This window comes from Nyctereutes procyonoides, unplaced genomic scaffold, assembly GCF_905146905.1.
Source record: "Nyctereutes procyonoides isolate TBG_1078 unplaced genomic scaffold, NYPRO_anot_genome, whole genome shotgun sequence".
NCBI classification, from domain to species: Eukaryota; Metazoa; Chordata; class Mammalia; order Carnivora; family Canidae; genus Nyctereutes; species Nyctereutes procyonoides.
Genome location: NW_026575128.1, coordinates 13,243,255 through 13,528,974, shown reverse-complemented (window position 1 = coordinate 13,528,974; position 285,720 = coordinate 13,243,255). Strand labels below are relative to the sequence as shown.

The 285,720-nt window shown below is 47.6% G+C and overlaps 7 protein-coding genes and 1 pseudogene across 9 annotated transcripts; 5 read left to right on the top strand and 3 right to left on the bottom strand.

The window, feature by feature from the left end:
• Positions 1-13,102: 13,102 nt before the first annotated feature.
• PDZK1IP1 (PDZK1 interacting protein 1) lies at positions 13,103-19,459 on the bottom strand. 2 transcript variants are annotated; one of them, XM_055342119.1, is made up of 5 exons: positions 19,317-19,459; positions 18,930-19,103; positions 16,018-16,126; positions 14,085-14,180; positions 13,103-13,512 (listed from the first exon to the last, which is right to left on the bottom strand). In XM_055342119.1, exons 2-5 carry the CDS (start codon positions 18,994-18,996, stop codon positions 13,440-13,442), a joined length of 345 nt encoding a protein of 114 aa, XP_055198094.1. In that variant the 5' UTR covers positions 18,997-19,103; positions 19,317-19,459; the 3' UTR covers positions 13,103-13,439. The 2 variants fall into 2 exon arrangements, with proteins under 2 accessions (XP_055198094.1, XP_055198095.1); XM_055342120.1 differs by lacking the exon at positions 19,317-19,459 and having other exon boundaries at positions 18,930-19,225.
• An 18,153-nt stretch (positions 19,460-37,612) lies between these two features.
• TAL1 (TAL bHLH transcription factor 1, erythroid differentiation factor) lies at positions 37,613-51,685 on the bottom strand. 2 transcript variants are annotated; one of them, XM_055342140.1, is made up of 5 exons: positions 51,602-51,685; positions 49,888-50,045; positions 46,168-46,602; positions 44,937-45,031; positions 37,613-41,099 (listed from the first exon to the last, which is right to left on the bottom strand). In XM_055342140.1, exons 3-5 carry the CDS (start codon positions 46,599-46,601, stop codon positions 40,645-40,647), a joined length of 984 nt encoding a protein of 327 aa, XP_055198115.1. In that variant the 5' UTR covers position 46,602; positions 49,888-50,045; positions 51,602-51,685; the 3' UTR covers positions 37,613-40,644. The 2 variants fall into 2 exon arrangements, with proteins under 2 accessions (XP_055198115.1, XP_055198116.1); XM_055342141.1 differs by lacking the exon at positions 51,602-51,685 and having other exon boundaries at positions 49,888-50,176.
• Positions 51,686-51,937: 252 nt separating this feature from the next.
• On the top strand, positions 51,938-53,530 carry LOC129520500 (sterile alpha motif domain-containing protein 1-like). Its single transcript, XM_055341507.1, has 2 exons — positions 51,938-52,378; positions 53,418-53,530. The coding sequence occupies exons 1-2, from the start codon at positions 52,035-52,037 to the stop codon at positions 53,452-53,454; spliced, it is 381 nt and encodes a 126-aa protein (XP_055197482.1). The 5' UTR covers positions 51,938-52,034; the 3' UTR covers positions 53,455-53,530.
• Positions 53,531-67,604: 14,074 nt separating this feature from the next.
• Positions 67,605-132,760, bottom strand: STIL (STIL centriolar assembly protein). Its single transcript, XM_055341457.1, has 17 exons — positions 132,467-132,760; positions 130,054-130,140; positions 126,423-126,530; positions 123,502-123,614; positions 123,018-123,205; positions 121,419-121,666; positions 117,988-118,071; positions 116,776-116,862; positions 113,839-113,989; positions 111,642-111,751; positions 106,372-106,486; positions 103,811-104,743; positions 101,278-101,443; positions 97,254-97,485; positions 80,943-81,156; positions 78,439-78,689; positions 67,605-69,054 (listed from the first exon to the last, which is right to left on the bottom strand). Exons 2-17 carry the CDS (start codon positions 130,095-130,097, stop codon positions 68,268-68,270), a joined length of 3,831 nt encoding a protein of 1,276 aa, XP_055197432.1. The 5' UTR covers positions 130,098-130,140; positions 132,467-132,760; the 3' UTR covers positions 67,605-68,267.
• Positions 86,595-87,515, top strand: LOC129520447 (39S ribosomal protein L45, mitochondrial-like; annotated as a pseudogene).
• An 11,578-nt stretch (positions 132,761-144,338) lies between the features above and the next one.
• CMPK1 (cytidine/uridine monophosphate kinase 1) lies at positions 144,339-177,400 on the top strand. Its single transcript, XM_055342122.1, has 6 exons — positions 144,339-144,573; positions 169,132-169,278; positions 173,257-173,409; positions 174,791-174,867; positions 175,108-175,204; positions 176,319-177,400. Exons 1-6 carry the CDS (start codon positions 144,403-144,405, stop codon positions 176,358-176,360), a joined length of 687 nt encoding a protein of 228 aa, XP_055198097.1. The 5' UTR covers positions 144,339-144,402; the 3' UTR covers positions 176,361-177,400.
• Positions 177,401-205,867: 28,467 nt separating this feature from the next.
• On the top strand, positions 205,868-208,747 carry FOXE3 (forkhead box E3). Its single transcript, XM_055341482.1, has 2 exons — positions 205,868-205,986; positions 207,625-208,747. Exons 1-2 carry the CDS (start codon positions 205,868-205,870, stop codon positions 208,745-208,747), a joined length of 1,242 nt encoding a protein of 413 aa, XP_055197457.1.
• A 19,308-nt stretch (positions 208,748-228,055) lies between these two features.
• Positions 228,056-230,786, top strand: FOXD2 (forkhead box D2). Its single transcript, XM_055341920.1, has one exon. It carries the CDS (start codon positions 228,399-228,401, stop codon positions 229,968-229,970), a length of 1,572 nt encoding a protein of 523 aa, XP_055197895.1. The 5' UTR covers positions 228,056-228,398; the 3' UTR covers positions 229,971-230,786.
• The last annotated feature ends 54,934 nt before the right edge of the window (positions 230,787-285,720 follow it).

Here is a 285,720-nt window from a genome sequence, read left to right as displayed (position 1 = left end):
TCTGGCTAAGCTAAGGGTGCTCTTAGGATATTCTTGATCTCCATCTTACTTGTGAGTATTTTGAAATTCATTCTAGGGTAGTACTTTATAAGTTGGAGTAGCTGAATAGTCCCTCGGATGTGAAAATGTCTGTAGTTTTCTTCCCAATAACTCATAATCCAGTCCTATAATGAGAAAAATATCAAATTCCATTAATAAGACATCTTTAAAAATACCTGACCAGGACTCCGCAAAACCATCAAAGTCATCAAAAACAAAGAAAGTCTGTGAAATTCCTACAGCACAGCTAAGAGGAGCCAAAGGAAATGTGACAACTAAATACAACATAGTATCCTTAATGGGATCAGAACAAGGAACATAAAAGGGACATTAGCAAAAAACTAAGAAAATCTTAATAAACTATTATTACATTAGTTAATAATAATGTGTAGGGGATCCCTGGGTGGCTCAGTGGTTTAGCACCTGCCTTCAACCCAGGGCATGATGCTCGAGTCCCCGGATTGATTCCCACATCAGGCTCCCTGCATGGAGCCTGCTTCTCCCTCTGCCTGTGTCTCTGCCTCTCCCTCTCTCTCTCTGTGTGTGTCTCTCATGAATAAATAAATAAAATCTTTTAATAATAATAATAATAGTAATAATGATGATGTGTCAATAGTGGTTCATTGATTGTAACAAATGTACCACGTTAATGTAAAATGTCAATAATAGGAGAAACTCAGTGCGGGGTATGGGAACCCTCTATTATCTTGTCAATTTCTCTATAAATATAAAACCATTCTAAATATAATGTCAATTGAAAATCCTGGGGGGTCTACAAAAAAGCTACCAAAACTAATAAGTTGGGAAGGTTCAAAGATAGAAGGTTGTGCACTAAAAAACTAACTCATCAGACTTGAGATGTTCACACCCTACACATGTGAGAAAATAGACTGGCTTGATGACTCTGAGGAGATAAATCTAAGCTCTTAAAATATTTTGCCTGATGAGTGTCCTTATATATCTGGGGCCTTCGACCTCAGCAGGGAACTTATGCTAACAATGTGATTTATGGTGGAGAACTTGGGCCAAGCTGTATCATTTTCACCTCCCAAAAGGCTGGAGAGTTTAAGTAACTAAGATCAGTCACATTCTCCATTCTGAAATTACTGACTCCCAATAGAAATAAATCCTGGACATCAAGGGTAAGGCAATCTCCCCTGATTGGCCATTCTTTTTATGTGTTGTCACACGCCATTGCTGTGAGAATCAAGCGCTGTTCATTGACTCCACTGGTAGAAGACAGAATGTATCTCACTTCTGGTCTCTATGTGCCTGTTTCCTTTGCCGCTTTTAATGTACATCCTTTCATTGTAATAAGCTATAATTGTGAGTAGAACAGCTTTTCTGAATTCTCTGAGTTCTTCCAGTGAATCATCAAACCTGATGGTGGTCTTGGAAACCCCCAACACAAAGGCCAATAGGTCTGCATACAAAAATCAGTTGTATTTTCAGATAGAAGCAATGAAGAGCTGTAAAATGAAACTAGAAACACAAGTGCATTTACAGTAGCAGCTCTAAATATAAAACATGTAGGAATAAATTTTACAAAAATATGTTCAAGCCTATAGACCTAAACTACAAAACTTCACTAAATAATTCTAGAATTTCCATTTCATTCCTTTTTTTTTTCATTTCACTCTTTTTTTTATAGATTAAATTATTTGGTGAAATTCTCCATTTTTCCCTCTATATTCTAAACACATTAGTCATAGTCATTTCAATGTCTCTGTCTAGCTACCAATATCTGGGCCACTCAAGGGACTATTTCTATTGTCTGAGGTTTTTTCGTTTGCTGTTTTGATCAATTAGACTGCTTCTTGGCATTTTGGCTGAGTTTTTATCAAATGCTGAACATTTTGTATAAAGAATTATAGGATCTCTGGTAGGTTCACTGAAGAGGGAATTATCTTCTGGAAGTCAAATAGCATACTGGCAGAGCCTCATGGTGCAATTGATGGGAAGTGGGCAATTTGGACACAGCATTTCCTTCCAGTGCTTGCAGGTTGCTTTGCTTTGTAGTACTTGTAATTATAGTGTACATTTATTTTGTACCATTTCTCTCTATTCAGAGCCCAAAGAAGCTCTAAAAGGCACCATAAATTTTGAGCATCAGGGACATGTAGAAAAAGGGGCCAATAGATACTGATGAGCATTTTGTATGATGTCATCTTCATCTCTCCAGGACATATGCGAGAGGCTCAATACCCCAAACCCAGATCTGAATTTCTTTGAACACATTTCTTTAAAAAAAGGGGGGGGGGATCCCTGGGTGGTGCAGCGGTTTAGCGCCTGCCTTTGGCCCAGGGCACGATCCTGGAGACCCAGGATCGAATCCCACGTCGGGCTCCCGGTGCATGGAGCCTGCTTCTCCCTCCGCCTGAGTCTCTGCCTCTCTCTCATCTCTCTCTGTGTGACTATCATAAATTTAAAAATAAATAAATAAATAAATAAATAAATAAATAAATAAATCTTGAGAAAAAAAGATTTTATTTATTCATGAGAGACAGAGAGAGAGAGGCAGAGACACAGGCAGAGGGAGAAGCAGGCTTCTGCGGGGAGCCTGATGTGGGACTCGATCCCAGAACACCGGGTTCATGACCTGAGCCAAAGGCAGACGCTCAACCACTGAGCCACCCAGGCACCCCTGAACACATTTCCTAATGACCCTGGACACCACTATGAAGTGTGCCTTCAGTCACCAAGGCAATGCCTAGGTGAACAGATCAGTGACTAAAGGACAGGAGGTAAACTCAGTCACCATCAGCTGTTCATCCATTAGCATGCTGCTCCACCTCCTCTCTTCTGATAGCTCCAAATTCTGCCTGGAAGCAGTGCTTAACGAAAGCAACTCATCCACCTTGACCAGCACACTTTCCTGCATCACCATACCTGGTTTACAAATTCAGCCACCAAAACCTCCATTTTAATAAACTTTGTCTGGTGGCCAATCAGCACACACATTTGTCTTGGGCTTCACATTGCGTGAGACTTGCATCAAACAACCAGTTGTCTAAGACACAAATGCCAATGATGGATGCTTCAGGGTGGTGCTTGGACATTTCTCAAGAAATAAATGGTAGCTAAACTTGAGGCAGGGCAGGGCCAGTTCTAGAATCCCAGACTCCTGAACTTCAGTCAGGGTTCTTTCCATTAGGGCCACTCCCACAGGGATCCCATCAATGGTCACTCTACTCAGACCCCCAGGCTGGGGAGACTGCTCTCTCTGCACAGGAAAAGGCGGGTTGCTGGTCCAGCACTGATCTTCCCAGGGACTGTGTAAGCTCTGCCATCTGGTGGCTAATCAAGACGTTAAAAACAATAGGGAGTAATATTCCATTGTATACATAAACCACATTTTCTTTATCCACTCATATTACTCAGCCATTAGAAACGACAAATACCCACCATTTGCTTCAACGTGGATGGAACTGGAGGGTATCATGCTGAGTGAAGTAAGTCAATCGGAGAAGGACAAACATTATATGTTCTCATTCATTTGGGGAATATAAATAATAGTGAAAGGGAATATAAGGGAAGGGAGAAGAAATGTGTGGGAAATATCAGAAAGGGAGACAGAACATAAAGACTCCTAACTCTGGGAAACGAACTAGGGGTGGTGGAAGGGGAGGAGAGCGGGGGGTGGGGGTGAATGGGTGGCGGGCACTGAGAGGGGCACTTGATGGGATGAGCACTGGGTGTTATTCTGTATGTTGGTAAATTGAACACCAATAAAAATTAATTTATTAAAAAAAATAAATAAATAAAAGCAATAGGGAGAAAGGATAATGAACAGGAACAGGCATTTGCAAAAAGAAAGCACTGCATTTTGTGCATGAGTTTTTAGAAAGTGTTCAGGCTCAAAGCAAGCTGGAACCTTCTCCCTCCCCTTACTGATTACACTGTGGTGGAACTGATTAAGTGGACATGGATTCAACCCTTAGAGAAACCAATAGAGAGTACTTACCTTACAAGAGCCTTAGAAATACTCATATTCTTGGGGCATCAGATTGGCTCAGTCAGTGGAGGGGGCGACTCTAGATCTCAGATGGTGAGTTCGAGCTCTCCATTGGGTGTAGAGATTACTTAAAAATAAAATGTTTTTTAAAAAGAAATGCTCATATTGTTTGATAGAGTCATTCCACTCCTGGGGGTTTGCCCTACGGAAGGGATATTGCTTCAGGGCTTTGATAGAAGAGGCACAATGACTAGGGTCATCCAGATAGAGGCACTGTTAGGGTACAGAGATCCACGGGGAGTGGCCAGGAGCCAGACCTCCAGCTCCTCCCCAGACTGAGCTGGAACATCAAGAACAGGCGGATGGAGAAAAAGAGCCCTGGGAATGCAGTCACCTGGAGGCACAGTGGGGCTTCAGGGCTGGGGAGACTGGGTTGTTCTTTCCAGGCAAATAGGAATTCACTGGATTCAGCGGATCCGTCAACCAAGCCTAGGTCCACCCAGCCCAACTGGCTTGCAGACTAATCCTGGACCCTACTTGGTAAAGAAGGACCTTTGTGAAGAGGTAAAAACCATTTTTAATACCCTCAGCTGGGCCAGGTGAAAAGAGTGAGCACAGGTGGGCAACAGCTGGTGGACAATGAATGCACGGTGAGTGATAGGCAGGTGACCCTTACAGTAGAGTCTGATGCTGGACTCTCACCACAGATATGAAGTAGATCCTCTCTTTAATGTCCATTTAAGGAAAAGAAACTGAGTCCTAGAGAGGTGAAGTGATTCTATGAGGTCCTGCAATGGACTTAATTGGCTGAGCTGAGGGATCCCTGGGTGGCGCAGCGGTTTGGCGCCTGCCTTTGGCCCAGGGCGCGATCCTGGAGACCCGGGATCGAATCCCACGTCGGGCTCCCGGTGCATGGAGCCTGCTTCTCCCTCTGCCTGTGTCTCTGCCTCTCTCTCTCTCTCACTGTGTGCCTATCATAAATAAATAAAAATTTAAAAAAAATTGGCTGAGCTGAGACCAGCTGACATATTCATTCAACAAACAGCAAGCACTTAGTCCATGCAGGGACTGTGCCCGATGTCTTGGGGATGTCCTGCCCCCCGGGAGATCACAGACATAGAACGTGGGGAGGGTAAAAGGCATCAGAGAGTCATCCTGAAGAACGTGAGGCTGGCAGAAGGGACACTGTGAGGCCTGAATGAACACCACAGGCGCAAAGATGTGAAGCAGTGTGGGAGGAGAGGGAACGGGAGGCTGGAGAGCCTGAAGCAGTGAAGAGTGTGCAGCCGAGAGCAGGTGACCAGAAGGTGGGAAGGTGGAAGGATGCCAGGTCACAGAGGGCCTTCAGTGTGGCCGCCTACTGCTGCTCAAGATAAGGCAGGCACAGCAGAAAGGAAAATTACGCTCACCACTGTGTGCTTTCTGTGCATGCGTTTACTCATTTACTCTTCACTGCAACCCAATAAGATGGGCATCATTTTATCCCTAATTTTCAGATTCGGGTGCTGACATACCTTTGTTACGAACTTGCCCATCATCGCACTAATTAATATAAAGTTGGCGGGGAAGGATTTGCCCAGGGAAGTCTGGCTTCTAGCCCATGCCCCCAGTCACTAAGCTGCACCTGCCTGGAGCAGTGGGGTTCACCTTGAAGGTGTAAAGGGCTGGATCCCATTTGGCTGTGTCTGGGAAAACTCTCTCTAGTGGCAGTGTGGAAGCTGGTTTGAGCATGCAGCAAGAGCGAAAACGGGAAGACAGGAAAAGTGGCTGCAGACCACTTTTTTTTAATCCATCCAGGCGAGCTGGAGGCCAGAAGCAGGGGAGCAGAAATAGGGCCGAGGGAGAGGAATTCAGTGTCAATCCCATCTCTGACCTGAGTAGATGAGTGGTGGTATCACTAACAAGGACAGGGGATGCAGATTGGCAAAATAGCAGGATTCCATTTGGACCTCAGGTCCCCGAGGAATGGTGCAAGAGGCAAGCAGGTACCAGATGGCATTCTAGAACTGGGATTCTAGAACTGGCCCTTCCCTGCCTCAAGTTTAGCTACCATTTATTTCTTGAGAAATGTTGTCCAAGCACCACCCTGAAGCATCCATCATTGGCATTTGTGTCTCAGACAACTGGTTGTTTTATTTGGGACCAATTTGGAAGTTGATACTTCATGGCAGTAATGGGAATGAACTGAGTGGATGAGGTGCCCATGCCATTCCTTCGAACATGTACTGGGGACCCCCAGCATTGTGGGCCCGTGCTGGCCACTCCGACACTACAATCAACAAGACAGGTGCAACTCCGCTTCATGGAATTCCAAGTTCACAGTCTCATTCAGAGAGCAATGCCATGACCACCGTGAGCCCCCAGGCCTGTGAGAACCTGGCCAGCTGAGGGCACATGGTCAGGAGCAGTGCCACAGAGAAACTGGCCATTATCCTATTATGCTGAGAGCAGAAGGACCAGATAAACCATCACACCTTGCGATGAGAAGAGGGAACTCTAGTGCCCTGGGTGCGGGCCGTCTCAGAGATGTTAGGAGTGGAATCGAGGCTACGAAGTTGAGGAGCAGGTGCGAAGGATGGAAGTAGAGGGGACAAATGTTGACACCTCCCCCAGATCCCTGAAGGGATCCCTCTCTGCTTTCCTAGATGCATCTTTCCAAATTCAAGCTTTGCATAAGCTTTACAATAGCAAACACTGTTTTCTTCAGCTCCCCATTTCACACACACACACACACACACACACACACACCCCACACACACAGAGAACTCTATGCTGGGGTAGAATTAGCAATGGATTTAAAGTCCAAAGACTGGAGCACAATGCTATTAATTAGCCTAATGCCACTAACTAGCCCAATGCCACTAAAGTCACCTCCCTTTCTGAGTCTGCATTTTCTCCCCCAAGAAAATGGGCTGAGTTATATCCAGCTGGTAGGATCAGAACAAGGCTGCAATCAGAAAGCACCTTCCCAACCATATAGTAGCCCTCGGCTTTCATGTCGGAACCAGCACCACCACCACCACCCCCATCACGTGTTTGGCTTTGAGGGAAGGCCCTTCCCAGTCTCTGTCCCAAATGGTTTAGCTCTTCGGGCCTAGAAGATGCTTCCATCAGCTTCTCCCCAACCTTCTCTCTCCCTCTCCCCTCTGCTTGTTGGCGCTCCCTCTCCTCCCTGACCCTTTCCCCATCTTTTTTTTTTTAATTTATGATAGTCACACAGAGAGAGAGAGAGGCAGAGACACAGGCAGAGGGAGAAGCAGGCTCCATGCACCGGGAGCCCGACGTGGGATTCGATCCCGGGTCTCCAGGATCGCGCCCTGGGCCAAAGGCAGGCACCAAACCGCTGCGCCACCCAGGGATTCCCCCCTTTCCCCATCTTATTAGCACCTGTACTCACCTCCATCCACCTCCATCCCACATGTGGGCTTGTAGCTAGAACTGGTCAAGAGCCTGGTTATTCATTTGCAAAGTCCACATGCAGAATTGTACCAGCCTCAGCGATGCAGAACGAACCCATGTAACCAGCTCCATTATGCTGGTGCCTCCAGAGGTCCAGAAGAGCAGCTGGGTCCAGCATGTTCTGTACTTACCAGCCGTGCAGAGCCTCTCGCTGCCTCTCACCCCAACTTGGTACATGACCTGAGGCTTCCACAGTACGATATTAGTAACCTGGGCTAAATGATTGTAAGGATTTGGCTAGCTCTGACACACTGTGGCCTCACACGCAGTTCAGCTCATCCTGTAATAATGATAGAAACAAAACACAATAGCTAACACTTATTGGGCCAGACACTATTCTATGTGTTTTATGAGCATTGTTTCCTTTCATCTTTACATCATCTCTCATTAGATAGACACCATTTATTGCCCTCGGTTTATAGACGAGTGAGCTGGAGCTTGGTGAGTTGAGTTCACTTATCCAAGGCCACTTGGTATTACTTGTCTGAGAATGGCTCTATCCAGGCTGCCTGACCCAGGCCTGGGCTCTTAACCCCCCAGTGGGTGAAATTTCTGGCCCAGCTACTAACCACCACTCACCTGAGCTTCAGAGCTAAAATGTGCACCCACCTTGCCCTCCAGTCTACCCCCTGTAGATGCCCCAGAAGCTTCTCATTTCCACACGCCCATAAATGCATCCTTACCCCACCACACACACACACACACACACACACACACACACGCACACACACATTCGTGCTTGTCCCCTGGTACCTGCCATTCTCAGTGCCATTCACAAGGCTATATGGTGCCTTGGTGAGAAGCAGGAAAAGGCGCTCCCTCCCTTCAGGCAGACACAGGCCTGAACTAGCTTGCAGGCCTGATTTTTTTTTTAAGATTTTGTTTATTTATTCATGAGAGACAGAGAGAGAGACAGAGACAGAGACACAGGCAGAGGGAGAAGCAGGCTCCCTGTAGGGAGCCCTATGTGGGACTAGATCCCAGGACTCCAAGATCACACCCTGGGCCGAAGGCAGGTGCTAAAGCACTGAACCACCCAGGGATCCCTAGCAGGGCCTGATTTAGTGGAGACATGGCCTGCATAGCCCAGCTCAATGTCCCAGATTCCACCATCTTCCAACTTGCTCAGACAATACTGGAACTCGTCCTTGATTTCTCTCTCTTTTTCTCTCTTTCCTCCTCCTCCTGTCTCTTTCTCTCATCAAGCTCCCTCTATTTTGCTTCTCCAGGGAGTCAACAAGGAACATATCCTAGAAACTTTGTCATCCCTTATCCTCTGGAATAGCACACCAGGGTGGAAACCACTGGGATCCCAGATCATTTCTGAAAGAAAGCGAAGTGTGTCATCAGGAGCAGGATGATGAAGGCCCCAAGAGCCTGCCCCCCACCACCACCACCGGTAGGGCTTGCAACCTAAGGTAGTCACAGGCTTGGCCTCTGGGGCCACAGGGAGGGGGCCCTGGAGGCCAGCTGCCCTTGAAGCCTACGGTAAGGTAAGGTGCTGGCACAGCCTGGGGGAGGGGGAGGGGTGTCCCTGGAGCTGGACCGAGGGAAAGCCTCTGGAACAGCACCTAAGAAGGAAAGAGCTTCTTTTTATTTTTTTTTATTTTTATTTTTTCACTTTACAAGTCTATTTTACTTATTTTTTTAATAAATTAATTTTTTATTGGTGTTTAATTTACCAACATACAGAATAACACCCAGTGCTCATCCCGTCAAGTGCCCCCCTCAGTGCCCGTCACCCATTCACCCCCACCCCCCTCTCTCCTCCCCTTCCACCACCCCTAGTTCGTTTCCCAGAGTTAGGAGTCTTTATGTTCTGTCTCCCTTCCTGATATTTCCCACACATTTCTTCTCCCTTCCCTCATATTCCCTTTCACTATTATTTATATTCCCCAAATGAATGAGAACATACACTGTTTGTCTTTCTCCGATTGACTTCAGCTCGAGTTCAAAAGCTCTACTCGTCTGCCCTTTCTATTGAGCGTGGCCACCAGATGGCAGCCGAGGCTCCAGGCCGGCTGATGAGGCTGGGTGGAGCACAGATGTTGGGGGCTCATCACTGACCCCGCGGCCTTGGATCAGGGTCAGGGAGCAGGAAAGTGTGAGCACATGTGCATGCACAAGCACGCGTGTCTTTCTGCACCTCTGTGTGCTGAAGGGTACGGACAGACATACGCCTGGGCAAACCACAGGGGCTGAGCCCTTTCCTTTGGGTTTCCTCCTCACACCTATGGCTTCCCTTCCCAAGTCTAGCCCCGTCCTGGGTGCCGGTGATGCAGAGGGACGTGACCTCGTTCCTGCCTTTGGGGAGCTCCCAGGCCTGGCAATTAAATAGCCGCAGGGTGGTGCGGACAGAGGTGGCTGGGATAGCCCAGAGAAAGGCCCAGGGGTGGGCGCAGAGCTTCCCCGGCACCTGGAGGGCTTCCTGGTGGTGTCAGGTGCAAGAGCAGCCCACAATCTGTGTCCTCCCAGCAGCCGCACAGGGAAGACAAGCCGGTGGAGCAGCGGACGGGCTGGGCAGTCCACCAGCGGTGAGGCACAGATGTGGAATTCGAACCAGAGCCTGCATGATTCTCAAGCTCAAGCTCTTGGCCACTGTGTGCACTTCCAAGGGGACCTGGGAATGTGGAGAAGAGCCAAGCTGGGGGAGGCCAGGCCCCTGGCCAGACCTGGGGGAGGGGCAGATGCCTCCCGCCCTGGTCCCAGAGAAGCTTCTGATAGCTCCAACTATCTGAGTCCCCTGTGAACTTGGCCCAAGGGGACAAGGCAAAGTGTATGGGACTGGGATCACCCCCGGAGGGCCACTCTGCACTCCCACCCTCACCTGTACCCTAAGCTGGGGGAGGAATCTCTGCCCAGCAGTAGTCTTGATCATCTGATGGCTCCTTGGAGCAGTATTTCTGCTCATGTTACTCCGAGCATGAAGAAAGTCATCTTGAAAATTATTCCAACCATCTGGCACTCTGCCCTCTAACAGGTGACACTGGAGATAGAATTCCCCAGCCTTTTGTTCTTTTTTTTTTTTTTGAAACCAACTCCAGACTGGAAGTTCCTCTTCGAGTCTAACTGAAGTTAATAGTGCTGCAATCTACCTCCAACTCTGCAGTTCCTGGGTGGAGCCTTTAGTGGCTGAGTTTGGATGTAACCTAAACTGTGACCCTGTGACATCCACATGTTTTAGGTATGGAAGGGAAAAGGAAGGTGCAAGTCCTGTTTCAGGAAGCAGGAAGAGCAAGGTCCGCTGGCAGTCAGAGGATCTCTGAGCCCTGCAGCCAGAGCCGGGCCACCTGAGCGCTCTGCCCAGAGAGCAGGTGGAGGGATCGGGGGAGATGATGCCACAGGAAGAAGAAGTGAGATGCCAATGAGGGAGGGCGAGGGACTGTCCCCAGCCAAGGGACTGGCACGGGGCCCCTTGGGCAGGCTGGGCGCACAGGGGGACCCACTGGAAACAGAGAGGATGCAAGGGGAGAGGGGACGGTGGGCGCTAGGTCAGGTGGAAGGGGGAGAAGGAGGCTAGAGGTGGACGGTGGAGGAGGGGAAGCTCCATCAAGGCTGGGAGAGCAAAGGAGGAGCCGGACTGGGTGGGAGAAAAGGGCGGGGAGGGAGCAGGAAGTCCCGCGGGTGCAGGGACCGCGTGAGGGGCCCCCCAGCCTCCCTCCAGCGGCCGGTCCCTCCCCCCGCCTGTCAGTCAAGGAGAAGAGAATCCCCTCCCCCCGGGGCTGGCCTCCCACCCGCCTCAGCCCAGTGGCCCCCTTCCCCAGGCCCCCGGTCGCCGCCCCTTGGGGCTGGCTGTGCAGCCCCGATAGATGGTGGGGGGCCCAGCTGGTGTGTTATCAGCCTCCTCCAGGAGCGAGCCTGAGCCACTCGGCGGCTGCCAGCCTGAGATTAGGCCCCGGAGGGTCATTAAGCACCGCCCTGGCCCGGGCCCAGCCTCCTTTCCCTCCCTCCGCTGGCCAGGCTGGCAGGTGGGAAGAGGCGATAAGGGCCGGGGGCTCTGGGGCCCGCAGCTCTGTGCCCCCTGCCCCCTGCCAGGGCAGGAACACGGGGTGGGGGCGGGTCAGTGCCAGCCCAGCACCTGCAGGGACCCCAGAGTTCCCACCATGCCGGTTGGTCCAAGCCGGGAGGGGCTGAGGAGACTCCCAGAGAGGCCAAGGCAGGGAGCGGGTGGTGCCCCAGGAACCAGGAGGACTGCAGCGGCGCCCCTGGGCCCTGGGACGCCTCACAGGTGAGACAGGCCAGGCTGCACTTGCTGCCCGGAGGCCAAGGGATGGTGGCTCTGCCTTCTACCCTGGAGGGCGGGTAGGGTCAGACGCGACCCCCCCCCCCAGCCCCTCAGGGACAACTCAGGGCAGCACTGGGAGGGAATGGAGGTTCATGCAGGGAGAATCAGATCCAAGCAGCCAGAAGGTTCAGACCAGGAGGCTAGAAAGGAAGAAGAGGGTGTTTGTGCCTTAGCAGAGGCCCTCTAGTAACTTCCATCCCTCCTCCAGTAAGGTAGAGGTTGGACTGGCTGGCCCCCTGGCTCTGCCCTTTGGTCTGGTCAAGGAGGACTTCCTAGAGGAAGAGGACCCTTGGCAGAGCCAAGGAAAAGGAATATGCAGTTTGAACTGGCAGTGGTGGGTGAGAAGGGATCTGCCCACGTGAACACAGCCAGAGTTCACTGAGCTGAAGGTCAGAGAGGGGAGGCAACTTGTCCTGAGTCACTGCTCAGGGTCCTTCCCTCTACCTGCAGGCTGCAGACTAGACCTCCGTGTGGTAAGAAAGGATAATTCGGATCTCAGATGGGTCTTGCCTGGAGTATTTGTCTGAAGGCTTCGAAAAGCAGAGCAATGGCTGTGGTGGGGAGCAAGGGGGCTTGGACTGGTTGGAACAGGGTGGACTGCCTCCTACCCTCTGGCCCACTCCTCTGGATCTGGGAGTGCTCCTGGGTGGGTCTGTCTCAGGTTGTCACCCCAGACTCTGTTCCCTTAGAATGGCAGTCACAGGGAGGCGGGGCCTCCAGGGGCAGCCAGCCGGCTGGGAGTACCTTCTCCCCGCCCCCATCCTGCTTCATTCCCCAGGGGACCCAGTGCCCTGACTCCACGTCCACCCAGGACTGGGAGCCAGTGGCGAGGATGATTCTACCCCAGGTTTGTGGTGAAACTGGGCAAACCCTCCCCAGAGGGGAAGGTTAGTTCAGAGAGGACTGTGACTCTCCCAAAGTCCCATAATAAGTCTGCAGGGGACAGGGACTCAGCTGGGCTGCCAAAGTCCTAGCCCAAGCTCTGTCTTGGAGCTTCTTATGCTCAAAGGCCAACCCATGCAGGCTGGAGCCGCCTGGACGGGGGATGAGCGAACAACCTGCAAAGCCAGGCAGCGTAGAGACTTGGTAGGGGTGTCGGTGCTGCGCAAAGACAGGCCCAGAAGCATAGCTGTTAAGGGTAGGTCGGGGGGTGGGGAGGCACCGGCAGGAGGGTCTCTGCCTAGAACAAGGGGCAGAATGGGTGAGCTCCCTGGCCCCGTGGTCCTCCCAGAGAGGGTTTCCTGCGTAATCCTCCAAAGCCACCATGACAGTGGCTTTGGAAGGTGATTGTTATGATTCAGAAAGCAAGGTTGGGCCTGGCTATAAGCCTGAGGGGCTGTTTCCGAGCCCTGGGAACATCAGGCTTGGAAATACAAAACATCTTTATTTCACAGAAATAAGAGCCATTTCACGGTTACAGGGAGTGGATGTGAGGCAGGGAGGAGGTGACGAGCTGACTGTCCTCTTCTGAAGGGTCTTCTGAATTGAATTGGGTGGGAGACCCTAGGGCCACAGCTGAACCCCAGCCTGGACACAGCCCTGACTGTGGCTGGTGACAATTCAAGGGAAGGTGGGAGGTGTGGGGTTGGGAGAGTCAGCCTCTTATTGTAGATTCCTGCGTAGAGGAGAGGCTTGTGTGGTGAGCCGGGCATCGGTCACAGGCATCTGGGGTCAGGGTGGAGGGCCACAGGCAAGTGGGGGTCACATGGGGGTGCTGCGGACATTGCCCTCCTCTTCAGGGATATTCTCATAGGCATTCTCGTGTTCACTGGACCTGAGAGAGGAAGACAGGGGTCATCACCCTTCCCAGGCCATCCCCTTCTCCCTGCCCTGTCTTGTACCTGTGTGGGCAGTTTCTTCCAGAATAAATATACTTGAGTGCCAGAGGGACTTCCCCTGCCCACATCTGGTCTCAGGTGCACCTGAGACTGGAGGCCTCTCGGCACCCTTCACTGAGCCCCATCTCTCTCCTACGCTGAACTCCACGGGGCCCCCACTGAACCACCCCCTCATGGAGCCCATCTCCTCACTGAGCTGCCTCCCCTCCTCACCCCTCTCCCTGCATTGAGTCCTCCCAACTCCCTTCAGAGTCCCCTCCCCCACTGCACCCCTCCCTGTGAGTCCCAGTCCGCTGGCCGCACCCCTGCCCCCATCCCCATGCTGGGCCCCCAGGAGCCCTGCATCCTCACAAAGCCCTCACAGGCCTCCCTGAGCTCCTCTCTTCGCTGAGCCCCAACCCCCATGAGTCCTCCTCCTTCCCTGGCCCCCCCAGCCTTCTCCCCCCACCCCTCAGAACACCTGGTCCTTCTGGAGCACAGCGCGGTCAGCCCTGTACCGGCGCCTCACCTGAAGCTGGCCGCCGTCAAGGAGTACCTTCCATCTGTTCCTCCCAGGATCCCATCTGCCTTGTTTGCAACGGTCATGACCATGTTCACAGGCTCCCTGTGGGCGAGGCTCATCAGTGGGGCTCCCTGGGTCCCGACCCTCTTTGTCCTCCCCCTTGTCCAGTCGGGCCCTGTCCTAGGCACCTCTTGTCACAAGCCCAAGGGCAGAGGCTGGCCCCCCACAGAAGCCCCTCTCTCCAGCGGGGCGCTGTCAGTGGCCTGACTCTGGCCCTGCCCCACGGGCCTTCACAGCCATCTCCCCCCTCCAGGGTGGGGGCCTCAGGTCCCAGCTCGAGAGGTGCAATGGATTTACCCCGGCCTCACACCGACCACCACCCAGCCTCCCATGCGGTCCCCCTTGTGGCCTCGGCTCATGACCCAGCGGGACTTAGCGTCCCCCCAAACTTCCTCAGGGGCCTCCTCCGGGACTGGGTGCACAGGGTCCGCATCCACTGAAGGCAGAGCTTGGGTCCGTTGGAAAAGGAAGCATTTCCAACAAAAAGCTCCTGGCCTCTTATTCGAGTTTAGACCGCGGGAGTGTGACCTCTGCCCCCACCTACTGGAAACTGCTCTTACAGGGACTCTCTACAGGGCGCCACCTGTCCTCCCCTGGCCACCCCTCCCGCCCGGGGCGCCACAGACTTGCTGTGTCCCACGGTGCACTCAGCAGCTGCCTCCGGATCTTGGGCTCCGCACCTCGGTGCTTGGGGCTGTCAGAAGCCCGGGCTCATCCCGTCCTTCCTCCCTCCTGCCCGCCGCCATCCCCATCCACTGCCCCCTCCACAGGTGCCACATGTCCCCTCTCTGTCCCCTCACTGCCTCCAGAGTCCAGACTCTCCAGCCTCGTGTTTAGCCCTTCTCACGTGCAGGCGGGCCCCTACCCACGCGTGCACCCAGGGCAGCCAGAGCGGTTGTGCTCAAGCCACCTCTCCTCCCAAGACCAGCATACAAGCTAGCGCTGGGGTCCTGTTGCAGGAAAGGTAAAGCCCAAAGTTCGGGGTATCGGTGTGTACAAGGGCCGCTAGGCCCAGGTCCTGCCCACCTGGCCAGCCCCCCCGGGGACCTCTCTGGCCCTCGCTCCACCTGTGGCAGCTGGTGTTCCCTCACTGGGCTGCACCCAGGTCCCGGCCCGATTCGTGAGAGCTAGCGGCAGGTGCTGCCTTGCTCCAGGGGTGGTGAGCACAGGGTGGGCTGGATTTTAGCCCACCCCTCCCTAATTCTGTGCCTGCCTTTGCCCAGGAACCCCTGGTACCCTCAGTGTCCTCTTCCCACAACTGCAATGCCTTCCCCTGCATGCTCTATCCTGAACCTGGCTCCTCTGCACTCCTCAGCCCTCAGAATAAATGTGCCATCAGAAGCCCTCTTGGACCACCGTCCCTGGGCCCCCAGACCAGGGCAGGCGCAGCACTACAGTGCACTCCCTCCTACCATGGAGCTGAAACTTGCACTGTGATTGCTCCTGGCCTTCCGGTCTGGGAGCCTGGAGCGTGGGGCTGTGTGTGTCCCACTGACCCTCTGAACCCCAGCGTGTGGCACCTGACCCTGAAGAAAGATGCAGCCTTCTTCCCAGAGGTTTGCAAAGCCCCCATCACAGGCTGGGCCAGCGTCCTGACTACGGAGAGACACGGAGCCCTCAGGGAGAGAAGACCCCGGAGCTCACGGTGAATGAGAACCAGAGCTGTGGGGGCCGACGAGCCCGGCTGGCAGCCACTGAGCCTGAGCTCCCGGCCGGGAGACCTTCAGCTCAGTGTCACTCCACACAGGGACAGGCCTGGACTCTGGGCTTCCACGGCCCTTCTCAGCACTCCTAGAGCAGTAGCAGTGGTCCTGGGGTCTGGCCTGCCTGTACCAGCGCAGACCCTGCCCCCAGCCACCCCTTCCCGGGCAGCACTCACGGCTCTTCCTGGCACCAGAAGCGGTTGACAGCAAAGGCGATTGCCACGAGGACCAGGAACACAGCCACAGCAATTAGGCCTTGCATCCAGGGCTGCAGGTTGCCCAGGCCTGGAGAGAGGGGAGCGGGGATGCTGCAGGCAGCTCAGTTGCTGTGGGGGCTGCAAGTGTAGAACTGGGGAAGGAGGGGATGCCCCAAGGGCTAGAGCCTGTGTCTGAGGCCATCAGCTGGCTGCCAGGACCAGAGGAGACATTCTGGGGCAGCAGCGGTGGCGGCGAGGGGGACCCGCTTGGCCCCCACTGAGCTGAGAAAGGGATGACACTTGGGAAAAGAAATTCAAAAAAGGAATGAGGAGCCAAGGAGAGACAGCCCAGAGCCCCCACCCGCCCCACCACGTGGGTCACCTGCAAGGCCCCCTACGGAGTGTCTGGGCCCCAGGGACCAAAGGGCAGCCCTCTAGACAGCTGGCCTGGGCCCTGCCAGCCCACGGTGTCTCCCGTTCACCCTAGCTCCCAGAAGGCCGGAGCAGCCCCAGCTGATAGGACTGGGCTGGCATCTGGAAGATCCTGTTCTGTAATGAGGTTTCCCTGGTATGGGTAGGGCATGGGAGTGTAGGACAGGCAAGGCTGCTTAGCTAGGGGTGCCCAGAGAGAGGGGTGGGACCAAACACCCTTGGAAGAGCAAGGCAGAGGGGCCAGGGCTCCTCCAGGCCGTGGGGCCAGGAAGAGAGCTTCAAACCTGAGCCCCTTTGGTCTCCTCCAGCTGGGGGCCTACCAGACTAGGCCAGACACCAGGTTGAGGCCCCATTCATCACCTCCTCTACCTCCTGACCCTTGACCTTTGACAGCACCTCTCACCCTCCAGGTTTCCCCAAATCTCTGCCCTCAGCCACTGGCAGGCCAGACAGGCTCTCCCCTCCCCCGGCATCCCTGTGCTCCAGGAGCCTGAGAGAACTGGACCCTGCAGAGGACAGACACGCAGTAGCAGACAGGTCTCAGGAGGGGACTGAGGCCAACAGGAGGCTCCTAGAGGGTCTTGCCTCCAGGCCAGAACACATGCAGCCCTAGTGCCACCCTGTATTTAGGAGGGCCCAGGCTGGGCATCAAAGCCCTCATTCTGTCTCATTCTGTCTCAGTCTCACTCAAAAGTCCTTCCTTGAGTCTACCCTAAGGCTCTCCCGCTACATAGAAGGCCCAGTCTGTTCTCTGAGTAAACTCTGAGTCTGGCAGATATAGGGAAGACGGGAGGGATCTGGGAATTCTCTGGCCTGGGGCCAGGTCACTGTGGTTACCCTGAGTTCCATACTGGTCAAAAAGCAGTGCTTTGGACTCATTGTTTCCCCCAAGAAACAATGGATCAGACCCATGTTTCCTCAGGTATGTGGTTACTCCAGAATGGGGAGTAGGGCTAAGCCCTGGGAGGCCCCCGTCTGCTTCCTCCAGACCCTGCAGCCAGCTCCCTCCAGATACCAGGGAGCCCCAGTCCCTGCTGCTCCTTCCCTGTGGCTCTGAAGTGAGCAGAGGGCCTCAGGTGGGAACGAGGTGACGTGAGCCCTGTCCTAGAAGGATCGCAAGTCCCTCCGTTGCCACCTCAAATTTCCGTGTCGATGAAGTTCTTTCTGGCTCATCTCTTAAATTGGGCAGAAGATCCTGCAGGCCATGCAACCGCTGCTGGGAACCCAGACCACCCCCTCAAGCAATCGGGACTGCCCTGAGCCAGCCAGACCCCACCGGTGATTGACCCCAACACGGAGATCCCCCCGACCTTCACTGCCCACCTGCACGGACCCACCTATTTTTGCCCTACATTTTTTGCACCTAAACCTGGAAGTACGTTTGGCACGCTGGAGACAGTCTTGGCCTCACCAAAATAAATCCCTTTCTTGTTTCACCACTGCTGTTTCTCTGCCTTTGGATTTCGTCAGTGGCAAGTGGCCAAACCCGGGATGTTTGGGACCCCCGGAACCAGGCGCGCTTGCACCCCGGCTGCATCCCTTATTGCTCTGCTGTGTGATCCACGCAGGTTACTCAACCCCTCTGATCTCCAGTTTCCAAGAGGGCTTCTAAGCCTGGGAGGCAGAGGTGAAGCAGACATGCGTGCAAGCTGAGGGTCTCTGCAAAGGAGGGGGACTCCGGGAGCATCTCCGCCAGGCCCCTTGGCGCCCCATCTGGACCCACGTGCAGGGCCCCACACTTTGGCTGCAGATGCAGCATCACTGCTCAGGGCAGACAGCAGAGCTCAGGGTGTGGTGCTTCACGAGCACGAAGCCTTCCCACACCCTAGCCTGGCAGCTGTCCCGGGAGGCAGGCAGGGCAGCTTTATTGTCCTCACTTTACTCACTTTATGGATGAGGAAACTGAGTCTCAGAGGGGGGCAGTGATTTTCTCCAGGCCGCACATGGCAGGACAGCAGCAGAGCTGGACAGAGAGCTCAGGCTCGGGAGGGGGCCATACCGGGGCGCTGTCCCCCACCCAAGCCCAGGGAGCTGAGACAGTGGGGACTTAGGCCAGAGCCCTGACAGTGCTCCCCGGGGCCCAGCCTGCCCTGGGAGGGGAGCTCGGGTCCCGCTCCCCCATTCCTTATACCCGGGACCCCGTGTCCTCAGGACCCCGCCGTCTCTCGGGCAATTCCTGCTTCTAGAGGCTGGGCCTCAACTCCTGTAGGTCTCCAGTCCAAGACCCCACACTTCCCCCACTGCCTGCGTTCCTCACTGGGAGAAAGTGAGTCACAGACAGAAGCTTTGCTCAGGAGTCTCTGCCTTCGGAGGTTCCTTCAGAAAGCCCAGGCTCTGCTTCTTCCCCTCCCCATTGCAGGTGCCCGGGTGATGAGGGAGGCCAGACAACCACCCCATCCACGCTGGGTTCCAGGGACCCAGCCCAGCCCTCCTCACCACAGCCACCCGTCCTGTATTACCTTGTTGACAGCTGGCAGGTGGCACTGCCGTGAACAGACCCAGAATGAGCAGGGTGAGAGCCGACATGGCAGCAGGAAGCTTATGGGCCTTCTCTGGCAGCTGGTATCTGGGCTCCTGGAGCAGCTGTGTGGTCTGTCCGGAGGGCCAGAGATCCCCTTGGGCTCAGTCTGGCCCTGGAGGAGAGAAGCTAGTAAGGAAAAAGGCACAGGAGGAAGGAAGGGAAGTGGAGAGAAACTGCCCTCCCTCCCATGGTAATGAGCTTCCAGGCCTGGCCTCCCAGGTCGGTGCCCGGCCCACTCGAGCTGGCACTCGAGGTCATCTTTCAGAGGCTGGCTAAGAAAGCAGGTCTGAGGAGGAGGGAGATGTGAGGAGAGTTGGTGCCTCACCGCCAAGCCCCAGGCCTCTCCAGTTTGGGTCAGCTCCCCCTTCTTCTCACAGCGGGCTGGGCTGGGGCTGGGGCTGGTTGTGGGGAGAGGAGTGACAGTGCCGCTCCTGCAGGCGGGGCGTCTTGGAAGGCTGACAGTGGGATTAAGAAATCTGTTTGTCTGAGCAGGAGCTTGGAGAAAACCCCAGAGGCTAGGAAAGGTCACAGCTGACCGCCCACGGCCAGGCCTACTCCCTGTTCTTCTCCTCACCTGTCCCTACTCAGCCAGGCCAGACCATGGGGCTCCAGTCCTGGGACACAGCCCTGGCTTCTGTCCCTCCATCCCTGGCCTGGCTCAGTAGCTCTATCATCCACCCTCTCTCATGGGGCTCCGGACTGAGGGCCTGAGGGCCCCAGTCCCCAGCCTTCCCCACCCAGCCCAGCTGCCCTGGTCCTGTTCAGCTTTCCTCTCAGCCCCAGAGGGGTTCCTGGAAGCTGGGTGGAACCTCCCTGGGACAAGACCCAGGTTTGGTCAGAGGCCTCTATATATCCCTCTGACCCACCTCCACCCATCACAGGGAGACAAGTGGGTGAACACAGCCCTGCTGTGCCGGCAGAAGAAAGATCCCCAGATGGAAGGATCCCATCTGGGGCCCCAAGCCCCAGGATCACATGGAGTCCATCTGGCCCTCCAGCTCAGGAGTGAAGAATGACCCAAGTACTTGTTGAGGCCCGGGGCCGAGGGTCACACTGGGTGTCCCCCCCCTCACCCCTCCCCAGGAGTACAGGAAGCCAGAGATGCCGAGAGTCTGACTCCACAGACACCTAGAAAGAAGGACCCAACATACTGGGTGAAGTCTCAGAAATGGAGGGTCCCCAGAAGCCAGGGCGTAAACTGGAAGCTCCTCCACAGCCTCCTGGCCCAGAAGCCACCAAACTGCTGCTCACAGGACCTTGTGGGCCACCCCTTCTGTCACAGGATGGTTCTGTCAGTGGCAGCAGTCAGGTGTCCTGCCTCAGCCCTACTTCCTGGGCATGCACGATCTCGGGCAGGGCACCCCGCTATCATCCAAAGATGGGGTGCCTCCGGTGATCTAGGGGAGCTTGGCTTGGACTTGAGTGACACATACACATATGTCCTGTTCTCCCTCCCTAGCCCCAACCTGGTGTCCTCAGAATCTTCTGGCACAGTTTGGCTACAGTAGGCACCATTTGTGTTAATAAACAGCCAGGGAATCACTAATTGGAATGCAAGGAATGGGGTTGGATTTAATAAATGTCAGGATGCCTCCTTGGAGAGTTTTGAGCAGGGCAGCCACGTGGCAGGTCCGGATTTGAGAAAACACCTCTGGCCTCAGAATGGAGAGAGGGGAGGGGAGGAGCTGCAGAAAAGAAGGTCGGCAGAGGGGGGGTCCCCCACAGCAGCCCCACACCCAGTGGCTTGGCAGCACTGGGCTGTGGCAATGCACCTGAGCCCCAGTTAGGAGGTGGGGTGCACAGGACGTGGCTTCTGGACGCAGTGATTGGCCGGGAGTGGCTGCGGGGACAGGGAGGTGCTGAGGGTGATGCCCAGTGCCTCGGAAGGGACGGAAGCAGGTCTCAGAAGAGGTGGGGGGATGAAGAGCTACAGGCTCAGCCGTGTCGCGCTTGCGGACCCTCCAGAAGGAAACAGTGGAAAGGCGGCAGGATTCTGGGCCTGGAGTAAAGAACTAGAGAGACGTGTGGTACAGCACTGGTAACTGAGGCCCAGGACTGTGTGGTCTCCCCAGGCTGTGTGTGGTGTGTGCGTGCTGTGTGCGTGCTGTGTGCGTAGTGTGCATGGCGTGAATGTGTGTGTGATGTGTATATGTATGTGTGTGCATGAGTGTAGTGTGTGATGCACAATGTGTGGTACATGTGTGGGTGGTACGTGTGGTGTATGTGTGGGGTGGGGGGGTGGGGGGGTGGCAAGAGGAGAGCAAGAGGAAGGATAGAATCCAGGGACCAGCACACAGTCCCAATCATAAGGGTCTTTAAAAAGGAAGAAGAACAACTTAGAGCAGGAGAAGGAACCTCAGAGGAGCAAGATGTCCCAGAAACCCAGGAAGGAGACACCCAGGTAAGAGCTGGGCAGGGCGGTCTCTGTTGTAACACGCCCCCAGGGAATGCCCCCCAGAAGTAGCCCCCCCATCAGTCCCCAGGTACCACATCCTGCCTCCCTCTCAAGAACCCAGGGAAGGACACTGACTCCTGCCGGCATGTTTTGGGGTGGGTGCTGGGGCAGGGGGATGAGCAGGAAGGACATCAGGTGACCGACAGGAGGAAAACACACCTCCCAGGTCAAAGTCCTAAGCTTTAGAGCAAAACAAGTTGTTCCGGAAAAAGGGAGTGTGGGTGGACACTTGGCTTTGAGGCTGCTCTCTGCTCTCCGGGCGTCCTCATCCTGCTGAGGGGTGTCACCTCCCCAGCTGCAGGGACATGGCCCTGGGTCCCCCTGGTAATGAGTTAGGCTCCCTGCTGGTCTCGTGCGGGGCCCAAGATCCAAACTCAGGCCTCAGGAGCTCTGCAGGGCTGGACCCCGTGGCCTCATCTCTGAGCCGCTGCTCCATCAACACTCAGCTCCTCCCTCCTGGTGCCACTCTCCACCCTGAATCACCAAGGCCCCCGGGGACAGGTCCCCACTGTGTGGTCACCTTCCGAAAAGCTCAAGTGGGCCTAGACCTCCCCAGGGGCCTTCCCCCAGAGCCACCCGGCCTGCCATTGCAGCAGTTGCCAGCAGGTGGCAGAGTGCAGCCCCAGCCCCAGCCAGGTGGGGAAGGCGGGAGGGGGCCAGCTTGGCCCTGAAGGTTCTGCAACTTCCCCTCCCTCCCGCCCCCCACTTCCGCCCCCTTCCAGGGGTGGTTTGGAGGAAGAGGAGGTGGACACTGACATGTCAACAGGCCGCCACGCTGGGCCCGGTGCCCAGGCATGCTCAGGGCTGTGCTGCGGAGAAGTCACAGCCAGCCAAATTGTTATGGCAGGCATCCTGGAGGAGGCGGCTGGAGGAGAAAAGTTAGCTGAACTGGTGGACCAAGCAGGAAGACTGGGTGGCCCAGTCGGTTGAGTGTCTGCCTTCAGCTTAGGTCATGATCCCAGGGTCCTGGGATCGAGCTCCGCATTGGGCTCCTTGCTTGGCAAGGAGTCTGCTTCTCCTCCCTCTCCCTCTGCCTGCTACTCCCCCTGCTTGTTCTCTCTCTCTCTCTCTCTCTCTCTCTCTTTCTTTCTGTCAAATAAACAAATAAAATCTTTTTTTAAAAAAGAAAGAAAGACTGTTCCAAGAAGACATCCAGACAGAGAGAGGACAAGCAGGCAGACACATCGGAGAAGGGTGTTTAGGGCACAGAAATGAACAAGGGGTGGTGGAAGGGGAGGTGGGCGGGGTGACGGGGGACTGGGTGACGGGCACCAAGGGGAGCACTTGACGGGATGAGCACTGGGTGTTATGTTATATGTTGGCAAATTGAACTCCAATAAAAAAAATATACAAAAAAAAAAAAAGCTTCTTTCTCATTTTCATAGTATTTCATCTCATTAATGTCTTTGGTGCAAGCCTGAGAGCTCCAGGATACCTTGTTTTATTTAGTCAAGCAGCTCCGGCTTAAACCCTTTATGGGCTTCCCAGCAACTCTTAGATAACATGCAAACTTAGCGTGGGCTTGCAGATCCTACCAGCTGCCCTAAGCCCCTGTCCCGCCTCCTCTGGCCCCAGTGGCTCTTCTCTCTTCCTAAGAGCAGCCAAGCCCTTTCCCACATCAGGGCCACTATGCTTCCCCTCCTATTGGCCTGGCGGGCTCTCTCCCATCATCCAAGTCATATCCTAAATGTCACTTTTCTCCAGGGAGCTTTCCTGGACTCCCCTTCTCTCCCATGTGAAGTCACTCTTCCGGGCCCCCCGCTCATGATCACAGGTGCCCCTACATACTGACCTGTGTGTTTACTCATTTAAGGCCTGTCTACCCAGAGAGAAGGCATCGTGTCCATGTCACCCCCGGGACACTAGTACTGAGTGCAGAACCTGAGCACACACCTCAAAATACTTTATGAACATAAATCTCAGTATCTCCAGTTCCTACCTCGGGCCTAGCAGAAGCTGCAGCTCCAGGAATGGTGAGTGAATAAAGCAAGTATTTTAGCTCCAGTCGGGTCCCTGTCTTTCTCTACCTTCGAGCCGTGAGGGCAGAGCTGGGGTCTGGTTCACTTCTGTCACCATTGCCCAGACAAGTTGGAGCTATCCAGCCTGGAATGAGAGTGTGCTCCTCGACCCTAGAGGTGTGCAAACAGGCCAAGAGCCAGATCACCCAACAGGAGCATCTACAAAAGGGCATCTGGCCTTCCAGTTCTGGAAGCTTATGATTCCATGACTCTGCCAACACATGATGGTGGATATTTACTGGACATTTACATTTTAATCTGGTTCTGAGGATGTGGGCTGGTGGGGACTGTGGTAAGCACCTCTTTTCTCAGACTCAGTACTGCATTTACCCGGCTCCCCTTCACTTAGCACTCCCTGCACAAGGGCCCCCGGGCAGAACTCAGGGGCTCAGGAACTTGCTCCGTTAACCTCTAACTAAAATTGGCCATTTTCTTTCATTAAAGAATGAAGGCAAAGGGGGGGGGCACCTGGCTGGCTCAGTTGGTAGGACTCTTGATCACAAGATTGTAAGTTTGAGTCCCATGTTGGGTGTAAGGATTACTCAAAAATGAAAAAATCTTAAAAAAAAAAAATGAAGGGCAGCCCAGGTGGCTCAGTGGTTTAGCACTTGCCTTCAGCCCGGGGTATGATACTGGAGACCTGGGATCGAGTCCCACATTGGGCTCCCAGCATGGAGCTTGTATCTCTGCCTCTCTCTCTCTCTCTCTCTCTCTCTGTGCCTCTCATGAATAAACAAATAAAATCTTTAAAAAAAAAATGAAGACAGCAAACCACAGTCCCTCTGTGTTATTTCCATAGCACCATATACCATTGGTGCAGACATCTGGGTACATCCCTATGCTCATCACTCTGAAAGGATAGCACTCATCGGGACTGTACTTCCACTAGATCTTATTATTTAATACATTAGAAAAATATACACAATTGTAAACACATAATTTTAAGATTACTATAATTACATTTCAATATAATTGGTTTCCTTCTATTTTACACATTTAAAACCACTGCTCTGGGCAGCACCGGTGGCGCAGCGGTTTAGTGCCACCTGCAGCTCAGGGTGTGATCCTGGAGACCCGGGATCGAGTCCCATGTCGGGCTCCCGGTGTGGGGCCTGCTTCTCCCTCTGCCTGTGTCTCTGCCTCTGTGTGTGTGTGTGTCTCTCTCGTGAATAAATAAATAAAATCTTTAAAAAAAAAAAAACACTGCTCTGAGAACGGTGTCCAAGGGCTGCACCAGACCACCCCTGGGTTCCATGGCACAAAGCAGCTTAAGAAGCCCTGACTCACCAGGAGCCTAGGACGGGTCTGCTCAAAGCAATGCCACGCGATCTCAGGGTCAGATCTGGAGAAGGATTGGCACTCTGGACAGGGGCTTCCTGGGGCGCAGAGCCCGTGGGCCACCATCAGATTGCATGGGTGCTCACCCCTGGACAGGGCCCCATGCCTGGGAGCTGGATGGGCCAAAAAGCACCAGCCCTGAGGCAGCCAAACCAAGGAATGTACTGGCTGTGGCTCCTGAGTCCTAGGAGACCCCACTGGGCCGGTGAGATTTATGACCAGGACCCCCCAGTTGGGGAAGATCAATCACCTCCTCCTGTTGCCTACTCACTCAGCCAAGAAACCAAAGGGCTGGCCCTGTGCCGAGAGCCCCGCCTGCCGGCAGAGGTCCCAAGGCCCAATCCTTGCCCCACCCGGTGGTTCAGCACAGACCTGCTCCCCTGCCTACAGCACTGCTGCTCTAGGGCAGCAGCAATGGGACCAGGCTCCCCTGGCCTACACGCTCATCCTGGATGGTGTGATCCTATTCCTCATTTTCCAGCTCAGGAAGCTGTGACTCACACAGGGACAGTCACTCCTTTTTATTATTATTATTATTATTGAAGTTTGATTTACCAACATATAGTATAACACCCAGTGCTCATCCCATCAAGTGCCCTCCTCAGTGCCCATGGGGTAACTGGGTGACAGGCACTGGGGACAGTCATTCCTAATTGAAGTTCACACTGTAAATTAAGAGAGGAAGGCTACACCCTAGGCATCCTTGCGCAGCCCTGGGCTCGGTCCCTTGGTCGAGCAATGATGCGTTGGTCATTTTCCCACATAGCACCTGGCTTGCTTTCATTCAACATATTTAGTGTCTACCAGGGGCCTGGAAATACCATAGTGAACATGATAGGGCTCGCATCACACAATTACCTAATTAATTATCTAATTACGTTTGACCCTTGAACAACATGGGTCCACTTGTACCTGGACTTTTTTCAGAAAATGCAGTACATCACTGTAAATGTATCTTATTCATGATTCATTATTTTCTTTTCTCTAGCTTATGTTATTATGTGACTACAGTATATGATGCATGTACAAAAGAAGTGTATCAACTGTTCTTGTTATCAGTAAGGCTTCTGGTCAACATTAGGCTATCAGTAGTTAAGTTTTGAGGGAGTCAAAAGTTATATATGGATTTTTGGCTGTGCCGGGGGTGGGGGCTCAGTGTCCCTAGCCCCTGTGTTGTTCAAGGGCCAGCTGTAACCTAGTTGTACCGAGTATGTTAAAGGAGATAGAAGAGTGCCAAGAGCTTATAAATGGGGATGCCCTCCACTGTCGGAAACCAAGAAAAGATAGTATTAAATCTAAATGTCACCCATTCACTTATTCTTCATTCAACAAATATTTATTGAACGCCTCCTATAGACCAGGCACTCTTTGAGATGCCAGGGATCCAGCAATGAACAAAACAAAGTCAAGAACTGACTCCTCATGGAGCTTACTTGCATTCTGGAAAGGAATGTAATCCAGGAAACAAATAAATAGATAAAAGAGGTCATACGGCCACATGGGAAAGAGAACCCAGGATCGGGAGGGTGGGGTGCTGGCAGCGAGGGGTGTGCTATTTCACAGAGACTCATCAGGGAAGACGCCTCTCGGAGGCGACATCTGAGCAGAGAACTGAGGTGAGGAAGGAGGATGTTCCGCTGTCACAGAGCCGAGAATCTTAGGCACAGAGAGCAAACAGCAGGTGCAAACGTCCTGAAGCAGGAGCATGAGGGAATTGTCAGCATGGCTAATAAAGAAGCAACTGCAGGAGAGGAGATTTGAAAGGCTGCCTGAGAGCACCTCATCTGGAGCCTTGTAAGGACTCCAGACTTTAGGGACTTCAGTTCTGAATCAGGCTGAGCCAAGAAGCAAGGAGAGGGCTCTGAGCACAGAAGACATGATGCGGCCTCTGTGTTGAGGAAAGACCACGGGAAGCAGGAAGAGCGGGAGTGAGGAGACCCGGTCAGGAGGGCAGGGCTACAGGCGGCTTGGCTCCAGGTAGCAGCCGTGGAATCAGGGATGCATGATTTGAATCCAGATATGTTCTAAGGGGAAAGCCAACATGATTTGGAATATGGGGGAAAAAGAGAAGTCAAGGGCGGTTTCAAAGCTTGGAGTCTGCTCAGCTACAATAGAGTCGGGGAAGGCTTGGCAGGGGCCAAATTGGTTTTGTCTGGAGAGGAGTATGTGAGTCAGGAGCTGGAGGTGTCAGGTCTAGGCTGGGAGCTGTCGGGGAGTGCTGGGGGGCTCCCCGGGACACAGGGACAGAGGATCTGAAGTGCCAGGGGGGGAAAGCAGATGTGAAAGCCTGCAGAAGGAGGAGCTGTTGGGGGAGCAGCCGGGCAGGAGAGCGGAGGGTGGTCAGGAAAGGGGTTTTGTTGGCTTTGTGGAACCTGTTAAGAGGTTTGTTCTTTCCCTTACATGCCGTTATGGTGTTTTGGGCAAGGACATGGCACGGGCAGGCTTGCACTTCGGCGAGGTGTCTCCAACCACAGCTGGAAGGGTGGTTAGACAGGCAGTGAGGGTGAGCCGGACGCATGGGGGAGGCAAGGGATCCAGGAGGCAGGAGGGATGACGGTTAGAAGGGCCGTGGAGAGAAGTGGGAGGATGGGAGGACAGCTGAAGGAGCACAACTGGCTCGGTGCTAGAAGAGAGTGAAGAGGGAGAAGGCATGTAACAAACTCTCAGTGGGTGTTCTGTGTGTGCCCAGCCCTGCCCTAGGGGAACCCAAGGGTTAGGGATGAGACCAAGGGAGAGCACTGAGCCAAATGCTGGGTCCTAGTGCAGGCGGGCTGGGTTCCCGGCACCCAGGGGACCTCTCAGGATGTAGTTGGTGTGCAGGAGACATCCGAGCTGGAAGCAGTGGCTTAGTTTATGGGTGATGATGGCTGAGGCCTCGGAGGGACTGATGGGACTGGGTGAACAGTAAGGCTAGCAGCCAGCCCTAAGAAATGCCTATGCAGATGCACAGCGAGTGGATCTCCATCCCAAAAGGAAAATAAAGAAGGAACACATATCCCCTTCATATCACGTATAATCAAAGTACCAGCATCAGGCATACCCCATATTTCAGGGCCTTTGGAGTCATGTAACTGATTTTATTTCATCCTGACTACAACTGTTTTCTTCTTTTGATACTAATTTTGCCATTAGTCCATTAAATATTTGGAGAGACTGAGATTTTCAGCCTGAAAAGGAGCATTCTCAGGAGTCTCTATCTCCAAATATCTGCAGGGCTGCCCTAGACCAGAGAAAAATTGTGCTCTGTGCCCTCTAAGCATGGAGCTGAGGATGTGGTCACAGAGGGGATCCCTGGCTGGCTCAGCGGTTTAGCGCCTGCCTTTGGCCCAGGGTGTGATCCTGGAGTCCTGGGATCGAGTCCTACGTCGGGCTCCCCGCATGGAGCCTGCTTCTCCCTCTGCCTCTGTCTCTGCCTCTCTCTCTCTCTCTCTCTCTCTCTCTCTGTGTGTGTCTCTTATGAATAAAATCTTTAAAAAAAGAGTCACAGAGAGCCTGCATTTGGTTCACTGTGAGAAAGCTTTTCTTAAAGAATATCTAGGGATCCCTGGGTGGTTCAGCAGTTTGGCGCCTGTCTTTGGCCCAGGGCACCATCCTGGCGTCAGACTCCCAGCACAGAGCCTGCTTCTCCCTCGGCCTGTGTCTCTGCCTCTCTCTTTCTCTCTCTCTATGTCTATCATGAATAAATAAATAAGTAAATCTTTTTTAAAAAGAAAAGAATATCTAGTGATAGCAAAGAAGAGCCTGAATGGTGGTGAGGTCCCCATCACTAGAGGTGTGCAAGTTGGAGCTGTGAGCTTGCAGAGGGCAGAGCACAGGAAGGGGCGGGGAGGGATGAATGGACTCAGTGCTGAAGTCTCTGGGGACCAAGAGGAATGAGCTGAGGGTCAAGACCCTCACCCACCACTAGTTGAGTGAGCTGAGCAAGAGTCCCTCCCTGAGCCTCTGGTTCCCAGCAGTGCTGCACAGGATTGGTTGGAGGGTAATAAATGCATCCGAACACCTGGTAGCAGTAGGTACTTGAGGAATGCTAGGAGCACCCAGATCTAAACACGGCATCCAGTGTTTGAGCTGTACTGCGCTGTCCCAAACCAGTCCTTTTTCAGAACAGAAACCTCTGTAGGCCAGTGAGAGGCATGACGGGCACATTCCATTGGCTCCACGTTCACCACCTCTAACTCAGTGTGAAGAAGCCACACCCAAACCATCTGAACATTTCACATTTGGAGCTTTTGTCTGAAAGCCAGACTTTGACCTTCAAAATGAAAATGACTTTAAAAGTCTGGAGTTGCATGCAAAAGTTAAAACAAAAGCAATCATAATTTCATGGTTGGGAAAAAATAGATTTTATTTGAAAGAGAGAGATAGAGCACAAGCAGGGGGAGTGGTAGGCAGAGGGAGAGGGAGAAGCAGACTCCCTGCTGAGCAGGGACCCCGATGTGGGGCTCAATCCCAAGACCCCAGGATCATAATCTGAGCCAAAGGCAGACACTTAACAGACTGAGCCACCCAGGCGCCCCCAAAATATATTTTTTTTAGGATTTTATGTTTAAGTAATCTCTACACTTGACATGGGGCTTGAACTCACAATCCCAAGTTCAATAGTCGCATGCTCTTCTGACTGAGCCAGTCAAGCACCCCCCCAAAATGGATTTTTTTTAAAGGGAGGAAATACAACAAAATGTTCATTGGTGACCTGGGCTGAGTTTGTGATTTTTGTTTTGTTTTATTTTATTTGCTTCTCTTTCTGCTCTTTCCAGAGTTTCTATAACAACAACAACAAAAAAAAAAAGTCTGTTGGAAGAGAAAAAAAAAAAAACTTGTAGTTTGAAAACAAACAAAATAAATCTGCATTAAAAGACAAAATTAGGGATCCCTGGGTGGCGCAGCGGTTTGGCGCCTGCCTTTGGCCCAGGGCGTGATCCTGGAGACCCGGGATCGGGTCCCACGTCGGGCTCCCGGTGCATGGAGCCTGCTTCTCCCTCTGCCTGTGTCTCTGCCTCTCTCTCTCTCTCTCTCTGTGACTATCATAAATAAATAAAAATTAATAAAAAAATTAAAAAAAAAAAAAGACAAAATTAAGTCACTTTTCCAAATTTTGACTAATGCTCTCTATAGCCGAAAGTTAACCCAGAGTCTCTCTCTGCCAAAGAATCTTCTCTGGCGGGGCAGGGGCACGAGGCCTTTTCGGCAGAACCCAGTCCGCCTATTTTCTGGCTAAAGGGAGGCTGCCCCCAGCAACTCTCCTAGAGAGGCCCCCCTGGTGCCAGGACACAGAGGAAGCATCTGGGACTTTCCCTCCATCTCAGGCCAGGAAGACCCATAACATCAACCCTACCACTTCCTGGAGGAATGCTTACTACGTACACCTGGGTGCCAGGGACTCAGCTTATCTAATCCTTACCATTTTTTTAATAATAAATTTATCTTTTATTGGTGTTCAATTTGCCAACATATAGAATAACACCTAGTGCTCATCCCATCAAGTGCCCCCCCCCAGTGCCCACCACCCAGTCACCCCCACCCCCCCCCTCCTCCCCCTCCACCACCCCTAGTTCGTTTCCCAGAGTTAGGAGTCTTCCATGTTCTGTCTCCCTTTCTGATATTTCCTACCCATTTCTTCTCCCTTCCCCTCTATTCCCTTTCACTATTATTCATATTCCCCAAATGAATGAGAACATATAATGTTTGTCCTTCTCCAACTGACTTTTTCACTCAGCATAATAATCCTTACCATTGAGGTGAGTGCTAGATCCCCATTTTACCGTCAAGAAGACAGAGGTTCAGAGAAATTAAACTCAGAAAGTAAGTAGATCCAGAATTTGAATCCCCATTTACTTGATGCTCTCAAGTATTACATTATGCTTCCTCTTCACGTTAAAAATAAATCAGTTATGGGTGCCTGGGTGGCTCAGTTACGTGGCTGCCTTCAGCTCCGATCATGATCTTGGGGTGAAGGTGAACACACCGGGGTACACCTGTCCTGGGCATGCGGGGGCCGGGAGGGGGCATCTCAGCCATATAGAGCTGAGGTGGGAAGGAGAGATGATGCTTGCGGGACATTCAAGGAGCTCAACAGGCCCTCGAGGGGGGATGGAGGGCAGGGTTTTTGGCTCCAGCCCAGAATTGGCATGAATTTTTAGGACACTCTCTGGACCACGCCTGTTACCTGCCCTTCCCTCCCCAAATCTGCCCACAGCCCCAGAGCACTCGAAGCCATCAAAGTGAGTGACAGCAAGCTAAGCACGGCCACTTGGGTCTGAGGAGGCCCCCAGTCTCTCTCTGAGGACCCTCCAGCAAGGACAAGTGCAGGACAAAAGCGGAGTCTCCCCCTCCCCACCCGCCACTGCCCTCATTAGCATCATACAGAGAGCCTGCCAGCGGCTCCCGGCAACTGCACAGGCCAGCCAGGCCTTGGCTGGGCCCCAACCAAGCAGGCCCCTGTGGGCCACCCTGCCCCCCCAGAATAACCACGCCAGGCAACCACCCCCTGTCCTGCCCACCCGACCGCACTGCCCCGCAGACCCTGCAGAGGCAGCCAGAAAGCCAAATGGAGGCGGGGAAGCAGACAAGCCCTGCGTGAAGACTCCTGGGGTCTTAGAGGCCTCGACCTGTGCCTGTTATTAGACTTGGGGTCAAATCCTAGCATCATAGACCAGGGCAGTCACAACCTGTTGGTCCCTGGTTCAGACAGCTGTTCTAGAATGTGCCACTGCCAGACAACAGAGTGGCCGCTTCCCAGGACTTTAAGTCTCGAGGCTGCAGGCAGGTAGCAGGCAGCAGAGCTCTGGGGTCCCAGGCGGTCCAGAGCGAGATTGCCTGGGGGCTTGGGGCTGGGAGTGCCTGTGTCTGTCTGGATCCCACCTATTCAGGGGTAATGGAGAGGGGCGTGAGAGTGATGGGGAAGCCTGATAGCACATTGAACATGCAGCTCCCGGGAGACTGCTGGCAAGAGGGGCGGAGCAGGAGGGAAGGAACCAGGGCCAGCCTGTGTGGGAACGGCCAGGGGGCAGAAGGCCTGGCCTCCTGAGATCCTGCAGAGCCTGGGACCCAGGAGCACTACAGGTCCCAGGCTGCTGTCGGTGAGCTGGGAAGGGCTGAGGACCCTGGGCTCCCAGGTCTCAGCTGGCTGAGCTGTCACCAGGCATGGGGTGGGAAAGAGTTTTCCACCCTGGTCCCATAGGTCCATAGGGTCTCAGAAAGGCAGGCAGAGGTCTTTTGAGGGGCCTAGTTATGATGAGGGAGTGGGGGTTGCTGGGGGGGGGGGGCGGGGAACGGACATTATCTTCAAACCACCATCTGCATCAGTGAGACTGAGTCAGGAGAGATCCTGTCTCCCCCATATCAGGGAACTCACAGAATAACATATGACCAAACCTCCCCTCCCACAATGTATGAGGGAGCCCCCCGATTTCTCCTTAGAATAGTCCCATCCTAAAGGCCCAGGACTAGGGGGTCAATACCCTCTAGTATTGACCTGTAGGGGGTGCCCGTCTGCAGGTGCAGGGATCCCAGCAGTATTCAGGGGGTCGCCTGCAGTGGGGTGAGTGAACTGGCTCCCCCAACAGCCAGAGTCAGAGTCCCAGCTGGGCCCTGTCTCAGCCACTTGACCCTGGCAAGTCATTTAACCGCATCTATAAGGTGGGAGGGACTGTGCTCCTGCATCGGGCTGTGGGGAGGAGTGAGCGAGACAGCAGAGTCCGAAGCCCAGCCCTTTGGTATAAGCTGTGGACACTGACCACCTCCCTCTGGCTCTCGCCTCCACTTGTACTCTCTCTCTCAAATGAATAAAAATAAACAAACTGTGGACACTGAGCACAGGTGAGGCCAACCTTCAGTGATCACTTCCTCTTCCCGAGCTTCTCAGGTCTGGGGCTCTCTCTCTATGAAAATCTGCTTTTCCCTGAGAGTTTTGGCATTTTAACAGGTCTTAATTTAAGTTAATTCAAATTAAATAAACTTACAAATGCAGTCACTGTTGCACTGGGCACATTTCAAGGGCTTGCCAGCTACACGTGCTCAGCGGCTCCGCCTCAGTCAGGGCAGATGTCTAACGTGTCCACCGTCACAGGAAGCTCTCCTGGACAGCGCTGGAACTAACGGCATGAGGCCGCTCTGGGCTTGGAGTTAGGAAATCTAGATCCTAGTTCCAGCTTAGCTCTAGTTCATGCTGTTTATTTTATTTAAAAAAAAAAAAAAAAAAAGATTTGGGCAGCCTGGATGGCTCAGCGGTTTAGCACCACCTTCAGCCCAGGGCATGATCCTGGAGACTCAGGATGGAGTCCCACATTGGGCTCCCTGCATGGAGCCTGCTTCTCCCTCGGCCTGTGTCTCTGCCTCTCCCTCCGTGTCTCTCATGAATAAATAAATAAAATCTTTTTTTTAAATTTTTATTTATTTATTTATTTATTTTTAAAGATTTTATTTATTTATTCATGAGAGACACGGAGGGAGAGGCAGAGACACAGGCCGAGGGAGAAGCAGGCTCCATGCAGGGAGCCAGATCCCAGGACCCCGGGATCACGACCTGAGCTGATGGCAGATGCTCAACCCGAGGCCCCCTGGAGGCCTTAGTTCATGCTGTTTAAACAAGTCCCTGTTGCCTCTCAGAGCCCCAGGTCCTCCATCTGGGCCTATCCACCCTCCGTGGGAGGCAGAGCACAGTCCGTGCTGGATGGGGACCATCTGATGGATTCTATGACCCCAGGGCCTTGGATCAGGCCTGGGTGGAAACAGGTGAGTGGGCGATGCACCGCTGATGTAGAGGCTGAGGGACCCACCTGCCCCCTCCAAGCTCCAGCAGCTCCAGAAAATACTCTGGGGTCCAACGTTTGTCAGGCAAGCCTCCCTGCGTCTCAGCGTCTCAGCCCCTCATCTGCAGGTCAGCAGAGCCTGAGCCGGGGCGGCCTTACTGGGGGGCGTGGGGGGGGAGTGCGGCATGTGTATCTCCCCAGGCTTACTCAGGCCTGGGGAGCCCGAAGACCCCCAGACCAGGCACTCATCCCGCCGGACCAGGCAGGGCCCTGGGCGGAGGCAGCCTGGAGGAGGGCGGTCCGAGGGGAGGGAGGCGCAGCGGAGTCAGAAGTGCGCTATCAGCACCGTCCTCCCCACTTCCTCTCTTGAACGGATCACATCCTGTTATTGTGCGGACAGAGAAGGCCAGGAGCTGGGGAGGGAGGCAGGGTTCAGACCAGTGAGCGGGAGGGAAAGGAGGAGCCCGAGGGAATGTCAGGGGCGTCAGGTAGCTCGAGGCTGGGCGGGAGGAGCGCTCCTCAGAGGGAGGATCAGCATCCCCGGAGCACCTCCTATCTGCCCCTGAGCCAAGATGCCAAGATCCCCAGGATCCGGCCAGGCTGTGCCTCCCTGCTCCCTGCAAAGGCACCGACTCACAGGAAGTGGTACCTTCTTCCAGAAGCCTTCCACAGCCTCCTCCTCAGGCTCTTTTCAATTCAGTTTACTCTGGGTCTCCAGGGCCAGAGTGGGGTCTCCCAGGGCCCCGGGGCCTCTCTCTCCCAACACTTCCCTTTGGGTGGTGGTGCTCTGCATCTGCTCCCCTTTACCCAGCTGCACCCGGCCCTGGCCCTGGCCCCCAGCTGTCGCTGGCTCCCCAGCAGTGGCCAGCATGCCCCAGGACCCCAGGAGTCCCTGCTGCCGTGCCGATTACTGTGCCCACTGCCCCCACCCACCCTCTCTCCCTTCTGCCATTCCCAGGCTAGCCCTACCCCAACCCCATTTCCAGCAATAACAGTGGCTCTTTCTATAAAACACAACCACCTTACGTTAGATTATTTTGAAATCCCGTGACAGCTCTGGAAGGTGGGAGTTAGCATTTTCACTTCAGAGATTACAAAACCGAATGAAGCTCAGAAAGGGTAAGTGATTTACCCAAAGTCACACAGCAGTACAATCAGTGATAGTCTTGGAACTTAAGCCCAGGTAAGTCTGACCCCCAAGGCCAGGCTCTTCCTGCGGCCCAGCTGCCTTTGTTGCTCTTTCCCACCCACATCCGGGCCTCTCCCTCCCTGAACTGACACCACATCAAGTGTCCTTCCTGCCTGTCCTCAAGCCGAGCCTGTTGCTCCAGGCAAGCCCTCCAGCGTCCGCACTGATCGCTCTGGTCCCAGGGAAAAGGCTGGACGAGCCGAGCTGTCATCTTCCCCAGCAGTGCAGCGCAGACCTGTCTGCTCAAGGACACCAGCTACGTATTAGCTATTTCTTCTTCCCCTCTTGAAGGGCGGTGAGCACTGGCTCTGGACTCGGACCTGAATTCAAATTCTGCGTAACCTCGGTGAAACCCCCCATGGCCTCTCTAGGCCTCATTTCCTTCTCCAGACAACAGAGAGAACGCCCTCGGTGACCCTGACTTACTCCGTCCCTACTCTGACTCCTGAGGGCCGGGCGTCCACTGCAGGACGCAGTGCCCTGCACCATGCGCGTCCTCAGGTCGCTGGTCAGAGGTGCTTGCCCGGCTCACAGGGCTGTTGTGCAAGCAGAGAAGGGGGAGAGGACAGCACAGGAGGCAAGGCTGCCATGACGGCATGGACAGACAGCCTCCTGATCCTCATCAGCGCCACCTCACCCCACCCGGGCCAGTATGATAACGGGGCTGCAGGGGCCCAGCCCAAGAAAGCTCACACCCTACCTCCCCACCAACAGAAGCAGCCAAAGGGGCAGAGCTATCCGTCCTTAATGAGGCCAGGACTGTGGTTTTAGGCTGTGGGGGGTCGGGGGAGGTGGGGATGACCCAGCCCCCTGCTACCCTCCCTATGTCCCCCCTCCACCCTCTCCATGCGCCCCCTTTTCCCTGCTGGCCTCAACGCTGAGCTTGAGAGTTCCGTGCATTATATTGAGAGGGTCCCGTGCTAGATCTGCCTTGGGGGCTGGAGGCCAAGAGACATCAGGCCTGGTCTGGCCCTGGAGGGGCTTGTGTTTGAGCGGGGAAATGGACGAGTGGACAAACATTAGCCAGCACTGAGGGAAGGGGGCCCCACGGCGTCAGGGCAGTCTTCCGGATGCTGGGGACAAGTAGCCAGATCGAAGGAAGACAGACACAGATGACAGATGGATAGATACAAAAAGTGCAAAACTGGATGGTTACACACACACACAGGCAGTGGGACAGAAAGGAGGGTATAACAGGAGCAGAGGGCAAAAAGGGCAGAAGGGCAAGAACACAGCCCCTCCCCCGAGGTGGGCACAGCACGTCCTGGGAGGCAGGAAGCCTCGTCCTGCCCACCTGCCCCTGTCATCATTATCATGGGGTGGGTGGCCCTGGGAAGGCGCCTTTCCTCTTTCGGCCTCAGTCTGCCCACCTGGAGATGGGGACATTAGCCCACACGACCCCCAAGGGCCTGGCCCCCTTGGGCTGCCTCACAGCCTCTGCCTAGTGGCCACAGGGTCAGGTCGTCCCGACCTCTCCACAGGTGGACTGCCTTGCCTGCTCCTGGGAAACGTCCTTCTGGAAACGGGTGCCCCTCCCTTCCCATTCTTCTCCTCCCCTGATGCCGATGTGGTCTGAGCCATCAGTGACCGCTGCGTTGGGCTTGGCTAACCACTTCCTCAACCCGGAAACCCCTCTTACTGTAGCCTCTGAAATGTTACTGTCCTGTGCACAATCTCTCTCCCTCCCCAACCTCTCCACCCTCTCCACCCTCTCCACCCTCCCGGGGGACTAGGTCTCAGCATCCTATCTGCCCAAGGGCTTCCTTGTCCTGAGCCGGGGAGAAGCACACTCGGGAGGCTTCCAAAAGCCCGGGAGCATCCCTATAGGCCAGAGCAGGATTCCCAAGCTCTGCCAAGCCCTGGGCAGCCTAGCTATGGCTGGAAGCTTCCTAGGACAGAGGCAGCCAAAATCAAAGCCTGGCGAGATGAGCAAGGCTGACCCCAGAGGAACCAGGGTTATCCATGGGCCCCCTTGAGTTCCCTTCTGGGCACATCTTTTTTCCCTAATACTAATCACCCTCTAATGTGCTGTATCCTTACTATACCAATGCCATAATCAACATATCTTCTATGCTCATGTGTGTCCGTGTGTTTACGGTCTCCCTGCTAGTATTCAAGCAACACAAGAACAGGGATGTTGGTTTTCTCCACTGTTGGATCTCTAGTACCTAGAATAATACCTGGCCCATTGTAGGGACTCAAAAAATGTTGTTGAATGGATGAAAGGACTGGCACTCCATTGGAAATGCTGACCTACTGAGGTCCCTGGAGTTCCAACAGTGCATATGCAGAGCACCAACCACCCCACAACCCCCCGCCCGCTGCCGCCATCCCAGAACCCAGAGCCCTTGGCTGTACTGGCATTCCCATTCCTAAGCCTCCATTCACTGACCACTACCCCCAAAGCCTCAGCCTGTCCCAGAGCCCTGTGTGAGACCTGCACTGCCCCCCCCACCCCTGAAGAGCAACACACGTAAGAGTGCAGCCTCCCTTTGAGTCACTGGGGCACCTGGGATCCTCCTCTGCTGGCAGTAACTTGATCTGTCCTGAACCTATGATAAAAGCAACCACCCCGGCCCGCCGTGGGAGCTGAACCCGACACAGAGGGGACCGTCTGTGGGATGGCCCTGAGCCCAAAGTGTGGGTGCAAAATGCTCAGAAGAGTCCCCTTCTGTGAGGCCAGGCAGAGGGAAAAGAATGGAACCCTGAGGGGGGGGGGGCTCAAGGTATGGGCCAGGATCCCACCCTGAGAGGACAGCTGAGTCCTGGAAACCCCTCCATTTCAGGAGAGAGAGACTCTTGCCAGGCCCTTCCTTTCACAATCCCAACTCCCAGGCGTGGCCATGCAAGATGCAAGGACAGAGTCCAGGCCCCTCTGTAAAACTTTTATTTAGAAATCTTCCCAATATATCCTTATATATATACACACACATCATCACCACAAGGGTTGTGTCGCTAAAGAGTCACGCCCACAGTGTTGGCCTCCGGGCTGTACAAAGGTCGAGGTACCTGGAGCGCTTACTCCTCTTCTGCAGAAAAATGCAGAGACCAATGCAACGCATCACGTACAGTACAACAATGAAGGAAAGTGCTGGGCCCGCCCATAGGAACAATGCGCTATGTACACGGGCATGGGCGAGCCTTCGGCGGGGGGCCACGTACCATCGAAATCACAAGTACGACCAGACCACCCCCAAAGGCCGAGATAGTTGTCGGCTGACTACAGATGCTGGGCCCTTTGTTCTGTTCTCAGAAAAGGATAAAGGTTGTACCATCTTGTCGTTTGCCACCACCGATAAAAGCATATGAATTTTCCCGAAAAGATGGGAATCCCTCCAGTCCTCACAATCATCTCTGTTCTCCTCGCTTTTTTCCCCCTTTACATCCTTTCCTCTAGCACAGATATTATTCTCGGAATGTTGTCATTTCTTCGTAGGTGATGAGGCGGAGGAAGAAGAAGGGTGTGCTGGAAGGGGTGGGGAGGTGGGTGCAAATGAAAGTTCAAATTTTGGATCTTCTGTAGGTCTTACAAAGACATGAGGCTTTGCCCATCCCGACCCGGGCCCATTTGGGGAAGCTGTAATGTCTTACACATTTTGCCCATATCTTTTTCCATTCTCATTCCTGTGCCTTCCCTTGGAAGGAGACACAAATGAGGTCAATCTGGAGAAATGAGGACAATCAGGAAAACTCAAGCAAAAGAGGTTTGGAACCTAAATTACCCAAGTGCTGCACAGTCAGGCAGACTGGCCCACTGCCCAGGCCCTGGACTCAGGATGGGAAGCCCCACTGCAGGAATGATCCTGAGGGCAAGAGTTCTTTCTGATCTCAAAATGCTTCTGCTTTCATGATTCCACTTGGTCTATACCACTGCCCTAGGAGACAGGCCAAGCCAGGGTATTTCTGAAAAACTGACATTGAGAAGGTAACTTATCCATGTGATTCTGCATGTCTGAGAGAAGAGGAAGCCAGAAGCTTGAGTTCCCGGTAGAATGTGTGATCCATCTCCCAGCACCTCTCCATCCATCCATACTGTGGCCACTTTTCACTCCCAAGTCAAATTAATCCACCAGGAAGCAAACGCAGCCTTAGGACCCGGGACAGGTGCTCCATCTTTAGACAAATGGGCTTCCTCACAGGAGCTTCCAAAGTATTGCAAAGAAACCAGTCCTAATTTCATCAAGATATGATGTTGGGGGTCTGAAATGGACTGGGGGTCTGAGTGCTCCAAAGATTACCATGTTGCTCCCCTACTCATAAACTGGACCCCACAACTTAAGAGGGCGGGGAGGGAGCCGGCCTCATGCCCTGTCTGCATAGAGACTGTTTTCCCTCTAGCCTCAAAGACGAAGCCTCGTGAGAGATGGCTGTGGTGACTTGAGGGTACAATGACGGGTATACAGGACTTGTGTGGAGTCTGTCTCATGGGCTTGGAACACACGTCACAGGCAGGCCTGGCCTTAAGGAAACCATGTCCCACCATCTGGATTGACACAAGAGATCAACAAGGGGCAGTGGTCCACTCTACAAAAAAATTCTTCACTTTACAAAAGGACTTGCGGTAGTATTTCTTTAAAAGATGAAGGATAAGGGTTTGATTTACAAAAATTTCATGTACAACTTTTGGAGGGGGGCACTCCTATTGCAGTAAGCCAGCCTCCCATACACACCCTAGATGGCTGAAAGCTGTATAATTGAGGGGTGTCGAAGATTCTGCTAAGTGAGTGTGCATTTGTCTAGGTCTCAGCCAGGGCCTGGTCTCTGACGGGTTTTCCCATGCCCTAGAAGTGGGGCTGGAGTCTGGGTCATATCAAGACCTAAAGATCCCACCAGTAACCGAAGTCAAGCAAAAACCCCAAATGCCAGGATTTCGTAGGACAGGGTTTGCTCAAGGCTGGGATCAGACCAGACCCTCACCAAACAGACCCCGTGGAGCAGGAGAGGAGGACGTGCAGACGGGGCTGCACATCCACTCCCGGCGCCAGCACACGCCCAGCAGCACACTGGCATTTGCTCACCGCGTGAACAGTGATGGGGAGCTGAGAATACAGGCAGGAAGGTCTGAGACACCGCAGGATTTGAACCCACAGCCCCAAACAGCTCTTGCTCAATTTCACTCTCATCATTTTCCCTCTCTCTGTCTTCACATGATGATGCCTGACAGGGCAGGCTCCCGGCTACACTCAGTCCCCACAAGGATTGGGAAGGCAAGTCTCAGTGGGGAGAAAGCAGAGCTTTGATCCCCGGGGTGAGTAGTAAGGGCTACTGGGTTTCTGACCCTCTGGCCCAGCTAGTCGAGAGCAGGCTGTCCACTGGCCATCTTCTTCCACCAAGCCCTGTAGAAGGCACCTCGAGGCTTGTGACTCTGCAGCAGCTGGCAAGCTAGGTGACCCAACATGGGCCTGGGCGAAGATGGGGCTCACCCAGAACTGGGCGGCTACTGGGTACCTACATATTTGGACAGAGTGGCCACACTAGCCACACCAGCCAGCTTGGGAGGGGCTGAAGGCAAGGCAGAGGCTGCTGGATGCCCCTAGTGAGAGCTGACAACCCCAGGTCTCAGCAAAGACAGGGCCCCCAAGCTCCAGGCTGAAAGCCCCGCCAGTCGAGCTCCTTACTTACTTGAGAAGTCTTAGGGTTTGGGGGGAAGGGGAAGACCGTGCCGTCTTCATAAAAAGTACCTACCACTTTGCTCCATTTTTCTGTTTTCCCACTAAGGCAGGAAACAGGAAAGCCACCCCAGGGCCAGTTAGGGTTTCGCAAAGTTCAGACATCAAGGAAAGCTCATCAAGTCCACCGCTGGGCTTCAGAGCTGCCCCATCCTCACCCGACCTGCCCCGAAGCCCACAGTCCCAGCGGCCTGAGGGTGCCCTCCTGGCTGGTCCTGAGTGGCCCCGGCCCCATCACCGAGGACCTGCTCCATCAGCGGCTGGCAGCATGGCAGGGTGCAGGCTGCGCGCCGTGTGCTTGGGCACCGGCTCTTCTGTGTAGCTGTCCGGGCTGGCCGCCCCGTCCAGCGAGCTGCCACAGCTGGAGTTGGGGGACAGCACGTCCTGCAGGAGGTCGTCAGGCGGCGCACCGCCCCCTCCCCCACCACCCCCTCCGCCAGCCCCCACCACGGGGTCCTTGCCAGGCTTGGCCCGCTGGGTACCCTCCTCCTCCTGGTCATTGAGCAGCTTGGCCAGGAAGTTGATGTACTTCATGGCCAAGCGGAGGATCTCATTCTTGCTGAGCTTCTTGTCCGGGGGATGCGTGGGGATCAGCTTGCGAAGCTCGGCAAAGGCCCCGTTCACGTTCTGCTGCCGCCACCTTTCTCGGCTGTTGGTGAAAATGCGCCGCACTACTTTGGTGTGGGGACCTGGTGGTAGGAGGACGGGAGTTCAGAAAAATGAGATGGAGGTCCCCCAAGGCACCTTCTCCCATGGGGAAGAAGAGAAACCACCCATAGGGAGGCTTGGGAAACCTAGAAGGCCTTCTTGCCTTTTACTTAGACAACTCCTACTCAGCCTTTGAACCCCCGTTCCTCTGAGGATTCCCCTCGACCCTACCGGACCAACCTCACCAACTACCAGGCCCTCCAACCCCTGGATCTCCAATCACCTTTTTTCAAAAAAAAGATTTATCTATTTAAGAGAGAGACAGAGTGTGTGCGGGGACGGGGGAGGAGAGCATGCGCAGAGGGCGAAGGAGAGAGTGTCTTTCTTTCAGACTCCGTGCTGAGCGTGGAGCCCAACGCTGGGCTCCGTCTCACCACCGTGAGATCACGACCGGAGCTGAAACCAACAGTCGGACGCTTAACCGACTGAGCCACCCAGGGGCCCCTCCATCACTTTTGATCATTACTGTATGTGTCTAATGCTCGTCTCCCTCGTGGGGCTGTGAGACATTTGAAGACGGGGACCATAGGTCATTCGTTCATTCATTCACTTGTGCCAAAAGCCATACAGCACTAGTGAGAAAGACAAACTCTGGAGCCAGACTTTCTGGATTGAATTCCTGAGTATAACTCACTAGATAGTGACTTCCGGCACATTACTTAAACTCTCTGTGCTTCAGCTTCGTCATGTAAATTGGAGATAATACTAGTAACTAAAATACAAGACTGTCACATGGATCTAATGACTAACCCAGGTAAAGTCCTTAAGCCAATACCTGCCTGAGATTAAACATCCAATACACGTCAGCTATTATCATGCATCCATCAGTTATTTACTAATCACCAGGCACTGTGCCAGGCACTAAAGACAGGGCCCCTGCCCTCACAGAGCATACATTTTAATGGTGATGACGGGTGAACAAGTAGCAAACAAATGAAAATGAACAGGAGGCTGAATGTAATAACAGATGGGGGAGAAGCCACCACATTTAGCTCAGGTGGCTGGGGATGGCACACTGGAGAAGGTGATAGCTATAAGGTAAAACCTTAAGGCTGGTGAACAGCCAGCCAGGAAGGGAAGAGGGAACAGTATGTGCAAAGGCCCTGAGCTGGAAAATGGCTGAAGCCAACCTACTAATTAGCATGGGTGTGATCAGAGTAGGCTGGCTCCAGACTCCACAGGTCTCTGCAGTAAGAGTGGGGACTGTATTCTAAGGGTGATGGAAAACACAGAAGAGGCTGATCATGCTGGCAGGTGGGGGGAACGGAATACAGAGCAGCGGCGAGAGAGAAAAGGACCTACCCTGTGGCTCTCTCCCCAGGAGAGAAGAGGAGACAGGGGCCATGCAGAGGCACAGCCGGAGGCTCTAAGCAGGTGTCTGAGGGCTGCCTCGGGCTCTCCATGTCTACGTGCAATCTCCAGACTTGGCCAATATTTAGACTGTATTCATATGCTAAGACTTGTGGGGCAGCGGCAGACATCAGCATGCACAAACTGAGCACCTATGGTGTTCAAAGCCCCGCACAATGTCCAAGCCTGACCTGGGATTCCCAAAGCCATAGAAAACAGAAGAGGGCCCTGCTAGTGCTCCCAAGTTCCTGGGCTGAGGTGGCTGCTCCCCTCCCCACACCTCAGTGGGGGCTGGGCTCCCAAAAGCCACCAGGAAGCTCTGTGTCCTGAAGGAACTCCCAGTCCTGGGATATTTGTTTTCCCTCTTCGATAACCCCAACCCCGATAACCAGACCTCAGAAAGGAGAAACTAGGGCAGGGGAGAAGAGGTGAGGAGGGCTCGGGGCTGCACCTCGGACCGCCCCCCCCCCCCCCCGCTAAGGAGACTGAGGCCAGGATGGCTCATCTGTGCCAGCGCTTCTTGCTTGATCCTCTTTCTCTCTCTTACTTGCACCTGCACACAGATACACGCATGCACACACACATACACACACACCTGAGATTCCTGAGAGGATCACTCACCCCTGGCCCCCCGTGCCTCTGAAAGCTGGCTCTCCAAGCCCCTATAGGGCCCAGCCCAGCTGACTCTTTGCCGAAGACCAGACCCAGGCTGGGAAAAACACAGCACACCCGCTGGCGGTCCTATCCTGGGCTGCTGCAGAGGAAATAACTCGATGTTCTCTGGCCTCCACACCAGACAGAGGGGCGTCCCTCAGCTGTGACATAAGGAGAACTGTCCCTGCCCAGGAGGACGCTGAGGGAGCTCCTGGGTGGGGAGGGGGCCTTACAACTGCTGTCCCAGTTACAGTTAGCAGAACCTATCCCCAGCCAAGCCCTAAAAACACTTTATCCCATTGGACTCTTAGCAACCTGTGAGGTTCCCCCCTTTACAAATGAGGAAAATAAGAACCAGAAAAGTTCAGCAGCAGGAATCCACACCAAGTTCCACTTCTTCGGACTCTTTGGTGAAATCTCTGGTTTCAAACCTCCATGGACATACGTACTCTGCATACCACACAACACATACCCTCCTCTTTACCTCCGTTTTTGTCTGTTCCTCTCTGGCACCTTCCCAGAGAACCATCCGCCTCTCTGCACCTTCCTCTTCCCTAGTCTGTCCATCCCTCTGCGGCCCTGCCTCTCTGCACCTACTCAGTGTCCAGACAGTACAGGTGACATTTATGAGTAATGGCTTCCCTATACTTCTGCACTCCCCCACCCAAACCCTCACCCCCCTGGCCCCTTCTCCTGCTTCCTCTCCTCTGTGCCTGATTCTCATTGCTTCTGCCTTCTGTGCAAAAGGCCTCTGCCCTGGAGAACTTTGGAGCAGGATCAGCCCCAAAGTTCCAGCAGTACTGACACCTCATCACCCTTCCCTCTTGGACCGACAGCTCATGCCCCAGGCTGCTTAGGGCTTATGAGATCTGTTCCTTGTCCAGACTCCAAGCCCCCTCCCCTCCAGAACACTACAGAGGACTCCTCTCCAGAAGCTCCAGCTCAGTACACGTCCCTCCTACTGACCCCTTGATTAAATCCCAATCTGGCCTCAAGGCCTCAGGTGGCCTTCCTACAGGAGCCCCAGGCCCCACACTGGCAGCTCCAGGGTTGGGCTCCTGGTCCCCGGCTCTGAAGAGCCTGCTCTCCTGCCCCCTGGTGTTGGGTCCCATCTCCTACATCAGGTCAACCCTGGGAAAAGGGACAGGATACTCCTAATTTCCCATCCATCCAACTCCTTCCCCAAGTTTAGCGCCCAAGACTACTCAGGTAGTTCACAGGAGTATTGGCGAGGGCCTTCTGGGGAACGCAGGGGAGGATGGCAGGGTAGGATCTATGATGTCAGGAAGGGAATGCCAGGTCTCAGCCCTGGGTATGGAACAGGGGCCAAGAGGGTCCCACAAAAAAGGGACCTGGGACACGGACCTTGACAGTGCAATTCCAGGCAGGGAGCAGACTCCAAAAAAGGCCTTGGGAGGAGGTACAAGAAATCCCTGAGGCTCGGTGCTCAGAGGCAGGGAGCACCATGTGTGCTGCCCTCCCCTGGGATTCTTGCCCAGTGTAGGAATGGGGACTAGAGCGCAGACGGACGCCAGCTGACCCTAGAGGTTTGCGCTAAATGCCACCCTGTGTCCTCACTGCCATGTTCCCTCTTCCCAGGACGGTGAGGATGGCCCCCAGCCCCACCCATGACTTGGCCTGGTCCTGGGGCAGTTGCAGGGCAAGGACTCCAGCAGACTCGGATTCCCCAGTAGCCCCACCCCCAACTATGTGAGCCGCCTAGGGAGTTGTCCCTGAAGATACGGGTCGGCCCCTGCTGGGGCTCTTGGACCAGCAGGAGGGGTGAGCACAAAGGAAGAGGCAGGGAGACTCACCGTCTGTAATCTCCATCTCATAAGGGGAGGGCCTCCTCTTCACTCGATTGCTGGTGGCAAACATAGGGAAGGCATCTGGCTCCCCAAAGAACCCACTGTGGAAGGGAGTAAGCAGAGCACAAGCTCACACGCAGGTGGAGGGCGGCGGGCTCCTCAGCGATCCCACGTGCTCTGGGTGCCCGCCCCACCCCGGGGGGAACACAAGGGCCACCCTGCTCCCTTCACACCTGAGTCCGGGATAGAAGGAGCATCCCACACAGACAGCCACACACAGTCACAGAATGCTCCCACTCTCTCCCCTTGGGTACGCAAGTGAAGGGAGAAGGGGCCCCATGCCCACACACCGCTCCCCACCCTTCACAATCAGAAGTGAACACACAGAGCAAACCCAAAAATGAATACACATGCTCCCCAGGCAGACGTACTCCCCTTCCCAGACACAAGCACACAATCCACAGGCACCTCCCCTCCCGCACAGGTACTCACACAGGCAGCTGTGGCCTTCACACCTAACGATGTGCAGCCCTAGCACTTCACAGGACACATTGCCCCCCCCCCAGATCACCCCACCTGCACCCCGCCCCATGGGGCCCGTGGACAGACAACAGAGAGTAAACCTGGCCTCACCACTGCTCACATGCCCCTCACTGCCCTACCTGGGCTCTCCATAGCTTCTTCCTCCTCGGGGTCTCCCACTAGCTGCCCCCATTGTCAACCCTTGCCTCACCTTCCGGTCTCCACCCCAAATCTACCCCTATCTCCCCACCATCTCAGTGGCCCCAGCAGGGAAATGGACACCTAAACTGGGAGGGGAGTGCAGGCCCCAGCCCGGAGACCACGGCCCGGGCCGAGGGCAGAGGGGCCCCAGAGGGGAGGAGGGATCCCCGCCCCACCCGGGCCAGCAGTTCGGGGAGGGAGCCGTCTGCAACCACCCTCAGATCCCTTCCTCTCACCTGTCCGCTGAGGGCTGCAGCTTCCAGAAGGATTTCAGAGCAGCGAGCGCATTCAGACACATTCTCACCTGGGCTCCCACTCAGGCGACTCCCTTGGGTGCACACCCCACCCCAGCGCACACACACCCCAACACGCAGCCCGGCCCGCGCTCCCCAGGGCGGACCCTCGGGGTTACGCACACTGGCTCGCGCGCCCGCCCCACGGAGCCCCCGCGCACACGCACACCCGCCCCGGGGCTCGCAACGCCCCCCCCCCCCGGTCGTCCCCCGGGCCTGACCTGCCGAGCGAGGCCAGCGGCTGGCCGAGGCTGTAGAGCAGCGCGCGGCCGGGGGCGGCGGGGGCCGCGAGCGCGGGCGGGCTCAGCTGCACCATGCGGCCGTCGCCGGGCAGCTCCGCGGGGGCCGAGGCGGGCGCGGGCCCCGGGGGCCGGCACAGCTCGGTGGTGGGCACCCGATGGCGCGCTTCGGCCGCCGCCGCCTCGCGGCCCTTTCCGTCCCGCGCGGCGCCGCCCCCGCCGGCAGGGCCGCCCCCCGGGCCTCCGCGCGCGCCCAGCTCGATGACCGGGGGCTCCGCGGGGGCCGCGCGGCTCGTCTCCTTGGCGACGCCGTTGAGCAGGACCAGGTGCGGGGGGGCCATGCGGGCCTCGGCCGCGTCCCGTCCCTCCGGCGGGGGGTCACTGCGGGCCGCCTCGCCCGGCGGCCGCTCCGTCATCCTGCGGGCAGACAGACAGACAAGCGGACGCCCGCTCCGACAGCCGCCCGCCCAGAGCGGTGCGCCGGGGGCCCAGCGGGATTCGCGCCCCGAGACGTGGAAGAGGCGCGCTTGGCGCCACGTGGACAGGCGGCCCGGCTGGGACAGCGCAGGGGTGCCTGCGAGACCCAGGGCCTGGGGGCACGGAGAGCGATGGCAGAGACATTGGAAGAAGAGGAATAGAGCCAGCGAGAGAAAACAGAAGGGGAAAAAGGAGGAAGGAAATGTAGAAAGAGGCGAGAAAGAAATATCATCTCGTCCCCCTGCTCCCGCTGCAGGGGAAGAGGAGGGAACAAACCCCCTGACCCTGTTCTTCCCGCCCCCCTTTAGGTTTTGGCGGGGAAACTGTGGCCCAGAGGTGGGGTGTTTTCCAACCTCTCTGGCTTCTCAACAAGTAGGGAACTCGGGGAAGGGAGGCTAGGAGGCCTGGGGTCCCCTGTGCCCCAGAGGGCGGGGACTGCCGCTCTCCCTTCCCACACACACAGTCACCCCCCGCAGGGGCTGCCTGTCGGCACTGAGCAAATCCACGTGTATTCTGTGCAGCTGCTGGGAACCCCAGGGGCCATTTACACCCACCTAGACCAGAGATGAGACACCAGGAAGGGAGGATGATCCTAGCACTAAGTCCTCCCCAACCGCACATTGCACCCCCTTATGCTCAGCTGGACTTAGAAGTGAGATGGCGTCTGGAAGGGAGGCTTGGCTGAGTGGGTATGGAGCCCAGGCATTTGGAGGCCTCCTGAGGCCACCGGGGTCGAGGCTCCCACCCACCAGCGGGAAGAGGTATCATGAAGGCCCTTGAACTCTTCCATCCCCCTCTCCTGCCTGCATGGTCTTCTGAGAAATGGGAGCAATACTTCATTGATGCACCTAAAAGCACTGTGCAAATGCTCAAGTAAACATTATTATTGGCAAGAAGACTGAGCCAGCGAGGGGACTGCCTTGCCCAAGGTCACATGAACCTATCTGCCACGGAGCCACAGAGCGGGACCAGAACTGTGATCTCACTGTCTGCACTATTCTCCTGGTATACACTCTCCCATGGATATCCCTGGGGCTGGGGATACTCCTTCTCTCCACAACCATACACCAGGGTGACCCGTAGAGGCTCTAATCCCCACTAACGCTCATTGGGGGTGAGGTTGGGGGGGGGGCTTCCGTCATCCTGCTAAGATGTCAGTGGAGCCAGAGGCCCCAAAAGAACCAAAAAACCATGAGACTGGTCTGGAGCCTGGAGTTTGAGGGTGCTTGTGAGTTATTTTAATAAAACACACACACACACACACACACACACACACACACACACACGAAGCCTATTGAGTTGGCTATCAACTCGACAGGCTTCACCAGATGCTCAAAATAAGGCTTCTCCTCTCAGAATTAGATGATTGGGATATTTTGTAGCAGAAAATACACAAAAATCCAATTCAGCCCCAAGCAGAGTCCATCTAATTGCTCACGGGCAGCCATTCCGCCACTGCACAGTCCTGGACCCGGGCTGGCCTGGGAAATGTCCTCCCACCCCAGAAGAGAGATCTGACCCTCTGAAGCCTCTTTGGGGGCTCAGCAAAATTGCCACCAGACACACAAGGTGATGGAGAATGGCCATTTGGATTGCCCCGGGTCTGCCAGCAACGTGGGCTCACCAGGAAACGACCGAATTCCCCAAGACCTGGTGTACGTGAGCCGCCGAGGCAGTGGGTCTACAAGGCTTCATTGGAAGGGAGTTTACGATTATGGCGGAAACAATAGATCTGTATCCACGGAATGGGACTGCCAAGCCACCGGCCACTAGAAACGCAGCCGAGGTATACCAGGCCAATCCTCCCAGCTCCCCTGCAGCAGCGAACTGCACCAGTAACACACCATCCTGTGGCAAAATATACAAGCCCCTATGTGCTGGTTCCCTACCTTACTGTCCCCACACACGGTTGTGTGCCCAGTGACACGTGCTGCAGCCCCAGCTTCTAACCAAGAACAAACAAACGGTGCACACTGCGATCACCAGACTGAGTTCAAGCTCTCCTTATGACACATTTATACCCTCTGATTAATTCCAAGGCTTCATGGAGGCGTAGATCCCCGAGGGGCAAGAGGAGCACATATTCCAGATGTGTTGACCCTGGCCCCAAATGCCCTCCCCAGCCGCCTATAAATATCTATATCTCTGAGGCTCCCTGTGAGAAACCTTTGATTGGTCCCCAGGGTCTGTGGCCAACCTCTCCCCGCCCATCCCCGGACCTTAGGAAAACCCGGCAGGCTGTTCAGCAACCAGGATCACCCAGGCGAGGGGGCCGTGCTCCAGAAAAAGCCAACAGAGGACTCGTAAGCACCTTTGGTTGTAAGGGACTAAACCCCATCACCTGGCTTGGGCTAAGATTACTGGAAAGAAAGCCCGAGTGATTTTTGTTTGTTCATTTGTTTTTATTTGGGGAAGATGAAAGAGGGGGGAGAAGCTCTTGAACAGAATCACACTAGACTATTTGACCATTACAACTCCTCTTTGTGCGGCCCAGAATCAGCTCGCAGCCCCCAACACCGGATCCTCATCCCTGTTGCCAGATGGCCGCAACACTTCCGTTTGTGTCTGAGCAAGACAAGGATCCCAGGAGCTCCTAGGGGGCAGGCACAGGGTCCGGGGCAGCTCCCCATTCCCGGCAGGGAAAATCTCTCATAGGCAAAGAGCCTCCGCGGGTACCTAGGGTAAGAGCTAGCTAGCTCCCTATCCTTCATAATGCACCCACACCCGAACGCCCCCTGGGGGAGCCCCAAGCATGCACGAGAACCAAAATCACCCATGAAGAGAGCCACCCTCCCTGCCACTACGGGAGCGGAGGCTGTTGCAGCACAGCCCCACCCTAGGCCTGAGGCCCCGGCCAGGGCCCACCGGAGTTGGGACTGTGCTAGCCAGGATGGCCGGGCCTTCTTCCTGCCAGTGGCCCGGGCACACACAGCCTGCACCACCCGGATATAGCTGCCCCAAAGTTAGGAGGCTTGTGAAACACCCATGGAACCAGGACTGATGGGAGCAGCCTGGGGGACTAGGTCCAGCTACGTACGTGTTTTAACCCCAGATCGAAAAGGTAAAGGGCCCTGCTAGAAGCCACAGAGGCATGGATCCCAGATTCCCAGCTCTGGGTTCGTCCTCCCCTCACCCAATCCTCTGTCCTACGCCTCCTCCACCCCAGACCGGAACCCAAGGTCTTCCAGGACACTGTTTCCACCGATACTATTCCCCAAAACTCACCTGGGGCATATTTAGAGAGACCGGCCCCTCTGAATAGGATCACCACTCCGCCGGAGAGGGGCGGGAGACCAGGTCCAAGTTGTGGACGGGGGTCTCTGCTTTCCCCCTCTCTCTCGCTGACAGACCAGCAGCTAGGCCACGGTGTGGTCCTGGGCAGTCTGCCGCGCCCAAAGCCAGTTTCCAGGAAAGATGGGGGTGGAGAGAAAGAGGGAGGGCGAGAGGGAGGGAGAGAGAGAAATGGGGGTCAATGGCTGGGAATTACCTCCTGTCCTCACCAACCAGCCCAGGGAACTGCGGATGGCTTTCTGCCCCCACCCTGCAGGTGTTAGAGGCCTCCCCCCAAACCCCCTTAAAAAAGAACCCTACACCTGACCAATCAGAAATAACTATTTACTCCAACAACAACAACGAGCTCAGCACAGACTGCCCGAACAATTTCGGGCCCTCTGACGGGACGTCTGGTTCAGCGCTGCGGGCTGGGTTTGTTTTCTAAGCACTGACGTGTCTATGCGGTTGGCTTGGGAACCCGGGTTCGGGGACAGCCATGGCCACAAGGCCTAGCGTGAGCGGGTGGGGAAATGTGTGTTGGAAAAGGGGAATGTGGTTTCCAGACCCCGATCTGTGGGGAAGAACCTCCGAGGCCCCGTTCTCTCCTTGCCCACCTTTAGCCCAAAGCGAAACCAGAACCCAATTCCAAAGGGTACTTTCCCACAGGAATGGAGTCAACAGCAGGGATCGAAGAGAATGAGGGGGGATACGTGATCTATGTAGGTCCCCTCTTTGCTTCCTACTAATAAAAGAAAGCAAGCAAGCCCCTGCCTTCCTTTCCGCCATCCCCACACGATGATTTTCAATTTTTCAGTGTTCATTAGGGGAGAATCCTAATAATTCCTTGCAGCAATAAACAAGGCAAAGGGAGGGAGGGTAAAAATCCAATACTGCTTCCCAGTGTGTAGCGTAGTGAGATTTAGGTTGCTTCCTCCCCCCAAAAAAGGGGTTTTGTTTAATTTGTTTTGCCTAAATTGTCCAGTTTAGGATTTCACATCGAAATCCTAGGTTAATTCCAAAGGACTCCCTTTGGAAGCCCCGGCTTTGGTGGAAATATAGGAATAATTCTTCCCTGCGGTTTCAGTCCAATGCGGGAGATTTTCTTTCTCCTCGTCTAATCCAGATGGGGGGAGGGGTAGGAAGAAGGGCGAATCCACCCGTTCCCGCGTCTCAGGTCCCGGTTCATTTTTGCATTATGACAGGGTCTCCGTGCCCGTCCCTCTCTCCATTTTCTCTCCCTACCCCAAACCCAGCAACTTAAAAAAAAAAAAAAATAGAGCCTGGGTGGGGGGGGGCGCGCGCTGCTTTGTTATCGTTTCAACGAAGCTCAAAGGAACAAGCCGCTTCGCTTCTGAACGATAACTTTAATTAAATAGGATGATGGTGGTGCTGCTGGTGATGATGGCGATGGTGACATCAGTAGCCACAATAACTGGCAAAACAAAATCTCTTTTTCCCCCGCAGCGAGGGCAGCGCGGACCCCATCGCTGCACAAAGCCCGGCCCGGCCGCCGATGCGACGGACGCCCGTCCCCCCGCAATGTCGCTCTCCCGGGGAGGGGACGGGAAAGTGTTCTCTGGACACGGCCGCAGGGTCCCCACCCGAGGCGCGACTTCCTCCCCCGGCCTCTCCCCGCAGACCCCGCGCAGGTACCCGCGAAACTGACCAGAAACGGATGAAGCCCGGGAGCGGCCGAGGGCCGAGGCGCGGCCCGGCGAGCGCTGCTCCGCTCCCAGCCGGGAAGAGCCCGCCTCCCGCCGGCCGAGCCTCAGGCGCCGGGGCCCCGAGCGGCCTGCGGACAGGGCGGCCGCCGGGCGGGCTCCGACTGCCCATCCGAGCCAGCACCGGCTTCCGAATACATCATAATTTGGAATAAAATGTGAAATCCCTCTCCCCGCCCCTCGCCGCCTCCTCACCTCGCGGCCCCAGCTCCCGCTCGCCCCCCCTCCACCCCCCGGCGATGTGCAAATGCGCTTCCAGAGGACGCAGGCCGCGGGCGCTCGGCCCCGCGCGGGCAGGACCACCCGCGGCGCAGCCCCGCGCGCGGGGAGCGGGGAGCGGGGAGCGGGGCGCGGGGCGCTCACGGCCGGGCCCGCACGATGCCCTGCGCGACACGGCGGCGGCGGCCGCCCCCGGACTCGCGTCCTCCGCGGTCGGCATCCCGCGCGCCCGGCACGACAGCCAGGCCACCCAGACGCAGGCGCGAAGGCCGCACAACCCCACGCGCGGAGCCAGACCCCCGTCGAGGAGGCCAACAGGCCCAGGCGTGCGCGGCGCAGAGGGCGCGGACACCGTCCCACGCGGGCACACCCCGGCCTGGAGGGCCGCCTCGGGAGGGGTCGGGGCCGCCGGCTCGCACACGCACTCACAATCCCACCGCATGCACACAACCACCGGGAAGAAATGAAAACCAACCACCGCCTCGCGCATTTCTGTGTATTGCGTAAGGAAAAAGGGGAAGGAAGGAAGAGAGTCTCCGAGGCGGGAGGGGCGGCGGCGAGCGGAGGGCGTCCGCGCAAAGTGCCCCCCATCGAGGGGCCGGAGGGCGAAGGGGGGAAGGCCTCCCGGAGGGGGGCGCGCACCGCGGCTGCGGAGGCTGCGGAGCCCGCGGGCCTCCTTCCCCCGGCAAAGGGCCGGAATGCTCACGTTTCGCCGCCACGGGGGCCGCGCGTGGCGTCGCTGCGGCCGGGTCCTGGGCGCCGAGCCCCCGCCCTACCCCGCCCCCGCCCCCGCCCCGGGTCCGCGGGCGCCGCGCGCTAATCCCGCTCCCGTTCCCGGCCTCGTTAGCATGGGCCGAGGCGCGCCGGGGCCGCGTGCGCCGCCGAGATAAGGCGCAGCCGCGGGGCCGCTCGCCCCCGATAAGCGCCTCGGCCATTATGGGCCAAATGATTCATTTTAATTTGGCAATTTCACCGGAGGGAGCGGGGGGCTGGCTGCGCGGCGCCGGGAGCGGCTCCGGGGCGCGCAGCGGAGAGAGGGGGCGCGCGGGCTGGGGCGCGGCGAGGCCGGCCCCGTGGGACCCCGAGCCCCCCGGGAACCCGGGCACCCCGCGACCTCAGTCCCTCGTCCTCCCAGACACCTTCCTGCGGCGACGCTCATCCCAGAACTCCGTCCCTACCCCTCCCGGCATTCATTCTTTCTCCGGCGTCCTAGCCGCCCGCGCTCCGACGGGCAGAGCCTCGCCGCAGAGCTCCCCGGCAGCGCCCCTGCACCCCCGCCCTTCAGCCCGGCTCTCCTCCGCTCTGAAACGGGGCGCGCTGGCCTCCAGGGTCACGGGCGGAGCTCGCGTCCGGGCCTCGTGGAGGGACAACTGGTGTCAACGGAGCGGTTTAAGTGTCCCTTCTGCGGAGTTCCAGGCCGAGCCCGGAGCCGGGGAACGTCCCAACCCCCATTGTGTCCGAAACATTTTAATCCCGCTACAGAAACACCATTGGAAGCACTGTGCAAATACCGATTCCTTTCGTTCTCCTAACCAATCCTAGGAGGCTGGTGCTACTCCTACCCTCCACGGAGCGATGAGGAAACTGTGGCACAGAGACGCGGTGAAACTCTGCCTATGTGACGATCGAGTGAGCAGGGAGCCTGGGTCAGAAGCAAATTTTAGGGGACGCCTGGGTGGCTCAGTAGTTGAGCATCCGCCTTCAGCTCTGGGCATGATCCCCCAGGATCCAGAATTGAGTCCCCATCAGGCTCCCTGCAGGGAGCCTGCTTCTCCCTCTGCCTATGCCTCTGCCTCTTTGTGTGTGTGTGTCTCATAAATAAATAAAATCTTTAAAAATATAAAAAAATAAATAGATAAATAAATAAAGCAAGCAAATTTGGCATCAGAATCCTCTCTGGAGCCCAGTTGAAGAAGAAGGGCCACTAGAGCCCAGGGGAGGACAGATCTGGCCTCAACTCATTGCAGGGACCACGATCTTACTATGGGGTAGAAATCTGGGTTCAGTGAGGAGTGTGAGCAACTGGGGCTCAGCCTATGGAGGTGACCTGGTTTCATTCTCTTACTGTGGAGTGGAAACAGCACAGGCTCAAATCTTGCAAGTCACCTGGCCCTGAATCTCCATTTCCTTGTCTGTAAAATGGGGAGATAATACCTACCTTACATATTTGTTGTCAGGATTAAATAAAATGATCTTTGAACGCCGGTGGTGAGGGGCCAGCGTAGCATAGTCTGGTGAGTGAGGGACTCTTGATGTCAGCTCACGTTGTGATGTCAGGGTTGTGAGATCTGAGCCCCCATGTCAGGCTCTGTGCTCAGTGTGGAGTCTGTTTGAGAGTCCCTCTCCCTCTGCCCCTCTCGCTCCTGCTCTCTCTCTCTAAAATAAATATTTTTTTTAAGGCTGTAGTGAGAACAATAATCTCTGGAACCTCAGTCAGCCCAGAAGGACAACATCATATGCACGCACATGGGAATTCTGGTTATTGTTATAGAGGAGGAAATTAAGGCACAGAGAGATGTGACTTGGCCAAAGCTCACAGGGACCCCAGGAAAAACTGAGACCCAAACTAAAGTATCCAGTTCCCAGTCCACAAGTCTACCCACCATAGCAGGTGCTTGGTCCTTCCAGCAGCTCTGGTTTGGAGCCCAAGAACTAAGAAAAAGCCCCTATCTGTCCCAGTCAAGGACTGAGCCCAGAGTGGGTCACAGTCTAGGTACTGGCCCCTCCTTGCCATCAGGATGACTGTGTGTGAAGATACAGTTAATTCAGTGCGGGCTGTTTCTTCTGTTCCCTTCTGCTCTCTGGTAGAAGCCAGGGTGCCCTGTGGATACGGATAATCTACAGAATTTCGTGGGAGAAGGGCCATCCATGTTCTGCGGGGGGGAAAAAAAAAAGTTTAATTCTTGGACTTGCCACAAGGTGTCCCTTGGCCCAGCCACACCCGCCTTGAGCAGGGACCCCGAGGAGGGGCTTCTGGGGTCTGTTCAGCCCCATGGCTCCAGCCCTGCCTCACTCTCTATTATCAGATGGAACCCTCCCTTGTGCCCCAGCAGCCACAGCTCCTTCTCTGCCTTACTGGCCTCCTCTTCTCACATCATTTCTCCAGCCTTAACCTTTTGGCCACTTCCTCCCTGAAGCCTCCCTGCAATGGGGTTGGCTTTCCTCTCTCCCTCCTCTGGTCCCCATGGCCTTCGCCTGGCAGCATCAGTTCACCGAAGGCGGGGAGTCAGGGAGTCCTGTAATTCTGAGTTCCAAGCCTGGTGCCGCCACCCTCGGGCAAGTCAGCTCAGCCTGCTGGGCTCCTGCCAATAGGTGCCGGCCATTCCCACCAGGGAGCAAGGGAAGGGTGCCTGGGCTGAGATCGAAGAGTGGGGTCTGAGGGCAGGTAGAAGAGTGAGCGATGAAGCAGAAGGGCTTAGATGTCATGCAAGGGACAGAAGGGAGTCCAGGGTGGTTGGAGCAAGCCTGTGGTCAATTGAAAGGATTTGGGGGAGAGGGAATCGTTTGTTTATTTGGTTTGAGGGTGGGCATAGGTCCCATATAGGGTCAGATTTGCATTTCTGGGAAGCTCTTTGGCTGCAAGGTGGAGAAGGGGTGCTCCGGGGTGGGAAGAAGACTGGTTCTGACACCACACACCGGTCCAGTCCGAGGGTGGACTCAGGCAGATGAAACCCTCACGTATTTGGGCTACAAAACTGGGTTTGGAAGAATATGGTTAGGGGAATGCGGGAGAATGAGAAATCCAGGGACCCTCCGGGTTGGGGTCTCTCCTCCGCCGGGATGGATGGTGCCGTCGTTCCTGGAGACCGGGTCCTGGGGGCCAAGGGGCCTGGGGAGGGATCTGCATTTGGTTTTGAATTCCCTGAGTCGAGGTGCCTGAGGCACCTGCAGGCTGTGGGGTGCTCTTAGGGCGCACAGTGCCCCCAGCAGGCTGAAGGGACGCCCGTGGGGCCCGAGGCACAGGGCGCCCCGGGCGCGGCGCAGGTTGGGGAGGGGGCGCTCAGCATCCCCCGGGGCGCAAGGCTCCGGACTGTGACTGCCTGGCCGCCGTCCGGGACCTGTCCCCACCCCCAGCCTGGAGCGGGGCTCGTGACGTCTCCGCCCTCCCCCCTGCGCTGTTTCCGACGGTCGGTGGAAAAACGGAAACTGCGCACGGAGCGGGGCGCCGCCCGAAATAGCATCTGGTGCCGGGGGCAGCGCGGCCGGGCGTCCGGAGCGGGTGACGTGGCCGCCGCCCCGCCAGGAAATGCCGCCCCTCCTCCGCGGCGGCCGGGGCCTGGGCCGCAGGAAGCCCCGAGCGCGGGGCCGCGGGGGGCAGCCGGGGAGAGCAGCCCCGCGGTCCCGGGCGCGCGCCGACCTGCCCCCGCCTGCATCCCGGCGCCTCCTCCGCGGGGCCACGCGGGGCTCGATCCCGGGGCCTGGGACGGAGCAGGCGCTCGGCCGCTGAGCCCCGGCGTCCCAGCCGCGCTTCCTTTCAGTACGTTTCTGTGGGGGCCCAGTGGGCCAGGTAGGGTCCGAAGCTCCTCATAGCTACTAATTCAGTGAATTCTTGCAACAACCCGTAAGGGAGGGGCCACCATTCCCCCGTTTTGTAGGTACAGGTAGCCAACTGAGGCTCGGGAGGCTGGAACTTTGCGGAGAACGCCCGGCTGTAAGTGCCGGAGGCAGGACGGGCCCAGGCCCTCCGGCTTGCGGCGATGCTGCGTCCAGGGCAGCCTGAGTTCCCTCCCTGCTGCCCCACTTGTCCGTTGTATGTCTCCAGGAAAATGGCTCAATCTCTGTGTTTCACTTTCCTCGTGGGTAGAAGGGAGGCAGTCATTGTCTATGCATCACAGTGTCCTCGTCACAGGATTCTTTTTAGTGGTTAAAACTCCAACTTGGGGCCCCTGGGTGCCTCAGTGGTTGGGCGTCTGCCTTCAGCTCAGGGCCTGATCCCGGGGTCCTGGGATCCAGTCCCACATCGAGCTCCCCGCCCCCCATAGGGAGCCTGCTTCTCCCTCTGCCTGTGTCTCTGCCTCTCTCTGTATTTATTTACTCATAAATTACTCTTTATGAGTAAATAAATAAAATCTTTTTTAAAAATTAAATTTAAAAAAACCCTCCAACTTGAAGAGGTGTCATGGTTTCCCCTCCACTTCCCTATGACCATTGTCTCCAGTTTGGTCTCTATCCCTGGCTCAGAAAGAACCCTCACCTTGCCAAGGAGCAGGCCAGAGACAGAATTCCAAGCTGAAATGTGGGGAGTCATCTCTGTGCTGCCAATCCCCAGCACCAGAGTCACAGCTCTCAGGGACAGGAAGGGGGTCACTCTAATTCCACGCTTGGAGTAACCATCAGCATCACCTGGGAACTTGTTACAAAAGCAAATTCCCAGGCCCTACCGCAGGCCTGATACATCAGAAACCCTGGGAGCGAGACCCAGAAGTCTGCCTCTCAACACGACATCCAGGTGATTCTGATGCTTCCTGAACTCTAAGAACCAGGCTCTGGTTTATAGCTGTCATCGGCAGGAAAGGCCACCATAAAATAATTGAATGTGTTAAGAAAGCACTGCGCTGGGATCCCTGGGTGGCTCAGCAGTTCAGCACTGCCTTGGCCCAGGGCGTGACCCTGAGGTCCCGGGATCGAGTCCCCGTCAGGCTCCCTGCATGGAGCCTGCTTCTCCCTCTGCCTGTGTCTCTGCCCCCCCCTCTGTCTATCATAAATAAATAAATAAATAAATAAATAAATAAATAAATAAATAAATAAATTTTTTAAAAAAAGAAAGCACTGCGCTTCCTACTTTGAAGCTATGTCCCTTTCCCTGACCCACACTTCTTACCAGAACAATCAGAAGACAAGCTGCTCCCCAAACGATGGAATGTCCAGCGCCTTCACTCTGACCTCACAAGCAGACTTGCCCAGACAGCTGTGCCGCCAGTGGTTTTGCTCCTAGAGTTATCAGGAAAGGACAGAACACGTGTGCTGCCCCCAGCCCTCTGGCTAGCAAATAGTTGCTGGTGGTCACTGAGGCCCTGGCCCTTGGGTCAGGTAAATACTTGGGGACGAGACCCTCTATGTCCTGAGCACCTGCTGGGCTTACCTGCACCATCCCTGCTTCTGCCTCTCCTTTGCCATGTCCTCTACGATAACCCCACCAGGCTGCTAGTGTGACCCCAACTTTGAGGATAAGGAAACAGGTTCAGCTTACCCAAGGTCGCTCAGCTGGTCAGCGCCCACATGTCCTTTTCATTCCTGCTAGCTGTGATGACGTAGTTGCTACCTTGAGAGAACTACTTCAAACTCATGCACACTGGAGAGCACTGTGATATGTCCCAGTTTAAAGCCCTTGTGACTGTAAAAACTAAAAACAAATAGCCAAAAATCTCATGCAAAGATGCCCAAATTTACATTAGGGAAATGTCAACTAACACTGCAATGAGATACCCATGACAACCAACTAAAATGGTTAAAACTTAAAAGATAGTAGGGCTACCCAGGTAGCTCAGTAGGTTAAGTGTCTGACTCTTGATTTCACCTCAGGTCATGATCTCAGGGTTGTGAGATCGAGCCCCATGGCGGGCTCCACACTCTGTGTGAAGTCTACTTGAGATCTTCTCTCTAGGGCAACCTGGATGGCTCAGTGGTTGAGCGTCTGCCTTGGGCTCAGGTCATGATCCCAGGGTCCTGGGATCAGGGCCTGAATCAGGCTCCTCTCAGGGAGCCTGCTTCTCCCCCTGCCTATGTCTCTGCCTCTCTCTCTCTGTGTCTCTCATGAATAAATAAAATCTTAAAAAAAAAGAGAGAGAGAGATTCTCTCTCTCTCTGCCTCTGCTCCTCCCCACTGCTCTCTCATGTGTGTGCTTTTTCTCTCAAATAAGTAAAATCAAAAAAAAAAAAAAGACCAACAATAGCAAGTAATGATGAGAGTGTGGAGCAAGTGGAATTCTCATACGTTGAAGGAAAAGGCAAACATGGCTCAACCACCTTGAAGAACTTTTTGGCAGTTCCTTATAAGTATACAGTTTATAGCCATATACTTACTTGGGAGAATCAAAAAACATATATCCGCAGGAACTCTAGGACACAATATTCATAGAAGCTTTATTCATAACAGCTGAAAACCAGAAGCAATCCAAATGCCCATCCACAAGTGACTGGAGAAACCAATCGAGGTACATTCATGCAATAGAATACTATTCAGCAATAAAAAGGAACCCAAGTACCCATACATGCAAGAATATGAAATAATCTGAAAAACATTCTGCTCAACAACAACAACAACAACAAAAACCAAACAAACAAAAAAAACCACCATTCTGCTCAGTGAAGGAGGATGGGCACAAGAGTATACTTGTGTGTGATTCCATTTACAGAGAACCCTAGGAAAGCCCGAGCTAATCTATAGGACAGTGTTCAGATCAGGGGTGGTGGCAGAGGAGAGATGACAACAGAGAGGCATGAGGGAACCCTCTGGGGAATGAAAATACTCTTATTTCTTGATTCGTGGTGCTGCTGATACAAACATATATGTGTCGAAAGTCAAAAATCTGTAAGCTTCAAATGGCTGCATTTTATTGTGTATAAACCATGCCCCAGTAAAGTTGATCACAAACATTTTTGGGGGCCTGGCTTCGGTCTTACGCTGTCCAGGATGCCATCCTTGCTCGATTCTGCACTGATTCCCACCCCCCCACTCTCCCGTCCTCAGTTACTTGCCCCAGGGCCCTCCCTGACAGCCCCCCCCCCCCCGCCCCCAAGTAGGGCCAGGCGCAGGAGCAGCAGGAGACATCTGAGGACAGGAGAGGAACTGGATTGATGGTGTTTGCAAAAGTGACAGACACATCTGCCAGGAAGTAGGGTCACTTCCTCTGACCCTGTTTCCCCGTCCCTAATAGGGATGGGGCAAGGAGACCACAGGATCTCTCTCCTGTTTATCTCTTATCATCTCTTTCACCCTGCCGTCTCTATCTCAAGCTCTCGCTCTCTGGGTCTGCTCTTCTTTCTGTCTCTGTCTTTAATCTGGCTCTCATCTTGGCCTCCTTCCTCTTTCGGGCTCTCCGCTCAGGCTCCCGGTGAGAACTCTACACCCCACAGGTACCCGTAGAAACTGTCTCCTCCTGGCAAGTCAGGCCTGATGGAGTCAGAGCCGGTGTGCCAGCTCGATGGGGCGATGGGGCGGCAGCAGGGGGAAGAGGGAGAGGGGGTGGAGGGAAGCGGGCATCTTTTAGAGACACCATTAGGGACGCACAGAAGCTTACCAGGCTCTGTCACACAAGTGAGTCGCGGGGGAAAGCTATGGCAGGAGGCCGTCTCTTCTGCATGGCCCTGCGTGGCCCGGAGTCTGTGTGTCCAGCCCCGAGCCCACTCACAGGACAGCCTGATGGCCGGATGAGAACACGGGGCTCAAGCTCCTCCTCAACTACTTAGTAGTTGGTGGCCCTGAGCAAGTGATGATGCTTTTCCCCATCTCTGTTTCCTCATCTCTAAAGTGGGGGTAAATGTAGCACGTGGCTCTCAGGGGTGCTGGAAACACTGTGAGACATACATAAAATGCTTAGCACAGGGCAGCCCCGGTGGCGCAGCGGTTTAGTGCTGCCTGCAGCCTGGGGCATGATCCTGGAGAACCTGGATCGAGTCCCACGTCGGGCTCTCTGCGTGGAGCCTACTTCTCCCTCTGCCTGTATCTCTGCCTCTTATTCTCTCTCTGTGTCTCTATGAATAAATAAATAAAATCTTTAAAAAAATGCTTAGCACAGAGCCGAGCACAGTTTAATAAATAGAAGCTATAATTTTTACTCTGAGGCTCTGCTCCATACCGACAATACCCTGTGTTGAGGCCTAAGATGCTGAGAGAGACACAGAAGCCAAAGGTCACAGTGCAGCTTGGTACATACAGGCTCTGCTAGAGAGGAGTCTGCAAAATGCTGTGTGTGTGTGTGTGTGTGTGTGTGTGTGTGTGTGTGTGTGTGTTGGCTATTCTCCTTGGAAAGGGTCAGACTAGACTTTACAAAACTGGTGTCATCTCTCTTGGACTGTGAGTACCCGGGGCGGATGTGGGGAAGTGCAATAGCAAGTGCAAAGGCCCAGAGGTGGGAAGGGACAGGTACCTATGGGGACAGTGAGAAGCTCACTGTGACTGTCATTCAAGTTTCATGAAGGGGCTTTTTGGTCGATGAGGCAAGAATGGTGGGCCAGGTCTCTCCACAATGCATGCCCACCCAGCTTCACTCATTCCTTCATTCCACATCTGCTGAGTGTCTCGTCTGTGCCAGACAACACCGTCAGTGCCGGGATGACAGACACATGTAGGACATGATCCCCTTGGATAGCATGCTCGGCGCTAGGTTAAGACATGGGGCCTCCTCCTCGTTCTATTACTAGAAGCTGTGGTGGGAGAGCAGTCATCCACCCTCTCTGGAACTCAGTTTCCTCATCCATACAGTGGGCATGGCCCCTGCTTATTTGTTCATTTTAAACAAACACTTTTGAACAGTGATTCTGGGCCCTGTAGGGGCTGCAGGGGATGTGAGAGGACTCAGAGCCCATCTGGGCCACCTGCCAGGAGTGGAGGCTTGTGCCTATGAGGCTCAGGAGAATGGAAAGGAGCCAAATGGAATCATATACATGATTTGAGGCCTTTGGCAGCACAAGTCTGGGTACTTTGCTTCTCCCAGTTGAGTCCCACCATGGTCTTGCTCCCCAGGACTGTGCACTGGGGCCCAGCTGCACAGGGATGCAAGAGGGTGGGGGGCAGGTGACCACAAGTAGATCTCCTCTAGGCAGATGGAGGGAGCCGAGGACTGTCCCAAGGCTGTCCTGGGACTTCCAGGAGAGAATTTCCTGCCTCCAGCTTTTCCTCCCGGGTCCCTTCAGCATCCCTCCAACACGGTGCCAACCACATAGGCCAGGGGGATTGTGTACCCCAAGGAGCCCCTCGGAGACAGGGACCAGGTCTGACGTGTCATTGCCCCAGCATATCACAGAGACAGAGTAGCAGCACCACAGTCGTATGTTGAAGGAAGAAGAGTAACAGGACTGGAGAAAGAAATCGAGGGAGAGGGACACCTCCCCGCAGGAACCTGGGCCATGAGCGCAGAGGAAGCCCAACTGGCCAGCCCCTGGCCCCAGAAACCAGCCGCTGAGAAGGTGCAAGTTCACCCTGCATGGCCCTCACTGGGAGAGAGAAATGGTTCTGCAGGTGCGCAAGCTGTGAGTCGTAGCCCCTTCCTGGGGCAGCCCAGGAAACGCAGGCCTTCCTGGGGTTGGGGCTCCGGGCCCCTGGTCTGCACAGGCAGTCTGCGCCGGGAGGGGAGGAGAGCACAGGTAGGGGGCTTCGAGAGCACAGTGCCTCTCTGGGGTGATTCTGGGGGGTTGGGGCAGGCCACGCTCAGGAGTGACAGCCACGGCCCACATACCTGCTGCCCTTCCTTTTTTTTTTTTTTAAAGATTTATTTATTTAGAGCGAAAGAGAGGCAGAGACACAGGCAGAGGGAGAAGCAGGCTCCATGCAGGGAGCCCGACGTGGGACTCGATCCTGGGTCTTCAGGATCAGGCCCTGGGCTGAACGCAGCGCCAAACCGCTGTGCCACTGGGGCTGCCCCACCTGCTGCCCTTCCAACCAGCGTCTACAACCTTGTGTCATCATGGTAGGAACATGGGCTCTAGGGAACTCAAAAGCATGCCTACTTCAGGCTTGTGCTGCTATGGGGGGGTGGGGAGGAGAAAAAGAGGAAGGAAAGGATAACATGGGCTCTGAAGCTAGACGGGCCTGAGTTCAAATTCTGACTTCACCCGTGTCACCTTGGGCACACCCCTCTACCACTGAGTCTCCACGTCCTCTCAGGGACAATCCTGACATCATGCTCAAGAGCAATGGCCCTGGAGCTGGACTGCCCGGATTCGAATCCTTGTCCTTCCTATTGGCTGTGTGACCTTGGGGAAAGTGACTTAACCTGTTCCTAATTTCTAGCATCACCGGAGGGGATAATAAAAGTATCTGCCTCTTTACATTTGTTGTGAGGAGTAAGTTGACAAATGTAAAGGGCTTAGAACAGAGCAGGTATGTTCACTAGACTCGTTACTTCACTGAGAATTATGCATGTTTGCAGGTGAAACTGCACGTTCCTGTGAGGGCCCAGTGAGGTTCTGAGCAGGGCTCAGATAGGTACGGATGAGTTGGACACTGCACACGTGTGCCCGGGCACGCCCAAGTGCATTTTCACAGCAGCAGTGAGCAGTGCCTTTTCTTCCTTTGTCATGCTCTCCAGCGTCTAGCACAAGGCCCCTGATGTGGCAGGGACGTTCGGTAGACCTTGCCCTGTGACTCTTCATTGGACGGGGGATCAAACGTGGTCCCTGACCTTGAGGAGTGCCCAGCCTCGGGTACGGATCACCAACACGCACGTTGGTTGTAATCAATCTGTAAAAGGACAAAAGAGGACCAGAAAGAGGGTTATGTAAAGTCAAAGGAGAAAAATGTCGCTTCCACAGCAGGATTCTGGGAAGGTTTCCAGCAGTTTGGGGAGGGGATGTGGGGCAGGGCAGGCTCTACGCTGTGTTGTGAAGGATCCACGCAGGGCTTTGAGCCCATGAGGGTTTGGAGGTGAAGGAAACCATGTGAGCAGAGCCAAGGCTGGGATGTGTGTGCATGCACGTGTGCAGACATTGTTTTTTTTTTTTTTCCTTTATGGTAGAAAGCAGAATAGGAAGGGCCTAGGTTATTGCTTGATACCTAACTTACTGACCCAGAAACCATGGCATATGATAAGTACGGTGTAGAGTCCTGAATTGTGATCCCAGCCCTGTGCTTTCTAAGCTGTGTGACCTTGGGCAAGTCCCTTCTCTGGCCCTGATGTCCTCACTTGTACACTGAGGCCCAAGTGATTTCAGAGGGCCCTGCAGCTCTGACACCCTTGAATACCTGACGTCATCCTTTCTATTGTGTTTTTAATTAGTCCCTCTCATCCTCCAGGCCCCAGACGGCCCATGAAGAGGCAGGACACAGAGCTCTCCCAAATCCATCCTTTTCCTGGAGTTCAGCTTCTGACCAGGAAGTGGAAAACAGGATTTCCTCTGAGGATGCTCTCTGTGACCCAGACAGTTCCGGTGTGGGGAATGGAGAGGAGGAGATAGGGAACATCACCCATACTTCCAGACCCTAAAGCCCCTTTTTGTGGATCTGAGGTTTCCTTTCACGCTGGACTTTGAACTCCTTAAAAACAGGGGCTGTGTAATTCAGAGCTGGAGAAAGACCTGTTGGTGCCCTGAGAACAGATGTCGCTCAACATTTTGGTGGGGAAAACTGAATTCTCTTTCTCTTTTTAAATTGTGAGGTATGTTAAGCATTATAAAAAGTAGGGAAATTTCCTTTTCCTCACCTGTGGCTGTGGAAACCCTTTGAAATCCCCCAAGACCCAATTCCATTGCTGTCTTTTTTTTTTTAAAGATTTTATTTATTTATTCATGAGAGGCACACACACACACACACAGAGGCAGAGACACAGGCAGAGACACAGCAAAGGATTCCCCACGCAGGGAGCCCGACATGGGACTCTATCCAGGGGCTCCAGGATCACACCCTGAGCTGAAGGCGGCGCTAAACCGCTGAGCCACCCGGGCTGCCCTCATTGCTGTCTCTTGCAGAAGCCTCTCCCTCCTCTGGACTTGCAAACCACTCCTCACACCCTGTATTTCTGCCTCATTGTTTCATAATCACAGAATGCCAGCTAGACACGCTAACCTTTCACCTCAAAAATTGGGAAACAAAAGCCTAGTGAGAAGAGGTGACTTGCCCAAAGTCACAGAATTTGGGGCAGAGCAACAAGAGGAACCCAATCATTGCTGATCCGGGAGGTGTTCTTTCTATTTGCATATTTTCTCCCTTTCTTCGGTTTTCTGACCCCAACTCCCTCCCCCAGTGCTGTGCCTCTTCCCTCTTCATAACTCTTTGCTTCCCAACAAACTGTTCCGTCATAAGTATTTTTCCCTTTCTCTTCCTTAGTCTTCCTGCAAGATTCTGGAAAAATCTAGAACATTCTCAGAATAACCCTCCTCTCGGCTCCTCTTAGTATACTCTCACGTTATAGAGTTTTATTACGAGTGCTGGCCTCACTGTATTGCTGTGTGCAGGGCTCTCCTTGGATAGACTGGATCCTACAAGGGCAAGTTCGTCCTGTCAGTCCCCTTGTGCTCAGCATCTATCTGAGTGCCCAGCAGAGTCAATACTGAATACCTGCTGAATGATTAGGAGTGAACCAGGTGCTGGTGGGGAGAGGAAGTGTGGAGGAAAAAGCTGCTGCTGGGCCAGATGCAATGGAAAAACACAAGGCTGAGGTCTGGAATTCCTCAGGCTTCAGAAAAGGTGTATTTCTCAGAGGCTTAGTAAGAGCTTGGGCTCTGGAATTATGCTTGAGCTCGCATCTCTGCTCACAACTTACTTGGGTAAATTATTTCCCTCAGGCTGTTCCCTCCTCTATGAGAATGACAACCACCAGTTTGGGTCAGACAGGACGCTTAAGTGAACCGATGCATGGGCAGCAGTCCGCATGGCACCCTGTGAACACAGGGGGAGTCCTAAAAAGATGGAGGCTCTCAGGATTATGCTTGTGTGGCTCCTCACAGTCTGGATCATTCCTTTGGACTTTTCATGTCTCACACTATGGTACGACTGTTTCCAGGGTGTATCTGCTTTCCTTAGTCTTTACAGCTGGCAAAAGGCATGGTTTATGTCTAACATGTCTGCATCTACTTCTGCGCAGCTTAGCGCAGTAAGGGTAGGCCACAAGACAAGTGAGCAGAGAGATGAGGCAGCAAAGGGTTCAGAGGTTGAGGGGGGATGTCTGGTGGAAGTGGAGGTGCCTATTGGCCAGGACCTAGATGAATGGATTTGTTTCCCAGAAGCTGGGTAATGGAAGCTCCTTCGTTTCCTTATGCCATTGAGGTAGCATCCACGTATCTGTGAACGGAATGCTGTGGGACTGGACAAAAGAAAAAAATTCAGACAGGTATCACTTGAGAGGCAATCATACCCAAAGTCTTTTAATCCAATTTTCCGAGTACTCACGCTTTGCCCAAAGATGCTTGAAAGCTACCATGACAACGAATTTACCAAATAACTTCCCACAGTAGAACATTTTTTATCTTTATTTTTTTTTTGAGAGAGCTTGAGAGCGAGAGAATGCAGGCAGTGGGGAGGGAGAGAGAACCTCGAGCAGGCTCCATCCTCAGTGCGGAGCCCCACACCTTAAGATCACGACCTAAACTGAAATCAGAAGTCGGATGCTCAACCCACTGGGCCTCCCAGGCGCCCTCACAGTAAAACATTCCTAGAAAACTTTCTGGAGGCTTCAGTGATGGTCCCTTTTCTTTGGATATGCATTTAGTAGAAAGAGGTTTTGTTGACTTAATCTGCAGCCTAAGTTCAGTCTCCAGCGCTGCTTAAGCATCTTATCATAGGCCTTAAATTAGATGTAGTAATAGAAGGGATGGAGTTAAGATTTTGCCTAAAAAGCCTCCAGGTCAATTCTTCTTGTTCAGACAGAGCTTCTTGTGTGAAAATGACAGGGTTCCCAGTGACAACGGTACGGTTCGGGAGGCTGTCAGTGGATTCCCTAGTATTCTCTCTGGCTTTTCAATCACGGGCATCTTAGTGTGAGGCACTGTGGGCAAACGTTAACCAGAGCACACTTGAAGTGGCAGCGATGATTCTGTTTCTTAAAAGCTGACTCTATAATAAGTGGGCTTTTATGCTATTTATGATAATTAAAGTGTCAAATGATGCCTATAGAAACAAAGGGAGACACAAACTCATCATTGCTGTTTCCATGTCTTACTCTTCACCGGAAAGAGCAACACTGCAGGAAAACAGGCACCATGTGGCCCTGGCTCCAGTGGGGAGCAGCAGAGAACCACCAGAGCACTGTACTTGGGCTTGCAAACTCTGAGCCGTTCTATCAGAAGGCCCTGGATGAGTTGGAAAGTATTTAGAGAGCTACAGTTCCTCTTCTTTCCAGCTTACATATCTGACTTGGATATAAGGCAATGACAGCCTCTATTAACTTCAGCAGAAGAGCTTTATCTATCAACTGAACGAGAACTTTTTCCATTTATATTTAGAAATAAAAATGTTAAACTTAATTTTTAGGAAGGTGGGAGGAAAAAAAAAAAGCACACTGACAACCTGGATGGATCTCAAGGATCTCGTGCTTAGTGAAAACCAGTTTCAAAAAGTTATACACTGTGATGCCATTCATATTAACATCCTCAAAATGACAACATTCTAGTGATGGAGAACAGACCACCGGTTGTCGGGAATCAGGGCTAGGGTGGGTGTATTTTAAAGGGTAGCACTAGGGAGTCTCTTTGTGGTGATGGAACAGTTCTGTATGTTGATTCTGGTGGTGGTTATACAAATCTATAATAAGTGACAAAATTTCATAGTTATATACCAAAATGTAAATAAATGAGTGCATGTAAAAACTTGTGAAACCTGAAAGGTCTGTGGCTTAGTTACTAATACTGTGCCCAATGTCAATTTCTTGGTTTTGATCATTTGCTACTGTTATGTAAGATACTGTAACTGGGGGTCCCTGGGTAAAAGGGTATACCTGAACTCTGTTATTATTTTTGTAACTTTTTGGGAGTCAAAAAAGTCTTTTTTTTAAAACAAGAGGAGAAGGATATGGTACAGAGGAAAAAGGTAAATTTAGATATTTTTATTAAGTTCTATTAAAAAATATTAAGACATTTGAAACATTCAAAGTTTGTAAGACACACTCATACTCAATAATTTTATTTTGTGATAGCTAGTGCTAGAACTTGAAAATGTTACATTAAATCAACCCACTGGACTGCAAAAGTTTTACTTCCACAGAATTTAACAAATATGCATCTTAACTGAGAACATAAACACTCATTGTATAACAGATCTTAAAGTTATTTTTAAAAGTAAAACTTTCCCCTTAAATAAGGGTTGATTTAGCTAATTTAGTCAGGGTCATGATAAGTTTATTCTACGTTATTTCAGGATACTGGATAGATGCAGAGATGCAACGTGCTAGAAAAACTGAGTTATTTTTCACAATTTACAGTATAAAAGAGCGGTTCAGATTCAGAGTTGGATAGCACCTGTTTACCTAAATCTGTTGAAATAGCCTATCTCAGGATTCTTTTTAAAAAGGTTATAGGGATGCTGAACAGCTCTATTTGAGCAGAGAACTTCACCCTCCTACTAGCCCACCATTTCACAGACCATCAGGTCACTTGTTCAGCTCTTTGCCATCAGCTGCTACCAACAAACACATTGGCCCCTAGAATGCTTAGGCATCTCAAAACCACCAAAAGGCTCTGGCTTCCCTAAGTCTCTTCGAGAGTCACCCCATCCTCATAGCAGGAGGGTGGTGAATGGAAGGTTTAAAATAATTTTGGCAACTGTCTGAGCTGTTTTACATCTAAGAATGTGCCTACTGAATTCATACTGCTCATTTGCTTTAAAGTTTCAGGTTTCAAACTTTCGGGAAGAATTGGAGTGTCCCTTTCATTTTCTTTCTCAGGATGTTGTGTAAATTCTGCTTTTCCAGTTCGGAGGTTCACTACAGGACTTGGTTTAAGGTTTTTTAATAAGAAAGCTGGGTTTTCATTCAATTGCTGCATTCCTTTTGACTGAACAACTTCATTTGTAATATTTCTCAATACTGGTGTATCTGTGTAGGTGCTCCCAGATTCACAGTTATAACGATTAATTATTTCACAGGCATTCCTAGAAGGTTCTTTCTGACAGTGAAGTTGTTCAGGTATGGATGTAAGTTTTTGATTCAATAAATGTTCACTCTTGCTATCTGTATTGTTTGGGGGCTCCTCTTCATCTTCACTGTTGTCACTGCTTTGTATGAGTCCATATCTCTTCATGTATTTTTTGGTTGCAAATGACATGTTGTTTGGTGAAATTAAACTAAGCCCCACGGTGCTTTTGTCTGTATTAATATGTAGAAAGCTAAAAGATGAGTCACAGTTATTTTGGTTTGATCGAGTGAGAGATAGTTGTGACAGCTGATTTTCATTTAAATATTTCAGAGCTATAGCATTTGCCTCCATACTCAAATCCACACCGCTGGGGCTTAAGCCACTCATGCCAACATTAGCAAATGACATGTAGTTTAATCCAGAAATCACGGCTTCGGGGCTGATGCATGCCAACACACTGAAAGACACAACGGAGTAGGCCATCATTTATCTTACTTTGAGTACTAAAACAGTGTTATTCTAAATGTGTTCCATTCTATGAAAGTAACAAAAGGTCTTCAGCTTTAAGCTTCATGATGTTTTTTCAGCTGAGTGCTCAAACATCTAAGTCTAAATAATCCAGATACATTCGAGAGATAAATACAATAAACTAGAAGGTAATCCATGATTCAAAGACTGAAAGTGGAACACAAACTAGTTTTCCTAGATTTATACATCAGTCATGGTTTTAAGAACAAATATAACACCTCAAAATGTAAAAGCCATTCAGTTTTGGTAAAATAAAACAAAAATAAAATCAAACAAAAAACATTTACAAACTTTGGTGAGTAGCTCAGAATATTTAAAGTTGAAGAGACTCCATTTGTAAGGACTGAATAACATCAACCAGTCTCTGGATATGGACTAGTATATCTCTGTATACAACAATTTTCTTTCATTAGATATAATCTTCAACTCACTTTTGATTGGTGTTATCTCATTAATAGTAACTAACTGACTTGTCTTATATTAGTATCATAAATACAATAACAGCTGCTCATTTTTATTGATGCCTTATTATATGCCAGGCACTCTGTGCTAAACATTCACTATCTCATTTAATCCTCACAAAAACCTTTCTCAGAGAGGTCTCCCCTTTCAAATATTCCGACCTCATTCTCTACTCTCCAACACTTTACACTTGTATCATTTATTGGCAGTCCATATATTTAACCCACATTTCTTATTTATCATCTAACTCCCTCGTGAAAACCCATGAGGGCAGGGATTTTTTTTTTTTTTTTAAGGGCAGGGATTTTTAACTGCTCCTTTCCCCACATCAATATCCTTGGTGGCTGGAACAAGGCCCGGTATAGAGTAGGCATTCATTAAATATTTACTGAACAAATCAAACAAATAAGTACTATTATCTTCATCTTACATTTGAAAAAACTAAGGAACAGAGATTTTAACTGATTTTCCTAACCTGAAGAGGCAGGAGTTTAAAAACTGAGACCAGGTCTGCCTAACTCTCGAGCTCTACAACCACTGTTTCACTATATTATATTCAGCAACTTCTATTTTACTATCAGTTTTTCTGTCCCCTAAAAATTAGTCTTTTGTATACCATTTGTTGTGGTAAACATAATATTCTGGTCAAAAAATATGCTATGATTTTCCATATGACCCAATGAAGCCGTTTTATTATTTATTTTTTTATGAAGCTGTTTTATATATGCCAGCCACTGCTTACATCCCTGCCACCCAAATAATGACCAGGTATTTTCATTCTGAGAAGCACCTGAAATTGTGAAGAAACTATTTCCAACCATTAATATTCTTGATATGAGAATGATGTCATCCTCAAACAATGGAACAGTGTGCTCAATGATTCTGGTCTTAAAAACCACCTTGTAGGGACTCCTGGGTGGCTCAGTGGTTTAGTGCCTGCCTTTGGCCCAGGGCATGGTCCTGGAGTCCCGAGATCGAATCCCACATTGGGCTTCCTGCATGGAGGCTGCTTCTCCCCCTGCCTGTGTCTCTGCCTCTCTCTGTCTCTCATGAATACATAAATAAAATCTTAAAAGAAAAAAAAAAAACACCTTATAATTTTCCCTTAAACTTCTTGGTACTTATGGCTTTGGAGACTGTCTTAATATGATGGAAAGATACCAATTTATCTAGACATTATTCTTTTATGAAATATTCATAGAGACATTATCTTCTGAATATAAAATATTTTTCTACTGTCTCTGCCTATTTCTTCAAAATTATAAGCAATTTACATATTAAATCAGAAGACCCATACACATTAAAATACATATAGGTATAATATCTCTAGAGGTAATATTAATGTAAATAATTTGAATAGACAAAAACTTTTTTTTTAAGATTTATTTTATTATTTATGATAGAGAGAGAGAGAAAGAGAGAGAGAGAGAGAGAGAGAGAGAGAGGCGGAGACCTAGGCAGAGGGAGAAGCAGGCTCCATGCCGGGAGCCCGATGTGGGACTCGATCCCGGGTCTCCAGGATCGCGCCCTGGGCCAAAGGCAGGTGCCAAACCGCTGAGCCACCCAGGGATCCTAGATAAAAACTTCTAATTCAAAATGTTAAATATTTAGAAAAAGGTCTAATTTGAATTAGGTTTTCTTTTATAGATTAGCTAAAGATTCTATACAAATCCATAAACCAGTCAATACGAGCTTAGAAGGTTCTTCAAGTTTCATTGTGTAACATAGCTTGCAAATTTTAATTTGGGGTTAGGGGAACCAACATTACTTTGAAAACAAAACAAATCAATAATACTCAGAACCAATGCAGATAAACACCGGGGAATTAAAAATGAGACGCAAAAGGAGGCCATTCCACTAATCAAATCCTAACAGCCTTGAGCACAAATATACTATATAGTAGAACCTCATTATATAGGCAGTCACAAAAGGATGATGACAATTCATTTATGTTTGTATATGAGAGTCACAGGCCAACAATTAAGGAAAGCTCAAAAATTATTCCAATTTACTTAAAGATGAAAACCAACCTTGACTTTATTGTCCTGTTTGAATCCCAATTAGTTACCTCCTACTTATCCTACATAGGGTTTTCAGCTAATAAGTAGAAAAGAAGGAAACAAAGAGACTGCTTAAGATGTTTTGAATTTGAAAGGAATTGGAAATATGCCTATAGAGACTGTTGTCAGACACCAAAACCACAATCTCCATCTTCCCTACAATTTCTAGGATTGTGTATGACCTTCTTCCATTGTTCTGCTGCCTTTGGATCCTTCTAACCTCTGTGGTGTTCTAAAACAGGAAAGCAGAAAGGAAATCTTCGGGGCATCTGGGTGGCTCAGTTGGTTAAGCATCTGCCTTCACCTCAGATCATGATTTCAGGGTCCTGGGATTGAGCCTTAGCGGAAAGTCTGCTTCTTCCTCTCCCTCCCTGTGCTTGTGTATGCTCTCAAATAAATAAAATATTTAAAAAGAAAAAAAAAAAAAAAAGAAGAAGAAATCTTCCTTGCCTTGTCTCAGCTACTCATCTGGTAGGAGGACCTGCTGCTCCTGAAGTTCAGAACTGGAACATGAAGTAAGTTTTCACATAGATACAATGACAAAGAATAAGTGGTTTAGAGAACTAGGGGAACAGTGTGGATTGTAAGAATTATACAGTACTTTCCTGGAATACTAAGCTAATTTATAACACTATTTGTATAGGATAATGTACCTTAAATTCTAAACTGCCTGATATGTACTTTAAACATACCAATTATATTATACTCGTGTGTTAAAAGATAACAATACAAGGCCATAAATACTGACAAATACTACAGAGGTGCTAAAAATAAATTATTCACTGTAAGTTTCAGGGATGACCCAAATAGGTGAGATTTAACTAATTCAATTCAGCAAATGACTCAAGGAAGGCCCACCAAGTAGAAGCAAAGTGGAGTCAAAGATACATAAAACTCATGATCTTGCTGGAAAGGCTATCACAAGAACATGCTATAATCTATTAGGAACAAGATATTCTGTATAAAAACATCAATATTCTGGTGAGAGGTCCAGGAAACCTTGACAAAGGAGGTACCATCTGAGTTCACCTCTGAAGAATAGATAAGAGGATGTGGCAGGCAGAAAGGTGAAAAAGAGTATCCTAGGTAAAAGTAACAACAAAGAACCTTGCAATACCAATGCTGAGTAAACTGGAAGCTGTTAGAGAATGAGAGATTATACTAAAGAAAAGTAAGTTTAAGACAAACTGTGAAACAATGTGAATTAATTAGGTAGGCTTTAGATGGTCTTATGTTTTGGAGTGTTCTCTTAGCTTAAGATTAATAACAGACAAAATTTGACTTCTGTGTTAGAAAGTTAGGGTGTAGTTTCATTTTTAAGCCTTTAAAAAAATTGATTTTAGAGGGAGAGGGGCAGAAGGAGAGGGAGAAAGTCTCAAGCAGACTCCACACTGAGCATGGTGACTGACAGAGGGCTTCATCTCATGACCCTAAAAGATCATGACCTGAGCCAAAACCAAGAGTTGGACGCTTAACCAACTGTGCTACTCAGGTGCCCCAGCATCATTTTTAATCATAATTATATGTAGAACCCATTACCAATCGAAAAAATATAAATTAAGAATAGTTTAAGATGTTTTTGGTCTAAATTAGCACACATCTTGTAAAAGGAAGATTTTAGGGGTACCTGGGTGGCTCAGTTGGGCATCCAATTCTTGGTTTTGGCTCAGGATCATGAGACTGAGCCCTTATCAGGCTCCACACTAAGCACAGAGTCTGCCTATCTCTCTCCCTCCTCCTCTACCCCTCGCCTCAAAAAAAAATCTTACGGCAATTTTAATATGGGGTAATTATAATACAATATGAAAATATTGCTAATGTTAGCTACCTCTCCCATGTGCTTCTACAGCAAACTGTATCCGCTTTTTCAAAGGAGGCAACAGAATATACTATAGTTGACTATCTGTGTTTCTCCACTACACTATGAGCTCTGTGAAGGCAAAGACTTCTTCAGCAGGTTATCCTGTATGCCATGATGTCTCTCAGAGTTGGTTCAAATTAGAAGCTCAATACGTATTTATTGAAGTAAAATGAGTGAAAAGTACTGATGAAATAGATATATAGCTGGTAAGACCGCAAAACTTGACTCTTTCCAAAAGCAATGTAGCAACAGCTTTAAGATTTTCCTACTCTTTTGACTTAGTCTTCCCATTTCTGAGACTCTATGGAAATAATACTAAAACTAAAAAACTGCAATCTTGGTAAAAGATGTTCATGTCACTCAATAGAGGACGTGCCTGGCTGGCTCAGTTGGTTAAGTGTCTGCCTTTGGCTCAGGTCATGATCCCAGGCTCCTGGGACTGAGCCCCCATATTGGGCTCCCTGCTCAGTGGAGAGTCTGCTTCTCCCTCTGCTCATGCGCTCTCGCTCTCTCAAATAAAATAAAAAATACACATATTAAAAAAAAGTAATTTTAGAAGAATAAAAGGAAAAACAAAAATAGTTTTAATAATAAATGAGTTTGATTGGTATGAATATGGTTTTTTCCTACATTTTACAAAGTTTGTATTACTTTCACAATGAAAACAAATAGCAAACTCTTATTTCCAAAGCTCTATAATATTTTATATAATTTATACCATATAATAAAACTTAAAAATTATTTTTCATATGAAGATATAGCTATGGTACGATGAGGTTTTTGCCAGCCTACCCCTCTACGGAAATTAATTAATTAATTAATTAATTAATTTAACAGATTGCTTTGAATCAAAAACAATTTTTTTCATATTGGCTTTCACTTCCTTGAGAAGATTATCTTATATGAAGTTAAAATCCTATCCATAAATGTGTATCTATGAGTTTTTTAACTCGTGTAACCAAATTTTTATAATGGGTATATAGACTACAATATTAAAATGCTTAAATCTTTAAAAAAAAAAAAAAAAAGGAGGGGGTGCTTGAGTGGCTCAGTTGGTTAAGTATTTGCTGTTGGCTCAGGTCATGATTCCAGGGTCCTGGGATTGAGCCCCCATATTGGGCTCCCCGCTGAGCAGGGAGCTTCTCCCTTTCCCCCGACTTGTGCTGTCTCTCTTGCTATCTCTTTCTATCAAGTAAATAAATAAAATCTTTAAAAATAAATAAAATGCTTAAAGAAACATTTTTAAAATTGTATATATAGTAAAACTGCACTGTTTCTTAAAAAGCTAATTTTGGGGGGATAAGTTCAGATGACATTTTTTCATTTTCTAAAACACCAAACTTGAGCATGTATATTTTTCATAGTGTAAATTTATAATGTAAATTATTTAAATAAAGAACAGAATAATCTTGATTAAAACAAGGACTACCCCACACTGATAAATCAAAAACTTTACTTCCCATTTCATTCTAAAGAATCTAAAAAAAAACAAGTTCATTATACACTGGTAATTTATTAATTCCTATGTGTCACTGTAAACACATTAAAATTGGGTAACCACTCTGAAGAAATAATTACAGAAACTACCCCCTGCCCCCGCAAAGGCACTACACCAAAACAGTGTTCCACAGATAGCAGGGTGATTTGTATATTCAACAGACATTATGTAGCCTTTATCTCACAGCATTGAGTTAAAACCTTCAAAAATGCTAGCCTAATTCTCTTACACTGTTGATAGGAACTATTTTGGTGGGCAATGGCAGCAACTACTAAAACTTTAAATGCGCATATCCTTTGATCCTGACTACTTCTAAGAATTTATCCTACAAAGATACTTGTACATGTTCCTGTAGAATGATGTTTACCTAGCATTGTCTGAGATAGAAATAAGATATTCAGCCTAGAAGTCCATTAGGAGAGGACACGTTCCCTATCTTATAGTACATGGGTACAACAGAATATTATGCAGCTGTTTAAATGCATGAGGAAGAACTGTATACACCTATAAAGAAAAATATCTAAGACATAATGTTAAGTAAACAAAATGAAACAAGAACAAATTACATCTGAACATGCATGGAACATTTCTACAGAATACAAAACAAGAGAAGTAACCTTAAAAAAAAAGGAAAGAAAAAAAAAAGAAAGAAGAAACCTTATGGGGGTCAGATTGAGGAATTGGGAAGTGGAAGCTTTTACATTTTATCTGATATTGTTGTGTGTTATTTAATACTTTCTTAAATCATAAGACAGTATTACCTTTGCAACTAGAAAACAACAAAAATAACAGAAAACATGCTAACCTTAATAATATAATTTTCAGATTTTATCCTTTTTAAAAACAAGCATATGCTAAAGTCATCTTTGATGAAGACAATTCTGAATAGAAGAACGTGGCCAATTTTAACTGGCAAGCAATAAGTAAGTGTTGTATGACTATACAGTACAAAATATATTCCCCTAAGGAATGTTTTTGCCATTTAGATGACACAACTGCATAACCAAACATCCAATAGCTGATGTAGACCCTATCACCTCCAAGAAGACCTACCAGACCCCACAAATGAGTAAGAGCATTCTTTCTCCAAAACTCCCAGAGTATTTTGTTGGATTGTTACCCAAGAGGTAGTATCTCTTATGTATATAAAACCCACTGAGTACAGATGATCTCTTAGTCATCACACACATAGTAGGCCCTGAATAAATGATGAATCAACTGAATTGAGTGGTAAGCTTATAGTTTTCCTCATGAGCTTGCTGTAATACATCTAAAATTTTTTTCATTTTTTTTTTAAGATTTTATTTATTTATTCATGAGAGACACACACAGAGAGAGAGGCAGAGACACAGGCAGAGAGAGAAGCAGGCTCCATGAAGGGAGCCTGATGCGGGAATCGATCCCCCAGTCTCCAGGATCACGCCCCGGGCCAAAGGCAGGTGATAAACTGCTGAGCCACCCTGCTGATCCCTTTTTCACCTTTTAAAACAACTGTTATACAACTATATGGTCAACTAATCTTTGACAAAGCAGGAAAGATTGTCCAGTGGGAAAAAGTCTCTTTAACAAAGAGTGTTAGAAAAACTGGATAGCAACACGTGTAAGAATGAAACTGGACCACTTTCTTACACAAAAAATAAATTCAAGAAGGATGAAAGATCTTTATGTGAGACAGGAAATCATCAAAATCCTAGAGGAGAACACAGGCAGGAACCTCTGTGACCTCAGTCATAGCAACTTCTTACTAGATGTGTCACCATAGGCAAGGAAAACAAAAGCAAAAATGAACACTAGGACTTCATCAAGATAAAAAGCTTCTGCACAGCAAAGGAAACAATCAACAAAACTAAAAGGCAGCCTACAGAATGGGAGAAAGATATTTGTAGATGACTTAACTGATAAAGGGTTAGCATCCAAAATCTGCAAACTTACCAAATTCAACACCCAAAAACCAAATAACCCACTTAAAAAATGGGCAAAAGACATGAATAGACACTTTTCTAAAGAAAGACATCCAGATGGCCAACAGACACAAGAAAAGATGCTAAACATTACTCATCATCAGGAACTACAAATCAAGACCACGATGAGATACCACCTCACACCTGTCAGAATGCCTAACGTTAACAACACAAGAAACAACAGGTGTACTGTTGGTGGGAATGGAAACTGGTGCAGCCACTCTAGAGAACAGTATGGAGGTTCTTCAAAATGTTAAAAACAGAACTACTCTGGGAGCAAGCAATTACACTAGGTATTTACCCAAAGGATGCAAAAATACAGATTTGAAAGGGTACATGCATTCCAATGTTTATGGCAGCATTATCAACAACAGCCATGCTATGGAGAGAGCCCAAATGTCCATCAACTGATGAATGGGTAAAGAAGATGTGGTGTGTGTACACACACACGTGCACACGCGCACACACACACACACACACACACACTGGAATATTACTCAGCCATCAAAAAGAAAGAAATAAAAAAAAGAATGAAATCTTGCCATTTGCAACAATGTGGATGGAGCTGGAATGTACTATACTAAGTGAAATGAATCAGAGAAAGACAAATATCACATGATTTCACTCATATGTGGAATTTAAGAAAGAAAACAAATATGGGAGGGGGAAAAAGAGGGAAACAAATCATAAGAAAATCTAAAAGAAAGGAGAAGAAGCAGGGTTGATGGAGGGAAGTGGGTAGGGGACTGGGCTAGAAGGGTAATGGGTATTAAGGATGGCATTTTTTTTGTTGTTTTGTTTTGTAAGATTTTATTTATTTATTCATGAGAGATAGATAGATAGATAGATAGATAGATAGAGAGAGAGAGAGAGAGAGAGAGAGAGGCAGAGACATAGACAGAGGAGAAGCAGCTCCCTATGGGGAGCCTGATGTGGGGACTCAATCCCAGGACCCCAGGAATCATGATCTGAGCCAAAGGCAGATGCTCAACCACTGAGCCACCCATGGAACCCCTCAGGACAGCATTTGTTTTTGTTTTTGTTTTTTTAATAAATTATTTTTTATTGGTGTTCAATTTACCAACATACAGAATAACACCCAGTGCTCATCCCGTCAAGTGTCCCCCTCAGTGCCCGTCACCCATTCACCCCCACCCCCCGCCCACCTCCCCTTCCACCACCCCTAGTTCGTTTCCCAGAGTTAGGAGTCTTTATGTTCTGTCTCCCTTCCTGATATTTCCCACACATTTCTTCTCCCTTCCCTTATATTCCCTTTCACTATTATTCATATTCCCCAAATGAATGAGAACATACAATGTTTAGGACAGCATTTGTTACAATGAGCACTGGGTATTGTAAGTGATAACCACTTACTCTGGAATTCTCCAAAAACCAATATTGCACTGTATGTTAATTAACTAGAATTTAAATAAAAATTTGGAAGTAAGTAAACAAAACAAATTTTAGTTACCTGGCGTGATCCACTTTATGTGCATTTTTATTCACTTTAGTGGGAGAATCTATTTTAACTCCAAGGCTTCTTAGCTGTTTAAGGGTTGCATTAAGAACACAATCTTTGTCTACCAGGTCTGAATCACGTTTTTTTTTCTTTGTATGGTAAACATTTTGTGTTCTGGTGCATTCATGGCTGATAATAACTGCTTTGGTAGATGGCTGCTCAGTTTCTTTGGAGGAGTTATTCAGTAGGTGGTTCACTTGACTCTGACAAAAAGAAAAAAGACACATTTGAAAAACCATTGTTAACAATCTTAAGAAACAAAATGTAAATAGCTTAAGTAAAGCCAGGGAAAAGCAAAATAATATCTAGCCAAATACCACAAAGACTCAAGTATATTTGGAAGGTTTTTTTTATAGGGTTTTTATAAAGGAGACCCATCTTAACCAATGATTTTATCAGACCCTAAAGGAAATTTAGAATGTTTGCTGAGAATTTGTTCATTTTAAAACCAACAGATTTAAAATTATGAGTAATATTTCAAGTGTTTTCCAGGGCTTATGTAACTATTTATAAATTAGATCTTTATGTTATTTTCAGAATTTGACTCCTCTCTTTTCTCCCTCTGAATGAGAATGACCTGTGATACTATCTCTGCCTTCTTGACATTAGAACGTATTTCATCCCGAGTGCACAGCTGCCAGTACCAGTATAGGACCCAGCAGGCAAATAACAACTATGTATTCACTGATGAACATCAAGGCCCTATGAAGTATAGAGAAATCAAATATTCCCAAGTCTACAGTTTGGATGGAAGTGACAGCCAGGGTCATTCAACCTTCAAGTCTCAGTCTACATTCTAATTATTATTATTATTATTATTTATTTATTTATTTATTATTGAGGGAGAGAGAGAGAGAGAGAAAGAGGCAGAGACACAGGCAGAGGGAGAAGCAGGCTCCATGCAGGAGCCTGTTGTGGGACTCGATCTCGGGTCTCCAGGATCAGGCCCTGGGCTGAAGGCAGCGCCAAACCGCTGAGCCACCTGGGCTGCCCTCTACATTCTAATTTTTCCAAGATAACCAGATGACTATTTCTTCCAACTGGAATTATTCCTTTTTATTACATGCTGCCTTTGTTTCTTAGACTATCCTATAATTGTTTGTTACTAGTATCTATGTGCTATTTCCCCTAGGTTCTCAAGAGCAGAGACTATCATCTTTAGATTATTCACTTTACTTAGTTCATTTTTTTTTTAAAGATTTATTTATTTGAGAGAGAGAGCACAAAGTGGAGGAGGGGCAGAGGGGAGGCAGAGAGAGAATCCTCAAGCAGACTCCTGGCTGAGTGCAGAACCCGCTTCAGGGCTTGATCTCATGACCTCTGAGATCACAACCTGAGCTGAAAACAAGAGTCAGATGCTTAACAGACTAAGCCACCCACGCACCCCTTTTTACTCAGTTCACTTTCTTAGACTAAGCTAAGTATTCAATAAAAATCTGCTTAACCTGAATGCAACAAATATTGCCATAAATATTCTCCTACATTCCAATTTTCAAACTTCCTGCAAACCGTTCCTTGATTTTTCTGGTACTAACTTTACTTTGGTTTGTGTTAAGTTTTTTGTTTTTTTGTGGTTTTTTTGTTTGTTTGTTTTTGTTTTTGAGAGAGAGAAAAAAACACACAAGTGGGGAGAGGGCAGAGAGAGAGGGAGAGAATCTTTTTTTTTTTAAATTTTTTTATTTATTTATGATAGTCACACACACACAGAGAGAGAGAGAGAGAGAGGCAGAGACACAGGTAGAGGGAGAAGCAGGCTCCATGCACCGGGAGCCTGACGTGGGATTCGATCCTGGGTCTCCAGGATCGCGCCCTGGGCCAAAGGCAGGCGCCAAACTGCTGCGCCACCCAGGGATCCCTGGAGAGAGAATCTTAAGCAGGCTCCATGCTCAGCATGAAGCCTGACTCAGGGCTGGATCTTACAACCCTGAGGTCATGACCTGAGCTGAAATCAAGAGTCAGATGTTTAACCGACTGAGCCATCCAGGCACCCCTAACTTTACTTTGGTTTTTTTTTTTTTTTTTTAATTTTTATTTATTTATGATAGTCACACAGAGAAAGAGAGAGGCAGAGACACAGGCAGAGGGAGAAGCAGGCTCCATGCACCGGGAGCCCGACATGGGATTCGATCCCGGGTCTCCAGGATCGCGCCCTGGGCCAAAGGCAGGTGCTAAACTGCTGCGCCACCCAGGGACCCCCCTAACTTTACTTTGAATTTGGCTTAATATTAACACTACTATTTTTAAAATAAGGGTTTTTCCCCCTCGTGGCTAAGAATTTGGTAACTGGCATGCTTATAGGTTATCATCATTATGAAAAGCTAAAAGAAACAAATTATACATCATATATTTGGGGGAAAAAAAGGTCCCAATCAGTTTAAGGATAGGAGAGGCTTAAATAGTCTCCCCTAAACTAAATAATCATCTAAGAAAAGATGAAATGGGTTACATTTTCTTACCAATAAATCCTGGTATATCTTCTGATTGTCTGGTGGTTGATGAGGCAAGGGATGCATTACTTGCTCAATTTTTGGTTCCCCTGATGTTACAGAGTTGTCACTGGCACCCTCTGTTGGTCCACTCTGTAAACACATGCTTACATCCTCTGCCAGCATGGAATTCGGAAAGAACACAGGTGCATCAGGTTCTTTTTTCACAGCTGGAGAAGAGCTGCTTGAAAGGATATAATGTGTCAGTATCAAGATACTTTCAACATATATTTGAGATGTAGTAACTTTGAAATAAAGAGTAACACTCAAACAGCATTCTGGTTTGTATTTTCAGTTCTCATCTTGATAAACTGCACATAAACCAGATAATAACACCTTTTAAAGTCATGTTATTTATATTTAGACCACTTCTTTTGATAGCTGGCAAACAACCTATTGATTTCTCCTGAACTTGATGCAAGTATCTAAAAATTTTAAATATACTATTTCTTTACTGAAGTTTTAAGATATAGTTAAGATCCCTGCAAATGAGAGTTCATAAGCTGACATTTATAATCACGTTACATATTTGGTAGTATCTCTTTCCTTCTTTATGCTTTTATGTATTCTTCAAATTTTATACAATGAGCCATTTATTACTTTCAAACTTAGCACGTAAATACATAGTTTTAAATTTACTATGGAAAGCGATATTTAAAAACATCTGGGGGAATCCCTGGGTGGCACAGCGGTTTGGCGCCTGCCTTTGGCCCAGGGCGCGATCCTGGAGACCCGGGATCGAATCCCACGTCGGGCTCCCGTTGCATGGAGCCTGCTTCTCCCTCTGCCTGTGTCTCTGCCTCTCTCTCTCTGTGTGTGACTATCATAAAAAAAATAAAAATAAAAATAAAAACATCTGGTACATGAATAATCTGTCATTATTATAGAGAAAGTAATATTAAACATTTAGTTTATTTATTCATGAGAGACACAGAGAGAGACAGGCAGAGACACAGGCAGGGGAAGAAGCAGGATCCTTGCAGGGGATCCCAGGATCAAGACCTGAGCAGAAGGCAGATGCTCAACCACTGAGCCACCTAGGTACCCCTGGAGGCTGCTTTTTAAAACCTAACATTATATATCATGAGTTCATTTCACTAAATATTCTTAAAAAACAAGTCTTAGGGATGCCTGGGTGACTTGGCATTTGGGCATTTGCCTTCAGCTCAGGTCATGATCCCAGGATCCGGGATCGAGTACCACATCGGGCTCCCTGCAGGGAGCCTGCTTCTCCCTCTGCCTGTGTCTCTGCCTCTTTCTCCCTCAGTCTGTCTCTCATGAATAAATAAATAAATCTTAAAAAAACAAAAACAAAAACAAGTTTTAATTGTTACATAGCATTTCATTTCATAGGTATAATTTTTCTATCCACACATCTTTAAAACTCAGCTAATTTCCAATTTTCCCCATATTGCTTAATTTTTGTCTTTTTTTAGAGGGGCCGAGGGACAGAAAGAGAATCTTAAGTAGGCTTCCATGCTCAGTGCGGAGACTGACACGGGGCTCGATCTCACAACTCTGACATCAAAACCTGAGCCAAAATTAAGAGTCGAACACTTAACCAACTTGAGCCACCCAGGTGCCCCTGATATTGCTTAATTTTAACTTGATATGAAGTGCCAAGTACTCATTTGGTATATGATAAGCTCAGTAAATTATTAACTGAAATGAGTATTTGTAAAATACCAGTTAAGATATAATTCTAGGAAAAAAATCAAATTTGACCACATAAAATAAAAAATTTTTACATGGCAAAAAACATCAAAGTCAAAAGACAACTAACAAACCGGAAGAGAATATTCACAACATATACTACAAAGAGCTAACATCTCTAACATATAAGAACACCTGAAAATTGGAGGGTGAAGGACCTAAGACTCTAGTGGAAAAATAGTGCGAGGGCAGCCTGGGTGGCTCAGCGATTTAGCACCACCTTCAGCCCGGAGCGTGATCCTGGAGACCGGGGACCGAGTCCCACGTCAGGCTCCCTGCATGGAGCCTGTTTTTCCCTCTGCCTGTGTCTCTGCCTCTCTCTCTCTCTCTCTCTGTCTCTCATGAATAAATAGACAAAAATTTTCTTAAAAAAAGAAAAAAGTGCGAGACATAAACAATGCACAAAGATATTAAAATAACTCTCAACGTGAGAAATGATCCAACTCATTCATAATTTTTAAAATGAAATGAAAACACCACCAATATACCATTTATCACCTATAAGACTGGCAAAAAAACTTTTTAAATATGGCAATATAGGGCAGCCCAGGTGGCTCAGCGGTTTGGCGCTGCCTTCAGCCCAGGGCCTGATCCTGGAGACCCGAGATCGAGTCCCACATCGGGCTCCTGCATGGAGCCTGTTTCTCCCTCTGCCTGTGTCTCTGCCTCTCTCTCTCTCTCTCTCTCTGTCTCTGTCTCTTTCTCCCTCTCTCTCTCCTCCATGTCTCTCATTAATAAATAAATAAAATCTTAAAAAAATATGGAAATATATTTTGTTGGCACAGCTGTGGGAAAACAGGTAATCTCATCCATTGCTGCTGAGAATGCAAACTGGTACAACCTTCTATAGGGAAACTTGCTAATATTTAACAAAATTATGTATGCACCTAACCTTGGATACAAAAATCCCATTTCTAAAACTCTTCAAAAAAAAATATGCCACCAGGTAATCACTCTAGCAATGCTTGTAATTGAAAAATACTGGAAACAGTCTAAATACTCATAAGCAGGAAAAGTATTAAACTATGGCATAGCCACATTGTGGATTATTATACAGCCATATAAAGATCTCTAGGACTCATCTGGAGTAATTTCTGGTACACAGTTAAGGGAAAAGAGAAAAGTTCAAAAAAATACCTACGGCATGCTACCTTTCTATGCTTCATATAAGAAAAAAGCATCATAAGATAATACAGATACATATGCTTACTTGTGCAAAAGAAATACAAGAAAGGTAACCCAGTAACTAGAGAGATTGATTATCTAAAGGAGATGGTTGGGAAAGGGAGAGGAAAAAGGGGAATTTGGGAATAAGGTGGCAAGAATGAGAAGCAAGCAATACTTCTTTGAGTATATACCTTTTTATCTAACTTGGTCTGTTAAAACCACAGTAATGTTTCAGATACTTAAAGAACAAATAAAATCAGCCAGAATATTGAGGGACCCTCAAGTGGAATACAAGCAGTAACAAATCAACCTAACAGTATTACAAACAAATAACATAACCACATAAGGAAATGTGAAAGAAAATAACCTACCTGAAATAACTATGGAGAAAGGTATTTTCATTGGATATTGTAAGGCTAAAGATAAAAAGAATTATAAACAATATACATACTCTAATTAGATCCAGAATTCTTAGCAATTCTGAAATTATTGTATTTGTACACTAGAATTGTACAAATAAGTAACTATAGTGTACATGAAAGTCTGGTTTCTTACTCTTGGGAAAAGAGGTATAAATAAGAAAAAGGAAAAAAAAAGAAAGAAAAAGAGCTGTGTTGGGTTGGAATAAGAGGATGGTATGAAGTCAAGGATTTTCAAATATAGATATACATGTAAAAATAAGTAAGAATGTGTGTGTATATCCAACTAGGAGGGCCTAGAAGCACAGATACAAAGTAGTAATGACATACCTATTGCTCAGATCTTAGCTTCTCTCTGATACCATTGCTCCTGGTTTCTGTAGGTTGGGGCAGGGAAAATACAAGATGAGCCTGGAACATCTTGTGGTGCCAAAAAATAAGAACATGCTTGAAAAAGAATGAGGGTTTTTCCAAAGGAAGCAGAAGCCAATCTAAAAGAGCTCCCAACGACCAAAACTGGAACAATTTAAGCAAATAACAGTTTGAATTATAACTCATAGAATAAAAGAAATGTCCAGGAGTCTACACCAACATAAATAAATGAATACATAAACAGAGGAGAAGGTAAACAGCTTTTCCTTACAGAAGAAATCTAATTTACAAATGTAGAAGGAATGAGGAAAATAAAAAATCATCAGGAGGCAAATACTATGGTAATCATTGCTACAGGCATATCTATAGGATGGATGCAAAAATCAGAGGGAGAAAGCTCAAGAAGAGAATATTTATAGTCTCAAGTATCTTTCTGAAAGCATTTATTAACTACAAGGGGAAATTTTTTAACTTTATTTATTTTTTTTAATTTTTATTTTTATTTATGATAGTCACACAGAGAGAGAGAGAGAGAGAGGCAGAGACACAGGCAGAGGGAGAAACAGGCTCCATGCACCGGGAGCCCGGCGTGGGATTTGATCCCGGGTCTCCAGGATCGCGCCCCGGGCCAAAGGCAGGCGCTAAACCGCTGCGCCACCCAAGGATCCCTAACTTTATAGTAATAAAAACTAGCAGGTGTCATCTGAGAGCTGTGAGTTCAAAGTTAATAATGTGATATCACGTAACCCACTGATAGAATGCACTGAGAGGGGAGGACTATACTACCTCTTTGTGGTATCTTAACAAAAATGCAAAACTTCAATTTAATTATCAGAGAAAGTATCAGACAAACCTAAATTAGGAGATAGTCTACAAAATAACTGACTCACCAAAAGTGTTAAAGTCATGAAAGACAAGAAAAGACTGAGGATCTGTCACAGATTGGACTAATAAGATATAACTAATGAACCAATGTAGAATCCTATACTGGTTCCTGGAACAGAAAAGGACATTGTTGGAAAAACTGGTACAATTAGAATTTGCAGTTTAATATAATATTGTACCACTGTTAATTTCCTGGTTTTGATCATTTTACTATGGTTATATATGGTGTTAACATTAGCGAAATCTGGGTAAACTCTATATTTTTCTAACTTTTCTGTAAATCTAAAATTTCAAAATAAAAATGCTTAATAAAGCAAGATATAATTTCATATTGAGTTTCTTTTTCTCAAATAAAATTTGATAACGAAGTCTGAAATCCTGAAGGAAAACAACAAAAATATAATGCACAAATATTTTAACAAAGATTATTACTTGGTATCTCAGACACAAAGACACACTGTTCTTAAAATCCGGAAGAAGCTCTCCAAGTCACCATCTCTTCCTTAAGATGAAATTGCATTTAAACCAGTAAAGACCCAGTGAATTTATCTGACTCAAAAGAACTTCAGTGAAATTATGTTGTATAATTTCATTTAGTATCCAAATTTGGTATACTTAATTAAATGCCAAGAACTGGGGGATTCCTAGGTGGCTCAGTGGTTTGGCGCCTGCCTTTGGCCCAGGGTGTGATCCTGGAGTCCTAGTCCCGGGATCGAGTCCCACATCAGGCTCCCAGCATGGAGCCTGCTTCTCCCCCTGCCTGTGTCTCTGCCTCTCTCTCCCCCCTCTCTATCATGAATAAATAAAATCTTTTAAAAAAAATAAAAAAAAATAAAGTCTTAAAAAAATAAATAAATACCAAGAATTGAATCTTAAAAAAATATTTTTTTTGAGTGTAGTTGACACACAATGTTTTATCAATTTCAGGTATAACCAAGAAATAAATATTATACACAGAGAAAAGTACCTGTTTAAAAAACTTAAGTGGAAGAAATAATTGCAAATTATGCGTCTGATGAGGGGTTAATATCTAAAATACATGAAGAACTCCAACTTAAGGAACAAAATGGCAGCCCCCACACCGCGGGGTTTGTATTGTTTATCCAAAGCCTTATCCACTTTATCCAAAGTGGTCTCGGCAGCCTGTCCTGGTGACTCAGTCCACAGTTGTAGTTCCAGTGAGAACTAAAAAACGTTTCACACCTCCTACTTATGAACCCAAATACAAATCAGAAAAGGAGTTTATGGAATATGCCCGGAAAGCAGGACTGGTCATTCCTCCAGAACGTTTGGAGCGTCCACTACATCTGGCCTGTACAGCTGGTATCTTTGATGCCTATGTTCCTCCAGAGGGTGATGCTCGCTTGTCATCTCTTGCAAAGGAAGGACTAGCACAGAGAAGTGAACAACTGAAGAAGAAGGTGGCATCGCAATTGTCAATCCGGAAGATAAGAGAACATGATCCTAATTTTAAAATAAAGGACTTCCCCGAAAAACCTAAGGATATTTTTATTGAAGCTCACCTTTGTCTAAACAACTCAGACCATGACCGGCTTCATACCTTGGTAACTGAAAACTGTTTTCCGGACATGGTCTGGGACATCAAGTATAAGACGGTCCGCTGGAGCTTTGTAGAATCTTTAGAGCCACCCCAGGTGGTTCAGGTTCGCTGTTCGAATCTGCTGAACCGGGCAACATATACGGCCAGGTCACTGTCCGCATGCACACCCGACAGACTCTAGCCATCTATGACTGGTTTGCCCGGCTAATGTATGGACAGGAAGATGTGCCCAGGGATGTCCTGGAGTACGTTGTGTTTGAAAAGCACCTAGTAAATCCCTATGGGAGCTGGAGAATGCATGGCAAGATCACCCCTCCATAGGCACCCCATAAGCAGCCCATCCTTAAGACAGTGATGATCCCTGGGCCCCAGCTGAAACCCTGGGAAGACTATGAAGAGCCACAAGGAGAGGCCCATAAACTTTAGCTATCCTGGTGGCATAAATGACTCCTCGGATGTGAAGCATGGTGATGAGGTGGCTGGATGCTGTGGAGTCTGGAAGCTGTGAAGTCAGTCATCTCTCCATCATGCTGTAGAAGCATCTATGTTTGACCTTTCCTCTCCTGCTTGGGTGTTTCCAGCTGTCTCCTCCACAACCACGGCTGATGGCTGGGTCCAGGTGGGTGGCTGGCTAATACATACAGCCATAAGCCCACTTCTTCCTATTTAAATTGTATATCTAGCTTTTGAGTCTCAACAAAAGTATGTTTCAGATACCTATTTTTCCTGTAGCAGAGACCGTCAGGAGCAAACTGGCAGAATTTTCTTTTTAATTATAGGCAGGGATCAGAGTTTGAAATAAAACACTGTCAGGGTATTGGACACACTGTGGTGGGTTATGTACTTCTCCCCAGCTTAGGCTAGAAGTAGACCAGCCTTCAGAAAGCAGAATTGGAAGATGGGCTGAACTGTGAATTATGTGGCTTCCAATAAATCCAGACTTGGGAAAAAAAAAAAAAAAAGAACTCCAACTTAATAACAAAAAATTGAATAACCTAATTAAAATGGGCAAAGGACATTCTCTCCAAAGATGATATAAAATGTCAAGCAGGTATATGAACATCATCAGTAATCATAAAAGAAAAATGCAAATCAAAAATGAACTATCACCTCATACCCGTTAAAATTGCTACTGTAAGAAATCCCAGAAAATAAGTGTTGGCAAACAAAAGTCCTTGCATTGTTGGTGGGACTGTAAAATGATTGCACCTACTATGGAAAAACAGTATGGAGTAAAATATAAAAAATATTTTATAAACTTTATTTTATAAAGTAAAAACAGTATGGAGGTTCCTCAAAAAATTAAAAGCACAACTACCTTGTGATCCAGCAATCCCACTTCTGGGTATATCCAAGAGGATCGAAAGCAGGGGCTCACAAAGATACTTCCACACCCATATTCACAGCAGCATTATTCACAATAGCCAACAGGCAGAAGTAACCTGAATGTCCATTGATGGATGGATAAACAAAATGTGGTATATACATATTCACACGGAATATTATTCAGTTTTAGAAAGGAAATCCTGTCACATGCTACAACATGGATGAATACCTTGAGACCATTATACTAAGTGAAATAAAGCACTCATAAAAAGACAGATACTGTATGATTCCGCTTACACGAAGTATCTAGTCAAATTCAGAGAAACAGAGTAGAATAATGATTACCAGGGGCTGGGGGAGGAGGGCGGGGGAAGAAAAAGGGGAGTTATTCTTTAATGGGTATAGAGTTTCAGATTTACATGATGAAAAAAGTCTAAAGATCTGTTTTTCAACAATGTAAATGTACGTAACACTACCAAACTATACCTAAGTATCAGTAAGATGGTAAATTTTAGGTTATGTATTTTTTATCAAAACAATGAAATAAACAAAAACCTTAAATGATTTATTAAAACAAACACAATTCCTTATTCTGCCAACCAAAGCGCTCCAAAATTTGGTAGCCAATTTGGCTTTTCAGCCAATTTCTTATAATACCCCATTTTACTTTATATTCTAAACAAACTGGATTACTAATAATACTCTGAATTCAGTCCACATATTTTCAGTACACAATGCAGTAGTTCTCAATCTTGGTAGCACAACAATATCACTTGTAAAGTTAAAAAAAAAACAAAACCGTTTGGATCTCAACCTTCAGAGATGCTGAAATGGTGAAGGGCCTGAATAATATCTCAAATGCCACGGACTTGAGGATTAACTGCTCTATTGCATCTAAATTGGCACACTTGTCAAACTACCCACCCTCGAGGGGTCATTATATTTTATTTTATTTAAAGATTTCACTTATTTATTGGAGAAGCAAGGGGAGAGAGAGAGAAATCAGGGGGGTGGGGCAGAAGGAGAGGGAGAAAGAGAAGCAGACTCCCCTCTGGGCAAGGAGCCCAACACAGGGCTCACACAGGGCTTGATCCCAGGACCCTGAAATCATGACCTGACCCAAGGGCAGATGCTCAACCAAATGAGCCACTTAGACGCCCCTCGAGGGGTCATTTTAAAAGTCTGCTTCCTCTAAAACTCTAACTGTATATGTTCTCTTGCTTCTTTTAACCCCCATTAGCACTTCCTTTTATCTCTTATGTCACATATACTCTCATTTATAACACAGTTATCTGTGTGTTCATCATGTTTTGTGTAAAATTTTTAATCTTTCTCGGCTTTGATTTCCTCATCTATGAAAAGGGAAAAAAGGGACTCCTGGGTGGCTCAGTGGTTGAGCGTCTGCCTTCGGCTCAGGTCATGATCCTGGGGTCCTGGGATCGAGTCCCTCACTGGGCTCCCTCTGGGGAGCCTGCTTCTCCTTCTGCCTATGTCTCTGCCTCTCTGTGTCTCTCATGAATAAATACATAAAATCTTAAAAAAAAAAAAAAAGAAAGAAAGAAAAGGGAAAAATGATATCCATTTCCCTGGCTTAAAAAAAATGTGACAGGATCAAGGGAGATACAAAGCGCCTAGCATAGTATCAGAAACTAGTGAATCATAATTGTTAGTTTTCTTCATCTCTTGTTGCTTTCCCCTTGTTCCCCAAACATCAAATTGAACTTTTATCTTCAGCCATGTTAACTACTACCAATGAAAACACCAAACTCTCAAACAGAAGAAGAAATCTAGTCTTTATAGAGATTTTGATGGCTTTTTGGAAAATTACTTGTACTGAGCAGGTTTTATCATCCAAACATTTGCAAAGCACTTTGTTTTTAAGGAGAATCTGTGTCAGTTACTGAGTTTGCCTTACTCCAACTTTAGCTAGATGATAACAATAATTAGATACAAAGGCACTGTTCTGGGATCCCTGGGTGGCGCAGCGGTTTGGCGCCTGCCTTTGGCCCAGGGCGCGATCCTGGAGACCCCGGATCGAATCCCACATCGGGCTCCCGGTGCATGGAGCCTGCTTCTCCCTCTGCCTCTCTCTCTCTCTCTGTGACTATCATAAATAAAATTAAAAAATAAATGTTTTACAAAGGCACTGTTCTAAATGCTTTACATATATTAAATTATTTAACCCTTACAAGAATCCTGAGATAGGTGATTTTATTATCTCCATTTATAGATGAGAAAACCAAGTCATCCATAAATTACGAAACCTGGCCACAGTACTGTGAGTCAAATCCAGGCAGTCTGACACCAGAGCTTATCATCTTAATCATAATCACTCATCTATACTTCATTTTCAAGAATTTTAAAATATCTGTTTTGGCATTTAACCTAGTAAGAAAAAAACAAGGAAAAATAAAAGAACCAAAACATTAAAGATTTTAACCTCAAAAGATTTAAGATTAAAACAAAATTTTACTTTATCTTTTTTTTTTAAAGATCTTAATTCTTAAATAATCTCTATACCAATGTGGGGGTTGAATTTACAACCCCAAGATTAAGAGTCACATGCTTTACTGACTGAGTCAGCCAGGGACCCCAAAACAACATTTTAAAAGACAATTCTAATATGACAAGTATTAGTAGGTATGTCCAAAGTATGACTTCTAAAGAAAATAAAATTATTTCAAATGAAAGTTTCTGTAAATAACACATACCACTGTTCTTCACTGGGAAAAAGCTTCCAGTTACCAATTATGCTTCAAGGCAAATAAATTTATCCCTCACAGAATGCTTTGATATCAGAAAGAGAAAGATCCAGGAAGACATCCAAGGGGGACAGGGAACCCAGGTGGTTAGATGCCATGTATGAACACTTAGCAGTGGGAAGCACAGCATGAATCAGACCACATATTTGGGAAGAATCCTATAGAAGCACCAAAACCACCACAGACACAATGAAATCAGTATTTAATCCAAATCAATATATTATGCTGAAAATCAGATTTACATCTAGTTATGTGCTGGAATCAATAGAGCTGATAAGCTGCCCTGCGAAAGCAATGAACTACATTCTACCAATTAACTCAGATAGGTTTCTCAAGTTAAAAACCACAACGGAGTGAAGATATTTAAGTTCTGACTTAGAACCTATTTCTAGGGGAAAACCCCTATAATTAAAAAAAAAAAAGTCTACAGTTTACGGAAGTCAATGAGAATAAATAAGGATAGCAATAGCTAGTTCCTCCTTGATCTCAGCTGTTTTTAAGTATTTAAAATTTATTTAGGTAATCTCTACACCCAATGTGGGGCTCAAATGCACAACTCTGAGATCAAGAGTAACATGCTCTTTTGACTGAACCAACTAGGCACCCTTGTTCTCACTTTGTATTATTACAAACAAAATATGGACTTATTGTGGGGCTCACCTTAAATTGTTCTTCCTATCACTGAACTCATACAAAATATGTAACATGGGGAACAATACACTAGGTCAGGATACAGGATATTATTATGGATACAGGAAATTATTATGATCCTTGTCCTACAGAAATTCAATCTAATGGGGGAGACATATTTATAAACCTTTTTAAATACACTCTGGTACATACAATGAGAATTTAAGTTATATGAAATATACTATACTGAGCAAAGGAGATAAATGTTTCTAGTTTTCTGGAGGAACATGTTATTGTTTTACTCATTATGGTAATCAGAATAATTTAAAATGACAAATATTAGAGGATAAAAAGGAATAGAAAAGCATCCATGCTCATGGACTAGAAGAACAAACATTGTTAAAATGTGTATGGAACCACAACAGACCCCAAATAGCCAAAGCAATTCTCAAAAAGAAAAACAAAACTGGAAGGATCATGATTCCAGATTTCTTTCTTTCTTTTTTAAGGTTTTATTTATTTATTCATGAGAGACACAGAGAGAGGCAGAGACATAGACAGAGGGAGAAACAGGCTCTCTGCAGGAAGCCCGATGCAGGACTCCAGAATCACACCCTAAGCCAAAGGCACACACTCAACCACTGAGCCACCTAGCTGTCCCATGATTCCAGATTTCAAGCTATATTACAAAGTTGTAGTCATCAAAACAGTATGGTACTGGCACAAAAACAGACACATAGATGGAATAGAATAGAGAACCCAGAAATGGACCCTCAACTATATGGTCAACAAAAAATTTTTTAAGGATTTTCTTTATTTGAGAGAGAGAGAGAGAGAGAGAGAGAGAGCGCGCACAAGCAGGGGGAGCAGCAGAGGGAGAGGGAGAAGCAGACTCCCCACTGAGCTGGGAGACCGACATGGGGCTTGACCCTGGGATCATGCCCTGGGCCGAAGGCAGATGCTTAACCGACTGAGCCACCCAAGTGTACCTATGGTCAACTAATCTTCAGGAAAGCAGGAAACACTATCTGATGGAAAAGACCATCTCTTCAACAAATGGTGTTGGGAAAACTGGATAGCAACATGCAGAAGAATGAAACCGGACCACTTTTTCACACTGTACACAAAAAATAAATTCAAGGGATCCCTGGGTGGCGCAGCGGTTTGGCGCCTGCCTTTGGCCCAGGGCGCGATCCTGGAGACCCGGGATCGAATCCCACGTCGGGCTCCCGGTGCATGGAGCCTGCTTCTCCCTCTGCCTGTGTCTCTGCCTCTCTCTCTCTCTCTCTGTGACTATCATAAAAAAATAAATAAATAAATAAATAAATAAATAAATAAATAAATAAATAAATAAATTCAAGAAAGATGAAAGACCTTTTTTATTTTTAAAGATTTCATTTATTTATTCATAAGAGGCATAGAGAGAGAGAGGCAGAGACATAGGCAGAGGGAGAAGCAGGCTTGCTGTGGGGAGCCTAATGTGGGATTTGATCCCAGGACTCCTGGATCACGACCTGAGCCAAAGGCAGATGCTCAATCACTGAGCCATCCAGAAGCCCCAGGGATGAAAGACCTTAATGTGAGACAGAAAATCACAATCATGCCCCAGGGCATGATCCCAGGGTCAAGAACACAGGCAAGAACCTCTGTGACCTCAGTCATAGCAACTTCTTACTAGACATGTCACCATAGGCAAGGGAAACAAAAGCAAAAATGGACTACTAGGACTTCATCAAGATAAAAAGCTTCTGCACAGCAAAGGAAACAATCAACAAAACTAAAAGGCAGCCTACAGAATGGGAGAAGATATTTGCAGATGACTTAACTGATAAAGGGTTAGCATCCAAAATCTGCAAAGAACTTACCAAATTCAGGGATCCCTGGGTGGCACAGCAGTTTGGCACCTGCCTTTGGCCCAGGGCGCGATCCTGGAGACCGGGGATCGAGTCCCACGTCAGGCTCCTGGTGCATGGAGCCTGCTTCTCCCTCTGCCTGTGTCTCTGCCTCTCTCTCTCTCTCTCTGTGACTATCATAAATAAATTAATTAAAAAAAAAAAAGAACTTACCAAATTCAACACCCAAAAACCAAATAACCCACTTAAAAAATGGGCAAAAGACATGAATAGACACTTTTCTAAGGAAAGACATGCAGATGGCCAACAGACACAAGAAAAGATGCTAAACATTACTCATCATCAGGGAACTACAAATCAAGACCACGATGAGATACCACCTCACACCTGTCAGAATGCCTAACGTTAACAACACAAGAAACAACAGGTGTACTGTTGGTGGGAATGGAAACTGGTGCAGCCACTCTAGAGAACAGTATGGAGGTTCTTCAAAATGTTAAAAACAGAACTACTCTGGGAGCAAGCAATTACACTAGGTATTTACCCAAAGGATGCAAAAATACAGATTTGAAAGGGTACATGCATTCCAATGTTTATGGCAGCATTATCAACAACAGCCATGCTATGGAGAGAGCCCAAATGTCCATCAACTGATGAATGGATAAAGAAGATGTGGTGTGTGTACACACACACGTGCACACGCGCACACACACACACACACTGGAATATTACTCAGCCATCAAAAAGAAAGAAATAAAAAAAAGAATGAAATCTTGCCATTTGCAACAATGTGGATGGAGCTGGAATGTAGTATACTAAGTGAAATGAATCAGAGAAAGACAAATATCACATGATTTCACTCATATGTGGAATTTAAGAAAGAAAACAGATGAGCATATGGGAAAGGGGAAAAAAAAAAAGGAGAGAGGGGAACAAACCATAAGAGACTCTTAACAACAGAGAACAAAGTGAAGGTTGATGGAAGGATGTGGGTGGGGGAGATGGACTAGAAAGGTGATGGGTATTAAGGAGAGCACTTGTTGTGATGAGCACTGGGTGTCATATGTAAGTGAGGAATCACTGAATTCTACTCCAGAAACCAATACTGCACTGTATGTTAACTACCTAAAATTTAAATTAAAAATAAAATGTACCTAGAATGTATCAAGCAAAAAAAAAAAAAAAAAGCCAAATATTATCACAAGGTTTATAATTTAAAAAAATAATCAGGGGTGGGACGTCTGGGTGGCTCAGCAGTTGAGTGTCTGTCTGCCTTCAGCTCAGAGTGTGATCCATGGTCCATGGATTGAGTCCCGCATTGAGCTCCCTGGGAGGGGCCTGCTTCTCCCTCTGCCTGTCTCTGTCTCTCTCTCTCTGTCTCTCTCATGAATAAATAAATAAAATCCTAAAAAAAAAAAAAAAAAATTGGGGGTACCTGGTAGTTGGTTGGGCATCTGCCGTTGGCTCGAGTTGTGACCCTAGGATTGACCCCCGCATAGGGAGAATCTGCTCAGTGGAGATCTGCTTTTCCCTCGCCATCTGCCTCTCCCTCTGCTCATGCTTTCTCTCACATTGTCTCTCTCTCTCAAATAAATAATCTTAAGAAAAAAATCAGTTGTCTGCCCCATGCCACCCCACCACCAAATTCGCCTTTTAACTGTTACATACGGTGTTTTATACCTATATCATTCCTCTACTTCCAAATTTATTGTTTATTCTATACCTGATTCCTCCTAATACTTCCACAAGTCCAAGCTCTCTCACTTGGCCTTTACTATACTAACCAGTTTCCCTATTTCCACTCTAAACTCCATCAGTTCATTTGCCACAGAACAGCTATTTAAAAACTGAAAAATCATTTATCATTCTGTTGCCTAAAATCCCTCCTGGGTTTAATAAGCATAGAATAAATTCAAAGCTCCTTTCCACATCCTCCAAAGCCCCCACTTAATTTGAACTGTCAAGCTTGTGCACACCTCAGGGTCTACACCCGCCATTTCTTCCGCCTGGAACACTTTTCAGGTGTTCTCAGAGCTGGCTCCTCCTTGTTATTCTAATCACTGCTCAAATTGTTAACTCCTCAGGGAAGGCTACCTTTACCACCACCTACTTAATATAGTCCTCACTCCCATGCTACCATCCTAGGTACACTCCACTTGACCACTCTGGTTTATTTTCTTCAGAGCTGTTGTTGTCATTATGTGAAATTAAATTACTTGTTAATAATATGTTTACCTCTCCAAGTCATGGAAATTCTAAGAAGTTAGCAGTTTTTTCTAACCTGCTCAATCTCTAGGGCCTAGTTCTGTGACAGCACTTATCAGAAGCTCAAAGATAGTTAAAATTGTTTCCTAATATCCTGAAGATCTAAATTACTTTGAGATCCTTGTTTAATAAAACAAAACAAAACAAAACAACAAACAATCTTCATGGGCACCTGGGTGGCTTAGTCGGTTGAGCGTCTGCCTTTGGCTCAGGTCATGATTCCAGAGTCCTGGGACTGAGTCCTGCATTAGGCTCCCTGCTCAGTGAGGAGCCTGCTCCCCCGCCCTCACCCCTCCTCCTGCTCATGCACAAGCTTTCTCTCTCACACACAAAAAAATAAGTAAGTATCTAAAAAAAAAAAAAAAAAAAAAAAAAAAAACTTAAAAAAATTCCTGAAAATTTTAAACACAGAAGAGGATAGATAGTATAAAGTATAACCACCATTATACACAGACTTAAAAATTACCTATTCACAGGGCACCTGGGTGGCTCAGCTGGTTGAGTGGCTGACTCTTGACTTTAGCTCAGGTCATGATTTCACAGTCCTGGGATCGAGCCCCGTGTCAGGTTCCATGCTTAGCATGGAGTCTGCTTGAGGTTCTCTCTCTCCTTCTCTCTCTGCTCCAAGCCCCCACCCTCCACAAACATATTCTCTCTCTAAATAAATAAATCTTAAAAAAAAAAAAAGAATAAATCTTAAAAAAAAAAAACCCTACTTACAATGAACCTTATTCTAATTATACCTCTAGCCATTTACTCTCCCCCGAGGTTTTTTCTTTTTCTTTTTTCCCTCACCAGGTTATTATTATATCTTAAATTAATTAATTAATTAATTTATTTATTTATTTATGACACACACAGAGACCTGGGCCAGAGGCACGTGCTAAACCGCTGAGCCACCCAGGGATCCCCCTCACCAAGTTATTTTCAAGTGAATCTCAGATAACACTTCATATGTAAATATTCAGGCTATATTTTTCAAAAATAAATTATTATATATAATTGCAATATGCAGAATCTTTAAAAATTTATAAACTTCAGGGCGCCATCTCCATCTGAGACCTAATTATAAGAATCTCTACAGTGAGGCCTAAGTATATATATTTCTGAAATTTTCTTCAGATGTTCTGATTCAGCTACACTGTAAACACTTCTGATGACTGACATCTGGGAATAGTTATAGAGGGGCCAGAATTGTCAATTTCGTAAGAACCCTATCAGGAAAGACACTACTGAAAATACAATTTATAAAACAAATAGTTTGAGTTAAAACACCAAAAAGATTAGAATTTAAAAAGAAAAGGGATGAATGTTCAAAGACACCTTACTTGGATACAGAAAGTGATTGATTAAATTCCTCTTCCACAGCAATGTTGCTTTCTTCAAAGCTGGGAATATCAACTGCTTTTAATGAAGACGTGCTACATGGAGGACTTGTGACCTCATTATTAACATCAACAGAAAAATTCATGTCCTCACTGGAAATCTTGGTATCATCTTGCCTTAGCTGAGATTCAGGCTCTTGATTATCACCTGCTCCATTCCAAAACAAGCTGGCACCTGGAGGTTAAATGATTAACCAGATACTGAAACAAATATTCTACTATAAAAATAATCTTCTGCAATCCTCTAAGACTAACTGTACTATTTTAACACAATGACCTAGAAATGTTTTCAGATTATATCTTCTCAGAAATGCCATAAAGAGTAAGGTGAAAAGATGGAAAATTGGTGTACAAAGGTGGGGGGGGGTAGCTTAGTTGTGCTTGGGTAGCTTAGTTGGTTAAGCGTCTGACTCTTGATTTCAGCCCAGATTAGATGGCTCTCAGGGCTGTGAGTTCAAGCATGTTGGGGTCCACACTGTGTGTGGAGCCTACTTAAAAAGGTAAAAACAGGGATCCCTGGGTGGCTCAGTGGTTTAGTGTCTGCCTTCGGCCCAGGGCGTGATCCTGGAGTCCCAGGATCGAGTCCTGCATCGGGCTCCTGGCCTGGAGCCTGCTTCTCCCTCCTCCTGTGTCCCTGCCTCTCTCTCTCTCTCTCTCTCTCTCTCTCTCTGTCTATCATGAATAAATCAATAAATAAATCTTTAAAAAAAACTGACAAAAAATAATAATAAAAAAAATAAAAAGGTAAAAACAAAAAACCACCTGGGATACAAAGGGAAAGGAGATATTCTGGGCCCTGTCTCTTCAAGAAGTGTGGCTCTCAAATGACATGTTACACATAAGAAGGTTCTGAATACGATTTGGGGTGTATGTGTATGTGCAGATAACTGCTGTTCTGAAAAACAAGGGAAAATATATAAAATACCAGTCGCTAGGCTCTCTGATTTCTATCCTTAAATACAATTATTTATGAGAATATTTAGAGACATACCAGACTTATGTAATATCAGGCAAGCATTTAAAAATCAGATGTTTGGGGACCCTGAGTGGCTCAGTTGGTTAAGTGTCCAACTCTTGGTTTTGGCTCAGGTCATGATGTTGGGGTCATGAGATCGAGCCCCACTACAGGCACTGTACTCAGTGAGAAGTCTGCTTAAGACTCTCTCCTTAATGCCCCACCCCCAATCAATCGCATTCACACGCATTCTTTTTCAATTAAATATTTTTTAAATTAAAAAAAAAATTTTTAAAGATTTCATTCATTTATTCATGAGACACGGGGGCGGGGGGGGGGGGGGCACGCAGAGAGATAGGTAGAGGGAGAAGCAGGCTCTATGCAGGGAGCCTGACATGGGACTCGATCCCGGGTCTCCAGGATCAGGCCCTGGGCTGAAGATGGCGCTAAACCATTGAGCCACCCAGGCTCCCCAAATTTAAAAAAAATTTTTTAAAAGATTTTATTATTTGAGAGAGAGTGTGTGTGTGAGAGAGAGAGAGAGAGCAGGAGGAGGGGGTAGAGGGAGAAGCAGGCTTCCCATTGAGCATGGAATTTGATGCGGGACTCAATCCCAGGACCCTGGGATCATGACCTGAGCTAAGGCAGACATTTAACCAGCTGAGCCACCCAGGTGCCCTCAAATAAATAAATAAATCTTAAAAGAAAAAACAATTATGAAAAATTTATGTAAGTATTGCTATTTTTCTGGAATATTTACTAATATATACCTTCAGAAAATTAATCATCATTGTAGAATAAACATACTTTTAAAAGCCATTTAGTTCTAATAATTATTAATAATGCTTTTTTCTGCATATAAGTAATAACTACCCCAGGTCATCCAAGCTGAATACCTGAAGTTTCAAGACAGTTTCACAATATCAGCTTAACCATGTAAATGACTTCAATTATCTTTTATTCAGCACACATTATGATTTAGGAATCATGTTAGTGAATGAGATACAATAGTGGAATAAGGCAGTGTTCCGGATCCCAAAAGTTTACAGTCTAGTACAGATAGAGATACAGATACAGATGAGAAGCAGCTATGATACAGTAAAAGTACAGAGTTTTCTAGTAGGATACTACACTTTTTGGTATGGTTGGTACCTATGTTTGATTAGCTCACAATACCCACCAACTCCTTGTTCACCATCCCTCTACAACACACACACACACACACACACACACACACACACTTTCTTTGGTAACTGTCACCCATCCCTGCAATTAACAAAGGTGAGACTCCGGCAGTTATGTCCCTATTACATGCTTCTCAATCTCCTTACCATTGAACCAGGGATAGAACTCTAATCCAAGCTAGGTCATTCAGGTTCTCTGCAATTTGAAATAAGGCTGAAGGACAGTAACCTGGTTTGTGTACATGGCTAAAACTGTATAACACATATACTTTGGAGCTTTAGGTGAGCTAGAAAAAACTGGGTAAAACAGCCATGTAGACTAGGCTGGATAGTCTTAATGGTATTCCAGTTTCTAGTTCTAGTCTTTTCCTGAAGTCCAGCCCATTCTTGGCCTTGGTTTTCATGAAACATCCTCATATCCTTCCAGTAAATTCTTCTTCCTTGCTTAAATTATTTCAAAGTGGTTTATATTACTTGCAGCCAAAGAATCTTGCCTAATACTCAGTAATGTCTGGCTTATAAATGTACCTGAGTTTCTTCCTCCACTCTCCCTCCTTGCTCCCCTCTACATGGACAGTTAACAAACGGGTTCAGAGATAGAATATAGAAATCTGTCTTCCTTCCTTTTCTCCCTCTCAAATCTTCATCTGTTACTTTTGCAAGTCTTAGGTCACCAAACCATCTTCATTCCTCAAATGTTTGAGTATCACCATCTTCACTTCCCAAAGCAGCTCAAATTCAACAGATACTTAGAGTGAACTCCATCCTCTCTCTTTTGCTTCTCTAACATGCCTTCCCTAGGTCATCTAAGCTGAAAATCCTGGACTAACTTTTATTTTCATTTTTAATACACTTTTAATATTAGAATAATTCTAGATTCATAGAGAAGATAAAGTTCCCGTATACTCCTCACCAGTTTGCCCTGATGTTAACACCTTACTTTATCATGGCACATTTTTCAAAATCAAGAAACCAATATTGGTGCATTAAAATTAACTAAATCTCCAGACTTTATTTAGATTTCACTGATTTTTCCACTAATGTTCTTTTTTCTGTTTCAGGATCCAAACCAGGGTATTATATCACATTTAGTAACTGTAGAATCCTACCTCTTCCTATCACCACATCCAATTAGTTATCAAAACCTATCACCCTACACAACTCTTTCTCTTCATTTCTACCATCATCATCCTATGTACTAGGCATCTTGCTAGGTCTTGGTGACATTCTTGAAGACATTTTTAAAGATCTCATGGTCTGGTGGTGAACAAACATGTAAACAAATATAGGTCATTTACATTATTAATTGATTTTTCAAAAAGGCCTTCAATGTTGTTTATCAAATAAAAGAGACATTCCTTTGTGAAGGATATAATAAGCGCTCTCCATAGGCAGGACCACACTGGACGATTCAGAGCCCTGCTTTCTCACTGCACCCCTGCTATTTTCTCTACCCACCCTGTTCTACCTTCTCTCTACTTCATCGACTAAAACCCTACATACCCTTCAATGCCCAGAATCAGTAATAATGCACGGATGAAACAAACCTTCCCTGATCCCTCAAGACACAGATGACTTTTCTTATAAGAATTGGGTTCAGTCCAGGAAAGTAGTAAAAACATGTATTATGTCGGGTGGACTCACATTTGTTTTCAGATATAGTTCTTGTTCACAAAAAGTAAAATTACATGAAGACTTAAGTGATACTCTCTTCACCTTGGCTTTGGTTCTGTTTGTACCACACACCAATTTAATGTATAAATTTTAAAGTGATATGAAAAGCAGTTTTAAAAAAAAAATTCCTTACAAATAAAAAAAAAGACATTACCTGTGCTCACAGCAATGCTTACACTTTTTCTCATGTGCAAGCCAGGGGAAGACTGTGCTTCCATGGAAACCAGATCCATTTGTCTTGCAGCTTGCACTGTGTGTTCAACAGAGGTTGTCTTAGGGGAACAGGGCTGCAGAGACTGTGCTTCCAATAAACGCTGAATCTGTATTAATTAAAAACATATTTTAAACTGGTAGTGAAGTAATCAACCAAATTGTTAGTGGAGTTTAAAAATGAATTACTAAGTGCCCCAGTTATAAATAACTGACTTTTAACTCTATCTTCTCATAATTCAGTTAGATCATACCATAAAATTATTCAATGCAGAAATCACTATCCTTCATTATTAAGAAGCACTTAAGTAGGTGAAGTGTAACTTTTATCTTTTTTTTTTAAAGTAAACTCTATGCCAAACGTGGGGATCGAATGTAGAACTCTTGAGATCAAGAGTTGCATGTTCTACTGACTGAGCCAGCCAGTTACTTACCCATGGCCATGGTACTAACTTACCCATGGCCAAGTGTAAATTTAAAAGTGAAAACATAAAGGTATTTAAACTGGCATTCATAAATGGACACTTGTGTAAAAAAAAAAAAGTCTGAATCTTAACACTTCAAATCAGTATTTCATTCCTATTCCACTTATAAGTCAAAAGTAAGATAAGAATTATATTCTAACTCCTTACCAAATTGTGAACATTTTTTATATAAGGTTCTTCTTATAAAGGTTAATCAGAATAGCCCATGTTTGGCCATGCTAAAACTGGAATTATTAACAATAGTAGCAAACACTTACTGAGTGCTTCCTGTTTATAAGACACTATAGTAAGAGCCTTTGTTTGCTTATCACAATCCACCCCATGAAGAATGTACTACTATTAAACACACTTTACAAATAAGAAAACTTGAGAAATTATAAATGAAGTTATTTGGCCAAGTCATGTAACTAACAAGTAACAAAGCTGAGGTTCAAACACCAAACAGTTCCCTGTTCCTTTTAAAACTAAAATATAACTTACATACCATAAAATTCATCCCTTTAAAGTATACAAGTCAGTGGATTTTAGCAAAGCCACCAAAAAGTTTGTAACCATCACCACCATCTAATTCTAGGACATTTTCAACAATCCCCCGAAAAAACCTTACCCATTAGTGGGGACTCACTATTGCCCACACCTATCCCCTGGCAACCACAAATCTACTTTCTGTCTCCACAGATTTGCCTATTCCAGACATTTTACATAAATGAAACCACACAGTATGTGGCCTTGTATCTTGCTTCACTTAAGCATAACGTTTTCTTTTTTTTTTTTTTTAAGCATAACGTTTTCAAAGTTCATCCGTGTTGTTGTATCTATCAGTACTTTATAGTTGAATAATATCCCATTGTGTGGATGTTGTATTGTGTTTACCCATTCATCAGTTGATGGACACTGGACTGTTTTCATTTTTGGCTATTATAGATAATGTTGGTATGAACATTTGTGTATAGGTTTTTTTTTTTTTAAGATTTTATTTATTTATGCATGATAGACATATACAGGCAGAAGGAGAAGCAGGCAGAGGGAGAAGCAGGCTCCATGCAGGGAGCCTGATGTGGGACTCGATCCCCGGTCTCCAGGATCCCACCCTGGGCTGAAGGTGGCACTAAACCACTGAGCCACCGGGGGCTGCCTTGTGTATAGGTTTTTATGTGAGCATATTTTTTTCTTTTTCTTGTGTATACACTTAGGACTGGAAGAGCCTCCCTTTTTAAACACTATGATTTTCTATTTCCCTATAAATTATACTATTATGTTCAATTTGTCTCATTAATTTCAGCAAACTAATTTTATTAATATACAAAAATATAAATTATCAATAAATTATTAAGATCAGTAGAAATATAACCTGCATTAATAATACAAAATAGCATATATAGAGTGGTTTATGTGGATTTTGGTGTCATGAGGACATAAGTCTAAATCCTACTCTGCTACCTTTGGTTGTATACCAAGGTTTAGTATACTACACAGACTTTTCATTTGAGGCTGACAAATCAAAGACAAAGGTAGTTATGTTGTAGATTAGGATATGTACAAGGCAGAGAATAGAAGGTTTGCTTTCCAGTCCCAGCTCTACTCCTAACTAGCAATGTGTCATTGGGTAAATTATTTTCTCTGTCTAATCGTCTTTTTACTTATCTGTGAAACAACAGGAACTAGAGTTCAGTTTCCAAGGTTCCTTCCAGTTTTGATATTCTACAATTTTACTCCATAAAATGTAATTACTGAAGAATTGCCAGTTATTTTTAAGAAACCATATTAAAACCAAGAATTTAAAAGAACTAAAAAAGTGGGGATCAATCCCTGGGTGGCTCAGTGTTTTAGCGCCTGCCTTTGGCCCAGGGCGCGATCCTGGAGCCCCGGGATTGAGTCCCACGTCGGGCTCCCGACATGGAGCCTGCTTCTCCCTCCTCCTGTGTCTCTGCCTCTATCTCTCTATCATAAATAAATAAATCTTAAAAAAAAGAACTAAAAAAGCTTGCAAACCTGTGCCTGAAGCAGTCTCAGCTGTCTATCTTGTTCTGTGAGGAACCTATAAGCATCTGGAGACAGTCCCATCATTCCATTATCTGACCCAGTCTTGGGTGTGTGCATGCATACTGCACAAGGTGATGGGTTACAGGAGTCCACATGCGAAGGTAGTCTTGCCACAGGTGATGGTTCTACAATGCTGTGGGGAGAACAAGTACTCGTGTTTCCCTGAGGTCTCAAGGCTATAGGACTACTTGAAGAACAGAATGCATTAGGGTACAGTGCTGGACATCCACCTGGGTGAAATAATGAATGCTTGTGAAGGGCTTCAGACTGGAGGTCTTGAACAGACCCTACTGTATTCATTCCTTGCCAAGAATTTATTGGACTATACTGCACATAGCCATGATGCTGACAACAACCACAAACATTTGTAGGACAGTAAGACGGTGGTGATGGAGTAGGTATCTGTTCCATTGGTCTTCCTGAATTATGGGATGAAAAAACAAAATTGTGTGGTTGAGACCATGAGGCAAGAGAAGACTGCTTGGAATTCAATGCGGAGGGTCTTACAGGATATTCTTCTTTGTGTACATCTGTATCAAGAGACGGCCTATTAATGGAAGATGGCTTAACACTGTTCCTGATGTGGGAGTTCCCGTTCTTACAGGTAGATGGCTGCCTTACTCTGCCATGTTTCAAAGGAACAGTGCTCTGGGTTAATTGATTTGGTTGCCCTCTCAAGGAAAGCTCTCCAGCTTTGGCTTCTAGGCTGCATTTGTCATCATAAAGCTGGGGTTGCAATGGCTCCAAGTGTTCAGAGTGGTTAATCAACAAAGGATTTTCACTATTCATCATTTCCAATGGCTTAGGCAGAGGATTAGATTCTATGAAATTGCCATCCAACACAAGCGAAAGTTCAGGAACTGATGGTTGGATCTTAGGAACCTATAAATGGGAAAGAAATGAAAGAGGAAAAGTATTTTTTAGGATGTTGTACTTTCTTCAAACTAATATTTTCCAAATTATATCCAATTACTTATTAAAAAGTGTTTATTCTTTAGACAGTTGACATATTCTCTGGGCACCTTCTACGTGCTAGCACTAGGAATACAGTTGTGAGTAAAATAAACAAGGTCCTTGCCCTTACAAACTTACTTAACAATGGAACTCATTTTATCGGAACACTGATTAATGTTGCTTATATAACATAGCACAATATGGGAAACTGTTTTAAAATAGACTTTTTAAAAATAAATAAATAAATAAATAAATAAATAAAATAGGTCACCAAACTATCTTCATTCCTCAAATGTTTGAGTATCACCATCTTCACTTCCCAAAGCAGCTCAAATTCAACAGAAACTTAGAGTGAACTCCATCCACTCTCTCTGTTGCTTCTCTAACATGCCTTCCCTAGGTCATCTAAGCTGAAAATCCTGGACTTTTATTTTCATTTTTAATACACTTTTAATATTAGAATAATTCTAGATTCATAGAGAAGATAAAGTTCCCGTATACTCCTCACCTTTTTTAAACCTCTCTCTGCAAAAAACTTATCACTGGCAGAATGCTCCAATAGATCTTGTAACAAATAATGTTGCTGCATTTTAAGTAACAAAAGACCTGATAAGTATTTTAATAATTCTTATACTAAGTGAAAGTATTCACTGTTATTCTTTTTACTGATAGTGACTAGGAGTTGGAAGAGAACAGAAAAAAGTAAACTAAATATTCACTATGGTGAATTTGGTTACAATTTGTTATTCATTTTTAAAAATCTTTCCCATTCCTTTTTCTTCTAATAAGTAATTGGTCCAATTAAGGCACAACAGTTCCACAATAAACTACTGGTTGCCTGCAGTCAAAAAATTATGACAGAGATTACTGCAATCTCCAAAATCAAGTTTGTTTTCTCAGATTTGGTGATAAGAATCAATGTGAAGTTCTAGTGATAGTATAGAATGTTGAGTCTATATGGGTTAATAGCACCATGTTCTGAAACCAAATCTTCTGAACTACTATTTTTACTGAATTCCAAACCTCCTGAATCCCAGCTTTATACTTACTAGTTGTTTAATACTGGGTAGGCAACTTAACCAATCTGTGCCTCAGTTTTCTCTGGAAATATAATTACATGTACTTACTAGAATATGTACACACACACATATATATATTATTACATATATAACATAAAAATTACATGTACCTGTGAGAAATAACTATATCTGTGTATACAGATAATAGCCACACAGATGTATAGCTAGACAGATATTCGAATAAAACTTAAATAAGCTTCAGGTAATATTATTGAATAACATGAAAAGATTTTAAGTTTTTTTTTTTTTTAAGATTTAATTTATTTATTTATTCATGAGAGACACAGAGAGAGGCAGAGACATAGGCAGAGGGAGAAGAAGCAGGCTCTATGCAGGAAGCCCGATGTGGGACTACCCTTTAGGTCCCAGGGATCACAACCTGAGTCAAATGCAGACGCTCAACCACTGAGCCACCCAGGTGTCCCAGATTTTAGGTTTATAAACACATAGGTGGGTTCTTCACAAGATCAATAATACCTTCTGACTCACAGGATGAGGACTAGGAATTGGTCTTGGAGAAAAATCTTCATCTTCAACACCAGAGTCATGATCATTTATTGGCATTTTTCCTGGAGATAACTTTTGGGAAGACCTAAAGAATAGAGGGGAGTAAAGAAAAGTCTTCAGTAATCTGTTTTTTTTTTTTTTTAAGATTTTATTTATTTATTCATGAGAATACACAGAAAGGAGAGAGAGACACAGGCAGAGACACAGGCAGAGGGAGAAGCAGGCTCCATGCAGGGAGCCCGACATGGGACTCGATCCCGGGTGGTCTCCAGGATCACGCCCCAGGCTGAAGGCGGCGCCAAACCGCTGAGCCACCCGGGCTGCTCTATTTGTTTATTTGTTCTTTCTTTTTGAAACTGAATAAAGTCCTTTTTTTTTTAAAAGATTTTATTTATTTTATTCATAGAGACACACACACACACAGAGAGAAAGAGAGAGAGAGAGAGGCAGAGACACAGGCAGAGGGAGAAGCAGGCTCCATGCAGGGAGCCTGACGTGGGACTCAATCCCAGGTCTCCAGGATCACACCCCAGGCTGCAGGCGGCGCTAAACTGCTGTGCCATGGGGGCTACCCTGAATAAAGTCCTTTAATAATCCCCAGTAGCATCTGGATCATTTAATTTAGTATCTGACAACCATAGATTATTTTGTTTTTCAGGCTAGTGTTAGTGGCCTAGAAAAGCTGGTCCAGTCAGATTCATGCATAATAAACTACCTCCCTTTGCCTGATCATGGGAAGTTTAACTCAGTTTTCCTTAAAGTTGCGAAATACCAATAGTTACCAAGCTATTTTCTAATTAACCACTTTGAGGAATGTAGTTATAAATACCGCATAGTGCTCGCCAAAAAAAATTTATAAACTGGTGGTAAAGCTGTACACTCATTGCATTAAACACTGTGTTAAAAAGGGAACTCAATAAGAAACTGTTACATTTTCCTGTACACTTACATCTCTGATGGGACATTAACTGAGGTCCCACCTCCTACCGAGTCAGTTGTAGTCATTGCATCACAGGGGCTTACCCCAACGGAACACAACAAACCTTGAGTGCTGGTACTGAGTTTCAAAAGGCAAATTTAGAGTTTAAGACTAAAATCTGGAAGACTATACACATCAGGTTTTTTTGCATGCTAGATAAAGTTTCAACAGGATGAGTTCAGGAAAGAGAAAAGCCAGAAGGAAATTAAGAGTTAAGACAATGATGGACTCCCTCAGAAAGGGTCCTATATCCTGGCAGGGAGCACAACAGAAATTCCCAGGTAGATGTGAAGGTTGGACAGCAGGGGAGAACTTTGCCCTAAACCCTGGTGGGCTGAGAAGCAAACACTCAGGTCCTTCAGTGCTGAGGTGCTTCAATGAAACAATCAGAACGTCTGCATGGTGCGTTTAAGCAGCAGGGTCTACAAAGTTCTCCCCTAGCACCCAAGAGTAACATGGAGAATATTATGATACCTACTGTGCCTCAGTACAGCATGGACATGACAGAGATCCAAGGACCTGACTAGAGTAAGGAAATCATAGTGGAGGCCTGCACAAACCTACTGCCAAAGACCAGATGTAAATGAAAATACCAGAGCAGATGGCAACTTAGCTGCATGATAATGTCATCCCACATCATTACTCTTGGCACAGCATTAATTCCTCCAAATTACATATAACTTCATAGAAAAGTGGATAAAGAGACCTTGAATTGACTGAAATTTGGTTTCTATAACCAATTGGACAGTCAAATTAGAAATTAAATTCAATTACTTTTAAAAAGAAAAAAAAGTTACATTTTTTGAACCTGAGTTTGTGGTAAAGAATTAGTATATTTTTAAAAAGATTTTATTTATTTATTTGAGAGAGAGAGGAAGAGAGCACAAGTAGGGGGGAGGAGCAGAGGAAGAGGGAGAAGCAGACTCCCTGCTGCACAGGGAACCGACTCGGAGCTCGATCCCTAGGACCCTGGGATCATGACTTGAAGGCAGATGCTTAACTGACTGACACACCCAGGTGCCCCAAGAATTAATATTTGCTACATACCTACTTATGATAACACACATATCAACACCCACATAAAATTTCTGACACTGAGCAATAAAATTCATTTCTGAGCTTTTGTAGTACCAAAAGCAAAAAGAAAAAACTTTATGTTGTATAATTATAAGATCAGTTCTTTAGGTAAGACAAACATTTTACTAAAATCTAAAAGCGACTGTTACTAAAGTTTTGATCAGAGTTGAAAATTGGCAGTTTTCAAAAATAACGCTAAAGAAATTATGTTTCTCCTTAATCTGGCTTTTTAAATATTCAATGAAATCTTGAATAAAGACTTAAAAAGACACCAAAGGTATTCCTGAAAAAGCTGTAAGAATATAGTTTTCCAGTAACCTAATGTATTTCAAGGATAACTTAAAACGCCCAAAGATGGAGACAGTATAACTCAGGTATTTTTCTAATCCTCTCAGAACCTGTGGCTATGTTTATTGTAAAAGGGAGTTTGCAGATGTGATTAAGTTAAAGATCTTGAGATGTGGAGATTATCCTAGGTTATCCAGGCAGGCTCAATGTAATCACAAGGGCCCTTATAAAATGGCGGCAAAAGGGTCAGAGTCAGAGAAGGAGATATGAAGATAGAAGCAGAAGTCAGAAGCTAGCTTTGAAGAGAGAGTGAGGGGCCACAAGAAAAGGAATGCACATGACCTCTAAAAGCTAGAAAAGGGAATAAAATGGATTCTCTACTAAAGCTTCCAGAAGGAATGCAGCCCTATTATCACTTTGATTTTAGCCTCAAAGACCATTTCAGACTTCTGACCTCCAAAACTGAAAGGCAATAAATTTGTATTATTTTTAAGTCAACAAGTTTGTGGTAATTTGTTAGAGCAGCAACAAGAAACTACTTCTGATTCAGTCATAATTCCCACTTTACAGATGGAAGAATAATGTTCAGAACTAGGATTTGAAGGTTGTGAGCTGTATAAATAGTTGGTATAGTTGGCATTTGTTTTATTTTAAAATTGTACCATAAGTTCCATCTATACAATCAAGTGTTATGGACAGATGAATGAATGCTATGAAAAAAGTCAAGCCATTTTCTCAATAATGGCAATAATCTACAATGAACCTATACCTTCTGTTTCCCATGAAAGATATTAAACAAGCAGTATTAAAGGGGTCCAAAGACAGGTTAAGGTTATAGTCAAAAAGTTGCGAAAAGGACAAATTAACTACTAGGGTAAGTCAAAATAACAATAGTTTTATTGTTGTTTTATTGTCAGGACACCTGACTAGCTCACTAGAGGATATGACTCTTGATCTCAGGGTTCTGAGTTTGATCCTCAAATTTGGGGGCAGAGTTTATTATGAAAACAATACTTTCAGACCTATAGCATCAAAGAACAAACCAGGATTCCAAAATAACTTTCAAATGAGGATACCAAATATTTGGCAAATTACTAACTTAAATTAATGGACCTCTCCAATCAGATGGAGAACAATCAACACCTCATCACTGGAATATAAATTCCATGAGGGAAGAAATCTGTCTGCCACTGTTTTTATTTTATTTTTTTAAAGATTTTTATTTATTCATGAGAGACACAGAAAGAGAGGCAGAGACACAGGCAGAGGGAAAAGCAGGTTCCCCACGGGGAGCCTGATGTGGGACTCAATCCCAGGACCCCAGGATCACGACCTGAGCCAAAGGCAGACACTCTCAACCACTGAGCCACCCGGGTGCCCTGCAAGTGTTTTTTGAATACCACCATATTCCCAGCTTTTAGCACACCACCTGCCATATAGAAGAATGAGAAAGCATGAAGGGTTAATTTTATGTGTCAACTTGGCTAGGCCATGATAACCAGATGTTTGGTCAATCATTATTCTAGATATTTCTGTGAAGGTTTTTTTTTTTTTTTTTTTTGAGGGCGTCAGGGAAAGAGGAGGGACAGAGGGAGGGAAAAAGAATCTTAGGCAGGCTCTATAAACAGTGTGGAGCCCTACGCAGTGCTCAATCTCACAACCCTGAGACCATGACCTGAGCCAAAATCAAGAGTTGGGACACTTAACTGACTGAACCACTCAGGTGTCTCTCTGTGAAGGTATTTTTAGATGAGATTAACATTAAAATCAGCAGACTACCGAGTAAAGCAAATTATCCTTCACAATGTGGATGGGCCTTATCTAGTCACTGAAGGCCTTAATAGAACATACAAAGCAAGAAGAGGAAATTCAGCTAGCAGACCACTTTTGGACTCTAACTGAAACTTTTCTCAGCCTCCACAATTGCACAAGTCAATTTCATAAAACAAATCTTTCCCTCTCTCTCTCCATCCTGCTGTTTTTGTTTCTCTGGAGAACCCTAATACAAAGGAACATGTTTTGTTTTTTTTTTTTTTTTTTACCAGAAAAGGTATATCAGACCCAAAACGCCACAGCCATTATTTAATTAATATTCCCCAAGCGTATTTCATTTTTTAGGTAGAGAAATTACATCTTACAGTAGTTTCTCTGATAGACCCAGGTTTAAAACTATACGGAAGAGAAGAACAAACAGAAGGCAAACTAACAAAAACAGGATGCTTCTTCCTAAGCAAGATGATTTCTTGACACTTTTCCCCCCATGTAATAAAGCAACTCAAATGACAACCATATTAAAGTTGTCACTTCATTAAAATTATCATCCAACATCTGAGTATGAAGTAATGCATTTAAAGCAAGGACATTTTATCATATCTAAGATACACAATCAGTTTCATCAGATTGGGGAGTTACTTTAATTACTCATCAACAACTAGTGGATATAATTTTAAAAGTACACATCATAACAAAAATTTATTTATTTATTTATTTATTTATTTATTTATTTATAAATAAAGATTTTATTTATTTATTCATGAGAGACACACACACAGAGAGGCAGAGAGACAGGCAGAGGGAGAAGCAGGCTCCATGCAGGGAGCCCAACATGGGACTTAATGTCACGTCTCCAGGATCATGCCCTGGACTGAAGGCGGTGCTGAACTGCTGAGCCACCCGGCTGCTCTCTTTTATCCTTTTTTTTTTTTTATCTTTTTAAAAAAATATTTTACTTATTTATTTGAAAGAGAGAGAGAGCACAGAGAGGGAGAGGGAGAAGCAGACTCCCTGCTGAACAGAGAGCCTGATATGGGGTCTGATCCCAGAACCCTAGGATCATGACCTGAGCCAAAGGCAGACACTTAACCAATTGAACCACCCAGGCACCCCCATCTTTTACCTTTTAGTTGAAATATTCTTAGAAATCTTGTTGAAAAACTCTGTTTCTGCATTTTGACTTTCAGCAGTCAGTTCAAAATGGATTGAATTCTTGTCAGAAGGTTCAACATTCTGAAATAAAGTAGGTTGTACTTTGAGAGCTGACTTAAGCAAAAACACCAGTGAATTCTATTTAGCTGAAAAGTAGCTAGCTCTGAAACACTAGAAGGAGAAGACTTATTTCTATTACAGTACCCTTTTTAAAAAAATTATTTTTAAAATTGAGATACAACTGCCATTATCACATTACATTAGTTTCAGGTGTGCAACATAATGATTCAATATTTGTATATAATGCAAAATGCTTATCACAATAAGTCTAGTTAACATCTATCACCATACAGTTACAATTCTTTCGCCTTCTGTTGAGAACTACTACTGCCTTAGCAACTCTCAAAGACAAGTTATTAATCATACCATGCTACACATTACATCCTCATGTCTTATAACTGTTCGGATCTTTTGACTACCTTCACCCATTCTGGCCATCCTCAACCTTCTACCAATCTGTTTTCTGTATCTATGAGTTCAGATTTCACCCATATGTAAGATCATATGGTATTCGGCCTTCTTTGACTTCTTTTACTTAGCACTTCAAGGTCCAACCATGTTGTCACAAATGACAGGATTTCTTCTTTTTTATGACTGAATAACATTCCACTGTATGTATGTATGTATGTGTATATATATATAAAATATGATATATATCATATGTGTGTGTGTGTGTAATCTATCTATCTATCTATCTATCTATCTATCTATCTATCTCACACTTTCTTTATCCAGTCACCCATCAGTGGATATAGGTTGCCTCTGTGTCTTGGCTAACAGTGCTGCAGTCAACATGCGGGTGCAAAGGTCTTTTCAAGTCTGTTTTTGTTTCCTTTGGATAAAAATCCAGAAGTGGAACTGCTTAAAAATATGTTAGTTCTACTTTTTTGAAACCTTTTTTAACTGTCCATTCCCCTGCCATACAAATGAAAGTGAAAACTTAATTATCTCTATTATGTAACTCACTTGATAACCAGGGATTCAGTGAAGAAATGAATTGTGAACTGAGAATGTGATCTAAAGAATAATATATGTTTCTAAAATGGAAATATATTAGACTTCAATTAAGAGAATTATATTTATAATTAATTAAATACAAAAACTTGATTCAAAAACTGATATTGCCTATAAACGTAATTCAAGAAGACACAAAATAGGAGCTGAGTGAAAACAAATGATTATTTAGAAGTATTCAATATTTTTGTATAAAATACACAATTTTTTTTTAAGGTTTTATTTAAGTAAGCTCTACATCCAACATGTGGCTTGAGCTCATGACTCCAAGATCAAGAGTCATATGCTTTTCTTAATGAGCCAGCCAGGTACCCTGAGAATTTTTTTATTATTAGTCTGAGACATAGGACAATCATTTTACTGAAAAGCAGTCTGAATGTTTTTACATAATGACACTTAGGGTTTCAAAGATCTACTTTTTCTGTGACCATCACTTATGTACTTTTACATGTTTTATGAGATACAGCAACAATCTATTCTGATTCCTAGGATCAGACATAAACACTGATTTTCATCTGAGAAACCATTTGTTATACCTACATATTTAAAAAATAACAGGGTAAACAAAATACTAAGATTACAAATTAACTCTCAATATCATAAAATGATACCAATATATAAATTCTTGATACTCTTCAAAGGCTTTAGAACAACATGGGTAAATTATTCTGAAAAGCTCTGATCCTGTATTATAATTTGGTTCTGCAGACATGATCTGAAATTTATAAAATATTAACCACAAATGAATAAAGTTAATATTCAATAGTAATTATAAATATGGGAAACCTGGGTGGCTCAGTGGTTGAGTGTGTGCCTTTGGCTCAGGGCATGATCCCAGGTTTCCGGGATTGAGTCCTGCATTGGGCTACCCGCGGGAGCCTGCGTCTCCCTGCCTGTGTCTCTGCCTCTCTGCCTCTCTCTGTGTCTCTCATGAATAAATAAATAAAATATTAAAATAATAATAATAATAATAATAATTATAAACAAATCTAATAGTTTGAGTAACTATGTTAAATGGTAAAGACCATTGTGTTTAAACTGCCAACATATGACCCTAAACAATCATTAATGTGCCAGGTAATCAAATCACTTACTTTGAAAAGATGTAATGTTTCCTTGCTGGTTAGTAGCCGGAACTGAAGGTCAGACGACCTGCCATCACAGGGGAGGCATTCATAAAATTCAGGATCCTTATGTGTCACAGAATAGAGAACTACAATGAAATTTCCAGATTCTGAAAAAACCCTGGACAAAAAAAAATGCCATTTAATTAAAAATTTCTGATAATAAGAATATATTCTAACAACTCTACATGAATCTCTCAATCTAGTTAATAAACTACTTAAGCAGTCTAACTTTGGGAAGAAAACTGGGGATTAGGACGCCTGGGTGGCTCAGTCAGTTCAATGTCTGACTTTGGCTCAGGTTGTGATCTCCAGATCCTGGGATTAGGCCCATATCGCACTCTGTGCCTGGCAAGGGGTCTGCTTGTCCCTCTCCCGCTGCATGACATGTGCATCCCCCCCCCCACCCCGGCCATGTGTTTGGTCTGTCTCAAATGAATAAAGTCTTAAAGAAAAAACTAGGAAGCAAATTTGTGCTTACTTTTTAGTGTTACTGATTTTTAATTTTTAAAATATATTTTATTATGAAATACATATTCCTTGTAAAAACTTCAAGCAAAATAGATATATAAAACAAAATGAAAATCACCTCACTCTCTGGTTTAGCGTACATATCTCCGTTATTTTCTCCTCAGCATACAAAAACATTTTTCACAATCCAACAAAAATGAGGCCATACCATACATACTATAGTTGACTCTTGAGCAACATGGGTTTGACCTGTGTAAGTCCACTTACACATGAATTTTTGTCAAATACAGCCCAGTAGTTTAAATGTATTTAGTCTTCTGTATAATTTTCTTAATATTTTTTTCTCCATCTTGTTTTATTGTAGAATACTTATAATACTGTGAGAATATTTAAAGTATATAATACATATATAAAATATGTGTTAACTAGATTATCTATAAAGCTTTTGGTCAACAGTAGGCTATTAGTATAAGTTTTTAGGGAATTAAGTTATATCCAGTTGTTTTTGTGTGTTTTTTTTTAAGTAAATTCTATGCCAACATGGGGCTTGAACTTATGACTCAGAGATCATGAGTCACATGCTCTACTGACTGAGCCAGCTGGCACCCCATATGCAGATTTTTTACTGAGCACCCCACCTACATTGTTTCAAGGTCACCTGTATTAGCAATTGCTATTTTTTATTTGACTATCTTGGATTTCTTCCCATGTCACTATTTTATATCATGTCTTAGACTTTTTTTTTAAAGATTTTATTTATTTATTCATGAGAGATACACAGAGAGAGAGAGAGAGAGAGAGAGGCAGAGACACAGGCAGAGGGAGAAGCCGGCTCCACGCAGGGAGTCCGACGTGGGACTTGATCCCGGGTCTCCAGGATCACACCCTGGGCCGAAGGCAGTACTAAACCACTGAGCCACCCAGGCTGCCCATGCCTTATACTTCTTTACTCATTTTAAGTGACTACATAATATTATCATTTATAGATGACATTATTCACCTAGACTTCTAAAAGTACGTATTTTAATTATTTACAATATTTCACCATTATAAACACAGATAAAAACATTCATTTTATTATTCATTGCATGTCTCACCAATTATTTGTAAAGTCATCAAGAATCCCTAAAATACATACTAAAATTAATTAAAAGATATCCTTTCTTTTTAAAAGTTCACATCAGGCCACTTCACTTTTACAGAAGACCTCTGTTAGAACCTGTTTTCAGTAACTGAGAGAAACGTGAAGAGGATTTTTGCTTCTACAAAAAAAAGCAAAATCAAAAATAATGTTCAGCATTTGTTTTGCATGAGCCATTATAGAGGTAGTGTGCACCAAAAGCAAGAGTAGCCCTGTCAGGCTCCTTCCTCAGGAACTATACTTAGCATCAAGTAGCCTTGGTTTTGTACTGTGTCTGTGAGTACTGTTTGAGCTAAGAGACAGACAAATGGTGGTGGCATCACATACAAAATAACAATTAAATGAGTTGAGGTAAGAAATTCCCTTGTGGGCAGCACAGTGGCTCAGCGGTTTAGCACCGCCTTCAGCCCAGGGCATGATCCTGGAGACCCAGGGTCGAGTCCCACGTCGGGCTCCCTGCATGGAGCCTGCTTCTCCCTTTGCCTGTGTCTCTGGTCTCTCTCTGTGTCTCTCATGAATAAATAAATAAAATCTTAAAAAAAAAGAAAGTTCCCTTGTTTGGTCCAATGCTTGTGCTTCAGTTCCAAAAAGAAAATTAAATCTCACCTCAAATATTTATTACAGTACTAGTATTAGCACTGTGTAACTTAATAAAACACGCATAAGGCAACAAACTCAAATTCATTTTTAATCAGTTCACTGAAAATTAAGCTCTTTATAAAATCAGATGCTACAGTAGATGATCCCTAGGGTTTTTTCACCACATGAAAAGTGTATCTTCTGTGTTACAGTACTGTGGTTAGGCAAATGAATTCCTTCACATTTCCAAGTATACTACAACCTCACCTTTGTCTGGTTTTATTCCAGACAATTTTTATTCCAAGTTTTATTCCAAGTTTTATTCCATCAATAAAAGATCTTACAAATCTTAATGTAAGATTTGTTTTTCTTAGTGCGCTTAATCTTCTGGTCTATATAAGAATTATAAATGGTTAAAGCACTGTATGAATTTTATTTTATTTTATTATTTATTTATTTTTAAAAGATTTTATTTATTCATGAGAAACACAGAGAGAGAGAGGCACAAACACAGGCAGAGAGAGAGGGAGAAGCAGGCTCCATGCAGGGAGCCCGACATGGGATTCGATCCCGGGTCTCCAGGATCACGCCCTGGGCTGAAGGCAGCGCTAAACCGCTGAGCTACCTGGGCTGCCCCACACCGTATGAATTTTAAACCAGGCATGTTCAGGGAAACATGAACAGGGGAGAAGATTAAAATACAAAATATCACTTGCCTTTCTTGAATAGAAGGACTGAACATGTATCGTAAGCAGCAAGCCCATACCTGAGGACTATATATATGTATAATTCCAGACAGCCAACTAAAAGAAAAAAATACAAATTAAAAGCTATAGTCACTTACAAATTGATACTTAATGTGCTTTACATTCTTAAAGTAATACAGGAGAGATTCTTGATATTTACCAGCAATACATTAAGCAGCTCATAAATAAGAAATCTATGAACACCAGACCATGCTAATAATTAAAAGGAATATAGATATATAGATACAGACAGAGCTTTCTCTCTGCCCTCTTCCACCTGAGAGGACAAGAAAATGGTGGGACACAAAACAGTTAACAACAGAGATGAAAGAAGGAATCAACTAGAATCATCTAGCCTGGACTAAGAATGTGCTAAATTAGGGAAGAATGAAGTTAGGAGCCTAAAACTATAGAGTTATTGAGAGGATTAAATGTCGTAACATATATATGTAGCTCAAATCACCCAAGGCTCTTAATAGGCATTCACTTGATATAATCCATAGCTAATACCAAGACCATAGGAAACAGACTGTATGATTTTGTGGTCTGCAGAATATTTGTGCATTCTCATTATTTAACTTTGAATATAGCACCAAACCCCTCCATTCTATTATCCAAACTCTTCAAGGTCCCCCTCAAGTTTGCCTTCTTTAAGGAAATGTCCCTATCATCTCTGTAATGAAGACTAGTAACACTCACTGTCTATATATTGCTCATTTCATAATAAATCACATACTTCCTGATTATTTTTTTATTTGTGAATATACACATATTTTATTGCTTCACCTTTATTATAAACTCCTTGGAAAATTTTTAATCCCAACACAGTACCAAATACAGTACTATGCATAGGGTAAACACACAATAAATACTCAACATAAAATCTCTGACTGAATAATCTATCTAAATGTCCTTAACCACGAACTCTAATGAGAAAGGCATTAACACTAAAGGAAATTTCCATAAAACTGCTTGGCAGTATATTTTAAAGTGTTATTCTGAGCCCTGGCTTCTTCAAGGTCTCTTAAAGACAGGGGGTAGTGATGGAGGTTGAAGAAACAGGGCTCTAAGGTTTCAATTTCAGCAAAAAGAACTCAACATTATATGTTTTATTTATGCTTATTACATACATTTGAATACATATGTGGCTGGAAAGGTTTTCATACATAATACAATACTTACATCCCCACTAACGGTAGAGAACAAACCTTGGGATCCGATTCCAGCAAAAGTAACAATTTGCGTGTTTCATCCATAGTAAGATATCTAAACAGAAGACATTCGTGTAAAAAACAATTAAGAGTATGTCCTTTTTACCTAAAAGAGATAATCTGAGTGCTTGAAGAAGCTTATTTTAAGCAGAGAAGATGATTCAAATAAATGTTTTCTCTCATACACACGCACACAAAGAAAACTTCAATATGTAAAAAACGAATCCAGTAAGAGGAAGGAATTGAAGAGATTTAATATCTTAAAATTTCTATTAAAATGGCCATTGAAGATCACACCACTTTTTTAAAAGTTTTGTTCTAAAAGTACCCACTTATTTTAATCAAGAATATTAAAATCAAGGCTATTTCAGATTCAAATAGATTTCCAGGGAGAAGTGAATTTCCTGTTACTAAAAGTGTTCAAGCATCCAGGTGATCTGACAAGACTGCAACAGATGTGACTTTTCACTAACAAAACTGAATTATGTGAGGTATATTCAACTTTCCATGTACTATATTTCTCCAACCACTATCAAAGAATGTTGTAACCATTATGACCCCAAAATTCACTTTTTCCTAAAAGGAAATTATACCACATTTAAACTTTGTTATTATATTTATTATTGACAGTGGCTTTTTTTTTTAAGTTTATTTTATTTTTTAAAGTAATCTCTATACCTAGTATGGGGCTTGAACTCAAGACCCTGAGGTAAAGAGTCATATGCTCCATTGACTAAGCCAGCCGGGCACCCCCATTACTGATAGTAAATTTTAAGAATATGAATGACCACAGAATCGTCAAGAGTTGGGGTGTGTGAGTGGCTCAGTCAGAGTGGGGGTGTGTGAGTGGCTCAGTCAGTTAAGTGTCAGACTCTTGATGTCAGCCCAAGTTATAATCTCAGGGTTGTGAGGTTGAGCTCCTTATCAGCACTAGGCATGGGGCATGCTTAAGATTCTTTCTCTCCCTCTCCCTCTGCCCTTCACAATACCATCCCCCAGTCCCAGTACTTTCACTCTCTCTCTTTGGGGAAAAAAAAAAATTAATTTCATCATTACGGCTTTAAAACACAAAAATAAAAAGGATACTATTAGTAACATAAAGTCTTGATAGTACCACTGAGGATATATTTTATTGCTATCATAGCCCTAAAACACAAAAATAATGAATTTATCAGGCCATGTGACAAGATGAGTAAGCCTGAGTTGGCAGGGAGATTTATGGATCAATGACACTTAGGGTTGCCTGGCTGGCTCAACTAATAGAGCATGCGACTCTTGAGCTCAGGGTTGTGGGTTCAAGACCACGCTGGGTGTAGAGATTACTTAAAATAATATCTTAGGGAAATAATGACACTTGGGGCATCTGGTTGGCTCAATCAGAAAAGAATGTCACTCCTGATCTCAGGGTTATGAATTCAAGTCCCACATTGGGTGTGGAGATTATTTAAAAAAAAAAAAAAAAAGTTGTTTTTTTACGCCGGCTTTGAAAGCTCTTTTGCCTTGACCATCTAATAAAATCTCATTCTTTAAAAGAACTTTCTATGATTTTCCCAGGCAATTGGGACACACCTTCCTGCTTTCCCTGCACTGAATATGAACCCCCATTATGTTTATCTGCATGTTTACATATTAATATACTTAATGGACAATAAATAAGGTTTCTAAGCTACTTAATTCCAGTGTCTAACACAATACCATTCCATAATGGATCCTAAAAAATATCAGGCTAGTGCACCTGGGTGGCTCATTTGGTTAAGCGTCTACCTTCAGCTCAGGTCATGATCCTGGGGCCCTGGGATGGAGCCCCATACCGGGCTCCCTACTCCGCAGGGAACCTCCTTCTCCCTCTCTCTGCCTCTCCCCCAACTTGTGCTGTCTCTTGCTCACTCTCTACCTCAAATAAAAAGTAAAAAATCTTAAAAAAAAAATACTAAATCTTAAAAAAATACTAAATAAAGGAATGTAGTCAAGGAAAAGGACAAATGTCACAAATTAAATAATTCTAGGTAAGAAGGGGCAAAGAAAATAGGCGATTAGATAGAATTCTGAACATCCTGGGTTACCAGCATGCCAAGGGGTCAAAGAAAGACAAATTCATGCTTCACTAGCAGATGGGCATAGGTGTAAGAAAAACAAATTAATTTTTTGGTTAATTTTAACAAAAATTCCCATGTCCCAACTGAGAAGCACTTTATTACCCCTAAGAGAATTAAATGTTTCAGTTAATTCAAACATTGATTTCTATCACCTTTGGCTATATCACAATAATGGAACATACCCTTTGACCTTTGTACCACTCCAACCAGAAGGGTGCTCTGGTCAGCACGTGGGACTCAAAAATAGGACTTTTCTTGCCATTCCCGGGACCCTGTAAAAAGTAAACCCTCTTTTTTCTTTTCCTCTTTTGAAGAGGCATTTTTAGAGAATTGGACCTGGAGCTGAGTGTATCTTGGCAAACATTTTCAGCTCCAGAGACCTAACAGGAACTAGGGTGGAGTCAGGGAAAGGAAGCCAGAAGTGAATTGCTTAGACTTTAAAGCAGAGGGTGCTTACATTGTCTAACCTAGGTTCGTAGACAATAAAGAAAGTGGATGAGGATTCAGGGAAGTAGTCCTGCTGAGGGTCAGAAAGCATGCAATTTGGCTTATATTTCCTAAGAAACTAAGAGTGGTGATAGAAAGCTGGAGAGGATGCTGTTCCAACTATGTGGGGAAACTCCACCCTCAAGTGGTTGATAATTTGGTAAGCAAGATTCTACAAATTTTTATTTAGTTATCTCCTTTCTCTGTCTGCAATGCTCATTATTCACAATTAAAACTGCAAGTAACAAATTTTTCAGCCTGTTAGGCTTATAGTCAGATTATAGTTAAAAAAAAAAAAAAAAAAGGGATCCCTGGGTGGCGCAGCGGTTTGGCGCCTGCCTTTGGCCCAGGGCGCGATCCTGGAGACCCGGGATCGAATCCCACATCGGGCTCCCGGTGCATGGAGCCTGCTTCTCCCTCTGCCTGTGTCTCTGCCTCTCTCTCTCTGTAACTATCATAAAAAAATAAAAGTTAAAAAAAAAAAAAAAAAAAAAAAAGCAAGACAAAAAGACGACAACCCAAACCTAGGCAAAAAAACAAAGAACAAAGTAACAGGTTAATTTCTTCTACTTTCAAATCGCAAAATACAACCAATTACTAATATAAATTTTAATATTAATTTTTCTTGGAGTAATAGGCACAACTCTGAACTATATTAAGCAAAATTTAACAACTTCATTTTTTCCCTTCGTTGGTTATTTATCTAGCCACCATAGATCTCTGACTTGTCAACTGAATGCACAAACATTTCATATGATGTGGGTACCATGAAAATATACTGATATAACCAATATTTAAAATTACTTTATCTCTTACTTACCCATATTTATAGGTACCTTGAACTTGAGAAATATTCAAATTACTGCTCAAATTTCTTGCCAGAGCTGTTGGAATAATGGGGATGGGCTTCACAGGTGTGCACTTAAAGGTATTTGCCAGAGTTACTGCTGCCCAGTGCAAATCCAAATCCACAATGTCCAAACTTTCCCTGGAAGTGATATGAACTCTTAGGGAAAGCAGCTTACCACAATCCAAGGAATCTTTGCTACATACATGGTGCTGCAGAGCCTGAGGAATCAATATTATACAATTATTTTAAAACTTTGAAATTTGTCCATATTTCTAAATGTTTGATCTCATACTGGTACATATATACATATGTATACCTTCAACTGACAAAATTAAATAATTTCTGATTTGCAATATTTCAATTCTCTCATTTCTTCCATGTGACCAAAAAGTTACATGAATACTTATGTCAAAGCAAGTCAAGATTTACTGAACCAAGCTCTACCACACATTGCCAACTTAAATGCCCCAGCAGCATTTCAAATTCTTTTTTTTTTTTTAGGATTTTATTTATTTTTTTCATGAGAGACATAGAGAGAGGCAAAGACATAGGCAGAGGGAGAAGCAGGCACCCTGTGGGGAGCCTGATGCAGGATTTGATCCCAAGACCCGAGGATCAGGACCTGAGCCAAAGGCAAACACTCAACCACTGAGCCACCCAGGTGCTCCAGCATTTCAAATTCTTATGAGAGAATATCACTTCCAATTAACATTTAAGACATGAAAAAAAAGGATGTAAACTACCTCTGACTCAACTCAGAAAATCTAAAGTCCATTCTTCTTACTATTATTATTGTTTTTTAAAGATTTTGTTCATTTAAAAGAGAGAGCAAGCATGAGAGGTAGGTGGCAAAGGGAGAGGAAGTAGACCCCCCCCCCCCCCCATTGAGCAGGGAGCTGACTTAGGGTTTGATCCCAGGACCCTGGGATCACAACCTGAGCCAAAGGCAGACACTCAACCAACTGAACTACCCAGGTACCCTTATTATTTTCTTATTACCCCAAATTGTCAAGTCAGTTCTTCTTGCATAGTTGCTCATGCCCACTGTGTCCTTCCTAGACATTGTCCTTCAGGTTAATACACCTTCTCTCTACACCTGACTACTGACATGGCCTACCTACTCTCTCTGACTTTAGTCAGGCTGCCCTATCAGATTAACTATCTTTGATTTAATAGTATTTCCTCTTTTCAAAAACTTTCAATAATTCTACATAGCCCATATGACAAAGTTCAAATTCCTTAGACTGGCAGACAGGGGTCTCTACAATCTGACCAAACTAATAATCCATTCTGATTGCCCACAAATGCAGCAAAAAACTACACCCTTAACATCACCCTGAGCACATCTTCTACTTTGTTATCTTGGTCATACTGCCTCCCTTTCTGGAATGCTACTCATACTACCTCCCTAGAATTTCTGCCTCAGAAACCATATTTAATTGTATTTTAGCAACAATCATTCAATCAGAAATTATTAGGTATACTTGTAAAATATGGGTTTACTGAAATACAACATAGTACACATAATTTGATACTTGTGTTCAATTAAGAATAGTCAAAAAATCTCACCGTAAAAGCTGAACTGAAGTCATCTGCATCATGAGCTATTATTTCTTTTGAACAAAGTCCCTGAGTATGAATTTTGCATGGAATCACAAAGTCCCCAGGAAGAGAAGCAGTAGGGGTTCTTTCTAAGCTTTCAGGTACTTCTCTACCAGGATCAAAACGGTCTACTGTCAATGTCATACTTTCTTCATCTGGAGAACAAAAATAGCAGTTATTATATAGCATGACAAGCAAGCCTACAATTATAGCAAAGCATTTTGTTAATACTAATAGTACGCTAAGCTCTTATTTTAAAAAATAGTTTGCATATATATTCTTCCACCTGACCAGACTGTGAAGTCTCTGGTGGGTAGTATCAAGTTTTACTTACCTTTATAACCTTGGCATATTGCAAAGAAAAATAGCACAAAGAACATCACAATAATTGGCTGAATTCAATACATAAATTCTATTATAGTTACAAAAAAAATTTTTTTAAGTATATTACCTTCATCTACTATGAGAGAACCAAGTAAAAAGCATGGCAGGCTTTTTTTATTCTGCTTAGCATGACGACAAGCAAGTCGGATGGTCTTTTCAGTTACCACAAGCTTTGGATTTCTGGGGGAAAAAAAAAAGTCTTATATGAATGTGGTGGATCTGACATCCTAAAAAACCCTCCTGCCATGAAATGCTGCCTAAAATATAACACACATCTTTAACATGTACAGAAAAATCACTGTTGACAAATCCTAGGGTCAAAGATGGGCAGAGGTAAGAGTGGCTAGGGAGAGCTGCCTGGAAACCAGAATTGCAGTGAGTAGACACTGAAGATACACAGTTGTTATCTGAGCATTTGCTTAATTTTATGAACCAGAGCAAGGATCAAGAAACTGTGAGGCCAGCCTCCTGTCTTTATAAACAAAGTCTGATTGACATACTAAATCTATTTGTTTACATATGGTTTATGGTCTTCAGATACTATAGTATTATTGAATGTACAATATATAAAAATATGATTAAAATGTGTAAAGATGGGATCCCTGGGTGGCGCAGCGGTTTGGCGCCTGCCTTTGGCCCAGGGCGCGATCCTGGAGACCTGGGATCGAATCCCACATCGGGCTCCCGGTGCATGGAGCCTGCTTCTCCCTCTGCCTGTGTCTCTGCCTCTCTCTCTCTGTGACTATCATAAAAAAATAAAAAAAAATAAAAAAAAAATGTGTAAAGATATATAAAAGGGACTCTAAAATATAAGCAAGGAAGTATATACTATCAAAAAAGATGAGGCATATTTGAAAAAGAACCACAAAGAACTTGCAGAAATAAAAATATAATCAATTAAAAGCTCAATATAATGAACTAGGAATAGGTATGTAAATTTTTATTATCCTATAAACACTGCACATATATTATAAACAATGTTTCATATATATGGAATACTTCCACATTTAAAGAAACCTAAACAAATAGGTTACACAGCAACTAAGTACACATAAAGAGAAAATTACCAGAGTTGAAAAAAATTACATTGTAGCACAAAAAGATACAATAGAAAATATAAAAAAGGTCAGACATTGAGAAAAAAATGAACAAGTCTAAGAAATATTTAATTGAACTTCCACAAGATTTTTTTTTTTTTTAAGATTTTATGAATTCGAGAGCGAGAAAAAACATGAGTGGAGAGAGAGAGAAGCAGACTGCGTGCTGAGCAGAGAGCCTGACACAGGACTCAATCTAAGGACCCTGAGATCAGGACCTGAGCCAAAGGCAGACACTTAACCAACTAAGCCACACAGACACCCTCACAAGACTATTTTTTTATTAGTGACACTATCCTTCTCTGCCAACTGGTTTAGAACTTCAGTACTTTTTGACTTGTAGCTCTCCTTTAGTTCAACGGAATCCATCATCAAATGCTATAAGCTATTCAAAATATCTTGTTTCATTCTTTCCTTTTTTTTTTTTTAAGATTTTGTTTATTCATGAGACATAATACAAAAAGAGGCAGAAACATAGGCAGAGGGAGGAGTAGCAGGCTCTATGCAGGGAGCCCAATGTGGGATTTGATCCCAGAACTCTGGGATCGTGCCCTGAGCCAAAGGCAGATGCTCAACCACTGAGCCACCCAGGTGTCCCTCATTCTTTCCTTTTGATCTCAATACTGCTACATTGCTCTACAAACCCTTGGAATAGCTACCATTTATTGAATACTTCCTGTTTTAGGCACTGTGCCAATTGCTGCTTTACAGAGTCTGTCTCATTTAATCCTTACAAGAGTGCTATGAAACAGGTATCACTATTCCCTTTTTCTTTTTCTTTTTTTTTTTCTATTCCCTTTTTCTAAATAAAGAAACTGATCCTTGCCTACTTTACTGAGGTTGCATAAATAAGTGGTAGAATCAGGATTTGACCTTCCAGGCAGTCTGACTCCAGTTATAGCACCTTAAACAAACCAATAGGACATAAACCTATGTTGCTTAGATTGACAGAAAACCATCTCACAGCTAGGCTAACTCCAGGCTTTCCCCACCATGACCCATCCTTCTTAGAATTCTGCTTTCAAAAACTCCCTTATATACAAAATCGCAGCAAGTCTCTATTTTCTATTTCTTCAAACCCAAGTTGTAATGTCTTTCCTTCAAGATCCTACGAACAACCTATGTTATATTCCTTCTAACATGATCTATCCACTCAAAATCAGTTCAATCTTCTCAGTGTTCTACAAAGAGAGCATGCTAAAGCATGATGAAAACCCTTTCGGTTTTTATCGTATTTTGTCTCTTGAATTCCCATAATACTTATAACTTTAGATTTGCAGCACACTTTAACTGTGAAATTAAGATTACTTCTCAAATGCACAAGTAATAGGGGCACCTGGGTGGCTCAGTGGTTGAGTGTCTCTGCCTTTGGCTCAGGTCATGATTCTGGGGTCCTGGGATCCAGTTCCACATCATGCTCCCCACGGAAGTCTCCTTCTCCCTCTGCCTATATCTCTGCCTCTCTCTCTCTGTGTGTCTCTCACGAATAAATAAATAAAATCTTTTTTTAAAAAATTTATTTATTTATGATAGAGACACAGAGAGAGAGAGAGAGAGAAAGGCAGAGACACAGGAGGAGGGAGAAGCTGGCTCCATGCCGGGAGCCCAACGTGGGACTCGATCCCGGAACTCCAGGATCGCGCCCTGGGCCAAAGGCAGGCGCTAAACCGCTGAGCCACCCAGGGATCCCAAATAAATACAATCTTTAAAAACCAAAAAACACAATAGATTTAAGAATCAGCAAAAGGGATAGTTTGTTTGAAGGGAGATTCTGAATGGAAAAGGTTAAAAAAAAAAGAAAAGGAATTAGTCATAGTAATCAACTTTGCCTTACATATCCTTTTGACTCCTGTTTCTACCAGTTTGATTTGAAAAGAGAAACATCTTATACCTGTAGTAATTGAGATGTAAGTAGATGAAATCTCCAACTGGCATTGGGTTCCAAAGTGCACATTTTGATGGAGGAAAATAGAAAGGTATCATCTTGCTTGAAGGAAACCTTTAAAAAATGTTTTAAATCACAGAGACAAGCAAACTTAGCAGAAATTTTATAAGAAATGGTTTAACATTAAATGATGAGGCTTTTCAAACTACTTATGTTGATTTTAAGAGCTTTATATATATATATATATATATATATATATATATATATATATTTTTTAAGATTTTATTTATTTATTCATGAGAGTCACAAAGAGAAGCAGAGACACAGGCAGAGGGAGAATCAGGCTCCCAGAGGGGAGCCCAATGGGGGACTCAATCCCAGATCCCGAGCTCATGCCCTGAGCCAAAGGCGGACGCTCAACTGCGGAGCCAGCCAAGCGTCCCTAAAAATATTTTTAAGAAGAAAAAAAAAAAGAAAAGAAAAATCCTTATAACTTTACTATCAAGAAAATAAGTACTCAGGGACGCCTGGGTGGCTTAGTAGTTGAGCATCTGCCTTTGGCTCAGGTCGTGATCCTAGAGCCCTGCGATGGAGTCCCGCATTGGGCTTCCTGCAGGGAGACTGCTTCTCCCTCTGCCTGTGTCTCTGCCTCTCTATGTCTCTCATAGATAAATAAAATCTTAAAAATATATATAAAAAGAACTTAAAAAAAAAAGAAAAAGCACTCAAAATGTAGGTATAGCTTTTTCTTGTCCTTTTTTCCCTATGCATACATAAATTTGTATATACACATTTTTTTAAATGAAGCGGGAAGGATGCCTGGCTGGCCCAATTGGTAGAGCATGTGACTCTTGATCTCGAGGTAATGAGTTCAAGCCCCATGTTGGGCATGGAGCCTACTTAAAAATCTTAAAAAAAAAAAAAATTTTTTTTTAAAGAAAGAAAACTAAATAAATAAAAAAGAAATAGGAGTATCAATCCTATAAAATCATTAAATAACAGAAATAACTATAAACCATGAATTTACATTTAAATTTAAAACTAAAATTCTGTTCTTCTGAACTAATTTCTAGACAATATCTAATAAAATTATGGAAAGCACAAAAACTTAATACAGTCTATTTTTCAGTGTTTCCAATATTGGTATCTTGGGTCCTACTACTTCAGTTGAATTATTACTGAAGCATCAAAAGGACAGCAACATAAACAATTCCTTAGTGAAGATCCTAGAGACAGTATAAAGCAAGTTTCAATCTTAAATCATACAAAGCACCATCACAAAGTTTTTTATTTTACATAAGGGAGTAACATGAGAAGACCACAGTAAGAAAAAAACAATGGAGAGAAAGGACTGAGGGGAAGATATCAGCCTAAGTTCCCAGGTAATTAAAGCAAGAAAGCTCTGGCAGTGAGCTACCTACACCAGTGTATTTGCATGGTCATAGACTATTAAATAGGTGAACTGAAAGAATATTCATCATATCATATATTAAGAATACCTTGTTCTAGATCTTACATTCACGGATCACCTAGTGAAGCTTCTCAACTACAAGACTAGCCCCAGTTTACTGATCACCCAATATGTACCAGGCATCTCAGTAGGCATTTTACATACACAATATTTCTCACTAAAACTGTTCCAGAAACACTTTTATCATCCATTTTATAGATAACAGACTATAACTTTCCTAACTTCATACAATTAAGCAGCAAAGCTGGGATCTGAATCTAAGTGTCTGATTTCAAAGATTATATTTCTAGAAGCTAAATGGTATAGTGCTTTAGAACCTGGGTTCAAATTCTGATTCCATCATTACTCCTAGCTGTGTGTCTAATTTGAGCTCATAATATCTATAAGTAGGATTGTTAATCTCCCTTTTTTGAAATGAGGACATGGTCTGAGATTGAGAAATCTGTTCAAGGTCACAAAGCAAGTAAGGAACAAACTCAGTTTATCTACATTTCTGTATCTAACGTATTTATCACGTATTTATCAATTGGTGAGAGGCCGTATGATGTAGTGGGTAAAACAAAATGTCTGGAAGTCAATTGTTTAGATCTGAAAACTCATTTCAAGATTTGCTAGCTATGTGACCTCGCTCACGTTATTTAATGTCTCTGTGCCTCAGTTTCCTCATCTGCTAAACAGGATAATACCTGTATCTCCTGTAGTTATAATGAATATTAAATGAGTCAATACATGTAAAGGGTTTGAAGTAGAAATCACATAAGGTTTAAATCCTGGCTATACCACTTACCAACTATGTAACTTTGGGTTGGTTAATCTCTCTACACTATAGTTTCCTCATTTAAAAAAAAAAAGAATGGGGGATAATAATAGTACTCACACCTTATAGTTTGTTATGAGGATTAAATAAGAATAATGCATGGCACATAACAAGATTTCTTTAAATGCTATTAGTCCTTTTCTTAACCTAAGGTATACAGTAGACTTTATAGAGGCAGGGGAAACACAAACATCTTGAAATGTGATAGAAACTTTTACATGCATGTATAACTGTTTTGTCTTAGGGAAGGAGATTCATGCAATCAGATATTCAAAGGGGTCTGCAACTCCTAAATAATTCAGAACTGTTGCTCTCTGGCCCAGAGATTATTGAAAATGAAAAAAAAAACCAACCCCCCCCCCAAAAAAAAACAGAGATCATTAAATAAGTAAAAACTAGAGTTGAATGTATCAGGAATAATCAATTTATTATATATAAGTATATTCTTACCTAGAATGTGTAATTAATTTGACCCCCCCCAAAAAAATAATAATTTGACCCTAAAAATAAAACTAAAAAGAGACTGTACTGAGTTGTTGCAAACACAAGTTTTTTCAAAGAACAGAAGTTGACAAATTTTCAAAGAATAAGAGGTGGCAGGAGGATAAAACAGAAGGGCCAAAATTAAGCAAAAGGAATATGATAACCTCTTTCGGTCAGGTTTCCCATTGTCTTCATCAAAAACATCTGGCACAAAAAAAAAAGTACAGAGAATGAAGGTAACTCGTAGATATAATTATAGTTTAGAAGAAAAAAAAATTCACACGACAGCATTAACTGTCCCTTCCCAGAGGGGAAAAAAGAACAATAAATCATCTAAATAGCCAAATAACATAAGCCAATCTGTCTTGTCTCCAGAGACTGAGAAAATTAGGAGACAGGTGGTAAGCTCCTCCTTCCTCTTCCACACAAATGGGAAAAGGCTTAGGGACATTTAAAGAAACTTAGTATATCCAGTGTGAAATTTTTCCATTCAAGGATTAGGGTTTAGACAAGGGAAGGAACCCAACCATTTTCTTACTTGTTTAGGATGTAAATAAATATGTATGTGATTTTCTTTAGCCTCAGGGGGTCAGGTTCTATTTCCCATTAATAAAGATGCTCTGTGAAACCAAAAAAGGGAAAGTGGGAATTAAACTAATATTTACCAAGTGCCTACCATGTGCCAGATCCTTTACTTTAGTAATCTTATTTTATCCTTCACAATAATCTTGTTATACAGACATTACTATGCCCCATTTACAGATAAGGAAACTGAGGCTTAGAGAAGTTTTCTTTTTCTATTCCAACCTATCTTCCTAAGTTAGGAAAAGTAGTGAAAAAAACATTTTGTAAAAATATTTCTATACCTGGTATTTATCTGGGGCCCTGCAAAAGAATATGTAGGCTCCATGATAGTTGGTGAATTTTGTATTCAATTTCAAATGCTTAGTATCCTAAAAAAAAGTAAAGAAAATGTTGTTAATGAGTGATAAAAACAAAAAATAAGAAACATGATTTAACTACATATTAATAGTACAGGCAAAATCAGGTTACTTTTATGAAGTGTCTTCATCTATAGTAAAATAAAACACTTGTGTATTCTGATTGTTTTTCATACTTTATAGTCATTCTGCCTATAAATTAATGTTAATATTTATTTTAGGCAGCAGGTGGTATTTAATATATGAAATTTTGAAAAGCCTCATAATATTCAGAAAACCACAAAATAGTACACAGGAACAACTTGAACTAGATATTTATCAAATCTGTATGAGGTTAACAAACTTTAAGTCTTGTGGAGATGGAAGACAAATACTGCATCCCCACAAACTGATTTGTTTCCTGCAAAATCAGTGGAGTTTTTTTGGCTGCACATGACCTCTCTGGGTACTTTTCATCCACTCCCATTGCCTCCACAACCATTTATACATAGCCAACTCTGTTTCCACCTCTCTCCTCAGTTACAAACCTGTATTTCTAGCTGTACTATCCACTAGATATCTCCAACTAAATATTATCAAAGCAAAATACAGAGTGCATAGCCCTTTCTTTATGGTTCAGTATTTCCAATACTCTTTTATTAGGTCTTTTATTAGGAGTTCTTTAAGCTGTGTACATTCTACTTCAATTCTAGCAAGAAGGAATTGTCTGAAGCAAGATAAGGGAGGAAAGAGTTACTGATGCAGATGCAGAAGAGACTTTTCAGATAAAGCCAGAGGCTGAAATTATGGACTAGAACAAAATCTTATTTAAAGAGCCACCTGGGTGGCTCAGGCTGAGTGTCTGCCTTCAGCTCAGGTTGTGAATCTGAGGTCCTGGGATCGAGTCCCGCATGGGGCTCCCTGCATGGAGCCTGCTTCTCCCTCTGCCTGTGTCTCTGCCTCTCTCTCTCTCTCTGTGACTATCATAAATAAATAAAAATTAAAAAAAATTAAAAATAAATAAATAAATAAAGTGCTCTTGTAAGGCTACAACGTCCCTCTTGGACTTCATGCATTGCCTATGGACTGAGGCTTTATTTTTTTTTTAATTTATCATGATAGTCACAGAGAGAGAGAGAGAGAGGCAGAGACACAGGCTGAGGGAGAAGCAGGCTCCATGCACCGGGAGCCCGACGTGGGGCTTGATCCAGGGCCTCCAGGATTGCGCCCCGGGCCAAAGGCAGGAGCCAAACCACTGCGCCATCCAGGGATCCCGGACTGAAGGCTTTAAACCTGAAAACCATCTGCATCACTTGGGTGTCACCGATAACAGTATTCAGATGGATGACTTTAATTCTAGGAAGTATATAAAATGTCATTTTTCTTCATTAAACAGAAGAGCCTTAAAACTCCACATCTGTCTCTTTTTCCTTTATGTATTAGGGTAAAAAGGTAATGTTGATCTATTTCTCATTTTAAAACAATACACGAGTTTATTCTGACAGCATCACGCAAGCCATTAAAGCCGCTGAACCAAAGCCATATGCCACTATACCTAGCAAGACATACTCTCCTCAGGTGATGGCATCATGGTTCATCAAACTGAAACTCCAAGTTATCCTTACCTCTCCTTCCTCCCTCCCTGTTTTCCTATATAAATTCGGCTTATCTCCTCTACTTTAGTTTCTGACTTCATCAATTCTCACTAGATTTACTGAAAAGTCCCCAGACTGCTCCCAGGGGAGTATCTGTGCATCTCGGACCAAATTATTCCCCCTGCTTAATTAAAAACCGGATGGCTCTTCTTTCTTTCTTTTTTTTTTTTTTTAAGATGTTATTTATTTACTCATGAGAGACAGAGAGAGAGAGAAAGAGAGAGAGAGAGAGAGAGGCAGAGACCCAGGCAGAGGGAGAAGCAGGCTCCCTGCAGGCAGCCGACGCGGACTGGCTCCCAGGACCCCGGGGTCACGCCCCGGGAGGAAGGCAGGCGCTCCACCGCTGAGCCCCGGGCACCCCGGCTCCTTTGCCTGCAGAGCAGAGCGCCCCGGCAGCCTGGCCCCATCTTACCGCTCCAACCTCCTCCTCTATCCACTCATCCCACCCCCGAGCACCTGGAGCGTCTGCACAGGCCACCCCTGAAGCTGGAACGCCCTCGCAAAGCCCCGTCGCCCTTCACCGCCCGCGCTCACACCGCTGTTTGCACGTTACTCCCCGGAGCCCACCGACGTCCCACGTTCACCGACCGCCTCCACCCCGCAGCCGCCGGGCCCGACCGGAGGACGCAGGGCTCCAGCCGACAAACCTTCGCAGTAAAAACACCTTTACGTGGCACGCTATGGACTGCAAGCCTCTCACTCACCTGAGGACAAGCGGTTCCAGGAATTCCAAGTCCTCCTGACTTAGTTTTCCACTAGCTCCCCTTCACGGTACCGGCCGCAGGCTCCGGGAGGGCGGAACCCGCCGCAGCGCCCGCAGGCCGCCCGCCGTCCTCCGAGCTCCGCCGCCGCCACCCTCCGGGAGCACTCGGGACACAAAGCCCCAGTCGCCGCCACCTCCGCCCCGCGGGGCCTGTTTGTTGGGCCGGAACAGAGGTCGGCTCCAAGCAGCGCCTCCGTCCCCGCCGCCCCGCCTCCGGGACGTTGGGGTCGCGGGAACCGAGGCGGCAAACACCGGCTCGCGAAACCGAAGCCCGCGCCGCGCCTACTGATTGGTCAGAAGTCCCACCCGTCAGGGGCGGGGGCGGGGCCAGAAGCCACACGCACGGTCGTCGCGACGTGCTGCGACACCAGCCAATCAGCACTCCGCACCCATCCGCGCTCGTCCAATCCCAAGCCCCATAGGAGAACCGAGTGCGCCGCCGGCTCCCCAGGATCAGGATCGGGAGGATTTAAACACTTCACTGCGGGCAACGGTTAAGTTCCGGGGGTGGGCGGGCCTTGCGCACGCGCAGTGAAAAGCCCAGTGCGGTAGCTGCGGGGTGGCGGGGGAGCCGGAAGTGCTTGCTGTCTCCTTTTCCGCCGGCCGGTTATAAGTGGACCAAACCTTTTATTTAAATGGAGAAGAGAGGGAAATTACGTTTCTTCTAGTTTCTTTAACTAAAAAGAGTCCTAGGCAGCCTGGGTGGCTCGGCGGTTTAGCGCCTGCCTTCACGCCCAGGTCGTGATCCCGGGGTCATGGGATTGAGTCCCACGTCGGGCTCCCTGCAAGGAGCCTGCTCCTCCCTCTGCCTGGGTCTTTGCCTCTCTCCGCGCGTCTCTCATGGATAAATAAAATCTTTAAAAATATAAATAAACAAACTAACTAACTAACTAACTAACTAACTAACCAAGAGATATATGTTTTATAGAATGTCCTTCTCTGCTTTCTTGAAAAAAATTCCTGGGATCTAGGGCACACATTTTAAGAGAAATGATGAATTCCCCAGCTGGGATGTGAGAGTAGGAAGAGCCCCAGAGAGTAATGCATTTTTGACAAAGTGTTGGTCAACCCCATAGGGAGCTGTGGAGCAAAGATTGCCCATTAGAGGAGTCCCACATTAGGCAGAAATGACTAGAATCCTTGCTGTGCTCAATCATTTCCTGGGGAGCTTCTCAGAAAAAGCGAGCACCAAGGTAAGGCACATCCTGAAGGCCACAGCAAGAGGCTATTAGCCAAGTGTACAATTGCAGCTGATTGGAATGTTCTTTCAGGAGAAAGAGCTAAGTGACACGCCTCAATGGCTGTCATGAGTTACATTGAGTGCAAAGGCCCTGGAGTGGGAACTTTATGTGGGAGCAGTATGTCCTTAGCAGAATGAATGAGGAGAAGAATACTAAGAGTTAAAGGTGCCTAGGTGGCTCAGTGGTTGAGCTTCTGACTTTGGCTCAGGGCATGATCCCGGTCTTGGGATGGAGTCCCACATCAGGCTCCCTGCGAGGAGTCTGCTCCTCCCTCTGCCTATGTCTCTGCCTCTCTCTCTGTCTCTCATGAATAAATAAATAAAATATATTTTTTTAAAGTGTTAAAGGAGGAAGGATGCCTGGGTGGCTCACTGGTTGAGTGTCTGCCTTTGGCTCAGGTGGTCCTGAGGTCCTGGGATCAAGTGCCGCATCAGGTTCCCCACAGGGAGCCTGATTCTCCCTCTGCCTATGCCCCTGCCTCCCTGCCTCTGTGTGTGTGTGTCTCATGAATAAATAAGTAAAATCTCGGGAAAAAAAAAAAAAGGAGATGAAAGAGGAGGTGCTGGTAGACCTTAAAGCTTTAGAGGCCATGATAAGGATTTGGCTGCACTTTTGAGTTAGATATGAAGCCACTAGAATATTGTACTCTATTTCATTCTATTTATTCGTTTTAAAGTAGGCTCCACACCCAATGTGGGACTTGAACTCAAATCCCTGAGATTAATAGTCACATGCTCTACCTATTGAGCCAGCCAGGTGCTGCAACCACTGGAATATTTTAAATAGGGGGCTGACATGATCTGATTTTAGGTTTTAGAAGGACTACTATGGTTGCTACTTTGAGAATAAACTGTAGGGGGAAGGAGAAGCAAGGAGACCAGTTAGAAAACTACTGCAATGACCTAGGAGAGACATTCATAGTAGCTTGAACCATACCTGTAGCAATGGAAGTGGTGAGAGGTGGTTGGATACTGGAGATATATATTAAGATTTTATTTATTCATTCATGAGAGACACAGAGAGAGGCAGAGACAGAGACAGAGGGAGAAACAGGCTCCTTACAGGGAGCTCAACGTGGAACTCAATCCCAGGACCCTGGGATCATGCCCTGAACTGAAGGCAAATGCTCAACCACTGAGTCACCCAGGTGTCCCTATATATACTTTTTTGAGAGAGAGAGAAAGAGCATGTGCATGCATGGAGTTGGGGAGGTGGGGATGAGAGAGAGGAAGAAGGAGAGAGAGAACCTTAAGCAAGCTCCACTGACACAGGACTTGATCTTATGATCTGGAGATCATGACCTGAGCCAAAATCAAGAGTCAGGCCCTTAATTGACTGAATCACCTAGGTACCCCTAGATTTTCTTAGTTTTTAACCTAGTGTCATTTTTCTGTTCCATGATTTCATCTATGATGCTACATTACATTTAGTTTTCATCTCTCTTTGGACTCCTCATGGCTAGTTTCTCAGACTTTCCTTGTTTTTGATAACCTTGACAGTCTTGAGTACAGGTCAGGTATTTTATAGGATTTCCCACTATTAGGATTTGTCCAGTATTTTTTGCAGGATAAGACTAGGTCTATAGGAATGCCTGCGTCACATATATATAAACTATGGACTTTAATTAATAATAATTAATTAAATTAATAATAATGTACCAATATTGGTTAATTAATTGTAACAAACGTACCATATTAAATATAAGATGTTAATAATAGGGAGAAACTATGTGGGGGGTATTTTTTTAAGATTTATTTATTTATGATAGACATAGAGAGAGAGAGAGAGGCAGAGAACAGGCAGAGGGAGAAGCAGGCTTCATGCCAGGAGCCCGACGGGGGACTCGATCCCGGGACTCCAGGATCGGGCCCTGGGCCAAAGGCAGGCACTAAACCACTGAGCCACCCAGGGATCCTCTATGTGGGGGGGGTTATATGAGAACTCTGTACTATGCTCTTAGTTTTTCTGTAAATATAAAAGTGTTCTAAAAAATAAAGTCTACTAAAAAGAAAAAAGGAAGGGGCAAGAGGAGAGTTGAAACATTAACTTTTGAGCAATAACAATAAAATGTCTTCTTTTTGATTAATAACTCAAATACAGTAAAATTTCAAGTAAACATTTTATTACCACTGGACTTCTTTTTTTTTAAGATTTTATGTGTGTATTCATGAGAGACACACAGAGAGAGAGGCAGAGACACAGGCAGAGGGAGAGGGAGAAGCAGGCTTTGTGCAGGGAGCCTGATGTGGGACTTGATCTTGGGACTCCAGGATCATGCCCTGGGCTGAAGGCAGGCGCTAAACCACTGAGCCACCCGGGGATCCCCTACCACTGGACTTCTAAGCAGGATATACATTTAACAATATGCATAATATAGATACTTTTCAAGTTAAACGAAGAGGAAAGTAATTATTGAATTCATCTTAGGATTGAAATGACTCAGCCTCTTATTGAGGAGAACTTAGAGGTGCCTAAAGGGCCTTCTTCCCTAGATATTGAGAAAAAATTTTAAATTATGTTATAATGTAATAAGTACTGGCTTTAGGATTGGGCCTCAATTTTGCCATTTAATCTCTCTACATTATCATAGAAAAGAGTTAATGAGTGTGAAAGTTAATTAAAATTAATTAAAAGAGTACCCATAAACTATTATTTATCCAAGTGTATTGACAATTGACAGTGTTAATAAATGAGCAACACATTCAGAGATTAAGGGAGTTGATTTATTAAATTAGAGAATAAGCTTAGTGAAATAAAACCTACAAATGCCATACCAAGGACCTTCTACACACTAAGCTTTGTGCTTAATGGACTGGAAGGATATGACAAACATAGAACCAGGAAGGCATAATTTTAAAAGTGGGGTAATAACAGGTAATTATCCAAAGCAAACATGAATTACTTTTAGACTGTGGGCAGTTTAAATAGACTGAATATATACTACTGTACTGATCTATTCTTTGATCCTCATTTTGTAAATTTATGTCATTTCAGGACACTATGAAATTGCTCTGGTTATGGGTCTTTACAGAGAAAAGCTACTGGCCTTATTTTTCAGACTTGCAAGTGCTTTAGTTTGCTTCACAGAGAATCATTTCTAGTATGTCATACTTTGAAAAACTGTATGAGTTTGTTGCACAAACACTGCTATAATAAGAAAAAAATTGTAAAAGCTAAAGTTCACCTAAAATGCTAAACCTTAACACATCACTTGTTCTCATTTTTCCTTATTCCCTTCCAGCTCCGGTCCACATGACATAGTCTTTATGATAACGCTGGGTAAATGTTCAGTGTTATAAACCTTGGCGTGCCTGCTAGTAGGCTGGATGAAGGAATTAAAGCGGTATTGTTATCACCAGGAACAAGGAAGTTGGAATTAGTTATGAGTTTTGTTACTCCAAATACGAATTTTTCCTTTCTCTATTTACACTTCTGAGCTAAGCTAGACTACTGCTCTTTTAAACAGCTATAGCTTTGCTTTTAAGGAACATCATATTTTTAAAGGGGACTGTTAATCTGTCAATTTGTATAAAATTCCTTTGAGACTCTTAAACCTCTTGGGAGAGGTAAAAACAACAATTTACATGTCAAGTCAACTTATTTTACCTTTTTTCCCCTATAATCTCTATACTCAGTATAAATCTTGAACTAATGACCCTGAGATCAAGAGTCATATGTTCTGCCCAACTAAGCCAGCCAGGTGCCCCATATTTTACTTATTTTTTTAAACCTTGGATTGTTTGGAATGAAGACAGGAATGATGAAATAACACATACAGATACATTCTCTAAGAGTATTTGCTTAACTGAGTTAATGTACCATCATCCTGATTTTGCAGGCAAGAAAACTACAGGTGTAACCAACCTACCTGTGCTTGCAGAGTTAATAGCAAAGACGCTAGGACCTGCCAAAGACAATCTCCCTTCCCTGTGCAGCCTGCTTTTCTGCAGCATAGACCTGATGGAGTTCAGCTGACACACCTCCAAGAGGTTAGGCATATTGCCTGTGATCAGATTTGCCACATCAGGTTTTTAAAGACCATATTTCTTTTAACAAATGTTCTTAGAATATTTGATAAGAGGTCCTTTGATAAAAGAGGAAATCGAATATGCAAATATGCAAATCTAAGTAATAGAAATCTTCATTTTAGAAACTCCATTAAGCATCAGGTGATATAATGTACTAAGCATCCTTCCAGGAAACAGATCACAAAATAATAGATGGTTACAAAGGCCTGAATGTAAAGCATATGGCCTGCCACCCCCCTCCTTTGCTACCATATGCCGTGTCTTTGCTTCATCACCCAGACTGATTCTAGAAACTGGTTCCTAAGTATATCAAGAAAAGTATTTTTGAAATTACAGGGAAGTAGCTGCCAAAGACCACCATAGATAAAACTTGAGTGGCAGCAACCAAAGTAGTCTAAATCTTCCAAGGACCTTGGAGTACCCTTAAGAGAGTGAATCATACTGCTCCAAGTAATAAGTTGTAATGCTGTATAAAGAGTAATCAGACATATTCCCTTCCCTCTAGAAGTTCTAAATCTAGTGTGGAGATACACAATATACCACAGTGGTGGTTATGTGCATAGAAGGAGAAAAAAGGGGCACCTAACCCAGTCTTGCAAGTTTGGACAGAGCTTCCTGAAGGAGGTAAACTCTGAGCTGAATCCTGAAAAATGAATGGCACATACCAGCAAAGAGGTATGTATGTTCAAGAATGGAAAAATGAAAATATAGGAACAGATGATCTATCCCTAAAGGGTAATTATGATAAATAGGGCAGATAAGTGTTGACAAGGCTCTGCTTTTTAAGCTCCTATAAAGTTTACTAGGAACATAGCTATACCCTGGAAATAATATGCATGCACTGAATACATGGCCCAAAGACCTAAGGTACTTGATGATAAATAAACATATGGGTAGGAGTGGGTTTTGAGGAGAGCTCTTGTTATATGTCTTCCTGAGATCAGTCTTCTCATCTATAATAGAACTAATTTTGGGCACCTGGGTGACTTAGTGGTTGAGCATCTGTCTTTGGCTCAGGTCATGATCCTGGGGTCCTGGGATCAAGTCCAGCATCAGGCTCCCCAAGGAAGCCTGCTTCTCCCTCTGCCTATGTCTCTGCTTCTCTCTGTGTGTGTCTCTCATGAATAAATAAATAAATATCTTTTTAAAAAACAGAACTTTGCAGGACTTTTGTGAATACGGAACTTTTTTTATCTTAGAAGGGGTCTGAATTGTAGAGAAAGAATGCAGATTTAAAGCCATATAACACCAAGTTTGAATTTGACTTTATCTACTGCCTGTGTGGTCTTGAACAAAGTACTTCCATTTCCTGGCTGTTTCTCCATCTGCAAGATGACAGTACTAATGTCACAGTGTTATGAGGTTTCTATAAGGCAAGGCTAATGTATAACCAACACAACTGGTAAGACCATATTGGTGGTTAAAATAATTAATTATTTTCATATTAGTTAGTTTATAGCTACTCCACTGAGCACTTTGAGTGCCCTCCACCCTTCTCCTGGGACCCCAAGGACTTCTTTATGATCCAGCAATTAGAAAGTTGATGCCTGGCATAGCAAATCTTGGCAAGGAAATCTACAGATATTCTGATTGTACTGATTATTAAAAAGTTTGAATATCTAACAATTAGATAATGTAAGTGAAATGCCTGGTACTTAGTGGATATTCAATAGATTTTCATCAAAATTATGAAATCAATCTATGGGTTTATTTTTTTTAAAGATTTTATTTATTCATGAGAGACAGAGAAAGAGGGAGGCAGAGGGAGAGGCAGGCTCCCCGCAGAGCAGGGAGCCTGATGTGGGGCTCAATCCCAGGACCCTGGGATCACAACCTGAGCCGAAGTCAGACACTCAACCGACTGAGCTACTCAGGCACCCTAATCTATGGGTTTAGATAGGAAATGGCTCTCTACTGGGTGACATCCATTTATTCAATATATATTTATTAAGGCATACTATTTTTGAAGGTCTGGTTGTTTGCATCTAGGTGGAATTCCTTCTTTTCTCTGCTACCTCCAAGGAGTAGAAGCACTGATCTAAGGTTAAGAAAAAAAAGCAAATTCTTTGAGTACAAATTAGGAGCAAGGCGCTAAGAGTTTGACCCTTCACTGTGGACAAGTAGAGGGGTTAAATGTTAAAGCATCCGAGTATCATGGTGTCTTTTATGAATGCTTGGCTTGGGCCCATGGGAGTGCCTGGTCCAGTGACATAGGTGTTTTGGAAAAACTCCATGTTTATCCTCTTTTTACTGAGCACTATTCACACTGAACACTCCAGGTCACCAATGAGGGGCAAAGGGAGGAGGGGAGAAGAGAGGGCGGGGTTCCCACATTAAGCATTTCAGGTTGCAAGCCGTTAAGTTTTGGGGTTGGTTTGTTATGTAGTGATAGATAACCAGTACAGGCCCAAAGAGCTAACAAATAATAAATTTTTCTTTGGCCTAACCTTGTTCTTCCTGGAAATAACTCCCTGGAAAACCCTTGGCAGAGATGGATATATGGGTTTCACTTGGTATATTGGTATATATTCACAACAGTATTTTCCTTAGTTGCCTAGCATGGTTGGCACAAAGAGCTGCACAAGGTACGAGACCGTAAGTACTCAATGTAAGGTGGTCATAGTTCTCCAGGGAGACTTAGAAAGGTCCCTGCATCTTGCTATATGTACGTATACAATGAGATTTGGGGTTCAGACTCCTGTGTGGATTCCTTATTCTGGTGGACTCTACCAAGGGAGCAAGAAAGACTACTTTTTTGTTTATGCCCTAAGGCCTTCACTGACAGCATGTGAATAGCTTCCTAATCCTCTTTTCCACAGCTCCCATATCCTGAACATCTTTTAACTCTAATTGCCAGAAGAGATACAGAAAAGACAGTTGAGAGAACATGCACAAAGGAAAAGAAGGCACATCTGCTTCAATATGGCCTTTTTTGTACTCCTACAGCTTCTTAGTATTATGACCAACTGTTCTTTTTTTCAGCTGATTGGTGCCCCAGCTCCTCCTTCCCAGGGGTCCAGGGAGCTCAATAAACAAGCAAAAAAAAAAAAAAAAAAAAAAAAAAGGAATATTGTGAGGGAATACAAGTAAGTTACTAATCATAATATTTTTCGAGCTGTGAGACCTGAGATATTCTATTCCCTCCTCCATGATGGGAAGGAAAAGGTAGAAATTATGGAAAGGAAGGAAGTAGTAACTGAAGGGAGAAGGGATAAGAGAGGCAAAGAAAGAGAACAAGGCAGGAAGGACAGAAAAAGAGAACTAGATGAGGAGTATGGGAGGAAGTGAGAAATGGGAGAAGGGGAGGAGAGATAGGAATAAGTTAAAAAATGGAGTGGAGGGAGGGAGAGAAGGAAGGAAGAGATGGAGAGGAGACTAGAAATACTGGGTGAGGGGGAGGAAAGGAGTAGTAGAGGGGAAAGAGACTAGGCGTAGCCAGACAGAGGCTATATCTCCCTCTTTCCCTCCTGTTTGCTATCATGTACCAACCTTCTTGTCATTTCAACAACTTTGTTCCTCTTTCATAGTTTGTCTCTGGACCCTAATGCGATGATGTAAACTTCTGGGATGAAAATCCAACGCCCTGGCCACTCAGTTCCAACCACAGGGCATGCTCTTGCCTCAGTCTTCTACTCCCATAGTCTCATCCAGCTTGGGTTCATCCTGGATCTCAACATCATCAGAAACTTATAGTCTCTGAAATCTTAATTCCAAATATCCCACCCAGAGCACTGGCATCTGTACTGCCAGTTTACTTGCTCAAATACCCCACTGCAGTCATTCTTCAACACCGATGCTTCTGGGACGCCTGGGTGGCTCAGTGGGTTGAGTGTTTGCCTTCGGCTCAGGGTCCCGGGGTCCCAGGATCGAGTCCCACATCGGGGTCCCTGTGGGGAGCCTGCTTCTCCCTCTGTGTCTCTACTTCTCAGTGTCCCTCATGAATAAATAAAATCTTTTTTTTGAATAAATAAAATCTTAAAAAAAAAAAAACAAACTCAAAACACGGATGCTTCGAATACCTTGGCCCCCTTCCTGGCTCTCCTCTACATCCCCACAATCAGGCCTCATATGCCATCATTTGCTATTTTTTTTTAATATTTTATTTATTTATTCATGAGAGAAAGAGAGAGAGAGAGAGGCAGAGACACAGGCAGAAGGAGAAGCAGGCTCCATGCAGAGAGACTGATGTGGGACTCGATCCCGGGTCTCCAGGATCAGGCCCTGGGCCAAAGGCGGCACTAAACCGCTAAGCCACCCGGGCTGCCCCATCATTTGCTTTTTATATGTTTTTTTTTTATTAAGATTTTTTTAAATATATCTATTAATGAGAAAGAGAGAGGCAGAGACACAGGCAGAGGGAGAAGCAGGCTCCATGCAGGGAGCCCAACAAGGGACTCCATCCCAGGTCTCTAGGATCATGCCCTGGGCTTAAGTCGACGCTAAACTGCTAAGCCACCCGGGCTGCCCAATGTGGTTTTGATTCCATATATATCCTAACAAATATTCTTGTGCAAACACCATCTTGGTCCTCTCTCCCTCTGTTGTACTTGCTTGGTAAACACCCAACCCTGGATGACCTCAAGAATTTGTCTTCTCTCTGCCTGCACCTGAACAAATACCTTCAGTGATTTAAAGTCGTGATCTAAAATACCAAATGAGCTTTTAATATTGCTCACAAGTCCTACTGACTAGTTATCTTTAGAAAACTAATTTTTCCATTCTTAAAAGATGGAAAAATGAAAAAAAAATTGTATCTTCTCTCTCCTCAAACATCCTACCTCAAAATCTTTACCCTTAGTTGATGTTGCCTTTCTTTACTGAGAAAGTACAATTTTCAGACAGGAACTCTACTTTCAACCTTCTTGCAATGGTGCCCTTCTTGCAACTCCTATTGCAAATTAATGTCTTTGTCTCTTACTTTTTAAAAAACATACGTTTTTAAAGATTTATCCATCCACTTGAGAGAGAGAGAGAAGTGCGTGCATGGGATGTGTGTGTGCAGAGGGTGAGGGAGAGAATCTCAAGCAGACTCCCCGCTAAGCACAGGGCAGGGAGGGGGCCTGAATTCCACCGACATGGGCCAAAATCAAGAGCTGGAAGCTTAACCAACTGAGCCATGCAGGTGCCCCTGCCTCTTAAAACCTCTTAAGTCATCTCAGGTCCTCCTTTTGCCCCTTTGCTTTTTCTTCTCAGGGGGTTACCTGTCTCCCTTTCTATCATCACATCATCCCGGGGAGCTTAAGTACAAGCCCAGCACAGCACAAGCCAACAGAACTTAGCGCAGTGGGTATGCTCTCCCTGTGCGATGTCCAATACAGTCGCCACTACCTCACGTGCCCATCGAGCACTGGAAATGTGGTTGGTGTAGGGATCCCTGGTGGCTCAGCGGTTAAAGCGTCTGCCTTCAGCCCAGGGCGTGATCCTGGAGTCCCATGGCGAGTCCCGTGTCGGGCTCCCTGCATGGAGCCTGTTTCTCCCTCTGCTTGTGTCTCTGCCCTTCCCCCTCCATGAATAAATAAATAATCTTTAAAAAAAAAAAAAAAAGAAATGTGGTTGGTGTGACCGAAGCACTTAGCTTTTATTTGTGTTTAAAGAGATTTTCCTCAGGTGCAGAGCAATGGAGTTATAGTTAAGGGGCTTCTCACCGTAATTAGAACATAATCCCAACTCCTTTCCACACCCAAAAGGGCCTGTACCACCAGCCTGGGCCTTCCTCTCCCACACTCCGTTCTCTGCCTCATTCATTCCCACAGCTCTGCTCTCTCTGACCTTTCCCGACCCAAGCCGGCTTAGGTTTTTTTTTTTTTTTTAAGATTTTATTTATTTATTCATGACAGAGAGAGAGAGAGAGAGAGAGAGAGGCAGAGACACAGGCAGAGGGAGAAGCAGGCTCCATGCAGGGAGCCCGACGTGGGACTCGATCCCGGGTCTCCAGGATCAGGCCCTGGGCTGAAGGCGGCGCCAAACCGCTGGGCCACCCGGGCTGCCCCGGTTTAGGGTTTTTGCATATGCATTTCTTTTTGTGGGACACGCTACCCTGCTCTTGCTCTTTCCAAGCCTTCTGTCTTGGCTTAAAGGTCACCTCTGCAGAGGCTCTCTCGGACTGCGCGCGCCCAATGACATCCCTCCCTCCTTATTCTTCCGCTTTCTTCCTGCAACGCCCGTACGGCTATTTCTTCCCTCCTCCTTGTCTGTCATCCACCCCTTCCAGGTTGGCCTGTCCAGCTCGGCGGCCCACCCCCGTCCCGCGCAGACACTAGGTTCTCTCTCCCGCGCGCCGCGCCGCAGACTCGGGCTCAGGCCCGCCGCGGACGGCGCCCCGCGCAGCAGCCGCACACCCGCCGCCCGGCCAGCGGGGAGGAAGGGCCGGCGGGGCGGAGACCGGGGGGACGCGAGCCCGCACGGGGGCGCCCGAGGGCAGGCGCGGAGCGAGCAGCGGAAGCCCCGCCCCTTCCGGCCGCGGCGCGTCCGCCTCGTCGGCAGCCACGGCGGCGGGGCGGCGGCGGGCTCCAACTGGGCCCGCCCCCTTGCCCCCGCCCCGCCCCGCCCCGCGCCGCCGCCGGCCGGGCGCTGTCAGCTCTCCTCGGCGTCGGGTGGAGACGCGGTGTATGCTGAGCCGCTGCGGCCGCAGGCTGCTGCAGGTCCTGGGCCTTAGCTTCCCGCTGCTGACCCGCCCGCCGCTTTTCCTCTGCCCTCGCCGCCTCATGAAACCGCTGGTCGTGTTCGTCCTCGGCGGTCCTGGCGCCGGCAAGGGGACCCAGTGCGCCCGCATCGTCGAGGTGAGGCCCGGGCAGCTGGCGCGCTCCCTGGGCTTGACCGGACGCCGGGCCGGCCCGTCCCGCCGCGCCGGGCGGTCCGCGCCCCCCGGAGCCCCGGTCTCCGCGGACTACGAGTCCCGGCGACCCTTGCGGCGCCCGCGTGGCGGTGGTCGAGGGTCCTGAGGCGCGCGGCCTGTCGGGACTCGTAGTCCACGTCCCCCCGCCTCGGGGGCGCCCAGAATGGAGGGGGACCGCTTGGGGTCGCTTTGTCCCCGCGCCCCTCTTTCCTTACAATCTGGGGACCAAGTTCGTCTGGAGAGTGGGCTGGGAAGGGGATCCGGGAGGATCAGCCTCCGGGCCCCCCCGCCCGCGGCGCGCCGAGGTCCGCGTGTGGCTGGTGGGAGGTGGGTGCGGGCAGCGGGAGCGCGGGCGGGGTGGGTCAGAGGCGGTGTGCGCTCGCGGCTGTCCGGCGGCGGGGCCGGCTCCTCCCGTCCGCCCCTGCCCGCGCGCCCTCTGCGCAGCCCGGTGTCAGCCCGGGGAGGAACCCCGGGGACGCGGCGATGTGCCCGCGGCGCTGTGCCCGCGGCGCTGTGCTGGCCCCGGCCGTGGCCGCAGCAGCTCCGAGGCGCAGCCGGGATTCGTGCGGTGGAAAAGCCGAGCCGCGGGGTAGGAGTTCAGGCTGCAGCCTCCCGCTCCGGCCCGGCTCCGGCCCGGCTCCGGCCCCGCTCCTGCCCGCTCCTGCCCCGCTCCGGCCCCGCTCCGGCCGCCGCCGAGCCCCCTCCTCCCTCCGACTCCCCTTTGCGCTCTCGACCCTAAGGCTGTGCACCAGATTTAAGCTCAGCGTAAAATGCCTCCAGCGCTAAGATTGCGTACTTTCTTTGTTGTCGCTTCACGACGTGTTAGGGTTACCGGTTCAATTCTGTTATTTTTCAAACAGATAAACGTGCTTAGCTGCAGTGACACTGAGGAGAAAGGCTTTATTGGCGAATCCGGGGAGTGAAATTGGAGGTAAAGGAAAACAGGATATCTAGAAACGAGTGGTCCTGCAGAACACCCAGACAACCCCTGTGACACTCGGTGACCCCACAAGGTGTGACCCAGAACTTCTAAAATAATGCGCTCCTCCGTTCAGGACGTGGCTTACCGCGTTACCTTCGGGCTTTCACTCCTCTCCTGCCTGTGTTCATACAATCCACCCCCGTCCTATATTTTATTCTCTAAAGAACGCCCAAAGAAAGTCAAATGGTAACATCTACTTCATCGCTATTTTACAGATGTCTTTATAGTTATTGATCATTTTTAGGAATAAAAGTGGAGCTAAATCGGCCAAAAAAATATAAATATTTTTCTTATTTTTATTGGTTCTTTTAACTTTTTAAGACAAGTGGCAATCGGATGATTTCAGGCTTGTTTGCTTTTAATATATGAAATACATGTATATGGTATGATAGGAGAAGGAGAAAAGATTTCAGAGTCAGACATGGGTTTAAATCCTAACTCTGCTGTTTACTATTGTTGGTTTTTTTTTTTCTTATTTTTTATTTATGATAGTCACACACACACACACAGAGAGAGAGGCAGAGACACAGGCAGAGGGAGAAGCAGGCTCCATGCAGGGAGCCCGACGTGGGACTCGATCCCGGGTCTCCAGGATCGCGCCCTGGGCCAAAGGCAGGCGCCAAACCGCTGTGCCACCCAGGGATCCCTTGTTTTGTTTTTTAAGATTTTATTTTTGAGTAATCGGTACACTCAACCTGGAGCTTGAACTCACAACCTGGAGATCAAGAGTGGCAAGGTCTACAGACTGAGCCAGCCAGGCAACCCCCCATTTACTGTTTTAGTCCCAGAGAAGTTGTTACATTTAGCTGGCTTCCTCTGTGAAAAGAGAGAAATAATACCTATCTACTATGGTATTTGTGAATATTAAATAAGGTCAGATATCTGGCACACATAGATGCAGACTTTTTTCTCCATTTTAGACTTCCTGTTCTTAATTTTTGACGTTGGTTATTTATACTTTGAAGCTGTATTACTTTAAAAATTGGTTTGTGACTGCTATATTTGAATTCATTTAAATATTTTGTCTCTGAATCATGACCTGGTTTTAAATATCTACATCTAAACTAATAATACTCAAATTACTCCACTGCTTTAAAAATAATCTACACATTCTGTAGCTAGTATTCTTTACTCTGTTCAGTAATGGCTGATAATGTTTTAAGTCTGTTAATTACTAACTAGAAGACTTCCATGATTAAATGTTTCATACTGTATTATTCTTAATATTTTGGCAATTATATGAGCTTAAATTGTTTTAAATTGTCATCTTCTTTCATGAAAATAGTTGCTCTTGATTCCAGTTGCCATAAACAAGTTGATTTAGACAAACTCAAAATAGTTTATAATTTAGCAATTGCTACCTCCTCGCTGACTAAATTAAACAATGGAATGTCTATGAATGTTAAGTCAGAGGGTTCCCCCCCATGAGTCTTTTGTATTTTGACTCAATATTTTATTTCATAGGCAAATATAAACTGAATCCTAAACAACTGTAATTTTGGGGACTAAGTTTTTTTCTGTACAGAAAAAGTTCTATAAGTCAAGTTTAAATTTCCTGTCTATCATGCCAGTGCTAATTTAGCTCACAGAGTACCTGAAATGTGGCTGAAATACAATTTGGGGAGATGGGGAATTACATTGATTTCCAACTCAGCCTGCCAGAAGTACCTATTTGGGCCTGGCTATAGAGTCTCAGAGTATCTGGCCCTCCAATGTCCTGGGGCATTGCAGTTAGTGATGAGGTTATAATGGGAGGGAAGCTGGTTTGTATGTCTGTATGTACTTACTATCTCTTTTCTCTCTTCCTTCCATCTCTTCCCTCCCTCCCTCCCTCCCTTCCTCCCTTCCTTGAGGTGAGTTACCTCTGCTACTTACTCTCCTAGACCTTACGGAAGAAAAGGCAAATCTGATATAGTATCTTCTGCAAGTGTTCTGAACTAGGAAGGGAGGATTTGAGTGAGATTTGGGGTTTGACTTCGCCCTTTTGTTTGTACTGGTCCTCAGTTTTATTTTCTGATTAATGGCTTCTAAATCTGTGGCCTCTTGTACTCCATTTGTCTTTGAAAATTAGCCGTTTTCTAAATTAGTGCAATCCTTTCATTAGTTAAGTGCTTAGAGTTATTGTGGAATAACTTGTTACTAAAAAATCAAGATGGAGAATCTGTAATTTTTTAATTTCTAAAATTAAGCTTTATTTAAAATGTTTTGGCCCAAGAAAAATTTTGGTGCCATAACCTAAATTTGTCTTTCAAAATAACCACAATTTTGCATGTGTTAGCTGGAAGGATACTTAAACCTCCTCCTTTTTTAAAGATTTGCATACATAAACAATCTACGCTAAAGCTTATCCCCATGCCAAATTGCTTTCTTCAGAACCCCAAAAGCATTCTTGTAATTTTGTGTCATAACTCTCTCCAGGGCCTATATGGGTAACTCATACTTCGTGTGGTCTTCCTACCTACCGTGCTTAGAAATTTTGGGATAGTATTAACTTTAAGCATGTAGAAATAAGAAAGTTGATTTTATTTACCTTTGTGTTTACAGTGCTGAACATTGTGCCTGGCACATATTAAGGGCTCAATAAGTATTTTTTGAGTCAGTAGTTTTAGAGGACCCTGGTTTGTCCTAAGATGTAAAAAGTTTTAAAGTTTGGTCCCCAGGGGGCGCCCAAGTAGCAGTTAGCTCTCCCAATTTCAGGACGGAAACGTTTCAATGAGACTCAGCTGTCATACTCAGATTTCTTTTTTTTTTCTTTTTTTTCTTTATTTATGAGAAACAGAGAGAGAGAGAGGCAGAGAGGCAGAGACACAGGCAGAGGGAGAAGCAGGCTCCATGCAGGGAGCCCCACATGGGACTTGATCCTGGGTCTCCAGGATCACGCCCTGGGCTGAAGGCGGCGCTAAACCGCTGAGCCACCTGGGCTGCCCCATACTCAGATTTCTTATGTAACACTTTTGCTTACTCTCACTGAATAAAAGGTATGGTTGTGAAAATCTGCTGAGTGTTCTAAAACCAAGCTCCTGATTGCAAATCCCTAAAGCAGATTATGGTTCATAGAAGAAATTAGATAGGAAGATCCACTGAACCTTGTTTATAGGTCTTTCTCTCCTTTTGGTGGAATAGGATAGAGTAAGAAATAGGTTGGTATATATATATATATATATATATATATATATATATATACACACACACATATATATAATAGAAAGTTTGAATTATCTGTAAAAGAGGTAGTCCACAGAATGCCCGATTCTTCTGAAGTACCACCTTTTTATTAAAGCTGATTGTAACAGAATTTTTTTTTTTTTGGTTAAGAACTTGTAGGAGGGGAGAATATATTGAGATATTACTATCATTACTTTTGAAAGCTTGCTCCTTTTATGTACTTGGTTGGGAAAAGCTAAACACCTCTAATTCTGATGTTACTCATATTAGCTGTCTAATTTTAATTGCTTCCCCATCTCTTTCTCAATATTCTTAGAAATAAAAATGCCAGTGTATATTTTTTTTTCACCTCCAGATGGGATTCTTCTATTTTCTACTGAATGTATCATGGATATCTTTTCAGGTCTTTAAATATATATTTAATTCATTCTATTAGTTGCTGTGAATATTCCATAATATTCATATTCATGTTCTGTAGCATAGGTGTACCATTCCCCATTGATGGACATTGAGGATAGTCTTCAGGAATTGTTTTACTATTGCAAACAGTACTTTAAAAAACTTCCTTGTAAATATGACATTGCATATGGATACTTTTTTTGTAAGTTAAGTCCTAAAAGTGGATTGCTGAGTCAGAGGATATGCATATTTTTATTTTAATTGATAATTAATTGTCAATACTTTTCAAAAACATTATACTTATTAGATTTCTATCAGCAGTGTATGGTTCCTTATTAGCACAGGGTGGTTATCAGTCACTTTAATTTTTGCAAATTTGTAAATCTCCTTTCTAAAGCTTTTCTGAGTAAATTCCTCATTTTTTTCAGTAAGTATATAAAAGTAAAAAGGCATAATTTTAAAGATTACCTTTTACTTGTCACTTATTTAGTTTTTTGAGAGCTAGGGATTGTGATTGTTGCTGAGATGAATAAGGCACAGGTCCTACTGTTGAAACCTTACAGTTAGGGATCCCTGGGTGGCGCAGCGGTTTGGCGCCTGCCTTTGGCCCAGGGCACGATCCTGGAGACCCAGGATCGAATCCCACGTCGGGCTCCCAGCGCATGGAGCCTGCTTCTCCCTCTGCCTGTGTCTCTGCCTCTCTCTCTCTCTCTCTCTGTGACTATCATAAAATTAAAAAAAAAAATGTGATCAAGGGTGGCCTGGGTGGCTCAGCGGTTTAGCGTCCGGATTGAGTCCTACATTGGGCTCCCTGCATGGAGCCTGCTTCTCCCTCTGCCTCTGTCTCTGCCTCTCTCTGTGTGTGTGTCTCTCATGAATAAATAAATTAAATCTTAAAAAAAAAAAAAAAAGAAACCTTACAGTTAGTATGGGGGCAAGGAAGTTAATTGGTGACTACTATAGAACAAAGTGGTAAGTCCTATGATACAAATGTACTAAATATACCATTTAGGTAAGGAAACATTTAAATTTTAGTCTAGTGGGTCAAGGAGGTCTTCCCAAGGTAGATGATATGTCTGAAATCGATTTTGAAGGACAGTAGGCAAGAAGCTGGGAGATGTGGGGGAGAGAATACTTAAAGCAGAGTTACCCTTGAATAGGGTAATTGGAGGTTTCATTTCTGAGAAAAGCCTAAGGAGAGTAAACCTATATGAGATTGACCCAGAAAACACTTCCTGAATACAGACTGTGTGATGTATCTGTGTATAGGGATATAGGCTTCTAGGGGCTTTCAATTTATGGAGATAGACACACACTTAATAGAATTATATGAGAAAAGATATTTAAAAGTTTTGCAAATACTAAAGTTTAACATTACATTGCTTTAACACTGTTTATCTTTTAGTTTGCTTTCTGAACTATCATGTAATGTCTCCAAGGGTGGGGACCTGTCTTTTACTCCTCCTGCCTGGTGTTTAAATGCTTGCTCATCTTGGGGGATCCCTGGGTGGCTCAGCGGTTTGGTGCCTGTCTTTGGCCCAGGGCGCGATCCTGGAGTCCCGGGATCGAGTCCCGGGATCGAGTCCCACGTCGGGCTTGGAGCCTGCTTCTCCCTCTGCCTGTATCTCTGCCTCTCTCTCTCTCTCTCTCTCTCTCTCTCTCTCTCTCTCTGTGTGTGTGTGTCTTTCACGAATAAATAAATAAAATCTTTAAAAAAAATGCTTGCTCATCTTTCAGATCTTAGTTTCATACAGAGATTCCCAAACATTCTCAGTTCATGGTGCCCTTAGTGTCTCAGTAATTTTTTCACAACTACCGTAGTCCAAAAGAAATATCTTAAGTTCTATTTGTTAAGTAATTAGATCTAAACAATACTTAGGTATAGTGAAACAACTTGTGATCTTTGTCCACATTTCCTGACTTAAATAGCTCCCAAAAAACCTTGGAATTTCCTAAGTGTTGAGAGTTACAAAAGTGTTCCTTGTTAGGTTAAGGAGGTGGGGTTTGGACCCTGCCTAAGGAAGGGGGATGTTTGGTTGCGAGGTAAACCCACCATGTGATCTGGGGGTTGGAACTTTCAGTCTCACCTTTTCCCCTTACCTCCAGGGAGGACAGTGAGCCTGGATGTTTTAATCAGTTGCCAGTAGCCAGTGATTTAATCAATCATGATTATGTAATGAAGCTTCCAAAAAAAAAAAATGGAGGGCAGAGTTCAGAGAGCTTCTGCGTTGGTGAACACGTGGAGATTTAGGGGGAGACACTTGCATGGAGTGGGCATGGAAGCTCTGTGCCTTTGGCTGTTCCTGAGTTACATCCTATTTACAGTAAACCAGTGATCTAGTTAGTAAAATGTTTCTCTGAGTTCTGTGAGCCATTCTAGCAACTTAAACCCAAAGGGGGTCGTGGGGCCCTCTGATTTATAGCCAGTTGGTCAGAAGTACAGGCAATACCTTTGACTTGGGACTGGTCTCTGAAGTGGTGGTAGTGAGGGGGCAGTCTTGTAGGACTGAACCTTTAACCGGTGTAAGCTGACAATATCTTCTGGGTACATACTGTCAGAATTGAGTTGAATTCTCAGACACTGCTGGTGTTAGAGAATTACTTGCTTTGTGAGGGAATCTGTCCCTCAAGTTAGAATTGGGTCCGGGAACCCCAAAGACTATGTGAATGGGTGGAGAACCTTGAATTTCTGATTTACTTTCATATTTTTAGTGCCCAGCAGGATATCTGGCATAAATAGATCCTCAGTAAACATTTAAGTAGATTTTGAAGCCATTTAGACCTGGGTGCCTGCCCCTTGGTGAGTTACTTAAATTTTTGCTTTTTAGTTCTACTGAAAATTTGGGATATTAATCTACTTTTCATGGTGTTTATGAGGATTAACCAAAAGAACATATGTAATAAAATGTCTGGCAGAGTGCCTAATACATATTATTTGTGTAAGTTAGCACCCCCCCCTTTGCCTACTCTATGCTTATTATCCTTAAATAGTCATGAAGGAAATGCTTAGAGCAGTGAGTCTAAGTAGCTGCACTTTGGGTGCATTTTGGTACAAGTAGCTACATTCTTAGTCATTAAACTGAAGAAAAATTGAAAGGATATGAATTAATGTCGAAGAGTCATACCTATGTATTGTCTATTAGGCAATATGTAGTGTTCAGATTCTATAGTGAGACCTCCTGGGTTTGAATTTCATCCTGATACCTACTGTGTGTGTGTGTGTGTGTGTGTGTGTGTGTTTGTGACCTCAGCCAACTCATTTAATCTCTCTGCTTAAATTTCCTCATCTGTAAAATGGGAATAATAATATATAGGAGTGTTGTACAGATTAAGTGAGCTAATATATGTAAAGTTCTGAGAGCAGTATCAGACATGTGGTAAACTATATATAAATGTTAGCCTTTTTTTTTTAAAGGGTTTATTTATTTAATTGAGAGAGTGAGAGCATGAAGTGGGGGGGAGAGGGAGAAGCCGACTCCCCACTGAGCAGGGAGCCCTACGCAGGGTTTAGTCCCAGGAGCGTGAGAAGTTGCTCTAGTAGTGGGATTTTTAGATCAGGTAAGAGGAGAAGGGTGGAGGTGGGGGGATGACTGTCTTATTCTTCATATCATGTTGGCTTGATCACACTGACTCTTGTTAACCTTAAAGCTAATACTTTTAGCCCAATTGCCTATGAAAATGTATCTGCTCTAACATTTCTATTACTTTAACTTGACAAATCAAGAACATTTTTACAGACTAAACATGTGATAAGAGCACTTAGAATTTAATAGAGAACAGGTATGAGTGAACATATTGTTTGCCAACAATTTTATGCTGCCTGGTAAATAAAACTAACAAAACATTATTACTTTGGTAAAGGAAAAAGCATGAGTTGCTACTTACCATTCTCAGAAACTTTCACTTTGAGGGACTGGGTCCTATGAATCATGTTCCATGCATGGTTTCCATCAGTCTTCTCCAGAAGACCCATAAGTTGGTTTTATTCATCATTAGGATGTATCTTTTATCAGCAAACAATTAAATATAACTTGGGGCTACGCAAAAGACTGCTGCCCTTCTTACTTTCTCTTTGGAATTTCTGTGATGTATTCATCACTGGTATGTACTGTTGGAAAGTATTGTTTAATTTAACGGATAAGATACACGTTTATAATTATGTATGGTTTGTTTATCTATTTTTTAGATTTTATTTACTTATTCATGAGGGACACAGAGAGAGAGGCAGAGACATAGACAGAGGGAGAAGTAGGCTCCCTGTTGGGAGCACGAGGCGGGGGTGGGGTGAGGGGGGAGACACTCAATCCCTGTATCACGCTCTGAGTCGAAGGCAGATGCTCAACCACTGAGCCACCTAGGCATCCCAATTATGTATGGTTTAGATAGATAACATAAATTAGTATTTTCTTGGTGTCTACGGGGAATAGAGACAGGCCAGATGTTTTGATTATGTAATTGGGAATTAACTTAATGGCTGATTTAGGTTTTTAAATAGTAGAATATTTTATTTGCTACTTACTTAGTAATTATTAGATGAGGCAAGTGGAAATGGTAACAGTGTCAGAAGAGGTGGTGGTCTCAAAGGCAAGAGTGAAACAAGGATGGTCAAAATCTGACTGAATGGTAGTTAGGTCAAATATGCCTGGCTCTTTGTGTATGGATAAAGTTCTCCTCTTCATCCATATGGTAGGATACAACCAAATGATAAAGTATATATACTTGATATATATCAAGTATATATCAAGTATATATACTTGATAAAGTATATCAAGTTGGAGTTTCCTTTTTAATTTCTACCAGCAGATTCTATTATTTAAAGGCAATAAGTAGCTTGAAGGCAAAAGACTGTCTCTCTGTGTCTGTCACAGAGGAATTGCCCCAGATGCCCACTGTGGATTAGTAGTCAGGAGACTTGGGTTCAGGTGCTTTTTTTCCTCTCTTCCTCTCCACTAACTGGCAAGGCAGTTTATCTCAATGTTCTCTTTTGTAAAAGGAGATGGATAGAAGTAGGTGGTCTTGCCAACCCTGAAACAAATCTGTATCCCAAGACTTCAGTGATCCATGTGTAGTCACACTCAGAGATAAATTATCCAGTCCCTCTGAATAGGTATACCTTCTGTGCCATTTGTGTTGTATGAATTATGAGCACCAAGCAATTGTGTTTAATAAATTCCCATGTATTTTATGTTTACATAGATCTTTAGGCTGATAACAAAGAATGTATAAGATGGGAAAAGAAATAGCTTTCTGAAATAGAATTCTGTATGTATGTATTTTTAAAATTACAAATATGTAAGAAATGGGATATTAGGACCAACTTTCTTACAAGAAAGCATGGAATTAGAAAGCATCTAGACTTTGGAGTCAGACATTGGTTTTAATCTCTGTCTACCACCTACAGTTATTTTCACTAACTTTTGTGATTCTGTATGCCGACCTCACTGAGTTGTTAGGAAGGTGAAATGAGATGATGCTTCTATAACATTTGGCCGAGTACGTGACACTTATTTTAGAAAAGATCTATAAGAAAGAAATAAAAAAATAATTTAGATAAAAATAGTTTTGGAAAGCATTATATTCTTTGTTTGCTATAACGTAGGAAGTGATTGCTCACTGATCAGTTTATAAATTTTAGAAAATCTAGTATGGTATTTTAGAGTCTATGGAATATGAAAGATCTTTCTACTTAGAGAAAATATTTGGAGTTAGCTTACATTTAAAATTCCTAGAAAGGGTGGTGGATTTAAGGAAGTTTATAGTATAAATGCTATTTATATTGAAAATAGATTATTAGATGCCAAATGGAGCTAATGACCTAATGATGGGTTAAGTGTCGAGCTAATGCTATATATACACACACACACACACACACACACATACACACACACACACTTTAACGGTCCTGTTATTAAAGATGTGCATGCTTTTTATTTTGGTTACTTTTTTATTATGCAAGTAGTATAGACACATTACACAAAATTTAGAAAATACAGATACATAAAAAGAGTATAGGGGCGCCTGGATGGCTCACTCAGTTAGGCATCTGACCACCTCAGGTCGTGATCTCAGGGTCCTGAGATCAAGCCCTACATTGGGCTTCCCACGCAGGGGGCAGTCTGTCTGTCTCCCCTCCCCCTTCCCCTCCCCCCTGCTTGTGCTCTCTCTCCTCTCTCTCTCTGAAATAAATAAAATCTTTAAAAAGAAAAAAAGTATAAAAATTACCAGTAATCTTACCATCCAGAGAAAGCTACCATCAATCAGTATTTTGGGGCATACATATTCTTCCGGACATCTTTTTTTTAGTAGGCTCGTGCTATTATAAGTGAAAACAGGTTTCCTGCTTTTTTCACTTATAATATTATAAACATATTACCATATTAATAAATATACTTTTACCATGTAATCTATTTAATAATATACCATGTAGATTAGATACATTACATAATTAATTAATTCCCTGTTGTGGAAATTTTATTGTTTGTGATTTTTCAGAAATTGTATTGTTTCTTTAAAAAATAACTTCATTGAAATATAATTCACCTGCCAAACAATTCACCCATTTGAAGTGTATAGTTCAGTGGCTTTGGAATATTACATTGTTAATTTTTTAAAATTGTGGTAAAATACAACCAAGATTTCTCATTTTAACCAGCTTAAATGTACAGTTGAGCAGTGTTAATCGCATTCACCATGTTGTACAGCCATCACCACTTTTCTAAAACTTATTTGATATAGAAACAGAAACTGTGCCATTTAGCGTTAAGTCCCTATTCCTCCCTTTTTCAGTCCCTGGTAACCTCTGATCTACTTTCTCCCTTAATGAATTTGCCTATCTTGTATTCTTCATACAAGTGGAATCACAATATTTGTCTTGTTGTGTTTGGCTTATTTCACTTCAGCATACTGTTTTCAAGGTTTGTACACATTAGCATGTCAGTACTGTATTCCTTTTTATGGCTGACTGATGTTTCATAGTTGGTACATATCACATTTTGTTTCTCCATTTATCTGTTGTGGGACAAGGGTTGCTTCTCTACCTTTTGGCTATTGTGAATCATACTGCAATGAACATTGACATACAAGCATCTGTTTGAGTCTCTGTTTTGAATTCTTTTGGGTGTGTAGCTAGGAATGTAATTGCTGGGTCCTCTGATAATTCTGTTTAACTTGTTGAGGAACTGCCAAACTTTTCCGCAGTGGCTATACTGTTTTTACATTCCCATCGGCAATGCATAAGGGTTCCAATTTCTTCACATCCTTACCAACACTTAATTATTTTTGGTTTGTTTAATTATAACCATCCTAGTACTGTGAAGTGGTATCTCATTGTGGCTTTGATCTGCATTTCCCTCATGACTAGCATGAACATCTTTCATGGACTTGTTGATCATATGTGTATCTTTGAAGAGATGTCTATTCAAGTCCCTGACCCATTTCTTAATTGAGTTATCTTTTTGTTGTTCAGTTATAGGAGTTCTTTATTCTAGATATTAAGCCTTTGTCAGATAGATTATGTGCACACATGTTATATTTAACCTTTTGAGGAACTGCTTGACTTTCTCATAGTGGCCGCACCACTTTACCTTCCTACCTTCAGGAATATAAGGGTTCTAATTTCTTGATGTACTGGCCAACACTTCTTATCTGGTTTTTTTTCTTTCTTTTCTTTCTTTTCTTCCTTTCCTTTCCTTTCCTTTCCTTTCCTTTCCTTTCCTTTCCTTTCCCTTTCTTTCTTCCTTTCTTCCTTTCTTCCTTTCTTCCTATTCCAGTTGGGCATGAAGTGGTATCTTACTATGATTTTGATTTGTATTTCCCTGGTGACTAGTGATGTTGAGCAGCTTTCCCACTTTCAAGCTTTCAAGCTTACTGGTCACTTGAATATCTTTGGAAAAATGTGTATTTGGATCCTTTGTCCTTTGATGTTATTGTTTTTTCTTTCTTTTTTTTCCTAGAATATTGCATTTTAAAAATTACCTTTTTGTATTGGGTTATCTTTTTTATTATTGAGTTATAAAGTTGTTTACATATTTTAGATACAAATCCTTTATCCAGCTATATGATTTGCAAATATTTTCTCCCATCCTGTGGGTTGTCTTCTCATTTTTTTGATAGTATCCTTGGAAGCACAGTACTTCTTAATTTTGATGAGGCTTTACGACTTGCACATTAGGCTTTCTATTGCCTATGATGCAGAGATTAAAAGACTGATAAGTTTTAAAAAGAGGGTAACTGGTAAGTATATGTCTTACACCTGGAACTGAGAGTAGGGGGTGGAGGAGAGAGAGGGTAGTGGTGGATGGAAAGGAAGAGTGAGAGTAACATTCTTAACTACTTTCTTGACTGATTGTAAGGCATAGTTGATGCCACGGTAAGTCAGACTACTGGGCTGGGTGAGAGAAGTTGCCCATTTTGCAGAATGGTTTCCAGCATTCTTCCTATTGTATAGTCATGGCAGGAAAGAAAATCTGCCATAAAATTTCCCATACATTTACCACTTTTTCCCGTATATGAAGAAATGAGGCTCTAATCAAGAACTGGGAGTCCCTTATATTTTGTTCTACATTATAGAAATGGGTATAGTTCTCTGTGGTCAACATTGAATTCCAGGCTGGGCTAGGATTTGGTTTTGATGGCTGTGCCATCAAAAATGTGTATTCTTAGACTGACTTTGATTGATTGTTGATGCACAATGTTATATTAGTTTCAGGTGTACATAGTGATTCAGGATCTCTGAAGGTTATGCTATGCTCATGGCAAGTGTAGCTACCATCTGTCACTGTATGATGCTATTACATTATTATTGACACATTTCCCTGTATTGTATCTTCTGTTTTCATACCTCATTCATTCCATAACTAGAAGCCTATATCCCCCCACTTCCCATCACCCATTTTGCTCATCCCCCATCCCTCTGGTAACCATCAGTTTATTCTCTGTATTTGAAGATCTGATTCTGCTTTTTGTTTATTCATTCGTTTTGTGGACTTTAATTTTAAATTGAGCAAAATGTAATGAAACTAAATTTTATACACCCCAAATTTAAAAATATGTACTATCTTTTACAGCCAAATAAATAATGGTTTTGCTCACACTTTCTTCTATTTGTACAGGTTGGTGGACTAAAATGAAGATGATTCTTTGTTAAAGTTAAGCAAGATTAATTATGTCAGAAAATGCAATTGAAAGAGGTTGCTTGGCACAGTAAAGTTCTGAAAGTGCTCCAAAGGGTTATTCTGTAGACTAGAGGTAGTACAAGTATATTGTCTTTGCCATGAAGGTGTCATTTCCAGAATAACTTGCTTATAATTTTGAATTCTAGTTTCTAATTTTTTTTAATTTTTATTTATTTATGATAGTCAGAGAGAGAGAGAGAGGCAGAGACACAGGCAGAGGGAGAAGCAGGCTCCATGCACCGGGAGCCCGATGTGGGATTCGATCCCGGGTCTCCAGGATCGCGCCCTGGGCCAAAGGCAGGCGCCAAACCGCTGCGCCACCCAGGGATCCCTGAATTCTAGTTTCTAAAGTGGGGCTTCATTGAAATATGTTTCCTTTTAAACCTTTGCTGCTGTGCCTTTTGGATTCTCTCAACTGAGTGTTGTCTCTAAATTTCCATCTGTTTCTAGGCTATAAAACTGGACTGTTTTCTGTCTCCTTCTATAACTCTTGACTTCATTCCCACATAGTATGTTTTTGTGTTGCTATATTATACTTTTGTTTCTCTTTTGTTTAAGAAATGGATCACTTTCCAGAGAAAGTTTTATTCAGACATTTGAATTGGTTTTTGCTCTCCTCTACAATGATTTAGTTTTAAATTTTAAAAGTTTTCGATTGTACAGGTACTGTTTCCCTTTCTTCTTGAAATTACATGTTTTTTATATAGGGATTTTATCCTTAATGTGAGGCTATTTTGAATTTCATCTTGCTGTTTTCTTAGGATTTTATATATACATATACATGTGTATACACATATACATGTACATTTTCTTTTTAGATTTTTATTTCTAAGTAATCTCTACCCAACATGGAGCTCGAATTTATAACCCCGAGATCAAGAGTTCCATGCTCCACCAACTGAGCTAGCCAGACACCCAAGGATTTTATATTAATAAAGCATTTAAATCAATATTAATTTTTCTTTGTGGTATTTGCCATTAGAGATGTGTGGATAGTATACATGCTTTATATAAAAGCATATACAATTAAAACTTTAAAAAGTTAATATGTATGCATGTACATTATAAAAGATTCAAACATTTTGAAAGTACATAAAGTAAAAGTGAAAGTTCTCCTTCAGGGTACTCCTTATATAATCACTTATTAATTTTTGTATGTGTGCCTTTCTGGTCCTTATTTTTTTAAAAATGTAAATTTCATGCCCAACCTGGGGCTTGAACTCAGGATTCTGAGATCATGAGTAGCTCACTCTATCAACTGAGCCAGCCAAACAACCCTCTGGTCCTTTTTTGATGTATCTAATGTATCTATATACCAATATAATGCATGTGCACATAGTGCATACATGTTGCCTATTTTGTGACTTGTATTTTTTTGTTTAGCAGTGTATCTTGGATAGCTTTCCATATAGATAGCCTACTTCATTTGTAATAAATACAATGATCTGTGTAGCCACTTGTATTTTGGTGAACATTTCTATTTTGTTTACAAATGATGCTGCTGTGAACATTCATATACAGAACATCTGTGTGTATGTGTGACTGTTTCAGTAGTACAGCTCTTACAGACGGAAGTACTGAGCCAGAGGATGTGCAAACTTAAATTCTGATAGATTCTGCTACATTGCCCTTTAAAAACGCTGAACCAATTCACACTCCCACAAAGTATGAGGATGCCGGTTTTCCCTCACCTGCACCTCCATTCTTGCCATAGCCAGATAGAGCAGTCTTTTTTTTATTTTACCAATCTGATGAATAGAAAATGGAATCACATTGTTTTAATTTGCATTTTCATGATTACCAGTGAAATTGAGCGTCTGTTCTTTACTTCTTTTCTGTCAGTTGTTTATTTTTATCCTTTGTCCATTTCTGTATTGAGGCTTTTTTATTTGTTAGTATGATCTCTTTATGTACAGTCTGTATTACCCCCTTTCACCTTTGTATGGTTTTTTTTTTAATTTTTATTTATTTATGATAGGCACACAGTGAGAGAGAGAGAGAGAGGCAGAGACACAAGCAGAGGGAGAAGCAGGCCCCATGCACCGGGAGCCCGACGTGGGACTCGATCCTTGGCCTCCAGGATCGCGCCCTGGGCCAAAGGCAGGCGCCAAACCGCTGCGCCTCCCAGGGATCCCTCTTTGTATGGTTAAGAACATTTTCTTCTAGGCTCTTGTTATTTGATTATATTTATGATATCTTTCTTTGTTCTGAGGTTTTTATTATTTATGTGGTCAAACATAAATCTTAGCTGACTTGGTTCTTTTTTTTTTATTTTTTAAAAGATTTTATTTATTTATTCTTGAAAGACAGAGAGAGGCAGAGACATAGGCAGAGGGAGAAGCAGGTTCCCTGTGGAGAGCCTGATGTGGGACTCAGTCCCAGGACCCTGGGATGACTACCCGAGCCAGAGATGCAATAGTGGTGCACATTATTTTTCTCTAATACTGTCATAGGGTTTTTGTTTTAGTTTTACATATAGTTTGATGTAGGAATCTGATTTAATTTTTTCCCAGGTGGGTAACTAGTTGCACAAGTATCATTTAATAGATAATCTTTTCCTCTTTGATTTTTAATTTCATTTAAATTTATTTAAACTTTTTTTTTTTTTAAGTAATCTCTATGCCCAATGTGGTGCTCAAACTCACAACCCTAAGATCAAGTTGTATGCTCTACTGACTGAGCCAACCAGGTACTCCTCTTACTGATTTTTAAATGCTAAGTCTATCACTTACTGAGTTCCCATTTACACTTGGGTCTGTTTCTGGACTGTTGACTTTCATTGTTCTGTTTGCCTGTTTTTATACTAGTGTCCTACTGTTTTAATTATTATAATTTTATAATATTTAATACCACATGGTAAGACAAGTTCCCACTTCTAGTTGTTAAAATTATTTTCAGGTTTGGCCATTCTCCTTTCACATTTATACTGTCTGATAAACTTGAGAATCAGTTCATTAATTAAAAAATTAATTCCAATTGAATTTTGATTGAAGTTGCAATAAATTCAGATTAACTTGTGGAATTTTAAAATATTTACAGTAGTGCATCTTTCTATTCAGGAACACAGACGGACAGAATGCCTTCTTTTTACTTATTTTTTAAAAATATTTATTTTTTTAAGTAAACTCTGCCCATTGTGGGGCTTGAGCTTATGACCCCGCGATCAAGAATCATACTCCCAGTTGAGTCAGCCAGATGCCAATGCTTTCTTTTTATGATAGTGGTATTAAGGATTTCTAATTTCTTTATATAATTTTTGTACGTTAGTTTTAGGTATAATCCTAAATTTGTTTTTATTGCTGTTTTGAATAAGACCTTTTAAAATGTATATTTTCTAATTAGTCATTGCTAGTTGATTGGTAAGATATTGATCTATTTGTTTATAAGCAAGATAAATTCCTGTTGGTTCTCATAAATTTTTAAATGTATTCAAATACATCTCTGATGCCAATTTTTGGAGCCTCTGCCTCTGAGACTTTTTGCATAGTGGGTTGAATTGTCATTTGTTATACTATACTTGCTCTGTAGTTATTTTTTTTTTTTTGTGTTGTTGTTTTTTGCTCTGTAGTTATTTATTGACTTTGCTCCTTTCTTGTGTACATTTGTATGCTGTTGAGCCAGTTTGGTAGATCTTTTCCTTAATTGGTATGTAATTTGTAGGTTAGCCACTGATTATTTTGGCCTTTGCTTCAGGAATAACCTGAATATGTTTGCCTAGCTTCTCCCTGAAGTTAGCAAGTCTCATAGTAGGTCTTAAATCCAGCAGTATAGACCATGTTTTTAGAAGTATGTTCTTAAGGAGTTGCCTCTAGTTGTAATAGCTAATATTGATACTTTGCTGTAGCTGATGCATAGTATAGATATTATTTCTGATAGTATAGATATTAATTCTGTTTTATAAATGAAGAAGCTGAGATCTAAGAAAGGTAACATTAATTTTCCAGGGTCACACAGGGTTGTGAACAGAGTTCAGTTTTAAGACTTGATCCCTTAACTTTTACAAATGTTCAGTTTTCTGAGGATGTGACTTCATGCAAGGTTCTGTGTTCTTGTGGTTCTTGCTGAATTCTATTTCTCTAAGTGTATTTCTCCATTCTATAATTTTGCAGATACTTAAAATGCTATGCTTGTATACATTACTGAATTCAGAATTTGGTATCTTTTGCACATTTTACTCAAGAGTTAATTCGTAAATCCAAATACATGCTAGCTCTTACAGAGAACCTGAGCTATTAAAATGTGGCTCTTTTGTGATGAGGCTTTTTACAAATTGTAGTCTCAAGCATTTTTGTCTCTTAGGGTGACTTTGTTACTTTTGGTATTCTTTAGGTAAATGATATCCTGATTTTAATGTTACTTGCTTTTTAAAAAATAAGAAACAAGTACAACTAGGTCTGCTTAATATTTTAAAAACCTCTCTTTTCTAAGATGAAATAGAGGCAAGGGCTCTTTATCTGCGTGGTTTAATACGTGTCCTCCAAGTGTTCTCACAGGAAATGAATTAACTGAACTCTAGGCTCTTAGGCCACCTGCAACAATACTTGGGTTGTAGTGATATGAGTGTGTAGCTTGTAGGCCTTACAGTGTACGAACTGATCATTCAATTAACAAGATCAGAGAATGTTTCCTAACATTAACAAGACCTCTGTGCCTGTCCATTAATGTTGGAAGTTTTCAAATTATTGCTTCTGAGCTTCTGGAATCCCAAGAGGTTTCTGGGCCTAGTCTTCATCTTTGACCATTTTCCATTCCTTTCTAATGTAAGGAGTACAGATTGATTAAGAATGAGTGAGATGAATTAAAAGAGAAATACTGGAAATGACCAACTGGAATGAAGTTGAAGTGTGAAAATTCTAATTTACAGTTGCTATAAGGGCCATTTGGTATGTAAATCAGGTACTCACATCTTCCGTTATCTGAGAGCCTTCTGCAAACTGTTGGAGGAATATACAGGCTTACACAAGTGGGCAGAGAGTATTGGGTGGTTTCTAACTCACCTTTGCTTTGTTTTATTTATTGTTCTTTTTGCCCCACCTCTGAAGAATCAGCTTCTTCCCCAAGCAGATGGTTCTGGTAAAGACTGAATTCCTTAAGAAAAGTTAACGCAAGTATAAAGAATTGCCTTATTATTTAATAGTAGGCTCTGGTCACTTTCTATATGTAGGTCACTGTTACATCCTGTTTACCTCTCCTGAAACGTTACCTGGCACTTCATAGATACTCCATAATGTCTAAATATAAATAAATAAATATTTATGGATTCAGAATAAATTCCAAGTATTGCCTGAATTTAGGTTTTCTTATATGAAGAGCAAAACATTGAGGAAAATGTTTAATGTTATAATTGTGTGCAGTTGAATGGATTATATCCCTCTTCTTTTCAAAATATAAGCTTTTAAAATATCACTCTTTAATTAGAAAAAGAAGCACATTTCATGTTAATTTAAAATCTGTCTGCTAAAGCTTTTTGCTTAAGAAAAGGTTTAGCTCTGTTGTAACTTCCATATCTTATAGTTAATATGTAGATTTGCAATTAAATAGGCATGGTGAAATGCAGTGCATATATTTGAAAATACAGTGAGAACAAACTAAAAATGAGATTGGAAATCCACTAGCAACTTAAGTCAGCTATTACACTCAACTTTTCTCACACTGGATAATCTTTTTTTTTCTTTTAATGCTGATCTTTCTTTAATGCTGATTATAGAAAAGACCCTTTTTCAAACTTCCTATGGATGAAACTGGAGGGAACCTTAAATATTTGACCGGTTTTCAGCATCTGAGCACCGTATAGTGGTTTTTACATTCAAAAGAATGTAAGTTCCCGAAGACTGGCAGATTTTGTTCTTGGAAGGTCCTTACCAGACATCTCATTTAGAGTAATTGGAAAAAGTTCTATTGGAAATGCCTTTGAAGTGAATGGTAGGCTTTTATAAAATGTTTCTGGGAGGCTGTAGACTCTAAAGCTGTTGTTTGCAACAAACACCAGACTGGTGAATCTGGATGACTCTGGATAGTCCTTGCAGCATTTCTGGGTATTCTGTTGGTGCATTGTTGACAGAATATAACCAAAATTTAGATTTTTTTAAAAAAAATTATTTATTTATTTATTTATGATAGTCACACACAGAGAGAGAGAGGCAGAGACATAGGCAGAGGGAGAAGCAGGCTCCATACACCGGGAGCCCGACGTGGGATTCGATCCCGGGTCTCCAGGATCGCGCCCTGGGCCAAAGGCAGGCGCCAAACCGCTGCGCCACCCAGGGTTCCCCAAAATTTAGATTTTAGGTTTCATTAATCTTTAGGGAATGCAAAATAAACTTAGTTTTAAATGCTTCATAGATGCATCCACTATTTTAAAGGACATTCAATAATTTTAATGCACATAGTTGCATTAAAAATCTATTTATACCTAATATACCTGCTATGTGTCCTTTCTTATGAAGCTCAGAAGCAGCCCCATATACTTTCTAAATGCCACACTAACTAGAGGAGGTATCTGGCAGCTGGATCTCTACTCGCTTCCAAGGACTTGCCATTTATGCATCATTTTTACCTTGAACTCTTTTATGAGGTTGTTGTTTTGGTTGTTTTTATTGCTTTTGTTCACATAGAACCACATTACTTAAATTAAGAAAGAAGGAAAGACGATTGCTGAGAAGTGAGAGAAGTCCCATCAAGATGACTAGAGATTTAATACTATAAAATAGTCGACATTTGCCTAGTTGTAGTAAAAATAGAGTGCCATTCTACCCTTATTGAGAACATGGTGCTTTTTTTCTCCCTCCAGATTTTAGTATGTGGTTTATAAAAATTGATTGAGTTGTTTTTCAGTTTCTCAACGGAGAAAATGAAAGTAAAAAGCTCAGACCATTACTCTAAATGAATTTTTATACATCTGTCACTTGAAAACTATTTTTAGTTGAATGGTAGCTTGTAATTTTATTTATTGTAGTTTATAGTATTTATAACCTGCTGTGGTTTTGAATATTGCTCTTAAGATTGCAGTTAGTGACCCACTAGGTTTTAATTGCTAGGAAATTTCAGAGAATGTGAAAAAGTTTTGGTTAAGCCTGGGGAATAGCCATTCTTGCTTTCCTCAAAATTGGCATCAGTGACTATTTAATGACAACAGAATGCTTTAAAAACATGCTGCCTAAAGTCTAGCTGTTATTAAAATACCATAATAGCTAGTGTGTAAGTAATAGTTGCTTTTTTGTTGTAGAAACTCTGTGGTAAGAGGAAAGCTTCAGCGAAATCCTTAAAAATATAGTATAAAAAAAGCAGTAAATAGAGGATTTTTAAAAATGGGATATGGATGAGAAAGAGGAAGACACATGTTTAGATCTGACATGGTTACAGTTATTTAAATTCCTTGTTTCCTTTGACTTTGCAGTTAAGGTTGTTTTCTTTCTTTTTGACAAACTGTGTGTGATTATTTTTTAAAATATCATTTTTATACTTCTACAGTTTACAACTAGTGTCTCTTTTAAAAAAGTGATATGCCAAAACCCTTTTTAATGCAATATAAATCTCGGAAATTTGAGCGCTTCAATGTCAGGAAGCCAACACCGTATGTACTAATTTCTAAATTACTAGCTGGGCTTCTAAATGTATGTTGTTCATGCAGCAGAGGCAATTCATACAGAGCAGTCTGTGTGGTTGGTGTTTCACTAAGCATTTGCCATTGTTTAGTACTGTTTGTCTCTACATTTATTCAGTATTACCATATGCTATAATCTCTAGACCAGATGAGAACATCCAGCAAGCATAGACTTCCAAGCAGGAAACAAAATAAGTTGTAGGAAATGGAGCTGCTATAAAATTTTATGGACACTAGTTGCAAAATGCTTTTTGAAAATTGTAAGTGGGAGAGTGGGTCACGCCTCATTTTTTATAGTCTTTTCTACACCCATCTTTCAGAAGTTTCCTTATGCTTGGTGATCAAAGTAGGCATTTAAAAATGGTGTGGTGTGGAAATAATTTTAGAATAACAGTTTAAATAATTAAACATTTTGTATTCCATTTTCTGTAAGCGATGGGAGGTTTTTTTGTTTTTTGTTTTTTTAAGCCTATTTCAACAACAACTAAAGCCACTTTTGATTATTCTAATGGAAGGGGCTATATGACTAAGAGATACAAATGACACTCTGATTTGGTTTATTCTCATCCAACTTTATGCCCAGTTTTAGTCAGCAAGTAAACTATTTAGAGTTTGTTTTCCTTCGCTGACTACCTTACTGCTAGCTTACTTTTAGCTAACGATGTTTAGAAATAGAAAAAGGGGTAAGGAATATATGGTTTCTGCATCTAAAAAAAGAAGACTCAAAAAAAATAAAAAATAAATAAAGAAGACTCACCATAATCTGGGTAATTGAGAATTTTTATGAACTGTGCAATTGAGATATTCTACTTTAAAAGGGAGATGGGGGGGATCCCTGGGTGGCGCAGCAGTTTGGCGCCTGCCTTTCGCCCAGGGCACGATCCTGGAGACCCGGGATCGAATCCCATATCGGGCTCTCGGTGCATGGAGCCTGCTTCTCCCTCTGCCTATGTCTCTGCCTCTCTCTCTCTCTCTCTCTCTCTCTGACTATCATAAATAAATAAATTTAAAAAAACATTAAAAAAAAGGGGGAGATGGGAATGTGGGCTTCCTTAAATCTTAATGTTGAAATTAAAGATAAATTTAAGATATTAAATATTTATTATATACCTAAATGTGAATGAGATAAACCCATTTAGGAAGTTTTTAAAATTTGGGGTGAGATGATTGTTGTAACTGAAAATTGAATATAGTTCTGAGTGCACTAATAATTGAGAATAAAAGTGTATTTTTTAAAATATTAAGTGTTCTTTTTATTTACTTATTTATTAAAAAAATTTTTTTAAAAGATTGTATTTGAGAGAGAGTGTACTAGCAAGTGGGGAGAAGGGCAAAGCAAGAGGGAAAAGTAGACTCCCCACTGAGCATGGAGCTGCACTTGGGGGGTAGTCTTGCAACTTTGAGATCATGACGAGGTCAAATCAGGAGTCCTTGGCTTACCTGACTGAGACACCCAGGCACCCCAGAAACGTTTTTAAAAATAGATTTTATAGTTCTTTTGATAAATGGAATGTGTATGTTCATGTTGAGGAAAAAGCTTTTCATTATTCAGAATTATTTCTTAGATCTGCATTGTTTTCTCGTTCTAGTCATGGGAAAGTGGCAGCGCAACACTACAGCATCCTATCTGACTTAGTCAGCTATTACCCTATACCCCGACCTAATGCATCATTTGTAAGTCCTACATAATAATGATCATCACAATCATAATAATATTATACTACTCACCTTTCATAGGCTATTCATATCTATTATTTCATTTAAGCCTTTTGATTGGTCTTTCCATGAAAACCATTAAAGTGAGTGTATATTCGTGTGTGTGTGTGTGTGTGTATAGTATAAAAACGGTATATATACATATAATATAAAAATGCTTCTTGATTGTTTAAGATAAGTATCATCGTAATGGCAAAGAGGTAATTGAGGACTTCTCTCCTACTATGTGTCAGGCTCTTTGGTAGGAAACTTACACACGTTATCTCATTTAGTCATCACCACTAACTTTTATAAAATAGGTCTCTGTATTCCTATTTTATGATGAGACCTCTAGTTGCAACTAGAGGAAGAGAAGATGGGCTTTTAAGAGTGGTACTTTTAAGGAAGGTACTGGTCTAGGTAGAGAGACAGTGATACTTGAAAACACTATTTGATTATGTGACCACTCTCCAGAAAGTGGTCAGGAAAGTTAATTTTTTTTTAAGATTTTATTTATTTATTCATGAAAGACAGAGAGAGAGAGGCAGAGACACAGGTAGAGGGAGAAGCAGGCTCCATGCAGGGAGCCTGACGTGAGTCTCTATCCTGGGACTCCAGGATCACGCCCTGGGCCAAAGGCAGGCGCTAAACCGCTGAGCCACCCAGGGATCCCAGGAAAGTTAATTTTGTGGAGGAGGTTGGACCTGTGCTATTTACTGAGAAAGGGAACAGACCAGAAAAGGGTTAGTATAAATGCTGATGAGTTTAGTTAGGATGTGTTAAGTTTAGGGAAGGGAAGCAGAGATCTTGCAGAAGGTGGGTACAACCAACAGTGGTAAGATTTTTTTCCCCCCTGAATTGTATAGGGGGGGAATGTATTAATGTATATACATTATACATTAATTATTGTATTATGTATTAATGTATTATACATTATACATTGTATAATGTATTGTTAGGCATTTCTCTAGACATTATTAATGACATTTAAGTTTTGATTGTATTTATGAAGGATTATAATGAAATGTTTATGCCTTGAATAGTTACATAAGTTTTGGGATGATTTCATGGTATGTTACTATTATAGCTACCATGTCCTACCAGGTTAAGTATGTTTTTTAAGCAAACTTGATTATATGAAATCTCAATTTTTAAAATTATTTTTTAAATATATAAGCAAGGCTTGTTTATTGTAGAAAAATTAGACTAGAAATTAACATGAAGGAAAAAATTGATAGTCCTACTACTGGATTTCATTATTATTTTTAAAATTTATTTATTTGAGAGAGAGAGAGCAAGGTGGGGGAGGAGCAGAAGGAGAGGGACAAGCAGACTCCAGACTTAGTGCACATCCAGCTGCAAGGCTCAATCCAAGATTATGATCTGAGCCAAAATCAAGAGCTGGATGCTCAACTGACTGAGTCACCCAAGTGCCCCTGAGTTGAATATATTCTGATTTTTCCTCCTATGTGTTGTTCCTTTCAGAAATATGGCTACACACACCTTTCTGCAGGAGAACTTCTTCGTGATGAAAGGAAGAACCCAGCTTCACAGTATGGTGAACTCATTGAAAAGTACATTAAAGATGGAAAGATTGTGCCAGTTGAGATAACCATCAGTTTGTTAAAGAGGGTAAGGAGTGTGAATGCCAGCCAATTTAAACCAGCAAGGAAATGAGAAACTAATTCTATCTTTTCTTTTTCTTTTTTTTAATTCTACCTTTTCTTTGAGTAATGGAAAAAAATGAGAGTAATAAATTTCTTGCTTGTGGTAGGTGGTCATGCTTTTTGGGAATAGCACTACTGGACATTCTACTTTTACCTGGGAAGAAATTAGACAGTAGCAAGCATTCTCTACCTTGATCTAGGATCAGCTAGCTCAACTTCACATCTACGTACGTGTCCTCAACTCTTCCCCAGTGTGCAGTGTCTCACTTGCATTTCTATTCTTCCTTTTTCTTTTCCTTCCTCCTCCTCCTCCCCCTCACTTTTCCCTTGTCTGTTTTCTTGTAAGCTGTAAGCTTTCTTTCTTCCCTCCCTCCTTTCCTTCTTCTCTTCCCTTTCTCCCTTTTTCCCATGACCCTCCTATTGTTGCTCTTTTCTCAATTTTGATGTTTCCTTTTGTGGTGAATATGTCACCATCTTCAGTATGAAATATGGAGATCAACAGCTACCAAATTTAAATATGTCTCATCTTAAAAACAGATATCTTGCATGTACATGGTAACTCTCCACTATAGATTTCCAAGACTAGACATTTTTTTAAACAATTTTTTATTTATTTATGATAGTCACAGAGAGAGAGAGAGAGAGAGAGAGAGGCAGAGACATAGGCAGAGGGAGAAGCAGGCTCCATGCACCGGGAGCCCGACGTGGGATTTGATCCCGGGTCTCCAGGATCACGCCCTGGGCCAAAGGCAGGTGCTAAACCACTGTGCCACCCAGGGATCCCTCCAAGACTAGACATTAACAGGTATTTTGACATATAAGAAACAGTGAAGGAGAAATGCAGGAGTGAAAACAGCAAGAAATAGTTGAAACCTAGTGGAAAAGAAATACATATGAGCACATGGATGGAATCACAGAAACTTGAGGTGGAAGAGTGGCTCATTTACACACATTCTTACCTTTTGTTTCAGAGATTGGAGTAACCTGCTTCCATTTCAGAATATATCCTCTCTCCCTATTCTCTGGATTAAATGCCTTGTCTCCACTTTATCACTCAGTATTGTGAAAAAGTGGTCACATTTTTCAGTTTTTCACGTTCTGCTCTTCAGCCCTCTGTGGTCAGGTTCTACTTCCATCTTCATTGAAACTATTCTTGCTATTGTTAGCAGTGATCTTCCTTATCAAATCTAGGGGATATTTTTCATTATTTTTCTCTTTTTTAGAAAAGAATTTATTTTAGAGAGAGCCAGGAGTAGGGGAGGGAGAAGCAGACTCCCCACTGAGCAGGGAGCCCAGTATAGGGCTCGGTCCCAGGACCTCAGGATCATGACTTGAGCTGAAGGCAGACACTTAATGGACTCAGCCACTCTCACACCCCTTTGGTCACTTTTCTTATAGTACTTAACTTTATTCACTGTCTTTTTGAAACTTCTTTGTTCTCTATGACACCGTTTTTCTTGATTCTTTCCTATTTCAATGGCTATTGTTTTTTACACATCTCCTTGCAAGTTTCCTAAACCATGATGTTCTCAGGGTTTTATCCATAGTCCTCCTCTCCTTTTATGTATTTCATGCTGGATGGTTTTAGCCATGTCCAAGGCTTTCATTATACAAATAAATGCTAAAATCTATAGCTCTAGACACAACTTTTTTTCTGAACTCCAGACCTATTAGATATCCCTCTGAATATTTGGTAACTGTCTCAGCGTATCAGTGTATTGTCTAAAATGTAATCACCCGGGCAGCCTGGGTGGCTCAGCAGTTTAGTGCCGCTTTCAGCCCAGGGCCTGATCCTGGAGACCTGAGATCGAGTCCCACGTTGGGCTGCCTGAATGGAGCCTGCTTTTCCCTCTGCCTGTGTCTGTCTGTCTGTCTGTCTCTCTCTTGAATAAATAAATAAAATTTTAAAAAATAAAATAAAATAATAAAATAAAGTAAAATAAAAAAATAAATAAAATGTAATCACCCATTATCTCCTTTCCTGGTTAATGGTTCTACCATTTGTGCCCAAATCTGAAATCTCGGAGCCAGCCATCTTGTATTTTCCACTTCAGTTTCCCAAGTTCAGTGAGCAAACCTTTCAATTATCTTCCTCTTAACCGTCTTTGATATAGTCTTTTTTTTTCTCCTTTACCACTGTCACCTTAGTTCAGATCCTCTTTTCCTTACCTTGACCATCACTAGAGCCTCCTCATGAATCTTTTTGCCTTTAATCCATGCTTACTCCTTCTAATTCATCCTTCATGTTGCAATCAGGGTGTTTTTTTTTTTTTCCTTTTTTTTTTTAGAGCTAGAGAGTGAGTGTGAGCAGGGGAGTGGGGCAGAGCAGGAGGGAGAGAGAGAATCTCAAGCAGACTGCAGAGCCCATCACAAAGCTTGTCATACGGCTCCATCTCACAAACCTGAGATCACTACCTGAGCTGAAATCCAGAGTCCATGCTCAACAAACTGAGCCACCCAAGCACCCTAGTCAGGGTGATTTTTTTCCGGAAGGTGATATAAGCATATTTGCTTAAAATTCCTTAAGCAATCCTTTGTTGCTTCCAGAATAAAGAGCAGTTCCTTAGTGTGGCATAATAAGTTCTTCATTAATCTTACCCCTACTTACTTTCTAGTCCTATCTTTCACCAGTCTATGTGTGTCTTAATATTCAGTTTTCTCAGCTTACTTCAGATTCATTAAAATTGTTATGCTTTCTCATTTCTGAGCCTTTATATATCCAGTTTACATCATCTGGAGTACCTTGACCCCCATCTGCTTGCCACTTTGCTATTTAGGACTCAGCTCCACTGCCATTTCTCTGGTAAAGCTCTCTTGGGCAGTTTCCCTGGTAATTTGTGCTTTATTTTGTTGTCTTATCATTGCATCTTTTCCTATGTCCTCATAGAATTTAGCACATTTACTTACATGTAATTGTTACCTGCTGAACCGTGAGCCTCCCAAGAGCCATGTTACTGTTCATGTTCCCTGGTAATTAGGCCTTGAATAAATGTATGTTGAATGAGTAGCACACCTCTTCAGATATCTTCCTCTGTCATAATCAGGGTAGAAATGCTGTAGCGGGGGCTCAAAAATATTCTGTGAAAGTTTTGTATTACTAGAGGATATTGGAGAAGCAAATGCTGGGATAAAGCCAACCCTTAGATAAAGGAATTAGAGGACCTGACAGCCTTTATTCTTCGTGAGAAACAAGGAGCAGTTTGAGGGGACTGGATGTTGATGTGTTTTGGTCAGAGTTCTGCATCAGTGCATAGCCCATGGTGGCTGGCAGTGGTGAAGATTTGGAAACTAGGGACCTGCACCTCCCATTCACATATTTCAACATTCCGGTCTCAGACTTTGGCTAGGAATGGTGAAGCGTGCTACTTTTGCTGTCTTCCTTGCTTGTATTCTTTCCTCTGCTACCTGTGTTTTGGGGTAGCCAGTAGCATTTAAAATTATTAGCTTCAGTCAAAAATGTATTAACTTTTATGCTAATAATTAATGCTTCCAATCTCTTTATATTTGTCCAAAGCTTTGTGCAATTGGACTTGAATTATTGCGGAGAATCTGAATGCCTGCAGAAGCAGCATACTTCTTCCTATAGCAAAATGACTTGGGAGGGGAGAGGGGAAGGCAAGATGGGATCTCTAGTAGCTGGAGCAAAGGTACTGGTTAATGCTTATTTTTTCTTTCTTTCTGCTATTTATAACTTTGTGAATGTATATGTGAAAGTAATAAATGCTTACTGTAAAAAATTTAGAAACTGCAGAAAAAAACATTGTATGTGTATGTATATGTATATTGGATTATTTCCTTTAAGTCTTTTTTTTCTATGCACCCTCCACTCTTTACTGATGATTTAAGGAATAATAATAATAACAAAATACTTATATCTCCCTCACCCTGCTTAAGAAATTGGATTTTGTTAATGTGTTGAACCTGAATCTTCCTTTTCTTTTAGGAAATGGATCAGACAATGGCTGCCAATGCTCAGAAGAATAAATTCTTGATTGATGGGTTTCCAAGAAATCAAGACAACCTTCAAGGTTGGAATAAGACCATGGATGGGAAGGCAGATGTATCTTTTGTTCTGTTTTTTGACTGTAATAATGAGGTAATGAAAAGCTTCATCTGCTCATATGGTCTTTAAGCAACTGATGGTCACTATTAGAGAAAAACAAAGTGACTTTTATATTTACATTTTATAGTGGCAACAATATTACCTTGAACTGACAAATTGGATGGATGGAACAGCACTATCTTGAGGCTGCAGTACTAAAAACTATTTGGCATCAGCAATCTTGTGGGCCTAAAATTTGCTTTATTTTCAAAATAACAAGTATTTGTTTTTTTAAAGACTTTATTTATTCATGAGAGACAGAGAGAGGCAGAGACATAGGTTCAGGGAGAAGAAGGCTCTCTGCGGGGAGACTGTTGTGGGACTTGATCCCAGAACTCTGGGATCATGACCTGAGCTTTCAAAGGCAGATGCTCAACCACTGGGCCACCCAGGCCCCTCTGTATCAGAGTATTGTCTTAGGATGTTAGGGAAACATTTTTGGTAAGCTGGGAGAACTTTCTATTTTAAAGAAACATGTAAGATAGCTTGGTTGGTTCGGAAAAAAAAAAGTTTAATTTTTCTTCTAAGAGTGAAATGATCTTGAGAAAAGCAGGAAAGTGCTTTTTCTTCCTGGTACTTCTAATAACATACCCAGACATACCTTTAAATAACTAAATGAATTTCTCAGAATCATTTAATTAGAAGGCCTGACTGTTTGACAGCTGTAATATAACTTCATTAAATTAATGCCAACAGCCTGAAAGAATAAGAATCTAAAGTACTGCCTTGAAGGAAGTTGGCTATTCTTGGGTTGAATTGCAAATGTGCCTCCGGTGGAGAGACTTACTGCAGCCTTTGAGTTGTTTTAAAATGTAACTCTTTTTCCAACTCCCAAAAATATGTTTTCACTTATTCTTCAAAGTTAACTTTAGAATGTTACCGCAGCTTTATAACTAAGGAATGTTTATTCACGATTAACAAGGGATACTTTATTCAAATGCAAATATGTTGACTCTTAAATATTTGGATATTTATGGAATTATCAAAAAGTAAGCAAAATGGAACGAAGTTTGAGGCATGTAATTCATACCTAATAAGTTAATAATATATCCTAGATGGAAGCATACACATACAGATCTTCTTTTTATTGCGGTTTTAAAAAAAAGTACACAGGAAAAACTGAGTTATGAATGAATTCTTATTATGCTCTGTACTTATTTAACCTAGTTTATATAAATTGAACCACATGTTTAAATTTAAAAGGACTTTGCATGTTGATTAATGAATTAGACAAATTAGTTTTAATGTCGGGCTCTTTGTAATCTCTTCAAACTTTTTTCTCTTTTCAGGTTAAAAGAATGGCAAATGTGAACAGCAAATTCACCTCGTTTTTTTTTTTTTTTGTAATGACCGTTTTATTTATTTCTCTTTTTAGATCTGTATTGAACGATGTCTTGAGAGGGGAAAGAGCAGTGGTAGAAGTGATGACAACAGAGAGAGCTTGGAAAAGAGGTACTTTGCAGAATTTACACATTGCCACCTCAGACTCAGTTTGGAACTTGAGGAGCCGATTAAATACCTGCCTCAATTTGCCCAGAAAAAGAAAATGGGATGCTTAAATATGTAAAATGTCTGGTCTAAGAAGATAAGGGAGTCGGTTGGGTTGGATCTGAGTTGTGCTCTGAGCAGTCCTATAACCTGGGGAAGAATGAGGGAGTACTTAGAATCTTGCATTATTTGCTGCTTTTGCAGAATTCAGACCTATCTTCAATCAACAAAGCCAATTATTGACTTATATGAAGAAATGGGGAAAGTCAAGAAAATAGATGCCTCTAAGTCTGTTGACGAGGTGAGTATCCCTAGCTTGCCTTAAAAGTCAAGTAAAAATGTGATTTAGTGGGGGCGGTGGGGTAGGTAGGCAGGAGAAAAAGAGAAATGGCAGATTAGTTTGTTTGCTTTTAAAGACCCCGGAGACAAAATGGAAAATGAGATTTTTTTTCTCCGTTTTGAATAACATCTAAAATAGATTTTACAACTTGAGACTTGTTCTTCACAAGAAGTGGATGGTTTATTAATTCCAACCCTCTTTTCTCAAGCACTGGAAAATTGGCATTTTGAGAACTGTGATTTGGACCATGTTCATTTTTAAAAATCTCTAATGTGAATGGGGCCCCTCAAGGGCCCCAGGCTGCTTCCAACTCATCATCACAGAGCACAGAGCTCCAGGGAAGTAGGTCTTCCAGACCTAGCTCTTCTCACCTCCTCCAAAAATCCATAATCTCTAAACTGCTATGCAAGCCCTCAGTGCCCAGCAGCTTTTTCTGGTGTCTCTTAATCCAAATCCTCTCGCCTTGACTCCCTGAGTCTTTCTTTCTGGACCTTTCTTGTTTATCACATAGTTCTAGGTTTTTTTGTTGTTGTTGTTTTTTTTTAAGATTTTATGTATTTATTTGAAAGAGATAGTGAGCATGAGCAGGGGAGAAACAGAGAGGGACAGGGAGAAGCAGACTCTTGCTGAGCAGGGAGTGACCCCAAGACTCTAGGATCATGATCTGAGCTGAGGGCAGATGTTTAACCAATTGAGCCCCAGGTCTGTTGGTTTTTTATCCATTACTCCTTCCCATAGAGGTGAGGTGATACATCAGGGCACTTAGTGCTTTAGAATCAAAAGTAGAAAAATAAGCTACTTCAGTTTACATTTTATCAAATAATTGCTACTGATCAAGAAGTTTGTTTTGTCCTGAAACCACTAATAAAATTGAATGTATGTTGTTCACAATTATGTATTTATGATATTATATGCCATTGTGTAAAGTAAAACAGATAAAACCAAGGAATCACAGTATTTTTTTAATGAACATCTTGAAAATTTATTAAAAAATTGACCTTTTAGCAGGAACTTAGCCATATAGTGTTTTAATAATACCTTCTTTTAAAATTACTATTATTTTTATCCTTTACAGGTTTTTGATGAAGTTGTGAAGATTTTTGACAAAGAAGGCTAACTCTAAACCTGAAAGGAAACTCAAAATCATGCTTGAATATTGCTTTGATAGCTGCTATTACAACCCCTTTTTAAGGCAATTTTAATCTTTCATAATTACATCTCAATTAATGGCTGGAAAGAATATAGTAAGACAAATTAAATTTTTTATCTTAGATTTTTTTGGTTATAGGAGTAGAGTGAATTCGGGTCTAATTTTATCTTAGCTATGGTGCTCACCAAACAAAGAAGGATATCAGCTAGTTCTTTGTTTTTACTCAAAAAGCATATCCCTTTTATAGTTTGTGCCTTCTGTGAGCAAAACTTTTTAGTATGTGTGTATATCCCTTTAATAATTACAACATGTTAGGATTAGGGATTCCCCACTTCCTCGTTTTCTTGCAGGTTTTAAATTTCCAACCTGTTAAGTGAATTTGTGGACCAAATTCCAAAGGAACTTTTTGTGTAGTCGGTTCTTGTAAAATGTGTTTGGTAAACAAACTCATAAAAAGAATTCCTAGAAGTGTTTTAGTATTTATCAAATAACTGACCATTTCCTACAGAAAAGTAAGAAAACTTAGGCTTTGCTTTATTACAACTTACACAAAGTTGTGTGACAGGGCATCTTCTTTGCTTCCAGGGATTGGGTTGGGGTCACTGGGGGTTCAGAGCCTGGCAGAGTTGTCAGCTTTATTCTGACATAAGTCTGAGGGTAAGAGGCAAGGATCACATCTAATGACATGTGTTCCTATGCTCTATTATATAGTGTTATTAATGATTAAACTGATCTTAACAAAATTCCTAGCAGTGGAACCTTGAAGTGCATGTATTAGGTTTATGGTAAATGATTTGGTTAGCATTTTAGTAATACTTCATTCAGAGTGTTTTTGTTTGTTTTTTAGACTAAATGTAGGGTTGGTATGAAGTAAAAAAATCTAATGTTTAATTTCCCATTTGTGTTTTATTTTCTTGAATCCTTTTTTTCAGTTATTTGTTTAAGGAGATTTAAAAATCATTGCACTTTGGTCAGAAAAATAATAAATATATCTTATAAATGTTTGATTTCCTTCTTGGCTACTTTTATTTAGTATATTCTTTTTAGGCATCATGTTGAAGCATTGAAAGGCACAGAATTTAAAAAAAAAAAAAAAGGTTATAGAGTCCAAAGGAATTTTCCCTTAAATCCATTCTTCCTTTAAAAAAATTTCTGAGAAATTTATTTTCCCCTTTCTGATCTTTTTCTGCCATTACTAATGCAGAGTGATTTCCAAGGTTCTTAATGTGAAATTTATTAAAATGTTTCTCATTTTTAGCACTTATGCTATTTGGTATACAGGATTAAGTCAGGTAAGGAATTTTGTCTTTGTGTAATTAGATTTTATATTTAAAGTCTTTGGGAATAGGAGCACCTGGCTGGCTCAGTGGTAGAGCATGCGTGATTCTTGATCTCATGGTCCTGAGTACAAGCTCTACTTTGGACATAGCGTTTACTTTAAAAAAAAAAAAAAAAAAAAAGGAGTAGTATAAGGTCATTGGGAATAGTGAAGGCAATTTATGGTTGTTTTACATTATAATAGGTTCATTTATTTCTTTGTCTATTATGAAATTAATGATACATTTTTCAACATACTTGCCATTAGGAAACAAAGTATCTGTAAGTAATGTAAAATATTAGCACCAAAATTTGTATTGAGATTATTTTGGTTTCTTGGAAGGGATTGTAATGAATTCTTTTCTAGTGATTTAGTCCATCCAGTACAGAGGGACTTTGCTGGTGGTTTAATCAAACAACTGCAGTGTGAAGCAAAAGTAAAGACTAAGGTTTTTTTTTTTTTTTTAAGACTGAGGTTTTGAGAATATTCCTACTCAAATAAGTGAAGAAATTAATCAGATGGGGGAATCTATTTATATTGATACTCAGAAGACTGCTGAGACTAGATGCTTTGCTTTCTTTCATCACACATCCTTCTGTGGCATTTGAGAACAGAAACCAAGAAACAATAATTACTAAATTATGAGCCTTTGCTTGTTGTTTGCTTTTGAGTAGAAAAACATGTTGGCAGTAGTGAGTTTAGGATTTGACTGAGTTACCTTTGACTTTGTTAGGTTGGTCATTCCATTTCAAGAAGTCTTTAACTTTTTTGAAAGACCCCTGTGGAAGCCTTGCTTTTAAAAAAAATCAATATTATTTCCATTCAGTGATGTTGGATGTATATGAATTATTTGGTAAATAATCCCAATAAATTCTGTGCCATGGCCTTTACTGTTTCAGATTTCTGTTCTCTCTCAAGCATATTGAAAGACCGAGAAGTATCATATTTAACGTGTGGGTTTACAGCAAAAGCAGAGTTCAGGATATAGGAGGATTTTCTGCTCTGGTATTATGTTTGCACATCTTGAATTAAGTAGAAAGCACGACTTTAATCCCATTTCTTTAAGAAGTAATTTGGATTTAGGCACAAGTATAGCATATTTCATTACCTACCTACATCATCAATTGCTTGTCTCTTTGAGGGGGAGGTTGGCAGCGGGCAATATCTCAGGATGCAGGGTTTTGGGGGCTTGTGGCTTTGTCATGTAATTTGAGTGGTTGCCTGACATTCCAGTGATCTCCAGAGACTATTTCAGTGGCTGAAAGTATTGGCCAAAGTGGGTCAGCATTTTTTCCCTGGAGGTTTGGTCCTTCATCTTCAAACACATACTAATTGCACTAGCCATGGTGCTACAGATACATTCTCTGCCTTCCAAGAGTTTTCTACCTGAAACTGATACCCTGATATGGGTAGACCTTCAGATGTTCTCTGTTGGCTAATAATCATTATTATATAGCTTATTTCACTTCTTCCTAGCCTACCTTCATACTTCGGCTAAATTAAGTACTTCTTAATTCTAGGCTTTTTTTTTTTCCTAATGAAAGCAAGATAGCTTATTTATTGTGTACCAAGGAAAAAAGGTAAAAATGGTCCTAATTATCTATCCCTCTATTTCTATTTCTTCACCCCTGACTGTAGTATGAGTAAGCTTTTCTTGGATCCAGGTATGCTTTCCTTGGAATGAGTGTGGTTATTGTGATTGTGGTATTAATTCTGGGTCTCAGTTATGTTCTGCAGGTCACCAGCTTACCTGTCCTAGGGCGAGGTAAAGGATGAAGTTGAATTTCTGGCTATCACCCTATACCATACCAGCCATACCAGCTCCAAGCTATCACCAGGACTCAGATTTTTATGGGGGTCTCTGTTATTTCTGCTCATTAGAGCAGAACCTGGTTTTCCTGAGGCCTTCTTCAGAGAGGCTTTTCTTTCATGATTTTGTCCTCCTAAGACTGAGGCATGAAAGAAGAGGGTTTAGTTATTTCGTCCTATTTAGAATGGGTGAGATAAGGGTCATAAATCAACATTTCTTTAAGTGATGCTCTTCAGCCAAAGAACATTTTTTATTTATGATATATTTTGAAGTACTTTATGCAGCTTCCTAATGCTGGCCTTTGATGCTCTAACCAACCAGAGGAAAAGCATCTGCAGAGGTAGGTTACCACATCCCAACTGTAACGGTAGATAATCCAAACAGACTTTAAAAAGTGTCTTCTGCACAGTAGAATTGAGCAGTTAAGCAGCATTCTGCAAAGATAGCAGATGCATTCTCATTTGGTTGAGCAACCACATTTAAAAAGAGAAAGTAAAATTCAAAAAACATGCTTGTGAGCTTTGGGAATATTCATATTTTACCCTTTAGGAGGCTTTCTGGAAAAAATGTATTCTCAGTAGCTGCTTCTATGAAATTAAGGGGGAAAAATTGCTATAGTGGACTCAATATAGACGTCCAAGAAAATCTCCGAATTGGCTGAGATTCCTTGCCAGTTTGTAAATGCTTGCAGCTCTCTAAGGACTCTGGGTGGAACTGGCCGTCTCACAACCACCTGGCTCCAAGGGCTTCCAGAACCAGAGGAAAAAGACATTGAATTGGTTCAGCAGTTAGTACTTTAAAGCACAAAGCTGTTGTACATGGCTCACTGTAGGTTGTTCATTAGTTTTATGGAGAAATAGTTTCACAAGTGGCTCTTAAGTAGCTGCCAGAATTTGGTCAGAGTATCTATGATTGAAAACAAGGCTGCATCAAAATAGCCTTGTCAAAGTGGAAACCCTTCTTTTTAATTACCAGGTAGTGTACAAGAGTCACTACCATTATCCTATTCTGAACTAGGGTAGTGATTAAGATAGACATATTATTTACATTATTTGGGGGGAAAATGCTGAAGTTTAGTGGTTAACTTTCATGTTGGGTCAAAATCTTCTTACATCAAAATGACCAATTTAAAACAGCTGCATCAAAATCCCCCTGGCATCAAATACTATGTCAGAATATCCATGTCATATCCAGTATCAAACATGATTGAGCAGAGACTCTTCCTCTGTTTAGGGCCTTTACTTAGGTCTGGATAAGTGCTCCTTAGGGAAGGAAGGTGTGCTACTGGACTTGAGGCTGCTTCTCCTGTGTGCTAATGGAAGATTCAGAAATGGGATGAGATGAGGACAGGGAGAGTGAAACCATTTGTATAGAGAAGCAGGAGTAGGTTCAGTCCAGTTCTCCATCCATAATGGCGTATAATACAACTTATTCTAGCCATAATCATTCCTACTAAACACCGTTTCCTAATCTAAAGTCCAAAGTTTTCATGATCCATAGGCCACATTTCCACTACTCTCTAAGAGTATTTTGTTGATGAAAATGGGTTTCAGGAATGTGATTCCCTTGATACCATCTATCTTCATTTATCCTTAACTTATGGTGTGAGTAATTTTGTGGATATTTATGAGTTTAGCTTGTGTTTATGACTTAAAGTAGCTGTTTAATTTATGGTCATCAGCTAAATCATTGTTAGGACAATACACAGACTGTGGCCACTTGGTCAGATAACAGCTAGATTCACACAGGAGGCATTATTACAGTTTGTAATCACATTCATGAAAGGATCTGCCATCTTAATTAAGCTAACATCATGTTAACAAGCTACATTTCAGAGATGCTAACCTGTTACTGAGATCAGAGTTTGTTACAGGAAATCTATATTTTCCTTGGGTAATATGCCTGTCATCAGACCAGGAGATGACGAGAGCACTAAATGATGACGTTACAAAAACTTGGTTGGCCATTCATTCAAAATATGTTTGAGACAGATTAATTAGGGATACCATAATCAGTTATACACAGTTCCTGCTCTCAACAAACTCACCAGTTAAGCTCAAGTCTAGTGGTTTCTTAACTGTATTGTGTTTTGCATAGTGTTTTAATGCCAGCACACTTTTACCTCTGTGATCTCATTTTGTTTTCCAAATCATGTAGGTTGGGATGGCAGTTTTCCTGTTTCATGAATAATTAAACTGAAGCCCAAGGAATCCAAGTCAATTGCCCAACAATCTTTATAGTTAGATAGTTGTAAGTCTGGAATTGGACTCCAGACCTTTGGCTCTTACCAGATCTGCCTCCTGTCTTTCTGGTAGCCTGTACTTCCTCATCACTAGCTCGTTACCTTGTTTATTTTCCCTATTGCACAGATCTGCAATTTGTGAGGTTACTTTGTTTACTTATTGTTGACCTCCCATGCTAGATTATAAGTGTCAGGAGAACAAAAACGTCTCTTTTCATCTCTGTTTCCCAGTGTCTGCACATGGTAGGCTCTCAATAAATATTTCTTGAAAAAAAATGAAGAAATTATTCTTCTTTAAAAGAGTATGTATGTATATATGTATGTATGTATGTATGTATTTATTTAAGAAAGATCATGGAGAAGCAGAGGCCAGCTCACCACTGAGCAGAGAGCCTGACCCAGGGCTCAATCCCAGGACCCTGAGATCACTTATGACTTGAGCCAAAGGCAGACAGACATTTAATCAACTGAGCCACCCAGGCACACCTCCACTGTCATTCCTAATAAAAACTTAGGTAAAGTCATATTTTGTGATGTTTCAGAGCCACTTCTATTTAATAGAATTTCATTCAATAAGTGGAATATTTATTGAATGTCTTTTAAACCTTTAAAAAAAAAAAAAACAAATGGTGCCTCAGGCATCACTCCCAGAAATTCTAATTTCATTTTAAAGGCTCCCCAGGTGATTCTGAATCAGTGGTTCTCAAACTTTCAAGTGCATCAGAATCATTTGGAAGGCTTATTAAACCCAGTTTGTGGGGCCCACCCCAGAGCTGCTGGTTCACTAGATCTGGGTATGACCCAAGAATTTGTGTTTCTTAAAAAGTTCAGGCGATACTGGTGCTTTGAGAACCACTATACTAAACAGTGACTAAGGCTGATATTGGAAACTCCCAGTCTTGTATCTTTGGGCAAGGGACCAAGCAAGTCTTCTTGGTATTTATTCCACAGTGCCTAACATAGAGTAAGTATTCTGTGCTGGATAAATGACAAATTGATAACAACCCTAATGAGAACTCACAAACAGTTGCCTAGTCTGCCATCCCTGAAGCCCCCTGAGGGGGTGGAGGGAAAGAGTAGGGAGAAGGACTAGGAGAAGACCACAAATGTTCTCTCCTGAAGAAGTTGTCAGATGGGTACAAACTTGATATGATAGGGTGGCTTTTAGCTCACCAGCTGCCACTGTCATAAAAGGTGAGGAGAGCCCTGGGGGCCACTGTCACTGTCCAGACTTCTGAAGGGAGATGTAGTAGTTGTGTTCAGTGTGGGCTTGAGGGCACAGCTAGGACCATGGAAGCAAGAGAAGACCTTTTAAAGTTAGAGCTGCCCATCAGTGAATTGGGACAGAGGACATGAGTTCTCCATCACTGGAGGTGTGCAAGCAGCCTGGATGCCTACTCAGCAGGATGTTTTAGAATCTTCCAGCCCTTAGGTTCAATGGTTTGTGGATCATCCTGTTCAAGTTGTAGCTATCTAAATCTGAGGTCCACCTGGAATCCCAGCCATATTCTTTGGGCTCTCTTGAAACCCAGCATGCAGAACAGCTTCCTGTTAATAGGAGGAGGGAGGAAAGGCTGAGGAACATCATGGGAGCCTGTGCCTTCCCATAGGGACCCAGGTACTGAGAAATTTCTTTAAGCTTCTGTTTCTACCTCCCAGGTCCCCCCCCCAAGCCTGGAATAGGTACTCAACAAAGTTTGTTGGTGGTAATACCGCTGGTGGTGAGGAGGTGCCTGCTTTGCATCAGAGGAGAGGAATAGCACTAGCAAAAGCATGAGGATGAGTGAAGGGTGGGGGGGGGATGCACCCAGCTGGACAGGGTGGGGTCCGTATACCAAACAATGGGAGATAGGAACATAAAGACAAGGTGGGGAAATGTAATGGACAAACCATAAAGGCAGGTAAAAGAATGTGGACTTATCTGTGTCTGTTTAGCCAAGTCCAGACTAGAATACTGGGCAACTGCCTAGCTAGATGAGGCTGTTTAACAAAAGCTTCCCAGATTTTGGAGGCTGCTCTACTCCTTACCCCCTCCTCTTTTTCTCCTCTTTCTCTTCCTCGCTGTGAGCTGTCCCTTGAGTTCTGTTCTGAACCCTAATGGTTTTTCCATCTCACTAGGGACAGTTTGCAAACCCTCCCTGGCTTGGCCTGGGTTAGGGCTGGGCCCAGGGCCGGCCTGCCTGAGCTGGGGAGAGGAGGCGACTCCTAGCAATAAGCAACCCACAGAATTGTGTCTGTTATTTAAGAAAAGTTTCTGGGTTTTCGGCTAATTGCAAAAATACATAATGGATGCTTTTCGCATCTGCTAGTTATTCTGGAACAGGCCTGCATCCAAGAGCAAACTTTAAACAAACAATAAGATTATGGAGCTTAACTATTTCAATGTGTAACAGAAAACAAAGCCAAGGCCCAAAAAGTTACATTAACACACATCCATGCAAACATAAGCAATCGTACCAACAGATACAAATACATACGAACATACAGATGCACCTTCTGGCTCCAGTGCTCACAATGCCTGCACAATAGCACGTAGTACATACATGCACACACAACCTGCACATGTGCCCATCACCAGCACCAGTACACGGACACACAGTTACACATGCTTAAATTCATAGACACGTGTACACCTACCCAGTTAGGCAACACAGAAACACAACCCCACACACAAATGCATTCACACAAATAATTTTTATTGCAACAAGTGGTTCTCTTGTGCGGGTGAGTGGGCCCTTCTGGTCCTCAGGTTGAGTGAAACAGTCGGGCACTGGCTGTGCCTGGTTGGCATCGGGTGTAGTTGTTCAGTGTGGCCGCCAGGGGGCACCCGTCACCCATCCTGCATCCACTTGCCCTTGGTTCCGCCAGCCTGTCAATTGCTTCTGTCCCAGGAGCCTGCCTGATCCAGCTCCCTGCACAGAGCTGGGAGTCTCCTTATTTCCAACCTCTCAACCTTCTAGGATCCACTGTACTCATTCTCACCTTTTCCCTCTCCCAAACCACTGAAACAGCCACAGCTCCTCCTCTCTCCTCCCTCCTAGCTGAACAAACATATTTCAGAGCCCCCTGCTCCGTCCTGAGACCGTGGCTTGGGAACTGGATCTGTCAGGTCTTTTTTTTTTTTTTTTAATTTTTTTTAATTTGTATTTATTTATGATAGTCACACACACAGAGAGAGAGGCAGAGACACGGGCAGAGGGAGAAGCAGGCTCCATGCACCAGGAGCCTGATGTGGGATTCGATCCCGGGTCTCCAGGATCACACCCTGGGCCAAAGGCAGGCGCCAAACCACTGCGCCACCCAGGGATCCTGGATCTGTCAGGTCTTAATCATAACGTGACCTCTCCCAAAAGCTTCTCCCCCCGGAGCAGCTGTCAAAATCTCATCTCTTTTTCAGAGCCTGAGATAGCATCTCCCAGGGCAGGATTGCCCGAGTTAACAATGCATGTTAAAATAACTGAATGAGTTCATGCCCAACTGAACAACTTCCCCACTAGCCCTACCTGAGAGGTCTTCCACCCCCAGCAACTGCCTCCCGGCTTTTTTCCCCCTCAGTGTGTCTATAAAACAAATCCTGGCTTCAAAACATAAGCTAGGGTAGAAAGGCCCCGGTATGTCATGAAGTCTGTCTTTTTCAGCATCCCTGACAGGTAACTACCCTAGTGACAGATTGCTCACCACTCCCTAAGCAGTTGTCCCCACTGGGCGGCTCAGACTTCTAGGAAGTTTCTCTATGTTCCTTCTCCATAAACATTCCCAGAGCTCCGTCTTCATGACAGGGTCTGCGGCAGGCCTAGATTTCTTCCCTTTCACAAGCTAATAGTCTGGAAAGGGCATTTAAGCAGCACAGCCTGAGATCTGCATTAGTGCAGCAAGTACAAAGTGCAGGGGAGGGTGTGGTGAACTTTCCAGAGGAGTGAGGCAGGGAGTCAGGGAGTCCGAGGGACTGAGAGCTGAACAGAGACAGTGAATAGAACAATAGTTATTGAACGCTTACTGTGTTTGCGACTGCTGCTCCTCAGAGGAACAGTTCTGACCCAGGTCAGCCTGCCTGCAGTCTGACAGTTTAACCACTAGGCCATGCATCTCTTACAACAGGAGTCTGGGGGCAGACATGCCAGGCGTATTAGTTTTCTATTTCTGTGTAACTAATCATTACAAACTTGGTGACTTTAAACAACCACGTGTTACCTAACAGTTCAGAAGTCTGGGTTCTCTGCTCACAGTATCACAAAGCCAAAATCAAGAAACCAGCTGGGCTGGGCTCTCATCTGGAGGCTGGGAGGAAGAGAATCTACTTCCAAGCTTATCCACACTGTTGGTAGAACCCAGTTCCTTGCAGTTGTAAGACTGAGGCACCCATTTCCTTGCTGACTGTTGGTCATGGGGTGCTCTTGGCACTAGAGGCGGGGCTCAAGTCTCTTGCCCCTTCCATTTTCCAGACAACAAAGGCAGATGGAATCTTCCTCATGCTACACATCTCTGACTTTCTCTTCGGTCTCCAGCTAGACAGTCATGTCTTTTATGCTTTGTTTATAAATGCATCCAAAAATTTAGAAACTAATAAAATTCTTTTTTGTGTAATAGTGTTAGTATCATTCACTGCAGAGCTGGTGGTTACTAGACGGCATTTTATTTCATGCACCACTTTTTCTTCTCCTATTTCCTTACTGCCTTTATTTCTCTCTCATGTTTATCCAGTCTCTCATTCAGCCTCCCCCTCCCCCTCGACACCTCTCCTTTCAAGGCCCCCTGCTCTCCCACTCGAATCTCATCTGCGAGTGTCTAAACCTGCTGGACACTAACTAGTCAGCCTGGATTCCTCTCATAGCTTCTGCACGGGGGCTAGTCTTTTCTGGAACATACCTTTTTCTTCCATGGCTTATTTCCATGGGTTGGAGGGTTGTCTAGAGAAAACGCTCCCAGTAATTAACTAAGGAAGGGTGCATGGGACATAAATACTCTGACTCCAGTATGGCTCCATATGTCTTTATTCTAGTCCAGTGATTGATAGTTTAGCCTATATAGAGTTCTAGATTGAGAACTCCGCTTGGCTGGCATTTGGAAGCATTTCTCTGCTGACTGCTAGCATCCTGTGTTCCTGCTGAGAATTCTGAAGTCATTTTCATTCCTTTGTGACCCTTTTTTCTTTATTTTCATTTTTCTCCCCTCTGAAAGCTTTTAGATCTTCTCTCTCTCTCTCATTTTTTTTAGATCTTCTCTTTAATCCCTGTGTTCAGAAGTGTCCAGATACTGTACCTGAGTGTGGATCACCTTGTCATTCATTTTGGGGGCATATACTGAACTCTTTTAATATGGAGACTTTATGAACTTGGTTTCTGGGAAATTTTCTTATGTAACTTTTAAATAATTCCTCTTCTCCATTTGTATCTGTGCTAGAATTCCTGTTAGTTGGATTTTTAACTTCTTGGATTGATGCTTTAAGTAGTTTATATTTTCTCTCATATTTTCCTTTTTTAAAAAAGTTTATTGGGCAGCCCGGGTGGCTCAGCAGTTTAGCGCCACCTTCAGCCCAGGTTGTGGTCCTGGGGACCCAGGATCGAATCCCACATCGGGCTCCTTGCATGGAGCCTGCTTCTCCCTCTGCCTGTGTCTGTGCCTCTGTGTGTGTGTGTGTGTGTGTGTGTGTGTGTGTGTGTGTGTGTATCTCTCATGAATAAATAAAATCTTTTTAAAGTTTATTTTTCTTAGTAATCTCTACACTCGATGTGGGGCTCAAACTCAACCCTGTGATCGAGTTGCATGCTCCTCCAACTGAGCCAGCTAGGAACCCCATTCTCTCAAATTTTCTACCTCCTCATCTTTTTATTTCACTTTCTGAAACTCTTCCTTAGCTTGAAAACATTATATTTCTGTTACATATATTTTTATACTATATATACGTTATATATAATTTATTTACATATTATATAAATTATATAATTAATATACACATATACAATTATATAGTTAATATATATATGTAATATAAATATATAATAAATATATATATATTTAACCCAAGAGCTCTGTTTGGTTCTTTTTTCTTTATATTATCCAGTTTTTATTTTATGGACACAGTACCTCCCTGAATCCCTGTGGGGGTATTAGTAGAGTGTAAACTTTTTCTAGATCTCTGTTCCTTGCATCATTTCCATTTCCTCTGGGGTCACTTTGTTTGCCTTAGGTTCAGTTTGGAGGCTTTCCTCAAATATGTGGTAATCTTTAGGTGTCCATTCGCATTTAAGAATGAAGAACTAGGGGGATCCCTGGGTGGCGCAGCGGTTTGGTGCCTGCCTTTGGCCCAGGGCGCGATCCTGGAGACCCGGGATCGAATCCCACATCAGGCTCCCGGTGTATGGAGCCTGCTTCTCCCTCTGCCTATGTCTCTGCCTCTCTCTCTCTCTGTGTGACTATCATAAATAAATAAAAATTAAAAGAATGAAGAACTAGGGATGCCTGGGTGGCTAGTGGTTGGGCATCTGCCTTCGGCTCAGGGCGTGATCCCAGAGACCCGGGATCGAGTCCCACATCGGGCTCCCTGCAGGGAGCCTGCTTCTCCCTCTGCCTGTGTCTCTGCTTCTCTCTGTGTCTCTCACGAATAAATAAATAAAATCTTAATTTAAAAAATAAGAATGAAAAACTAAAGAGCTTGCTGATTAGCTGGCATGCCCCAGTTGACGAGGCGATCGGTCAGTCATGATAGCAGAGGACTTCCTCCCCCATCCCCTCCCCCCAGCCAGGGAACATTAGATTTCTCCAGAAACTGCCTGCTCCCACCTGAAGAGTAGACTGCCCTCCTGGTGCTCTGTGCCCAGGTGTGGGGAGGCACTGTCCAGTCTGCAGATTCTCCTTTCATCTGCTGATTTGAGCTCTGAGTCTGCTGGTTGCACCAAGGAAGACCGCCTCTTTCCTTGGCTGTATCTTCTCTGCATGCCCCGTGCCAAGGCTTTCTCTGTCCTCCTGCATCAGTTACACTCTTCCATCTGCTCTCTTTGTCCTGAAATTTGTTGTAGCATCTCCCCTGCTGATGGTACCTCACTCATTATTTTTACTGTTGTGCGTTTACATCCTTATTTCCTAACTGTCATTTTGGAAAGGCTCTCGAGAAAAACAGGAATAAAAGAAGCCATCAATTTATCATCCCCAGTGACGTGTCAGCCAAAACTCCTTCTGTCCCTCTTATTACCACACTGGCCCAGTTGCGAGGTCCTCAAAATGTGTCTTGGGACTCCTGTGCTCGTTCCCTTGTCCCTGAGCTGCAGGAACCACTTCTTCACCTTTCAAGGCTCTTTCCTCCGCAGGAAAGGACTGTAGGCTTCTTTACACCAAGTGTGCATGTCAGGTGAGAGCTTCTGGGAACACAGTCCCTATTGGTTCATACCTGACAAGTGAAGACTGATTGGTTCTATTTCAGTTTTCAGGCATGATTTGGGAAAGCTATATAGCTCAGGCTTGAGCACTGTTCTCATATGATCACCGTTCTTATATGATCTCCGTTTTTATATGACCCCTAAAATTATCTCATGTTACTCACTGGTGATAAGAGCACAAGTGTGAATCTCCCAAAGGGCTGAGACAGGCCAACTGTGGCTGGAGAGAGGTTGCTGCTACTCCATACTTGACCTTCTGTCTCTAGGCCCGGACATGCAGCCTGTGATCACTGAGGGGCTGCTGCTGCCCCTGACCTATAAGGCTATAAAGCCTGTTTCCCTGGAGGGGGCTCTGCATCCTGGGCCTCCATGGGACAGACTACTTGGCCAGGATGTTATCCTTTATATTGGGACACAGGATTCCCTGAATCCTGGAGGGCTCCACCTGCAGGATCCCTGCGGACAAGGTCTGACCAACCCTCCTGGTGTGCCCTGCACTAAAGGGCTTCTCAGGATGTGAGATTTTCAATGCTAGAACTGGAAAGTCCCGGGCAAACTAGGGCAAACTGGTCACCCTACCTGTAAAAGATTGTTGCCCATCCCAACCTCAGATTTCCATAGAAGAAGGTTTGGGGCCTTAGACTGTTTTGAGTGATTGTTCAGGGGTCTCAACCAGGCTCCTCTCACCAGCCCCCAAATTATAGGCTACTTTCACCTCTTTCCCATCACTGAGCTGTACAGGACAATCCAGCTTCTCCCAGGGCAGAAGTCCCCCACCCTTGGTCTCGCTCACAGCACCTTCAGCTCTGCTTTTGCCCCCGGAGATGGAAGGGGCACATCTAGGGGCAGTTATGTCCCCCACAAAATGCTTTCCTGACACTTCTCAGTGGTCTCAACAGCAACATTGGATCAACACAAAACCAACTGGGTTAGTTTTTTGCCTCTTAATAATTTGATAAGATAGTCATGATAAATAATATTTTAAAATCACTTCCTATGCGGGACACCTGGGTGGCTCAGTGGTTGAGTGTCTGCCTTTGGCTCAGGTTGTGATCCCAGGGTCCTGGGATCGAGTCCCGTGTCAGGCTCCCCATGGGGAGCCTGCTTCTCCCTCTGTCTATGCCTCTGCCTCTCTCTGTGTGTCTCTCATGAATAAATAAATAAAATCTTTTTAAAAAATCACTTCCTATGCATCAGGTCTCATGCTAAGCTCTTACTATATGTATCATCTCACTGAATTCTCAGAAGGGCCTTGGAGGCAAATATTATTATTCCTATTTTATAAATGAGAAAGTTGAAGCTCAGAGAGTTTAAGTTGCTCAGTCACACAGCTAGTAGTAATTGCAGAAATAGAACTCAAATCTAGGAGTATTTTATACCAAAGTGTAAGAACTTGAGATGGTCTTGAAATGTGCAGTTTAAGTCCCACCTTCTCCAGGAAGTCTTCCCTGATCATGTTTGCCTCCTGCTCCAAATTTGGACAGAAAATCCAACTCACAATGGCTTAAACTTTTAGGACATTGCTTGTTTACTTGAGAAGTCCAGAAAGGTTAGTCCCAGGACCAGTGCAGTGGCTTAGAGGTAACAGGACCAGTGCAGTGGCTTAGAGGTAACAAGGACCATGACTCATTCCAGCTTACCACATCATGTGGATAGGGTAGATTGCATTTTCCAAAGATGAACAGAACAATATTTCCCATGCCACCTGCTCTTCTGCAATGTCATGTTGCCATTCCTTCTCCTAGATATAGAGTATAATTCTCTTCCTCTTTAGTAAGAGCAGGCCTTAGTAATTAGCTTAACCAATAGAATGTGCTGGAAATTACATTTTATTTTTTTTAAGATTTTTATTTATTTATTCATGAGCGACACAGAGTGAGAGGCAGAGAAAGAAGCAGGCTCCATGCAGGGAGCCCAACATGGGACTCGATCCCAGGACTCTAGGATCATGCCCTGGGCCGAAGGCAGGTGCTCAACTGCTGAGCCACCCAGGTGTCCCTGGAAATGACATTTTGAACTTCCAAGGTTACATCATGAGTCTTGCAGCATAGGTCTGGGCCTCTTAAAATGATTAGTGCTTGAACACTTGCCCTTGGAAATCAGCGGCCATGCTGTGGGACACCGAGCCATATGAAGAATTCCTGTGCAGGTGTCCTGGTCAGGAGCCCAAGCTGAGCTCCCAGTGGGCATCCAGCATCAGCGGCCAGCTATACGAGTGAGCCATCTAGGACATCCAGCCCCATTGAGCCTTAAGATGATTCCTGCCCCCACCTCTATCAGGCTGCAACCAAAGTCCTCAAGTATGAACCATGTAGTTGAGTCCAGTCAACATACGGAATGGTGAGAGAATAAATTGTTCCTTTAAGACACTGAATTTTGGGGGTGATTTTTTACCTAGTAATATAATGACCAGAACAGCTGGTTTTCTTCTTCAAGTTTGTTGTCTCAAGTTACAAGATGGTTGCCTCAGCAGGTAGCATCACTACAAACCACCAAAGGTAAAAGCAGAAGTGAGGGAGTACGTGTGGAACAAAGGTTTTCTTCTTGAGTAACTTCAAGGAGGAAGAAAATCTATCCAGAAATCCAACAGCAAAATCCCCCACATCTCTCATTGGCCAGCACTAGGTCACGCAGTCTCTCCTAGCCACCAGGGAGGTAATGCACGGCCTCCTTAGTGGGAAGCAAAGGAAAAGGAGGTCGGAAATGACCACTGGGTGGACACCAACAGTGTCTGCTGTATTGTTGATACTATGGTTGTTCAAGGAGAAAGAGGAAAAGAAGGTGGAAGAAAGTGACCCTCCACTAAGGAAGGAGCCATCACTGCTCCCTTCCAGAAGCAAAGCTGCCAGTGGGAACAGGTTTACTGAAAACTCCTTCTTTAGATGGCAAGTATGGTGCAATGGTTAGTCTTTCTCTGGAAGGCAGAACCTGGCTCTATTGCTTGATAGTGGTGCAATAGTGGTGGATTGGTTCCCTGTTCTGTGCCTCAGTTTCCTCATCTATACAGTGGAAGGACCCCCTCCAACTCCTTCAGGCTAGGAGAAGCCAGGGCAGACGAGAAGTGCCGGATGCTTCCCCCGTCTGTGAAGGCTATGCGCTGCCCAAGTCAAGTTCCGAAGAGCCAGCCTCTTAGCCACAGATGTTGGGATTTGCCAAACAAACCCTAATCACTTAATGAGAAACGAAAATGGTGCCTGGTTCCTCCACTTAATTGCCCCTTTAAAAACAACACACGGGAGATTTATAGTAATCACCATAATCGCCTCATAAAAACCCGAGAATTTAAAGACTGACATGCCTCATTTCTGGGAGGAATTAGAGGCAAAAATTAAGGCAAGGAATTCCTGGCCTGCCTTGGCCTTGGCTCCCTGGAATCCAGGACTCTGCCCACAGAGGGCCTGCCACTCTGGACAGCCTCCTGGCCCCAGCCAAGTACCACTCCAAATGCTCTGCTGCCAGTGTCTCCTGCGGGCTGGAGGCCAGGCCTCCTCCATCACCTGCCCCAGCTAAGGCAGGTACCAGACTTTCCAAGGGGGCTTGACAGCCCTGAGGGTCCGCTGAGGCCCAGTAGGAGGAGACAGGAACCTTGCTGCGCCCACTTGCGCCATCTGAGCTGCAGGACGGATGGGGGGGGACACAGGCTGTCCCTTGCCCATGGAAGGCCACAGCTCATCGTTCTCCTGAGGTCAGCGGCGCTTGAGCTGCACATCTCCCACAACGAGGAATTATGACCTCGCAGGACATGTACTAAGATGCCCTGCCAGGTCTGCTCAGGGGACATTCGTTCCCTTCCGCATCTTCCTAACTGGACTCAGAAGCACTGAGCTCAAGGTCAGAAGTGTCCTCTGGTTTTGCCTCTCCAGCTTCTCTCCTCGAGAGCAGCTCTTTCTTCCTTCTCACTCTCCTCTGCTCATTCATTCAAAAATCCCTATTAAATCTCTAAAGTGAAAAAAAAACAACTAAAGTGCATTGAAACTCTCTCTTGTTACCACAATAGCCAGAGTGACATCAAACCCAAGTCAGATCAACTTCTCTGTCACTCTCTAGTGACTTCCCAACACAAAGGGAAGGGGAAGCCCTCAGGGTGCCCTGCACAGCTCGCATGCCATGCCCTGCCCCTGGCTCACTCTGCTCCAGTCTTGCTGGCTTTTTTACTGTTGTTTCTGGAAAATGCCAGGGACTCTCTCACCTCAGCACTTTTGTATGTGCTGTTCCCACTGTCTGGAATGCCCTTCCCTCATATATCCAAATAGCTCCCTTCCTTACTCTTTCCAGGCCCTTCCTGCCCTCCCCCCATACAATCACACCCCTACTCTTTCTATTATGCCCTCCCCCTTTATTTCTGTCCATCATGCTTAATACCTCCTAAGACTTAAAACACTATAAGAGGTATAAGAGGGCAAGCCCCAGTGGCGCAGCGGTTTAGCGCCACCTGCAGCCCGGGGTGCGATCCTGGAATCCCGGGATCGAGTCCCACATTGGGCTCCCACCGCATGGAGCCTGCTTCTCCCTCTGCCTGTGTCTCTGCCTCTGTGTGTGTGTGTGTCTATGAATAAATAAAATCTTTAAAAAAAACCACTGTAAGATTTGCCAATTGTCTGTCTATGCTTGGAGGTAAGTTCCAAAAGGCAGGGGTATTTGTCATTTTTTTCCCCACCACTGAATACCAAACACCTAGCACAGTGGCTGTCACAGAGTGGGTGCTCAATAGATATCTGTTGAGTAAACAGATGGGCGTAGGCAGTGACAAAGATAAAGCCCCTACTGTCGGGGGGACTTACAGTCCAATGGCAGAGGCAGACATTAGACACCTAGTCAACCTCAGGACTAAATGCTAGGAGAGAAAGGGCAGCTGTGACAGGATGATCTGACTGTGGTCCATGGGGGGCCAGCCTGAGGAGAGCTGTTTTTGAGAGAGCCGGACAAGTAGGGGGCTGAAAGTTTGGGGCCATGGAGCTCTGGGAAGACAAGGTGCTGCTTCTACACCCTCTAAAGGCAATGGGACTCCATGATGAGAGGGTGGCCATCTGCCAGCTGAGTTCAAGTCCCCACGGGGCCACTTTTCAGCCCTCACTGCGGGGCAAGCCACCTCAACACCCGGGGACTTGTTTCTTTACCTATAAGATGGAGAAGGGGTAACTAGCGCCCGGGCTTACTGGGAGGAAAAGTTGAAATATGTATCAGAGGTGGAACCTGTAGATACTCAGAAAGCTCTCGGTCATTTTCTGCTCATTTCTTTTTGCCAAAAGCCGGTTTCCTCATACGGCTGTGCCAATCTGTCTCCTGGCCCCTCGTGAGACTCAGGGTACACCCAATCAGCCTGGTTATAAAACTACAGGTTAACAAAGATTAACCAGATCTTTTTGGAGCATCATTTGACAGAAGATTAGACTGGTGTCTACTGTACCCCGGCCCTCCTGGGCACCAGACCAAACTGGGTGGGCTTTGGAGCTTTTGAGTCCGTCAGTTTCCGGGCCTGATGCCTATGGCTCATAAGACCATGTGACTAGAATGAAGACTAGGGGCCAGGGGGTGGCCGACACAGCTGGGCCTGTATGCTGCCAACTGCTTTGCTCTCGGGGGAGCCCTCCTCGACTCACAGCCTAGAGTTCCCCGCAGGTACCCGTGCATGCCCATACCCGTGCAGTAGACTGCATATCCACACACCGCTCCCAACTCCACAGCTCCCTCTGGGTGAAGGACTCCCGCCCCTCAAACCTCACCCGCTCTCCTGATTGGTTAAGTCAGGGAGGGAGGCCGGTAAGGACGCAGCAAACACATCACTTCTTCTGTGCTTAGTATGGACCATGGATATGTACAGGTGTTTAGCAAATTTTCCCCACTGTGGGCCAGTCTCAGCATTGGGCAAGAGAGAAGCCATGAATCCGATCTGAGTTCCTGGCCTCAGGTCTCACATTCTAGTGGGGACAACAGATGCTTGCACAGGTCAGTATTATACAGTCTACACAGTAGAGGGTCCACGTGGGAATCCACAGGAAGAGAGGCTGGGTTTCACCTTGGGGTTTGGGGGAGGGTGACAGGAAAGGCTGTCAGGATACAATGGCCTTTGAGTTGCGCCGAGATTGGATGAAGGGCTCCTCGGCCAGCGGAACTGCAGAACCAGAGGCACAAATGAGGGGCAGGGCAGGAAATGGTGAATTGTCTGATGTCAAGCTAGACAGAGCACCTCAGTGGGCGGGGTGGGGGGCCAGGGTGGGGGGATATAATTGCTCTCACTGCAGTGATTTGGTTTATTACCAGGCCTGAGAAACTCCCAGGGCTTAATGCTCCCCAACCCCTCCCTATACCCACCCAACACGTTGGATGGATTGGATAGCTCCTGGGGACCAGAAGACCACCATGTTTCTTGTTTGCTACTTGACCTCCCTGCTTTGTCGCACATTCAACTCCTTCAAAGCAGCCTCCCTTGCATCACCTCAGGTGCTTGGAAGCATTCCACCTCTTCTCTCCCTGCTTACTCAAATCTCTTCCTTCAAGGACAGAGGAGTCCTGCTTGCTCCAGGGATACCCTCCTGCCCACTCCAGCTGGCTATGGCCTTCTTGGACCACCAAAGGTGACTGAGGTAACTCTGCGCTTTCATGCAATGATTCCCTTTCCAGTAAATGCTTTGCTACATGCTGTATTAGGATGCTATTTTTACAACAAGAAATCCACTCGAGTCAGTTTAAACAAAGAAAGGGGAATTGATTACAAGGCACTTGGAATCTCAAGCAACCTAATGCAGGGAGGGACTTGACCCAGTGATCCAAGGGTGGCTTATCTCCCTTCTTCTGTCTCCACCTTTGTTCTGTTCTCTTCCCAGGCTGGCCTTCTCTGCCCTCCATCAGATGGGGCAACATGAGTGCTCACAGCACCTGATGTTCCGGCCACATGAAAAGAATCTCCAAATTCCCAAAAGAAGGTGTTTGGCCCAACTGAAGCAGGTGTCCCAGTGTGGCCCAGTGGGCCTTGGAAAGGGGAATGGGGTCACAGCCTACTAACGTGGCTGCCCGGCTATTCCTCTGAGTGTGATTCCCCATAGTCATGGGATCCGGGGCTGGGTTGTTCTGACAGAAGAACATTGTCACGAGCAGAGCAGACACCCCAGAGATGTCCATTATGTATCTATAACGTGATTAAATGCTCATGAGTATCCTACTCACCTACTCTGTGACTTCACGTTAGTCCTTCCCCTCTTGGGCTGTGGTTACACTGTACACAGAGGAGGGGGAGGACTGAGAGTTCTGCTGGGCTCCTGAACTCTCTGCGACTTTGGGCCAATGACTTACCCTCTCTGAACCTCTGCTTTCTCACCTGGGAGTAAGATGGGAGCAATGATATCCACCTCACAGAGTCCATCGTAAGACAGTACACATGAGCATGTGTGTGGGCTGGGTGCTGAGCTGCTTCAGTAATGCTAGTGACGCTATAGATTTTTAATAATTAATTAATCAAAATATTTTATTTATTCATGAAAGACACAAAGAGAGGCAGAAACATAGGCAGAGGGAGAAGCAGGCTCCCTGTGGGGAAACCCTGATGCAGGACATCCCAGAACCCCAGGATCATGCCCTGAGCCAAAGGCAGATGCTCAACCACTAAGCCACCCAGGCATCCCCTTACCATCATTTATAAGCCAGTATACCTTCCTCATTTCTTTTTTTTCCCTCATTTTTCTTTTCTTTTTTTTTAAGATTTTATTTATTTATTAATGAGAGACACACAGAGAGAGGCAGACATTAGGCAGAGGGAGAAGCAGTCTCCATGCAGGGAGCCCGACGTGGGACTCGATCCCAGGACTCCAAGATCACGCCCTGGGCCGAAGGCAGGTGCTAAACTGCTGAGCCTCCCAGGCGTCCCTTTCCCTTTCCATTTTTCTTAAGTTGGTTTGAGTTGGTATCCTGTCACTTGCAAGCAGTGACTCCTGGTAATACCTCTCCCTCCCTGCGTAAGCCTCAGAATCCTTACCTATGAAACTCTGGGGCTGCAGCCTGTCCCTTCATGTCTGATGCTCTGTTACTGCATTCATCAATTTTGTCCTTTCATCCATGAGCAGTCAGTCAGCATCTACATGGCATCTGTTCTGTCCCTGGCCCCGTGTTGGATGCTGGGAGCCTCCCTAGAGGAATAACTCACACCAAGACACACAGAGTCAGGAGGGAGCTGTGCAGGCCTTCAGTACTGAGTGTGGTAATGGCTGTGATGGAGGGAAGCATAGGAGCTGTAGGAAAGTCAGAGAAGGAGCCTGGGGCCATTTGGAATGCTTCCGGGAGGAGGTGGCATGAGCTGAGTTTTTCAGATGGAGGTGGGAGCTGGGAAAGGAGAAAGGGCCTTCCCGGCAGAAGCAGCTAACTCTGTACGGGCCCAAAGGAGAATGAGGGAAAGTAGTAGCCCAGGGCTGGACAGAAGGGTCACAGGAGATGGATTTATTTGTATTTTCCACCCCTGTAACTTCTGCCGGGAGGAAAAAACAGTAACAAAACCTCCGTTTTTTTTTAAGCTCAGAAAATCCCCAGGGTGGAGTCCCAAACAGGGATGAAAAGAAGTGACTCGGGATCCCTGGGTGGCGCAGTGGTTTAGTGCCTGCCTTTGGCCCAGGGCGCGATCCTGGAGACCCGGGATCGAATCCCACGTTGGGCTCCCGGTGCATGGAGCCTGCTTCTCCCTCTGCCTATGTCTCTGCCTCTCTCTCTCTCTCTCTCTCTCTCTCTCATGTGACTATCATAAATAAATAAAAATTAAAAAAAATTAAAAAAAAAAGAAAAGAAGTGACTCTTGACCACAGCAAAGCACTGGAGCAAATGATCCTTTCCCTAGGGGGCTGCCTCACTGGTCCTTGGCCCCTCGGGAGGCCGTGCTCACAGTTGCATCCAGAGGCTGCTCCTAAGGCTGTTGGACCTGTCTAAAAATAGGAAGGCAGGGAGCCTAATGCCAAGCAGACGGCAGAAGAGCAGCCCTGGGAGGAGCGCAAACATCCTCCCTCCTGGGAAACATACTCATTACATTCTGAGCAAAGGCGGTTCACAATGCATCCCGGAGAAAATATGCACTTATTGCCCCAAACATGCCAAAGCTCAACTAATGACTGCACGCCTGCTCCAAAGGCATAAACTATTCCAGATGCTACTTCTTGCCTCCGGGAGAGCCCTTCTTTCTTCCAGCCTGAGGTTGCAGACTCTTCCTTGGGGTCTAGTCTTTTGGGAGACATCGGATCAGCTGAGGGTCTTGGGCCCGTTTTCATATTTAAACTTTATTCCCCCCAAATTTTCTTTCAGTGTCTGCCTAATGTTTCAAGGACCCAAGCTTACTGTAGGGTATCAGGTTCAATTTTCCCCTATTATAAATAACACAGTGATGACCATCCTTGAACATGCATCATGGAGCACATCCCTCTGGATGAATTCCTGGCAAGGGAATCACTGAACTGAATAGTATGAACTATAGTATTACAGCTCAGGAGAAAGCATGGAGCATCAGGCGTGATGCACAGAACTGCTGTGTTAGAGACATTATGTAAGGCTCTGTCCTCATGCCGGGCACACACACACACGGGGCTCCGTGAGTGGGAGCTAAGTGGCTACAGAGAAAGCACAGGTAAATGCCTGCTCCTCCTCTCCCTAGAAGCCCTCCCTCCCTGGGGTCTCCCGACAGCCACAAAAGAGCATGTCAGTCTTGTCTGAGCTTTATTATTTCAATCACTGGAGACTTGCCATATGGTGGGCTCGTGAATGTTTAACAGCTGGCTCTGGGTGGTGGTTGGGGTGGGGGGATGGTTAGGTTCTGATTTGTGGCATTTGCCCATTTCTGTGGTGTAAAACCTTCTGTTGTGGCCAATTTCAAACTGCCAACACGTCATGGAAAGCAGAGCTGGGATGAGATGCACCTAATGCCACAGGCTGATCAGAGCTCACTTGTCTTTCTACCTGCCCATGGCTCCCTCTGGTCCCTCATCTTCCTCCTCCCCATTCACCACCCTCCCCCAGGCTCATCCAACTGAATATTTTGTGGGGAGGTGGATGTTGCTGAAGAATAAGAACATCCTCTGGGAGAGTTCTCTAAAGGAGAAACTGAGGCTCAAGGAGGTCCAGATGACTGCCCCAGGTCACCCAGCTAGATGACCTTCCACTGGGTGTCATTCCCTGCTCACTGCTTGGGACACTTCTCAGAAGGGAGCCCATGCTTCCTACTGTGGAAATACACTCGTCCTCCTCCCCTTCCTCTTTGGGGACTCCTGTGCCCAGATCCACAAGAGCACAAGTCCCAGGCCTTGCCCTCCAGGAGCTGAGAGCCAAGTGGGGAGGCAGACACACATGTGCGTTTTACACCAGGCAGAGGGGTGAGTGCACTGTAGGAGCTCCTCTGTTCAGCAGCTGCAGTCTGGGCTTCCACGCTTCTCTCTTCTCTCCCGGCAGCAGAACTTGTTGAGGACTTCTCTTGCTCCTTCCCTGGGGAACTCGTTTTTTTCCCCCAGTATCTACTCTTTCATGTAGCAACTCGTTTCATGGGCAAGTGAGCCATCCCCAGTTCTGGGAGTAGGTAAGTTCTGATCAGTCTTGGTCAAACCTGTAATTTATTCCTCCCTGCCAGAGATTGTTTAGGGATGGGAAGTGATCCACTTCTGGCCAATGAGAGCTGAGGAGACAACGGGGTGGGAGCAAGGGGCTGTGCAAAAAAAGAGACAGACAACCTCTCTTCTTCTGGATGCCTGCAACTCAGTGTTCTGGGTGTTGTGATTATTTTGTCGCCAGCCTGAAGATGAAGCCTACCCATGAGGGACAGCGGAGCCCAGAGAATCACAGAAAAGGGGAGCCAGAGTGCTAACTGCATCCTCCTTCTGACCTTCTTGTTAGGGAGCAAATATATTTCCTTCCAGCTTAAATCACTTTGAGTTGATGTTTTCTGTTACTTGAGGCCAAAAGCATCCTAAATGATGAAATACTTCCAGTCCATCATCTACGTGTAAATGCAGCGGTTGTTATACAACAGGGATCGTATCACATCACTTCCTTTTTTCTTTTTTTAAAGATATTATTCATTTATTTGAAGAGAGAGAGACAGAGAAAGCATAAGCAGGACGAGAGGCAGAGGGAGAAGCAGGCTCCCCACTGAGCAGGGAGCCCAATGCAGGGCTAGATGGGGGGCTTGAAGTGGGGCTCAATCCTGGGACTCCAGGATAATGACCTGAGCCAAAGGCAGCCACTGAACCCAGGCGCCCTATCACATCATTTCCTGATTCCAGTCCTTCATTGGCTTCTTTAGGGAGTCTGACCAAATGTTTGTTCACTGTGTCCTCTCCTTGCCTCATGCCTACTCACCTCCCAGACAACGTCAGCCCCTGCGAGGAGAGCACTGGGTTGTCATCACTGGCTCCTGGTGCCTGGCATAGAGCCCACCACAAGGCAGGTGCTTAATAAACACTTGAATAAGTGCAGAGGAGCTGGGGGTGGGGGCAGGGGGACCAGTCAGGGTCCTAGGCTTCATTTCTGGCTTTGTACTGACCTGTTCTGGGACTTTTGGTGCATCTCTCCTCTGTCTGGACCTTAATATCCAAAAGTGTAGAGAAGGCATACTGTGGACTAAAGCAATAGTTTAAGAATTGGGATTCAAAATACCTCTCAGTGCCTCTATATAATAGCAATTATGCTTTCAGAATCCACCGATGCAAAGCTTCAAAATGCAGGTGTCGCGGCAGCATCGAAGTCCGTTTGGAAAGCCTTCATACTTGTGTGTGAGACACATTGTCTTCTTTACAGACAGCACTGTGTGCCACGTGGTTTCCAGATGCCTTCCTTGAGCGAGGGGGCCCGCAGGCTGGGAACACTGGCCTGGACCATCACAGAGCTCCTTGGGCACTGGGGGCTTGTGTGTCTGGCATGGGCCATACAGTTGTACCTCTCGCTCAGGGTCACATGGCAATTATGGTGAATTCAGACTCACTCTTCTCCCGTCTGGGCTCCTTTGGCTTAGACAGCCTGGCCGACAGCACCGGTCCCCTTCGGTGTCCCTGGAAATGAGAAGCAGGGAGGCCTGTGAGCCCTGAGATCGCCTAGGGTGGGGGGACAAGGTCGAAGGCAGAACACAGAACGCTGACAGCCCAAAATGACAGGGGACATACTTCAGATGCCGGGGGCGTGGTTTAGGAGCGGCTGGAATTACACCCTCAGGGCTGAGCCAACATTGTCTGAGTCTCAGCCTGAACCGAGTCTGGACCCTGCAGAGGCAGGGACCACGTGGGGGGTCTGGGGCCAGGGCTGCAGAGCTGAGCAGAGAGGCGGTAGAGGCAGGAGGCAGATCCCTAGCTGGAAACCAGGCACGGGGATCTTTTGCCTTTCCAGACACGTGTTTGTTCATTCATCATTCATTCGTTCAGCCAGGGACTCAGTCCCTCACCAGTGCTCACCGGGCTGTGCGGCCTGCAGCCTGGCACAGGGTCCGAGGAGGAGCTGGGCACAGACGGAGGGAGACACAGAGCATGGGCTCCGGTCTCTCTGGGGGGGGTCGGGCCAGTGGCCCTTCTGCCTGGGGAAGGGAGACGGAGGGGAAACAGGGAACTGTGTTCCAGCGGGTAAAGCGGTTATCTGTGTGAGCGGTACTCGACAGACAAGGAGTACACCATCCACGGGCTGGGCAGAGGGAGCCTCAGAGGGAAGGATGGGATGTCCTGCTTGTAAAGATCTTAGGAGGGGATCCCTGGGGGGCTCAGCGGTTTGGCGCCTGCCTTTGGCCCAGGGCGCGATCCTGGAGTCCCAGGATCGAGTCCCGCATTGGGCTCCCGGCATGGAGCCTGCTTCTCCCTCTGCCTGTGTCTCTTCCTCTCTCTCTGTGTCTATCATATAAATAAATAAATAAATAAATAAATAAATAAATAAATAAATAAATAAATCTTAAAAAAAAAAGATCTTAGGAGATGGAGGGGCTGGCTAGAAAAATAAAGGGGTCTGTATTTGTATCTAAAGCTGGCCAAGGGCAGCCCTGGTGGCTCAGCGGTTTAGTGCCACCTTCAGTGCAGGGTGTGATCCCGGAGACCCGGGATCAAGTCCCATGTCAGGCTCCCAGCATGGAGCCTGCTTCTCCCTCTGCCTGTGTTTCTACTTCTCTCTCTCTTTCTCTCTGAAGAAATAAATAAAATCTTAAAAAAAAATAAATAAAGCTGGCCAAGTGGGCTGTGCTCCTTTCCGTTAGCAAAGGCTCAGAGTGGAGAGGACCTGGCACTGGGCTGAAAGCGGCTCTGGATAGAATGTGTGTGCATCGAGGGGAGCAGGCAGGGGGGCTGGTGAGGCAGCGGGGCACGGACTCCCGAGGGCAGCGAGGGGGGGAGGGGCTGAAGATGCTGCAGAGGGGGCATCGCGATAGCTGCTGAGTAGAGGTGGAATCAGAGGGGGAAGTTGGGAGAGCAGCCAGGAGGCTACTGGGCACGGTGAGAACTGGTATTGGCCTGAACGACGACGACCAGGATGGAGGGACGAGAGCAGAGCACGGATCTGAGAGAGGTTTCTGAGAACTGACGGGTCTGGGTGAGTGGAGGTGGTCGGAGGAGGAGAGGGAGGGGCGCACAGGGATGGACGGGATGATGGCCAATTCCTGCACCACGTGGCAGTGACGTTTAAACCTCTGAGACGGATGGCTGGAGGGTCCCTCTCCATCCTGGTCTAGAGGGAACGGGAACGAGGAGAACGATGCTCCCCCAGAGCCAGAGCCTTGGTTCATACCTCACTGTCAGCTCAGCGTCCCCTCTGGTGTCAGCCCCCAGCCTCTTCTCTCTGTAGTCTCTGCAGTCACACTGATCTCAACAAGGGATCTGACTGTGTCACTTCTCTGCTGAAAAACTTTCAAGGGCTACCTGTTGTCTCAAAAGATCTGAGCTCCTTAGACTGGCAAATAAAGTCATCTACACTCTGACCCCGTCTACCTTCTCTGTCTCCATCCCTTGGCACCTTCTATTAGCCACAGTGAGCAATAACAGTAACAGCAACAACCACAAACAATAGCCGACATACAACATGGAGGTGTGCAGGGCAGTGTCCTAAGAATGTCACATATATTTGCTCATGCAGTTCTCGATGGAAAAATATGGCAGGTCTCGGACTTCCCAGAGTGGGCCACATCCTCTTGCTTTCTGATCTCTGTACCTTCAGTTCGCTTGTTCCGGTACTCAACTGTCCTTCCAGCCAAGCAGTACATATCTATGGACCATTAGCTTATGCCAGGGATCCCAGGGTGAGGGAGACGTGTACCTGCCCTCAGTGCATACAGTCTAGTGTGGGAGACACATCCACGGAGAGTCGATAGGGTAAGTGCAGTGACAGGACAGGTGCACAGAATGAGCCCTAATCCAGCCAGGGGACTGCCAATCTGGGCTGCTGGAGCTCTGCCCCCTCCAGGAAGCTTCCCTGGCTTTGCCAACCTGGGTGAGGTCCCCCTTCTGTGCCCCTACTGTCCCTTCTAGGCCCACATCACACAACGACCACTGTGCACGGGGAGCACTCGTGAAGGCAGAGAGCACTCTGACTCAGCAGCCACCCAGCACCCGAGGCCACCTGGACACAGACCCCTGGGATTCACTGAATAGAAGTGCTGGAAAGTTGAAGAATCACAAAGACGGGCCTCCTCCTCTTGGGTTGTTCTCTGCTGCTCTCCCCAGAGTCAGGCCTGACTTTTTTCCCTTTCCTGAGCCTGGCTCGGGCCCCTGGCCCAGAGGGCACCACACAGGGGTCAGGCTGGGGCTGCTGCCTTCAGTAACTAGTTCAGGAGCAGCCTGGCTAGAAAAGGCCACACCAGGATGGGGGCCCAAATACCCCTAGTCAGGCTGAAAGCCCCTGTCCCAGGCTCCTGAGGAGAAGGAGCAGTATTCTGGGCAGCACTAGCCTTGGGGGGAAGAGGGAAGAGGCCCTGTGGCAACCCTCAGAAACCTGGGGTGGTTGGGGTGGGGGGGTGTCCCTGAGAGCTTCTTCGGTCCCTGAGCCCCTCTACACCCTCTGGGCTATGGGATCTGTGGTGGCTGTGACGAAGGGCTTAAGGAATAAATGACCTTAGAGTGGTCTCTAGGGGTATTTGAGGAATATTCCAGGAAGTCTTTTGAGGCCTGGTGACAGCTGAGGCTGGCCCCTTGGATTCTCGCTGGCTTAGCATAGCTCTTCCTCTCCAGAGCTCTGGAGTGGCAATCATGGGCCCTCCTTGAGGGGCTGCGACTCTCAGGGCAAGGACCTGAAAGGATTCTCGGAGTGGCTAGGAAGGCCTGGCCCCCACCCTCTGCTCCTTGCCTCGAAGCCCATCTTGGCTCTCCGTGCCTCTGTAGGTGTGGGGCTGGGGGCAGGGAGCCTTGGGGGCTGATGCTAACAGCTTTGGACAGGGTGGGAATTTCCATTCCTATCTAGGGAGCCATCAACGCTGTGTGCCCTGACCTGGGCCTTTGGCCTCCAAAGGGCAGTGGGAAGGCCGGCCCCAGGGCCAATCCCTGGCCATTAATCCCTCCTGCCAGCCTGAATATCCACCCAGCATGGTCAGACAAAGGACTGCCCAGCCCAGCCACTGTGTTCCTCCCGCCCCAGGGGCTCCACTCAGACGCTGGGCCGCCTGGAATCCAGGCCCATGAGAAAGGGGCCGCCTTCACTGGCCATCTTATGCCCGGATGCTCAGCCGCATCCCGTCCGGCCCAGGGCCTGTGAAAAGAGGGCCCAGCCACGCTGAAAACACGGATTAGCCCTTGGGCCACCCCCTGACACCGGCTCCGGGAAGCAGGCCCAATGGAGGGGGCCAGGCAGGCACAGAGAACTGGAAAAGTCTGGGTTCTCACCCCTTTGGCCCCATTCCCTGCCCCCACCCTCCCCAGGACTAGCCTAGCCAAGTGCACATTCAGTATCATTTATTGAACATATACTATGTCCCAGGCTCTACACATGGATTGGCAAAGTGAAGGTACAAAAAAATTGCAGCCAGCCGTGGGAGGTAATAAGAGCCACTCTCCATACCCTGAGCCCCACACCAAAGCTGTAGGTGTGAGACAGAGGCTGTGGTAGGGCCTCAGAGGGCCTCCAACCCCAAGTCTGAGAAAGACTGTGGCTCTGGTTCTGTGCCTGAGTCCAGCTGCAGGATTCTGCTGCACCCGGTTGAGAATATGTGGGCTCTGAAATCAGTTGTCGGGCTGCAGCTCTCCTTCCCTTCCTGGCTTAATACTGGAAATGCCAACTGGGGAGCAGGAAAAAAAATCCCCTGTCACCAAGTGCCATTGGGGGCCAGGGACCTTTCATACGTGATCTCATCTGAGTCTTGTTAACACTATGGACAGGGCTCATTATTGCCCCCATTTGGCAGGTGAGGAAACTGAGGCTCCAATGAGCAACTGGCCTGTGCTGGGGGCAGTAGAACACAGCGTGGAGAGGGCACAGAGGGGGTAACTGGCAAACCAGGCTGATCCTCACGGCGGTAGGGTTGAGGGGTCATCTCTCGGTCGCTGAGCGTCACCTCCCCCTTCCCCTCTGCTTCTACAGCCCTCTCTGCCCACCTCTCTCATAGTTGTAAATGTGTGTCCATCTCCCCAGCAGATCAAGAGTCTCTTCATCTCCGTCTTCCCTGAGCGTTGGCAGAGGGCCTGGCGTGGAAGTACTCAGTGAGTGACGTGGGCTGAACTGAGGCCAGGAGACCGAAGGAGGGGTGGACTGAGGGTCCCGGGGCACCGACAGGACTCGCAGGTCCTGGGATGGAGGGAGTGATGGGGGAAGGAGGAGCCCAAGATGAGGGTCATTGTTTCTGCGCTGGGTGGCGAGGGCAAGGGCCCATTTGCTGAGATGGGGTTGGGGGCGCACTGGGTTGAGGCTGATGTCCAGTGGACGCTGGATATGCTGACCTGGAGGTCAGGAGCGGCCCGGCATCAGCTCTGCAGCCAAAGTTATTGAGACCTGGATGACTTCAGGGTCATGGTGCTGGTGCTCCGGACTCGGGTTAATTTTAGCCCTGCTACCTACTAGCTGTGCAAAGTCCGGTAGGTCCCTTAGCCTCCCCAAGCCCTAGTTTCCTTCTCTGCGAAACAGAGATTGTAACAGCGCCGACCTCACAAAGTGTTTGCACTGAAGTGAGATAATGAGTGTGATGCGTTTGCCACCAATGAAACACTCAGTAATGGTGGCTGTCACGTTATGGAGCTGGAGAGTGGGGGCCTTGAGTTTCCCCTCTGGATCTGGAAGCCCTAGGCCACAGGCCTGCTTAGCTAGCTTTGGTTATTTGTACCCCACTGCTCTCCACATCAGGGCCAACTGGGATGAGGCATCTAGAGCCCCAATTTAAGAAGGCCCTGGCTCTCAGGTGCCAGTCCTGCACTTGCACCACCCCGAGGGTGAGTGCCCCCTTAAATTTAGGCCGTGGGCACTTTGCTTGCCTCACCTGCCCCAGCCCTGCTTCCTTGATCTTGCCTGTCCCCCAAGACCAGCCTCTTTAAGGCAAGCCTTTTTCACCCTTTGGTTCCCTTCCAGCGATGGCTGGCTCTCCTGTCACCTTGGAGAGATTTCCTGAAATAAGCTCAGGGAGACATGATGACCTCTAGATGGTGGTGGTAGGTGGTGTTTCCCAGAGTGAATTTTTAATAAAAAACTGCTAAGACACCTCCACCTCCACCCCCGTGGGATGTGAATGGCATTTCTGGGTCAGTAAGCAGTTTTGTCAGACTTCTGGGCTGTGGAAGCACTTGGGGGGCTCTCTCTGACCCAGCAACTGGTCCTTGGAACTTTGGGTTGTGTAGGCCTGTGTTTTGTGCATCTCCACAGTGTGTATGCTGGGGGCGGGGTGGGGGGGGGAGAGAGAGAGAGTGTGTGTGCAATGAAAGGGGAGCCCTTTCTCTAGAACAGAAGGGGCACGGAGAGGAGGCAGCTGAAAGGCAACTGCAAGTTACAGAGTTTCTGGAGGCCCTGGATTTTCAAGCAGCCAGTCCCGTGGTTCTCAAATAGGCCAGTTGGATCACTTTTTAGGGTTCTGTTTTTTCAAGCATCTGGGGATGCTTACAAATGGCTTGGGCAGGGCAGGGTTGAGTGGGAGATAACAGAGAGAGGAGCTGGCGACCCTGAGCCACCAAACATCCTCTCCTGAGACAGAGCTGGCCTTCCGGCTCTGCCATTCCTCCTACGCTACCCTCTTGATGTCCAAGGCCAGCATGGTGTCAGGACCCCCCTCCCCCCCAAGCCTGGCAGGGTGGTCCTAGGTGGCTCTCATCTGTGCCCCAGCTGGGGTGGGAATGGCCTGGGGGAGGCTAGGAGAGAGTGATGGAGGGGACAGGGCCCGGAGGAGCATAATGGGGTGGGGTCCCCAAAGAGTACACGGCTGCGGCGTGGGCGGATTTGTGATTAGCACTGACCGAAACAGGAGGGGGTTGAGGGGGAGGCGGCAGGGGGCCCGACCCAACGAGGGTGGGGAGGGGATGAGGCTGGGTCTGGAAGGACTGAGGGAGAGACCGAGGGAGGGGCGACGTGTAGGTGGCGCGGACTGTGCGCCTAGTTAGTAGGGGCGCCGGGGAAGCGGGGGGCGGCTCGGGGGGCGGCTCGGGGGGCGGCTCGGGGCCCGGCCCGGGGGCGGGGCGGGGGCCGCGGCCATATAAGGCGGACCCGAGCCGCGCGGGCAGGGCGGCCGTCCGGGGGACCGAGGCCCGGCGCAGCGCCATGGAGCCGCCCGCCGCTTTCCCGGGCTTCCCGGCCCTGCCCTCGGTGGCGCCGTCGGGGCCGCCGCCGTCGCCGCTGGCCGGGGCCGAGCCGGGGCCGGAGCCCGCGGGGGCGGGCGCGGGGGCGGGCGCGGGGGCGGGCGCGGCGCGCGGGGAGCCGGGGCCCGGCCCGGGGCGGCGGCGGCGGCGGCCCCTGCAGCGCGGGAAGCCGCCCTACTCGTACATCGCGCTCATCGCCATGGCCCTGGCGCACGCCCCGGGCCGCCGCCTCACGCTGGCCGCCATCTACCGCTTCATCACCGAGCGCTTCGCCTTCTACCGCGACAGCCCGCGCAAGTGGCAGAACAGCATCCGCCACAACCTGACGCTCAACGACTGCTTCGTCAAGGTGCCGCGCGAGCCGGGCAACCCGGGCAAGGGCAACTACTGGACGCTGGACCCCGCGGCCGCCGACATGTTCGACAACGGCAGCTTCCTGCGGCGCCGCAAGCGCTTCAAGCGCGCCGACCTGCCCGCGCCCGCCGCCGGCCCGCCGCCCTGCCCCTGCCCCTGCCCCTGCGCGCCCGCGCCCCCGCCCGCGCCCGCGCCCCCGCCCCCGCTGCTCGCGCCCCCGCCCCCGCCCGCGCCCGCGCCCGCGCCCCCGCCCGCGCGCCTCTTCAGCGTCGACAGCCTGGTGAGCCTGCCGCCCGAGCTGGCGGGGCTGGGCGCCCCCGAGCCGCCCTGCTGCGCCGCGCCCGACGCCGCCTTCCCGCCCTGCGCGGCCGCCGCCTCCCCGCCGCTCTACCCGCCGGGCCCCGAGCGCCTGGGGCTGCCCGCGCCGCGCCCCGGCCCCGGCCCCGGCCCCGGCCCGCTGCCCGCCGAGCCCCTGCTGGCGCTGGCCGGGCCCGCCGCCGCGCTCGGCCCGCTCGGCCCCGGGGACGCCTACCTGAGGCAGCCGGCCTACGCGCCCGGGCTCGAGCGCTACCTGTGAGCTCTGCGGCCGCCCGCCCCGCGCGCACCTGCCGCCCCGGCCGCTCCGCCCCCCCCCCCCCCCGCGCACCTGCCCCCTACACGCCCGGGCTCGAGCGCTACCTGTGAGCTCTGCGGCCGCCCGCCCCGCGCGCACCTGCCGCCCCGGCCGCTCCGCCCCCCCCCCCGCGCACCTGCCCCCTACACGCCCGGGCTCGAGCGCTACCTGTGAGCTCTGCGGCCGCCTGCCCCGCGCGCACCTTTCGCCCCGCGCGCACCTGCCGCCCCGGCCGCTCCGCCCCCCGCGCACCGACCGCCCCCCGCACACCTGCCGCCTACGCGCGCGCGGGCTCGAGCGCTACCTGTGAGCCCCGCGCGCACCGACCGCCCCGGCCGCTCCGCGCGCACCTGCCGCCTACGCGCCCGGGCTCGAGCGCTACCTGTGAGCTCTGCGGCCGCCCGCCCCGCGCGCACCTTTCGCCCCGCGCGCACCTGCCGCCCCGGCCGCTCCGCCCCCCGCGCACCGGCCGCCCCGCGCGCACCTGCCGCCTACGCGCGCGGGCTCGAGTGCTACCTGTGAGCCCCGCGGCCGCCCGCCCAGGCCACCCCGCGCGCACCTGTCGCCTATGCGCCGGGGCTGGAGCGCTACCTGTGAGCTCTGCGGCCTCCCCGCGCGCTCCCGCCGCCTGTGAGCCCCCCCACCCCGGGAAGCCCCCCCCTGCACCGTCTCGGCCCCGCTGCCCGCCGGCTCTCTCCCGCCCCAGCTTCGGGTGAGCCCCCCGCCCTTCGGAAGCCAGACCTTCGCTCCCCAGCCGCCGCCTCGCCCGGCTCTTAACTTCGTCCGCCTTCTCTCTGTGTGTTTTCACCACACGTTAGAGGTCAGACTCCCGGGTTCTCGACTCCCTGGCTGCCTTCCCTCCGTTTCCCCCAAGTTCGCCGCCACCCCCACCTTCCTTACTGGGAGAGCGCGCCGCTTCCGCACAGACGCGCCTGGCTGCGCCCTTGCAGCCCCGGAGGACGGGTCTTCGAGATCTCCGAGACCAGCGGTACCAGGGACGCCTGACTGAAGTCGGGGCTAGCGGCCTGCCCCGCCATCTGGAAAACGTAGGACTTATTGGGTCATTATTTTTTTAATTAAAGCTGGTTTGATTAAAAAGAAAGAAACTTTCCTCTGGGCTCCGTGTGCTGGCTGGTGACTTGGGGAGTGATCTGGGGAGACGAGATGGGCGCGGTGCAGGCTCTCGGGTTGCCAGGGGGTGAGCCCCTTGTCAGCTATCAGGCAGAGGTTCACGGAGTAGGACTAGGATGTGATTAAGCCACAGCTGTGCACATAGTGGGCCTAGTAAAATGCCACCACCTGCTGCATCCCGGAGCCGCAGAGATGAGACGGCGTGTGCACAGGATTGTATCTGGCTAGAGGTCTGCTGTGTGAGATTGTTCCCAGCTCCCATGGATAAGGGGGCACTGACCACTCCTCTGACAAGTACTTAGTGAACTATCAGGCACTTCTGGATGGGTGGGGACGAGACATGACCAATCAGTCCTCAGAGAAATGAGATAAGGGCTCTAGAGCTTTATATTCAAACTGTGGCCCACAGACCTCCAGCATCACCCTGGAGCTTGTTAGAGGTGCACAATATCTGACTGCATCTCAGGCCCGCCCAGTCATCAGATTCTGCATTTTTTTTATTTTTTTATTTTTAATTTTATTTATGATAGTCACAGAGAGAGAGAGAGAGAGGCAGAGACACAGGCAGAGGGAGAAGCAGGCTCCATGCACCGGGAGCCCGACGTGGGATTCGATCCCGGGTCTCCAGGATCGCGCCCTGAGCCAAAGGCAGGCGCCAAACTGCTGCGCCACCCAGGGATTCCCCCAGATTCTGCATTTTAAAGGCGTTGCCAGGTGCTCAGTATGCACAGTACTCTGAAAGAAAGGCTTTGGCTTTGGAAAGCCAAGGCTGGGGGCTCAATTTAAAAGGCTAAAGCTCCCTGCTTGAAGGAAGGGGTGCCATGAACCACACGTTTCCCCACTGGACTTCTGGAGCTGGACTCTGCATCCTCATCCACGCCCCGTTTTATCCACCTTGCTAGATCTGAGCTGAGGCAGAGGGACCCTGAGCCGCTTACTGACTGTCCCCAGCACCACGGACAGGGCAGCACCGAAGAGAGACTCCGAGGGTGCAGCTCCAGGGGGTTGGCCTTTGACCCTGTCCTGCTCCCTAGTGCTGACCCAAATGCTAAGCATCAGGCTCTTCCAAGCTCTCCTACCTCAGGACTGCCAATCTAGTGGGGCCTGGATTGGGTGTCAGGGAAGGGGATCGTGTGTCTTGAGTCCAGGGTGAACGTGATTTCCATGTTGGATGTACCTAGAGCACCTCTATTGGTTACAAAAATTTAAAGTTCTTTAGTGGTGCTGGAGGGTGAGGGCGGAGACTCAGCAGCTTATAGCAGAGAAAGGGCAGGAAATGTGAGAAGGCAGGGAAGGGCCTCTTTGGTGGTACAACATTGGGTACAGTCTGGTATGAAATGCCCTGAGGAGACACCCTCCTGCAGTGCTTAACCCCTCTGAGCAAGAGTCAGAGCTAACTTGCCTGAAGCGTAGCAGCCCTTCACTTAATATGCTGACGACTCTCTGGTGTCTAATGTTGGGCCTGACTTACTGAATAATGACTGGGTTGACAGTCCTTTGGCACCTTCTTGGTCTTTCCCACTTGCAGTCCCTGCAGTGACTGGCAAAAGAGGCAAAAGAGATGGAGGTAGAGGCTATTTCCCCACTTATCGGATGAGAATTGCCCCTCTTGGAGCCCAAGAGGCAGCAAATATCCAGCTCGTCTGTTTTCCCTCTCCCTCCCTCCCTCCCTCCCTCCCTCCCTCCCTCCCTCCCTTTTCTTTCTTTCTCTTTTCTTCTTTCTTTTTCTTTCATTTATTTTACTCTTTTTTTAAAAAAAGACTTCATTCATGAGAGACAGAGAGAGAGAGGCAGAGAGAGAGCTAGAGAGAGAGAGAGAGAGAGAGAGAGAGAAGCAGGCTCCATGCAGGGATCCTGATGTGGGACTCGATCCCAGGACTCCAGGATCATGCCCTGGGCCAAAGGCAGGCACCAAACCACTGAGCCACCCAGGGCCCCCAAGCTTGTCTGTTTTCTAAGAAGTAGAGCACCACAAACATCAAAATGTAAACTTCCTTCCGTTCCACATAGTGTTACAGCCCCTCCTCCTGCCTCAGAGCACCTCTTGGTAAAATCCTTCCAAACCCAAGCACTTTCCAGGGCAGGGGAGAACCCTTCTCAGGCTGTTGAAGTCAGAAAGCACCTTGTGAGCTCTGATTTCCATTCTTGCCACAGCCCTGCAGATCTCTGACCCTGGGATCTTGGAACTCTGAGGACCAGGCGGGAAATGTCTGTACAGAAACAGTAGAAAGGTCGCTGCCGAACTGGAAAATCAGACTTTATTTTTTTAAAAAAGATTTTATTTATTCATGAGAGACACCAAGAGAGAGGCAGAGACAGAGGGAGAAGCAGGCTGAGAGAAGCCTGATGTGGGACTCGATCCCAGGATCCTGGGATCACACCCTGAGCCAAAGGCAGACGCTGAGCCACCCTGGTGCCCCGAGACTATTTTTTTTAATACCTCTTGAATCTTCCTTTATTCAACAGCATCAAGCACTTGCTATGCGCCGGGCCCCATGCTAGTAGCCTCCTAGGCCAATGCAGAATCAGATTGGAGACTGTTTATGCCCTCAGAGGATATGCTCTATGTCAGAGTGCCCTAAGAATTTTGATATTTTGGTAGACCAAAATTTAGGGGGGAATTTTGCGCATCTGAAATTAAGGTGATGATTTTAGTATGGGAAACTAAATGTACACTTTGACAATGAAATTTTTAGGTCAAAGCTGTACCTTTGTAGACTTATTTCCTGGGGGGTTGAGGAAGAGGGGACTGAGACATGGTTATATGGATTGAGTATGCACGGTGTATGGGAAGGCTGGGAAGGTGGCTCAGAGTTATGGAAATGAGGGGGGTGCATGTTTTTGCAGGAGGATTGAGGCAGGTGACAGTTCTGAGTTCCTTGTGGGAATGTATAGGTGAGCTGAGGAGGCTGCCTCCAGACTTAAGGGAACTTGGAACACTGGAAGGATGGCTCTGGGCCCAGAATGGTGCTGAGTTGCTTAGAAGGTCTGTCGGACTCAGTTCAAGAAAGTGGCTACCATCACCCCGCCACAGGGAAAATTGAGTACATAGGAAAGTGACATCCTTGGAAGGCACACAGGTAAGCAGATCAACAGAGAGGCTGCTTTGGGCAATTTTTCAGGCCTGTGGGCTTCACTTGGGAAGGCAGAGGAAAAAATGCACAACATAGAAAACCCTTTACTATTAGGGACGAGGTTGGTTTTAAGCCCATGTGAAGTACCTCTCCGGGAGATGAGGTTGGGGAGGATTTTGCAAGATACAGGCTACAGTGTCTTCTTTTAAACAGAAAAATTCTGTGGACTCCCAGCCCTGACCTTAACTTTTTGTTATAATGTCATTTAGTATGTGCAGGCATAAAATCCTTAGACTTATATCTCTTATGCAACTGTAAAACAAAAATTTATTCACAAATTCAACTCAAATAGACCTACAAAATAAAAACTCATATTCATAACATTAATCAAATGTAAAAGAAGATATAATTTTGCTGAAACTAAATAAATCACTTGCCCCATAAATGTGGCCTTGCCTGCTCCATCACAGGTCTTTTGGATTTGGTGCCTTGAGCTGTGATGACTAAATTCATCCACCATCGTTTTCCTCTTTTTCCCCCAATGCAGGGCTTGAACTCATGACTCTGAGATCAAGACCTGAGCTGACAAACATTCTATGGTTTCATTCATATGGGGAATATAAAAAATAGTGAAAGGGATTAAAGGGGAAAGGAGAGAAAATGAGTGGGAAATATCAGAGAGGGAGAAAGAACATGACAGACTCCTAACTCTGGGAAATGAACAAGGGGTAGTGGAAAGGGAGGTGGGCGGGGAGACGGGGTGACTGGGTGACGGGCACTGAGGGGGCACTTGACAGGATGAGCACTGGGTGTTATGCTATATGTTGGCAAATCGAACTCCAAAAAATAATAATAATAATACAAAAAAAGAAAAAAAAAGACCTGAGCTGAGATCAAGAGTTGGATGCTTAACAAAGTCACCCAGATGCCCTTCCTACTGTTTTCTTTTCAGTGAAGTGCAAGTACTCCTTCACATGGCAGGCCATGCCACCAACTGGCCCCAATACAGCATTTACTTATAAAATCTACATTGTTTTTTGCTTTATCTCAAGATTAAAGTACTACTTGACAATATGTAAACGAAGACTCTAAATATCAGGCCTCTGTTACTTATATCAGGAGGTCATGTAAGTGGTTCATTATATGCTTATATGAATGTGTTTAAGATCACTATTTTTTAATTAAATGATTTCTTATCATTAAAAATTTTTTAATTTAAATTCAATTAATTAACATATAATATATGATTGGTTTCAGAGGTAGAGGTTAGTGATTCATCAGTCTTACACAACACCCAGGGCTCATTACATCACTTGCCTTCCTTAACATCCATCACTCAGTTACCCTATCCCCCCACCCACGTTCCCCTCCAGCAACCCTCAGTTTGTTTCCTATGATTAAGAGTCTCTTAAGGGTTGTCTCCCTCTCTGGGACAGGGATCTTTTATTTATTTTTATTTTTTTCCTCTCTTCACCTATGCTCTTCTGTTTTGTTTCTTAAATTCCACATATGAGTGAGATCATATGGTAATTGTCTTTCACTGATTGAGTGATTTCACTCAGCATAATACCCTCTAGTTCCACCTACCTCATTGCAAATGGCAAGATTTCATTTTTTTGATGGGGCTAATATATATATATATATATATATATATATATATATATATATATATATAAATATACCACATAAGATCACTATTGAAATGAAAACACAACATTCAAAAATGTTCATAAATTCCTAGATGTATAAGAATATGTTCCTGGACCACATTTTGAATGTAGCCCTTGAAAATTTAAAAATGCTTATCTTTCAGGTTCGAGGAAAATTGAAACTACAGACTATAAATTAATAAAGGTGAGAATAGTACATATTAAAATCCATAGGATGTAGTCAAAGCTGTGCTCAGAGGAAATTTCATAGCCCTAAGCATGCTCTTAGAGGAGATCTGGGAGACCAGTGCAAAGGCTACTGCAGTATCCAGGCAGTGAAGGACGGTAGCTTGGTGGAGGTAGCAGTGGCAATGGTAGAAAATAGGTATACAAAGGTACAGAAACAATTAGCCATTGGCTAAAATCTTCCTATTTCACAGAGGTTACAAACTTTTGCACATAATCATAGCCTTGTGTCAACTCTGAAAGCTAGGGGCGGTCCTTTGATTGGTAGACAACATGGTCTGGCTTGACTGATTTAAGGAGTGACTAATCTTGGTAGACCCATAGTACAGAAGAAACAGAAAACACTGTCAGAAACTGTTCCTCCATTGCTCCCAGCAGAGAGCACTTAGGCTAACTGATTTTGCCTGTGAATTCCAAACTATAAAGAAACCTTTTTTTTCCTAATTATATAAATTGTTCCAGAACACAGAAGAAATGGAAGTCATTCCAATTCTATCTATTTAATTACATTTTCTTTTTAAAAAAGATTTTATTTATTCATGAGAGACGCACAGAGAGAGGCAGAGACAGGCAGAGGGAGAAGCAGATTCCCTGTGAGGAGCCTGATGTGGGACTTGATCCCAGGACCCCTGGATCACGCCCTGAGCCAAACCACTGAGCCACCCAGGTGTCCCTTAATTATGTTTTCAAAGCCTGATAAGGGATGAGAATGCAAAATATAGCAATTCTCAACATATGAAAGCAGAATCAAAGTTCCTCGATGAAATAGCAAGTTGAGCCTAGTAGTGTATTACAGAAAAGGCATGATCCAGTACAGTTTATTCCTGGAATGCAGGGTGACATTATTAGAATTATCAGCTCCCACTTACAGGATATGAAATTGGGGCTCATAAAGATTAAGTGACTCACCCAGGTCAAGTTGCAAAGTTGCTGACTCAGAACTTGACTCTTGGTACACGTGACTTCAAAGTCCTCTGCCCCTGAGGAAGAGGAAGTGAAACTTGCCTCAAAAGCCCCCCAAAATTCCATCCCCCCTCTCCCCACAGTCCTGATCTTGAAAGGTCACCTTCCAAGCCAGGTGACAAGTTTTCAGTTCCTCTTTCTTTCCGTCTTCTACTTCCTCTGCTTCTGGACTCCCCCACTCAGACCCGGTTCCCCCCACTCCCCTCCTCTCTCCTCCTCCCCTCACCAATTTTGTGGAGACAAGAGCGCCACCTGTTGCCCACTCTGTAGGCACCTGCCGGGAATCCACTTGGATACTATTTTGAGCTGGGAGTGGCTTCTGTTGCTGCAAGTCACTTGCTCCAGAGAGGAACCCAGCTGCTTGGTGTGGGAGAGGAAAACTGGCCCTCACCACCTTGCCTGTCAAGTGCTCCCAATGTCCTGTGGTCCTCCATCCTTCTTGGCAGCCCTTGGCAGCTGCCCCATTGTAGGGAGGCTTGGAATGGGATAGGCAGTCCCAGCTGCCAAGAATTGGTCTACTCTGTGAGAGGGAAATAGAGAAAACCTGCTGGGCTGAGGTCAGGAAATCCGAGGTCTGGTCAAGCACTCAGGCAACCCTTTCCTTTTTCTTTCTTAGCATTTCCCACCACTTGCCAAGCTCTGGGATTGTGTGTTCCTCCCCAGCTGAGGACTCCGATGAATCCAACACGGTCCTGCTCGGAGGAGTCAAATACAGGTGGATGGCAATGTAGTATGCAGAGTGCTAACAGGATGAGGGGGCTCACAGGTCACCAATTCAAGCCTCTGCTCTGAGCTCAGCCTCGGTCTCTTCTGAAAGAGGGAAGATGTGCCTTGCCCTCTCTGCCAGGGTGATGTGGCTTTTGTAACTGCTAAAGCCATTGTGATGGTGGGTGAGGCTCTTCTACCCTGTGTCCCTTATTGGGCAGCCTCGCTAGGGCTGGACGCCCTGGGCTTTGGCGGGGCTTGAGGTTCCAGGGGTGGAGGAGAATGAGAGACCAGAGGCTTGCACCCTGCTCAAGGGATAAGCAGGTCCCACCTGTAGCACCAGACTGGCTCCCTGAGTTGGGCAGGGCCTGGGCTCAGTGGGATTCACAAGGAAGGCTTCCTGGAGGAGATGAGCTCTGGCTTGATGTTTTGTTTTCTTTTAAAGATTTTATTTATTTATTCATGAGACAGAGAGAGAGAGAGAGGCAGAGACACAGGCAGAGGGAGAAGCAGGCTCCCTGCAGGAAGCCTGATGTGGGACTCCATCCTGGGACCCCGGGATTACACCCTGAGCCGAAGGCAGACACTCAACTGCTGAGCCACCCAGGGATCCCTGGTTTGAGGTTTTGAAGGAAAGGAGAAAAAAAAAAAGGAGAAGGCCTGTTATTCCAGTTTCTATGAATCTCCATTTCCTGCATCCTACTCCCTGTCCAGCCTGGCAAAGTCGGACTACCTTCAAAGCAATGTAGGTGGGACCAAGACAGGAGGCAGAGACCGAGATGGGAAGAGAAGAGCGGAGGGTAAGGTAGAAAGGCTGAGGTCCTAGCTGGCAGGCTCGCCTCCTTCCCCACCTGATGGGCGACAGGCCAGCCACAGGCACGGGCTGGATGGGGCTTGTATGTCCCTCCCTTGTATGTACAGCCACGAGCCATATTTTCAGGTTGGAGCCCACAGAAAGTGTTGAGCACATAGTTACAGTTTTTATTACTCATATGTTCAACCTACACAGCCTTATCATTCAAATGATTCCACTGTTTGCTTTAAACTATTTATTCAGGGACGCCTAGGTGGCCCAGTGGTTAAGCATCTGCCTTTGGCTCAGGGCATGATCCTAGGGTCCGGGATCGAGTCCCCCATCGGGCTCCCCACAGGGAGCCTGCTTCTCCCTCTACCTGTCTTTCTCTTATTAATAAATAAATTCTTTATTAAAAAACCTATTTATTCAACTGTTGAATAGGCTATAAATTTACTCAGCTTTAAAATGGTCAAAAAGTATCAGTGGAAGGTCTCTCTTCTATTTTTGTTCCTATTTCTCTAACAGATGTTTTTTATTCATCTTCCTAGATATTTTTGTTGCACATGGAAACCAAAACAAATATACATTATTTTCTCCTTTTAAAAAAACACAATTGGAGGGGATACCTGGGTGGCGCAGCGGTTTAGCGCCTGCCTTTGGCCCAGGGCACGATCCTGGAGACCCGGGATCGAATCCCACATCGGGCTCCCGGTGCATGGAGCCTGCTTCTCCCTCTGCCTATGTCTCTGCCTCTCTCTCTCTCTCTCTCTCTCTCTCTCTCTGTGACTATCATAAATAAATAAAAATTAAAAAAAAAACACAATTGGAAGCATAAAGTGTACACTGTTAGGTATCTTGAATTTTTTCACATCTCGGGCTCTTTCCAGATCAATATATAGAGAACTTCTTTATTCTATTTTACACAGCATACTATTTCCTCGTGTAGATGTGCCATTATTTGCTTAATCAACCCCCTGTCACTGGACATTTACACTGTTTCCAACCTTTCAGCATTCCAAAAGCAGCTGCAATGAAAGCTCGCACATGTTCCACGTGTGCAGGTGTATCTACAGAAGTTCTGGAAGTGCCTTTCTGCACAATCCTTGTCAGGACACCAAGTTCCCTGTGGCCACACTGGCTCTTTTGGCAGCTGTCTAGTTTTATTTCTCAAAGGGACCCTTGGTGACTGTGATCAGAATTCTACTTTCTCAAACCTCACTGCCCTCTCCCCCGTGACCTTCCTATCAGAACCTCTCCCGAGGGCCTCTCACCAGATGGTTTGGCTTCTGGATCTGGGAAGCCTGGGCACTTGCCATCTCCACCCTGCATGGGGTCTGTGCCCTGGTGATCAGTCTGTCCAGAGTGATGGCTCCTTCTCCTGTCTAGTTTCCAAACTCTGGGCATCAGTGGCAGGTACAGGAAGCTTGCTCTTTAGATAGACCTCCACTGTTGAGGCTTCCTGTCAAAAGCTGCTGTCTCCCCTTCTCTGCCATCCTTCATCCCCAGTTGTGACTTCCTTCTGATCATAGGGTCATAAGATCTGCTACTCTCTGGTATGGATCTCCCATGTCATTGGGAGTGGCCCCAGCTTTGTGGGAGGAAGTGGATGAAGGAAGATTCAGCAGCAGGCCACCCTCTGCCCCATTCCCCCATGAGATGCACTCCTGTGACTAAAACAGAGCCAAATCCACTTTGTAAAACAAGGCCCTCAAGTAGCCTGGGATGTCTGGGTTGGCCCAGAACTGTGGTGTCAGGTCATGTAGCAGATGGCACCACTCTGGCTGACTGACACCAGGATGAGCAGGAGCCTGGGCAGGTCAGGGCCATGCAGAAACATGCTTATTATTATTGGTGTGAATGGCACTCACATTTGGAATTGTAGGTAGGGCACAGTAGTTAAGAGCCCTGATTCTTGAGCCAGACTGTTCAAAAGAGGGGATGCACTTCTTACAAATCAGATTAAGGAAGTGGAGGACCTGGGAGGGGCAGAGGTAGGGATGGGAGGAGATCTCAGGCTCCACTGCTCCTCTCCGGTGGTAAGAACAAACCAGGGGGAGGTGCATTCTGCTGGCAAGCTGGAGCAGGCATCTTCAAAAGTGTCAAGGTTGGGGCGCCTGGGTGGCTCCATTGGTTGAGTGTCTGCCTTCAGCTCAGGTCATGGTCTCAGGATCCTGGGATCCAGCCCTGTGTCAGATTCCCTACTCAGCAGGGAGTCTGCTTTTCTCTCTTCTGTACTCTTTCTGTCTCAAATAGATAAATAAATAAAATACTTTTTTTTAAATGTCAAGGTTGGAGAGGCCAGCAAAGATCCCCACTGAGGCATCCTGACCCATAGTTGGCTCCACCTAGAGTACTAGACATCAGGAGTCTGTGAGGTGCCAGGCTAGGAAATTTCCTTGGTGTCTGTCTCCAACCTGACTATCTGGATCACAAACAAGGAAACTGAGGCTTAGAAAGGTAATTTGTTTGAGACTAATACGGGGTGGGGGCATAATCTGAACCCACCTCTAAGTCCTATAGTCCATCTGCTGTACCTAGATGTCTCTGAGATTCCTATCCAGTGATTACCCAGCCTCAGCTCACACATTTCCAGTGATGGGGAGCTCACTACCATCAGTGTAGCTTATCACATCTCTGAGGGACAGCTCTATTGGAAGGCTTTCCTTCCATTGAGTTACAGATGTTGCGTCCTGACAACCTTCAGGCTTTTGCCTTGGTCTCTGTGCTCCAGATCAGCCCTGTGGAGATTTGAAGATGGGGTCTCTGTCAACCCTGAGCTCTTTATTCTTCAGGCCAATGACCCTAGACTGGTCCTTTGTGTCTACAGGACATCTTTCCATCCCCTCCTATATTAATTCGGGTTCAGTTCAGTTGTGAGTAACAGACTACTCCACCACCACCCCCACCATCACCCTCACCCCCGCCAAAGAAAATTCCAGAGCAGTGGCTTAACCAATACTGAAATAAGTCTGTGCTGGCAGTTCAGGGTGGTATGGCACCTCAAAGGTTTTAGGGACCCAGGTCCTTGCTGTTTATGAAAGTCAAATCAAACTAGCAGAATTTCATTACATCTAGTTTAAGAAAGGGGAGGATATCTTTAGAATATCTGGAAAGTCTAAGGGTTCTAGGTTCAGGCAAAGCCAGGGGATGCAGCACGGTTGTTAAGCCTGCACTCTCTCTCTTGGCTGTTTCCCTCCGTGCATGGGTTTCAATGTCAAACAGCATTCTCCATGTGATCTTCTGATCCAGGAGAAGCACCCCTCCTGAAGTCCCAGAGTCCATATATCAAATCTTGTAGAAGGAGTGACCGGTTTGGCTTAGGTCACTTGCCTAGACCAATCACTGGGCCTTGGATTTGCAATGCTATAGTTGAGCATGCTGGGGTGCCATGCTGGGTGTCTACTCTTGGAAGTAAGTGTGAGGGACACAGAGATTGGACAGTCCCATCAGGAGCATGTGGACTAGGCGAGAGAAGTCTTACCCACCAGAGAGATGGGATACCCCAAAACCGTAAACATGTTCCATTCATCATGCTAAGGAGAGTGAATTTTGTTTTATAAGCAATGGGGAGTCCCTGGAATATTTTGCTGGGATTTGGCTGGTTTGATTGGTCACAACCTTTTTAAGAAAAGGAAACTGAGGCAGAGAACACAAGAGAGAAATCCAGTGAATGCTGGGGTCAGGGACCATGGGAAGACTCTCTCTCATAGGGGGACATGTTCTTCTCTCTCCCTTCAGGGATGGGGACCAATGGGGGAGAAATAGTGTCTGTTCCCAAAGGACACGTATTTCCGCTGATGTAAGCTGTCTGTCTGGGGAGTCCCGACAAGAGGGAGAAATATGTCACATCGTTCATTCATTCCTATCTCCACATGTCTGTCACTCACTGAATACCTAACTCTGTGTTGGGTTTTGCGGCTGGCAGGAGGCAGAGTGACTGATAATGATGAGAAACCTTTAATGAGCCGTCTCTCAGTTTCAGGCCCTGGGCTGAGTGCTTTATGTGCATTATCTCATTTAATCCTCATGAGAACTCCATGAGGTAGGTACTCTGGAGAGGAGGCCAAATGAGGATAAATAATGAATGCTCTCAAGGAGTTCACAGTCTACACAGGGTGATAGCCTAGAAGATAAATGATGACAATGGAGGGAGTTGTGTTTGGGGGGGCACATAGGCAGGAGCCCCTCGCAGACGGGCCAATGAGAGGTGTTGTGGGGGAGGCATGTCATAAAGCTTGACATTTGACGTGGGCAGAGGATTAGGAGGGCTGAGTCTGGGCCCAGGCCCAGAGTCAGCATGGGCAACGGTACAGAGATGAGAAAGAGAAAAAGGTTGTGAGTTGAGTGCAGTGGCTGGAGGTGAGGCTGGGCCAGAAGGCAGGGGCCAGGCTTCCCAGTAACCTGTGTAGACAATCATAGGATTCCCTGAAAGCAAAGCAGCTGGTGGGGGGGGGGGTCCTCCTGCTGCTCTGAGGCCTCAGCAGCACCCCCTGGGTGTGTATTAGCAGGGGTCTCTTAGCCCCTGTCCCAGGGCAAAGGGGAGGACGGTAATTGCCTGAATTGAGGCTGTGTCCAGCTTCCAGCCCACCCACCTCCTGATGTAAGGTGTGTAGCCAGCCCCTGAAATTTGGAGTCCTTCACAGTCGCTAGATCTGGGCTGGGGTTGAGGAAAGGAAGAGTCTGACTTTTTGGGGCAGCTTTGCCCTCTCTTCTTTCCTTCCTGCCACACCCTGGAACGGTGAACCCCTACCCCAATCCTCCCCTGTATGTCCCCTCTCCTACCTCTAAACTCCACCAACCAGGCCTCGCCACTCAAAAGGAGCCCTTCTCCACATCCACGTGAAATGGAGAGGGCTCTGGGCTTGGGAAATGAGAGGTTAGAGATCTAGTTCTGCCTCTGCGATCACTCTGCTTGTGTGACCTTGGGCAAGTCAGCCCTTCCTCTGGGCTTCCTCCTCTGGGAAACAGACTTTGAAAACCTACAAGTCCAATTTTGGGATAAATGACTTCAGTCTCTTACTTACTGCAGGGAAAGAAAAACAGCACACCCAGTATGCAATGCAAAGGGTGGGTGGAGTGTATGGATTAACAGTCTCCTGGAGAAGGGGAGGCAGGAAGCAGGTCGGCTGTGCAGCATGGGGCGCTGGTGCTTTTGTCCAAGGTTCAGGCTTTCAGTGTGAGGAGCTCAGAGCAGGAAGAGGGCAAGATGCCGTGGGCTCTCGAGAGGCCTTATTTCTGGAGGAGGCAGGATTTGAAGCAAGAGTACAGGTTGGGAAAGGAAGCAAGCACGCGCCAAGAGGAGTCCGGAGGTTCTGGGGCGCCGGGCGACTTTGCCAAGGGGCGGGTGGAGAAGGCCCTGTGGTCCTAGCCCGGGTCGTCCCGCTCCTGGCTCGCTGCGTGGCCGCGCCGCTCCTCCAGAGGTCGCTGCTCTCCAGGAATCCGTCACCAGCGTCTCCCGGGCAGGGCCGGGCGCCCTCTGGTCCCCTCGCTCGGCGTCTGCGAGGCTCCGCAGGGCTCCGGCGGGGGTCAGGCACGCGGCACTGCTTCCCTCACCACGCAGGGCCCCACGGTCTCCCCAGCTCCCCCGCCTGGGGCTCCGAAAGGCTAAATGCCACGGCGTGCATGTGTGCGTGGGTTACCGGGTTCGGACGGCTGCGCCCCCTCCCTCCCCCTGTCTGCCCCACTTCGGGGCGGCGGGGGCCGAGGTCCCGCTCTCCAGCGCCGGGCGCAGCTGGAGCGCACAGGGCCGCGCTTCCGCCTGGGGCCCTCCGCGCCGCGCCCTCCGCGCTCCCCGCTCCAGTCCCGAACCCACGCGCACGCGGCCCCGCGCCCTCGCACAGCCTCCAGCCGCCGGCGGCACGCGGCGGGCCCCCTCTGGGCGGAGCGGCGGTCCGGATGGCGAGGCGTCCAGGGCGGTCCCCGCACTCGGGACCGGCGCGGGCCGGACACACGGCGCCACCGCCACCGCCACCGCCTCCGCCTCCGCCTCCGCAGGAACGGACCCTCGGACGAAAAGCCCAGGACGCACTTCGACTCTAGCGGGGCTCGCCGCCCCGAGGCTGGGGACACACTCGGAAAGGGCGCCCTCTCCTCTGCGCCCAGCTGCGCCTCTCCCGGCGGGGGGAGCCTGTCGCCCCTGGGTCGCGGCGAGGCCAGGCCCCGGGGTGGTGGTGGCTGCGGAGCCGCACCGTCCTCACCCTCGCCTGGGCCCCGCCTGGGCCCGCAACCCTCTTCCCGCGAACCAGAGCCGACGGCTCCGCAGCTCGCCCGGGCTCACCCGGTGCGGGGGCCGGGGCCATTCCGGGCTCAAGCGAAGCCCCCACCACGCGGTCCCAGGATAGGGCAGCTGGGGGGCGACTGTGGCCAGGCTGGGGAAGGAGAGAAGTCCAGGGCGTGGCGGGGTGGGGAACAGTCCGGAGGCGCCGGGGCAGCTCTCGGTCTCTGCGCTTGCGGCGGATCGGCCCGTCCACACTGACTGGGGCCCCGCTCCGGGGCGTGCGCGGGGGAGCACCGCCGCTGCAGGGCTCCCGACCCGGGGTCTCCGCTCCCTCCCGCCCGGGCCCAGGGATCGGTCCGCAACGGGTGGAGAGCTGGGTGCGAAAAGGATCTGGAGACGTCCCGGCTTCGGCCCAGCAACTGTCGTGCCCGGAGCGGCAGGCGGACGGAGGGACGGAGGGACGGAGGGACGGAGGGACGGGGCGGCCGCGCGGGCCTCGCCGCCGTCGCTGAGGCTGGCCACGGTGTGGGAATAAAATCAGAGAAGCGCTCGAGCGCGCGGTGCCCCCTGCGCGGCTCCGGGCCGCCCGCGTCGCCGCCTCTTGGAGCTCCACGCCGCGCTTCGCCACTTTCGCGACTGATGTCATTACATTCTCCAAACATTCCCCCCCCCCCCCCGTAGCTCTCCCCTTTCTCCTTGTGGAGAACAGCACGTCTATACAGCGACCTCGAGAGGGCAAGGCAGGAGCCACAAAGACAGGGGCACCGCTGATGGCCAGCAGCACGTCGCAGTACACACGCAACTCCCTGCTGTCCGAGCATTTGGGGGCGGATCCCCTCCCAAAGGCGCCTGGCAAAGCCGCCTTCCAGTTGTTTCTTGGCTGCTTCAGGGAGGTGACCAAATAGGAAGGCAGAGGAAGGAGGAAGCCACACTCTCCAGGTGACACTGTAACCAAGACCCACAGAGCCTGTTGTCTCCTGCTTCCTGGGAGGCTGCCCGAGTGGGGGCTGAAGCACAGGATTTCCCTGGAGGGAAGTGACAGTCACCCAGATAGCAAATGTGCCCCGGGGAGGGGGGGGGCTTGGAAGAGGCTGAGCCCACAGGTGGGAAAGACTGGTGCCAGGGCAGAAAACGAAATGCCTTGCAAATGTCCTGATCAACCTTCTCCCGGCACTCAGGGCACTCAGTTCACCTCCTCCTGGCTTTGGTCAAGACAACTTGGCCCTTCTGATTACATTAAAACCTTGGGAGGGATGAGAGGTTCCCAGAAACACTTCTCCCCAGGCAAGAGTGGAGCTTGGTCAGGGGCTAAGCAGAGTTATTTGGATCAGTAAAGGAGTTCTGGCCTGAGAGTTCTGACACCTGGGTCCAGCCCAACCCTGGGAGTAGGGTGAGGGGCTTCAAAAGCCTGGCCAGGTCACATGATCTCCAGAGCCTGTTTGCACTCCTGTAGAAGTGCATGTGTGTTTGAGGGGTCTGGTGATTCCTTGGGATCATGTTCTACCCCCACATTGCAGAACAAGGGCTAGGGGCCTGTGTCCCTTTTCCCCAACCTGTGTCTCCTTGCCAGGGAGCGTGCAGCAGAGCCAGGCAGAGGCACAGCCGGCAGCTGCAGCCAGTCTTACCCCGGAGCTGGGCAGGTGCCTGGGGAACCTGAGAGTGCTAGCAAGGAAGGAAGTTACTGACTGGTTCATGCCTGCCATTTCACAAATGAAGACACTCATTTGCAGCAAGATGAGGCCAATGTTGATTTTCCCCTCCATTTTCTCAGCCACTAGCAGAGAAGAGCGAGGCTGGAGCTGACGTGTGGTAGACAGTATGGGGGATCTGTGAGTGTGAGAAAGATCTCCATGAAGTAACACACAAGCTGGGGTAAGTGTAGGGTTGCCAGATAAAATAAATCTGCTAAATCTAGCAACCCTAGGTATGTGAATTTATTGAACTCATGCAAAAAAACTTATTTCCAAAGCCCACCCCCCTACTTTTTTTTTTTCTGGAGGGCCTCATCACCTGGAAAATTCTAACCCCCTCAGGGCCACTACCCCTGCCCAAATCCAGTCCATGGTTTGAGAACTGGACCTCTCTTCTTCTGGAGGACAGTCTGTTTATGCACTCTGCATACCAGGTGGATTCCCTTGGTCTGAGGAGCGTATGTAGGGGGAACAGAGGACTTTCTCTCCCAGGATAGGCGCAGCCAGACCTGCCTCCACTCCCCTCTGCTCTTAGCCAAGATGGCTTGAGAGGATGGAGACCTCTTTCCTGAAGGTTAAGAGATAAGCACCTGGCCCCGCTCTACCTGGTAGGACTCTAGGTGGGTCCCTTCCCCACTCTGGGCCTCTTGCCCCACCAGTGGAATGGGAAAGTTAGATTTACACTAAATTATTCCATAGATTGGAAATTGTTAGATGAAAGAGATAATGTATCCATCCTGACCTCAACCCTGCTGAATTACAGCTTGCAGGAGCTGTGCATGCCCTCCCACCCTGCTCCCAGCACTATCCACAGGGGATCTGACCCAGCACAGTGACCAGAGGGGGTTCGATAGCCCAGTAGGGGTAAACTAGTGGAGGGCTTGACCCAGGCTTGAGATCCAGGTGGGAGACTACACCACCCACACCCACTTTCTCTCTCCCCAGGAGTCTGCAAAGTGCTCTCCAAACCCTCTTTCTAGGTAGCCTGGACTGACGGAGCTACCTTACGTGTTAGTCATGAAGTGGGTTGTTTTTAAATCTCATTTTCAGGGATCCCTGGGTGGCGCAGCGGTTTGGCGCCTGCCTTTGGCCCAGGGCGTGATCCTGGAGACCCGGGATCGAATCCCACGTCGGGCTCCCGGTGCATGGAGCCTGCTTCTCCCTCTGCCTGTGTCTCTGCCTCTCTGTGTGTGTGTGTGATGACTATCATAAAAAAAAAAAAAAAGGTCCTGGAAACCTTGCTTCCAAAATTTCCTTAGAGAGTACACTATCCTCAACCCCTCCCAACTCCCAGCTATATAATCAGCCACCCCCCACAGGCCCAGGGCAGCAGCTCTTCCTGCCCACGGGTCCTGTCCCCCTGCTTTAATAAAACCACCATTTAAAAAAAAATAAATCTCATTTTCATAGAGGAAGAAACAATTACAGAGTTTAAGAAATTTATCCAAGACGACAGACCTCGAAATAGGGCCAGGACCAGAATCCCCGAAGCCTAATTTTTCAGGGTCCCTGATCTTAACTACTAGGCAAAGCAGGAAACTGAGGCTAGGTAGGGAAGCAGCTTGCTGACTGTCATACCGCCCGGGCAAAGCTGAGGGCAGCTGGGGGCTCAGGCCTCGCGCGCCGAGCTCTGACCACTGCGCGGCGCTGGCGGGGCAGCCGCCCATCCATCAGCTCCGTTCTCGCCCAAGGCCCACGACCGGTGCCCTCACCCCGGTCGCCCCTCGGGGTTGGGGCGGGCCCAGTCTAAGCTGGAGCTACTGGTTGCTGGGTTCCTGGGAACCCGGGGGGAAAGGGGTCCAACGGGCTGGTAAGAAGAAGGGCTCCGGGCCAACCTCGGGCGCACAGGCTCCCTCCCGAGAGAGCCGGGGCAACGCTGGCCTGGGGCTGAGGTCGGGGTCACTGGGGAAGGGGTCTGTAGGGTCCTGCTGCGGGTCTGCTGAGCCCACAAGTCCGCCAGAAAGGGGGCGACTAAGGGGAGGGTTGCAGCGAGGGACTCTCGCACCCACGAAGAGACGCCCGGACCAACGCAGGGTTTCCAGAGGAAACGGAGGCAGAGACTGACCGGAGGCCCTGAGGCACGGAGCCCAAGACAAACGGCCACCCGGCCGGCAAGGGCGGAGGGCAGGCGCCCTCGGAGCGCGGGAGGCGGCCGCGCGCCCCGAATGCCGCGGAAACGCCGCACGGAAGCTTCGGGCAGAGGGCGGCGGCCCCGGGTCCCCCCGCGCGGGGCCGGGGGTCGGGAAGGAGCGGCGCAGCGGGGTCGCTCACCTCTCCGAGGCCGGGCGGAGGGCGTCGGGCTTGCCGGTCGCGATCACTCCGGCGCGTCTCCCCGGGGCCGGAAGCCGCTGGGGATCCGGCGGGCCCGCTCCGGCGGCGCAGGTCCCGGCGTCTCGGCTCCCGCGCGCGCTCCGACCGCGCTCCGGCCTCGGGGCCCCGGCGCCGCCGCGGGAGGCGGGAGGCGGGAGGCGGGAGGCGGAGGGCGAGGGCGCGGCGGGGGCCGCTTCTCCGGCCCGCGCGGACCCGAACACCCGGGCTGAGCGCACGGGCTCCGGGCGGCGGCTCCCGGGCGCGGAGCGTCGGCGGGACCTGCGGGAAGGCGAGGACCCGCCTCCGGCCACCCGAGCCAGCTCCCGCCGCGGCGGCCGAGTGTTCCCGCCGGGCCCCTCCGCCGAGGCCGTACGCCCGCCCCCTCCCGCCCCCTCCCGCCCCGCCCCGCCCCGCTCGGGAGCTCCGCCCCGGCTTCGCGCTCTTCCGCCTCGGGCAGCGGCGAGGCGGGGAGGGACTGGCTCCCCTGCCCCCCGTCCCGGGGGCGCTGGGGGCCGGGAGCGGCCGGGGTCCGGGGGAAGCCTCACGTCCTCCCGCCCGCGCCCCGGCTGCAGGCGCCCGCTCGGGCTCCCGGGGCGGCGGAGGGGCGGCCGCCGGGCTGCTCCCCGAGAGGCGAGAGCGGCGAGCTGGGCCACGAGGGGGCGCTGCGGAGCCGGGGGACACCCCTCCCTGCCCGCCTCAGTCCCCCGCCCCCTCCCCGCCCGCGCGCAAAACACACTCGCCCCAGAGGCAGCGCGGCGGAGCCCGAGCCGCGGCCGGAGCGGAGCCGGAGAGCGGAGCCGGAGAGCGGCGGCGGCGGCGGCGGCGGCGGCACCATGACCCTGGGCAGCTGCTGCTGCGAGATCATGTCCTCCGAGAGCTCCCCGGCCGCGCTGTCCGAGGCGGACGCAGACATAGACGTGGTGGGCGGCGGCGGCGGCGGCGGCGGCGGCGGCGGGGGGGAGCTCCCTGCCCGCTCCGGGCCCCGCGCCCCCCGGGACGTGCTCCCGCTCGGCCCCGAGCCGCCTCCCGAGGAGGCCGAGGCGGACGCCGCCGAGGACGAGGAGGAGTCCGGCGGCTGCTCGGACGGCGAGCCCCGCGCTCTAGCGCCCCGGGGGGCGGCGGCCGCGGCGGGAAGCCCCGGGCCAGGCGCGGCGGCGGCGGCGGCGGCGGCGGCGGCCCGGGGCGCGGCGGGGCCGGGGCCGGGGCCGGGGCCGGGGCCGCCGTCGGGGGGCGCGGCGGCGCGGAGCCCGCTGGTGAAGCCGCCCTACTCGTACATCGCGCTCATCACCATGGCCATCCTGCAGAGCCCCAAGAAGCGGCTGACGCTGAGCGAGATCTGCGAGTTCATCAGCGGCCGCTTCCCCTACTACCGGGAGAAGTTCCCCGCCTGGCAGAACAGCATCCGCCACAACCTCTCGCTCAACGACTGCTTCGTCAAGATCCCCCGCGAGCCGGGCAACCCGGGCAAGGGCAACTACTGGACGCTGGACCCCGAGTCGGCCGACATGTTCGACAACGGCAGCTTCCTGCGGCGCCGCAAGCGCTTCAAGCGGCAGCCGCTGCCGCCGCCGCACCCGCACCCGCACCCGCACCCGGAGCTGCTGCTGCGCGGCGGGGCCGCGGCGGCGGGGGACGCGGGCGCCTTCCTGCCCGGCTTCGCCGCCTACGGCGCCTACGGCTACGGCTACGGCTTGGCGCTCCCGGCCTACGGCGCGCCGCCGCCCGGCCCGGCCCCGCACCCGCACCCCCACCCGCACCCGCACCCGCACGCCTTCGCGTTCGCCGCCGCCGCCGCCGCCGCCGCGCCCTGCCAGCTGTCCGTGCCCCCGGGCCGCGCCGCCGCCCCTCCGCCCGGACCCCCGACGGCCTCGGTGTTCGCGGGCGCGGCGTCCGGCCCGGCCCCCGCCCCCGCCCCCGCCCCGGGCGCAGCGTCGGGCCCCGGGCCCGCGGGCCTGCCCGCCTTCCTGGGCGCCGAGCTGGGCTGCGCCAAGGCCTTCTACCCCGCGTCGCTGAGCCCCCCCGCGGCCGGCACCGCCGCCGGCCTGCCCGCCGCCCTCCTGCGCCAGGGCCTCAAGACGGACGCGGGCGGCGGGGCGGGCGGCGGGGGCGCGGGGGCCGGCCAGAGGCCCTCCTTCTCCATAGACCACATCATGGGCCACGGCGGCGGCGGCGGCGGCGGCGGCGGCGGCGCGGGCCCCCCGGGCGGGGGCGAGGGCTCCCCGGGGTCGCCTTTCGCGGCGCCGGCGGGCCCCGGGGGGCAGGCGCAGGTCCTGGCCATGCTGACTGCCCCGGCGCTGGCTCCGGTGGCCGGCCACCTCCGCCTCTCGCACCCCGGGGACGCGCTCCTGTCCTCGGGGCCCCCGTTCGCCAGCAAAGTCGCCGGCCTCAGCGGCTGCCACTTCTGACCGCGTCGAGCCCAGGCCCGGCGAGGCCCGCGCGCCCGCCTCCGCCTCCGCCTCCGCCTCCCCGGGCGCCCCGCGGCCCCAGCGGAGCTCAGGGAGTCTATTTATGAGGAGTCTCCAGACCTTGGGCCGGCGCGGTGACTTGGCACTTCGGGCTCCGGATCTTGCTCGGGCCGCCGCGGGCTCCGCGGCGCAGGGAGAGGCCCGGGCCTACGCGAGGCAGCCGCCGCCGCGCTCCCGCTCCCGCTCCCGCTCCCGCTCCGACCTGAGCAGCACACGGGGCAGGGGAGCCTTCACTCCCGCCCGGCCTCTGCGCCCCCGCCCCTCGGAGGCCGGAGGACGGCCCGCCGGAGAGGTCTGCCCGGCCCGCGGATTCCGCCAGAAACCCCGACTGCGCCGAGAGCTCTCTCCTCCTGCCTCTCCCTCGCTCCTTCCTCAACCTCCAGGCTCCGCTTGTTCAACACGATAATTTAAAGATGCCTATTATCCGCTTTGTGCTTAAAAGAAAATTCCCATTTGTTTTTTTCTTGCTGCCCTTCAAGGAAGTTCGTTTCGCTGAAGCCTAAAGCAGTGTCTACACAGGCGAAGTGGAAGGGAGAGGTTAAGTGAGGGGGGTCTCCACAATCCCTGCGGAAACCCCGGATCCCACTACACTGAGGAACATCCTCCCTCTTTTGTATTGGGGTGCTTTTGAAGGAACTTTCCCCCTTTCCCATGGCCGGCCGGGTCCAGCCATCCAGGGCCAGCGGCCCTCTCAGCGCTCTGCTCTGTCCCAGGCCCTGGGATATTTATTGTAGCTAAAAGCAATGAGGTTGGGGTGGGGAGAGGAGGGTCCGGGTCAAGGACTGGAGAGGTGGGGGTGGGGTGGGCGAGGGCACATCCTGTGGCAGGGGGTCCTGTAATTACGTGTAAATATCTGTACAGCGAGCTGCTGTGTGCGTTCTCTGTCCACTGTGTGTGCATTGATTTAGACTTCACTTCGAGGAGACTCTGTGAAATCGTCTGATGGTTTGTGTGGAAGAAAAGAAAAATCTGGCTCCCCCGCCCCATTCCCATCGGTGTCAGTTGAATAAATGTATGTGAACTCTGGCAGTCACCAGCTCTGTCTGCTTGCCTGCACTCCCCTTTCCCCGTCGGGGCTCTCCCAGACACCCGACTCCCGGGTAGAGCGGGAGTGGGGAAGGGCCCTGGGCAGCCCGGACAGGTAAAGGAGGGCCCTGGGCTTTCTGGATATGTGGGATATTGTGGCCTGGGCCTTGGGCTCTTCATGGGGCCGGGACTCTGGGAAGCCTGTGACCCCGTAGCACTTTCATTTTCGCTCTGGTCCTAAATGTCTGCCTGGGGTTCTACGGAGAGGTTTTGTTTCAAATGCACCTGGGGATTCAGATCTTCTAGTTTGGACTTTAGCGTGGCCTAGGCTTACCTGGGTGCCCAGTGCTCATGGGCACTCTACCTGTTAAGTACAGTTTGAGTGAATGTGTCTCTGGATGCATATTCTGTATGCCTCTGTGTGCAGAGGTTTTCATGGAGCTTGTGGTTCCTGTTTTGTGTTTCTGAGGGTCGTCACGTATCCTTTTTGTCCTTCTTTGGGCTGGGGCAGTGGTAAGTTGTATTTTGGGATATCTGTATTTTTATTTCTTCGTGTATTCACGAATGTGTCCATGTCTGTGATTGTCACTTTTTTTTTTCTGGGTTCTTAAGAGGAGAGAGATCTCTCATTAGCCACCGTAGAGCCTTTTTTTTTTTTTTGATCCCCCTCACTCCTGCTGCTGTGGACAGGTCTTAACGAACAGCTTGAACCGCGGGGGGCGGGGGGGGACTGTGAAACCCCTTTCTCCTCCAGCCTGAGAGGGTCAGAAGCACACTACGAGCCAAAGGAGAGAGGCAGTGCAGTCCTTCTCTGTTAAGGCAAACCTTCCCAACCTTTGAGCCATGCTCACAGCCAGAACCTACTGCCAGGGTGCAAAACCATCGGGAGTCATGGCTGGAGCCATCCATAAGCTCATGGAGTGTGTCTGGGCTTGCTGCCCGTGCCAGGGATTTCAGCTGGCCAGACTCGAAAGCATGTGGGGCAAGAGGGGATGCTTTGGGTGGAACAAAGATGGTTACTTAGCTCTTTTTCTCTGTACGTTCAACTGAGGACATAGGAGGGAAGGAGAAGTGTGGAGGTGCAGAGCCAGGCAGTTCAGCCATCACGGAAAATAGACACATGCTGAGGAAAGAGGAAGACAGGGTCAGGGAACCAGCTCCGGAGAACTTGAGAGGGTCAGGCAGGGAGAAACCCCACAGGCCTCCTTTAGCCAGGTTCCCAGGCATTAACAACTGCAGGAAAGGAGGAGGGAGGTAGAGGACAGAGTGCCCCTAAGGGAGGAGGGTCAGGATCAGCGGAGGGAGAAGGCACCAGGGCTGAGGAACTGTGGCTGGAACTCCCAGGTCTCTCCTCTGTTTCCCGAACACGGGAGAGACAAGGTCGGAAGTGCAGACGGTCAGTGCAGCCCCTCTGCGGAGGTGGGGTGCCCTCTCCTCCCTCTCCTTGAGGGACTGTGGGAGGGTGGGGAGGTAGAATGCAGTGGGCCACCTTCCCGTGATCTTATCAAACAAGCCACCAGAAGTAAGGTTACAGTCAGTGGCAGAACGGGAAATGCCTGCTGATACTGGGATGATGGCTCTGGCAGGCAGCTTGGTTGACTTCCGTTGCCGAGCTGGATTTCATTTCTTTTCATTTGAGGAGGTTTGAACATGACCGTGTGTGTTTGCCCTCAATAAAGCATTTTGTAGCTTACATGATCTCATTTACCATGAATATGTCACTCCCAGATGCTAGGTTGGAGCTTCAAGTAAAAGATTTATCAGTTGGCCTTTCCTCTTTAGAAAATTTAGTCAGCCAGAATGCCTATCTGAAGGCGGACAGACACGCGACCTACTGCCTCAGTCGCTACTTCCAGGAGCAGCAGGAGATCCAGTCCCCTCAGTGTGTTTTTATGAAAGTAAATGCGTGTAAATTCATCGGAGCGTGTTGCTTGTGTCTATATGTCTATCCATATCAGGGTCCGTATCAGGAAGAGGCAGAAACGAGAGGATTAGGGGAGAATGAGATGCACCCTTCCAGGGGCTTCTAAGAAGCTCGAGATCCCAGACCCATGCCTCAGATCCCAGTTTCCCCATGGGTCAAGAAGGGCCAGATCTGGCTCGGATTATGGCTGAGGACTGGGGGCCAGAAAGAAGCCACAGATGCCCAACTGGCCTTGGAAAGTACCAGAAAAAGAATTGCTGTGAGAGCCGCACTACTGAAGGCAGGGGAAATGGGAGCGTGTCTAGAATTGGAGACTCCTTTAGGTTGTGTGCGCCCAGAACCTGTAAATTAGGAACTGGTAAGGACCCACCTGGGAACAGGACCCGGCAGTAGGGAAGAGCAAGAAGGATGAGGGGATTGCGGATTTGTTGGTAGAGCCTTGTGTTTGTTTTTACCCGCCCACTCCCCCAGACCAGAGAGACCCCCTAAGTGGCTCTTTCCCACCCTGTGGGTGCAAAGGGTGGGTGTTCAGTGTAAGGCAGCTTACCTTGGAGACCAGCTCGCTGGGAGGAGGCACAGGCCATCCCATCTGGAGCAGCTTCTGTGGGTTCCCTTCCTGTCTGGGTGGAGACAGCTGAGCCTCTACCCGCCCCCCTTCCCCAGAGGCCCCAACAATCGGTGACAATAAGAAAATATCCAGGGCACACCTTCATCTCTTGAGGTGAGAAAAAAAAAAAAAAAAGCTAAGAAATCGGCCTGGGGTTCAGAGAGTGCTGTTGAGAGCGGGCAGTTTAAAGGGAAGAAAATTGGCGAATTTCACTGGTCAATTTCACTTCATTTCGTTCAATTTCGTTCAATTTCATTCCTTTTCATCCGGCGCCGCGAGGCCCGAGGCCACGAGGAGGGGGAGGGGTCTTTCCGGACAGAATTTTACCCCATCTTGCAGATTTACTTTCTATGGCTGAGAACGGCCTTGATTCTCAAACTTTTGACACACGCCTTTCAGCCAGGGCTAAGGGCAGGCATTTTTATTTTATTTTATTGAAGGGCGTTTGATTTGGGTGATCGAGGCACATCGGTGAACCTCTCCCTACTTCTCTCTTGCAGCCCAATTAAAGTGGTTAATTCTTTTCACCGCCGATCCCTCCCCATCTTTCTTTTCTCCAGGGGCTCCCCGGACCACCCAGGAGCCGAGTGGAGGTGGGGGCGGACACTTCCCCTCCATATCCAATTTGTTCTCGCCACAGCGGGCGCGTCTTCGTGGTTACAAAGCGCTTTTCCCCTGATGACTTTTTTCCCCTTTTCAAAAACACTTCTCTCTCTCTCCCCTTCAACTAGCGACCCTCCCCAGGCCCACCCCTCCTCCCTCTGCGCTCGGGTTTATTTAAACTTCGCCTCCTCCGGAGCCGCCGTAGCGCGCACTTAATGAAGTTGAAGGCTCGGTGCGCCTGGGTGAAGAGGGTTTGGAATCCGTTGAAAGGGGCGTTTTTGTGACACTGATTGGGGCGGGGGTGGGGGCGGTCGCGGACCAGACAATGACCGATCAGGCGGGTTTTCCTTCGCATAGGGTCAGGCGAATAAAGGCGCCGACGCTGTTTAAACGAGGGACCCTGCAAGAGAAAGGGAGAAAGGATTTTGAGTGTGGAGCGTGCCTCGTAGGATTTCGAGCCGTTGGAACTGGCAGCTCGCATAGGGTCTTTACGGACCGGATTCGGAATTTAATTCCGACCCCGCGCACCCCGCCCAAGAGAAGAGAGGCGAGTTTGGGTTTGTGCCTAGATTATTACGTTGCGGGGTTCCCAAGGTTGTCCAGGCTGAGGACTGGGAGGTGTCCAGGAGGACCGACCGGCAGGACGGGACCAGCTCCCACTTGCCCTCGGGGCGGGCGCCCGGAGCTTCCTGGAGAGGCGGGGAAGGAGAACTTGAGGTGGGCTCAGGTCACACCGGGTAATTCGGCCTCCTAGGCTTTTCCGTCTATCCGGGTGTTTTGAGAGCAAAACAAATGTGACTTGGGATTTCGCAGGAAGATGGTTCTGTTGTGCAAGGCCGGACAGACGCGTACCGACCGCGAGCTGCAGGGAGGACAGGCGTCCCCAGCTCGAGTCTCCGCGGCGAATTTTTCCGCGCGCGCGTGGGCGCGGCGCGGGGCGGAGCGGGCGCCGCCTCCTTTCCCAGCCGGGAGCCGGGCGCCGGGCGCCGGGAGCCGGGAGCCGCGCGGGAGGCCCGGACGCCTCGGACGGCGGCGAGGCCAGGCGGCTTCCCGGTGCCGGGCCCGGGGCGCGGTGGGCGCTGGCGCCCTGGGTGCCCCCCCCCGGGGCTCCGCGCCCCGCTCTCCGCCCAGCGCTGCTGCCTTTTCGCTGCACGCGGACTCGGAGCGGAAGCCGCCCGCGGTCTGCGCCTTCGCTTTGCTCCCGGCGGCGGGGTCTACGCGGGCCCCTGGGCGCCTCCTCGCCGCAGCCGTGCTCCTGGAGGGGGTCGGCGGGTCCGCGGCTTCTCCTGCGCCCTGGCTGTGGGGAGGCGCGCGGCCGCGGAGATGCGCAGGGCTGCCGCTGCAGGGGTCCCGCGCGGGCCGCCGCAGGAAGCCGGGCCTGGGGGTCGGGCTCCGACTCCCCCGGCGTTGGAAAATCTCCTTGGACTGCTCTCCCCGCCGGGGCATTCCTGTCTAGGCAGGGAGACGCATTGCGGTCGGACGGCTTTGAGGACTGGGAAACACTATGTTTAAATCCGTCTCTCTGATTCGGTCCTTTCCTAAAAATCACCACTGTCTTGAAAAGCATATTTCAAGTGATCTGTGTAGACGCTGCCAAATAGCGTGAGTGTGTGGAGGGGCGGGGGTGGGGGCGCTGAGGGTGCAGGAGCCGGACTTCCTGTCGCGTTCATTCCCGCTGCTTGCGGAGCGCCCTCGCGGTGCCGGCCTTTCCCCTCCGGCAGGTGTCGGTGCTGCTGGGCAGGACTCCTGGACCTGGATGCCCTACCCCATTCGGATGCAGGTGTGTCGGTCCCCGCTGGGTGTGGGGAGATCCCCACCCCCCTGCAGCCCACTTTGGTCCCTCCCTGCCGCCAGGGTCACCTCTACTCCTGGGCCCTGTGGGTTCCTGTCTGAAGCTCAGGGTTCTGTGCAGAGGTTTCCATCTTTCTGGGCCAGTTTTGGCCTCCTCAAGAGCCACCCCATCAGAGGGCCGCCGGTGAGGTTATCGCTTCAATTAGCCTCAGAGCCAGGCGGCAGGAGCCGCTTTCTGTGCTGGAGCGGAAGGGACCAGGCCTCGATCGCACCGCGGACCAATTGCGAGTCCCGGAGTGGATCCAATCCCTGTACGAGGAGTCGGATCCCGGGGCTTGCAGGGCTGGCTTCTCCCCAGCTCCCAACGTCCCGGTGGCGCTGGCCAGTCACGCTTTGTGGAGCCGCAGTTAAGGGGGGAGGATCGAGGACCATTCTGAGTGTCCTTTTGCAGACCCATGGGTCTTCGGTGCAGCAATGCGAGGGCAGATGCGCTGCTAGGCCGCTTGGGTTCCGATGAGCTCCAGGCAGCAGCAGCCCTGGCTTCTGATCCGCATGCCCTGCACCTGCGGCCCTCCTCCTCTGTGGATCACCTGAAGATTGTGAGGCCAGCCTCAGGGCTTAGTCTGTGTCCAGGAACAGTTTTCCCGCCTGAGGAGTTACCTGGTAAGGATCAAACACAAGCAAGTTTAATCGCCCCCCAGTCCTGGAGATCTTTTTCCTCTCTGGCTTCTTCCTTCTTTCCACAAATATTTGTTGAGCACCTAGTGTGTGCTAGGCATTGTGCCAGAGATACAAGCAGCGAACATCTGCCTAGCATCATTACTCTACATCAAACTTAGGTAGTTGAGAACCAAAGGAAAGGCAAAACAAGTGATTATCACCATATTTGAGGTTAAAAAAAAAAGTTTGGTGTTTTAAGAGTTAAGGATTGCAAGATTTCTACTTTATGATGGTGGTTCCAGGTATCACAGCCCAGGGGTGTGTATGTGCTCTTTGGATATCTGGGGTCTGTGACTGTGTATATGTTTGTGTATGAGAGAGGACCTGAACATAACCGTGTGGGTGTGGGTGACCGTGCTTAGGAATATTTGTGACTCTGCGCTACCATGGATATTTGTGACTGTAGCAGTGCCAGTCCAAGAATGTGGACCTCCCTCCTTGGGTGGCGGAAGCAGACGCTGGTGGGTGTGGAGGACTGAGGTGCAAGGGTTAGGAATGGGTCTCTGCACGGGTGTGTAGAGGAAGAGGCTTGAGTTTTAAGCCTCTTGACCTATTCTTCTAGCAAAGACAAGGGCCGTCCATCTTCTCCCTACTTCCTTCCTCACTGCAGACAAGTCTGGGAATGCAGAGTACCCAGGGAGGGTGCCGAGGGGCACAGCTACGTGACCAACAGTGGAGCAGGCTGGTCTTCTCCTGAAGCTCCTGCCTCCTCCCTTTCTTGCTGGTGTCTAGCCCTCTGAGCCTGCCTCCAGTTCAGGATGGCTCCGTTGTCTGGCCTCCGACCTGCTCTCATGCCAGGTGCTCCTCTCATGTGAGGGACTAGGTGGTCCTGGGGAACTCCGGAGCCTACCCTTCCATTCCCAGGAAACTATCCTCCTGCAGCTATGGGGTGGGTGCGATTTGTGGAGCCGGAAACACCGAGTCTGCAAGGTTTCCAAGGCTAACATAGAGCTGATGGGCAAACAGGTCTGGGGGGTGGGTAAGGGTAGGAATTGCCCAAAGTTGCTCAGCAGGATGCTGGTGTAAAGTCGGAGCCTGCAGCCTCCATGCACCAGCATTGATAACTGACGCATTAGGCTAGAGGTTGTGAGAAAACTGAAAATCTAGCATCTCCCCTTACACTCTGGGGAAACTCAAGTGTTGTCTGGGCTGCGAATCTTCTGAATCTTCCTTCCTTTCCAGAGACAGAGTGTGAGCGTCTTCAAGGTCAAGGTGTGGGAGAGCAGTCAATTATCCAGATAAATTGGGCCATGAAATCTGTTGCCCTAAAGTGAACAAGGCACAGGCAGCAGCTGGGAGTAGTGGGGATGAGCAGCAGCATGCTCTCCACCATGTTCTGGGGTCCTTGGGGGGAGGCAGCTGAGTGCCTCCCTAAGCTGTGAGGAAGGCTGGGGACCAGCTTGGCTGCGGGGAAGGAGTTTGGGGGACGGTTGGTCAGAGTTTTCTAGTCAATCACTCTTTCCCTTCAGTTTTCCCTCCTTCCCTTACTTCGGAGGCGAGTCTGTTGTTGAATCTGTCAGCCAGTGGGCCCACCTGGCTCCTCTGAACCCTGCTTCCCCTCCCCCTTCGGCCTCTAAGCCTTTCAGGCCATGGTGAATACACGAAGGAAATCGGGGCATGTGGGAAATCGCAACCGCTGCACATGTGCTAGGCATGCAGCAGTAAGGATTCAGAGTTATACTTACCCTGAAAGGTGACAGAGATCAGATCCCTCTTTCCTCTTCCTTCTTGGTCTCTATTTTAGAACCTACCCTGAAGATGATTATTTAATACTGCCGGTTGAGAAGGGGAGGAGGAGAGAGGATTCGTGATCCTAGCCAGGGTGCTGACTCTTGTGATGTTGGGCCAGCAGTTCTCACCCTCATTGAGCCTCAGTTTCTCTGTCTGAGAAATGGAGCAGGACTACATTAGCCTGGAGTCACCTTCTGAGTCTGAGGTCAGTGGCTCCTCCCAGCTCCTCCCTCTAGTTTGCTGGATTTCTCCCCCCTCTTTCAGCTCTTCCTCTGTAGCGAGGGTACAGGATGGGGCACTGCTAGCCTGCTACAGGTTATGTGGGGACAAGGGGGACTCCAGGGACACAGGCCAGGTGGCTACCTCGGTGCTTCCACTACATGGGGCAGGGAAGGATCCCCCTTTCTGGATGCGAGGGGCTTCCACCCAAGACTGGGATTTCTCCTCCTTGGCAGGCCCAGAGAGAGGTGGCCAGGTGTCCGTGGATGCCTTGGTTCCTCTGTTCTGTACAGACTTGGCTCCTTTGTGGGACACAGTGTGGGTGGATGTGAAGGTGAGTTCCCACCTGGCAGCCCACTGAGCTCTCAGCCCCGTCCCGACGTATGCCTGCCCTGGCACTGGGGCCAGGTGGCATGGAGTAGAAGGCTGGCCCCAAAATGTGAAAGGGAGCCACCCCCCACCTCCTTTGACTCTTTTCCCTGTTCACCCTGGCCCCCCTTCCCTTGGGAAACCCGGGGGAGTGTTCCAGTGTTTAGGAGGAGGCAAGAGAGACAGGGCATGTCACAGGAGCTGGACAGCGGGACACCCCTGTGCAGGGGTGGTGGTGCAGGGAAAACAGTCCTAAAGCCAGAGTCGGGGGAGGGGGCTGTGGCGCTGCCCCCAGTGCCCCGTGCAAGGTCCAAATGGAGAACTTCAGATTTTGTGAGATTGTAGTGAAAGCACCCGAAGCCTGGGAGGTGTCTGGGGGGTCGGACGGCTGCTCACGGAGACACATCCGCAGAGTGGGTGTCGGCAGACCGAGATCTAGAGGACCGGGCAGGGCCAGGCGGAAGGGCCGAGCTCTGTGGTCGCCTCCCCTGGAGCCTGCCGGCCTGGGGCTGGTCTCCCCTGTACTTGCGTCCAGGATTCTTGCTCTCGGATGCGCTCGCGCACCCACCTGCATTCTGGGAGCACAGAGAGCCCCAAAGAACACTGCCGGGAACATTCAGGTGCAGAAGCTCCTGAAAGGCGAAGCCCGGGAAGAAGTCCGCCAGGCTCCCTGCTGGAGGGCGAGAGGCCGGAGGTTCCAGAAACCCTCCCGACGCGGATCCCGAGCGCCGGCGGGGCCCTGCCACCTGGGGGCGCCGCTGCCCCCCGAGTACCCGAGCGCCGGGCGCTGACCGCCCTGACCCCGCCCCGCCCGCCCTGACCCTCCCTTAGCGCCTGGTTCTGCAAACGCCGAGGCTGAGCGCCGAGCGGCGGCCGGGGCTGGAAGGGACTAGAAGGGATGATGACCCCGCGGGGCGCGCCGACCTTGCGCCCCGGGCAGGATCCTCACCGCCCGCGATGTCGCGTCAGTCGGTGCGCGGGGCCAAGCCTGCTGCGGCTGCTGAGGCTTGCCTGCCCCCTAGATCCGTCGCCAGAACAGGCCCTCGCCCCCACGCCCACCGCTGCTACACCCCCGCCCCCCCGCCCTTTAGGCCAGTTCTGGGACCTCTGTTGGAGGAGAAAGCCCTGCGGGTTTTGCAGTCTTGGGACAAGGAGTGTACAAGGCCGAGAAGGTGGCCGTGGGTGGGGAAGGAGGGTTCCCAAAGGGGACTGATTCTGAGGGGCCAGGGCCATGCCTTTCTGCGCCTGTGTACCCGGCTGGTAACAGGCCTGGCTGCACCCCACCACCTGCCTATACACTGGCCCCTCTGTCTTGGGGCAGCTCCACCCTCCCTTGGGCCCGGTGTTCTCGTGTCCTCGTGGGGAATGAAATGAGCTCATCACCAGGCAGCCCTCATCGCTGGCATGTCCTTCTGCATGTACCCGGCAGCCTCCGTTCATTTCAGGAGTCTTTTATGACCACTTTGCGCCGGGCCTCAGCCTTGTGCTGGGGATCCAATAGTGCTGACTAAAACAGATGTTGTTCCTGGCCTCAGGGTGGTGGTGATCTAGAGGAGTAGAGGAAGAAACACAGATGTGTCTCTGATTAAAAGTGGAATATAGGTTCTGAGGGAACAACAGCTGGGGCTGTGGCTGAGAAGAGCTGAAGAATGTACCTGGGAGGTGAATCGCTCCCCAACTCTGCTAGGCTGAAACCTGTTGGAACAGTAACCGACACCCAGAGCTCCATCCTGTTCAGCTCAGACTCCGGGTAGAGCTCTGACCATTGGAATTGCCAGTCTTGGCAGCTCAGGGAGTCAGGGTTCCCGGCCATCGTCCATCCCCAGAGAGCTCCTTGACCACCGCCAGGAGGGGTTCACCCTGCATTCTGACACCATGGGCATCTTTAGGCTTCTTTTCTTCTCCCCAGGTGTGGAAGCCAGGCTGGCTTTGGGATATGAGATCCCTTCAACTCGGAGATCTCTTTACCTAGCATGGCATCTGGTGCAATAAATAACTTCATTAAAAGAATGATTCTAGGAGTCTCGGAGTCTACCCTTTGATGAGCCCAAGAGCCAGTGATTCTCTGTTTCATGCATCTGGTTGTCCCTTCTGCCCCTTTCTATTTGGTTCACTCCTAACTCAGGTGTCACCTCCTTCCAGAAGCCTTCCCTCTTTTCTCCCTATTCCCCATGCCTGGGCTTACATCCTGTCCTCTGGGCTCCTACCAGCCCTGGAGCTTTTAAACAGTGTACTGTGGCGTATCATTTTCTGCTCCCTGCTCCACCTCCCACACCAGACTGGGAGCTCCTTGGAGGCAGGATTTGAATCTAATGCATCACACAGTTGCCAGCACATAGCAGAAGGCCTGGCACATGAGTAAATGAAGCAACCGTGGGTCTGGAAGTGGTCCTAAAGTATGTCACGTTGCCGAGCTAGTATTCAGAAGTCTGGTCCTTAATATTAGAGCACAATGGTACAAGGGCAAGGTCTGGGGGCCCTGAGCCCCAGTGTAGTGAGATAGCCTGAAGGGAAGGAGGGACCTTTACTCAAGGCTGGTTCATCTCCATTCCAAAAGGCTCCTGGGCTCTTCAGCCCCCTCTCCTGCCATCCCCACTCTCCCACAGAGCACATCTGTAGAGGAAGCAGGGCTGGGCTTCCAGAGCTGCCCAGAGATGAGTGCTCCCAGCCCAAGGGCAGAGGCTCCAAATGCTTCTTGGGAGTGAGACCAGTGGGGAGAGGGGGGTATGGGGACAGGGAGTGGCTTTCTGGGGTGTGGACAAAGAGCTGACTCAGCTGGGACCCCCCCACCCCCACCCCATTCGTATCTTTCTATGGGGTTGGAGAGGACTCAGCTTGTTTTTAACTCCTTCCTGACTTCTAGGCTCATCTGACTACCCAAATGTCGGGAGACCTAGAGGAGAAGAGGTTTTGGTGTAAAATCCAGATTGGGCAGAAATCATCTCTGAGAAGGGAACTTGCAGCCCCAGTGTGGGAAAGCACTAGCTCTTCACGCCCCTCTCCCACCACCGCCATCGCATATATTCCTTGAACATGTGTACTCTGTGTGGACCTGGATCAGGCTGTGGGACTAGAGATGAATCAGACTGACCACTCACCTGCCTCCCATGCAGCAAATATTTCCTGGTCCTACTGAGGCTGGGCATCCCTGCCTGGTCTCACAGTAGGGCTGGGGTGTAGGTTGGGGAAAAGGGAGGGAATTTATGCAACTGCCTACCCCTCAGGGGAGCTCACAGTCTGGTTCTTGGTGCTTCAAGTCAGGTCCAGTAAGTTCTGTGAGGGGAGAGGAGGCCCAGCAGACTTTCTGGAGGAAGTGGCATTTGAGATGAGCCTTACAGGTTTGGGAGAATTTCAATAGTGGAAGGTTGGGTGTGAGGGAAAGGCATCCTGGAAATTCCATCCTTTGTGAGCAGGGGCATTTCAGAGAGCTAAGGGTGAGTCCACAGTGACCTTAAACTGAGAGGTCTGTCCTACTGCTGTGGTCACAAGGATTCCCCTTTGTAGTCTAAGTGTCCTCAAAGTCTTAGTAGTCTTGGTAGTTTGACAAATCAAGAAGTTTTTATTTATCCATCTCGTAATCCAAGTGCAGGTGGTGGTAGTGGGTGGGGGATACTTTGTTCTATACAGTCATTCGAGACCCAGGACCTTCTATCTAGGGGCTCCATCATTTTCTAAGTGAGGGCTCCCCATCTTTTTGTGCCATGGATCCCCTTGGGGAGACTGTTGAAGCCCATGGACCCCTAAGATTAAGGATTTGTCAATGCATAACATCCAGTTCACAGGACTACAAAAGAAACCAATTATATTGAAGTTCAAGTATCAAAATATTCAAAATATTTTTTACGTTTTGTGATAGAATTGTGTGATAAAACAATAGAATCAGGTTTTTTTCTTAAAGATTTTATTTATTCATGAGAGAGAGAGAGAGAGGCAGAGACAGAGGCAGAGGCAGAGGCAGAGGGAGAAGCAGGCTCCATGCAGGGAGCCCGATGTGGGACTCGATCCCAGGTCTCCAGGATCATGCCCCAGGCCGAAGGCAGGCGCTAAACCGCTGAGCCACCCAGGGATCCCCTAGAATCAGTTTTTGATATAATAATAGCAACAGGAGCACCTGGGGGGCTCAGTCAGTTAAGCATCTGCCTTGGGCTCAGGTCATGATTCCAAGGTCCTGGGATGGAGCCCCGCATCCCTCTCCCCACTCAGTGGGGAGTCTGCTTCTCCCTCTCCCTCTGCTTGTGCTCTCTCTCACTCCCTCTCAAATATAATTTTAAAAAAGCAACAGAAGTTAAATTTGAAAAAAATAGCAATGGGGTTAACGGTACAATTTCAAAATGTTCTTAGCATAAATGACCTTTTGATATTTCTGTAACAACGTAACACGATGTATAAAAATACCTGCAATTTCTGTGGGTGGCAAAATTACAGGTACGGGGAATAGTACTATGGTTTTTGGCCTCCCTTCATAATTGAATAAGATGCTGAATTTCAGTTCAGAGGTATGTCAAAATAAAGATAAAATTTTTCCCACCCCAATTTATGGAACTTCCACATACCAGATTCTAGCATTGCCCCCCCCCCCTGTGGGCTGTGGACCCCAGTTCTAGGTCCTCAGCTTGGAGCTTCTAAACTCAGAGGAGGAGAGAGACGGGAAAATTCTGGGGGGGATTTTTTTAAAGGGCCAGGCCTGCAGGTGGCAGATACCACTTTCGACCACTTTCCTTGGCCAGAACCCAGCCAGGTGGCTCCACCCAACTGCAAAGGACTCTGGGGAACAGTCCTGAGCTGTGCACAAGAGGAAAGGAGCAGGGAAAGGGATAGGCCCACATTTGCCACACTTCTACCCCTGGGTAAAGTCACCTGAAAGTAAACATAGCAGATGCTTGATAAGTAAATGTTGAATTGAGCGGCTGACTTTTATTTCTCCTGGAGGTCTCTTGCCCTCTTCCTGCTTCTGTCTTCATTCCTCTATCCACCCATCTGTCCGACAGTCGGGCTGTCGGACTTTCCCCTCTCAGCCACCTCAAATCCTCTGTGGGATGAATCAGGACATAGAGGCATATATATAAGTGATAAAATAAAATCTCCACTTTGGCAGGTAACTGCTCAGTCATCTCCATCCCAGGTCCTGTGACTTCTTCCCTACTGGCAATCTTTTTAAAATTTTTATTTTTTAATTTTTTTTTTAGATTTTTAAAATTTATTTATTTATGAGAGACACAGAGAGAGAGATGCAGAGACACAGGCAGAGGGAGAAGCAGGCTCCATGCAGGGAACCTGATGTGGGACTCGATCCCGGGTCTCCAGGATCAGCCCCGGGCCAAAGGCAGGTGCCAAACCACTGAGCCACCCAGGCTGCCCTAAAATTTTATTTTTAAAGATTTTAGTTACTTATTTGAGAGAAAGCCAACAAGCCTGAGCAGGGGCAAGGGGGGGGGAAGGCAGCAGGAGAAGAAGGAGCAGACTCCCCCCTGAGCAAGGAGAGGGATGTGGGGCTCCATCCCAGGACCCTGGGACCATGACCTGAGCCGAAGGCAGATGCTTAACTGAGTGAGCCACCCAGGTGCCTCCTTGCTGGCAATCTTGAAAAGTGAGGAGACTCATAGACCTCTCTAGAAAGCCTTTCCACCTCCACCGTCTTATTTACTCCTCATTGGGCCTTGAGATGGGCATCTACAGCATCTGTATTCCAGATGAGACTCAGAGAAGTCTCATGGCTGTCGCGGGGTTGCACTGTAAGTCGCAATAGGACTTGAACTCCCATCTCTGACACCATGGGGCCCGCCCTCTGCTCCCTTTTTTTTCACCCCCTGCCCCCCCTTCCTGCTTCTCCCTGGGACTCAGTCGGGTCCTGCTGCAGGGTTGGCTGAGGGAGGTGTGCTCACTGTCCTCCTGCTCAGCTCCGGGAAGGTGTCCTTGAGGACTGACAGCAGCTTAGGGGCCTGTGAAAGCTGAAGGAGTGACCCCGGTCCTGAGTCCTCACCTGGCTCGCACTGCAAGAGCTCCGGTCACTGAAGCTCTCAGCACAGCTTGGGTCCCCTGTGGGTTCGGTGTTTTCATGCCTCGGACTCAGACATCCTTTCCTCCCTCCCTCCCTCATTCTTCCCTGTCTTGCCTTCCCCAGTGAGCCTTTTGGCCTACCTCTTTATCTTTATTTTGACATACCTCTGAACTGAAATTCAGCATTTTATTCAATTATGAAGGGAGGCCAAAAACCATAGTACTATTCCCCGTACCTGTAATTTTGCCACCCACAGAAATTGCAGGTATTTTTATACATCGTGTTACGTTGTTACAGAAATATCAAAAGGTCATTCATGCTAAGAACATTTTGAAATTGTACCGTTAACCCCATTGCTATTTTTTTCAAATTTAACTTCTGTTGCTTTTTAAAAATTATATTTGAGAGGGAGTGAGAGAGAGCACAAGCAGAGGGAGAGGGAGAAGCAGACTCCCCACTGAGTGGGGAGAGGGATGCGGGGCTCCATCCCAGGACCTTGGAATCATGACCTGAGCCCAAGGCAGATGCTTAACTGACTGAGCCCCCCAGGTGCTCCTGTTGCTATTATTATATCAAAAACTGATTCTAGGGGATCCCTGGGTGGCTCAGCGGTTTAGCGCCTGCCTTCGGCCTGGGGCATGATCCTGGAGACCTGGGATCGAGTCCCACATCGGGCTCCCTGCATGGAGCCTGCTTCTCCCTCTGCCTGTGTCTCTGCCCCCCCCCCCCTCTCTCTCTCTCTCTCTCATGAATAAATAAAATCTTTAAGAAAAAAACCTGATTCTATTGTTTTATCACACAATTCTATCACAAAACGTAAAAAATATTTTGAATATTTTGATACTTGAACTTCAATATAATTGGTTTCTTTTGTAGTCCTGTGAACTGGATGTTATGCATTGACAAATCCTTAATCTTAGGGGTCCATGGGCTTCAACAGTCTCCCCAAGGGGATCCATGGCACAAAAAGATGGGGAGCCCTCACTTAGAAAATGATGGAGCCCCTAGATAGAAGGTCCTGGGTTAGCTCAGGCCCACTGTGTCGTCTACACCTATGAGGTCTCTTAGGCGCCCCTCCCTCAGAACCTCCAGGGAAGGGCCTACGGCTGACGCCTGTCCACATAGACCCGATAACCCAGAGGGCCTCAGAGGGGCTGGAAACCTGTGTCCTCCTTAGACCCTCCATGGGTCCGCTTCCGCTGCTCTGGACCATCTCCTTGGTGATTATGGATGAGCACACATTCCCCAGGGCTGATGGGCCTCAGTTTCTTCCTCTGCCCTGAGGGCCCTCACTCCCTCTCCTGGCCCTGCCTTGTCCCCTGCTCCTTGCCTCTTTCAGAACCTCTCCCCACTCACACATTGCCACATTCACGGAGGGTGGCATGGAGATCCGGTTTCGATGAGGTGTCTGCTCTGGGCTGGTAAAGCAGAGGACAGCCCCATGCTGCAAAGACTCCCTGGGGAGAGGGCCAGCAACAGAGCCAAAGTGCGGGGTCTGCTTTATACAAACAGACACATAGAGGCAGACGTGCTAGTGTGTGAGCACAAGCACCCCTGCGCTCCTGCCCTACTCCACAGCACACACAGGCACCAGCACACGGATGTGGAGCCGAGGATTCAGGTATAGGCACCGGGATGACCATTTTCAAACATACACAGAGAGAACAGCGAATTTCCCTAGACCCCGACCATTTAGGCGAAACAATGATCAGATTCAGGTACATCCTGGTGGCAGTTGCATTTAGCACAAGCAAGTGAAGCTATATATTCAGTATTTTTCTGGTTCCACTAATGCATAGTTGAGTACGTGGATAGTTTTCCCATAAATAATCACGTGGGGAGAACATATTTTGTGGGACTATATATATGGCATAGGCATGACGAGCAGCTGCTCCCGTGTGTGTGCTGCTTTACACAGAACACCCTCAGCTGTTACCTTTGCCGCGTCTCGGGTGTGCATGACAGGAGGTGTGTGAACGGGGTGGGCCGGAGTCTGCTGCGCATCGTGTGTGTTGGGGGGTGTCCTCCACGGTGAACGCGGACCGTCTCGTGATGAAAATTGCGTGAGAGGAGTTGTCTGTGTGCGATGGCATATTTGGCATGTGTGCACATGTGTGCACGCCTGGGGCCAGCAGGAGAGGTGTGCAAGCGTCCCGAGCAGCCGAGAGGCGGCCAGCCTGGCTCTTGGGAGAGACACTCATGTATGAAGAGCTCCGCGCTCAAAAGCGGCTGGTTAACAGCTTGAGCATCAAATTATAGCCCACGTGGCCAGAGGTGGCAGCGGTCGCTGGTTGCTGTAAATACTTCACTGCAATTGACAACAGCTTGTGGAGGGCTAAGTGAGATGGGGGGGGGCGGCGGGGGGGCCGCCTCCGGGGGGACCCTGTGGCCCGCATGCCTGTCTCTGCTGGAGGGAGTGCTGCTGGGGAGGGGGCTCTGGGATGGGGGGTTTGGGGCTACGCAGGTTCTCCTACTCCACCATTTACAGCTGGGTCACCTTGGGCAACAATGGCTCACCTACTCTGTGCCTCAGTTTCTCTATCTGAGAAAACAAAACAAAACCCCAGCCAATGGAGATCATAACACCCTGTGAGATCTTTGTGAGAATCATAGGAACTTCTTTCACCTGGAAGCACTTGTCATACAGGCATTAGCTTTTATTGCCTTGTGCAGGATAATGCACGAGCATTAGCACAGTGCCTCTCACCCAGGAAGCCCTCAGTAAATGTTAGCGCGTGTTGTTAGCCTATTGCTATTGTCTGCATAAGCCTGGGCCCATAGCTGGAGATGCCGCAGCCCTTCCAAATATGCATGGAAGAAAGGCTTCCCAGAGGGCAGCCGGTGGGTCTTTGTGGGTTTTCAGAGGAGATGTTTTTAGTCTCCAGTCCTTTAGAGAATCCTGCTGGACAGGATCTGAGAGAGTCTGCCCAGGGAGCTCTCTCCGTAGACCCGCCTGCCTTCATTAGTGCCTTGGCTGCTGCGTTCTTGAAAAGTCCTGTGTAAATGGGTTTCTGCAAACTCAATCCCGTTTAAAATGCGCTGGCAGGGCTGAGGGCTTAAAGGGACCCTGTGGTGAATTCTTTTGTAAAGCATAGAATTTCCTGGATGTATCTCTTTTGTAAAGTACTTATCTTTATAAAGTAGTCATAGTCAGGATTTCTTGAGTGCCTACTATGTGCTGAATACTCACCATCTATTATTTAATTATAGCTTCATGAAAGCCTGTGTGTGTGTGTGTGTGTGTGTGTGGAGCAATAGCCTCATTTTCCAAAAAAAGAAATATATGCACAGAGAGTTCCACACACTTACCCACGGTCACACAGCCAGAGCGTGGAGGAGCTGGGATGGGAACTCTGTCGGACTCCTCTGAAAGCTCCGGAGTTTGCTGTGTGCCTTCTACCCATGCCCTCCCCTTACCCCCTCCTTCTCTGCCTTCCTTCCCTCTTTTTTCTGCAGCCACACAAGAGTCTTTATTCTGCATAGACTACAAAGAGGGTAGTTCTAAGCCTGATGTAATCAGTGTCCTAAACCACAAAGACTTCAACAGTATTTAAATTTTTTTTGATTTTTTTTTTAATTTATGATAGTCACACAGAGGGAGAGAGAGAGAGAGGCAGAGACATAGGCAGAGGGAGAAGCAGGCTCCATGCACTGGGAGCCCGATGTGGGATTCGATCCCCAGTCTCCAGGATCGCACCCCAGGCCAAAGGCAGGCGCCAAACCACTGCGCCACCCAGGGATCCCCCTTCAACAGTATTTAAAAAGCAGAAGCAGTAGCTGTAACCAACCTCTGAATTTGGGGGGAACACTTGCTAAGAGCTTTTTCTTTAAATACTTTCTTTTTTTTATTTTTTAATTTATTTATTTTTATGATAGTCCCACAGAGAGAGAGAGAGAGAGGCAGAGACACAGGCAGAGGGAGAAGCAGGCTCCATGCACCGGGAGCCCAACGTGGGATTCGATCCCGGGTCTCCAGGATCGCGCCCTGGGCCAAAGGCAGGCGCTAAACCGCTGTGCCACCCAGGGATCCCTAAGAGCTTTTTCTTAAGAACATTTTCAAACATATGTAGAAGTAGAGAGGACAGTACAACAAACCCCATCTACACTCACCTTTAGATTAGGCAGCCATCAAGACTTCATCTAGTCTCTCTCTCTCTCTCTCTCTCTCTCTCTCTTTTTTTTTTTTTTTTGAGATCCTGTTTGAATTTTGGGAGAAAGGGATGGATGCATTACCTGCACTGGTATTCTGATCACCCATCAAGCTATGTACACGCTTGCAGGTGCTTGTTTTTATTCAAAAGAACTGGCTATATCATCACATATTGTAAGCAAATTTCCTGCATTTCTGTGGAAAGTTATCGTAAGATCCTTCTAGGTCTTGCGATTGCATCGCTTTTATTATTGGCATCCTCCAGGACCATGTTCAGTGTTTCCTGTTTAAGCCACTGTAGGAAGGAGGTTCCCAGCTAGATGGAAGTTCCCAGCTAGATGGAGGTTCCCAGCTAGATGGGTTCCCCAGCAACCCATCTTCCATGGCTCAAGACGTTAGATGGTCACCAGACTGTTTGCTTTCTTTTGTGAGGATGCAGTGAATCTCTCTGTTCCTCCTCCTCAAATCAGTAATTGTGATAATAATTAATAATAATAACTGTGAGCTTCTATAGCTTCCCATTCCTCAGAAGGACCTCTTTCTTAATGCTCCGCGAGTGGTCCCATTTATCTTTCAGTCATTGGCTTTTGTGTTTTGATTCACCCATGAAAAGTCCTGTCTGTGATGACAGCACCCTGGGCAGGTGCTCAGCTGACAGCAGCAGGAGGGAGTCCTTCCGTCCTAGAGGAAGCCTTGGCTTCCAGGCGTCTTCTGCTTCTCCAAGACATCTGGACCTTTGGTCACAGGTCTGTTGGATGATTCTTGAGCACTCTCTGCCTGCAGATATGGGTGTGGAGGGTTAGAAAAACACGTCTCCGGAGGGAGGTGAGTCCTCGGACCACGAGACCTGCCCTTCCGATGTGAGAATCACTGGTGCCCTGCCACCCAGGCCAGGGGCTTCTAAAGCAACGGGCTGAGTAGGGCAGGTCACCCTCAGCGTGGCAGATGGCTGCCCAGCTCTCCTCCCTGCAGCTGCCTGGGTGGTCATCTTGTGGGATTGTCCTGGGAGAGGATGGTGGGCTGGCAGCAACACGACACCGCTGCTTCCCTCAGCCGCAGAGTCTTCTCTACTTCCTACCAGCTCACATGCCCATCCGTTCTGTTTGGAACATGGCTGGGCAGTAACCTCCCCTCTGAGGAGCTATCACCCCAGGGAAATTGAACAGTTTCTTCAAGAATTTTGAGGCGTGAGGATTGCATCTTGGACGCCATTTTCATTATCTTTGTGAGATACTGTCCTCTCCTCAGTGCTTATCATAATTCCAGAATTTGATTTAGCTTTCTCCTCCTTTTACTCTAGAATGAACGCTGCCTTACCCTGATTTGGCCTTTTCCCCACCGAGTTTACCTTGTCCTACCAAATTATCTTTGAACAATAGTTGTTAATGAAAAAATTTTCCTTGTTCCAATTCTGGAACACTTTTGGGGGCAGGAAATGGCAGCATGATTCTTGCTGGTTGAAGCTGTGTCTGTTCACCACATGGTGTTTTGTCTGTTAAGCAACCCATGCACAAATTATTAAAAAGATATAAAAAAACTACCCAAGATAATAATTTTGGGGCTCCTGGGTAGCTCAGCAGTTGAGTGTCTGCTTTTGGCTCAGTGATCCCGGGGTCCTGAGATTGAGTCCCGCATTGGGCTCCCCATGGGAGAAGCCCTGCTTCTCTCTCTGCCTGTGTCTCTGCCTCTCTCTCTAGGTTTCTCATAAATAAATAAATAAAATCTTTAAAAAAATTTTTGAGCAAAAATTAAAAATAATCCAACTTTAACTGTAAGAATGACACTACTCAGCACAGACTTGTAGATCTGTGCAGTTAACAGTGAGACATTTAAGACTTGACCTTAATGCAGTGTTGCACACTACAACATCAGAGAGGCCCTGTAAGCATCACGGCTCCACCGGTGTGCTTCCAAACCTTGCTATGACACGGTCATAGAATATGTAGAACAGCACGGTCTCCGTATGGCCCACTGAGGTACGTGGAAGGAGGTAGTAGTCAGAGCCCCCAAGGCTGTGGGAATCAGGGATTGCATCCACTGTGTAAGTGCCGTGATGAGACCCAGAACAGGGCTGCCCATGGAGAGGGCCCACTGGAACTAGGCTGGGGAGCGGGGAGTAAATGTGTCTGGATGGGGGATTCTGGAAGGTTCCCCAGAGGAGCTGGGCATTGGCTGATAACCTGAAAGATCCAAGAGACTGTTATAAATGGAGATGGTGGTGGAAGGGAGAGCCTGGCATTATTGAGAGCTGCTGGGCCGTGTGGGCGGCCCCCTAGGCACAGGGGGTGTGAGCAGACCAGAACAGGGACACTGCCCACCATTCATAACTGTGCAGTTGCTTATTTCTTTTTAAGATTTTATTTATTTTAGGGAGAGACAAGGAGTGAGAGTGCAAGTGGGGTGAGGGGCAGAGGGAGAAGGAGAGAGAATTTCAAGCACACTCCGTGCTGAGCACAGAGCCCCACACGGGGCTCCATCTTGTGACCCTGAGATCATGACCTGAGCTGAGATCAAGAGTTGGACACTTAACTGACTGAGCCCCCCAGGTGCCCCCTGTGCAACTGCTTCTTAATGACCCTTTTGAGGGCAGCGAACCCAGCTGCCTTCCTCCTCTCGGTAGGCCCAGTGCTGCAGCACATAGTGGGTACCAGCCAGGCCTGACGAGTGCTTGTCCCCGGCGGGGTCTGGAAGGATGGTAGATTTGGATGCGGGGAGAGGGGAAGGGAGGGCCGTCCTGGAGGGGAAGCTGTGTGGGCAAAGGCACGGTGGTAGGAAAGCATGAAACATGTGTTGAGATCAATGAGGAGCCTGGTTTGTCTGGAAAAAAGGGTCCGTGCCAGGGAGTTGTGGGCGATGAGGTTGGAAGGTGGGCAGGAATGCTACATTTTCCAGGTTGGGTTTGAGGCCACGACAGTAATTCCCTGCAGAAGGGCAGGGGAAGGGAGTGGGCAGCCGAGGGCTTTGCTGTGTGGTGCTCGGCGGGGCCGGGTGGGGGGGCGGCTGTGGCCACCTCCTTGACTCTCCGTCCAGCCCCTCGTCTCTTCCGGTGTTATGCAAGCAGAGTCGAGGAAAGGGCCAAAAATGTCATTTTTTTTTCTATGGGCAGACACGTATGCACACACACACGTACACACACGTGCACACACACACGCGCGCATCAGTCCTAAGAATGATTTTGTTTTCCATTTGTCAAGAGCCAGAAAAGGGCTGAAGGTATAAAGTTCAGAACTGGCAGGGCCGGAGGGCCGACCGGAGAAGGAATGAGGATCTTTAAGTTTCCTAAGCTGTGGCGAGAGCTGGGAAGAGAAGAGAGTTTCCATGGAGCGTCCGGTGGCCTGTGGAAGGCTGCGTGGAGATTCTGGAGGAGGGGGTGCTCTCTCCCAGGCCGTGGCTGTGTGGGGGGTGGGTGTCTGTGCCCCTCAAACTCTTCGTGGGGCCTGGGAAGATGAGGCCTGGTGTGCCGGGGCTGGAAGCCACACTGCCCGGGTTCAAGTTCTGACTCCACGGCCTGCCAGCCCTGTGACCTGGAGCAAGCGATTGAGACTCTGGTGCCTCCCTTTGTCTAGAGAGCAGGAGTACCGCTGTCCACCTCCCAGGGCTAGGGCAGTGACACCAGGACATACTTAGAACATGTGGGGGCACCTGGTGGCTCAGCGGTTGAGCACCTGCCTTGGGCCCATGGCGTGATCCTGGAGACCCGGGATCGAGTCCCACATCGGGCTCCCTGCATGGAGCCTGCTTCTCTCTCCTCCTGTGTCTCTGCCTCTCTCTTCTGTCTCTCATGAATAAATAAATAAAATATAAAAAAAAAGAACAGTGCATGTGGTAAGTGCTCAATAAGTGTCATTATGATTGTCCTCTTTTTGATTTTTATTATTGTTTTTTTAATGATTGTTCTTATCAAGACAGAGGGGAGTCAGAGAAGAGAGGGATGTGATGCGCTTACTTACACACGCTCAGGCACAGCTGGGATCACAATGGTTGCCCTGAGGCAGTAAGAAAAGACTAAATTGGGATCCCTGGGTGGCTCAGCGTTTTAGTACCTGCCTTCAGCCCGGGGTGTGATCCCAGGGTCCTAGGATCCAGTCCCCCATCAGGTTCCCTGCATGGAGCCTACTGCTCCCTCTGCCTGTCTCTGCCTCTCTCTCTGTGTCTCTCTTGAATAAATAAATAAAATCTTAAAAAAAAAAAAGAAAAGGCTAAATCACTTTCCATCTGTCTTGATGAAGAGGTCAGGGAGGAGTGTCATCTTTCTAGAGAACAACTTCCAAGAATGATCCAAAAATGTTTAAAAAGTTGATACTGAAATTCATAGTGATTCAGATGCCCGGGCAGCTGGGTGAATGCACTTACCCAAGGTCTGAGATGGCTGAGGTTTCACTGTACATCTATTTAGATATGTGGCATTTGGTACATATGAAGATTAAAAATTGAACATAAGCACTGTTCACACCAGGAAGATGTCACACAAAAGTGTGTTTGTGGGTGCCTGGGTGGCTCAGTGGCTGGGCATCTGCCTTTGGCTCAGGGCATGATCTTGGGTACAGGGATCGAGTCCCATATCAGGCTCCCTGTGAAGAGCCTGCTTCTCCTTCTGTCTGTGTCTCTGACTCTAGTGAAAAAATAAATAAAATTTAAAAAACAAAACCAAAAAGTGTATTTGTGCTTCACATGAGAACCACTGGTACTGGCAGGGCCGGTAGCTGGCTACCTGCATCAGGGCCGCTGACCTAGTGTTCGTAGGTCTCACTTTGCTCGCCTGTGAAAGAGGACGAGAGTCCACACTCCGGGGTGATGACCGGAACAGTAATGATAGTTCCCATGAAGTAGGCACAGCACGAAGTGCCCCTGTCGAATTCTGAGATGCTAAACATCTCTCAATTCCTGAGAAGAAATTTTTTTTCAGACCTTAGTTTTCTGACCTTATTAAAGAAGTAATTCTTATTCAGTGTAAAAACATTAAAAACGACCTCAAGCAGAGAGAAGACCATGAAAAATCAGCTTCATGTCATATACCCTTACCTCTAACAGGCGTATAGTGGGTGACAATTTGTGTCTCGCTTCATCCTCATCAGAGCACTGTGAGGTAGGCAGGCCGGGGGTTATTTATTAGATTTGGTTTATATGCAAAGAAATCAAGGCCCAGAGAGGCTCCTGACTTGACAGGTCACACAGTTCGTCTTGTTTCTTCTGTCTCCCTTCCAGTTGGGCCAGGGGCCTGGGGGTGTGGGCAGTGGGCATCTGGCTGGAAGCCTGGGGAAGAGGCTCCAGGGGGGCCCGTTGTGTGGGGGAAGCCTCCCCCTCCAGCGCTGGCGTGGTCCCCGGTCACCCCTCACCAGCTCACCCTCCCCTCCGAAAGCTCCAGGGATGGGAAGACTTTCAAGTAGGTGGGGTGGATAGAAGGAGGGGACAGGGGCAGCACCTGCCTCAGGTGGCAGGAACAGCAGGAACGGCAGGAACAAAAGTACCGACAGGGTGACCTCAGGATCGGTTGGCTCCTCACTGAATGTATGACGACGCCACTCTACGTGCCCTCAGCCTCCCCTACCTTCCCCACCAAACGGCTCCTCCTCCGAGGTGCTTGTCTCCGCAAAAGGCACGGTTCTTCAATTAAGCTTAGGGGCACCCTTCTCCAGGAAGCCCCCCAGCATACTGCCGGGCCCTAGTTGCCTCAGCCTCACCTGGACCGGCCCCCTCTCAGGTGTGTGCCCGTGTCCTTGCTTGTCCTGTCACGCACCCTCATTACTCACTTACTCTGTCCTCCTACCCTCCACCTGGCCCGAAGGGTCCCTGGTGTCAGACCTTTGCTGTCACTGACTGGCTGGGTACTGCGGCCACGCCGTGGGCCACATGGACGACCGCTCCCGGATTCTCCAGGACGACACCCCTGATGTGGTTCCCTCTGTCGTCACGCTGTCCCCTGGAGCTGGATGCAGCCGAGCCTGCTGGATTTCACTTGGGGAACTCCTGTCCCTATGGTTATACAACCCCCAGCTGAGGTGGTTCTCGGTGACAAACCCGAGCTTCACAGCTTTGAGAAAGTTCGATGAAACAAAATGAATAGGCAGGCTTTTTCTGCAAATGTGGGAGTTGCCTTCAGAGATGACCCTTCATCATCACAGCTGTCATGAACAGGGTCCCTACAGCTCCCTCAAGGTGAAAAATTGTCTTCCCTGCCAATCCTCAAGTTCCTAGGTCCTTCTAGATGGGTAGGCTCCTCCCCCACCCCCAGGCCACCCGTGCACCTGCGTGGCCTGCCTCCCTCCCTCCCTTCCTTCCCTCCTTTCCTCCACCATCTATGCTTGTCTATCCACCAGCAACCAGCCTTTCACCAATTTAGTTCACCCAATATTTATAAAGGTGATATGTTAGATAATGGATCGAACTTTCCATCGTCGTCCATCCATTCATCCATCCATCAACTCATCCTTTAGCAGTTCTTTTCCATATCATTTCTGCCCCTCAGCCACCCCATTTCTCCGGGTCGCCTCCCCAGTACCCCAGCCTTCCAATTTAGAAGCGTCCCTTGGAAGCTGCAGGTAGCTTCTAACAAAGTATCTGCCACCTTTTTCAGCTCAGAGGGTTTTTTCTGGACTCTGCAGGTCTGTCCCTCCACTGGACGCCTCCTTGGCCTGTTTTGCCTTCCCGAGTTCAGTCTTATTGTCTGCTTCTCGAATTCTCCCTCCGCCTGGCCTTTGTGTGTTTTATCCACACCGTGCCTTGTCTCGGATCATCTCTGCCTGGAGTGCTCCTCCCTGCGCCCTCTGCTGCTGGTGACCTTCTGTGTGTCCTTCAGGACACTCAGTTCAAACGTCACTCTTTCGTGACATTGTCTTTTCCACGTCTCTCCACATTACCTTTCCCTCTGAATTAATGGTCCCCTCCTCTGTGCTCCCGCAACAATTTGTATGTCTCCCTAACACAGCACTCGCCACTCTGAATTTTAATTAATTGCTCGCTTGTCTGTCTCGCTGGCTGGAGGGAGCTTGCTTAGCCTGTGCTGAATTCCTGGCACCTGGCACAAAGCATCTTCTGCCTGCTTGTCACCTCGCCACCTAGCCTTGCCTGCTCAGCTGTGTATCCCTTAGCTCTCATTTGCTGCTGAGCGATCATTCAGCATCTCTCTCTCTCCTGTCTGTGTGTCTGTCTTCGCCACCACCATCATCTGCCTATCCATCTGTCTCATCTGTGGAATGACAAATGAAATCCTGCTGTGGGCGGGCAGCTTCGGTCGGTCTCCATCTACCTATGCACATCCCACTCTTCCCCGAAAGCTCTGCGCAAGTACTTGCTGCGTGGAATCTTTCTTGAGTTGGCTGTCCCAGCCAGGATTCCCACTCCTTGGGCTAATTTCCGCTGATTTGCTGAAGGGGCAGTGGAGAGGGCCATGGGAAGTGGAGGCATGTGGAGACTGGTGGGCACTTCTCCGTCCTCCCTCCTCTTCTTGGGCACTGTCCTAGCCCTGTGTCCCCATACAAGACCCTGGCCAGTGGAGCCTGCTGGATCCTTGGGAAGCCAGCTCCCCAATGCATGCCCCCCTGGACAGGCTAAGGGAGGAGCTTTCAGAGGGGCTGGGCCAAGGCTGGCATCTTCCAGGACAGGAGGGCCCCAGGGAACTCCCCAGAGAAGGCCCAGGCTAAGGGACTTATGTAAATCAGAAGCAAATTGAATGCAAATATTATGCAAATACACATGTGGTTCTCCTGATTGCTTCTTTCAGTGGGAGGGGGCCCTTGGCGAGCCTTTTGCCTGGGTCACTGAGGACAGGGTGAGTGGGGGCCCTCCCTCCCTCCCACTCCCCTCCCCTCTCCTCCGTCCCACAAGGCCACTTCTCTCTGTGACAACAGCTATAGCCGCTGCTTCTGGAGTGAGTGTGGGGCTAAGGTTTCCTATCACCCTCTCCTTAGAGGGGCGCTGGCTTGCATCTCCCCTTGTCAGACTGGGGGCCTCCCTGAGGGAAGCATGGTTAGGAATGCTGGGGTTGCCCTAATCTCCTGGTTTACAGCTAAGGGATCCTTCTCCGTGGCTGTCTCAGCAGCCCCAGTTTCAGGCCAGGGAAGGATCTTGAGCTTGTCATAGGGGCTGGCTGTGGAAGCAAGGTGAGTGGCAGGGAGCTGGGCCAGGAGGAATGTCCCTGTCCTTAGAGAGAACAGGATGGATTGAGTATCTGAGAGAGCGGGAGCCATTCTGGCCACACACAAAGTCAAAGTCTGTTTTTAAGGTTTGGAGAATATATTACAGTAAAGAAGAATGGAGGGAAATGGGGTTTCCAATCATGACTTTTTAATAAAGAGATTAAAAATTGGTCACTTCTGGATGGCCAGTGGTTCCCTGGGGTGAGGGCAGCTGGAGTTTACCTCTAGTACTCCACTCATCATTCATTCATTCATTCATTCATTCAAGGTCTTATTGAATACTGGGTCTGGCACAGTATTTTTTTTTTTACACGTTTGCTAGGTGTCACATAGCACTTTTTTTTTTTTTACAGATTTTATTTATTCGTGGGAGACACAGAGAGAGGCAGAGACAGAGACAGAGACAGAGGCTCCCTCTGGGGAGTCCAATGTGGGACTTGATCCTAGGACCCCAGGATCACAACTGAGCCAAAGGCAGACGCTCAACCACTGAGTCACCCGGGTGTCCCACACTTTATCAATCCTGACTCTACTCTCCAATTCTATTAAAGTGACCTGATTCCTATATACATGGCACCACACCTGACACATAGAGCCCATGGGGCATTTCTTGACTCAACATACGAACTCACTGAACTCACTTCATATTTTCCTTATCTTGCTCTGAAAATGTTTAGCTCAGTTTGGCCGACCTTTTCCCACGGAGCGCTGGGGAGACAGTGAGCAGACCCGGGGTAGGACGCACTGTCAGAAAAGGGACAGACGTTGTGCTCAGACAGAGGCCGCCCTGGGCTCTGCCGAAGCAGGTGACAGGAGCACCCTGGGGGTCGGGATGGTCTCCTGTAGGAGGTGGCCCTGAGCCGCATCTCGAGAGGTGTAGCAGGTTATCCACGTGAGAAGGGAGAGGCATTCCTGGCCGAGGGCTCAGCATGTGGAGAGGCAGAAAGGTGGCAGCGAAGAATGGGGAAGTCACTGAACAGTTGTTATTAGGGCCCGAAGCGTGATGGGGTCGTCAGGAGGTGCAGAGGGGCCACGGCTCCTGCAGGCCGCAGAAGTGAAGTGGCCTTATCTCCTTCTGCAGAGCTGTGGGGGGGAGGAACCAAAACTCTGGGCAGCAGAGAGATCTGGTCAGACTGGGGTTGTACCCAGGCCCCTTGCTGTCAAGGGGAGGGTGCCCTCGAGAGCCGGGGCTGATGGAAGCCTGTGGTCGGTGCCTGGATGGGAACAGGTGGATTCGGTGAGCTTGCTGGAGTTTGAATGGACACGACTCAAGGACCCACTGGGTCACCTAAGGGAGAGGAAGGAGCTGGGAGAGAGCCGGTTTCGGGGGTGGGTGATTGGCGGGGCAGCCGGGACACCCTGAGGAGGCACACAATATGTTCGCGGCTCATGTGTTGAACTGGAGGTGTTTGTGGGATAGCCGGGGGTAGGCCTCTCATCTGGGCCTCTCCTGGCCAGAGACGGAGATTCAGAAGAGGGCAGGACACCACAGAGCTGCGCACTGGGGATGTCTGAGGCAGTGGGTCTTGGGAATGGGCTCATTCCTACTCGTCTTGATCGTCTGTCTTCTGGAACATTTCAGGGGCTTCTGGTTATGGGAGGTGCAGCCTTACCTGCAGAATCCTGTCCCTTTACATCCCACCATCCCTATAGCTAGTACTCCCAGGGAAGAGGGAAGCCCAGGGAAGGAGGCAGAATGAATCTTCAACTTCTTGGTTGGGAGTTTATAGCAGAATTCTGTTTTGTTTATTCCACCAAAAAGAAAGAGAAGAAAGAAAGAAAGAAAAAGAAAAAGAAAAAGAAAAAGAAAAAGAAAAAGAAAAATGATTGTTTTCCCTGAGCGGGGAAAAGCTCAAGTCATTTCCATAAAAAGGTCCACCTCCTCCCGGAGCCAGAGAGCAGGCTCCTTGGCACAGCCTGGCTCGTGGTCCGTGGTCCGAGTGTAAATGAGTCAGTCCCCACTGGCCCCATCCATAAGCCAGGGCATGTCTTTAATTAAGGGGACAATTGCTTTGGCTCAGGGTCTTGGGGTTTCCAGCCAACATGTCCACCCCCAGTAGATCCACGATGTCCTTTTCTCAGCCTGGCTCAGAGTGAGGCCTCTTTCCTTTTCATACCAATAGGGACAGGAAGTGGGCAAACTGGAATGAGGGATGGGGAGGAACCACCTTCTACCATCACGTCCGGCCATTAGTGACTGTTTCTCTAGGAATCTGGGGCTGACAAGAGCAGAGTCATGCTGCACCACAGCCCTTGACATCTCTATCATTCAGTTCTAGAAAGGTGCAGGGGCCAAGCCCTCAATATACAGGGGCCCAAGGAGGGAAGGTTCTTCTGAAGGTGACGTAGAAAGCCAGTGACGGAACTCCGATGTTAGAACTCAGGTCTTTTTTTTTTTAATTTAAAGATTTTAGGGATCCCTGGGTGGCGCAGCGGTTTGGCGCCTGCCTTTGGCCCAGGGCGCGATCCTGGAGACCCGGGATCGAATCCCACATCGGGCTCCCGGTGCATGGAGCCTGCTTCTCCCTCTGCCTGTGTCTCTGCCTCTCTCTCTCTCTCTCTCTCTATCATAAATAAATAAAAATTTAAAAAAAAATAAAGATTTTATTTATTTATTCATGAGAAACAGAGAGAGAGAAAGGCAGAGACCCAGGCAGAGGGAGAATCAGGCTCCATGCAGGGAGCCCGATGCGGGACTCGATCCTAGGTCTCCAGGATCACATCCTGGGCTGAAGGCGGCGCTAAACCGCTGAGCCACCCGGGCTGCCCAGAACTCAGATCTTGTGTTGAGTTTTGTTCTCTGGCTTCTTTGTCCAGTGGGCATCCATCTGAGGAACAAATGGGTGATGAGAAGGTGCAAGCCTGGGCCTCCTGACTTCCCTGCAGTTGTGGTCACACCTGCAGGGTTGTTCCTTTCCCCCTTTTTCCAAACTGGGCTGCTTGTGTAGACAGAGCCTCCATCTGTTGTTTGGTACTGCTAGTTATCCTGCTCCCTGGAACCAGAGGCCTAGAAACTTTGTCATCCTTAAAGGCCACTAGTGTTGGAGCTGCTGTGTTGGAGTTCCAGGTGGCCCCCAAGTTGGGAAGGGATTCTGAGGCTGAGGGGATGGCTGTGAGGTCTGAGCACAGGATGGAGGGGAGGGCTGGGCATTTTCTGGGCCTGCTGGCTCCCAGATTGTCCCTGGAAAAGAGGAGCAGGGCCCAGACCCCCAGGACTCGTGGGGCAAGGGGAAGCCTGAGAGGCCTGGAACACTCCTCGAGATGCTGAACCTCCTCCCTCTCAGTCCCCAAAGACAGCTGAAAGCTGGGGCCATGGGCCTGCTGGGTGCAGGGAGGGGTGTGGCCCCACATATCTGCTTTCCTGCAGCTGAGACAAGCCCAGAGTCCCTTCTAAAGGGTAACAGATGGACAACGGTGAGGGCCCCAGAAAGCAGCGATAAGGCCCTGCATCACGAGCACGGTCTGAGGCCCATGGGGTTTGAGTAGCAGCAGGGCTTGGTAGGAAAGTGGGTCCTGAGGCTGCTGGACCTCCCACACATCAGGGAGGGCTCCTTCCACAGCCTTGGGACCCCGGCGCCTCGGCCCCTGGGCACGTGCCTCCTCCCAGGTATTTTCTTCCAGGGATGTCCTGGATACTGTACAGTAGGAGGTGGGTCTGGGTCAGAGTAGGCATAGTGGGCTGGATTGTTGGGAATGCCATGTGCATGTGCGTGTGTGTGTGTGTGTGTGTGTGTGTGAGTGTGATGGCGGACAGATCTCACCTCTCAGCCTCTCCAATATTGTGTACACAATTAAGGTTAAGGGGATAATAAGATCTGGGGCTAGGCTACCCAGCTTCAAATCCTGGCTCCGCCACTTACTAGCTGTATAATCTTGGGCAGGTCACTCCACTTCTCTGTGGCTCAGTTTCCTCATCAGTGACATGGGGATGACCTGCCTTAGAGGGTCATTGTGAGGACTGAATTCACCAGAACGCTGGCATCCAGGAAGAGTCTAATAAATGCTCATTCTCATTTGCACTATTTTGTACAATACTTCCTGTTGGTTGATCTTATGTGTCTCAGGCCTGGGTGAGCGGCAGCTCGCTGTTTTCACTGCATTTCAGAGGAGGCCTGGGTGTGGGGACAGAGCAAATCAAGGCTAATGCAGCCAGGCAGACCTGGGTTCAAAGCCACATACAAGGCATGTGACCTTGGTGAAGTGACCTCACATCTCCGCGCCTCAGTTTTCCCATCTGTGAAACGGGGAAAAATCTTATCTCATGGAGAAATTGTGAGAATTAGGTGAGAGAACATACGGAAGCTCCTGGCTTGCCAGTGGCCACGCGGTAGCCTCTCAGTGGTTAATGTGGTTTTGTTCCTTTTTGCTGTTCAGAACGGCCACGACAAAATAGAATTTTCACTCAACCTGTTTTTCTTTCACTGCCACTATCTGGGTGGCAGTGATAATCACACCAGTAATAGCCATACCCCCAGTTTGGCGGTGTATTAGTGGCACACTGGTCATACACATCATCCCCTGTCTCTACCATCATGTGTGAGGGCAGGTTGTGAAGTATGTGACCTCATTACCCTCACTTTATTTTTTTAAAGATTTTATTTTTTTTTTGGCAGAGAGAGAAAGAGAGAGAGAGGGAGCAAGCGCACAAGCAGAGGGAGCAGCAGGCAAAGGGAGAGAGACAAGCAGGCTCCCCATTGAGTGGGTCCCAGGGCCCTGGGATCCTGACCTGAGCTGAAGGCAGCCGTTTAACCGACTGCGCCCCCCAGGTGCCCCCATTACCCTCACTTTAAAGAGGAGGAAGCTGAACCTCAGACAGGGCATGGGGCAGGTTCTGCAAAGGTAGACCTTCTCCAGTCAAGCTGAGGCCAGGCTCACCTCGCTCTGGGGGCCCTTGTGCTTATGCAAATGGATGAGCGCTAATCGCTTTGCTAATAGGAAACACGCAGGAAGATAGGATCTGCAGCAAAGCGGAAAGGCCCTCCTGAAAAGCCGAGCTGGGAGAGGCCCTAGGAAACCCCGGGAGGAAGATAAGGCGCTGCCCTGGGAACTTGCAGCACCGTGTGGGGGTGGGGGCGGTGAGGCCAAGGGAGGCTGGGCCGCTCGGGGCGAGCTCAGTGCTTTGGGCCTGGAGCAGCGGGGAGAGCAGACCGCCGCTGGCTGAGCCAGGCCTGTTTGCCAGGCAGCCGAGCAGAGCACAGAATTCCGGAACACCTCCTGTTTGCTTTGCCCTGGGCGGGGTCTGGGTGCCACATTCTCCTAGGAGAAGAGTTGAGTGTAGGAGCACCCAGGCTCTAGAGCCGGATTGCCTGGGCTCAAATGCGGTTCCTGCTGCTTATTTGCTGTGTGATCTCGTGCAAGTTGCTCAACCTCTCTGTGCTGCAGTTTCCTCATCTGTAAACTGGGGATGTTATATCTTAGGAAGGATGTTGCAGTAAGGATGAAGTACATTAACCCATATCGAAGAGCAGCTGAGACGTAACAAGTACTGGATAAGTGATGGATGCTGTTGTTATATATTTATTATTATTTTAGAAAGGTAATAAAATTTCACCAAGTCCTTCCCTTGCTTGAACTTTTTTTTTTTAAGATTTTATTTATTTATTTATGAGAGAGAGAGAGAGAGAGAGAGAGAGAGGCTGAGACACAGGCAGAGGGAGAAGCAGGCTCCTCCAGGGAGCCTGATGTGAGACTCATCCCAGGTCTCCAGGATCAGGCCCTGGGCTGAAGGCGAGGCTAAACTGCTGAACCACCAGAGCTGCCCTTGAACTCTTTTCCATAGTGTCTCCCTGCCCTCAAGCTCAAGAGCATTCTCTGGGCTGTGCCCTACATCTGGCCCCTGCTCATGCTCCAGCTTTGTCACTCCCTGATCCACTACCCTTTGGTCGCCCAAATGACCTGTGTTTTCCTGAACATAGTCTTACCCCTGGGCCTTTGCACATGTGGTTTCCTTGGCTTGGAGTTCCCCCTTCCTAAGGGTGTACCCTGCCCCCCACCATGTGTTTGGCTCTTACCAAGGAAACTTGATTCCTGAAGCCCATCACATTTTGATGCCCACGCCTGGGTCCTCATGGCCTCCTGTGTCCCACTGTGCAAAGCCTTCCTTGTGATTGTTCAGGATTGTTGTCCCTGTTGGGCTGCGTGGCCTCTCTATGCCCACTGTGCAGACCAAGTCCTGACCCAGAGGAGGCTTAACAACTAATATATAACAAATAATATTATAATATAGTAATTGAGATGGGAGCACGGACAAGCACACCTGTCTGACCTCAGGTCCTGTGAACTTCTACAGAAGAGCCAAGACAATCTGAGGACATGGAAGTTTGATAGGCAGGGAAGAGTGGTGGTTATCAGAATGGCTCTTCAGGCCAACAGATTGGGGTTAGAATCATGGCCCAACTACTTTCGAGCTGTGTGACTAAGGGCAAATTGTGGAGTCTGCCAAAATTTCAGTTTCTTCCTTGGTGAGTAGGAATAATAATAGACATTTGGGCATGAAATGAAATGATGTCAAGTGCTTTAAACCATGTCTGGCACATCACAAAGGCCTGGTAACCTGGTAACCTCTTCTTTGCCAGCACCTTTTTCATGATCCGTCCTGAAGCTGCCCACCACATGTGCTGCCTTTACAGCACCACCTCTGGCCTGGAGGCTGTGGCCAGAGGAACAAACTGCTTCCAGAGATAGAAAATCATCTCTGAAAAAAAAAGAAAAGAAAAAGAAGATCATCTCTGGGCACTGCCTCTCATGCTGTCAGCGAGGAGAAGCCACCTGGAAATTCAGTGGAGACAGGAGCAGCTGGGTGATGAGACAGCTAGCTGTCTCCCTGTAGGAAAGACCCAACTGTTTCCAGAGATCTCTTCCAGCGTTTGGATTCTGATGCTTGGTCCCATGGCTTCCAAAATGTTGTCTTTCTCTGTCTACTGTGTGATTAAAGCCACCTTGTGTGCAGATGAGTGCTGGCATTCAGTCATTCTGTGCTGGAGCTGGAGATACTAAGTTGATGCTGGGGACCTGTCCTCCAACAGCTCACAGTCTGGAAGGGCAGACAGAGATGTGAACAGGGATGTCAAGAGCCAGGGCCAGGGATTGTGAAGGGGTGGGGGGCAATGGTAGCACCAGCTCAGGTACCTGATGCCCCCGAGCCCCCTCCCTGCATCAGAAGCCAGCAAAAGGGTCTCCGTGGAGTGCTGTCCGGTGCTTACAAGAGCCCTGCGGGTAGGCAGGAGCCTTCTACTCATTTAAATTCATTTCCCATTGCTGCTGTAACAACAAACAGGTTCCTTTGGTAATCCCCAAATTTAGTGGCTTAAAACAACACCAAATTGTTGTTATTGTTAAAGTACTGGAGTCAGGAGTCCAACACCAGGTTTGTTGGACGGAGGTCGAGGCATTGGCAGGGCTGGTGCTCGCTGGACACCGTGAGGGCAGAGGCTGCCTGCATTTCTGTGCTGGCGCTGGCCTCCCTCCAGTCTCCGCTCCTGGCACCACATCTCCTCCTCTGAGCATCCTGCCTCCGTCTTCTAGGGATCCTTGGGGCCACACTGGGCCCACCCAGATAATCCAGGATAGTTTCCCCACCTCAGAACCCTTAAATTAATCACACCTACAAAGTTCCTTTTACCACATAAAGTGACTTATTCACAGGTTCCAGGGATTAGGATGTGGACAGGAACGTCTTCATGGGGGGCATCATTCAGCCCCCCAGACAGGTGTCACAGATGAGACAACTAGGGGTTATGGAGGTGACGGGATTTGCCTAGATCCTTCAGCCAGTAACTGGCAGGTCCCTCACTCCCCGGTGTCAGGCCTCAGGCTCTTAATCTCAAAACAAGAAGTTGCCTGGTGGTGATGAACCTAGAGCCAGGCTTTGAAGAAGGCATCAGAGTTAGGAGGCATGTCAGGGAGAGGAAGGATGTGTGCCAGAGCATCGGGGCGAAGATAAACGTGGCACAGGTGTGTTCCGGGGGGGGGGGGCTTGGTGGGAATGGGGGGGGGGGCGAGATGGGGACAGGTCGCCCAGGCTGAGCATCTGCAGTTGTTTCTGAAAGACAGGAAGGACCGCTGGGGTGGGGGCTACCCGGATGTCCTGGCTCAGGTCCCCACCCCTCTCGGAACCCCCTCCCCTGTCTGAATTTCCAAGCCGGAGAAGTGGTGGGCCAGCTCCTCTGCTGTGAGCAGGGGTCTGCCTTCACGGGCCCACCGGCCCCTTGCCACCGCCCTGGCCCTTGCTGCCTGGCCTGTCCCCTGGGCCCCTGGGCAGCCCCGAGGGCTAGAGGAACTGCCCCTCCCCCACGTCCAGGACAGCGACGGTGTCCAAATATCTGTTGAAATAATGCTCTCCGGGTGCTGGGCCTCCCTCCCGCACATTCCTGGGCGAGCCTGCCTGTTTGGCTTGCTCGGACAAATATTGACTTTCTCTGTCCTTCTCACTCTGGGTCTGTTTAAAAGGCATCAATCTTTGCCGGGGTGTGAGCTCCCTCTCCGTAACCTGTGGCCTCTGAGGTCCTGTCCAGGCAGGGAGCGGTGGGGAGGGGCTCGCAGGCCCCAGGGACACCCCTTTCTCGCTTGTCTGCATGGAGGGAGGCATTTAGTGGAAGGCTGGTGCCGGTCAGGTGCCTGGCGGCCTAGCGGTTCCATCTGTCGAGCGTGTAGGACATGTGCGATGGTGGCCGGGGCCTGTTGGCGAGGCTGCGACCCCGCACACGCCTGTCCCCAGGCTCCACCAGGCCGGAGGGAGGAGAGTCGCACGATCCTCTGGCCCCAACCCTGTGGGTTCTGCTTCCCCACGTGCGCTCCGGCCGCTGGCTCCTCAGCCTCTCGCCTACCGGGCCCAGTACCACGTCTTGGTCTTGCTCCGGGTCCTTAAATCAACCTCCTAACCGGTCTCTGCTCCTGCTCCGCGCCTGTCCCCTCACTCTGGCCTCAACCCTGGAGCCCAAATGATCCATGAACATGGCTGTCAGATCCGATCGTGCCATTGGGCGCCCCCAGCCCCCCACCCTGGGCCTCCCTGGCCCCCGAGGTCCTGTGGCCTCACCCCCCTCCCTCCGCCCACACAGGACGCGCTGCTCTTGCCACGCTGGCTTCCTGGTGGCACTCAGGCCCAGATGCCCAGCACCCGCCTGGGCGGCTCCCCCGGGGTCTGGCACTCCCACCCCCACCCCTTGGTTGGTTTTGCCCCAAGGTGACCTTTTCAGCGCCCCGCTGTCCCCGATTCCCCGTGCTCGCAGCCCACGGCGGCGCCCCAGCCCCGCAGCCCGCGCTTCTCCCGGGTTGTTGGAGGCCCGGCTCTCCCCGGGCAGGCCCGTCTGTCTGTCCTGCCGCAGCCACGCATCTGGCCCCAGAACAGCGCTGGCACTGCAAAGGGCCGAGGAGCACGTGCCCCCATGCTGGGCAGGTGGCAGGCGTGGGCAGTGACCAGCGCGGGTCCCCGCTCCCTCACTGTGCTCACAGCAGCCACCCTGGGGGGCACGGCTAACCGCCCCTCTTTCACACACGGGGAAACCGAGGCGCCAAGTGGGGTTGGGTCAGTCCAGCCCGAGTACTTTCCTGGGCCACCACCGGCCGTGGCAGGGGCAGCTGCTGTCCAAGCCCATGGACCCCCCCACCCCATCCCCACCTGGCCGCTCCACCTGTCACGGGGTACAAACCGGCAGGTCCTGCTTGGTCATCTCATCCGGGGCATTTGGCCAGGCCTCTTTTCCTCTTCAGCTCCTCCCTGCCCCCCAGCCAGCTCTTCCGACCTCTCTGTGTCTCAGTGTCTCTATCTCGCTGTCTCTCCCAGAAGCACTGCTCTCACTCTTCTGCCCTGGGAGTCGCCCTTAGACCCCCTTGCCCTCCACTCCCTTGCTCAGAGCTCCAGGATCGTGGCCAGCCTCCTGCAGGGCTGTCATCGGCTCAAGGACCCTGCCACCACTCACTCCCCTCTGCCCTCAATGACAGCTGTCCCCTCACCATCCCCCCCAATCCTAGCAGCACCCCCTTGCTTTTGGGATGCCTTCTCCTGTTTTCTCAGTCTAGCCCAACCTCCCACCTCTATTTTATTCTGAGAAATTTTGAAGAACAGAGAAGTAAGAACCATCAGCCAACCTCCTCTGACCTTTCCTGTGGATTCACGGCCAGCCCATCAAGGTATCCTCTCTCCTTCCCTCCCCCCGCCCTCCTCCCCCCTCCCATTTGTGAGTAAATAACAACCCTCACCCCTCAGACTTTAGTATATAACTTTTTTTTAAAAAACGAATGCTCTGAATCTTTTTTTTTTTAAAGATTTTATTTATTTATTGATGAGAGACACAGAGAGACAGAGGCAGAGACACAGGGAGAGGGAGAAGCAGGCTCCATGCAGGGAGCCCAATGTGGGACTCAATCCCGGGACCCCAGGATCACACCCTGGGCCGAAGGCAGTCGCTCAACTGCTGAGCCACCCAGGCATCCCTAGTTTATAACTCTTTTTAAAAGGATATTCTCTTACATGACCGCAATATAATTATTGCCCTGGAATTTTACTATACTATTATCTAATACTTAGCCCACATTCACATTTTCCCAATTTTCTAAATGATGTCCTCTAGAACATTTTATTTTAGTTGTCATGTCTCTACAGCCTCCTTTAATCTAGAATAGTTTCCCAGCCTTCTTTTTTGTCATCTCTCACGACATTGATATTTTTTCAGAAGTCTACATGGATTATTTAGTGAGATGTCCCCTGCTTTGGATTTGTCAGTGTGATTAGACACTGGTTAGAATCAGATTAACTATTTTTGGCAGGGTTACTTCCATCCCTGCCTCCAACCTCTGCCTCTTTCTTTCTGGATCATCCCCTCCGCACTGCTGCCCCGGCCTTTGCCCTCGACCTTGCCAAATCCTGCCAGTGCTTCTCCATCCATCTCCAGCCCCAGCTCCAGCCCCACCTACCAGGTCAGCAAGAAGTTCTGCTCTGGCACCGAGGGATGGCGTGGGGGAAGTGGGGAGGCCACCCTGCCCTGTCCAATAAGAAGACGAGGGGACCAGGGACTCTTTCCTTGGAGAGGCTCAGGAAGTGATGGCTTGTTCCTCAGGTTTTAGCAGCAGAAACTTCTGTTCAGACACATGGAAAAGCAATGAAGACTGGTCCTGCTGTTATTGAAGGAGGCATGTGTGTGCATTCTTGTGTGTGCATGTGTGTGTGCATGCCTGTGTACACATATAGCTATGTTCTTGGGCTCGAGTTCTGAAGCTCCAGCCATGCAGGGTCCCTCTCTGCTCCAGAATGCTCCCCGGATATTTTTACAGCGCCTTTGGGGTCCCTCCAATACAAGGAAACTGAATCCCAGGAACATCCATGAGATTTACTGTGTGTTGAGCCTGGTGCTAGGCCCCAGGAGGAGGGATTGAAGGTGGTATAAGCACACTGGCTTTGGAGTCAGATAGCTCTGCTCTCCAATCCCTGCCTTGTTTCATTCTGACTGTGTGGTCCCCGGCAAGTTACTCAGCCTCTTTAAGCCTTGACTTCCTTACCTGTAAAGTGGGCATAATAATAAGTCTCTTGTGAGGTTGAAATGCAGAAATGCCCTTGCAGGCCTGGCGCATCATAGGTGGATGCCTCCAAGAGGAGAGAGGAGAGCTGGAGGAGGTTCCTTGGGCTGGGATGCGGAGCCCCCCACCCCCAACCCGCACCGCACCCCTGGCAGGTTGAGGAACTTATTGTCAGAACAGTTGTTTCTGATCCACAGAAGACTTGTTGCTTTTGCTTCCAAGCCTGTCATTCTGTGGTGGGTAATCAAGTGGGGCTTTGATGGTAGATGCAGTGGATTAGGGCTGGGGGAGTTTCCAGGCCCAGCCCTTGGCAATGACTTTGGCAGGAGGGACTGTGAGTGCTGAGGGAGGGAGCAGGGAAAAGGGGGCCCTAATTCACATAAGCTTCTGCCTTGGACCTTACCACCCTGTATCTGGAGACCACACTAACTTGTCCAGATGTGGGAGAGGATTGGTCCCATGGCTCAGCAACTAGGCAGTCTGAGCTCTAGTCCTGGCTCAACCACTGACTCTGTGAACCAGGGTGTTGCTACCTGGCCCCCAGAATGTTTTTCACATCTGTGTGTGTGTGTGTGTGTGTGTGGTGTACTGAATTGATTTATTAATTCATCAATATTAGTTGAGCACCTCCTAGATATTGGGTACTGGAAATAGTGATGAACAAGAGATAAGGTTCCAGTCCTTACAGAACTTATGTTCTTTTTTTTTTTCTTTTAAAGATTTATTTATTTATTTGAGGGGAAAGGAGATCATGGCAAGGTGGGGGGTGGGGGTGGGGGTGGGGGGTGGTATAGAGGGAGAGAGAGAATCTCAGGCAGACTCCTCACCGAGGGTGGAGTAGGGCTCGATCTCACAACCCTGGGATCATGACCTGAGCCCAAGTCAAGAGTCACACAGTTAACCAACTGAGCCACCCAGGTGCCCCCAGAACTTACATTCCAGTGGGAGAGAGAAACAAATAAATACAGGTGACCTTGGGAACAACACGGGTGTGAACTGCATGGATCCACTTACATGTGGATTTTTTTCCATTAACACAGTACGGTACTGTAAATGTATTTTATCTTCTTTATGATTTTCTTAATAACATTTTTTCTCTAGCTGTGTAAGAATATAGTATATAAAGGTGGGGGATGGAGTGACTGGATGACGGGCACTGAAGAAGGCACTCAATGGGATGAGCGCTGGGTGTTATACTAAATCTTGGCAAATTGAATTTAAATAAAATATTAAAATAATTTTACTTCAGTCTATACAAAAAAGAATGCAGTGTGTAATACATATAACATACAAAATATGTCTTAATCGACTGTGTTATTGGTAAGACTTCTGGTCAATAGTAGACTATTGGTTAAATTCTTGGGGGGGTGGTCAAAACTTATACTGAGACTTTTGACTACAGACGTGGGGAGGGGGTGTCAGCACCCCCACCCTCTAGGTTGTTCAAGGATCAGCTGTAACTAGAATTGTGATGAATGCCACACGGGAGAGGTGCAGAGTGCTCTAGCAGTGACCAGTGGTGGTAGGGGAGAGTCAGGGAAACCGTCCCTGAAGAAGTCACATCTATGCAGGGCCTGGAGGATCTATGAGAACTGGTTATGCAAAGGGAAGGAAGGAGTGTGGTGGTAAGAGCAGGAGAGAGCTCCAGGTAGGAGAAAGTATGTACAAAGGTCCTGAGGCACAAAGGCCACAAATGATCGACAAGGACTGTCTCAGTTTTGCCACCTGAGAGTGCTTGACACACACCCTCTGTGTCTTATTTGATTCACAGGAAATGGCTCTCACAGTCTAAAGGATGCTCAGACCTCACTTTCCTTTCCTCTGTTTTCTGTGGCCCCCTAAGGGTAGAGGGGGTAGGAGGGAAGCAGGAGAAGGGAAATCATATCTTCCCTGCAAGCCTCTCCAAAACATGGCTTGTATCTTGGGCTCTGTCTCCTATTTCCTCACTACCATAATGACAGATGACAACTGGGATTTTCTTATTTCTTAATTTTTCTCCTCTTCCTTTGGGTCTTTCCCCCTGCTTCCTATCAATGTCTGTTGGGAGGAGAAAAGCTTAGGGTTTTTTATTTGCTTATTTTGTTATCTGTATAAACGGACTCATTTTCAGTGCAGGTGACCCAAATGAGGGGTGTGTGTGTGTATGAGTGTGTGTTTTCCATGAAGTCACGGCCTCCACAAAATCCCAGGGAAATCGTACCCAGTTCTGAGAGCTGACAGGGGGACCCCAGCAAAGGCTGGGGGGTAGGAACAAGTCTGGATGGTGGTGGTCATAGTTGGGAGGCTGTGGGTTGGAAAGCCCAGCTATGGGGCTGGCATGTGGATGACAAGAGAAGGGGGGTGAGAAGGGGCTCTCCAATCCTGGGAGACCCCCTTGGCCAGACATGGCTATGATTTTGCTCAGGGCTCAGCTGGGAGAGGAGCAGGGTGCCGTCTTGGGTTGCCCGGTTACCAGGTGCTGCTGCTGGTGCCCTAGGGGAAATTGCTCCAGCAGGTCCCTGGGGAGGGGGCTGCCGCCTGAAGCCCTACTGTGTGCCGTACGAGGTCAAGAAGGCTGAGTGCACACTGCAGCTGTGTCCCCCTGAGCCTGGGGCTGCAAGCAGACAACAGTTAGGGAGTTCATGGGGAGGCTGGCGAGCAGAGAGGAGTCTGTGCACACGCAGCCTGTTACTATCTGCCAAAGTCTGTGGAAAGAGGATCAGGGTTGGGGATGGCCTACAGGTCTGGATTTGGGGACCTCCAAGGGCCTTGTTTGAAACAGATGTCTGAAAAAGTTGTCAGAATGGTTTGAGGTTGAGGAGCTGGAGGACTTGGCCTCTACAAGCCTGGTGGGAGGCAGCCCTCCAAGGGCTGTGGCCAGTTTCAGAGTGCATTGTGGAGAGGATGAGTGACTCTTCCCCTAGGCTGCCTCAGTCTGTGGTCTGATGGCGGTGGCATTATTTCAGCACTTTGCAGGTCTGGGCCACCCAACTCAGCCCGGATCCATTCAGCTCAGTAGCTTAACCCAGCTCGAACCTGAACTCCACCCCACTCTGCTCAAGGCACCTTGACTCCATATGACCTAACTTGACACGACTTAGACACTCAGCACAAACTCCTTTCTACGCAACCCAGTGGAGCCCTGTTGGATCCACTCTGGACAATCCATCCCAACCTCCAAACTTAACTCTTGGCTCAATCCTACTCCACATCTATTCAACTAGTATCTTGACTCGGTTCAGCACAGAACAGTCTTTTTAGCACACAGTGTGCTTTCAACGTACCTCAACTCCCTGCATCCCCACTCAGTGCAACCGGATTTAAATCAACACAACTGGGGTACCTGGATGTCTCAAGGGTTGAGTGTCTGCCTTTGGCTCAGGGTGTGATCCCGGGGTCCTGGGACTGAGCCCCACATTGGACTCCACACAGGGAGCCTGCTTCTCCCTCTGCCTGTGTCTCTGCCTCTCTCTCTGTCTCTCATGAATAGATAAATAAAAATCTTTAAAAAAAGATCAACACAACCTAACCTCATTCAGCGCAACATAACTCAGTTTACCTTAGCTCAGCTTGGTTCAATTTTAAATCCAGTCCAAGGTAGCTGGGCCAAGACAAATGTAGGTTACCCCAGCCCGGTCCAAAACAATTTAGTCCATCTTGAATCAACCCAATTTGACTCAATTAGGCTCAACTAAAGTTTTCTAGATTTGATTTCATTTATCTCAGCCCTTTAGTAACATTCCTTAGAATATGAACTCCAGGAGGGCAGAGATTTTGTATGTTTTAGTCACGGATGCATTCCAAATACATAAAAGTAGTGATGACAAATAGAGCAGGGTGCTGGTGGCCATTAAGAAATGTGGAGGTCACAGAAAGCCTCTCTAGGAGGTGATACGTGGGCAGAAGCTGAACAAAGAAAGAAGACCTGTGGTTATCTGGGGCAAGTGTTTTTCGGAACAGGGTACAGCAAGTACAGGGGCCTTAGGGCAGGAGTACTAGGTATATTCACGGGACAGGAGGTCCAGCGCAGCTAATGCAGTGTGAGACCCAGAGACTTGTTTAAAGTCCGTCTCTCCTGCTCATCTGTTAGCTTGGAGAGGGTCGGGACTGTCTTGCCCAGGGCCGCATTCCCTGCTTCTGGCACATGCCGGCACATCGTGAGCGCATAGAAACAATTTTTTGAATGAATGGATTTAACTGAGCAATGCAAATGGTTTAGCTCTGATTAGCACATTTAACTCAATGTACTTTAATTCAGCTCAACTTGGCAAGACTCCTCCTGGATCCCATAACCTCTGCAGTCATACAAACTGAGGAAAGAAGATTCTCTGAACTTTCCTAAGCCTCATGAGTGAACTCACTCAGGGGGGGGTGTCAGCATACGCCTGGCCGCTCTGGTGAGTGTGGTGGGGGTTGGTGGGTTATGAGCGTGGAGGGGCTTTGTGGACAAGAAGGCACGAGGGCCTCCTGTCCGTGGAGCTGAGTAACGGGGAGGGAGGGCAGGAACGTGCCCACGACGTTCCATAGATCTGTGCTTCTGGGACAGGATCTCAGACCCAGATCTGAGCGAGTCGCTCTGCAGCTTGAGGCCCCGAGACACAGAAGACACAGTTCAAAGTTCCCTTCTGGCTGTCAGAGCAGGGCAGCCTTCTGTCCCCTTGCTGGCTGACCTGCAGGCTCTCCTGGACCCTTCCTCGCTGACCTGCAGGCTCTCCTGGACCCTTCCTCGCTGACCTGTAGGCTCTCCTGTCCCCTTGCTCGCTGACCTGCAGGCTCTCCCGTCCCCTTGCTGGCTCACCTGCAGGCTCTCCTGTCCCCTTCCTTGCTGACCTGCAGGCTCTCCTGGACCCTTCCTCGCTGACCTGCAGGCTCTCCCGTCCCCTTGCTGGCTCACCTGCAGGCTCTCCTGTCCCCTCACTCACTCACCTGCAGGCTCTCCTGTGTCTCCTCCCACAGGCCTCTCTCCCTCCGGGTCTCTGCGCCTCTGCTTCTCTAGACCCCGATTCCTTTTTTGTTTCTTTTCCCTTCTCTTAATTTCAGGTGGGGAAAGCAAGTGTGTTAACAGCCCTTCTCCGCCTGGCCGACCATCATTCTTGTCTTTCCTGCAAGGCCCAGCTCTTGTTTTGTTGTTCCGCTGCTCTCCCTACAGCTTCGTGGCCAGTTCTTCCTCCCACGTTGCCCTTTCCTATATGTCCCCACTCTAATGTGTTTGGTGTATGACTTTGGAAATGCACGTTTCTTTGAAAAAATATATGGTGGTGTTTTCCTTGTGTATGTTTTCAATTTATATAAATGGTATTTTGCTTCAGAGCACCTTCTGTTTCTTATTTTTTTCCACTTAACACATGTTTTTAAGATCTCTCCATGTCATTGTGTGTCCCTCTGGAGTCTAGTCCGTCGCCTCTAACCGTGCGGCTGGAGCGCATGCACACTTTTCTGCCCCGTGACCCCTGGCTCCTCAGGAGAGGCCTACTGAACACATCCTTGTAGCTCTTCCCTCAGGGGCATGGCAGGAGTTTCTTTGTGCTGCACACCCGGGGGGAGCATTGCCCGGAGGGCTCGTATCTGGATTTAATGTCCCTTAGCGCTGCCTGATTGTACCCGAGGAGAGCACGAGGGGTCACCCGAAGTCTCTGCCAGGATTTGGGATTATTCAACTTTAACATTTAAGTCTGCTTGGTGGAAGGTGGCGTCTCCAAGTCTTGATTCACGTGTCTCTGATTATTGGTGGGGTTAGGCGTCCTACACCCTTGGCCCTTTGGCTTTCAGCCTCCCCCGCAGACTGCAGGGCCCTGGTGGGTGGCATCTCGGGCTGACTGGCCTCTGTGTCTCTGGTGCCTGGCCCAGGGCCTGGTCCAGCGAACGGCTGGGGGTGGGTGGTGATGACTGGCCGACCAAGCCAGGTCCGTGCTGTGGTTTTGAAGGGGTGAGAGGTCATCCTGGGGTGGGGGGCAGTGCGAGCCAGGCAGAGGGCTGGGGCTTTTATCGCTGGAAAGAGGAGGGAGAAGCAGAGAGACTGTGAAGCTGGGTTTGGAGTTTGTTGGCTGAGCCCTAGGCTCCAGACCCAGCTGGAAAGTTCCCTGACTCTTCATCTGCTGTCTCTCACTGGGAGGCCAACTGAGGCCGGTCAGCCTAGGCTGAGGGAGCCCATGTAGCAGCGGGTGGGGGGCGGGGGGCGACTGGTGCCTCTCACACCTGCTCCTTATTCCTTTTCTCAGCACTCCGATCGCTGAGCCGCTCTTACCCAATTCCATTACAGTCCTCACTTTCTCTTGCCCCGACGGTAGCCCAGGTGCCTCTCCCTAACTCCCTCTTCACCTTCCTCTTGGGATCAAACGCTGCAGGGATTGTTGGTGGGACCCAGCTTCAGGCTAGTGGTGCGCTGAGAGCCCCGACAGCCCCTTGCAGCTGCAACGGTGGCCACCCCACTGGGAGCACTGGCTCGGCGGTCCCACTGGGAGCACCGGCCTGTCCACCCCACCAGGAGCACTGGCTTGGCCACCTCAGAGGGAGCACCGGCCTGGCCGCCCCGCCAGGAGCACTGACTCAGCCTCCCCAGAGGGAGCATCGGCTCGGCGGGCCCACGGGGAGCACTGGCTCAGCACAGCCCACCGCCCTGCTGTGGCTGAGGTAATTCTGCACCCGAGTCTGCTCCGTTCTCTCCAGAGCCCTTCTTTTCCTTCCACGTGGTTTGGCAGAGGCTGAAAGGCAGAAGATTATAGGCATGCAGTACAACCCCACAAACCAGCGTGAAACCCCATGGTTGTCTTTTTCCACCCTCTGCCTCTACTTAGTTTTTCCTTTCTCTGAGGAACTGGGTTCCCAACATCTCCTCCTTCCCGGGATCAATCAGTTGGCGGGGTGCTGTGGGAAGGAAATTTGCATTCAATCATGCCCATGGCAACCATCGTAAGCCGGGCCTATGTTCCTGTCCTGAAGCCCAGACTCCGTTCTGTTTAAAAGGCTTGGGGTTTACAAAACTAAGTGAACTAGAACCTGACTTTTAATAGCACATTTGAACAGCATTTAAGGAGATTTGAAGACAGAACTCGAAAGTGGCTTTTCTTCAAGGACTATTATTAATCATAGGAATCATCCTAGCAGTCCTCATTTTCCCAGCATGTTCCATGAGTCCAAACAACTTCACATTAGTCATCCCCTTCGACCCCCTTCGCGCTCCGGGGATGACAGCAGGGCCGGCGTCGTCTTCCTTGCAGCTTCGAACTGTGTTCCTCAAACACGAATGTGGATACAGATCACCTGGTGGCCTCATCACACGACGGAGCCCCATCCCCCGTCTGGGGTTGGCCTGGGTTCTGCATGTCTGACAAGATCCCAGGTGAATGCTGATGCTGCAGTTTCATGGGCCACGCCGAGTCATGAGCATGAGTAGCTCAAACAGATAAACGATGGCAGAGCTTGACCTTATTCCTTTCTGCCTCCTTCCTGTTTTTCTTTTTTCTTTTGACAAACACCAGCCAAGGGCTTACTTGGCACTGGCTGTGGTTCTGGGTGCAGGAACGGGCGGCGGTAAGAACGCGGAGCAGCAGGCACAGGCGCGGCCCGTCAGATCATCAGGTCCCCAGCTTTGCATTGGGCCTAGTTATGGGTTAGTGATGCACAGGTTAGTGATGCACAGAGGCAGGTCCCGAGGGTCTCGGGGATGAGTGCGGGCAGCTGAGGAGTTCGGGGTTTTCAGGGGCTCGGTGCAGAAGCCTCTCAATATCCACTCCCAGGTATAGACGAGCCCTGGGCTATTATACAAGAGAAGAATCAGGGAGGGCATCTGGCCCTGATGAACTCACCACGCAGCGCAGCACAGGCGTGAATCCAGGGGCTGGTGGAACACGGTGGCTGCACCTACAAACTCTGCGAGGGCAGGCCACGGCCTACATCTGTCCCCTTTGCTCTCCATGTTGTAGCCCCAGTCCTTGGGCAGTGGATGTCTCGCTGCACGGTGGACATTGCAGACAATGCTTTGTGGTGGGAAGGGGGTGATGAATGACCTGACGGGACACTGTGGGTGCAGATGAGGGAGTGAGCGGTCCTACTCAGGGTGCAGTGAGGTGGGGGGAGTTGTCAGGGCAGGCTCCTCAGAGGGGGTGAGACTGGATCCAGCTCTTAAAGATCGGTGGGTGTCTGCGAGGCAAGGTGAGGGGTGGGCAGAGCTGGGGTGCAGGCCCTGTGGAAACCCCTGCCGCTGTCTTGGTGCAAGGGGCTGGCTGTTCTTTTTTTTTTTTAATTTTTATTTATTTATGATAGTCACACACACAGAGAGAGAGAGAGAGAGAGAGAGAGAGAGAGAGAGAGAGAGAGGCAGAGACACAGGCAGAGGGAGAAGCCGGGTCCCCAGGATCACACCCTGGGCCAAAGGCAGGCACTAAACCGCTGCGCCACCCAGGGATCCCGGGGCTGGCTGTTCTGTCCCTGATTCAGAATGCCGGCCCTCCCCTGAGCCTCTCCTCTTCTCCAGGGTACCTGGGCTGTTTGGGGGTTCTCCCAGCAACCCAGGAAGTCCTCCCTTCAGGAGGTGGAGGGGCCCCTCCGGGAGAGGACTCAAGCCTGCTTGGGCCCAGTGAGGCACCTCCCTGCTGTTGGCTGCTGGGGCCTCCGAGATGAACCACACAGCCCTCCAGGAACCCCCGGCAAGCCCTCCTCACCGTACTCTGCTCCTGCCTTCTCTCTCTCTCTCTCTGCCCCCCTTTACATATTTAATAATACTATTTAGATAATCATATAATGATATTTTAATATATTAAATAGGTGTTCACAGCTTCCTTTGGCTTTGGGAACTGAGCAGCTGACTTAACCCCCACTTCATAAATGTGAAGACTGAGGCTTTTCGAGGGAGGGAGTATTTGACAAAGAATCTAAGGGAGAATAAGAACTTAGACTCTGGACTCTGATTCTGAGTCCAGTGGACCTGAGTAAGAGACAACCTTTTAATCAATCAATGAGTCAGTCAATAGACAAATATTTATGGACTGTCCACTGTGCACCAGGCACTGTTCTAGGCTTTGGGGGGACTCATCAGTGAACAACAGAGACAGAGTGTCTGCCCTTGCGGACTTTCTCTCTAGTGGTGGGAGACAGACATCTGACATAGAATACAGTATGGCAGATGATGACCCATGGACCAAAATAAAGCTGGGAAGGGAGGTGGGGCATGCCAAGGGGTTCTGTTTACAATTTTAAGTTGGAGAAGTTAGGGACTGCTTTCCTGAGGACATTACTTTAAAAAATATTTTATTTATTTATTTGAAAGAGAGAGAGAGAGAGAGCCCATGAGCAGGGGGGAGGGGTAGAGGATGAGAGAGAAGCAGATTCCTCGCCCAACAGGAGGCTCGATCCCAGGACCCAGGATCAAGACCTGAGCCAAACGCAGACACTTAACCAACTGAGTCACCAGGGCACCCTGAGATCAGGTGTTTCAATGAAGACTGGAGGAAGAACGGTCCAGGGAGAGAGAAGCGCAAAGGTCCTGGGGTCAGTGTCCCTTGCTCAAGGGCTCTGGAGCTCCTTTTGAGGTGAGCCTGCTTCTCAGTCCTGTAGGGACAAGGCTCTTTTCTCATCTGATCTCTCCCCATGGGGCTCCTGGCCTGCAGCTCTGTTAAGCCAGGGCCCTAGAGCCCTACAGCTGCTGGAGTGGGTGGTCACAAGCCCAGAGGCGGTGACAGGCCACCGGGGCTGGGATGCCCACTCTCCTGCTGCCCTGGGACGTGTCTCTTGAGCAGCAGCGGTCGTATTGAAAGGTTGATCTCCCCATTAGAAGGGATTTGTCAGCATGAGCCGGGGCTTAGCGGCCTAAGCCATGGGTCTGAAGGCTCAGACAGGTTCAGGGCCTGGAGGAGCTGACTCAGGCCTGGCTGCCCTGTGCATCCGGGAAAGGCCAGCAGCTGAGGCCACCGGGGTCAGGGTCGGGAGGCATTGCTTGGCGTCTCCAGGGGCGCCACCCGAGCCGCTGGGTTCCTGGCCTGCCCTCTGGGACCTGGGACAGCCTGGGTGCCGGGGCCGCATGCTGGCTGCCGTGTCCCGCCCGCCCTCCTGCTCGGGGCTGTGCGCACCCCAGCCCCCACCTGCCGCAGACTGCTGCCCTGCCCATGTCCTAGACAGCTCTCCGGCCCACACGGTCAGACGGGCCGTCCCCCCCCCAGGGCCACCCCTGGCTTAGGCACCGGTCCACATGCTCTCGCGGCTCCCACCAACGCCACCGACTCATGTTTGGCTCCTTCCAGGACACACTCAGGCCCTGCCCGGGGCTGCTTCCTCTGGGCGAAATGCTCCGCTCTGCCCGCTGTGTGCCGTTCTCCAAGGGTCGCTGGGCACGTCGTGTCCCCGGCAAGCCTTCCTTGTCTCCTTGTCCTGTCTCGTCCCGCTGGCGAGCGCTCCCGTGGTGCCCACAACCCCTAGGTGGCCTGCCATTAGCTGCCTACCTGGGTCCTGACGCTCAGTGCGTGGCCTCCCTGCGGAGCGCTGAGGCCCACCTGGGCAAGGCCTGGGTCCACGTGGCCCTGGCTGTGTCCCCAGCGCAGCACCGGCACACAGTGGGGCCCAGGAGATGCTGGGTAACGATTTTCCCTCCGTCTCAGTGTTCCCCTCACACCGCAGGACTCAATCCAGGACCCCGGGATCACGCCCTGAGCCAAAGGCAGATGCTCGACTGCTGAGCCACTCAGGCATCCCCCACTGGGACTCTTGACCGAAGCTCCACACACAAGGACCAAGGCCTCTCCTTCAGAGCCCTCCCTGGAAGTGATAGGCTGAGGGCCCGGCACCCACAAGGGCACCCAGTCACACTGAGGGTGTGGCCTGCTATCCTCATTGCTCCTGGCTGCTGGGAGGTGAACCCCTCCATTCCTCACCACCTCTGCTTGGACCCCCTGAGTGCAGCTTCTCATCCAGCAGATCCTACGAGCAAGTCTGATTGTGGAACGCAGAAATAGTAGAAACAGCGAGAGATCTGGAGTCAGACAGCTCTAGACTAAAATCCTATTTCTGCTTGGTTGAACCATATGCAATTTTCATTTCTAGGCCAAAAGCTATTGACTATCAATGGTTTCATGCGGCTCAATTTTTAAAAAATATTTTATTTATTTATTCATGAGAGACACAGAGAGGCAGAGACAGAGGCAGAGGCAGAAGCAGGATCCCTGCGGGGAGCCCAATGCAGGCTTCGATCCTGGGGCCCCAGGATCACGCCCTGAGTCAAAGGCAGAGGCTCAACCGCTGAGCCGCCCAGGCGTCCCTCATGTGGCTCGGTTTGATGTGTACTCCCAGGCAGCTGGCCTGATCTCTTTTAGACTTAATCTCTTCATCTGTGAAATGGGAGGAGAGCTCTATTTACAGAGTTGGGGAGAGAGAAAGTGAGGCTGTATGGAAAAGCTTGAGTCCTGGAGCCAATTTTGAATCCTGGATCCAACCAACCATTGTATTGGGGTTCCTAATTGCAAACAACAGAGTCCATTATAGCTGATGTAAGCAGAGAAGAAATTTATTACAGGATGTTGGCCAGCTCACAGAAATTCTGGAGGGCCCCAGGAAGGAGGGCTGACTAAACCACGGAGGAGTTTTTAGTGAAAACACCGCTGTCCCATCACTCAGTCCCTATGGTATTCAGAGATGGATGCCAGAGTCTCCGTCACTGCTGTGCCCGAAGAGATGGATGCCTCTGCCACTGACCTGGCCGCCCCCTCCCCCGCCCCCGTGACCTCCTCCTGAACCCAGGTGTCACATAGGTATATTTGATTGATGACGCCCGGGTCACATATCTGAAGATGAGGCATTTCTGGCTTCTGCCTGGAGAACGTTGGACTCATGATGCAGGAAGCAATGCAGATGTGAGGAGGGCACTTGACCATGACAGTTCTATGCTACAGCTTCCCACTAGCTATGTGACCTTGGGCAAGTCCTTTTATTTTCTGTGAGCCTCATTTTTCTCATCTGCAAAATGGGGATAATGGCAGGATCTATTTCATAGAGTTGTGGGGATTCAATGCACTGATTAGTGGAAAACCCTTAGAAGAGAACCTGGCATATGGTGAACTCTAAATAGATACTAGCTGAATTATTATGATATCATTATTAATGGATTTGAGACCTCTTGGCACAAAGCCAAGCACAGAGAAGATGCTCTGTAGATGTTTGTTGAATGAGAATCCTGGGATGAGATGTTAGCCTCCAGAATTTCTCTCGGGCAGCCCGGACGACTGCTGATGGGCAGGGCCAGTGCAACCTGTACCAGCTGATTCTTAACTTTTCAGGAATTTCATGAGCAGGGAAATACCACATTGGTAGCTTGACATCTGCCATGGTGGGAGAATTTACACCACAGCAATTGGCAAAGGCCGCAAATCAAGACTCCCTTCTTTCTAGAATCAACAACTTCATACGGTGACACATTTACGGCACATCATAGGCTAGGTCCACGGGTACGAAGTATATAAAGTGCCCGGCAATGTGTCATCTTTCTTGGTCCCTTTTGCATGTGGTCCTTTTCCCAGCCAGCAAGTTCTTAGCATCAACTTAATTTCCCAACGTCACGACATATAGATGAGCCCCTGGGTTTGCGGCTTTTTCGTGTTTCCCTGAGTGGCTACCTCTTTTGCACTGATGAGTTCCTGCTGGACAGTGAGTCCCCCGGGGGTGGCGTCAACACAGAGCCTGAAGTCTGGCACACAGTGCTTCGGGAGGCAATCATACAAGGTCTCTGGAACTGGAGCCCTTTCCTCTCCCCATACTGCTTGACAGCGTCTTGCTCTCCTTTCCTGATTGCCCTCAGAAAGAAGTCACCACTGCCATGTGGATCATATAAGAAAGGAGTGTGGTGGAGGTTGGGGAGGGGGGAGGGCCACTCCAATGTTGGTGAACCTCGGAGGGGGGTGGGGGGGCCGCCTCCTGCTTTGGAAACATTCTTCTGATTGCTCTGCACAGCTCAGCAGGCTGCCCTGGCTTAGGACAAGAAGGAGGGAGAGGCAAACACCCTTCATTTTAATTAAAGCCAACTTTACATTGTTATTCCATTTGCCTGTGTTATTGCACGAGCTTACAATAAAGTTATATGGCGCCCCCAGGGCAGCTCGAGCTGCGTGATAGAATGTGTCCAAGATCAGCACTCCAGGACTGTGCTTGGCTTCTCTGCAGAGTGAACCAGAGCCAGCCCCGGGTCCTCTCTGGGGCTCCACGTCATTGTTCAGGCTCAGGTCTGTTAGCGGCGCTTTTATTTACATGTCATTCATTTTGAAAAATATTTATCTAGTACTTTCTATGTGCCCAGCAGTGGGTGAGGTGCTGAGTGTACCCCTGGCATGCTGCCGCACGCCCCCTGAAGTACACATACCGCAGGCTCCAGGACCTGGCCCCGACCAGTCTCTCTCCAACAATACAGATATCCATGTGGACATTCCCCACCCCACCCCACATTGGTCTGGTCTTCCTGCTTTTGCTCTGAGGAGACATCTGTAATTGAACTAAGCAGCCTCTTACACTTAGCGATTTCCTAAGTTCCTTCATATCTGACATTTCTTCTGGTTCTCACAACATGGCCATTCAGATGCTGCCCACTCTTCAAGATTCACTGCAAATGCCACTTCCTCCTTGCAGCCTCTTCTGGTCACATCTTTCTCCAGGCCCCTTTGGCTCCTTTTGCCTCCTTTTCATGGATCTCATCACAAAATTAAAATTATGGGCAGAAGACATGAATCGACATTTTTCCAAAGGAGACATCCAGATGGCCAACAGACACATGGAAAGATGCTCAACATCACTGATTATCAGGGACATGTAAATCAAAATGACAATGAGCTATCACCTCACACCTGTCAGAATGGCTGATATCAAGACCACAAGAAACAACAGGTGTTGGCGAGGATGTGGAGAAAGGGGCAGCCTGCCCTGTCGGTGACAATGTGAACTGGTCCAGCCACTCTGGAGAACTTTATGGAATTTATAGCAGCATTATCTACAATAGCCAAATTATGGAAGCAGCCCAATGTCCATCAACTGATGAATGGATGAAGAGGAGGTGATGTGCATATATATATATATATATGTATATATATATATATATATACACACACACACACAATAGAATATTACTCAGCCATAAAAGGAATGAAATCTTGCCATTTGCAACAACATGGAAGGAGCTAGAGAATCTTATGCTAAGTGAAATAAGTCAGTCAGAGAAAGACAAATACCATATGATTTTACTCATATGTAGAGTTTAAGAAAGAAAAAAATGAGCAAAGCGGAAAAAAGGGAGAGGCAAACTAAGAAACAGACTTAACTGAAAGAACAACCTGATAGTTATCAGAGGGGAGTGGGGAAATGGGTGAAATAAGTGATGGGGATTAAGGAGTGCACTTGCTGTGATGAGTACCAGGTGTTGTATGTAAGTGTTGAATCACTAAATTGCACATCTGAAACTAACATTACACTGTGTGTTAACTCACTGGAACTTAAATAAAAACTTAAAAAAAGGGACATGTGGGTGGCTCAGTGGGTTAAGTATCTGCCTTTGGCTCAGGTCATGATCAGGTCCTGGGATTAAGCTCTGTGTCAGGCTCCCTGCCCAGCAGAGGAGTCTGCTTCTCCCTCTCTCTCTGCATCATTCCCCCTCCTCATGCTCTGTCTCTCCTGCAAATAAATATATAAAATCTTTAAAAAAAAGAAACAGAAAAAAACTTTTCAAAGTTAAGGCTTATGCTTTCCTTTGCTTTGCATAATGTTTCTGAGTTTCATCCATGTTGTTGGTGGATTAGTGGTTTGTTCTTTGGGATTGCTGAGTTATACCTCATTGTATGGATACACTCTTTTTGTGTGTGTGTATTCATTTATTTGGATTATTTAAAGTGTGGGGCCATTATGAATAAAGTTTCCTTAAACATCTCTTGAGTAAGAGAAATGGGCATGTGTCTTCATTTTTCTTGGGTAAATATCTAAGAGTGGAATTGTCGTGTCACAGGGAGGACATATTTTTTTTTAAAGATTTTATTTATTCATGAGAGCGAGAGAGAGAGAGAGAGAGAGGCAGAGACACAGGCAGAGGGAGAAGCAGGCTCCATGCAGGGAGCCTGATGTGGGACTCCATCCCAGGGCCCCAGGACCAGACCCTGGGCTGAAGGTGGCGCTAAACCGCTGAGCCACCTGGGCTGCCTGAGAGGACATATTTTTAACTTTATATGAAACAGCCAAAAAGTTTTCCAACGTGGTTGTACCATTTTACACTCTTATCAACAATGGATGAGCATTTTGGTTGCTTCACATCTTAGCCATATTTGCTGCTGTCAGTTTTTTTTTTTAATTTTTGCCATTCTGCTGGGTGTGTCATATCATTTTGTAGTTTTAATTCAAATTTACAGGTGATTATTGAGGACTTTGAAGTGCACTTATTGGTATACCTTCTTTTGGAAGTGACTGTTCAAGTGCTTCCCAGTTTTATTGGATTATCACTTATTATTAAGGATTCCTAGAAAAAAAGAATTCCTTATTTTTTTTTTAATTTTTATTTATTTATGATAGTCACACAGAGAGAGAGAGAGAGAGGCAGAGACACAGGCAGAGGGAGAAGCAGGCTCCATGCACCGGGAGCCCGACGTGGGATTCGATCCCGGGTCTCCAGGATCGCGCCCTGGGCCAAAGGCAGGTGCTAAACCGCTGCACCACCCAGGGACCCCAAGAATTCCTTACATATTCTGAATATAAGTAACAGGAAAGCTATATTGATTTTTCTTAATATCTTTTGATGAACAAAAGTTTTAAAATTTGATGAAGTCCAGTTTGTCAATTTTTACCTTGTTAGTGTTTTTTATATCATAAGAAATTTTTGCCTAGTCCAAAGTTACAAATATATTCTCTATTTTCTTCTAGAAGTTTCATAGTTTTAGTTTTTAAATTTAGTTCTATCAGCAATTTTGAATTAATTATTTTTGGTAGGGGATGAGGTAGTGGTTGAGGTTCAGTTTCCCCCCATTAGTCTAGGCTTGTTTGTTGAAGAGACTTTCCTTTTCTTATTGAATTGAATGATAAAAAATCAGTTGATGATATATGTAGGCATCTATTCTGGATTCTATGCTGTTCTATCCTTGTCTATCTTTATGCCACTTCCAACTTTTCTTGATTACCTTAGCTTTCTAATACCTATTGAAATCAAGTAACCTTAAGTCCTCTAACTCTGCTCTTTGACAAGATCATTTTGGTTGTTCTGGGTCATTTGCTTTTTCATATAAATTCTCCAAAAGGGGCTGTTGTGATTTTGATTAAGGTTGTATTAAAATATTAATTATTTGGTGGAGAATTTACATCTTAACAATATTAAGCTTACCAATCCATGAAAATGGTACACCTTTCCATTTCTTTAGGATCTCTATTTCTTTTAGCAACATTTTTTACTTTTCAACATGAAGGTCTTGCACACATTTTGCTAATTTATCCCTAAGTTTTAATGTTTTTGATATTTTAAATACTTAAAAATTTCATTTGTTTTATATACATACACACACATACACACACATATCACAGATATACTTGATATTTACATTGACCTTGTATCTTGCATTCTTCCTAAAGTTGTAAAGTAACTAATAAGTTCTAATACTTTTTAAATAGATTCCTTAGGATTTTTCTGTGTTCAGAATTATGTAATCTGTGAATGAAGACACTGTTACTTCTGCTTTTGCAATATTTATAACTTTTATTTCTTTTTCTTGCCTTATTGTACTGGTTAGGATCACCTCTATGATGTTGGATTAAAAAATGGCAAGAGCAGAATCCTTGAATTCTTCCTTATCTTAGGGGGAAAAGGGCTTAATATTTCATTATTAACTATGTTAGTTATAGGTTTTTCACAGATATCTTTTATCAGATTGAGAAAGTTTTTTTCTAGATTCCTGAGAGTTTTAATTATGAATGTGTATTAAATTTTATC

What these genes read in the sequence shown, in the direction of transcription:
- PDZK1IP1 (XM_055342119.1), bottom strand. Translation starts at nt 18,996, where the DNA reads ATGTCGGCTCTCACCCTGCTCATTCTGGGTCTGTTCACGGCAGTGCCA. An exon ending in ACCTGCCAGCTGTCAACAAG is followed by an intron (nt 16,127 to 18,929) that starts GTAATACAGGAC and finishes CCCTCTCTCCAG; the next exon opens with GCCTGGGCAACCTGCAGCCC. An exon ending in TTGACGGCGGCCAGCTTCAG is followed by an intron (nt 13,513 to 14,084) that starts GTGAGGCGCCGG and finishes TTCCTCTCTCAG; the next exon opens with GTCCAGTGAACACGAGAATG.
- TAL1 (XM_055342140.1), bottom strand. Translation starts at nt 46,601, where the DNA reads ATGACGGAGCGGCCGCCGGGCGAGGCGGCCCGCAGTGACCCCCCGCCG. An exon ending in CCGCTGGCCTCGCTCGGCAG is followed by an intron (nt 45,032 to 46,167) that starts GTCAGGCCCGGG and finishes TCCCTTCCACAG; the next exon opens with TGGGTTCTTTGGGGAGCCAG. An exon ending in TGAGATGGAGATTACAGACG is followed by an intron (nt 41,100 to 44,936) that starts GTGAGTCTCCCT and finishes TCCTACCACCAG; the next exon opens with GTCCCCACACCAAAGTAGTG.
- LOC129520500 (XM_055341507.1), top strand. Translation starts at nt 52,035, where the DNA reads ATGCCCTGCGCGACACGGCGGCGGCGGCCGCCCCCGGACTCGCGTCCT. An exon ending in CGCGCATTTCTGTGTATTGC is followed by an intron (nt 52,379 to 53,417) that starts GTAAGGAAAAAG and finishes AACCAATCCTAG; the next exon opens with GAGGCTGGTGCTACTCCTAC.
- STIL (XM_055341457.1), bottom strand. Translation starts at nt 130,097, where the DNA reads ATGGAGCCTACATATTCTTTTGCAGGGCCCCAGATAAATACCAG. An exon ending in ACTTCAGTTCAGCTTTTACG is followed by an intron (nt 121,667 to 123,017) that starts GTGAGATTTTTT and finishes TTGATTCCTCAG; the next exon opens with GCTCTGCAGCACCATGTATG. An exon ending in AAACATTACATCTTTTCAAA is followed by an intron (nt 111,752 to 113,838) that starts GTAAGTGATTTG and finishes ACTTTATTTCAG; the next exon opens with AATGTTGAACCTTCTGACAA.
- CMPK1 (XM_055342122.1), top strand. Translation starts at nt 144,403, where the DNA reads ATGCTGAGCCGCTGCGGCCGCAGGCTGCTGCAGGTCCTGGGCCTTAGC. An exon ending in TTTTTGACTGTAATAATGAG is followed by an intron (nt 173,410 to 174,790) that starts GTAATGAAAAGC and finishes TTCTCTTTTTAG; the next exon opens with ATCTGTATTGAACGATGTCT. An exon ending in CCTCTAAGTCTGTTGACGAG is followed by an intron (nt 175,205 to 176,318) that starts GTGAGTATCCCT and finishes TATCCTTTACAG; the next exon opens with GTTTTTGATGAAGTTGTGAA.
- FOXE3 (XM_055341482.1), top strand. Translation starts at nt 205,868, where the DNA reads ATGAGGGTCATTGTTTCTGCGCTGGGTGGCGAGGGCAAGGGCCCATTT. An exon ending in CTGGATATGCTGACCTGGAG is followed by an intron (nt 205,987 to 207,624) that starts GTCAGGAGCGGC and finishes CCTAGTTAGTAG; the next exon opens with GGGCGCCGGGGAAGCGGGGG.
- FOXD2 (XM_055341920.1), top strand. Translation starts at nt 228,399, where the DNA reads ATGACCCTGGGCAGCTGCTGCTGCGAGATCATGTCCTCCGAGAGCTCC.